General features: G+C 42.4%; 1 protein-coding gene across 1 annotated transcript; it reads right to left on the reverse strand.

The window, feature by feature from the left end:
* Positions 1-3,055: 3,055 nt before the first annotated feature.
* LOC124594392 (early growth response protein 4-like) lies at positions 3,056-186,396 on the reverse strand. Its single transcript, XM_047132761.1, has 5 exons — positions 186,219-186,396; positions 152,456-152,549; positions 121,708-121,895; positions 72,190-72,362; positions 3,056-3,638 (listed from the first exon to the last, which is right to left on the reverse strand). The coding sequence occupies exons 1-5, from the start codon at positions 186,384-186,386 to the stop codon at positions 3,359-3,361; spliced, it is 903 nt and encodes a 300-aa protein (XP_046988717.1). The 5' UTR covers positions 186,387-186,396; the 3' UTR covers positions 3,056-3,358.
* Positions 186,397-235,751: the final 49,355 nt, after the last annotated feature.

Consider the following 235,751-nt stretch of genomic DNA (forward strand, 5'->3'; position numbering starts at 1 on the left):
TTTACTGGCATGTCCCAGTTCTTGGTTCACATATTAGTGATGTGGGGACCGGAGTATTTGGTGCACTTCTTTGGGTGGTTGCAGTTCTCAGTGCTATGAAAGAGCTGCTTGCTCTCGTGGCTCTGTACAGGGCCTTCAGGCTGCTGATATTTTTCGATGGTTACGTCGCAATGCAGCATGTGTTTCATCGCTTATAGTTCGCAGTTGTTCTGGTCAGGATGTAGTAATGGCTTTGAAGGACACACTTGCTTTTTGCAATCTTCACCTGGTCTTGCCAAGTCGGAGGTGTGTGTTTCTTGCTTGACCTCTGTGACTGTAAACTTGCAGAAGATGAGGTCCACCTTCAGTTCTGCTGTGTCAGTGTCATGAGGGAGCCCTTTAATCACCGCCTTGAATGAGTCACATTCAGTTGTTGGATAAATTTTCATGGTGCCATTTTGGATTGTGGCAATGATTGGGGTGGGGGGGGGGGGGGGGGGAGGGGGGTCTTTTCTCTCTTCTGTTTTGGCTGGGACCCTGATGTGGAGGGTTGACCTCTTTGCCACAATTTCAGCTGCTTCTGGGGAAGAAATTGGGGCACAGCTGTTGGAGGTGGGGATGTTGGCAACTATGGTCTCCTCCCTAGCTCCATGTCACCTCCTGTAGTGGAACACTCTGAAGCAAGCTGGCTAGGAGCTGGAGGCTTTGTTGCTGGCATCACATCTGCATCTGTTTGTTTGCGTGTTTTAACATTGATGATGTTTGTGGAGGGATGGCTGCAGGAGCTCAGAGACCAAGCACCACAGCGGATTGCATCTTTGAGTTTACCCAATGTGTTTGCAGAAGCAGTTTCTGAAGTCAGAGTACGAGAGCACGGGTATGAGATGATGTGCCAATTTAAAGTTCTAGATTTTCATATTTTACTGTTCGCGTCACTTCTGCATAATCTTCCATTGGTTGTGTCAATATCCGTTTGTATTGTGAAATTTCAACGATTGGCAGCTGCTGCAAATCAGTGCACTGGAAGAGCTCCCAAGAGTTGTGTACCTGTGGTATGAGAAGTACCTCAATCACTATCCTCTTCTGTGCACCCTGTCTCCTCTGCAGGAAGTACAGGATCTTACAGTAACCAACAAATTTGAGGTGCTGTTTTTCACTAAAACTGAAACTGAGCCAGTGGGACTCACTTCGCCTGTTTTTGGGAAACCAGTTTTCTCCACTGTCAGAAGGAGGCAAACACAAAAGGGCGTCTTTTAATTATTGGCAGTTTAAACGTATGGCGAATGATGGTACCCCTTAGGGAAATGGCAGCAAGGGACAGTAAAGAACAACAGGTGCACACAGTGTGTATACCTGGAGGCCTCAATCAGCTTGTTGATGAGGCTATTCCGGCAGCCATTGAGGGAAGAAGGTGTAACCAACTGGAGATTGTGGTGCACATTGGAACAAATGATGCTTGTTGTCTGGGCTTAGGTCATTCTTGGGCGATTCCAGCGACTGGCAGAGAAGGTTGAGAAGGCCAGCCTTGTGCGTGGAATTCAAAAAAGCTCACGATTTGCAGCATTGTCCCTGCAACTGATCATCACCATTTGGTTTGGAGTTGAGTGGAAGAATCAAACCAGAGACTTTGAAGGTTCTGTGACAAGCTAGGCTGTGACTTCCTGGACTTGTGCCATAATGTTGAGAACTGTAAGGTACCCCTAAATAGGTCAGGCGTGCACTACACATCTGAGGCTGCTACTCAGGTAGCTGACTGTGTGTGGGGTACACAGAATGGTCTTGCAGATTAGGCAACTCTCCATCCAGTCCAGATAATGATAGCTGTAAGAAACCCAGAAGTATCAATGTAAGATCAAAAGAAATGCCTCCCACAGTTGAGAGTATTAAAATCCTAATGGTAAACTGCTGAAGCATTCGCAACAGAGTACCACAGTTTGAAGTGCTCACGAAAAGCCCTGAAGCCCACATAATACTTGGTACAGAATGCTGGTTAACACATGAAATTGACAGCAGTCAGATTTTTGGGGAAAATTGAAGTGTTTATCAAAAGAATAGGCAAATGGGAAATGGAGGTGGTGTATTCGTCATGGTAGACAAGAAACCCATATCTGCTGAGGTAGAAATTGAAGCTGCATGTGAGATTGTTTGGGAAAGACTCAGTATCAGGGGTGGGCGTAAAATGATTATAACAGCAGTACAAATCACATAGATTGAAGAAGAAGACTGTAAAAGACGTGGCACCTTTCAGCTGACAAGACTTGAAGTGGGGGCATGGAGCAATTCAATGTGTATGCTAACAGGGTAAAAAAAAAAAAAAAAAAAAAAAAAAAAAAAGATTCAAATAGGAGGTAACGCTAGAAATAATTTTTCCTCACCAACAATTTATTTCATTTTAGATTCTGAGAGACTGTGCTGTTGCTTTATTATTTGTTCTTGGGCTTTTGTATCAAAAGGATGGATTTAGTCTTTTTCTCCCTGAAATCTAACAATAACTTTCATCAAACCAATTACAATCAAATATTAGTTTTGTAACATATGCATTTTATTTAGGCATATGCCAGTTCCAGTTGTTCTGTATTTGGTCAAGACAGTGCATCCATACACTTATGTTATAACTGCTTTAATCATGCATTGTTCTTTTTCAGATCCACCAAATACGAGAAGTACTGATTGACTGTAACCATACTAAAATTTTGACATGTTAAGGACTTAATGATTTAAGTAAACTACAGAAGACAGAATAAATAGTTACTGTAGAAACATTTGTAACAGGAACATAGACTGCACTGTGAAGCAGGGGTTATACATGACGGCTTCAGTAGTATCACATGTGGGCCATCATCGTCAGTTCTAGCTTTTTGTAAAATGCTTACAGCATTATCATTGGTGAGATGCATGTTTTTTCAATCTCACAAGTAAACAAGACTGTTGTGGTACTTATTTTGTAGTCTGGATGTTTGTCATAATTTTAACACAGAAAAAATATTAAAAGACACATGCTTTGTCAAAGATTTATTTATTGACAGATTAAGGATGCATAATGTATTCAGAAACCAATTATCAAGAGATTGTGGAAATATGTTGCCTTCATTGACATTAACATTGTAAGTGCAGATTGTGATCACTGTTTCTTACTGCAACTACCCAATAATTGAAAATGCATTATTCTACATAACTCATGTTATTTCCAGACATTCTGTTGAAGAGTCACATGTGATGTACTGACACTCTGATGATTGATATAAATAATAATTCCTCAAAGAATATTCTTTTTTCTCTGCAGTGAGTAATAATGCGTCACTGCTAAATCACTCAACTGAAGATAGCCATTTAGTACTGGATAAATGGCAATAGACAATGCAAAGCAGCAGCCATGCAGTTAGTAAGCAGCATTCCAGGAGGTCCCAGTGGTAGCAGCAGTGACTGTTTGGCGCTGTCCTGGTCTGCAGGTGTTGGTATTGTTGGCAGCGCGTTGCTTGCGGTGGACTCGTAGATGCTTGGCCAAGTGGTCGGAGCGTGTAAATGCCTTTGCACAGGCAGGACAACGGTATGGCTTGACACCTGCATGTGATCGCCGGTGGCGTGCCAGCTCGTCTGAGCGTGAGAAGCGCCACCCACAACCTGGCCATGAGCACGCAAATGGCTTCTCACCTGTGTGCCTGTAACAACCAACACACAGCATTTAGTAGCCTTAAGTCTTATTAGATAGCATAAGTGACATACATATTAAGCGAATGTTGATGTCTTTTGTATAATCATAACTGATATTGATACTGCTGGAGATGTATTCAACATTTATGCTTATTACTAGAACTTAATTATCAGTGAAATGATTCACAGCGTCAAACAATGGCAACTACACAGCTACTGCATGCTTTATTCTGTACAACTGAGGTTGGCAGAGACCAATAACAAAAAAGTAGCTGCCTGAAGTCTTTCAACTTTTATCCATTCAGAAACAGGAAGCCCAGTTGCCAAGACAACGTGTGTGCATTAGCTTTTCTTTCACCAGGGGTGGTATCATGGTCTGAAACTGCAAAATGTGACAATAGATTCATAAGTATAGCAACTGACTGTGAAAAGACAACACTTTTTTATTTCACCATGCCAGTACTAGTAGTCACAAATCTTCTAATGCTACTGTTGTAAGTTTCAAGTAGCCACAGCATACAACAGTTAACATACAGCTAACTGAATTGTTATATTACATGTAATGTAGAAGACAAAGAAAAACAAGTTTCATGAATGGTGGAATATTTTTGCATTTCCAGTTAAAATGATTATTCAGTTGTGCAAACAATATTTTGACCTAGTCATCCTCTCACTTTCTTCTGCAAATGTTGAACTTATATGTGTTTACTGTATGGACCCCTATCAGACCAACATATTTTTTTGGTCTCTGTGAAAGCTGTGTTTTCATCTACATGTGTGGGTAATGTCCCCTACCCATAGTTAAGTTCCTATTGCTTGATATGCTCTTTCATTTATGTTCCTTTTTCTGTGACCATACAATTATTTTGCAAAATTCAAATCCCTCATTATGTTCAAACTCTGATGCATGAGATGGCTGTTGAGATCCAAGTAAATTCAGTGCTGAATCCTAAATCTCGCTTAAACTGAAATCTCGGGCCTTGGTCCTATTATGATTTCTTGGTTCACATCTGATAAAAGTTACATTTCTGTTGTTCTTTCACTATATGTACTGGTTCTAACAGTGAAATATTCTTTGAGACAATTTTGCATATGTGAAGACACTCTGTTGCTCATATAATGATTATTAGTCAATGATGTGACATAGTACTGAATACTTTTCAAATATCTAGGAATCTGTAAGCTATCTTTTCATCAGCACATACAGTTTGCTCTAAGATCTTGCAACAGATGGGTATCAGTAATATTGGTCTGTAATTCTGTGCATCCCAACTTTTACCCTTTTTGTTAATGGGAGTGACCTGTGGTCTTTTCCAGTCATGCAAGACTATTCACTGTAGAAGAGATTCCCTACAAATATGAGGTTAAAATGGGTTATTCTGCATTGTATTCAATGTAAAGTATAAATCAAATTCCATCAGTGCCTGGTGCCTTGTTCACTTTGCATAATCATTAACATTTGACATTACGAGTGGTGCTTATATCAATATCTCTATTTTTTGTCTCTGTGTGGCAGACAAAACTGAATATGGTAATATCCTCATGCATAAATACGTTTTTAATTTGTATTGGCTGGGGAAATAGCAGGAAAGTTAAAGGGGGGAGGCACTGTCATGAGTGGTAAAATACCAGTGGTTATAGGACTCAGAAAAGACCCTTTTTTAGGGTAGGGAGGACAGAAAGAAAACAAATTTTAAGAGAGGTTAGAACTGAGACAAACCTTCAGTTTGAGAAAGAAATCAAAAAACATAATTCCAGCTTATTACATCAACATAAACAGCCATTGGTTAAGAATTTTCAACTGTCAGCAGATATTTTAACTCCATCCAATTTTAAGTCAGTCAATGTGAAATGTCAGCTATCTTTATTGCATCAAAATATTCGAGGACTGAGAAATAAAATTAATGAATTAACTATCTGCATAGATGAATTAGAGTCTTCAAACCCAGCTGACATAATCTGCCTCTCTGAACATCATGTGACCACTGGTATAGAACTTTTAAGTGTTACAGGGTTTAGGTTAGCATCTCACTATTGTAGATCAGAAATGGAGAAAGGAGGAGTTGCCACATTCATCAGGAACTGTCATAAATTTAAGAACATAGACATTCATAAATTTTGCCTAGAACAGCATATGGAAGCATGTGCAACAGAATTAGAATTTCACAAAAAATCTTTCATAATATTAAGTGTATATCGAGCACCTGCAGGTAACTTTAATCTGTTTGTAAACCACCTTGAAGCTGTACTGGCCCATTTAACAACCAAAAACAAAGAAATAGTGGTTGCTGGTGATTTCAATGTAGATTTCCTTAAAGACTCTCCCAATAAGAACCTATTTGAGTTAGTAACACTATCATTCAACTTAATTCCCACAGTAAAGTTCCCCACTAGGATAACCACTTGCTCACAAACAGCCATTGATAATATCTTTATAGAAAAGTCAAATGAACAAAATTATATTACAAAACCAATAGTCAATGGCCTCTCAGACCATGACATGCAGTTCCTTCTGTTAAATGTTAATACTGAACAAGATATAAAATCTGTTAAATCTGAGCTCAAGAGGGTAATCAGTAAGCCAAAAATTGATTATTTTAGGACACTCCTCAGAGACATTCACTGGACTGATGTTTACAGTGCTCATGGCATGAATGAAAAATATAACATTTTTGCTAATAAAGTGCTTACCTTATTTGAACACTGCTTTCCCCCAAAACTTACCAAGGATAGAGCAAAGTCTACAAAGAAGCCATGGATTACTCGAGGAATAGGGGTATCTTGTAAAACAAAAAGAAAACTGTATCTGTCAATCCGAAACATTTCCAATGTTGATGCTATAGCACATTATAAGAAATACTGCAAAATATTAAAGACTGTAATACGGATGTCAAAGCAAATATATTACAAGGAAAAGATAGTCATATCAGATAACAAAATAAAGACAATATGGGATATAGTGAAGGAGGAGACCGGTAGAACCAGACATGAAGAGGAACAAATAGCATTAAGAGTAAATGATGCATTGGTGACAGATGTGTATAGTGTTGCAGAACTTTTTAACAAACATTTTATAACTGTTACTGAAAAGATGGGGTTGTCAGGTTCGGTAGATGCTGCTATGGATTACCTTAGACCAGACATTTCAAGTAACTTCCATAATATGAATTTGACCCTCACTACCCCAACAGAAATAATGTCCATCATAAAATCTTTAAAATCAAAAACATCTAGTGGGTATGATGAAATATCAACAAAGTTAATTAAAGAATGTGATTCTGAGCTAAGTAACATATTAAGCTATCTGTGTAACCAGTCGTTTATCAGTGGAATATTTCCTGAATGGCTGAAATATGCTGAAGTTAAGCCACTGTTTAAGAAGGGAGATAAAGAAATAGCATCAAATTTCCGTCCAATTTCACTGTTGCCAGCATTCTCAAAAATTTTCGAAAAAGTAATGTACAGTCGTCTTTATAACCATCTTATCTCAAATAACATACTGTCAAAGTCACAGTTTGGATTTCTAAAAGGTTCTGATATTGAGAAGGCTATCTACACTTACAGTGAAAATGTACTTAATTCATTAGACAAAAAATTGCAGGCAACTGGTATATTTTGTGATCTGTCAAAGGCATTTGACTGTGTAAATCACAATATCCTTTTAAGTAAACTAGAATATTATAGTGTAACAGGAAATGCTGCAAAATGGTTCAAATCTTATATCTCTGGCAGGAAACAAAGGGTGTTATTAGGAAAGAGACATGTATCAAGCTATCAGGCATCATCCAACTGGGAACTAATTACATGTGGGGTCCCACAAGGTTCCATTTTGGGGCCCTTACTTTTTCTTGTGTATATCAATGACCTTTCATCAGTAACATTACCAGATGCCAAGTTTGTTTTGTTTGCTGATGATACAAACATTGCAATAAATAGCAAATCAAGTGTAGTCTTAGAAAGATCAGCCAATAAAATATTTGTAGACATTAATCACTGGTTCCTAGCCAATTCTTTGTCACTAAACTTTGAAAAAACACACTACATGCAGTTCAGAACTTGTAAGGGGTGTCCCAAGAGTATATGTCTAACATATGATGACAAGAAGATAGAAGAAGTGGACGGTGTTAAATTCTTGGGATTACAGTTTGATAATAAATTCAACTGGGAGGAGCACACCACAGAACTGCTGAAGCGTCTTAACAAATCTCTGTTTGCAATGCGAATTTTGTCAGACATAGGGGATATAAAAATGAAAAAGCTGGCATACTATGCTTACTTTCATTCCATAATGTCATATGGGATTATTTTCTGGGGTAATTCATCAAGCCAAGCTAAAGTTTTCCAGGCACAAAAACGTGCAGTAAGAATTATATGTGGTGTGAACTCAAGAACATCCTGCAGAAGCCTGTTTAGGGAACTAGGGATACTAACTACAGCTTCCCAATATATTTATTCCTTAATGAAATTTGTCATTAAAAATATATCACTTTTTCAAACCAATAGCTCAATTCATGGAATCAATACTAGAAATAAGAATAATCTTCACAAGGATTTAAAGTCACTTAGTCTTGTACAAAAAGGTGTGCATTATTCAGGAACACACATTTTCAATAACTTGCCAGCAGCCATAAAAAGCTTAACAACCAATGAAATTCAGTTTAAGAGAAGCCTAAAGGATTTATTGGTGGCCAACTCCTTCTACTCCATTGATGAATTTCTGAGGAAAACCAACTGATTTGTATATAAGTACAACATATCTTCTGCACAATTTCAGTGCAGTAATGTGTTCACTGAAAATTTGTGTGTGTGTGTGTGTGTGTGTGTGTGTGTGTGTGTGTGTGTAAGTATAATCTAACTTCTGCACCATTTCAGTGCAGTAATGTGTTCATTGTAAATAAGTATTACAGTAGTTGTATTACATGTTTCTTACCTTATAAATAAATAAAAAACTTTTTTATTTTAAATTCAGTGCAATAGTATTTGTAAAATGACTCTTAGTGTTCATTAAAAAATGACGATCATTCCACTTGGGACCAGTGGAATGGTACATTAGCTTATTTGTTTTAGTTTAAATATTTGTCATGTATTGTTGTTTTTCTGACATGTTCCACATCCTGGAGGACCTCCTCACTACGGATCAATTGGAATGAAAGTAAATCTGATCTAATCTAATTGTATTCACTTACGGACTTAACATATGACAGAGATTTTTTAGGATTTCCTGATAGATCTTTCACCAAGATTGGATTGTGGAAAGAACTGTAGGCATCACATGTAGTCTTATTTATTGATGCAAGATTTGCTATTAAGTTTTCTATATCCATTTTCCTGTAGCCTCATTTGTGGTGAGAGAATAGTTGTCCTTGTCTTTTCAGCATTCTTCAAATGGTACGATTAAATGAAGGTAGGTCTTTGCCAACTTTTATTACTTTACCTGGTTTATATTAATTTAGACCACAGTTTATAATGTCTTTTAATTTCAGCCATAGTTGTTCTGCATTTGTCAGATATGAACTAAATTATTTCATTTTAAAGAACTTGGTTCTTATTATAGGAAACAGCAATCTATAATTATTATAAATAAATTGGAAGCAGTCTTGGTCGCATAAATTTTTTAATGTGGTGACCAATTTCGATCTTATTATAAGATCATCTTCAGACCATAGATGTCTGCTGGAGGCGGTGGTGCATGGCTTGTCATGGAAGTGGCTGCTATGACCAAGTTATTCTCCAGTGGTATGCTTCTCTTACATTCCAGTACAAGATCCATGGGTTGATGCATGGCATGACACATGACAGTTACTTTCCTAGCGCTGACTGCTGGAATGATCACTTCATCCAGCACACATAGTCTCCACACACTCAGATGCGCATCTTCCTGTCCACAGTATCTCATCTAGTCTAGCATAATTCTCGAGCGACCACAATCTATAATTGCCTGAGAAGCTTTCAATAAGTCCCATCCGAGAATGACATCATGACTACACTCATGTAAGACAATGAATTCTGATGGCTCTGTGTGGCCACTTATACTCACACGAATGGTACATCTTCCTCCAGGTTTTACATATTTCCCATTAACCACCTTCATCAGAAATGTTTTGTTGTCGACGAATACGGTTTTCTGCAACTGGCGACGGTACTTCTCCGAAATGACTGAATATGATGCTCCAGAGTCCACAAGAGCTTGGGCTGGTTGGGCATCCATGAGGATATCGACATAGTTTTGTATCATTTTTGTGGCAATCGACTGTGGAGGATTTTTCTCTTCAGTGGCCTCACCTCCAAGGAAGGTCGCACCCATTAGTTTTTCAGGTTGCGGTGGCTAGGTGATCGGCTGGAGCTTCTAAACGGCGATGGAGACCTTGATCGGCGTGTTGGGGAGCATCCTCTCATGTGGCTAGCTTGCGGCCATGGTGATCTACATCATACTGCACCCACATCTTCTTGTTCATCTTCATCGTCTTGGAGTTGCCGTCGGCTAAGATCGGTCTGCTGCCTTCTGGTACGAGCATCATCAAATATCTGCTGCCTTTCTCGACAATAGTGCACCACATGTCCTGGCCGTCCACAGGGGAAACATACTGGTTGGTTATCCTGGGTCACCCAGACGTCAGTCTTTCTTGGTGCCCAAACAGGTTCCTCATGCGGCATTGTAGGAATGTAACTCTGCCTGAGTCTCGACTTTTTTACCGTTGTAAAGGGAAATGAAGAACGAGAGATTTGGTTCAATGTCTGTTCTACTTCCTCCCTTATGACCTCTTGAAGTGTCTCTGTTTTTTGCTTGCTGTGCAATCCAAGTGCCTTCTGAACTTCCTTTCTCACTATCTGACGAAGAACACTTGTGAAATCAGTTGCTTCCTCCATCACAGACATCGATACAACGCTTGGAAGCTGTACAATTCTTTTTTGATGCATTGTTTCGATATACTGGCACCATTTTATGAAGTCCTCTGCTGTCGAAACCTCCCTCAGCAGTAGGGCTTGATACATGTCCTCAGCAACACCCTTCATGAGATCTGCAACCTTATCTTCCTCCTTCATTCTAGGATCCACTATTTTACACTGCTCCAACACGTCTTGAATGTAGGATGCTGTAGTTTCTCCTGGACGCTGTGCCCTTCACTTTAATTTATCTTCAGCCTTGCACTTCTGTCATTGCGTGTTACCAAAATACTTGCGTAGTTCCACCTAGAATACTTCCCGGCTTGTGAACTTCTCCTCGTTGTTCTCAGCCAAACACACGGTGTCTTCCCATTTGTTAAATTAGTCTATAGGCTCATATACCTTCAGTCACTTGTTTGGATCTATGCCATCGTCACCAGAGAACCCGGAAGGATGTCTCATGTGGTGGCACACAGACGCTGTCATCGTAAAGTCCTCTTCTTCTTCTATCTCTGATAGATTGTGATCTGTGGAATATGGCTCAAACTCGGGTTTCTCGCCACGTAAACGGCGGCTCTCTCGTGGTCTGATGGGAGGCACTGTGTCATCGATAATGTGCGCTATCACAAGTTCCAATACCCCGCGCCTCCACCAAAATAATGTCACGTGGAAGAAGGTGTTATTACATGAATTACGAACACTAACTTCAGTTAACGAAGGTTTATTCAGCACTTACACATACAAGAGCACGGAGCGAGCTGCCTCCGGCCAGAACACACACAGTATATACAGGGTAGTCCATTGATAGTGACCGGGCCAAATACCTCACGAAATAAGCATCAAACGAAAAAACTACAAAGAACGAAACTCGTCTAGCTTGAAAGGGGAAACGGCGCTATGGTCGGCCCGCTAGATGGCGCTGCCATAGGTCAAACGGATATCAACTGCGTTTTTTTAAATGGGAACCCCCATTTTTTATTACATGTTCGTGTAGTACGTAAAAAAATATGAATGTTTTAGTTGGACCACTTTTTTTGCTTTGTGATAGATGGCGCTGTAATAGTCACAAACGTATAAGTACGTGGTATCACGTAACATTCCGCCAGTGCCGACGGTATTTGCTTCATGATACATTACCCGTATTAAAATGGACTGTTTACCAATTGCGGAAAAGGTCGATATCGTGTTGATGTATGGCTATTGTGACCAAAATGCCTAACGGGCGTGTGCTATGTATGCTGCTCGGTATCCTGGACGACATCATCCAAGTGTCCGGACCGTTCGCCGGATAGTTACGTTATTTAAGGAAACAGGAAGTGTTAGCCATATGTGAAACGTCAACCACGACCTGTAACAATTGATGATGCCCAAGTAGGTGTTTTAGCTGCTGTCGCGGCTAATCCGCACATCAGTAGCAGACAAATTGCGCGAGAATCAGGAATCTCAAAATGGTGTTGAGAATGCTACATCAACATCGATTGCACCCGTACCATATTTCTATGCACCAGGAATTGCATGGCGACGACTTTGAACGTCGCGTACAGTTCTGCCACTGGGCACTAGAGAAATTATGGGACGATGACAGATTTTTTGCACGCATTCTATTTAGCGACGAAGCGTCATTCACCAACAGCGGTAACGTAAACCGGCATAATATGCACTATTGGGCAACGGAAAATCCACGGTGGCTGCGACAAGTGGACCTTCAGCGACCTTGGCGGGTTAATGTATGGTGTGGTATTATCAGAGAAAGGATAACTGGCTCCCATTATATCGATGGCAATCTAAATGGTGCAATGTATGCTGATTTCCTACGTAATTTTCTACCGATGTTACTACAAGATGTTTCACTGCATGACAGAATGGCGATGTACTTCCAACATGATGGATGTCCGGCACATAGCTCGTGTGCGGTTGAAGCGGTATTGAACAGCATATTTCATGACAGGTGGATTGGTCGTCGAAGCACCATACCATGGTCCGCACGTTCACGGGATCTGACGTCCCCAGATTTCTTTCTGTGGGGAAAGTTGAAGGATATTTGCTATCGTGATCCATCGAAAGCGCCTGACAACATGCGTCAGCGCATTGTAAATGCACGTGCGAACATTACGGAAGGCGAACTACTCGCTGCTAAGAGGAATGTCGTTACACGTATTGCCAAACGCAGTGAGGTTGACAGACATCATTTTGAGCATTTATTGCATTAATGTGGTATTTACGGGTATTCATGCTGTAATAGCATCCGTTTTCAGAAATGATACTTTCACAAAGGTACATGTATCACATTGCAACACCCGAAATAAAATGTTCAAACATACCCACGTTCTGTATTTTAATTTAAAAAACCTACCTGTTACCAACTGTTTGTCTAAAATTGTGAGCCATATGTTTGTGAACATTACTGCGCCATCTATCACAAAGCAAAAACCGAGCGAGGTGGCGCAGTGGTTAGCACACTGGACTCGCATTCGGGAGGACGACGGTTCAATCCCGTCTCCGGCCATCCTGATTTAGGTTTTCCGTGATTTCCCTAAATCGCTTCAGGCAAATGCCGGGATGGTTCCTTTGAAAGGGCACGGTCGATTTCCTTCCCCATCCTTCCCTCACCCGAGCTTGCGCTCCGTCTCCAATGACCTCGTTGTCGACGGTACGTTAAACACTAATCTCCTCCTCCTCCTCCACAAAGCAAAAAAAGTGGTCCAACTAAAACATTCATATTTATTTACGTACTACACGAATATGTAATAAAAATGGGGCTTCCTATTAAAAAAAAAAAAAAAAACGCAGTTGATATCCGTTTGAACTATGGCAGCGCCATCTAGCGGGCCAACCATAGCGCCATCTGGTTTCCCCCTTCAAGCTAGGCAATTTTCGTTCTTTGTAGTTTTTTCGTTTGACGTTTATTTCGTGAGATATTTGGCCCCGTCATGATCAATGGACCACATTGTATACAGCTACAGAACATTCCAGTACAACGATTCTTGACAGTTCAGGATACTTCGAGAATGTACTTGAACCAAACATAGAAATTATAATTGTACAGTCGAGGTGAGATTTGAACTCACGACCCTCCATGCAACAGTTTAGTATCATAACCACTGCACCACGGTGCTACTCAGCTTCTACCTCTAATATCATTCTGAAAACCAAATAAAGAGGAGTGGAGTCCCGATGAGATACAGCAATCCCAACAATACCATTATTTCACACCTTGTAGTTTTCTTAAAGTTCCTTTCTCTGTAATATTGTACACATTCTTTCTTAGCTTAAATGTGTATTTTCGTGTACTTTACAATTTCATCAATCATTTCCAGGCTATGTATTGTCCACAAAGCCTCTGTTTCGGGTGACCCCTATGGCAACACGTGTAGGCCCAGGCAATATTTTCACAATATTCTTTCTTTTTGTTTCCGAAGTCACATTAGGACATATTTTATTCCATTTATATGTTTTGTCCCTCCCAATAAAAATACCACCAATGGAAAGTGGCTCTTCACGGTCATCATTTGAATCATGGACTAGATCAGAATCTGAATCGTGGTCACTTTGTGTGATAAAGTCCTCTTCTTCCTCAGAGTCGTCATCGTTTTTGTTGTCTGGTAGAGAGTTGAAATCTGGATCCTCATTGAGTAACCAATCAAGCTCTTTGTCTGTCAGCTTCCTCTCGCCCTGTACAGTGATATACCCGTTTGTTACGTGTTATCTTTTGATTCGTCTAAAAAGGAACTAAATAGAAGTGAAGGAAAAATTACTTACAGACTGGGCGCATGGTGTACTTTGTACACTAAGATGACACACTCGCAGTTTATTTTAAATTACTGTAGCTCACGTGAACCCATGACAACCCAACTTCTCACTGTGCTAGCTGAAACAATAATGCATTAATATGTAGGGGCTCGCTATTGTAAAGCAACAATGCAACTTTGCACGACAATGCTATTTGCGGTTGGCGCACTTTATACACAGGCACGCCCGCTCAAGCACAGGAAAACGGATTGCTAAACATCTAAAACACTAGCAGTGGTGCAGCTGATTTATTATATTCAAGTAGTAAAGGAAGAACTGGCAGTTATTTATGGTACCAAAAAAATCAATGTTTTCTTATACAGAACAAAATTCCACCTGGTCACATACCACAAGCCACTAATTTTGCTTTTACCTGAATGACCCATCCAGATAAAAAGCACAATAACTTCAGCAATGGTCTTTGTTATTGACAAAATTACCACTATTAGATCTGATGCTGTCAAACTGCTATATAGACCAATGCCCTTGTTCTGACGTGTCATGTCTATTGACTAATTCTGCTCATGAGTTCAATAAGCAATGGGCACTTTATTTTTAGCTAGGTGAAAACATTAGGGACGTGCTGGATAAATAACCAGTGATGATCCAGGAGGTGACTACATAACAGAACGGGACCTCATTACTCCATAAAGTAGTATGTTATTCACAGTTTGATTGGCTGGAGCATGTGCCAAAAGCTATGGAACTGGCACTGTGGATTTACTTTCATATGCACTATGGACTCAGTTTTCATGAGGAGGTAGTTCTGCTGGCCTCTAGAGTCTGAGCGACAGGCTGTGTTCCCAACTACATTTCAGCCTCATATCCTCGAGCTATTACATGTAGCACTCTGAGTGATATACAGGCATTGAGAATGAAAGCATTGGCAATGAGTTAAGCATACTGGCTGGATCACTAATGGTAGTGTTGAATATATGGCCCCGGCTCAGCAAACTTGTGTGCAAAGCCATTCAGATTTGCCATGACGGTATTGTAACATCTGCTTCCAATCAGTCACAGAACCATGTCAACATTCACTTTGGAGACTCATTTAAAAAGTCTATATTGCTACTTGTGGTTGACACCCTCTCTAACTTCCCATTCATTATTCTCATCAACAACACCAGCAGCTACAATTCAGGTATTAACAACAACCTTCACTGTAGAGGGAATGCCACACATCAACGTATATGCAATGGTCCATAGTTGCCATCAGCCAAGTTCCATAGATTTCACCACAGGAAGGCAATAACACATTGCTTGCCACTCCTTCACATACTGTGTTATGTTTCAGAGCAGAATGGTTGGCCAGAACTTCCAAGATGATCTTTGAGGAAACCCTGACAAGCTTCCTTTTTTCATATAGATTCACCCAATATGTAGCCATGATGCAAGGGGTCATTGGTGATTATAAGAGACATAAAATGTTAAAAGTAGTGGCCAGACTTGAGTAACTCTTGTGACACTGTAGTTTGTTCCAGCTCTGTCAGCTAAATGATGTTACACCTCCGATATGACCACGTCAGCCGCTCGAGACTTCAGACTCCCACCGTTGCTGGCTGTGCTTTCCAGCCGGCCCAGATCCAGACTTCACACACTACCTGTCGAAGCTCCTCACCTCCACCTATACCATAGACCTACCTTGCTGACACCATATGGAATGGACTATGGGGAATTTGTGGAGATTAGCCACTGCCCCAATTGTGAAAGTCACATCTCTATTAGAAGAACAAGTCAAAGTGTTTCTGATTATGGCATCAGACTCCTATTTTCTTCCGTTTTGTTCGAATGAACTAAACTTGTATACCTGCTGGAAATTTATTTAATCACTCTATTATTATCGCCAATTGCGAGTACTAATATGACCTTATTATGAATGCTTTATTCTTTCGCTACAGATTTGAGCTAAGGTTATTGTAATTTCCAAGTATTTCGCCGAAATACGGCTCAATTCTTTGTTATGTTCAAAACTGTAAGAATTATTCACAAAATGTTAGATTTCTGTACAAATTATTTACTTCGTTAAATTATAATTGCTTAATTTAGCATTTTCGCTTTCCTTTCGTAGCACCAGTCCCAAATTTCCAATTTATAAATGTTATAGATATTTCTTTACTACATTTTTACAGTGCCAACGCGATACTCACGAGATTAAATCAAATTATTCTGAATTTCTCGCTAGGCGAGAAGACAATTAGAAATTTCCCTGAGACTACAAAAACATAAATTAACCGTTTTTCAGCATGCTGCTTGCCTACTGACCTTCACTTCAAGCAATAACAGTAAAAGAGTAAAATAAATTAAGAAGTGAATGATAATATTGTGCGTTCAATAGTATTGTGTGCATTTTTTGATAAAAATAATTTTTATTACAATGTCAAAAAACTTGGCGTGTGTGTGAAATATCTAATTCATTTACTTTATATAAGGATAAGAAGTGATACCTCTAATTATTCCACGTACTAATAGTTGTGTGTGAATATTTAAGTATTAAAGGTAACTAGTCTCATGCATATATTTAAATAATAGTAGAACAGAAAATCTAATTGGGATACATTAAGTTTGAAGAAATTTTGCTTACCAGTCATTCAATTACTGAACTATTGCCAATATACGTATATACTATACGCTTATGTTACATCCATCGTAATTTACACTAGCCGAAGCATAAATTTCCATAACTGCATAATAATATTCACCCATATTTATAAAATGTACTAAAGTCAAAAAGATCGAGTATATTTGACGCTCAAAACGAGTGGCCGCAACGTAAGAATAAGTGTGTATAAAAAATTAAATTCCAATTCCTTAATATAATATTTGTATTTCTATTTCTTATATCCATCCGATGTACTGTACCACGACGTGGAAAAAGGTCAACCAATCCTGTTTACGACAAACTGTACATCTCTACAGTAAAAACTCATTCAAATGAATTTTTTTGCTCTGTCAAGATCGTAACTTTCTTCTATAGCATTTTTTCCTTTGATTCTCTACAAAAAAGTAAAATCGTCGTTAGTTGTAGTTTAGCTCAGTTGTTTTGGAAGGATGTATTAAGAAAAATCCAATTTGGCAAAAGTCGACGTAAGATTGTTTTGGTGTGAAGAGAACATAAAATGGCCGATTTGGGCGCACAATGATAAAAGAGCATCGTCAGGAAAATTATTTATTGTGTTAACATTATTTATTGTAATTTATGTATGTGTATTACTGTTAAATATTAACATTCGCGTGACGAATTTTTCCTAATTTTTCGAAATTTCATATTATGGTCAAAGTCGGTAAAAAAGAGAATTTACCAATTGAAACCATGGCTTCCCCATCAGATTTCGAAAATGAAGCGGTAAATCTAAATGATTCACTCATAGATATCACTGCAAATGAGTTAGAAAATCAAACCCCGGACTTGAACATGTCCACCGCGTATTCGGGTATTGCTCAAAATAACGAAATGGTCAATTTAATGGGACGACGGAAGACAGTACTGCGCTTGAACCGCTTACTGCTTTCTTGAAAAAGCAGCCGGAAAAAGAGAGGGAAGCTTTACGCGATCGCGAAAAGAAACAGGAACAATTAGACAAAGAATTAAAAAATGAAATAAAAACCGAATTAGCCAACATCAGGTCCGAGCTAGTGAATATGAAGCAAGCGTATGCACCAATTTTGAGCCACGTCAATAAACTGGACAGTGATAATGAAAACCTAAAAACTTCGCATTCCGCAATAAAGTCGGATGTGGAATCTCAAAATAAATAACCAAGAGACTTTGGATGAACAGCTAGAATCTCACAAAAGGCAAATAAGTATTGGAACATCCAATTGGATAACCACTACAGAGACGGAAGTTGATGCAAAAATTAATGTTGCCGTCGACAACGCTGTGCAGCGCGTGCGGGAAGATGCGTATGTGGAGGCGGGAAATGAACGCTCGCGTCCGAAATTTGGAGAAAACCGTATCGATGGACAGCAGAACGGAAATGAATTTTCCTATGCAACCGCCGAACGACGACAATGCACGAAAGACGACATTCGGGAATGAAATAATTTTCCAAACGCCCGACTCGTCGCCAGCAAAATGTAATTACGAAGACAAACGTATAATGAATTCAGCGAAAATTGAGCAAAGTCTACTCAAGCATCGCCATGTTCAAACATTTGCCGAGGACAAGAAGTCCATTCATCCAATTGTACTTATACGCGCATTCAGGAATGTCTTAACCAGATACTGGTCTGAATATCAAAAAATTCAGTGCGTTATGTCACACATCACTGGTGACGCGGCACTATGGGCCAGCGAAACCGCCGAACTATGTAATACGCTCGCTGAATTCAAGAAATATTTCCTTGCAAAATATTGGCCGACAGGACTCTAAGAACGTTTGCGCAAAGAAATTTATACCTTGGAACTGTACAATCCGAAAAAAGGGAGCTTGCGCAAGTATTCTAAACGATACTGGCCTGAGCCTATCTCACATAAAGAAGTACTACGCATATTAAAGACAAAATTACCGATTAACTGCAACAATTGTCACAGCGTTGATAACCCGAGTAGTAATGAACAGAGTAAACTTAATCAGCACAGAAAAGGTCAGTACAACAAAACAAATGTGCCTGGTTACAATAATAATCCAAACCATGCTTCGAATGGCGCGAACACCGGTTGCATAGCCAGTAAATGGAATTATGGCGACAGTAACTCGGGAAACGGTACGAATCATAAGCGCAAGTTCAGAGATGGAAATAGTTACCATGATAAAAGTCACCGTGGAAATCAATGGAGCAACAACAACAATCCTCCGATTCAGTCAAACACAAATGAACGGAACAAGAACCAATATCCGAATAGTAGTAACGGCAATCAATGGTCAAACCAGCAACCAATTTTGTGGTTCGGTAACCAGACGCCGAATATAATGTAAGCTGTGCCCGTCATTCCAAACACGAACAGTCAAAATCATATTGACAGTAGTCGTTCTACTGCGGCGCGAGTATGCGAAGTCGTAGAACAATCCGGCCAACAGCAACAATCAAACTAGAGCCGAGCGTTCTGAACGGCCTCCCGAGCACGGTCGGATCCAGAAGTGGAGGCAACCCCACAATCAACCTGAAAGCACTACGTTACAACGACGGTGCCGACATTAGGGACGAATTATTAGAAGCAGCTAGTGTCTGTAAACATGACGACGAATACATGGTGCAAGCTGCAATTATGGTCACTATTAATGGTGTTAGTGTGGAAGCAATCATTGATACTGGTGCCACTTCAAGTGTCATAAATCAGACCTTGTTCGACCAAATTAATCACATAAAGAGATTACCCATATTGCCCGTGCAAAATTGCCGAGTTTCTGGCGCATTAGGCGCTGCCACACAGATAGTTAAGCAACAGGTACAGGCCGATCTCTATGTAGAAGACGAGCAACTTAAGTGCCACTTCTTACTAATTAAAAATTTATCGGTTCCTTGCATCCTGGGATGGGATTTTCTACGCGGTAGAAATGCAAAGATTGTTCTATCTGCAGGAAAACTGGTTACAAGCAAAGCCAAAAGAATTGCACTACGGTTAATTCGGACTCCAAATGCACATAACAGATACTGTCGTAATGTTATAGTTAAATTGGTAGGCCCAACAATACTCCACATTTCTAACGATTTCGAGACGTCCGAATTTCTGCACTCGGAAGATAATAACGCAGCAGTACTTAACAATTCGACATCAATTGCAGCAAAAGTATCAGAGTCGACCTATCTGAACCAAACACAGAAGGTAGGACTCGCAAAACTCATTGAAAATTATATGCCAATATTTGGTAATAAACCTGGCATCATAAAGGATTTTGTGTACGAGGGTAATCCCAAAAGTAAGGTCTCCTATTTTTTTATAAGGACATAGACCTGTTTATCTCTACAATGGTTTACATCAGTTTACAATTTGAACATTTAGCTATTTTTCGACATAATTACCATTTCTGTCGATGCATTTTTATAGACGCTGTGGCAGTTTTTGTGTGCCCATGTCATACCAGCTCGCCGCCATGCTGTTCAGAAAGTTATGAACCTCTTCTTTCACCTCGCCGTCGGAGCTGAATCGCTTTCCGGCCAAACGTTCTTCTAACCTCGGGAACAGGTGATAGTCACTGGGCGCCAAGTCAGGACTATAGGGTGGGTGTGTGATTATGTTTCACTAAAACTGTTGCAGGAGAGCAACGGTTTGCCGAGCGATGTGTGGGCGAGCGTTGTCATGGAGAACGTGTACGCCCTTCCTCAACATTCCTCTTCTCCGGTTCTGAATTGCCCGTTTGAGTTTTCTCAGAGTCTCACAGTACCTGTCAGCGTTAATTGTGGTCAGCTCCGATGACGAGGTGAAAGAAGAGGTTCATAACTTTCTGAACAGCATGGCGGCGAGCTGGTATCACATGGGCATACAAAAACTGCCGCAGCGTGTACAAAAAAGCATCGACAGAAATGGTGATTATGTCGAAAAATAGCTAAATGTTCAAGCTGTAAACTGATGTAAACCTTTGTAGAAATAAACATGTCTATGTACTTATAAAAAAATAGGAGATCTTACTTTTGGTATTACCTTTATATAATATCGAGGTTGCCCCACACGAAACTTTTTGTAGGACAACATATGCTGCGCCGTGGAGTAAAAAGAAAGCTGTAAAGACGGAAATAAGTAAGATGTTAGACTGAGGAATAATCGAATCATCGGACTCCCCATATTCTAGTCCCCTTTTTGCAGGGGGGGGGGGGGGGGGAGGGGGGGGGGGGCAAGATAAGGTTAGTGCTACTTACCCACTTGAAGTAATGACCTTTATTTAAGTAGTACAAGTATTTGTATGTAAACAACCTTACCATGTATGTGACCTGTATATAGATTCCACGATGTATGTGCAACAAATGTGAATCTTTTGCTTTCAGTATTTATCTGATAAGTTATCCCTTCTGAATTAGTTAAGTAGATAACTTCATTCAATAATCAAGGATAATTTTTCAAACAGAAATTTTTCAAACGTTATTCATTGCTCCGATGGTTATGAATAACTAGTCATGTCATAAATAAAGTTGGAAAAAGCATAAGGACTTTCTTTACGAAGTCAACGAGTCAACTCAAACTTTGAATCGCTTGATGAATAGTAAATTCCATTTTTCCAATTATTTATGAAATAATATCGATTTTTGTGCTAATGTGTTATTTGCAGTGTATTTATACAAAACCCTAAGATAGACAGTCTCTAGAGGACCAAAGGTGTTACCCTGCTTAAACCATTAGATTATACATCCTTCTGATGTGTACATGGTAGCATCTTGGCTAAATTTCGTTGCAATTTTAAATTCGTAAGTAGGACGCAGAATCACGAGATATTTCTACTTGGCCGAGCAACGAGTATCACTTGAATGAGAAAGGAAGTTATGCTTTCTTTCCTGTGACTGTGTAAATGGTTACGAGTAACTCAATTTTGAGTCGCTTATACTTCTAATTTCATTGTAATTCTTTATGGACAGAAATGATGATCTTGTGGTCTGTGACCGTTACTGTGAAATTCAGTATATGGACCTCCAACGAGAGTATAAATAAATGTACACAGCAATGAACTTTCACAGAATTGTGTTTCAAAGAATGCTTAGATATTGCAACTATAAAACTTGTCCACGGTGAATACGTTGATCGAGACACTTAAAATAAAGCGTCATTGTACACTCCTGGAAATGGAAAAAAGAACACATTGACACCGGTGTGTCAGACCCACCATACTTGCTCCGGACGCTGCGAGAGGGCTGTACAAGCAATGATCACACGCACGGCACAGCGGACACACCAGGAACCGCGGTGTTGGCCGTCGAATGGCGCTAGCTGCGCAGCATTTGTGCACCGCCGCCGTCAGTGTCAGCCAGTTTACCGTGGCATACGGAGCTCCATCGCAGTCTTTAACACTGGTAGCATGCCGCGACAGCGTGGACGTGAACCGTATGTGCAGTTGACGGACTTTGAGCGAGGGCGTATAGTGGGCATGCGGGAGGCCGGGTGGACGTACCGCCGAATTGCTCAATACGTGGGGCGTGAGGTCTCCACAGTACATCGATGTTGTCGCCAGTGGTCGGCGGAAGGTGCACGTACCCGTTGACCTGGGACCGGACCACAGCGACGCACGCCAAGACCGTAGGATCCTACGCAGTGCCGTAGGGGACCGCACCGCCACTTCCCAGCAAATTGGGGACACTGTTGCTCCTGGGGTATCGGCGAGGACCATTCGCAACCGTCTCCATGAAGCTGGGCTACGGTCCCGCACACCGTTAGGCCATCTTCCGCTCACGCCCCAACATCGTGCAGCCCGCCTCCAGTGGTGTCGCGACAGGCGTGAATGGAGGGACGAATGGAGACGTGTCGTCTTCAGCGATGAGAGTCGCTTCTGCCTTGGTGCCAATGATGGTCGTATGCGTGTTTGGCGCCGTGCAGGTGAGCGCCACAATCAGGACTGCATACGACCGAGGCACACAGGGCCAACACCCGGCATCATGGTGTGGGGAGCGATCTCCTACACTGGCCGTACACCACTGGTGATCGTCGAGGGGACACTGAATAGTGCACGGTACATCCAAACCGTCATCGAACCCATCGTTCTACCATTCCTAGACCGGCAAGGGAACTTGCTGTTCCAACAGGACAATGCACGTCCGCATGTATCCCGTGCCACCCAACGTGCTCTAGAAGGTGTAAGTCAACTACCCTGGCCATCAAGATCTCCGGATCTGTCCCCCATTGAGCATGTTTGGGACTGGATGAAGCGTCGTCTCACGCGGTCTGCACGTCCAGCACGAACGCTGGTCCAACTGAGGTGCCAGGTGGAAATGGCATGGCAAGCCGTTCCACAGGACTACATCCAGCATCTCTACGATCGTCTCCATGGGAGAATAGCAGCCTGCATTGCTGCGGAAGGTGGATATACACTGTACTAGTGCCGACATTGTGCATGCTCTGTTGCCTGTGTCTATGTGCCTGTGGTTCTGTCAGTGTGATCATGTGATGTATCTGACCCCAGGAATGTGTCAATAAAGTTTCCCCTTCCTGGGACAATGAATTCACGGTGTTCTTATTTCAATTTCCAGGAGTGTATTTTTCACTAAACAGTGTTGTGATTTACTGGAACATATATAAAAAGCGAAGGTTGTCACAACGAACTGTGTGTAAAATAATCTTATTTAAAGAACAGTGATCCCATGTCAGGTTTTGTGCGGCGATTTTTCTCCAAGATATGATAACTGGTGACATTTCCCATACGTCACTCCGTGTGAACTGTGTGAAGTGCTTCATTTAGTGACCATAAACTACGACCAGACAGAAAGTGATCTCTGAATTTTGTGCTTTACTGCAACCAAAACCGAAAAAAAGTTTGATCAATAGGACAGAATCCGCCCGGGAATTGAAAATCTGATCGACTTGTTAAAGACTGTGTTTCGTATGTGTTGTTAGAACATTGAGTCAACGTTCTAGCATTTGCATAAACGTTTCCTCGCCAGCCGCCGCTAGCGTCGTCTGAACCATAGTTGAAAAAGTTTACGGAGCGCCGTTCGAAGCCAGCTAATGTTTGCCCAACCGCCTGTAGAGAGACTTCACACGCAACGGCTATTTAGCGCGCTCCGCATTCAGTGAAATATTATGAAAGAACAGCAAGATTCAGTATTCGGCACCTGCCTAATAAATCAACTTGCCTTACAGTGCGATAAGCTAACATCTACAAATACAGCTATTACAACATGTACCTTTTTTTTCTTCCGTGACCACTTACACCGAGCTGCCATCCATCCATAACGGGTCGCAATCCAATTCTGCTCCTGCCCGAGAGGAAGCAAAAATGAAAGTCGCAGCCAACAACCGTCGGTGAATCACAGCAGGTCCATCCGGACCTAATACTTACATACGGGGGGGCGAGAAATGTACCTGACAGTCCCCGCGGGCCACCGTTCCATTCCGACGAAACTTTTTTTTTTCGTCATCTCAACCAACGCTTCAATCAAGTCACTCGTCATTTCACCACATGAAGATTTAAATAGAAAGCTGTTATGAAAAATAAAATACCCACAATAATACACTACACACACATTAACTTTTTAAAGTACACCGTTATTGTTGTTGTTGTTGTGGTGTTCAGTCCTGAGACTGGTTTGATGCAGCTCTCCATGCTACTCTATCCTGTGCAAGCTGCTTCATCTCCCAGTACCTACCGCAACCTACATCCTTCTGAATCTGCTTATTGTATTCATCTCTTTGTCTCCCTCTACGATTTTTACCCTCCACGCTGCCCTCCAATACTAAATTGGTGATCCCTTGATGCCTCAGAACATGTCCTACCAACCGATCCCTTCTTCTAGTCAAGTTGTGCCACAAACTCCTCTTCTCCCCAATCCTATTCAATACCTCCTCATTAGTTATGTGATCTACCCATCTAATCTTCAGCATTCTTCTGTAGCACCACATTTCAAAAGCTTCTATTCTCTTCTTGTCCAAACTATTTATCGTCCATGTTTCACTTCCATACATGGCTACACTCCATACAAATACTTTCAGAAAAGACTTCCTGACACTTAAATTTATATTCGATGTTAACAAATTTCTCTTCTTCAGAAGCGCTTTCCTTGCCATTGCCAGTCTACATTTTATATCCTCTCTACTCCGACCATCATCAGTTATTTTGCTCCCCAAATAGCAAAACTACTTTACTACTTTAAGTGTCTCATTTCCTAATCTAATTCCCTCAGCATTCGACTACATTCCATGATCCTCGTTTTGCTTTTGTTGATGTTCATCTTATATCCTCCTTTCAAGACACTATCCATTCCGTTCAACTTCTCTTCCAAGTCCTTTGCTGTCTCTGACAGAATTACAATGTCATCGGCGAACCTCAATGTTTTTATTTCTTCTCCATGGATTTTAATACCTGCTCCGAATTTTTCTTTTGTTTCATTCACTGCTTGCTCAATATACAGATTGAATAACATCGGGGAGAGGCTACAACCCTGTCTCACTCCCTTCCCAACCACTGCTTCCCTTTCATGTCCCTCGACTCTTGTAAACTGCCTTCTGGTTTCTGTACAAATTATAAATAGCCTTTCGCTCTCTGTATTTTACCCCTACCACCTTCAGAATTTGAAAGAGAGTATTCCAGTCAACATTGTCAAAAGCTTTCTCTAAGTCTACAAATGCTAGAAACGTAGGTTTGCCTTTCCTTAATCTAGTTTCTAAGAAAAGTCGTAGGATCAGTATTGCCTCACGTGTTCCAATATTTCTACGGAATCCAAACTGATCTTCCCCGAGGTCGGCTTCTACTAGTTTTTCCATTTGTCTGTAAAGAATTCGCGTTAGTATTTTGTAGCCGTGACTTATTAAACTGATAGTTCGGTAATTTTCACATCTGTCAACACCTGCTTTCTTTGAGATTGGAATTATTATATTCTTCTTGAAGTCTGAGGGTATTTCACCTGTCCCATACATCTTGCTCACCAAATGGTAGAGTTTTGTCAGGACTGGTTCTCCAAAGGCTGCCAGTAGTTCTAATGGAATGTTGTCTACTCCCGGGGCCTTGTTTCGACTCAGGTCTTTCAGTGCTCTGTCAAACTCTTCACGCAGTATCATATCTCCCATTTCATCTTCATCTACATCCTCTTCCATTTCCATAATATTGTCCTCAAGTACATCGCCCTTGTATAGACCCTCTATATACTCTTTCCACCTTCTGCTTTCCCTTCTTTGCTTAGAACTGGGTTTCCATCTGAGCTCTTGATATTCATACAAGTGGTTCTCTTATCTGCAAAGGTCTCTTTAATTTTCCTGTAGGCAGTATCTATCTTACCCCTCGTGAGATAAGCCTCTACATCCTTACATTTGTCCTCTAGCCATCCCTGCTTAGCCATTTTGCACTTCCTGTCGATCTCATTTTTGAGACGTTTGTATTTTTTTTTGCCTGCTTCGTTTACTGCATTTTTATATTTTCTCCTTTCATCAATTAAATTCATTATCTCTTCTGTTACCCAAGGATTTCTAGCAGCCCTCGTCTTTTTACCTACTTTATCCTCTGCTGCCTTCACTACTTCATCCCTCAAAGCTACCCATTCTTCTTCTACTGTATTTCTTTCCCCCATTCCTGTCAATTGTTCCCTTATGCTCTCCTTGAAACTCTGTACAACCTCTGGTTCTTTCAGTTTATCCAGGTCCCATCTCCTTAAATTCCCACCTTTTTGCAGTTTCTTCAGTTTTAATCTACAGTTCATAACCAATAGATTGTGGTCAGAGTCCACATCTGCCCCTGGAAATGTCTTACAGTTTAAAACCTGGTTCCTAAATCTATATCTTACCATTATATAATCTATCTGAAACCTGTTAGTATCTCCAGGCTTCTTCCATGTATACAACCTTCTTTTATGATTCTTGAACCAAGTGTTAGCTATGATTAAGTTGTGCTCTGAGCAAAATTCTACCAGGCGGCTTCCTCTTTCATTTCTTCCCCCCAATCCATATTCACCTACTATGTTTCCTTCTCTCCCTTTTCCTACTACCGAATTCCAGTCACCCATGCCTATTAAATTTTCGTCTCCCTTCACTATCTGAATAATTTCTTTTATTTCATCATTCATTTCTTCAATTTGTTCATCATCTGCAGAGCTAGTTGGCATACTAACTTGTACTACTGTAGTAGGCATGAGCTTCGTGTCTATCTTGGCCACAATAATGCGTTCACTATGCTGTTTGTAGTAGCCTACCCGCACTCCTATTTTTTTATTCATTATTAAACCTACTCCTGCATTACCCCTATTTGATTTTGTATTTATAACCCTGTAATCGCCTGACCAAAAGTCTTGTTCCTCCTGCCACCGAACTTCACTAATTCCCACTATATCTAACTTTAACCTATCCATTTCCCTTTTTGAATTTTCTAACCTACCTGCCCGATTAAGGGATCTGACATTCCACGCTCCGATCCGTAGAATGCCAGTTTTCTTTCTCCTGATAACGACGTCCTCCTGAGTAGTCCCCGCCCGGAGATCCGAATGGGGGACTATTTTACCTCTGGAATATTTTACCCAAGAGGACACCATCATCCATTAACCATACAGTAAAGCTGCAGGTCGTCGGGAAAAATTACGGCCGTAGTTTCCCCTTGCTTTCAGCCATTCGCAGTACCAGCACAGCAAGGCTGTTTTGGTTAGTGTTACAAGGCCAGTTCATTCAATCATCCCCTGCAACTACTGAAAAGGCTGCTGCCCCTCGTCAGGAACCACACGTTTGTCTCACCTCTCAACAGATACCCCTCCGTCGTGGTTGCACCTACGGTACGGCTATCTGTATCGCTGAGGCACGCAAGCCTCCCCACCGACGGCAAGTTCCATGGTTCATGGTGGGGTACACCATTATTAAGACCTGGTTAATTCACAGTAACACAAATTTTTATGCAACGGTATTGTGAAATATTTAACATTTTTCCTTTTTTTCAAATTATGATGTATTGTGTAATCATAATTCAGAGGAATATCCTTTTCTGTGCTAATATGCCGGCCGAAGTGGCCGTGCGGCTAAAGTTGCTGCAGTCTGGAACCGCAAGACCGCTACGGTCGCAGGTTCGAATCCTGCATCGGGCATGGATGTGTGTGATGTCCTTAGGCTAGTTAGGTTTAATTAGTTCTAAGTTCTAGGGGACTGATGACCACAGCAGTTGAGTCCCATACTGCTCAGAGCCATTTGAACCATTTTTTGTGCTAATATGACGTTAATAATAAAATGTATATTTATTGTTCTATGATAATGTAATTAATTGAAATTTAAGTTGAAATATTTAAGGATTCATAAGATATCAACATAGTCGAACACTAGTTCAATGAATTGACTTCAAATATTTACTACCTGGTAATATTCTACAAAAGCATAACTTCCAAATAGTGCAAACTAAAAGTTAGTGAATGCCGATGAAAAGGAATTTTATTGAAAACATCAATAATTATGTAATGTCTAACTACTATTTGAAAATATCATAAAGACCTGATTGTAAAATAACTATAATTCGTTCATCATAAGAATAAACCTGATTAAACATTCATTGCACTATGTATTCTTCCACGTTTGCTGGAACCTCATTGGATTCCCGTTTCACGTGGGACTGCAGCCAAGGTGTCTCGAGTACCGCCAAGCACGATAATAAGGGTACGTTTTGTTCAAAATGGTTCAAATGGCTCTGAGCACTATGGGACTTAACACTGAGGTCATCAGTCCCCTAGAACTTAGAACTACTTAAACCTAACTAACCTAAGGACATCACACACATCCATGGCCGAGGCAGGTTTCGAACCTGCGACCGTAGCGGTCGCGCGGTTCCAGACTGAAGCGCCTAGCACCGCTCGGCCACAGCGGCCGGCTACGTTTTGTTCTGCGTGTTACGCGCATATCGACTTAACGATACAGAACAGATTTACTGGCGCATTTAACTTGGACAGCACTGGCCGGTCAGCTGGTACAGCTAGCCTGCTGTGAGCTGCTGCTGTTAAGAAGTACCGTAAAAGAGGGGAGCAGAGGAGCAATACAGTTTCGAATGTCATTTGATTTTTAAGCAGAATGAAGTAATACACTGCAAATATACCATAATATGCTCCTTTGACGACTAGACGAAAACCGCAACACGTCATCGTTTTTAGATAATGTACTGTTGTAATTAAAAACAAGAAGGATGAAAATTCCTGACTTAACCACAGGGTAATTCTTCTGCATAAGCTGTGTGTATCGTAAGAGAGTATTGAAGGATTTCACCGTATAGTTAAATATTGAAGCCACTGAAGGTATTACTTACAGTCGGTCGTCTGGCAATCTCTTAGCTGCTTCCTTATCCGAGTCGGAGAAATACATTTCAGTTCTGGAAGTCACCTACTACGTTGATAAAGAGCCTATCAACAACAGAATGCACGAAGCCGACCAGGCGCAGCATTTCTTCGTTTATGACGAGCCGTTCTATATCTCTCCAGCGTTCGGCAGGCAGTGACATGTGAAAAAGCAGCGTGCGTTAGTTCCAGTACGTCCGTCAGTTTAACAGTGTTGTTATTTCTCGGGCCAAATCCCTCAGCTTGGCTCTAGATCATTTCTGTTGGGTTCATATTGTAATGGTACAGTAGTAAATGTAAAAATGCAGCATTTGTATGATGTGCTCGATGCTATGAAAATGGTTGTTTTTCATGTCTCTACGATACTTAGCTATATCTGTTGTATAAAACGATGGACATATCCAAACAAAGAGGATTTGGTTTTTCATTTTTGCCTTAAAAATTAAATTGTTATGTTTTCTTAATTTAAACAAGTTTTGTGAACAATCTTTCATAATACATCGATAATCAAGAAACTGTATTTGAAATGGAAACAGGAATTTCACGTTCAATATGCAATTAGAAACAAGAAGACATGTATTATTCGTAAAAAATGATGACGAGTTTTATAACTACGAGATGTAGGTATTTCAAATTGGACGAGGAAAAAAAATGGTATGGAAAGATTTCAACCAACGCACCAATATGCGCATGAGACTCACGTTCCATTACGCTACCGGCTACTCTACATGATCAACATAGTTTCGTGGAACAACTGGAAAAACTTCAAAGCCGATTATCTCCGTAAATTTATGAAAACATTAAGAACAGCTATTTCTCGGCACTTCTATACCGTGTTCCAAGCACACATTTCACTAGGGAACAGAAAGCAGCCTCAGCCATTTTCATATTGCGCCCTAACAGCGCGACAATCAGAGAACAACGCCGCAGAGGCTGTAACTATACACGATTTTTGAAATAAAAACTACGTAGTGATTAAGAGAAACGTTGATGGCTGTTAATGCATTTGAATATCTTAAAGTTTCATTTAACTTAACTTAGTAATAATATATTTAATATATAAGTAGGATTTACTTCCAAGAGAGTAACAACACCGTTGTACGTGTGCTACGGCTTCTGACCGACAATCGCGTTTGTGTAAGTTTACTCTTATGATGAACAGATTATAGTAGGCATACGCAATCATCACGGGACCGATTTCTTTTTAAACGGTTTTGTTTTTCCCGGACCCTACACTGCCGAAATTTAACTAAACAGTAGTCAAAATGTGCATGTCAGCGATAGAAAGCTAATTGTGAAGGGAATGTACACCCTATGATCAATTGGAATAACGGTACCTGTCTATGAATAATCAGAGAATCTATTATTACAAAAATGGACGGTAATTTCAAAAATATTGTAAATAGTTTTTTAATTCCCGTCTGGGGGGCGATATAATATTGTGCCCTGCCGACGACGTAATAACATACTATTTATTTTTCTATCGGAATATTAAGGTTTAAAGATATAATTTAACCAGTGAGTCAATGAACTGCTCTGCAAGTCAGCGAATATGTACGCCCAGAATAATGAGAACGGCGTATCATTATCATCTGTATTTTGTTCTGTATAAGAACGCGCGCCCGTCTTTTCTTTTTCTTCTTTAATCACGCGCCCTTCCGACAGCATCTTACGCTATCAGACTCCTATTTTCTTTCGTTTTGTTCGAACGAACTAAACTTGTATTCCTGCTGGGAATTTATTTAATCATTCTATTATTATCGCCAATTGCGAGTACTAACATGACCTTATTATGAATGCTTTATTCTTTCGCTCAGGAGTTAAGCTAAGATTATTGTAATTTCCAAGTATTTCGCCGAAATACGGCACAATTCTTTGTTATGTTCAAAACTGTGAGAATTATTCACAAAATGTTAGCTTTCTGTACAACTTATTTACTTCGTTAAATAATAATTGTTTAATTTAACATTTTTGTTTTCCTTTCGTAACACCAGTCCCAAATTTCCAATTTATAAATGTTATAGATATATCTTTACTACATTTTTTCCTTACAGTGCCAACGCGATACTCACGAGATTAAATTAAATTATTCTGAATTACTCGCGAGGCGAGAAGACAATTAGAAATTTCCCTGAGATTACAAAAAACACAAATTAACCGTTTTTCAGCACGCTGCTTGCCTACTGATCTCCACTTCAAGCAAAAAAGTTAAAACGAGTAAAATAAAGAAGTGATGTGGCAATATTGTGCGTTCAATAGTATTGTGTGCATTTTTTGATAAAAATAATTTTTATTGTGAAGCCAAAAAAGGTGGTGCGTGTGAAATATCTAATTCATTTACTTTTAATTAAGGATAAGAAGTGATACCTCTAATTATTCCACGTACTAATGGTTGTGTGTGAATATTTAAGTATTAAAGGTAACTAGTCTCATGCGTATATTTAAATAATAGAAGAGCAGAAAATCTAATTGGGATACATTAACATTCCACAAGACTTCGGGATTGCAGCCGGATCTCATCGACTTATTTCCACGATATTTCGGCTGACAACCTTACAGCCATCTTCAGGTGAGTGTTTGACACTGGAGATTGCTATTTTTTTTTTTTTTTTTTTTTTTTTTTTCTTTATTGAATTTCAATTCCCCCCAAAGGGGGCGGGCTGGCAGCAGCTTAGGACGCCGCTCTGCAGCCTACAGATTTTCTGACAAAGAGCAGGAGAATAAATAATAATAAAAAACAGGCGATAGAATCGGGGACTTAGTGAGTAACAAGGTGAAAAGAAAATGGGGAAATTAAAACAAGCAACAGAGGGATGATGAAGCGAATAAAAATACATACGGAGCAGACAGGGAAAACAATAGACAGTTAAAAAAACACGGCGACAGTCTGGATTCTGTTTTTTTTTTTTTTTTTCTTTATTGAATTTCAATTCCCCCCAAAGGGGGCGGGCCGGATTGCTAGTGCAAGTCGTTCTATTTATACGTAAAAGTGCCGCAGGCGCGCATGCGCAAGTTACCGTAGCATGCGCCCCACCTGTCGATTCCAAGGCCCTCTACAATATAACTGCATCTATGGAGCGCCAACGAATGCGTGAAAAAAGTAAAATATGCACGCAGACGTGTCCAAAACAATAAAATGCAAAATTTCAATATTAAAATTAAAATTACTTGTCGCTCGACATGTCAGAAGCCATAAAAAGTTTTCTTTTGGTTGAAATTAAAGAAATCAACAGGTCCCAGGCCTTATTCAATAAAAAGGCGCCATCACGATTAATGAGATTTTCCGCTAAACGTATTTGCACGGATTCCTTCACAACTGAATCCCAGAAAGATCTCAATGGGGCCAAGATTTTCGTGGCCGAATAATCCATAGTATGTCCTGTGGAAATACAATGTTCGGCTATGGCCGACTTAATGGGCTGTAAAAGGCGAGTGTGGCGCTCATGTTCAACGCAGCGGTCGTGTACTGTGCGTGTGGTTTGACCAATGTAGGCCTTCCCACACTCGCAAGGTAATTTATAAATTCCAGCCTTCCGTAATCCCAGATCATCCTTGGCTGAGCCCAGAAGAGCACGAGTCTTTGTAGGTGGCCGGAAGATTGCTTACACACGATGTTTCTTTAAAGTTCTACCTACTTTTGATGAAATGTTCCCGACATATGGGAGAAATGCTCTGGACTTAAACACCTCCTTATCCTCTTGATCTTGTGGGTGGTCACGTTTTTGCCTCCTTAAAGCAGTACTGACCTGATGTGCAGAATATCCATTATGTTGAAATACCGATTTCAAGTGCTCTAATTCGTCTGCAAGGCTGTCTTTATCAGACACGACATGTGCCCTATGCACCAACGTTCGAAGAACACTCATAGTTTGTGACGGGTGATGACAGCTTGACGCCTGCAGGTACAGATCCGTATGCGTGGGTTTTCGATAGACAGAATGCCCCAATGACCCATCCACCCTGCGTTTAACCATGACGTCCAGAAATGGTAGGCAACCATCCTTTTCAACTTCCATTGTAAACTGAATGTTTGTGTGGATGGAATTCAGATGTTGTAAAAACCGTGAAAGCTCTTCTTCACCGAGAGGCCGCACTACAAAGGTATCGTCCACGTACCGCCAGAAAACTGTTGGTTTCAACATCGCCGAATCGAGAGCCCTCTCCTCAAAGTCTTCCATATAAAAGTTTGCTACTAGAGGGGACAGAGGACAACCCATACTGTAGAGGGCCTTGGAATCGACAGGTGGCGCGTATGCTACGGTAACTTGCGCATGCGCGCCTGCGGCACTTTTACGGATAAATAGAGCGACTTGCACTAGCAATCTCCAGTGTCAAACACTCGCCTGAAGATGGCTGTAAGGTTGTCAGCCGAAATATCGTGGAAAGAAGTCGATGAGATCCGGCTGCAATCCCGAAATCTCGTGGAATATTCGATACGCCGGGAAAATTTCAAGAGTCACATGGGATACATTAAGTTTGAAGAAATTTTGCATAACAGTCATTCAATTACTGAACTATTGCCAATATATGAATATACTATAAGCTTAGGTTACATCCATCGTAATTTACAGTAGCCGAAGCATAAATTTCCACAATTCCATAATAATATTCATCCTCATTTATAAAATATACCATAATCAAAAAGATTCTGTATAGTTACCTCCTCTGTACGCCTGTGTCACTGTTCCAGGTGTCCCTACAGGCATAACTGTCCTTATAGGCTGGTTAAAAAATTATGAAACTAGTACAGAAACTAACTCAGAGAATTGTGGTCACAGAATCTTTGTAGCAGATAGTTTTGCTTTCGCTGGCTATAACCCAGGGTATTCAGCAAACATAACATAAGAGAATGGCCATTGGCATGCAACAAGAAAGAAACAAAACACCGCAGCTGTATCGGTAGTTCATATCTTGTTATTGAAGTCTATGTGAAAAAATTCCGAAACACAAGTTACCCCGCTATCTGCTCGTGAACTATGATTTGGAATTATGATTGTGTGTGTTATTTCCTATGACAATCTTGGGTTTGATCTTCAGAACCAATTTGGGCTCATGCTTCTTGCAATCACAACAGTCACTCTCCACAGCATTTTTAGCCATTGACTGAGTATTGATTTTTGTTTCCATACAATGTGTCACTCATATCAGTGTTGTGCCTAGATACTGTCATTTTAAGGCAAAATTTCTAGTTTTGATGGCCTTATGATTTTAGTGGTTCATATCAGGGGATAAAGCTATCGAGAAAATGTTGACAGAGTGTCATTGATAAAGTATAACTTCAGGTATGCCTCATGGACATATGTTGTTTACATTTTATATTAATGATCTGGCAGACAATATTAATAGTAGCCTCAGACCATATGCAACTAATGCAGTTATCTATAATGAAGTACTGTCTCAAAAAGTTACACAAATACTCAAGGGTGCAAAGATAGGTGACGCGCTGCAAATGTTGAGAAATGTAAAATTTTTCTCTTCATACAATGCTGAAAGACAGTATCGTATGACTACAATATCAGTGAGTCACTACTGGCATCAGTCAACCTGCAAAAATACCTGGGTCTTTAATCTGTGAGGATGAAAAATGGAATGGTCAAATAGGTGCAGTCACAACTAAAACCAAGAGCAGGCTTCAATTCATTGTTAAGATACTGAGAAAACGCAGTCAGTCTACAAGACACCTGTGGAGCCCAAATAGCCATTGATAAAATGTGTGAGGTCCATGCCAAAAATGAGTAACTATTGATACTGAATGTAGGGAGGGGATAGCCTGAGTATTGACAAATTTGTTTGACTCATGGCAGAGCATCACAGAAATGCTGAACAACATAAACCGACAGACACTTGAGGGTGGATGTTACATTGTTTTAGACCATGTAGTAGATACCAAAATACTGAATTACACAATATGTCGGATACTACAATACTGTTTTTCACGTATTTTGGTACTACAACAGCAGTCTGCAGACTCAGATCTCAGTAAATAATACCCACGGACAAAGCAATACACGTTGTAATACTATCTTAGACATTTACATTTATATAATTTTATAATGTCCACTCTAGAGTCTCGCAAGTTAATAAAGAAAAGAAAATTTCAGACGAACAGTAATTACAACCATGTTTGCGACATCTACATAGTCAAAGAAGCATTGAATTGTGACAGAAGCAATTTAATTGTGGTTAATGCTTGATTTACGGCAGCGCAGACTACATCTCATCTAAAAAAACTGAAAACTCAATCAGACTATTAAACAATACAAATCTGATGAAACACTTAGCTCTCAAAGTTACATATCTGAAAAAGTCAATACCTTCTGATATGTATAACACTTTGGAAAGTTTACAGTGTGCAGTAAATACAATGCATTTTAAATCACGTCGAAACTAATGATTTGAGATAAAATCCAAGTATTAAATTAGCAAATTGTGAATCAAATCAGGATTGTAAACACACATAAATGTAAAAATTACTGACACTGACATCATATTTAGATTTTTACAACACTGAAACAAAACTGTCACAGCGTAATCACACTCAAGTATGAATACGAAAGCATGGTAGTCAATGAAATGTAACACTTATCACTGAAAACATAAGTTGCTCTGTGCTTCAAACTGATGTCTTCTATAAGGAACTTAGCAATCTCTGTAGATTCAGCAGTCAGCGTAGCTTTGATGGCAGTGTAGTGGATGAGGTAGTCAGTGCAGACTATTATTCTTCAGTTCTCGTTTGTCAACTTTGGGAACCTCCCCAAAATGTTGATTCCAGGTTGGTGGAATGGTGCTGCTGCTGTGGCATCGTACCACATGCCCATGCTTCCATCATTTGCATACTGTAGCGATTCGAGAATTTCTGTGTAAATTCTAGAACCACTCAGCCTTCTACCGTCCCGAACACATGGTATTCTGGATATGAGTGTGGGATGGTAGAATCCTACCTACTGCACGTCACATGTTTGTGTGTGCAGATTTAAAATCAGACGCGAGAAGAAAGTAGACGTGGCAGTCGGACGGCACCGAAAAGTACCTGTCGGGCAGTCTATAGATGTTTTAGTGAGTGTATAAGGAAGAACCATGGAGTTTATATGCAGCTCTGTGCTTATTGCGTCAATGGCTATTGTTATTAAAACAAGAACCGTTGAAAAAGTACTCTTGTTAGAAGCAAGACTCATTTTATGATTCATTTAAGAGAGGTCATGGTACACAAGCCAACCTTCGTTTAACTCTAACTTCCGGCCAGGGTGGCCGAGCTGTTCTAGGCGCTACAGTCTGGAACCGCACGACCGCTACGGTCGCAGGTGAGAATCCTGCCTCGGGCATGGATGTGTGTGATGTCCTTAGAGTAGTTAGGTTTAAGTAGTTCTAAGTTCTAGGGGACTGATGACCTTAGAAGTTCAGTCCCATAGTGCTCAGAGCCATTTGAACCATTTTGAACTCTTAACTCAATTTGTTTCTAATGTCCGACTGCACGAGAGACTTACAGGAAGTTACATATCCACGTGGAAAGTGAGATTTTTATTGTGTATGCAGGTTAAATACATCGTTAGTTGACGAAAAGTACAGTTTTTATGTCTACTTATTTTATAAGTAGAAAGAGTCTAAAAATTCCTGTACCTAGCGTTATTCGACAGGGAAGAAGCCAAGAGGGTTTCCAGCAGCCGGCTATTCAGTAAAGAAGAGTGGCTGCAAATTCCAAGTGAGTCACCTCGTAAAGAAGACTCACACTTTAAGTCGTCAGAACGTTAGAATACCTTATGGTGGCTCACATAGTGTCCAACAGATCAGTAGAGACCTAGCCAGTGATAATTGGGTCTGATTCTGTCTAGGGTCTTCATGGATCCCAGGTGACCAGATGTTGGAGTATTACGAAAATACTTCTTGGTATCTGGCTGTAGGTGAGCTGGGATGATGAGCAACCATTTCCATGGTTCCTTTTACACATGTACTGTTTGTTAACCGGAATTCTCATGTGGTCAGTTCCTCCTTCTTCAATGCTTCTATGGTCTTCAGCAGTGCTTGATCTTCCCTCTGTTCAGTGACAGTGTCATTTAATGCAGCAGTGGCAGAGATTTAATCCACTTTGCTGAGATCCACCAAAGGATTCGTTGAACAGAAGTTGCCGTCCTCACTTTTGCGACAGCTTTTGTATACTACTGTGATGACATACTTCTGAAGCCTGTAATCTTACCCCGCCACAAATCACCATTAAATTTCTCTATCTCTAAAATTTTGAAAGCTTCGAGAGGCGTAAGATATACAAAAGCAAAACTCTTTGACTTATCTTCATTTTCTGTTGTTGTTGTTGGCTGCAGTTCTCACATCTAGGGGTATATTCTTGAGGCTGAAATTTTGACTTAGTAGGTTCCAGATGACTAAATAACTGATGAAGGTTTGCCTGTATTGCTCTTGAATTTTATTCTTAGTCACATTTTTCAATATCACGCTATCTTTACAATTTCCACTTCTATCACACCGCAAATTAAATTGTTAGTGTCAATCATAAAAATACGTATGTCTCCATCAGAGGCATACCCATCACTACGTACATTCTGCAGTGCTCACAATAGTCCAAAGCGTTTACATAGCAAAAAAGTTTACAAACGTTCTTGACAAAAGAAGAATCTTCACTAAAATATTTCATTATTTTGTAAATGAGTCCAGACATAAATTTTATAGATAGCGTCAGATTGTGCAATTAATAATAGGAATTTTAAGTATGCCAGATATATCGTAATTTCAAATATTTCTAAAAGAAGAGTAATTTTAACTGTATGTACATAGTATTAACAAATTAATTTCTTTTTACCAATTTTAGCCTGAAATGTAATACATAGTATACAAAATTATGTGAAATTCATTTAGTTACGCAGCTGAGATAATTTTCACCTATACAAGTTACTTGGAATCGACTATTTCTATAAAAAGAAGTAATGTTAGAGGAGGACGTCACATTACAAGCCTCAGTGCCCATCTTGCCAGTTGACCCGATGGATCCCCCAGGTTAGTCAGCCAGTATAGACAATGGTGTTCCATCACAATGGTAAATAATTTGTCAAAGAAATACAGCCAGAACTTCTTGATGGCTCAAACAACTGCGAGGCACTCTTCTCAGTTGTAGAGTGGTTCACCTCAGACTTAAAGAGTACTCTGAAGGTGTAAGCTGTCTCGTTTTCAGTACCTATCCTGTATCTGTACTAGAACTGCACCACTCCAGTAACTACTAGCGTTGGTGTGAAGGCACTTTGCGTTCTCATCATACATTGCCAGGACTGCAGAAGATGTTAGCGTAACCTTACGGATAAGGATAGATCTTTCTTGCACCTCATTCAGAAAAGCTTTAGTATCTCCCTGAAATACAGGGTGGTTATATTAAACTTCCGCTACTTGAGAAGATCTCACTACAAACAAGTGATTTTACGACAATGAAACTTTGTGGAAACATTTGTAAATACTTATGGAAGAAAAATAACGAATAAACCATTGAAAGAGGCACATTTTAATTTCCACATAAGAGGGCAATCTTCGTTCATTGCATAAGATGTTTATGTTCCAGGTAACAAATCTTACTCAATGGGAAGTCCATCTGCACCCACGACAGCTTGGAACTGCACTAGGGAGCATTCACAATACTTTTCAAATGGTGGATCATGAATGTTCTGCTATCATGTCACAGCTTGTGCACTGCTTAAAGATTACACACTGCACCTAGCATTCTCAGCAGTGGCAACAATAACTTCTTCAACAATCTGTGGTGCAAATGGCCATTGGGCTTTTCCGTGAAGAAATCCCCAAATCACCAGTTAATTTGAACTGCTGAATCGTGTTCCTCAATTCTAGTGCAGAAAGAGGACCTCTCCAAATTCCTTCAATTTGCTAATACTCATGAAGAGCAACATCACTATTGTGGTTGTTTTGATTAAACAGCTTTACAAGTAAAGCCCTTCTCACCTTGTCCATACCCATGTTCACTGTCTGCAACTGCAATGCAAACTGATGCTTGTCTTGCAACCCTACATCGCCGCACCAGTACTGGTGCCTAATGGCAAGTCATGACACTAACACTACTCACAATGCAAAGCCCACAGTGCACAGTCTGAACATCATTCCTAAACAGTTGGGTATCCATATGATAAATAGTTTTCCATCCACACTGGCTCTAGTGGCAAATGTTTAATTATAATCACTCTGTACTTCTTGCAAGGGACAAGTCTTGGTACAGAATTACTTTACGAATCATTGGTAGTGTAAGCACACTGTGAGTAAACTTCTCTTACCATGAACGTGCTGAGGAGTCAGATAAACTGTAACTGCTCTTATTTTCCCTGGATCAGGACAGACTCTATCACCATTCAGTATATGTTCCAATATCTTTATTTCTTAGGTTGCGAAGAGGAACTTTTTGGATTCAGACATAGTCCAGCTGCCTGAACACACTTCACTGTGGTTGACACGCGGCTAAGACGTTCCTATAATGTCTTAAAAAAAGCCATCCATACAGCACAGGTACATCGTCCGCTTAAGGTGTTGAAGCATCGTATATTCGGTGGTGGCTGGAGTGTTAGACAATCAAAACTACATGACATTAAACTCATAGAGGTCATCAGGACTTGTGATGGCAATCTCTTCCTGGTCAGCCTAGTCTCAATTTTCCAGCAGTCTGTGTGCATGTCTATAGTTGGGAAATACGTTGCTCCTTTCAAGCAGTCTAGGGTGTCACCAATGTGTCGCAATGGATAGGCATCTTTCTTCATGAGTTTGTTCAGTCATTGATAGGCAGTGCAGAAACGTCATGTGCCATGCTCTGTCTTTGCAAGGACTATAAGATTTTCTGAAGGTTTAATGGTGTCATTTTGCAGCATCTTTTCCATTTCCTCCAAGATTATCTATCATTCAGCCAGTGACACTCTATAGGGTCATTATATCCAGTGTTGGTGCAGTGTTTTATCATGGGCTACTTGCTCTGTCCTTTCCCCACTCCAGGTTTGAAAGCATCTGAAAATTAATGCAGAACACCTATCACTCACTAATTTTGTTCCTTGGTCTGGCTAGATCCTATTGGCAGTTCGATAGTAGCTTCCTCCCCTGCACTGTCTGTAGCAGTAATAGAGCTTGATCCTTCATCGATGACTTCACTGCCCTTCTTGGACTGTTTTGGCTGCTCCTATGCACACAGCTTTAGGGATGAATTGTGGCTGCTCATGACAATTAGTGATCCAAAGTTCTCCTTGAGTACCTACAGTGCTTCTGATCTTTGCCATAATGTAGATTTCATTTGTGAGCCTGAGTAACTTTTCATAGCCGTCAAAAGCCTCAAATTGTAACTGAGCATCTCAGTTGATGATTGGAAATTGTCTCGTTGGTAATGGTGGGATAACAGCTCGTTCAGTGGCAAACAACCACCCAGAACAATCTTTGTTATGCGTTGTTGGTATTGATTCGACAATCTGACAGCGTACGACTGATTGTGCTGCCTGCAATAAGTACCATCTAAGAATAATATCACAGGTACGTTCTATTAAAATGACAAATTCAGATGTCTGTGTTCTGTCGCTGAGGATTATTCATGAAGCATCTTCCTGTCAGCTGGACGTATTCCCCAACTGAGACTTGCAGCACAAACACTTCTTTTTTTATCACAGAACATAATCTTCTTTAGCTGACACTGATTAGCGTCCACATTACAAGAAAGGAAGTCCCTCAGTCAACTAGTGCCCAGATGAGTTGGCCCTTGACGATGACATCAATGATATTTCATGATGTTTTGGTGGCTCCTGTCCACTGATGATAAAGTGATGATGATATTTGGCTTGTGCGCTGCTCAACAGCATGGTTGTCAGTGCTCATACAAAGTCCCTATCTTTTCACTGTCCTGTCTCACCACATTCCCAAATGATGATGAAATGAAGAGCACAACATAAACACCCAATTCTGAGGCGGAGAAAATCTCCGACCTGGCCGGGAATTAAACCAGATACCTCATGATACAGAGGCAGCAATGCTAGCCACTAGACCATGAGCTGCAGACCTTGCCCATTTAGGACTTTCATCTGTGGCAGCCTAACCTCCATAGATAGTCGCTTTGCTTAGTTTTCGTGAAGTTGGTGGCTAGGCAGTCATACGGCGAAAGGGAATGTCTATGTAGTTTTAGGGCGAACTCGTCTCGAGTATGGTGACGGACTTTGGCCAACAGATTGACTATGTTCATTTGCAGCTGACTGGCTTGAATAGAACTGTTGTGACTATGGTGTTGTCAATTATTGAGAGCGGTGCAAGAAATATTGAGTGCCGCAGAGATACTGTACAGCAAAGCAGTATCACGAGGGGTCGATGAGATGCTAGGAAGAAGCCCTGCCTCCCATAGTACCAAGGCGCCACTACCACGTTACTGCCCTTAGATAGCAGTGCCACAGGCCAGTAGGACAGTTCTGTTCGACGTCAGGTCCACCCCACTTCTAGGAAGTTCCTGTTGGAGTGACATTACTGTGATGCGTACTCGCTATGATGTAACCTGTGGCCGTACTCGCTATGATGTAACCTGTGGCAATCATCAGAGAGTGAAGGGACTTCTGTCTCCTGTGAACTCTACCTACACGCCATCGCTATCACAACTATGTACTTGTGTTTTCTATTGACTGCAGTGAAGTAACAGAATGGCCATTTCCAGCTTGTATCAATTTGCCACTCAGTAATCACAGATCATTTAGTGTGTTCTAAACCTCAAGTCCAAGTGTGCAGTTTCATAGCTGCAGCTGAGCCAGTCAAGCAAAGATAAGTTTTGTTGGAATTAATAAAATATAACTTATTCAGAGTGCTCTAATCAACTGTTTTATTACTAGTCACCTCAGTGTCAAAGAAGTTGGACACAACAGTGACAGGTGACATCTGGTGGTGTAGTAGTCATCGAATATTAGCCTTCTTTCTCAGCAGTAGTGTACAATTGTTCCAGGTTGTCCACAGTCAAAACATACCAGTGTGTCGTCATCTGTCCTCCAAATATCTATTCTTCCATAATGCTTTGTACATGGGATATGAATTGGTTGTACCTACATTGGTTGGGTGCTCGGTTGTTGTTTGATGGCTTTGGTCTAGTATTAAAGGTTAATGCTTAATATTGATACACCTCTTCTTCAACATACTCTATTGCCTTCTGATATACTGGGTGATGTTCATTGCTTCCATCTCCTGGTTACTCGGTCAGACAGATCTGGCTGCTATAAAATGCTCTACTTCTTGTCTCACTACGTGATGTACAAGAGAGATGAGGTCATGGTGGTCCTCCACATCTGCCACAGGGTCTACATTCGTTAGTTGGTCATACTTATTTCAACTATTTCTTTTCTGTTTCGTGATATGCCAGCACCACTAGATGAACTCCTTGGTTTTTGTGACATCCTTTAACAGATTAGATTAGATTAGATTAGATTAGATTAATACTAGTTCCATGGATCATGAATACGATATTTCGTAATGATGTGGAACGAGTCGAATTTTCCAATACATGACATAATTAGGTTAATTTAACAACATACTTAAGTTAATATAACAACTTTATTTTTTTGTGTTTTTTTTGTTTTTCTTTATTTTTTATTTTTATTTTTTTTATTTTTTTAATATTTTTGTTTTTTTTCTTTTTTTCTTAATTTATATCTAAAAATTCCTCTATGGAGTAGAAGGAGTTGTCATTCAGAAATTCTTTTAATTTCTTCTTAAATACTTGTTGGTTATCTGTCAGACTTTTGATACTATTTGGTAAGTGACCAAAGACTTTAGTGCCAGTATAATTCACCCCTTTCTGTGCCAAAGTTAGATTTAATCTTGAATAGTGAAGATCGTCCTTTCTCCTAGTATTGTAGTTATGCACACTGCTATTACTTTTGAATTGGGTTTGGTTGTTAATAACAAATTTCATAAGAGAGTATATATACTGAGAAGCTACTGTGAATATCCCTAGATCCTTAAATAAATGTCTGCAGGATGATCTTGGGTGGACTCCAGCTATTATTCTGATTACACGCTTTTGTGCAATAAATACTTTATTCCTCAGTGATGAATTACCCCAAAATATGATGCCATATGAAAGCAATGAGTGAAAATAGGCGTAGTAAGCTAATTTACTAAGATGTTTATCACCAAAATTTGCAATGACCCTTATTGCATAAGTCGCTGAACTCAAACGTTTCAGCAGATCATCAATGTGTTTCTTCCAATTTAACCTCTCATCAATGGACATACCTAAAAATTTGGAATATTCTACCTTAGCTATATGCTTCTGATTAAGGTCTATATTTATTAATGGCGTCATACCATTCACTGTACGGAACTGTATGTACTGTGTCTTATCAAAATTCAGTGAGAGTCCGTTTACAAGGAACCACTTAGTAATTTTCTGAAAGACAGTATTGACAATTTCATCAGTTAATTCTTGTTTCTCAGGTGTGATTACTATACTTGTATCATCAGCGAAGAGAACTAACTTTGCCTCTTCATGAATATAGAATGGCAAGTCATTAATATATAATAAGAACAACAAAGGACCCAAGACTGACCCTTGTGGAACCCCATTCTTGATAGTTCCCCAGTTTGAGGAATGTGCTGATCTTTGCATGTTACGAGAACTACTTATTTCAACTTTCTGCACTCTTCCAGTTAGGTATGAACTAAACCATTTGTGCACTGTCCCACTCATGCCACAATACTTGAGCTTGTCTAGCAGAATTTCATGATTTACACAATCAAAAGCCTTTGAGAGATCACAAAAAATCCCAATGGGTGGTGTTCGGTTATTCAGATCAATCAAAATTTGACTGGTGAAAGCATATATGGCATTTTCTGTTGAAAAACCTTTCTGGAAACCAAACTGACATTTTGTTAGTACTTCATTTTTACAGATATGTGAAGCTACTCTTGAATACATTACTTTCTCAAAATTTTTGGATAAAGCTGTTAGAAGGGAGATTGGACGGTAATTGTTGACATCAGATCTATCCCCCTTTTTATGCAAAGGTATAACAATAGCATATTTCAGTCTATCAGGGAAAATGCCCTGTTCCAGAGAGCTATTACACAGGTGGCTGAGAATCTTACTTATCTGTTGAGAACAAGCTTTTAGTATTTTGCTGGAAATGCCATCAATTCCATGTGAGTTTTTGCTTTTAAGCAAGTTTATTATTTTCCTAATTTCAGAGGGAGAAGTGGGTGAGATTTCAATTGTATCAAATTGCATAGGTATGGCCTCTTCTACTAACAGCCTAGCATCTTCTAATGAACACCTGGATCCTACTATATCCACAACATTTAGAAAATGATTATTAAAAATATTTTCAACTTCTGACTTTTTGTTCGTAAAGTTTTCATTCAATTTGATGGTAATACTGTCTTCCTCTGCTCTTGGTTGACCTGTTTCTCTTTTAATAATATTCCAAATTGTTTTAATTTTATTATCAGAGTTGCTGATTTCAGACATGATACACATACTCCTGGATTTTTTAATAACTTTTCTTAATATAACACAGTAGTTTTTATAATTTTTGATAGTTTCTGGGTCACTATTCTTTCTTGCTGTCAGATACATTTCCCTTTTCCGGTTACAAGATATTTTTATACCCTTAGTAAGCCATGGTTTGTTACAAGGTTTCTTACGAGTATATTTAACTATTTTCTTGGGGAAGCAGTTTTCAAATGCATTTACAAAAATGTCATGAAATAAATTATATTTTAAATTGGCATCAGGTTCACGGTACACCTCATCCCAGTCTAACTGCTGTAGGCTTTCCCTGAAATTTGCAATTGTTAAATTGTTGACTGAACGTACTACTTTGGAGGACTGTTTAGTATTGCTGAATGGAGTTATGTCATATATTGTAACTAGCTGTGCACCATGATCAGAAAGACCATTCTCAACAGGCTGAGTATTTATCTGGTTAAACTTATCTTGGTCTATAAAGAAGTTATCTATCAGTGAGCTGCTATCCTTTACCACCCGAGTAGGAAAATCAATAACGGGTGTCAAATTGAAAGAACCGAGTAATACTTCAAGGTCATTTTTCCTATTACCCTCTTTCAGAGAATCTACATTGAAGTCCCCACAAATAATAATTTGCTTCCCCCTGTCTGACAGATAGCACAACAAGGAGTCCAAATTTTTCAGAAATAGATGAAAATTTCCTGATGGGGACCTATATACAGTTACAATTATAAATGTGCCTTTATTTAATTTAAGCTCACAGGCACATGCTTCTATATGTTTCTCTACACAAAACTTTTTTGTTTCTATATTTTTTGCACAATGATAACTTTTGACATATATGGCAACTCCTCCTTTCTCCATATTTTCTCTCATTACATGTGCAGAGAGCTTATAACCACTTACATTTACCTTATCCATATCAGTAACAATGTGATGCTCAGACAGGCATAGTATATCTACTTCATTCTCAGCTTCTAAATCTTCCAAACAAACCAGAAGCTCATCTGCTTTATTCTTTAAACTCCCAATATTTTGATGAAATATACTTACATTATTTTTAATTATACTTTTATGAGAACCTTTCCTTATTCTAACATTTGCAGTACTCTCCTGTCTGAGTTTCTCATTGTGCTTAGGCCTAGTTCCTATACCAGTGGTCACATGGTGTTCAGAGAGGCAGATTATGTCAATTGGGTTGGGTGACTTTAGTTCATCAATGCAATTACCTAGGACTGAGATACAACTTGGTGGAGATAAAATTTCTGGTGATTGGTGAAAATTTATAATTGATAGCTGTGATTGGTGATCCAATGTGCTAGAATTGTGCTGTTGAATTTCTTTCCTAAGCTGAAGATTTGTTTCAATCCTGACCTCTCGTAGAACTTGAAATCTTTCTGTCTTACCTATCCTAAAAAAGGTGCTGCTCCAACACCTGTAACCACTGGTATTTTACCATTCATGGCAGTGCCTCCCCCCCTTAAATTTCCTGCTATTACCCCAGCCAGTTTCCCCTTCCCTTTCCTGTTGAGATGTAGGCCGTGCCTGGTATAGTCCCACCTACTGAGATAATCGACAGGAACTACACCAATATGAGCCCCCGCACCCAACACAAGCAGCCGTTCCAATTCCAAATTAACTCTCCCAACAGAAGAGTTCAAATGAGGCCGGTCATGGCGTCTCAGGACAGATACAAATTCAACATTGGTATGTCTCGATGCCGACGCAATCTTTACCAGGTCACACTCTATACTGTACCCAGTATCTCTGTCGATGCTGTTCCCTGGCCCTCCCACAATAACCACGGTGTCTTCCCTGGTAAATCCTTTACAGAGTGAACCTAAATCCTCTGTCACCTGATCCAGACTAGCACTTGGTTTGAAAAAATTTGTGACCTGGTATTCTGGTCCTAATTCCTCCTGCAGAAGTTGGCCTACACCTCTGGCATGAGAACTGCCTAACAACAAAACTTTCTTCCTTTTCGATGACTTTCCTACATTCTTTTTCAATTTCCTATTGAAAGTTTGTTGTGTCCTGTCTACACCTACCTCTGCTTGAGGCTCATCAGTTTCTAACTGAAGCAACAGGTCAAACTTATTTTTGACATTCACCACAAAACTGTCAGACTTAGTTCTAGGCCTGTTCCTTCTGCTACCTGTTGCCACTTCCCACCTCTCTTTGCCCTTCTCCCTCCTTAACCTGTCCAGATCTTCCCTAGCCTGATCTAGCTCAGCCTGAAGGGCAGCAATTTTCCCCTCCTGTTCCACTATCTTCCTATCTCTGCTGCAAATCCTACATAACCACTGATGAGCCTGATCCACTTTCCCAACACCCACGCCACTGCAGTCCCCCCAGTGAAAAAAACTACTGCATCCATCACACCAAACCCCGGAACTAACAATTCTACGGCAAGTCAGGCACTTCTCAATCATGGCAAAAATAATACTTTAGCTAGAATAAATCAATTAAATTACCGAAAATCAAAAAAGACGTTACAAGAATTAAGCCTATTCACAAATGTATATAAGCAAGTTTCTGATTTAAAATTCCGCTGGTTTTCTGAGATCTGTATTAAAACAACGAAGGTATACGCTATTTATTATATATTTCACTCGATGGAATGAAAAAAGGGCAATTAAACGAGATACTTTAACTTTGATTCTCCAAAAACGTTACGAGAATAGGCCTATAAACAAATGTATATAGGAAAGTTTCTGATATAAAGTTACGCTGTTTTTCTGAAATCTGTATTAAAACAATGAAGTTATACGCTATTTACGGTAGTTTACTTATTTGTTACCGAGAAACTAGTTAAATTACCTTGAAACAAGAAACAAACACGTTCACAAAATTTAAGCCTAAGCACGACTTCGCGAAGTTACGATCTTTTCGTGTTTTCTGAAAAAATACGGAAATAAAAGTCAAACCTTTAACGGCAAGACTAAACGATACACTAATGCACGTATTTAATTTGTTGTCAGCGTTAAACTAAATTATATTCCTGTCTAAATCACTTAACTTTCTGGAAATGGTTTCTGGCGTCACTTACTCGGCGGCCATCTTCCTGCAACTCCTTCACAATGTAACGTAGGGCTAAAACATTCTGTGTGTAGGAATGTGTCATTACCCCATGATGTTGGGCCCTGTTCTTCAATTATTCTTCCACTGCATGTCACCAAGCATTTTCTTCAGTTTCACCTGAAATTTGTTGCAGCTATTGAGCTTCTCTCTGTTGTTCCTGAACCACTGCTCGGCTGTACTGTCCAAGTAAAAGTACACATTACTCACCCACCTATTACATTTGGTGACTCGGTTGAATCCTTTCAGTCTTTCTTTAGGTCTGAATGACACTGGCGTATGCCTGACATGCAGCTGACTTACTGCTGGCTGGGAATTGATTGGTTTCCTGAATATATGAACCAAGGAAAAGATGTACAGCTTATATTCTGGTTCTTGTCTGTATAGGCAATGGCTTTTACATAGCCTAATTGGAGCCACAGTGATGTAGATATTTTCAAATATCCGGCATCTCCATCAAGCAAAGTCATGCCATAAACACACTCAAGTCCAAATCGGAATGCAGTGTTGTCAACACTGAAAGTATGGTTATTGCGAACAACAAAGTGTAGCCAGAACAGAACTGATCTTCTGGATGAAGAGTGCAGCTATGGATACAATCATCGAATATTTTAGAATGCTTGTATTTATACAAAAATCGAATATTCCAGTATCTACAAACTTTACAGACATAAGATATTTCAAGACCCTCCCAGAGATGCTAAAAACTAAGCAACAAATAACTGCTGGTGATCAGGTTTGAACTGGTGACTCGCAGCAGGCAAGCCAGTGAGATCAGATTAGATTAGATTCAGTTTTCGTTCCATAGACCCAAAAAATGAGATGATTCTCGTGGGTGTGAAACATGTCAGAAAGTATGACATAAAAAAACATAAAACATTTGAATATAATACTTACTACCCTGATCGTTTGTGAGTAGATAGTCGAAAATAAGCTAATACAAAGCAATAAACTGGGACAGCTAATATTTACAGAATTAACACACTGTCAGAATGAAACACTGTTATCCACTATTAATGAATTTATCATACGCAAAATACCTAATCTTGACTGTTGTGACGAAGTGTTGTAAAAACTGAAATCTAACAGATATTTTTACTTAAGCTGACTTAAGAGTCTGTTAAGATATTCATCCATGGAGTAGAAGGAGTTGCCTGTCAAAAAGTCTTTCAAACCCTGTTTAAACCATGCTTTATCTGAAACCAAGTTTTTAATGATTGCTGGCAATTTATTAAAAATGTGTGTTCCTGAATATTGGACCCAATTTGGACCAAGGTAAGTGATTTTAGGCCTTTATGTAGATTCTTCTTATTCCTAGTGTTGATACTGTGTACTTAGCTATTGGTTGGAAATAGAGATGTGTCATTTGCAACAAATTTCATTAAGGAATAAATATACTGAGAAGCAGTGGTTAGAATACAAAGTTCCTTGAAAAGGTTTCTACAAGATGTTCTCGAATTTACACCTCAAATGATTCTTATCACACGCTATTGCACCCTAAAAACTTTTGCTCGGTTTGATGAGTTGCCCCAGAATATGATCCTATATGACATAATAGAATGAAAGTAAGCAAAGTATGCAAGTTTTTTTATATTTATATCTCCTACATTTGACATCATTCTCACGGAAAATACAGACTCGTTTAGGCGCTTAAGCAATTCTGTGGTATGCCCTTCCCAACTGAATTTATTATCGAGTTGTAATCCTAGAAATTTAACACTGTCAATCTCTTCGAGCTGCATGTCTTCATACGTTATACTCATGCTGGAAGGAAATCTCTTACATGTTCTGAACTGCATATAGGTGGGTCTTCTCAAAGTTTAATGACGAAGAATTAGCTTTAAACCACTTATTAATGTCAGTGAAAATTTGATTAGCACCTATTTCAAATCTGTACTTGACTTGTTACTTATGGCAATGTTTGTATCATCTGCAAACAAAACAAATGCCATGAAGGGTACAGGGTGCACCCATCTGCAGGTGGTCACTCATGTCGGCACCAATGATGTGTGTCGCTATGGATTGGAGGAAATACTCTCTGGCTTCCGGCGGCTATCTGATTTGGTGAAGACTGCCAGTCTCGCTAGCGGGATGAAAGCAGAGCTCACCATCTGCAACATCGTCGACAGGACTGACTGCGGACCTTTGCTACAGAGACGAGTGGAGGGTCTGAATCAGAGGCTGAGACGGTTCTGCGACCGTGTGGGCTGCAGATTCCTCGACTTGCGCCATAGGGTGGTGGGGTTTCGGGTTCCGCTGGATAGGTCAGGACTCCACTAAACACAGCAGGCGGCTACACGGGTAGCAGGGGTTGTGTGGAGTGGAATGGGCGGTTTTTTAGGCTAGATGGCCTCGGGCAAGTACAGAAAGGGCAACAGCCTCAAAGGGTGCGGGGGAAAGTCAGGACATGCGGGGACCAAGCAGCAATCGGTATTGTAATTGCAAACTATCGAAGCTGCATTGGTAAAGTACCGGAACTTCAAGCGCTGATAGAAAGCACCGAAGCTGAAATCGTTATAGGTACGGAAAGCTGGCTGAAGCCAGAGATAAATTCTGCCGAAATTTTTACAAAGGCACAGACGGTGTTTAGAAAGGATAGATTGCATGCAACCGGTGGTGGCGTGTTTGTCGCTGTTAGTAGTAGTTTATCCTGTAGTGAAGTAGAGGTGGATAGTTCTTGTGAATTATTATGGGTGGAGCTTACACTCAACAACCTAGCTAGGTTAATAATTGGCTCCTTTTACCGACCTCCCGGCTCAGCAGCATTAGTGGCAGAACAACTGAGAGAAAATCTGGAATACAATTCACGTAAATTTTCTCAGCATTTTGTAGTCTTAGGTGGAGATTTCAATTTACCAGATATAGACTGGGACACTCAGATGTTTAGGACGTGTGGTAGGGACAGAGCATCGAGTGACATTATACTGAGTGCAATATCCGAAAATTACCTCGCGCAATTAAACAGAGAACCGACTTGTGGCGATAAGATCTTGGACCTACTGATAATAAACAGACCGGAACTGACGTCGGTCTGTTGTGGAATTTTAGAACAAGGTTTTTGCTCGCATATCATGTAGTTTCTGGAAACCAAGAATCTACTCTGTAGGAATCAACATGGATTCGGGAAACAGCGATCGTTTGTTCATTAGACCCAGAAAATATTAGATACAGGCTCCCAGGAAGATGCCATTTTCCTTGACTTCCGGAAGGCGTTCGATACAGTTCCGCACTGTCGCCTGATAAACAAAGTAAGAGCCTACGGAATATCAAACCAGCTGTGTGGCTGGATTGATGAGTTTTTAGCAAACAGAACTCAGCATGTTGTTCTCAATGGAGAGACGTCTACAGACGTTAAAGTAACCTCTGGCGTGCCACAGGGGAGTGTTATGGGACCATTGCTTTTCACAATATACGAGTATATAAATGACCTAGTAGATAGTGTTGGAAGTTCCCTGCGGCTTTTCGCGGATGATGCTGTAGTATACAGAGAAGTTGCAGCATTAGAAAATTGCAGCGAAATGCGGGAAGGTCTGTAGCGGATAGGCACTTGGTGCAGGGAGTGGCCACTGACCCTTAACATAGCAAATGTAATGTATTGAGAATACATAGAAAGAAGGATCCTTTATTGTATGATTATATGATAGCGGAACAAACACTGGTAGCAGTTACTTCTGTAAAATATCTGGGAGTATGCGTGCGGAACGATTTGAAGTGGAATGATCATATAAAATTAATCGTTGGTAAGGTGGCTGCCAGGTTGAGATTCATTGGGAGAGTCCTTAGAAAATGTAGTCCATCAACAAAGGAGGTGGCTTACAAAACACTCGTTCGACCTATACTTAAGTATTGCTCATCAGTGTGGGATCCGTCCGTACCAGGTCGGGTTGACAGAGGAGATAGAGAAGATCCAAAGAAGAGCGGCGCGTTTCGTCACAGGGTTATTTGGTAAGCGTGATAGCGTTACGGAGATGTTTAGCAAACTCAAGTGGCAGACTCTGCAAGAGAGGTGCTCTGCATCTCGGTGTAGCTTGCTGTCCAGGTTTCGAGAGGGTGCGATTCTGGATGAGGTATCGAATATATTGCTTCCCCCTATTTATACCTCCCGAGGAGATCACGAATGTAAAATTAGAGAGATTCGAGCGCGCACGGAGGCTTCCCGGCAGTCATTCTTCCCACAAACCATACGCGACTGGAACAGGAAAGGGAGGTAATGACAGTGGCACGTAAAGTGCCCTCCGCCACACACCGTTGGGTGGCTTGCGGAGTATAAATGTAGATGTAGATGAAACTTAGCATCTGGCAATGTAACAGATGAGAGGTCATTAATATATACAAGAAAAAGCAATGGACTCAAAATGGAACCTTGAGGAACACCAAATGAAATTAATTCCCAGTCAGATGAAGACTGACTGCTTACTGCAGAGGTATTTCGCACCGACACCCTTAGTTTCCTTTTAGATAGACAAGACTCAAACCATTTCGCAGCATTTCTGGTGACACCATAAAACTCTAATTTACTATGAGAATGCTGTAGTTCACACAGTCAAAGGCTTTTGACAGGTCATAGAAAATGCTACTAGCCTTTGATTTATTGTCTAATGAATTAAGTGCATTCTCATTGTAAGTGTAAATAGCTTTCTTTGTATCAGAACCCTTCAGAAATCCAAACTGTGACTTGGACAATATATCATTTGCAGTCAGATGCTTAAGGAGACACTTGAACACAACCTTTTCAAATATTTTTGACATTTTTGAGCAAGCCAGAAAAAGCGAAATTGGTCAATAGTTTGATGGCATCTCTTTATTCCCCTTCCTGTAAAGAGGCTTAACTTCAGCATATTTTAGCCAGTCTGGAAATGTTCCACTGATAAGAGATTGATTACACAAATAACTTAAGATAGACCTTAACTCACATGAGAACTCCTTGATTAACTTTGTTGATATGTTATCATACCCACTGGAATACTTAGATTTTAAGGATTTTATGATGGATGCTACTTCTTTGGGAGATGTGAGTGTCATTTCCATTTTATTGAAGTTATTTTTAAAGACTGGTCTTAGATACTCCATTGCACTGTTCACCGAACCTGATAACCCCAAGCTGTCAGTAACAGGAATGAAGTAGTTGTTTAAGAGGTTTGCAACACTAACTGTACTTGTTACCAAAGTTTCATTTATTTTTAGAGCTATTTGTTCCTCTTACTTTTTGGCCCCACCTGTCCCTGTCTTTGCAATATCCATACAGCTTTTGTTTTGTTACCTGATGTAATTATTTTTTTCTCATAATAAAGCTGCTTCGATTTCTGGATTACTTGCTTCATATTTTGCAGAATTCTTTGTAACGCTTCACAATTCTAATCTCAGAGCTGTTCCTAGATAGTAGGCAGAGTCTCCTTTTTGTCCCACATGATATCTTTATGCCTTGTGTAATCCACAGTTTATTTTTTGACTTGCGTGTAAGTTGAGTTACCTTAGAAGAAAACAGTTCTCAAAAGTGGAGGCAATTTTATTAATGAATGCTTTGTATTTTCCATTTGAGTCAGATGTATTGTAAACAACTATCCAGTCCATGTCTTTGAGCAATTTCCCGAATTTCTCAATTTTTTACTTATTTATTACCCTCCTGTACTCAGATTTAATAGATTTTTTATCCTGACAAGTTTCAACATTTAACACAAGATGCTGCGTGTCATGATCAGATAGCCCATCTACTATTGGTATTGAGATATGATTTTTTTCCCTAGATTTGTCTACAAAGATATTATCAATAACAGTCTAAGAGCATTTACGTATCCTAGTAGCAAAGTTCACAGTAGGAACTAAATTGAATAATAGTGTTACTGACTTCAATAATTGTTCAGTGACAGAGGTTTTCAATAAATCCACATTAAAATCTCCAGCAACCAATATTTCCTTGTTTTTTGCTATGAGGTGGGACAGCAGAGCTTCCAGATTTTTTTTTATGAAGAGGTTAAAATTTCCTGAAGGAGATCTGTGCCAGACTTGAGTGTTAATATTTGTAAATTATATCTCTGAACTTTGTTTACATTCTTATTACTTAGAAACTGTTATCATCTCTTATCTTGTTCACATCTACAATGTTTTGAGTGTTAATTAAACTATTAATTACATCAGTTCTTGTCTTTTATGGACGTTCTACCATAAACCATAAATCATATTGGTGACCCCAACATGATTAATTGGAAGTGGAACGCATTTTTGGTTAGTGAAGTGTAAAAATGATCGGCGACAGCAATGACGCAAATCCAGTGCCCGCATCGGTACGGAACGAAGTGTATATTGCGCGTCTTTCAGTGAAGATCCCGCCCGTCTGTAAGAAAAACATAAAGGTATGCTTCTTCTAAGTTAAATCACAATTTAACACGTTGGGTATCACCAATAAAACCACGAAATTCAATCATATTGTTGCGTCACTGGTAGCAGATGTTGTAGAATTAATTTCCGACTTTTTGACTCGACCATTATCTACCACTCCATTCACAGAGCTTAAAATAAGACTAATTCAGGAATTTGAAGAGTCAGAAAATAGAAAAGTAACGAAATTATTAACACAAGTGGAATTAGGTGATAAGAAGCCAACTCAGCTTTTACGTGAGATGCAAACTTTAGCTGGTACGCAAGTCGAGGACGATTTTTTGAAAACCATATTTATGCAGTGGTTTCCTGTCACCACGTTTTCTATACTAGCTACAAGTAAAGATGATCTTGGCACCATAGCCACTATGGCTGACAAAATTGTTGAATTTTCATAAATGTGGTCGAATATATGTGCTTAATCCTCGCAGGCATCATCCACTATTGCAGTCAGTAAAGTAAATGATACCAGTAATGATAGAATTTCAAAACTAGAAACGCAAATGGCTGAATTAATGCTGACAATCAATGAATTGAAAACATTGTCACGTTCAAGAAGCAGCTCACGTTCATCTCACTCCTCACCAAGTAGATCAAGAGACAGGTCACGGGCAGTCCAGCGTTTTCATCCTAATGGAGCACTACGTTGGTATCACTTTAAATATCGCCACAGGGCAAAAAATGTCAGAGCCCATGCTCATTTTGACCATCTCCCATCCAAGATTCCAACAAACAGTCAAACTCAAACACTCCGCACTAGCGGCGGCATGTGATTGGAGTCATCTTTCATGTCGTCTATTTCCCACAAACAGAAGTAGCGGAAGTCGTTGCCTGACATTTCTGTGATTCCACCTTCGAATAGTGATTACCGAAAGAAAACAGATTGTAAACTTTATGCTGCAAATGGCACTGGTATTAATATTTATGGAGAGTGTCTATTATTACTCGGTTTGGGTTTACAGCGCAACTTCATATGGAATTTCGTAATTACAGAAGTGGAGTCGCTGATTATCAGAGCCGACTTCATTCACCATTATAATCTTACAGTAGACTTCAAGAACATCACGATCTTTATTCACTCACAGCTGATGACAAGCAAGTTCATCTTCGTTAAACATGATACTGTCAGAACACCACTTCAGCCAAAATATGATGGGGCATATCTAGTCCTGTCTCGCGATAACAAGCACTGCAAGGTGGAGATGCCAACAGGAAAACAAACTATTAGCATTGACTGATTGAAACAGGCCTTCCTTCTGACAGACTACTCATCGGACAACATGGAAGACACAGCAGGAGACATCACTTTGGATATTCCATCACATTCCATTCCAAAGACTGTCAACCTTCAGAAGACAAGAGACAGCAATCAAGCCAGTGCACCTTCACCATGGATCACCAGATCAGGGCGACAGGACACTTTCCCTCGAAAATACATGTACTCTGTCACTACAGCGGGAGTGTGTGATGGACTCAAGTGTTAATATTTGTAAATTATATCTCTGAACTTTGTTTACCTTCTTATTACTTAGAAACTGTTATCATCTCTGATCCTGAATGAGATTTTCACTCTGCAGCGGAGTGTGCGCTGATATGAAACTTCCTGGCAGATTAAAACTGTGTGCCCGACCGAGACTCGAACTCGGGACCTTTGCCTTTCGCGGGCAAGTGCTCTACCAACTGAGCCACCGAAGCACGACTCACGCCCGGCACCCACAGCTTCACCTCTGCCAGCACCTCGTCTCCCACCCTCCAAACTTTACAGAAGCTCTCCTGGAGGGTGGGAGACGAGGTGCTGGCAGAGGTGAAGCTGTGGGTGCCGGGCGTGAGTCGTGTTTCGGTGGCTCAGTTGGTAGAGCACTTGCCCGCGAAAGGCAAAGGTCCCGAGTTCGAGTCTCGGTCGGGCACACAGTTTTAATCTGCCAGGAAGTTTCATATCAGCGCACACTCCGCTGCAGAGTGAAAATCTCATTCTGGAAACATCCCACAGGCTGTGGCTAAGCCATGTCTCCGCAATATCCTTTCTTTCAGGAGTGCTAGTTCTGCAAGGTTCGCAGGAGAGCTTCTGTAAAGTTTGGAGGGTGGGAGACGAGGTGCTGGCAGAGGTGAAGCTGTGGGTGCCGGGCGTGAGTCGTGCTTCGGTGGCTCAGTTGGTAGAGCACTTGCCCGCGAAAGGCAAAGGTCCCGAGTTCGAGTCTCGGTCGGGCACACAGTTTTAATCTGCCAGGAAGTTTCATCTCTGATCCTGTTCACAAAAAAATGATTCAAATGGCTCTGAGCACTATGGGACTTAACATCTATGGTCATCAGTCCCCTAGAACTTAGAACTACTTAAACCCAACTAACCTAAGGACAGCACACAACACCCAGTCATCACGAGGCAGAGAAAAATCCCTCACCCCGCCGGGAATCGAACCCGGGCGCGGGAAGCGAGAACGCTACCGCACGACCACGAGCTGCGGACACTCTTGTTCACATCCACAATGTTTTGAGTGTTCATTAAACGTATAAATACATAATTTCTTGCCTTTAATGGACCTTCTACCATAAACCACAATACTAACCATTATGCCACATTAGCTCAGTTTATGGCAATATACAAGACATGAAATGTCATGTTCAGCGAGCAAGTGTAATTTTGGTTTTATGAGTATCTAGAACAAGTACCGAGATAAAGTTTCTGCAATAGTTGAGATCAGGAGCTACACTAATTTATATTTTGCAGAATATGATCATTTCAAAGCAGTAGAAATGTTACATTAAAATTTAATATCTAACATAAATTTGAATGATTATTGGTGGCCTGCTGGAATAGCTGTAATTCAGCAACTTCTGTTAATCGATACAACAAAAAGTTATTCAAAGTTGCAAATTCCACTTTTTTTAGTCATTCGATGACTAGTTTCAGGCAAGGACCCAGTTTCAAATCTTTGTAACATAACCAGAAACTGTATTTCTGAAAATGTGAAAACCATGTAAACAATATGCAAACTAACAGATACAGTTATCTGTATGCACTGTAACTGTTGGTTTGCACATTGCTACATGGTTTTTGCAAATATCATTTTTTGACTATGAAAATGGGTCCTGATGCTGTAACTGTTCATTTGCACATTATTTACATGGTTTTTGCATTTATGGAAATACCAGTTTGACTATATTATCATGATCTGAAAATCCTGGCCTGAACCTAGTCATTTAGAGAGTAAAAATGTGAAATTTGCAACTTTGACTGGTTTTTCATTGTACCAAGTGTGACACGTTACTTACAGAAACCAGAAAGAAGAAGTTGCGACATGGATGTACTTTCGTAAAGTCTACACATTTTGCAGAAAAAATCCATGTGGGTCCAAGTCATTTATCTGCCATTGATTCCTCCTCTCTCACAAAAGAGTCCTGTTGTATTGTATGTATAGGTAGTAGCTTTAAACCTCTGAAGGTACAAATAAATTTTGTATTCAGAATGAGATTTTCACTCTGCAGCAGAGTGTTCACATATGAAACTTCCTGTCAGATTAAAACTGTGTGCCAGACTGAGACTCGAACTTGGGATCTTTGCCTTTCGCAAGCAAGGGCTCTACCAACTGAGCTATCCAAGCATGACTCACAACCCGTCCCCACAGCTTTACTTCCACCAGTACCTCGTCTCCTACCTTTTAAACTTCACAGAAGCTCTCCTGCAACCCTTGCAGAACTAGCACTCCTGAAAGAATGGATATTGCGGAGACATGGCTTTCCCACAGCCTGGGGGATGATTCCAGAATGAAATTTTCACTCTGCAGTGGTGTGTGCGGTGATATGAAACATCCTGATACATGAAAACTGTGTGCTGGACCGAGACTCGAACTCGGTCCGGCACATAGTTTTAATCTCCCAGGAAGTTTCAAATTTTGTATTTCCACTTCATTGTAATCATTGGAATATTGGAATACTTTACATTATTGCAAATGTTACTGTGTCAATTTAATACTAATATTAGTGTCCCAACCCAGCTTCACATGGGTAGTGCTAAATTATCTAGTGCTGACAAAATACCTACAGTAGTTCCTAAGACAAGGCTTCACATACAGACAGACAAATGCAGCGGGGTTCAAATGGCTCTGAGCACTATGGGACTCAACTGCTGAGGTCATTAGTCCCCTAGAACTTAGAACTAGTTAAACCTAACTAACCTAAGGACATTACACACACCCATGACCGAGGCAGGATTCGAACCTGCGACGTAGCGGTCTCGCGGTTCCAGACTGCAGCGCCAGAACCGCGCGGGCACTTCGGCCGGCAATGCAGCGGGGGACTTCAATTTTAATATGTGTAGATATACACCACTGGCCATTAAAATTGCTACACACAACGAAGATGACGTGCTACAGATGCGAAATTTAACCGACAGGAGGAAGATGCTGCGATATGCAAACGATTAGCTTTCCAGAGCATTCACACAAGTTTGGCGCCGGTGGCGACACCTACAACGTGTTGACATCAGGAAAGTTTCCAACCGATTTCTCATACACAAACAGCAGTCGACCGGCGTTGTCTGGTGAAACGTTGTTGTGATGCCTCGTGTAAGGAGGAGAAATGTGTACCATCACGTTTCCGACTTTGATAAAGGTCGGATTGTAACCTATCGCGATTGCGGTTTATCGTATCGCGACATTGCTGCTCGCGTTGGTCGAGATCCAATTACTGTTAGCAGAATATGGAACCGGTGGGTCCAGGAGGTTAATACGGAACGCCGTGCTGGATCCCAACGGCCTCGTATCAGTAGCAGTCGAGACGACAGGCATCTTATCCGCATGGCTGTAACGGATCATGCAGCCACTTCTCGATCCCTGAGTCAACAGATGGGGACGTTTGCAAGACAACAACCATCTGCACGAACCGTTCGACGACGTTTGCAGCAGCATGGACTATCAGCTCGGAGACCATGGCTGCGGTTACCCTTGACGCTGCATCACAGACAGGAGCGCCTGCAATGGTGTACTCAACGACGAACCTGGGTGCACGAATGGCAAAAAGTCATTTTTTCGGATGAATCCAGGTTCTGTTTACAGCATCATGATGGTCGCATCCGTCACCTCTTGTTCGCATTGACGGCACTTTGAACAGTGGACGTTACATTTCAGATGTGTTACGAGCCGTGGCTCTACCCTTCATTCGATCCCTGCCAAACCCTACATTTCAGCAGGATAATGCACGACCGCATGTTGCAGGTCCTGCACGGGCCTTTCTGGATACAGAAAATGTTCGACTGCTGCCCTGGCCAGCACATTCTCCAGATATCTTACCAATTGAAAACGTGCGGGTGAATGGTGGCAGGGCAACTGGCTCGTCACAATATGCCAGTCACTACTCTTGATGAACTGTGGTACCGTGTTGAAGCTGCATGGGAAGCTGTACCTGTACCTGTACCTGTTTGACTCAATGCCCAGGCGTATCAAGGCCGTTATTACGGCTAGAGGTGGTTGCCCTGGGTACTGATTTCTCAGGATCTGTGCACCCAAATTGCGTGAAAATGTAATCACATGTTAGTTCTAGTATAATATATTTGTCCAATGAATACCCGTTTATCATCTGCATTTCTTCTTGGTGTAGCAATTTTAATGGCCAGTAGTGTACACATATCTCACTCATGAATCAGTCTGTCTGTTGTGGAAACCGTACAAAAATCCGTAAATTAGTGCCTGATATTGGGCCTTCACATACAGACATAAAAATGTGGTGGGGTACTTCAATATGCATACAAGAAGACAGAGGAGGAGGAGGAGAAGAAGAAGAAGAAGAAGAAGAAGAAGAAGAAGATGTAGAAAATGAGAGTAAAAGGATCTTCTGAAGGCTAGAATGAGATTCCTATCAAGCGTGCAGATATTTAATAATTAACCAAGAGAAATACATGAGTTCCACCCCTTCATGTTCCTACAATCTGCCTTTATGAAAAAGTCTTTCCCTTGGCCCACACCTGTAAACACACACTGTTGTCACGGTGTCACTTCTGCAGAATCATTTTATCCAAGTAGCATCATAAGCAAACAGCTACTACCCACCAGATGCCAACAGTGAATGTAGTTAGTGTGGCGACAGTGCATTCAGTTCACACAGCTGTCACTCACACAGCTCACTACTGTTCGACAGTGGAGTTCTTGTTGTTACTGCACTACCGTTATTGTAGGATTTCAGAATCAGCGAGTGTGTGCTGAAGTCCTTGACTGAAAGCTCCTGATTTTTTATGACTGAGGACTATTAATAATTTATTAGATGCAATTAAAATGCGTTCTTCATTATAGACAATAGTGAAACCAACGTACAGTAGCTACTGTAAACAATAGGATACAGATTTTGTTTTACTTTCATTTTTTTTAGAATGTTTGTTTATAGAATTTGTAATTTATTTACTACGATGATACATTTAATAGTTGCATGCAATATTCTTTATCAGCATAGCCCACTTAAGTAATATTTTCAGTAACACACCATTTTTGTTATTCCTATTTACAAAATCTACTGGATCTGCACAGAAAAATTAGTTTCACGGGAGATTGTACGGAGGGGGACACAGCTTTGGCAGTTCTGTCAGGCAAACAGGATCACCTTAGTACAGGTCTAATTCCCTTCACTAGGTTTACAAACATTTTGCCACTTTATAAAGCATTTATTTAATTAGTTATAGACAAAGCTAACTATTCATATAATCAAACAAACAACTCAATAACTGTGCTATCGACGTAACAAAAGCAGAATGAGACCAGATCCACCTAGAGAGAGTTGCTGAAGCTCTTGGATGGAAGTAGAAGAAGATGTATGAGACCAGTACGCGAAACGGCTTATATCCTTTCCTAATTATCATGGCAACTGGCATTACAGTGAGCTACTAGGGTGTTTTTGCAAACAATCTTGGTGGGCAGGTGCAGTGGTGGAGGATCGATGTGCAAGTTTTCATTGCCTACGGAATATGTAGTAATGGGAAGTATCGTCTGCCATGCCCTTCACAGTTGCTTGTAGAGAACGGATGTAGAATTCAGGCCAACATAGCAGCCTAACGAATCTCTCTCACCCAACTGCACACTTCCCCTTTACCACGCCATGCTATCTGGGCGGAAAGAGGGGGAAGGATGCGAAACTGCAAAAGCGCTGCATGCAGTTTTGTTTTATGTTTCTCAACAACGTAGATGACAAAAAAAAATTTGGTATTATTTCATCATTTTTGGCGCTCTGAAGAAATAAAAAAAATTATATCTGGCATAGACTGTCTGTACATGAACAGATACAGACAGAGCCACGGATTTTTGTCGCTCTGGTTGCCATGTAATCGTGATTTAGTTAGCTTCATAATCAAAAAAAGCTTCTCATGTATATATCTGAATTGTAACCTTGATATTGATTTTGCAACTCCACTATGGAGATTTGGAAACTCTTGTCTTTTAAAAGAGAATTGCACTGCAGATCGACCAATTCCATCTGAAGATGCACAGGGGTGCTTTCAACTGAAATGGCAAACAGTCTCGAAAACAGCTTAAAATCATATGGAAGATCCGCAGTGTCCATAAATGTTTAAAAAAACTTTTTCTGTAATTCTTTAAATGCCACAATGGATTGTTCGAAATTCGCATTTTCTTTGACGTCGCTTAGATTTAGGAAACGGATGACGTTCCTTGTTAGAAATTGTCACTTCCACAAGGCAATTTTCTTTTTAAATCCATCAACTCATTGCTGTAAAATCTCATCCTGCAGTCTTTAGTCAATTCTGTTTAAAATTCGAGATCCGCAATGTATTCCAGATCTAATTTTCGTTCTTGCTTTCCTTTTTCCTTCAGAAATCCAACAATAGTGGGGCTTAATTTGAAACTCTTTCCAGGCATGTCCTCTGATTTAATCAGCATGCTTTGCAGTACTAAATATAAGGGTGTTTGGGGAGGAAAGTCAATATTTTACACAGTGATAGTATAAGTAATTCTGAAAAAAAATTGTTATATGAACATAGGTCCGCAAATGCTTCGTTATGGAGGTATATACGCAATACAACTGGACCGTAATGTGGTTTTCTTGAAACAATGTTGCAGAGAAGTACATTTATGTTACACATTTTTACATAATGTTTATCTACTTTGATTTAGTACATAATGCATTACAACATGCATGTTACATGTATTCAATTGAAAAAGACATACCACGTCTTTTACAAACGGTTTAACGCTTATCGTACATATGTTGTACAGTTCACAGAACAGGTTCGAATATCCCACCATGAACGTCAATGCACTTTTGCGCTCAAGCGATAACATGTTGTGTTGCTTGTTCAATTGCCTGTGGGTGGTTCCTAATCAATTCAGCAGCGTCCATGATGCGACAAAGCAGTTCATCTCATGTGTTTACCTTCACTTTGTGCACTTCTGATTTCATCCAACCCCATAAACAGAACTCTGAAGTTGTAAGGAGGCCAGTTAATAGAACCGCCATGGCCAATCCAGAGATTAAGGTAGGTGCGGTTGAGATGGTCCCTCACACGTAAGGTAACATGTGGAGGGGCACTGTCATGTTGAAAGTACGTTCTAGTTTGCTTCGATAAAGAAACGTCTTCCAATAGTTCCACAAATGAATTTGCCAAAGAATGCAGGTACCTCTCTCCGGTCCATCACAAGTTGATAATAAATGGACCTATCAAAAGGTTACCGATCGTGCCGCACCAAACATTTATTTCAAAATGAACTTGGAAATTGCTATCCACTGAAACGTGTGTATTTTTCCGTGACCATCGATGATTATTGCGTGTGTTGTTTATTCCATGTCTTTAAAACCGGGCTTCGTCACTGAACAGTACGTACGGAAGCAAGTGACTATTCTCAGTTACCCAGTGACGGAATTGAAGTCGTTGGGCGTTGTCGCAAACGTGGCGATTTTGGACATGCTGTATGTAAAATGGATACAGGTTCTCCGCATGTCATGTTTCCCATACAGCTGTCTGTGGGACATTCATATGCAGGGACGTTCTTCATATGCTCGTACCGGGACTTCACTCAACACTTGTGATAATTTCTTCCTGTTCTTGCAGAGTTTTTTGACGTGCACTCTCAGACGAAAAATGTCTGCTTGGAAGAGAGCCTGTTGCACGCAAAGTGATAAACACTTTGGTAAACACCCCGCGATCAGGCACTCGTCGAGTCGGAAAGCGCCTATGGTATTCTTGTCTTGCAGCGGTAGCACTACCGTCGCAGAAGCCATAAACATACACTATATCTGCGTATTCTTCATTACTGTAGACGCGTGTCATTGTTAGCAGCACTTGTTCGAACACAGGTAACACCTTACACTACACAGCTAACCGAACCTTCGTCGGTACACGCCCCCGGGGCTCAGCGTTCATTTGCTGAGTACGGGCTTGGCGACCCCGGGGTCCTGAGCTGGGGACTGGTCAGCGCCGCCAGTCTCCTGTCACCGTAGCCCCCGGACATGCTTCAGCGACCACCGTATGGCGCGGCGGTGGAATGTTGTGTGCTGCGGGGAATGGTAATCTTGGCTTGACCGCCTGGATTGCGAGGAAGGTAAACCTCTATAAAAACCCCTCAATCTTACGGTGTGCTGCGCGCCTATAAGATGCATGGCTGTTGGGGTGGAACAGTCGCAAGCGGGCAACCTCTGGGGCACCTGCCGCACCCCAGTTGTATAAGGCTTACTCAGGCACGCGGGGCTCTGTCTGAGCGGACCTTTAGTTCCCTAGCTGCTCGTGGGACCGAAATGGACCCTTCGACCTATACATTTCCCCCTACCAGTGGATTGGGAGGACCACTGGTAGGAAAACACACCCCATCGAAAAAGCGACTTCGTGCTGCGAGTCCTCCAGCTCCTGGTGTTGCTAGAGATTTATCAGACTGTCGTAACAGAGCACATGCTGAAAATCAGAATGTGTTTTTGGTTATTAAACGGAAGGAGGTAGCTTTGAGAGGGTTTCTCCCTTTTACATCCACAAGGGTCTTGAGGGAATTGCAGGTACACTGAAATCTGTTAAGCGACTGCGCAATGGTACTCTCTTAGTTGAGACTTCTAGTTCCCGCCAAGTCGCTTCTCTTCGGAAAGCACCCAGTCTCGGAGAGTACGCTATCGAGACCGAGCTCCACTCCACACTCAACTATAGTAAGGGTGTTGTGACATGTAGGGACTTGGTGGATATCTCCACAGACGAGTTGAAATGTGAGTGGGCTGACGAAGGTATTGTTGACGTGCAGAATATTATGAAGCGAGTCGATGGGGACCTAGTAAAATCCGACTCGTTTAATCTCACGTTCAGTTGCCCGAGACTTCCAGAGCATGTTAAAGCGGGATTCTTACGTTTGCCAGTACGGCCATATTTCCCCAACCCAATGCGCTCTTTTAAATGTCAGCGCTTTGGGCATACTACATTGGGGTGCAATGGGATAGCCACTTGTGGTAAATGTGGTCAGCCTGCCCATGAAGGAGCTGATTGTTCATCGCCTGTGAAATGCGTGAATTGCTTTGGGAGTCACCCTGTCTGGAGCCGGGTCTGCCCCATCTATCTCGAGGAACGGAAGATACAGGAGATAAAAACATCTAAGCGCATCCCCTATGGTGAGGCCAAGAAGCTCTTTAAGGCCGTGCAACATCCTGTGTTTACGACATCTTTCGCTTCCGCCCTGAAAAAACCAGTACAAATGGCCACTGTTGCTACACAAACGGAGGTTGCTAGTGTTAGCACTAATACCTGCGTTTGCCATTGCACTTGTGCTGCTGCGGTTGTTTTGCAACCTGCGGCTCTCCCCGCAACGTCGGACAAGGCCGTGGTTGCTGACATTGGGGTACTTCCTGCCTCTTCCCCTATGGCGCCTTCTGCCCAGGCGAGTAAAGCTCCAACTGCTGACAAGGCTCTGTATTCTAAGCCCCCTAAGACAAAGACGCCGAAGGTGAAGATTTTGCCACCTGAGGAGACTGGTCAGGGTCGGTCCGATGATGAGGCCATCGTACTGTGTGACATCTCCCGTGGGTCGTCATCGGAGCTGATGGACATTGATGTCGACCGGGGGCGATCTTCTCGCCCCAGGAATAAATCTCCTGCCAGTACGGGCTCTCCTTCAAAACACAGAGGCAGGGTGAAAGTTCAGCCACCCCGATCACTGGCTCCCATATTACAGTGGAACCTGAATGGGTTCAGGACGCATGTGGCCGAATTACAACTCCTTGTACGTGAGTTCCCTTTGTGCTTATGTCTCCAAGAGACACATTTTCGGGCCACTCATGCTCCTTCTTTACGGGGCTATACCGTCTACCGGAAAGATGATCTGACGGGGGACAGGGCAAAGGGTGGTGTTGCGGTTTTTGTCCGTGACATGCACCCCTCATCTGAGCTCCCTCTCGTTACAGACTTGCAAGCAGTTGCAGTTGACCTTCTTGTGGGTCGGAGGCTCACAGTCTGTTCACTTTACTTACCCCCTCAGGATGCGATAGACTCTGAGGCTCTCACAGACCTTATTAGTCAACTTCCCCGCCCATTTCTTCTTCTGGGGGACTTCAATGCTCATAATGTCTTATGGGGCTCTTCGACTACTTGCCCCAGGGGTCGCATTCTGGAAAGCCTCATGATGTCTGAAGAACTGTGCATCCTCAACTCTGGTGCCCCCACTCATATCTGTACTGCTTCTGGGTCGTCATCAGCTATTGACCTTTCCTTTTGCTCTCCAGCACTCGCGGATTCTGCTCTGTGGGAGGTTGCTGCCGACCTCCATTCTAGTGACCACTTCCCCCTTTGGATTCGCCTCCTGGATGAGGCTATGGCATTTCCGGTACCGCCCCGGTGGCACCTCTGCAGGGCTGACTGGACACTTTTCAGCCAACTGGCTGTTTTGGAACACCGTGCCAGCGTCCACGAATGGGTAGACCACGTTACAGCCGTGATCTCCCATGCCGCTGAATTGTCAATCCCACGGTCATCCGGTCATCCCAAGAGGCGTCCTGTCCCTTGGTGGACCACTGAGTGCCGCTCAGCTATCCGAGCCCGCCGTGCAGCTCTGCGACGCTTCAAGTGCCGTCCCTCAGCTGACAATCTTGCGGCCTTTCGGGTGGCAAGGGCCAAGGCGCGGCGAGTGATTAAAGAGAGCAAACGACGGTCATGGCAATCGTTCTTGAACTCCATCTCCCGCTCCACTAGTTCTACGAAAGTATAGGAAGCCATCAGGAGGATTTCCGGGAAACTCGGCCAGCTACCTGTCACAGCATTGCTGCATCAGGGAAGTCTCCTCACGGCGCCGAGAGACATTGCCCAGACACTGGCCATGCATTTTGCGGAATCTACCGCCACTATTAACTGTGATCCAGATTTCTGCCGCTACCGCACTGCCATCGAGAGGGGTCACTTGGACTTCCGGTCTCCTAATTCTGAACCCTACAACTGCCCCTTCACAATGTGGGAACTGGATTCGGCGCTGTCTGTGGCTCATGATATTGCGCCTGGTCATGATCAAATCCGGTATAGCATGCTGCAGCACTTGTTACTGCCTTCCAAGGAAGTTCTCCTGAATTGTTTTAATATGATGTGGTTATCAGGCACGTACCCTGACTCGTGGAGGGAGGCGATTTTGATACCCCTCCTCAAACCAGGGAAGGACCGAACGCATCCCAGTAGTTATCGAAGTATCGCCTTGACGAGCTGTGTCGGGAAGACGTTGGAACGCATGGTCAATCGTCGCCTGGTTTGGCTGCTCGAGACCAGGCAGCTCCTTAGGCCCTCTCAGTGTGGCTTTCGGAGATGTCGTTCCACTATAGACAACTTGACCCTGCTTGAGGCGGCCATCCAGCAGGCCTTCCTGCGTAACCAGCATTGTCTAGGTGTCTTCTTTGACATTCATAAGGCGTATGACACTACTTGGCGCCGCCATATCCTCAATCAACTCCATGAGTGGGGCTTTCGTGGCCGTCTCCCCATCTTCATTCGGTCCTTTCTTTCCCACCGCCTCTTTCGCTATAGGGTTGGTAATGTGCTATCTGATTTGTATGTGCAGGAGAATGGTATTCCTCAGGGAAGCGTTTTAAGTGTCACCCTCTTTGCCGTCGCCATTAACAGTATCACGTCCACTATCCGGAGTCCTGCCCAATGCTCCTTGTTTGTGGACGATTTTGCCGTTTTCTGTTCTTCCTCCAGTCTTGTCACTGCTAGTCGGCAGTTGCAGCTTACGATAAAGCGATTAGAGGCATGGACTGCGAAGACGGGTTTTACCTTTTCTGCAGACAAATGTGTGTGTGTGCATTTTAATCGTTCTCGACGTCTTTTTACCTCCCCTGAATTGCGTCTGCGGGACACCATTCTTCCTTTTAGCGACGCTGTGCGGTTCCTGGGCCTCACTTTTGATTCAAAATTGTCGTGGTTGGCTCACCTTAAAGACCTCAAGGTGCGGGCCCTGAAGGCACTGAATATTTTGAAGTGTCTGAGCCATCGGTCCTGGGGAGCAGATCGGGCGCGTCTGCTGCAGTTTTATAGGGCTTTCGTCCGATCGCGTCTTGACTATGGTTGCACCGTGTATGGGTCAGCAAGGCCTTCGTATCTGAAGATTCTTGACGCAGTACACCATGAGGGTATCAGGCTGGCCACTGGTGCCTTCCGTACTAGTCCCATCCCCAGCCTGTGTGCTGAGGCAGGGGAACCGCCGCTCGCAATCCGGCGGAAACTCCTCATGGTGCGACGGGTGTGTCAATTCCTTGCCTGTACTACCTCCCCTGCGTACCCTACCGTTGCCCGACCGCCTATGGAACGTCTCTTTTCCAGTCGTTCCAGGGCAACGAGACCATTTGGGATTCGTGCCAAGCATTTGCTTGAGTCCCTTGGTGTGGAGCGTGTGCCCCCCCCCCCCCCCAACGACAAGGTTTTACTCGCCTGCCTCCCTGGTTGCTCCAGAGGCCCAGCGTCCTTTTAGACTTGTCGGAGTACCGGAGGAGCTGCACTCCTGCGTTTGTTTTTACCTCCTTATTTTACGATATTTTAAACCAGCATCCCGACCATGTACCAGTATTTACGGATGGCTCTAAACAGGGGGACTCTGTTGGTTGTGCTGTTGTTTTCCCTGATCGAATCGTCAAGTTACGGCTTCCTGCGGCGTTTACCATCTTTGATGCCGAATTGTTTGCGATCTTGCGGGCGTTGGAGCAGATGAGATGTGTCCCCAGTCGTAAGTTCCTCATCTGTTCTGACTCCCTGAGTGCCCTTCAGACCATGCAACACTTGTACCCAGCGGATACGGTCGTCCAGAACATCCATGATGCCCTACTCCACCTGCAGCGGCAGGGGAAGGAGGTTTCCTTCTGCTGGGTGCCGGGGCACGTGGGTATTAGGGGAAACGAGCTGGCGGATGTGGCTGCCAAAGATGCATGTTTCCTCCCTCACGTTGTTGAATGTGCCGTCCCCCTCCATGCTGTTACCTCCCTCCTGCGTTTTCGCGTTATGCGTCAGTGGGAAGAGGAGTGGCTGGCAGTCAATGAAAATAAGCTGCGTCTGGTCAAGGCCACCACGCGGCCATGGCGTACGTCCTACCAGTCATGCAGGCGGGATGAGGTTCTCCTCACTCGCCTCCGCATCGGGCACAGTCCCTTCACACATGGTTTTTTACTCCGGCGGGAGGATCCCCCAATCTGCAGTGCTTGTGGCGTCCAGATTACTGTCCGCCACATTTTACTTGACTGTCTTTTATTCTCTGACCAGAGGGCGGTGGTTTCTTTGCCACCAGATTTGCCCTCTATTTTGAAAGACGACGCATCGTCTGTGGTTAAGGTTTTACGGTTTTGTGTCCTGTCTAATTTGTTGCCACGGATTTTAGGGAGAGGGTTTTAATGTGCTGCTGGATGACTGGCTCACCCAGATTTTAGGTAAGAGGTCCGCCAGTCACGAATACTTCCTTGTTTCCCTTCGGTTTCTGTCCTCCCTTCCTTGTGTTTCCTTTCCTTTTTTAGTGCACTCCTTCTCCACTTGTTTTGCCTCTGTATGTGAGGATTTGGAACTGCATCAGGTCTGTGTCTTTTAGCTGTTCCCCTTGTTCGTTGTTCGTCTTAGTCCCTTCACTGCATGTGATCCTGTTTTTATGCGTTTGGGCGCTGATGACCCCGCTGTTTAGCGCCCGTAAATCTCAAACACACACACACACACACACACTCGTCGGTACACTACACAATGCCGCTTACACGGCACAACTGCGCAAACAACGGGTGATTGTACTACGTACGTCACATGACCATAATACATGGTAGGTTGCATAGCTTAAACATGACATGTGTCATTGTTTGCAAGAAAATCACATTACGGTGCAGTTGTATTGCATATACGTTAACGTTATGCACATCGATTTTGCAGAATTAAAGTTCCTTTCAATACCCATACCTCCCTAATGAAGCACTTGCGGACCTATGTTCATGTAACAATTTTTTGTTCAGAATTACTTGTATTATCACTGTTTAAAATATTGATCTTTCCTACCCAAACACCCGGTATAGTGTCTTCATACTCTTTGTTGAATTCCATCAAAAGCTGTTGCAATTGACAATGTAATAATGTGTGTGACTTAAGAAAATTTACTATTCCGACCAACAATTTCATCACATCTTCCATGCCTGCATATTAAACATAAAGTGCTTCTTGATGTACAGAGTAATGAATTCTACAGGGTGGTCCACTGATCGTGACCGGGCCAAATATCTCACGAAATAAGCGTCAAACGAAAAAACTACAAAGAACGAAACTTGTCTAGCTTGAAGGGGGAAACTAGATGGCACTATGGTTGGCCCGCTAGATGGCGCTACCATAGGTCAAACGGATATCAACTGCGTTTTTTTTTTAATAGGAACCCTCGTTTTTTATTACATATTCGTGTAGTACGTAAAGAAATATTAATGTTTTAGTTGGAACACTTTTTCGCTTTGTGATAGATGGCGCTATAATAGTCACAAACATATGGCGCACAATTTTAGACGAACAGTTGGTAACAGGTAGATTTTTAAAATTAAAATACAGAACGTAGGTACGTTTGAACATTTTATTCGGTTGTTCCAATGTGATACATGTACCTTTGTGAACTTATCATTTCTGAGAACGCATGCTGTTACAGCGCGATTATCTGTAAGTACCACATTAATGCAATAAATGCTCAAAATGATGTCCGTCAACCTCAATGCATTTGGGAATACGCGTAACGACATTCTTCTCGACAGCGAGTAGTTCGCCTTCCGTAACGTTCGCACATGCATTGACAATGCGCTGACGCACGTTGTCAGGCGCTGTCGGTGGATCACGATAGCAAATATCCTTCAACTTTCCCGGCAGAAAGAAATACGGGGACGTCAGATCCGGTGAACGTGCAGGCCATGGTATGGTGCTTCGACGACCAATCCACCTGTCATAAAATATGCTATTCAATACCGCTTCAACCGCACACGAGCTATGTCCCGGACATCCATCATGTTGGAAGTACATCGCCATTCTCTCATGCAGTGAAACATCTTGTGATAACATGCGTAGAACATTACGTAGGAAATCAGCATGCATTGCACCATTTAGATTGCCATCGATAAAATGAGAGTCAGTTATCCTTCCTCTCATAATGCCACACCATACATTAACCCGCCAAGGTCGCTGAAGGTCCACTTGTCGCAGCCATCGTGGATTTTCCGTTGCCCAATAGTGCATATTATGCCGGTTTACGTTACCGCTGTTGGTGAATGACGCTTCGTCGCTAAATAGGACGCGTACAAAAAATCTGTCATCGTCCCGTAATTTCTCTTGTGCCCAGTGGCAGAACTGTACGCGACGTTCAAAGTCGTCGCCATGCAATTACTGGTGCATAGAAATATGGTACGGGTGCAATCGATGTTGATATAGCATTCTCAACACCAACATTTTTGAGATTCCTGATTCTCGCGCAATTTGTCTGCTACTGATGTGCGGATTAGCCGCTACAGCAGCTGAAACACCTACGTGGGCATCATCATTTGTTGCAGGTCGTGGTTGAACACTTCCTGTTTCCTTAAATAACGTAACTATCTGGCGAACGATCCGGACATTTGGATGATGTCGTCCAGGATACCGAGCAGCATACATAGCACACGCCCATTGGGCATTTTGATCACAATAGCCATACATCAACACGATATCGACCTTTTCCGCAATTGGTAAACGGTCCATTTTAACACGGGTAATGTATCACGAAGCAAATACCGTCGGCACTGGCGGAATGTTCCGTGATACCACGTACTTATACGTTTGTGACTATTACAGCGCCATCTGTCACAAAGCGAAAACAGTGGTCCAACTAAAACATTCATAATTCTTTACGTACTACGCGACTATGTAATAAAAAATGGGTGTTCCTATTAAAAAAAAAAAAACGCATTTCTGTTTGACCTATGGCAGCGCCATCTAGCGGGCCAACCATAGCGCCATCTGGTTTCCCCCTCCAAACTAGGCAAGTTTCGTTCTTTGTAGTTTTTTAGTTTGACGCTTATTTCGTGAGATATTTGGCCCGGTCACTATCAATGGACCACCCTGTATACAAATCATCTATCGATCAGTATAATTTTTAGCTCTTTCGTCGTCAACTAAATCTGTAAACTGTTTCTGCATGGTGTTGTAATGCCACTTCATAGCAAATTTATGGTACCCATCGATTCTGCGAGTACATGATAGATATTGAGATTTCTCATCCTTCTCTTCTGTGATTTCCATTCAGTTTTAAAGAATTGTGATGACAGATCAGAATATTTGAACCTTTTGCACCAACAGGCAGTGGACCATGAACAAATAGCGAAGGATAAACAGCGCTTACTCACAATGACTCTACCAAACTGAAGAAAGTCGTGTTGACCAAAATATGCCATGCGAAGTGCTTGAAGAAAGAGTCATGTCGCGCTGCTAAATGAACGCCGAGACGTACCGAGTACTGCCGAAATAGGCTGTCTCTCTGACTCATGTGGGCAGCACATTGAACACGTTTGAAGTTCTGCACGTTGTGGTCATCCCTGATTTAAATAATATGTTTCGTTTCTTCCTACCGCTCTTGTGTTACCTACAGCTTCTGAGTAGCCGGTGTCCAGTGGGGCTAGCTGTGGAGTGTGTGTCAGGGCGTACTTGCCTGCGCATGTGTGCCCTCAGGTGTGACGACTTGGCGTAGGCCTTGCAGCAGCCGGGGTATTCACAGGGGAAGGCCCGCCCTGGGGGCGAGGCGCACGCCGCGATGCTGCGGCTGTAGTCGTGGTCCCGCGACGCCACCACCGTCGCTTCCTGTGCGTGAGCAACAGAGAGCGGCTTCAAACACATTACTTCATAATTATACCATTACTTAGTTCTTATTACAAAATGACATGCGAATAATCTTGCCTTAGAGAATCGTTATCCATAAGCCACGAATGGAATATACTGGCAAAAACTATGTACAAAACAACAGAATGACTGGTTGAAGATGTCTTTGGGGAAAGTCAGTTTGGGTTCTGGAGGAATAAAGGAACCCATGAGGCAATACCGATCCTACGACTTATCTTAGAACATAGACGAAAGAAAGGTTAATCCACATTTATAGCACTGGCAGATTTTAGCGACACTTGTTCACAATATTGAATGGATGCCACTGATTGAAATTTTAGAGGTAGCAATGATAAATTACAGAGAGTGCAAAGTTATCAAAACCTGTGGAGACCGTACTGCACTTATAAGAGTCGAAGACATGAAACGGAATGAGTACTGTAGTTGGGAAGGGAGTGGACGGGGTTCCAACCTACCCCTGATACTATTAAATCTTTACAATTATCAAACAGCGAAAGAAACCAACTAGAAATTTGGACAAAGGATTCTAGGAAAAGAAAGAGGTGACAAACACCTGTAGTCATGTACCGAAGGAAATTGACGGAGATCCGAAATGTGAAATAATTTGGGTGAAGGTCACGGTTAAAGCAGGCTCAGACATGGTAATTGGATGTCTCTATAGGCCCCCTGGCTCAGCAGCTGTTGTGGCTGAGCACCTGAAGGATAATTTGGAAAATATTTCGAGTAGATTTCCCCACCGTGTTATAGTTCTGGGTGGAGATTTTAATTTGCCGGATATAGACTGGGAGACTCAAACGTTCATAACGGGTGGCAGGGACAAAGAATCCAGTGGATTTTTTTAAGTGCTTTATCTGAAGACTACCTTGAGCAGTTAGAGAACCGACTCGTGGCGATAACATATTAGACCTTCTGGTGACAAACAGACCCGCACTATTTGAAACAGTTAACGCAGAACAGGGAATCAGCGATCAAAAGCGGTTACTGCATCGATGATTTCAGCCGTAAATACAAATATTAAAAAAGGTAGGAAGATTTTTCTGTTTAGCAAAAGTGACAAAAAACAGATTACAGAGTACCTGACGGCTCAACACAAAAGTTATGTCTCAAGTACAGATAGTGTTGAGGATTAGTGGACAAAGTTCAAAACCATCGTACAATATGTGTTAGATGAGTATGTGCCAAGCAAGGTCGTAAGAGATGGAAAAGAGCCACCGTGGTACAACAACCGAGTTAGAAAACTGCTGCGGAAGCAAAGGGAACTTCACAGCAAACATAAACATAGCCAACGCCTTGCAGACAAACAAAAATTACGCGAGGCGAAATGTAATGTGAGGAGGGCCATGCGAGAGGCGTTCAATGAATTCGAAAGTAAAGTTCTATGTACTGACTTGGCAGAAAATCCTAAGAAATTTTGGTCTTATGTCAAAGCGGTAGGTGTATCAAAACAAAATGTCCAGACACTCTGTGACTAAAACGGTACTGAAACAGAGGATGACAGACTAAAGGCCGAAATACTAAATGTCTTTTTCCAAAGCTGTTTCACAGAGGAAGACTGCTCTGTAGTTCCTTCTCTAGATTGTCGCACAGATGACAAAATGGTAGATATCGAAATAGACGACAGAGGGATAGAGAAACAATTAAAATCACTCAAAAGAGGAAAGGCCGCTGGACCTGATGGGATACCAGTTCGATTTTACACAGAGTACGCGAAGGAACTTGCCCCCCCCCCCCCCTTTCTTGCAGCGGTGTACCGTAGGTCTCTAGAAGAACGTAACGTTCCAAAGGATTGGAACAGGGCACAGGTCATCCTCGTTTTCAAGAAGGGACGTCGAACAGATGTGCAGAACTATAGACCTATATCTCTAACGTCGATCAGTTGTAGAATTTTGGAACACGTATTATGTTCGAGTATAGTGACTTTTCTGGAGACTAGAAATCTACTCTGTAGGAATCAGCATGGGTTTCGAAAAAGATGGTCGTGTGAAACCCAGCTCGCGCTATTCGTCCAGGAGATAAAGAAGATCCAACGGAGACCAGCGCGCTTCGTTACAGGATCATTTAGTAATCGCGAAAGCGTTACGGAGATGATAGATAAACTCCAGTGGAAGACTCTGCAAGAGAGACGCTCAGTAGCTCGGTACGGGCTTTTGTTGAAGTTTCGAGAACATACCTTCACCAAGGAGTCAAGCAGGATATTGCTCCCTCCTACGTTTATCTCGTGTAGAGACCATGACGGTAAAATCAGAGAGATTAGAGCCCACATAGAGGCATACCGACAATCCTTCTTTCCACAAACAATACGAGACTGGAATAGAAGGGAGAACCGATAGAGGTACTCAAGGTACCCTCCGCCACACACCGTCAGGTGGATTGCGGAGTATGGATGTAGATGTAAATGTAGGAGAGTAGTTGAACATAATGGATTGTACTTGAGTAATGATAATTGAAACCAACAGCTGTATAGTAATATCGTTTACTCACAACATGCTACCAGTTTCTCTGACAAAACGCATCTTCAGGCCCTAAGTACAACCTGCCATCAACGTACAAACCACACTGACAAAGACCAAAGGAGTCTTCAAATGGAAACAGTACAACTTACTAAGAATGTTAGGGTAGCATGTGCACTCAAGGTAACATGCCTAAAGCAAGCGAATCCCTTATCTTTGAAGCAGTAACAAACCCACCAATGGTCAGAAGATAAGGAATCCAGTTGATTTTGGCCCTGCTGACTCGACTGGACATGCTGGCATAACACGCTTAATAAATTGTACTGAATCCTGTAGCTTCATAGCAGTAACAAGTCCACCACAACTCATCGTCGTCTGGTAGCCTTGTTACTTACTGCCTCATAGTGGTTTATTACGCCCACTAATGTCTGCTACCCAGAAGTTATGGCTTGTAAGTACATAGAGGATATGTGAAATAACTGCGCGCCACCTTTTGAGAGACAAATTGGACCCAGACAGCATGTAACCATATCTTAACAGTCAATTTGGTCTCTATATGTGTACTAGGAACAACAGATTATGGGGGTTGTGGCAGTGAATATTGATAAATGATCTCATACTCGAAAATAATAGATTTCAGCCATCAGTCGTCCTTTGGAATTTTTATTGGCAGATCTAGACTTCAGCTAGAAACTAGCCATTCTCAATGCACTATCCTTTTTTGGTCAATGCATGTAATGCCTGTTGGTCTGGCTTTGTACACAGTTCATTGAATACTCATACATAAATAACGGTCGCTGCGTGCAACAGCCTCTGAATGGAGGGTAACCTGATGATCTCATACTGCCAAATTATTTGGTATGTTTGTATTTTGTAATTACTGAAATAACATCACATATCCTTTCAGCCTGCAAGTTTCATTTTGTTTCCTTCTCCCCTTCACCTTTTTTGTCAGGCAGTGTGTTTTCTGATAGACACCTAGTGAGTGCTCGGTTTCTAACACTTAGTTACATGTTCCATAAATCACTTGAATGATTCTTTTATCAAAATGATGAGGAATGAGTTAGCTTGCAGGATACGTGTCCATGATTAGTCAATGAACACATTACTATCTTTACTCCCACTTTTGCAACTACACTTAATTTTTATTTTTTAAAATATTTATACTGGCTACCAGTTTTTAAGTAGGAATTTGTGAGTGGAGTAGAACGAGTTGCCGAGGAGAAATCAATTTAAATTACATTTAAAACTTGCTTCGCTTACCTGGCTGACATTTTATGTTATTGAGTAAATGGTCAAAAATTTCTGTTACTACGTATTGAACTCCTTTGTGAGCCACTGACAGCTTTAACACTGAATAATAAAGGTCATATTTCCCTCTGCTGTTGCAGGTATGAACATCACTGTTCTTCTCAAATTATGATGGATTACTGCAGTTAAAATGCCTAGTTCCTTGAAGACTACCTACATGACATCCGTGGGTGAACACCACATATTACTCATAATACTCGCTTTTGTTCAATCACTGCTTTCTTTCTAAGTGTTGAGTTACCCCAGGAAATTACTCCACAAGACATTATGTAGTGGAAATATGCAAAGTATGATAAGACACTAATACCTTTGTTTCCAAGATTAGCAATTATACGAAGAGCAAACGCAGCTGAGCGTAATTGTTTGAGAAGCTCAGAAATAAGCTTCTTCCAGTTAAGGTTTTCACTGATATGTACACCCAAAAATTTGGAGCATTCTACTCTGTTTTCTGACTCCTGCTCATGGGCTACAGCAATTACTGGTATGACTCTATTTATTGTACGGAACTGAATGTAGGGTTTCTTTTTTTTTGTCAGTATTTAGGGAGAATCCATTTTTAGAGAACTACTTAAGAATTCTTTAGAAAATATCGTTTACAAACTCTTCTGTTGCTTTCCCTCCCATAGGATTTGTTATAACACTAGTATCGTCTGCAGAAGTACCAATTTTGCTTGAATTTTAAGTCGAAGGTCATTCACATTTATAAGGAATAGGAGTAGACCCAAAGTTGAACCCTGTAGGATTCCCTTTGTGATATTTTTCCCCCACTTACTAAAATTTTCTACTCTTCCTAAACTGTATGAATAATTCAGCACAACCTATTGCATCCTGTTTGTTAAGTATGATTCAAACCAGCTGTGCATAAAGCCATCAACTTCACAAAACTTGAGTTTTTCTAAGATACTAACATGATCTACACAATCAAACACCTTGGAAAGACAACGAAAAATACCAATTGGCGATATATTATTGTTTAAGGCCTGTGTTGTTTGATGAGTGAATCTATAAATAGCATTCTCAGTCGAGCAGCCATTATGGAATCCAGACTGTGATACACTAAGTAAATAATTTCCGCTTAAGCGTGCAACTTCTCTTTTGTACACCACTTTTTCGAATATTTTGGATGAAGATGTCAGAAAGGAAATTAGACGATAATTGTGAATGTGAAAGCTGTACACATGTCGCACATTGCCGTGCTTACAGTTTCATCACTTCGTCGTCTTTGGCAGATATGAACTGAAAGATAAATGATGGTGTACGTAACGGTACCTCAGTCAACTTAACGTGGCTCTGCAGACCACGACACGTGCTCCGATGCAAAAGGCATAGCCTTTTCAATTTCTGTATGCAACTGCCTCTGTTTCTTTATCGTTGTACGCTATACCGAAGTCACGGTTTTAGTAGATTGTGGACATGCCTGATGCTCACTGTTATGCTGAAACACTAGTGGCTCCTGCGCATAACATAGGCGTCCGCAAGAGGGAGCAAGAGGGAGCACTTACTGGACAGACTTTTTATCGTAACAGAGTCCTCTCGAATTAGTAGCATTAATTGTCTGCGTCTTCACTAAACTGCTTATTTACCGTTGCAGACTGTGACAGGAAACATTGTAGCTTTGACAGTTACTGTATTTCTTGTGTTTTGTGATTCTCTTTACCCTTTGGTCAGTTGGCTCAAGGTCATTCGTTTGCATTCCGCACCCCACTTCCTCCACATTGGTTTTTCCCCTCTCTCCCAGTGCAATATCCATTCCTTTTGCAGTTCTTTAACAAAAGTGTGGGAGTGACTCCATTCATTTACAATTAAATTGTGTATAGTGTCGATTTTTAGGCAGTGTTAATTATCGTCAAGAGTGAATAATGTAGTGTTTCGGGAATGTTTATCAATCTCCTTTGAAGCCTGGAAGAAGAATGTGTGATAGTCATGTACAATGCAAGTTAACATTCCATGCTTAACGAGAAAATTCCCTACACAAATTCAAAGAAAGCTTACATATTATAATGGCTGCAAATCATACCTCATGACCCCACACAACAGCAGGATTGCCTTGCATTATTAGGCAACACAGCAGTGATAGGCGATATGAGCTTGATGATCAGGCTGCAGAAATGGGATATGAAGTAATCCTCCGTATCACTGCCAGTATAATCCCACCGACTTCACATATTCTCAATGCGTTGCTCGTGCGGGGCGACTGCAGGAAAAATACTTCATGAGGATGTACTTCGAGATTCAATCAGAAGATTGTAATAAAGCTGCTTGAAGACAGTGCTGAGGCAGATAGTGAAGATAATGTCTGCTCGCTATAATTTCTGTCTGGTTGGTTAACTTTAAACTAATCCTTCTCTTTGCCTCTATTTATATAATTATTTTTGTATAATAATCTATAGGGTCATGTATAAACAACTGCAACATGTGAAACAGAGTTCATTAAATTGTACTAAATTAATTCTAAAAACTGACAATGCTCATTATTGTTGTCACTTTGTTTAAGAGGCAATAACTGTTGACTGTGCAGTGTGCTTGCGAGGAAGTAGTGGGAGCGTGTAGTATAGGAATAAAGCGACATGACCTCAGGCCGCATGGCCAGCAGAGTGAAAAAAGTATAGTAGTTACGCTGATCACATGAAAATATGCTGATTCCTTGGTAGGCTGCAGTTTCGGCGCCGATGGTAAGTTCCAGTGGATACTAATCGTGCCAACACAATGTCTTCAGTCTTTCTTTGTCGCTTGCTCGTTCAGCATTTACAGAGATGCAGCTATTCCGACTCATAGACACACGAATTCCGTGGCAATTGCCAACACATTTAACCGTTACCAATTCCCATAAATCCGTCCCTTTATCTAAGAACAAATGATAGATGCTGATTCTGCATTGAGTTTTACACAACAGAGACACTGTACTACACTCAGAAGAACACAGCCACGCTGTGTGGTAGGTGTGTAAATCTCTCTTTACTTGCAAGAACATCAGTAGAAAAAAGAATACACCATTTTTTGCTCTATAGCAGAGGGAAAAAGTGCGAAATTTCAATGCTGAAAAAATGTGCTTTGCAGGACTGGGTCTTTCTCTAAGTCGATGGGTGCAACAGAGTGCCACATGCTGCCACAGAGCTACGAATTATCTATTCCAGTTGGCACGTTGTACAATAATACAACAAACTGGAGAGACGAAGATTACCTTGGTTCAGCCCTAAACTGCATAAAGTTGATTCTACAGGATAATTCGAGGGTGGGTTTAGGAAGCTACAAACATTCATCTAGTCCTGGGCTACACTTTACCAAACCACCTCAACAAAATGTAGCTTCTAAACCTCATTTTGCTGAACTTCAGTTATGCTAGTCAACAATAAAACATAGAAACCATGAAAGAAATGCAATAAATTTGTTAATGGGAACAGAGGCAAATTTTTATAAACAAAATGCCACAATGGGCATCAAAGGTGAATAAGCATTTTCTAAATTTTGTTCCCTGTTTCTCCATTTCGAGGGGTATTAATGCGTCGATATACAGCACTCTGGTCGCGTATTGGGCCTAAGCTCTGTATAGAGAGGTTTAGTTGAGCCAGCATGTATGTAGGGGCAGTTGCCTCGTGACTGACCGACATTGCGGGAAATATCTAGTGTTGCAAGGACTATACACGGTGAATGTGCTGATGCTGTCTGTCTTCGCAGTATATGTTCGAGTAGCTATATGCAGGATGCAGAAGTGATGATTTTGTATGGTGCAGGATACGAACTGTGTACTACATCAATATGACATGTGGCGATATAGCCCAGTTGGAGATTGGTTTCACGCTGAAAAATTCAAGCTTTCCATGATGATAGTAGAGCAGTGTAATCGAGGAAGTGTCTTTCTGTATCTCATGATCTGTAGCTCACTTTCGCAGGGTTTAACAGTCATTGCAATATGGTGATCTATACAAAATAGTTTTTCCACCGAAAGTCTCGTCTACAGAAAAAAATGGCAGACAAAGCTCACACACTGGCAGCAGCAGCAGTCTGGCAGGTAAATTCGCTAAGAGCCATCCTTTGTACACGGCATAGGAGCCTCTACAGACTGGTTCGAACAAGACAGGGACAAGGTATCTACGGAAGATTCTGTGAGTAACGTGATGTCTTGTTTCTTCGAATGTTCTGAAACAAGTTCAAGCAGACCACCCTCCTCTGGTGAGATGGTGTCCCTCATCTGCCATTGTGGCTTTAGAGCAGCTCCAGACCAGCAGCTGTAGGACACCAAAAATTCACCGAAAATTCAAGCCATTTTTCTCGTCTGTAGGACAGTGCTTCGAATTCTGTTTGCATAATTGTTGTGATTTTCCCATCTGTGCTTAGGAACCAGTGTGTGCTTCAAGAAGTGACTCCAACAGCAGCAAATATAAGCAAAGCCTACTCACCATTTCAGAAAAGTGATGAACACCACAGCAGCTGTAGGACTTAGAAATTTTTGGCTCTCTGAAAGCGTCTTCAAACAAGCAGGTAAAACTCGAAAAGTGGTGAACGTCCTATTTTTAGAGTTACATAGATATTTATTTCGACTTCCAAATACCATCGTTTTGGTGTGTAAAATCAGGTAGTGCAGCTGATATTGGTTTCGGGATATGTTTCCCACAAAAGCGTGTGAAGTGTTTCAGGGAGGTTTTACAAGTATACAGCGATCTGTTTTTAGAGTCCATGTTCGAGTGTGGTGGTATACATCACAAAATTGAATCGAAATACAGTGCATCGATCTTTTTGAAAGAGACATGTTCAATTGGATTTAGTAACTCCTGAAGCAGCTCGTGTTCAATGACAATGGCTATCTGCACGCCGGGGATAGGACAGGAGGGAGGCCGTGGGTATTTCCAATGTGAGGAAGTGTCCAGTGGCTACCGTGTGACCGTGCCGTAAGCTGGCTCACTTCCTGTTCGTCGCGTGACCCAGCACAGAGACTTGGGGCTGGAAGCCCGGTTTGGGCCCATTGAAAGAGGCTGAGAGAGGGTGAACATCTTGCCTCTTGCACATCGGCTGGACTTTTACCGAATGATCTACATTTACAGCACACACATTTATCAGAATGAGTTGCATATTCATCCTCACCAAATATCATTTCCTATCGACACAGTCATCAGATGCTAATATATTCCCCCTTCTCCACGAGAGACATCTCGCCCATTGAACACAGTAAACAATTACGTCTTTCCTCCAGTCCAGGAACTAGACACAGACTGTGTCCTTTTCCCGCCATTTTTCCCCAGACGGCCATCTTGGATAATGTCACGGGAGGGGTGAGGGGGAGGGAAGAAAGCGCCCTCTGTTGGTGGTGCTGTGAACTAGGCCAGTTGGACTCCAGACCTCATAGTGAACACACTGGACTGAGCTCACTGCCTGCGATAACTCAAATTGTTTAAATAAACAATGCATGCAAAATAAAGACTTTCGTCTGTCATATCCAGCAGCCCAGCACAGACTGAGTCCTCTTCCCACCAAACAGATGGGGAAGGGGAGCAATGCATACAAAGTAAAGACGTCCATTCTATTCGGCAGCTCAGCACAGAATCAGTCCTTTTCCCACCAATTTCCAGATGGGTGAGTGTAGGGGGGAGGGGAGGAGGTTAGGATATTGGAGGTAGCCCAACTGATCTATTTTCCTGCAAAAATTTGAACTTCCCGTCATGACGTCATCGCGACGTCGCCACGTCTATGGCCGCCATCTTGGATCCACCATCCTGAATAAATTTGGCTGCAATGAAACATAGGCCCAAACGAACTTTGAACTACTAGCAATTAGCAGTTTTATTTTGCGCTCTGTGATGAGTGTTCCAGGTAAGTACTAGATGTGGTGTGATCGTTACAAAATTAACCATTCTGTCGCTCATTACACCTTCAAACCACAGTTAACGCGATAGGATGTGAGTTCCTCCACAAATTGCAACAAGTGCCCGCACGCATTGGTGTTCCTCGTCCAGAAGACTTTCTCTAAGCGCATGATGCGTACAGGGTTTTATAACTAAAACATAGTTACTTTCTGGGATACATTTCGCCAGTAATGAAACTTGTACTTGCTCGTAGCGCAGTGGCTGTGGTCATCGTTCTGTTTGTCCACGATAAGTTGCGGTGGCTGTCGGAACGGCTGTGCCGCCGCGCTATGGCTCTCGAGGGGAGAGGAGCGGTAAGGGGGAGGCAGTGTCAGCCGCTTTCAGCAGTGCTGGCACCACTGCCCGCATTTTGTGCTTACCACGAAATCGGAGAAGGCACACGCGGAAAGTTTGCCCGCTAAAATGACACGTTCGTCGAATCCGAAATCACCTAATATGTTAACATATTCATGCTAGAGAGTTTTGCCTACAACTTATGTATTATTTATGTATCGAAAACAATGAAAAATGAAAGTAAAAAACTGATTCTTGGATTCTGTTTGAACCTTGTATTTATTAAACGCAGCACAGATGTAATGTTTACAAAGTGTAATTAATTGTGCCTGAAAGAACTGTCAAAATGATGTTCTGAAAAGATCACTGTCATTTGTGTTTGATTTAAGATCATCAACATCACTTGAGGGAGTGGTATTGATGATAACTTCATCAATCGTCATTTCCATTACTCCGTCTCCAATGCTGTTGCTCCAACTGCTGCATATTCCCGCGGTAAGGTTCTGTGCAGTAACCGAAAGCAAAGCAACAGTAACAAAATTCTGCAATCTTTCCTTCGATATGTCACCAGTGACAGCGTTCTCCCTGAAAATGTGCTTTATTTTGGCCTGTGCCAATTGTATCAAATTTAGATCGCAATTGTAAAGAGGTAACGCACAGCTTTGTGGCCCCTGCTGTCAGCGATTTCATCCACGACATACACTTCCACGGCTGGTTTGTTTTCCTTTATTATAGGTAACAGTTCAGCTTTCCTCACTGAGTTGTTGCAGTTTATTTGTCCGCCTTGCACCCACTCTAACATAGCAATCCTGAAATCATATTTATCAGGTATTCTGCCGAATTTTCTGCTGTGGTGTGGCGCATTAGCCATACAATCACAGAATTGGGTGGAATATTACGAACCATAATATCTGCAACACTCACCCCTCCCTCCACCCCAACACGTTGATGTCCGCTAGTTTCGTCAATTTCAACAAGTTCGCAAGTTAGTGGAAACAGTGGCTTGCAACAGACTTCGTGACAAATTAAAACTGTCTGTTCATGCTGTTCATGTGCACAATCTTTGTAAACATATAGCGTCGTAAGAGTGGAACTGTCAAACTAGTGTCACATCGTAATTAACATTTTATTTTCGACATATTGACATCATTTACTATCTTATTAAAACAATGACAGTTATAAAACTTTCCACTTACAACGTAATACGGACGTCACATCAATCTAGACGTACTTGAAAATGGCTACAAAGCGGAAACAGTCTGTAGTAAATAAAGATCAGCTATTATAAGCAGGTGTTTACTGTATCTACTCTAATAATCATGTCGTTATCAGACATATATTACGTTGCTGGTACCAAAGAAGAAATAATAATAATAATAATAATAATAACACGCATTACTTGTCTGAAAAAAGAAATAATTGTTTCTGTGGAATTTTGTTGTTTTGTGCATAATTAAAAACAGTTTAAGGCAAGAACGAAACAATGTGTAATCTTTTCGTTTTTGTGTGAATGGAAATTTTCGTGCTTTTTTATTTTTTCAGGCAAATGTACAAAATCCATAAGACCTGTATTAGTCCACAAATTAACTACCAAGCTAAAAATCTGACATTCTTCATTACACCCACACAACAGTTACGCTTATTGCACCCTTCATCGTTAAACGTTCTCTTGTAGTCACGCTTATTTGATTTCAGCACTTTCTCAATCAACGGATCTGATCTCGGAGGTCTTAGTTCCTTTGCGGTTAACTTTTCTTCATAATTTACTTTTCTGTTAGCACTTAAAATAGATTCAACGGAGTTCATGTTGACACTACACACGAAAGTCGATTCCCGCACAGTAAACAACCAACTTCAAAAACAAACTGCCATTTGTGACAAAGATTAAATTCAAGTAATAACGTCTACCAACTTGGTCGCTTGACTAGAATGCAAATGATGCTTCTGAGAACCACAAGGATCCAAATTTAATCGTGTCGTTCCGGCGTTTAAGTGAATATCAAAGAAACTGAGACACGTTTTCGTGAATAATCATGCTCATACATACGAGAGTAGTTCCGAAAGTAGTGCCTCCTTTTTTTATTCATGGAGACTATAGGAGATCCAAAAAACACAAAGCACAGCTAAAGAGAGCAATATTTGAGCTACAGACTGTCATTTTTCCACATAGTCACCACCATTCGTTATGCACTTTTGCCAACGATGAACCAGAGCCTGCGTGCAGCGGTTGTAAAAATCGGAACCAGGTGAGGCTAACCACTTCCTTACAGCTTTGACAACAGCATCCGAGTCTTGAAAATGTTCGCCACGTAGTCCATATTTCAGAGGCCCAAAGAGATGGAAGTCTGAAGGCGCTAAATCGGGACTGTGCGGTGGATGTGGCAAGACGCTCCAGCCGAATTTTTCAATGAGTTGCCTGGTTGCAAAACTGGTGTGAGGTATGCAGCTGAAAGTTGGGCCTCTTCTCTGGCCTTATCCTGGAAATTCAGGCTTTCCCCTTAGTCGGTGTCGTCTTTTAGCGTACTGAATTAACAGTTTCTCCAGGTTCCCGGGCATCCAAAGGAACCACACCCTGGCTATCCCAGTAGACTGTGTACATCACTTTGCCTGCAGACGGCTGTATCTTGAAATTCTTCTTTGGCGGAGAATCCACACGTCCCCATTCCATGTACTGTCTTTTGGATTCTGGCTCGTAGTAGTGACACCACACCTCATCTCCGGTGGCGGTGCTGCTCAGAAAATTGTCACCTTCAGCTTCATATTGGTCCAGCAGATCGCGATAAATTTCCATTTTATGAGTTTTTTGTTCTTCCCAGGACCAATCTCGCACAGACTTTGCAATAACCAAGATTTTCCAACATTGTTTCCAAGCCATTACATCCGAAATTCAGTTTTGGACACAATTCTCCAGTCATTATCTGCCGATCAGCGTGGATGAATTGATCAAGACGCTCTTCATAGCGATGGATGACAGCTGTGCAGGGTCGACTGGGCCATGGCTTGTCATACACACCCTTTTCAACACCTTGAAAATGCTATACTCTTCACGCCACTTTGCTCACGTCTATTGTGTCGTCTTCATATGACTTTAGCAAGCGTCGATGGATTTCAATCGGCGCAATTTCTCCGGCAGTGTGGAATCTAATCACACATCGATGTTTATACACGCATCCATATCAGACTCCATTTTGGAACACTCCTCTGCTGGCGTCAACTACCGCAGAACAACGGAGCTCCTGCAAATGAAAGAGGAAGGGTCAACCATTAGCACTACGTCAACGGCATCTGGCGCGGACATCAAACGTCACTACAAAAAAATAGGAGGCGTTAGTTTTAAAACGACCCTCTCACTTTGTGAGCCTACAGCGCAAATAAACCTGACTCAGCATGAGAGCAGCACATGTCAGAGGCATTAATAAATTCTGTAACTTACAATTGACGGTGTTGTTTTAGACCGTACTGGTTCTCAGCGCCTCAAATGGATTACTGTATGACAAAATCCAAAACTCAATATGCAATAAGGCATTCACAAACCCACAAAGTAGGCTTTGCTACCATTATAACTATAACATAAATAGTAAGGTACTGGGGCTCCCAGGACACTTTGGATATCAAAATGATACGCAAATTAATTAAATTGATCAAGTAATTACCACCATCCCCCGGATGACGTCATGTGTTTTCCTCAACCGGCACGTGAGTCCCTTCACCCCCTTCCCCCCTCCTACATACCCTATTGGTGGAAATTTCGAATTTGTCCCAGGGCTGTGATGATATCCAATCCCAACCTCACCCGGGAATTGGCGGGAAATTAAAAATGTCGGTGCTCTTTCTGGGACTCGAACCCAGGTCGTTCTAGATGGAAAGCCAAAGTGCACCCCCAACACATGGAAACTGCCCAGATACAGGAGAGGAAGCTTAGGTTAGTGTACTTTATTTGTTTTGATTGGGAAACTGAACTAAAGAGCAGTCCTAATTACGTAATTAATCATAAAGATTGGTCCAAATTACACAACTATATTCATAACGCTACACGAGGAGCGCCTAAAATCGCAATGTAGCTGAAAAATTAACAATGCCGTACAACTGGTGTTATTCTGATGGGAAAAAAATTCATAGCACCCCGAAACTAATGGTAGATGTACTCAAACCCTACCCCTCACCTATAGGCTGGCAGGAAAAAGGATGGAGTGGAAGGTACTATATTTATTTTTTTGGCGGGAATTGTGTTCAATTGACGAGATGGTGGTGTCGGTCAGAAAGGAGTGTAATAAGTATGTTACCTGTAAGTATACAGCTGAGGACTGCATCCATTGCTGTTTGACGTCAGAGTTCGCTACAGACGTCCCCCCTACATTGCTCAACAATCATCCTGTGGCCCAGATAGTCGAAGCCAATACACTCCACCACAACTGATGGAACATGCTTCACTGTTCTAACTACACATGAAATTGTCACGAAAGAAAAACCATCACTCATAATCAATAGGTCATAAAGAAAGACATGTATTAGGGCAAATTGTCGTCCCAAAAGACTGCGAATGCCATCTATGTGCTTACATTTGACATTTTTGCTTCGCAACTCCCCTCTACCGACCTGCCTGTAAAATTTCTGTCATCCAACAGACAATCATTCACAATAGCAGCAGATCTCTGCCTTCTAGTTTTGTAAGTAATTTGAGTATCAGAGCCTGTTTCACGCAGTCTACTCACATGTTGGGAAAAACACAATCAGTTCTATGTTTGACAACGAGCTATAATCCAAGTGAGGTCTACTTTATAATTAGAGGTTATGAAGTATGAAATAACACAGCTTTGTTGTAACACCTATTTTTAAACACTCAGTCGTGACGAGAATAACAAAAACAGTCATGTTTGCATAAGAATAGATACAGCTGATTTCTATTAGTTTTATGGGCAAAATCGGTGTAGTTTTGAGAGGACTATCTGCATCCAAACTTTAACCTGTCATACCATTCCTTGTAATAGAACTGCCAATAACATTTTACCACATCTCTCTCTTCCGATATATCGAAAAACAAATACCATCTGCACGTTGACATCGAGCATATTACATGTACACATATCGCTCCACTGGACCAGGTGCTTGAACAGACCTGTGTAAAGTTTTGTTGACTGTACTGGAGGAAGACCACATCATTTTGTGGTAAGCTACTATGGAACCAAACTGCTGAGGTCATCAGTCTCTAGGCCTACACACTATTTAACCTAACATAAACTAACTTATGCTAAGGACAACACACACACTCATGCCCAAGTGAGGACCCGAACCTCCGACGGGGGCAGCTGCGCGAACCGTTGCAAGGCGCCTCAGACCGCACGGCTAGATTAGATTAGAGATTAGATTAGATTAGTACTTGTTCCATAGATCATGAATACGACACTTCGTGATGATGTGGAACGTGTCAGGTTAATAAAAGGTGTCTATACAAGATATTACATTAGACAAAATATTACATGACACTCAATATTTTTAATTTTTTTTTTGTGGGGTTGGGAAATTACCCACTTACTATATCCAAAAATTCATCTAATGAGTAGAAGGAGTTGCCATTAAGAAATTCTTTTAATTTCCTTTTAAATGCTATGTGGCTATCTGTCAGACTTTTGATGCTATTAGGTAAGTGACCAAAGACTTTTGTGGCAGCATAATTTACCCCCTTCTGAGCCAAAGTTAGATTTAACCTTGAGTAGTGAAGATCATCCTTTCTCCTAGCGTTGTAGCCATGTACACTGCTATTACTTTTGAATCCATTCGGATTGTTAATAACAAATTTCATAAGTGAATATATATATAGTGAGGCTACAGTGAAGATTTCTAGCTCTTTAAATAAGTGTCTGCAGGATGATCTTGGATGAGCTCCAGCAATTATTCTGATTACACGCTTTTGTGCAATGAACACTCTTTTACTCACTGATGAGTTACCACAGAATATGATGCCATACGAAAGCAGAGAATGAAAATAGGCGTGATAAGTTAATTTCTCAGATGTATATCGCCAAAATTTGCAATGACCCTAATAGCATAAATAGCTGAACTCAAACGTTTCAGCAGATCCTCAGTGTGTTTTTTCCAGTTCAACCCCTCATCAATGCATACACTTAGAAATTTAGAATATTCTACCTTAGCTACCGATTTCTGATCGAAGTCTATATTTATTAACGGGGTCATTCCATTTACTGTGCGGCTAGATCCTATCTAACAGACAATCAATCACAAGACAGGGATCCAATGTTGTTTTTTCTCAAGCAGTTTAATACATTATTTTTCTGCTATAACATACCTAAGCAGCGTATGACTACAGCTTTGTACACCGCCTTGACTTCAAGGTCTGTGTCAGATGCTAAACCAACATTAACACTTTTTGATCAATTGGATCTCACAGAAAGCTGAAGATCGCATGGTGCCATGCTGTTGCCACAACACACAGGATGGTAGAAATAAAACGTAGAGGCAATGTTTCTCATTGACAAAAATGTAGAAGACATCACAACGTATGAAAACTGGAAGAGTTTGCGGAATTGTAACAGATGTCCCAAGGTGATGACCTATGCAGTGACAAGTAGCAGATATCCAGTGTTCCATCAAGACTCTCTCCATCTAAACCAAGTGATGTCAGTCAATCGCTATGTGGTAATCAACAGTGTACCAGTGGCCGGATGGGAAGGGAAAGACATTGTTGATATGGGACAATGTACTGTAATATGCACTGCAGTTGATTGCATGATCAATTTTAGCAATTTTACCAGTTGTTTCGTAATTTCAACGCCAGCCAGTGATACAGCAGAATGCTTCCCTATTTCTGTATTATCATTAAATCACCCCTCCACTACAGAAAATACAGCAAGTGTAATGCATCTGTGGAATATTCGGTTGTGAGTAGTGGGTGCATTCAAGTACAGTTCTGTACTATACTATACTGTCCAATTAATGTGCTGTTCTATCTTGCACATAGCAATCACATTTACTAAGGACTGTCTCCATCCTTCCAATGGACATCTAACACACAAAACAGCGGAACTGTGTCATCATCATGGATCTTTAAGAGTATAAAAGGAGGCATGATAGGTGCAGCAGGCGGCCTAGGTTTGTTATTACTGGAGAATCAAGACAATAATGTTTTGAAATATCGGTAACATAAATTGCATTGTAGATGTTATGCTCTTTAAGTGGATGAATTTAAATGTGCTCACATCCCCTGCAGTATCCTTTTGAGAAGACCTTTTCGCTACTTGCGTGTCTGTAGCACTGTAGAAAATAACATACAATTAGTTGAAATCGAGACTTTGCAATTGTTAATATGCATGCATAGTCTCTATATATATGTGTGTGTAGAGCTGCTAGTGGCGGATGGTTGCGATTCCAATGAATAACTTGCTAACTGTTCCTCTATAAATTACATTGCCGGAGATGCGCACTTTGTAGGTACAGAGAAGGGAAACTCTCACATTCCAGGATGCTAAGTGCAGTCGACACACTGCCAGGTAACGAATAACTTATTACTAGGATAAAAAAATATCCGAAATCTACAGTTCGTGGGTGTCCTGACAGGGTTGTGGGGAGGTATTAGATTTGGAAAGAATAAACAAAAGCAATAATGCTCCTCTGGTAAGCAACGAGAGCACATACTTATGGGAAAATATATCAGAGCAGCAACCCAAATGAACTCTGTACAGCCGGCGGGGTGGCCGAGCGGTTCTAGGCGCTACAGTCTGGAACCGCGCGACTGCTACGGTCGCAGGTTCGAATCCTGCCTCGGACATGGATGTGTGTGATGTCCTTCGGTTAGTTAGGTTCAAGTAGTTCTAAGTTCTAGGGGACTGATGACCTCAGAAGTAGACACCCATAGTGCTCAGAGCCACTTTTTTGAATTCTGTACACACGTCAGCTCCCTGTTGCAGATTCATAAACTGTAGAGTGGAAGTCAACTGAACATGTGGAACAGTGCCAGACTTTGAGTTTCCATCAAGTGCACCACTACATGAGTTTGCAGACAAGCTCTCTGATCGGTAGTAGCAGTACAGGGATTTGTTTACAGGTTACGAATTTTCAGGCTGCACTACTCGCTGAGCCTCATCTAGTTTATCAGGCGAATTTTCTATGCTTTTCATGATCTTCCTGTCCAAAACGCATGCAAATGTATCATCGATAAGAGGGGAATTCTTACGATATTTTAGTTTGCTGGCGTATAGGACACTCAAATATCCTCATATAAAATCAAACAAGGCATCGCAGCAAGATGAACATATTCGTACGGAAAACTATCGAAAAAATATGAAAAAATGGCATAAAATGGTAGAAATCGAGGAAAACCTGATATAATTACGACAGATTGATGGGAAATACGTAAAATCGAGGGAAATAAGATGAAATACGTAAAACCGCGAAGAAACTTGAACAATTACGTAAATTGACTTAGAATGCATAAAAGTATCATGAAATGTGTGGAATTGGGCTGTGTTGGCGGTACCCGGAAATTCAAGACCGAGAGAAGCTTAAAAATTATGCTCTGTCTGCGTCTAGTTTTAACCCTCGTCCTCCCCTGTAAATTACGTGGGTTTTCGTAACACATACTCCAACAAAGGCGATATAAGTATTACACAGAGGAGTTACATTAAAGCAGGAGAAACATATTATCCCAAGCCAGAACTGTGTTCTCACACGTGCAGCCGAATATAGATATTACTGAATTACAGTTGGTTCTCACGAGCAATGTTATTCCTTAAGTATTAAGGAGAAAAATCAATGCGTTTATCAGACTTAAGCTATTCTCTAAAGCGTTCTGTAGGAGAGTGGAATGATGCCACTTATACTACCTATAATGGTGTGAGGACGGTGTACTCGAGAAACATCGTGTTAGGACGAAATTACTATATTGTCCTACACATGAGCAAACTACCTAACAATAGACCAGGAGTTCTTTGTGCAAGAGGAATGCTACCAGAACCTTGGTGATGCTGCTGTAAACGGCAATAAGACTGCTACGTCTCCCTTGGCTACTGATCGTAGTACTTACTCCCTTGGAAGACGTTGTTACTACTTCGTGTGTATTTTCGTGCAGCAAGGCGTAGGTGGTAACTCAGTGTATCAGCTGTCGAAAATATTCATGTCGTGTTTTCTTCGCTCTATTTCCTAGTGAGGCATAGCTGCATCTGTCCAAACCACTACTACTGCCAATAATAAGCACGACCGATGCGGGGAGTGTAATTGAGGGTACGTAGGCTTCCGAATTAAAAACACGTACAAAATCCATTAACTTCCTAAGAGACAGAACAGCAGACTTCATTCTAGTTGGTTCATAAGCAGCTCGAGTGGCGGATAGACACTGACGATACCTACCTAGGAGACCAGAGTAGTGCAGAAGGAAGTAGTCTTATAAAAGTTTATCACCATAGTGATTGGGGTAAGGAACTTGCATGGTGGTTGTATGTCTGATGTTGGACAAATATATCCTGCATTAGAGTATTAAGAGCGTTGCATTCCACACGACTAATATGTCAGAAACCATATTGAAGCATTTTTAGGTGCAGAACCGTGTAGCCATCGGAGTATGTGTCTATGCTCTGCGATCATTTATCTCATGCCGGTACCTTCCTGGTACTGACTCCAGACAATGGAATAATAGCTCAGAATTGACAGCACAGTTGATTTAGGTGAAATGTTTCAAACTCCATCCATCTGGATTTCCATCGTGTGTAAACCACACGTTTTTTCTTACCCATCTGTTATATCACTGCAACATTGTCAAGTCTACTATACATCGATAAGGGGTGGTACCCTCCTCAACATGCACGCATCTGTAGAGATCTTGTGCACGTGGATGTCTGCTGTGCGCAAGATCGGTGCGGAACAGTGTTCACTGAACAGCAGTTACAGACGCAGCTCGCTCTGTTCCTTCACGAGACATGGATTGCAGTGGGTATGAGACCCTCATACTTCTGGTCAGCTGCGGGTTAAATTGACGACCATGTGGCAGGGAGGATTTGTCAACGACAATGTGTGGGGGGATCTGTCAATCTCCGACTTATAAATGCAAGAATACCCTGTGACGCCCGTCCACACAGGGAAAGATGGTCGGTCGTAATCGTAAATTCCGTACTATGATCAATGTGCCGGAAATATGAGGCTAACTTAACTCCATCGGGATAGGACGCTACTGGTATACTTTGGTGTAAATGGCTGAGTGGACGTACTGCACATTCTTTTGTCTCCATTAACAATCTAGTATATGGTACTTGCAAAGTAGTGGAGGGGTGATTTAGCAATGATACAGAAATAGGAAAGCATTGTGCTGTGCTTTGGTTGGCGCTGAAATTACAGAATAACTGGTATATTTTGGAGTATATTACTGAATAGACGTACAGGACAGTCATATATCTGCATTCGCAATTTAGTATATGGTAGCTCAATAGTAGTACAGGGTTGGTTTAGCAATGACACAAAAACAGGGAAGTAGTCTGCCGTGTCAATGGACAGCATTGAAATTATGGAACAATTTCTAAAATTGATCAAGCTATCAACTGTGGTGGCTATTACTGTACATGATCCCATATCGACAGTGTCTTCCTTAATCCATCCGTCCACTGGTACATTGTTGATTACCATGTAATGATTGACTAACATGCACGCATCTGTAGAGATCTTGTGCACTTGGATGTCTGCTGTGGGCAAGATTGGTGCGGAACACTCTTCACTGAACAGCAGTTACAGACACAGGTCGCTCTGTTCCTTCACGAGATTGACTAACGTCACTTGGTTGGAATGGAGAGAGCCTTGGCCGAACACTGGACATCTGCTACTTGTCATTGTGGAGCATGGGATTAACTGAACAAGTCAACACCTTCGGACAGCTGTTCGGAGGCACTGTACAATCTCGCAGACTCGTCCCACTTCCATATGCTATGGTGCCCTCTGCATTTTTTCATCAATATGATAACAGTAAACAGTACCTGTTTTTATTACTACTACCCACACGCCTTGTGAACAGAACCTTCCGGTGATGGTCAACAGTAATCATGAGCATGTCTGCCAAATGAGAAAACAATTCTCTTCGACATGGAGCATCGAGACATCTGCTACCTCATCAATGTAGAGGATGAAGATTACAGGCAGATCGGTAGCGAAAATGTCAAATGTAAGCAGGTGGACCGTATTTCTTTTCAGTGTACCGGAAGAGAGAGATATGGTAAAGTCTTATAGGAGGTTCTATTACAAGACAGGCTCTCGTGATTTGTTTCGTAAACGCCAGTGTGATATAGCATCACACTGGTAAAACGAAACCTTCTATAATGTATAAAACAGCAATACCCTATTTAATTATAGATTTTTGTTTCGAATGTAAAAGGATTGTGTTTTTTCCGACTGTTGAGCAATTGGCATGAAACGCTGCACTCTCTAACGTTATTTCATGTGTCTGGAATGTTTGTGATACACACGTGCATGACAGCTTATTTACAGACACTCATTTGAACGTGCTTGACCCTGTCAGGTCGTGTAATTTGTCCATCAAGCTGAAAGAAACTGCTTAATATAGATGTTTTTTTTCAGACTTTAAATTCTCGATTTTTCTTTACTCTGATGACGGTTTCGAAATAATGAGGACATTCTGCAGTGATCGGTAGTTTTCACAGCAAAATAGTGGAAGCTTTTTTTCGATTTTATGTAGGATGGACATATATAGCAGATGCGTACCCCGATCTCTGCAGTTTGGTCACCTGTAACCGGTGGTGGTGCTGTGGTCTTTTTCCATTGCATTGGATCTCGCAAACTAACGGATGGCTGGGGGCGGGGAAGCGCGGGGGAGAGGGTGGGGGAGGGAGAGAGAGAGAGAGAGAGAGAGAGAGAGAGAGAGATGCGAATTCTATCCTGCATTTGAACTATACCGATTTTGCTCATAAAATTAAAAGAATATGGGCTACGCCTATTTTCGTGCAAAGGGGACATATACTATCATGCAATTGTGTTTTCTCTTTTTAGATGCTCGTTTATAGAAGTGCATTGACAAGTGCTGTACATGGCACAATGACGGGCTGCAGGAGGCATTGGGGGTGGGCCCACTGTCTATGTGTGGTCGCCAGACGCAGCTGTGCTCTGACTGGGGTGTGGCTACATTTTAGCATCATTTATCTCGTAGTGTTTAGTGGGGGTTACAGCCTTTTGTGCTGGCGAAGAGCCGTTGCCTCTACAGTGCGACCGCCATCGCCCAAAGTTGGATGTGGTGTGGCTGGCGACCACATGCTAGGCCGCTGGCGGGAGGCATATAGGTAGCAATTGTCCGTTTGAAAAAGCCTATATCGCCATCGTAGGTGGAGGGAGGAAGGGAGAGAGAGGGAGAGATGAGGAGTGGTAAGAGTGCCTGTAACTTCTTCACTTACTGCCTGTTCTTCGAGGAGAACGCACGCTCATCTGCCGCCAGTCGCTCCTATTGCAGTGTTTTGGGACGACGATTTCATCTAGTTCATGTGTTGCATTATGACTCGTTGATTATGAGTGCTGTTTTTTTTTTTCACCACAATTTCGACGTGTAATTAGAACAGTGAAGAATTTTCCATCAGTTGTGGTGGTGTGTATTGCCTTCGATTATCTGGGATGCAGGATGATCGTTGAGCAATGCAGGGGGAGGTGTCTGTAGCGAACTCTGACATCAGACAGCAATGCTTATAAATAATACATTTATTAAACTCCTTTCTGTCCAGTAACAGCATCTCATCAGTTGAACACAATTCCCACCAAAAAATAAATATAGTACCTTCCAGTCCTCCACCCATTTTCCTGGCAGCTTGTAGGTGAAGGGTAGAATCTGCGAATGTCTGAACTAGTTTCGAGTGGTATTGTATATGTTTTCCCAGCAGGATAACACTAGTTGTGTGGCATCGTCAATTTTTGAACTTTATTGCGATTTTAGTCACTCCTCGTGTAGTGTTATGTGTATAGTTCTATAATTTGGACCGATCTTTATGATTAATTACATAATTAGGACCGATCTTTACTTCAGTTTTCCGATAAAAATAAATAAAGTACACTAACCTAAGTGTTGGGGGGTGCACTTGGGATTTCCAAACAGGGTTCAAGTACTGGAAAGGTCACCATCATTTTTAATTCCCAGCAATTGCTGGATGAGGATTGGGGTGGGATGTCATCATAGCTCTGGGACAAAAGAATTCCTACCAAAAGTCGAAATTCTCGCCAAAATTCGGAATTCCCGCCAAAATTCGAAATTCCCACCAATAGCGTAGGTGGGGGGACAGGGAGGGGTGGGGAGGCGGCAGAGAACCACGTGCCAACTGAAGCAAACACATTACGTCATATGGAGTTGGTGGTGGGGATAGGGATGGGGTAGTTAATTGATCAATTTAATTAATTTCGATATAAAGTTTACATCAAAAGTGTCATGGGAGCCCCAGTATCCTACTACTATCATATTCTGGTGTCCAATCTAATTTGACTTTATAGTGAGTGAATTGGCATATCTGAGGAATGTGCTATTGCCTAACAGGATTTATGCCAAGCATATGGGGATGTCTGCTGCAGTATTGCTAATTGGAGAGTAATTACCTGATTTTCGGGTAAAACCTAGGTCAGTGGGTATTTTAGAGGTGAATATGAAATGGATGATATTTTATGGGTAACTTGATAATTCTGACACCAAATAATTTTGTTTACGTTCAAATCGTTTTTAAACTTCTAAAATGTGAGTACGTATGTGGTATGAGAATATCAGAATTGTGACATGTGTTATATGTGCAACGAGCCCAGGAATTCCCTGCTTTCTCCGGTCTTGCTTCCGCTGTTTGTTTGAACCGGTACATCCCGTAACTTGTGAGCTTACTGGTCAGTAGTCAGCTTGTTGTTGGATCAATGGAAACGTGTCGCCTTGTTGGATGAATCATGTTTCTTGTTACACCAGGTCGATGGCAGTGTTAGGATATACCATCATACACGTGAACAGCTGCTCAAAACGTTCACCGTTGCAAGGATCTCCATCTAAGGCAAATACACTCCTGGAAATTGAAATAAGAACACCGTTAATTCATTGTCCCAGGAAGGGGAAACTTTATTGACACATTCCTGGGGTCAGATACATCACATGATCACACTGACAGAACCACAGGCACATAGACACAGGCAACAGAGCATGCACAATGTCGGCACTAGTACAGTGTATATCCACCTTTCGCAGCAATGCAGGCTGCTATTCTCCCATGGAGACGATCGTAGAGATGCTGGATGTAGTCCTGTGGAACGGCTTGCCATGCCATTTCCACCTGGCGCCTCAGTTGGACCAGCGTTCGTGCTGGACGTGCAGACCGCGTGAGACGACGCTTCATCCAGTCCCAAACATGCTCAATGGGGGACAGATCCGGAGATCTTGCTGGCCAGGTTAGTTGACTTACACCTTCTAGAGCACGTTGGGTGGCACAGGATACATGCGGACGTGCATTGTCCTGTTGGAACAGCAAGTTCCCTTGCCGGTCTAGGAATGGTAGAACGATGGGTTCGATGACGGTTTGGATGTACCGTGCACTATTCAGTGTCCCCTCGACGATCACCAGTGGTGTACGGCCAGTGTAGGAGATCGCTCCCCACACCATGATGCCGGGTGTTGGCCCTGTGTGCCTCGGTCGTATGCAGTCCTGATTGTGGCGCTCACCTGCACGGCGCCAAACACGCATACGACCATCATTGGCACCAAGGCAGAAGCGACTCTCATCGCTGAAGACGACACGTCTCCATTCGTCCCTCCATTCACGCCTGTCGCGACACCACTGGAGGCGGGCTGCACGATGTTGGGGCGTGAGCGGAAGACGGCCTAACGGTGTGCGGGACCGTAGCCCAGCTTCATGGAGACGGTTGCGAATGGTCCTCGCCGATACCCCAGGAGCAACAGTGTCCCTAATTTGCTGGGAAGTGGCGGTGCGGTCCCCTACGGCACTGCGTAGGATCCTACGGTCTTGGCGTGCATCCGTGCGTCGCTGCGGTCCGGTCCCAGGTCGACGGGCACGTGCACCTTCCGCCGACCACTGGCGACAACATCGATGTACTGTGGAGACCTCACGCCCCACGTGTTGAGCAATTCGGCGGTACGTCCACCCGGCCTCCCGCATGCCCACTATACGCCCTCGCTCAAAGTCCGTCAACTGCACATACGGTTCACGTCCACGCTGTCGCGGCATGCTACCAGTGTTAAAGACTGCGATGGAGCTCCGTATGCCACGGCAAACTGGCTGACACTGACGGCGGCGGTGCACAAATGCTGCGCAGCTCGCGCCATTCGACGGCCAACACCGCGGTTCCTGGTGTGTCCGCTGTGCCGTGCGTGTGATCATTGCTTGTACAGCCCTCTCGCAGTGTCCGGAGCAAGTATGGTGGGTCTGACACACCGGTGTCAATGTGTTCTTTTTTCCATTTCCAGGAGTGTATTATAAAGGGATACAACCCCACTTACCACTTTTGCCTTGGTTCCACAAAATAGTCTGTACACAGAAGAGCGACCTCTACAATTACGAGAATAAGATTCAATCACGGAAGCTTTCCTGCTCACTTATTCCGCCTTCATCTTAGGACTTCGGATGTCTGTGATAAGCCGTGCGGTCTGCGGCGCCTTGCCATGGTTCGCCCCGTCAGAGGTTCGAGTCCTCCCTTGGGCATGGGTGTGTGTCTTGTCCTTAGCGTACGTTAGTTTAAGTTAGATTAAGCAGTGTGTAAGACTAGGGACCGATGGCCTCAGCAGTTTGGTCGTATAGAATTTACCAAAAATTTCCAATTTACGTCTGTGATTCAATTACTAATATATGGGAGACGTTAATCATCTGATCTTTGCTTGTCAGAAGTATAAACAATATACAGAAAAATTCCTCTCTGAGGTGGGACATCTTGAGATTCCATTCCCTTCAAACATTATGAGCCTACTAACAAGCAAAGACCGTGCAGTACTTCGATGTCTCACAGGGTTCATTCTAAGGAATGATATGATAATTTGACCAACGATAAATAAAAATCGTGTAATGACCATTTTTCCTATACAGTCGATTGGAAGTGAAGTGCATTTTCTAAAGTGTCTTTGTTTACTAAAATGCTATGCAGAATATAGACTTGTGTTACAGTTATTGCAGCTGTCCGTGGCTTAATAGTGTTATACTGCTGAAGTCCAAATAAAAAGATAATAAATAAATAAACGTCCACTTTACAGCTGACGCAGGTAAATGGGTGGAATATTATGCTATGGGCTTCCGTAGGACCCACGCTGGTAATCAAAGGCACCATGGCAGCTGTGAACTATGTAAACATGTGAACACTAGTGCCGATCTCTGTCGTCCCGACCGCAACGGCACCTTCTAGCAGGACAACTGCCCGTCTCACTGAGGAAGAACCGTGATACAGTGTTTTGATGAACTCACGTTGATGTCTGGGCTATCAAATTCGCCTTATCTCAACTCAGTGGAACATTTTGTTATATTAGTAAAGTAGAAATTTACATGTGCAGTACAGCTGTTTTTCAGAGCGGCAGCCGCGAAGGGAACCGCATAGACAAGTTAGCGCTGTGCGTAGACATCCAGTGCGTACAGATTAGGGCCGCGGGCATAGCTGGCAACAGCCTGTTTGTCGCTTTCATGGGAATTTTACAATCGAACAAGAGATGCTGTCTCAATGTTGGATTAAGTAGAGGCAAGTCTATCTTAGGCCCCACGAATTCATACATAGTCCATAAGTGTAGCTGAAAAATCACTTGGGTTGGGTGACGATGCACTCGCACCCAGTAACCAACGCTGAGTCATCTGCCGGAGACGGTTGGCAGCAGTCCAGTCTATCAGCCTGCTTCACTCGCAGCGCATAAAGCGAACCTCACCTCCGATCAGCAGTTGCAACTTGCCAATTATATTGCAGTAAATAAGAGAGTTAACGTAAAGGAAAAACAGATTTCGAACAATATTTACGACCTTTCTGAAGTGTTTAAAGAACCACTAGCAGAAGAAATATTTAATGTAAATTCACAGGAACACAAAATTAAAATGGTCAGGGAAAAAGGCATAATACATAATTAAAATAGGCAATAAAAGGTAATAAAGAAAATCTTAAATGATGACTATTTATTTGCCAGACTCTGTTATTCGGAGAATCACCCTGTCAGTATATTTATGTTAACATCGTGCTATATTATATTTTTAAAGTAACTCTAAAGATTTAATTGTACTTGAAAGAAAAATGGTTCAAATGGCTCTAAGCACTATGGGACTTAGCATCTGAGGTCATCAGTCCCCTAGACTTAGAACTACTTAAACCTAACTAAGGTAAGGACGTCACACACATCCATGCCCGAGGCAGGATTCGAACCTGCGACCATGGCAGCAGCGCGGTTCCGGACTGAAGCGCCTAGAATCGCTCGGCCACAGCGGCCGGCGAAAGAAAAATGAAAATGTTTGTTGAAAGCCTATGCAATACAATGCCTTATTGACTTTATCGGTTGCACATGACAACTAAATCTTTTTATAAATGTTCTGAAGTCACATCGAGTGCGCTGTGAGATAATAAGTTTTTCATCTGAGAAAATGACCACTCAACATCTACGGAGGTAACTGGAGCAAATGTAAAACACTGAACTATTGTACAGTCCATCTCTGCTGCACTTGGAGAATTTGTGAAATGTTTCTAAATTTGTAGCCGGCCGGTGGGGCCGAGCGGTTTTAGGCGCTTCAGTCTGGAACTACGCGACCGCTACGGTCGCAGGCTCGAATCCTGTCTCGGGCATGGATGTGTGTGATGTCCTTAGGTTAGTTAGGTTTAAGTAGTTCTAAGCTCTAAGGGACTGATGACCTCAGATGTTAAGTCCCATAGTGCTCAGAGCCATTTGAACCATTTTTTCCCTAAGTTTGTGAAGATGAGGGTTTTTCCAAAACATTATATACTTTGTCGTATCTAATGAATCCCATTTCCCTGCCTCACTCTCTCATTCTTTGAACTGCAACGTTCACAATTTTCAATGCCCGTCAATGGCTGCCTTGTTTCCTGAAGCTGCCAGATCACATGTGGCAGGAAACCGAACTCGCCCACAATGAAAGTTAAGTCATTTCTCACTTCCGAAGATTCGACAAGTTTCTTTGCTGCTAACTGACGACGTTTCATCCTCCAGAGCGAGGACTACCTTAGTTGTGTTGGGAAAATCTGCAGCGTAGTTCCAAATGGGTCAAATGGCTCTGAGCACTATGGGATTTAACATCTGAGGTCATCAGTCCCCTAGAACTTAGAACTACGTAAACCTAACTAACCTAAGGACATCACACACATCCATGCCCGAGGCAGGATTCGAACCTGCGACCGTAGCGGTCGCGCGGTTACAGACTGTAGCGCCTAGAACCGCTCGGCCACACTACCCGGCTGCAGCGTAGTAAACGGCTTCTGAAATTCATGTCTCCCATCCAGTTGCTATATTTTGAGGGAGCACAAGTACATCAAGTGCAGTGTCCTTAAACGTCTGAATCTTTGATGGGGTTTTCGTAAAGATCTTCTCACCACTGGAAATCAATTTGTTGACGCCTCGAAAGAAGCTTCGTATCTCTTCCAACACCCTGTGAAAACCATGTCCTACACAGGTCATGTGAACCACTTTTAAAGTTTTCCCAGCCAGTTTTTATGTATGTTGCAGCATCTGAGAAGAAAAATAACACATTGTTGTACTGAATTTCTTCAGGCCACAGAAACTCGAATGAACTGGTAAATAACTGTATAACAGGCAGCAGATATTTAAAGGGCATTCTGGCGTGATTTCCTGGCACCCTGATGTCATCGATGACGTAATGGGATCTCCCAACTCCCACCCCTCTTTTGTTGTTCCACCTGCATGTCGAGCAATGGAGAAACGAATGTGTGTCTCTACAAGTAATTTCAAATATTCGCGTGTAGTGAACGTGTGCGACGTGTACTCTGCAATATGGATCGCAGTGGAGAGACTCAGTCTGTGGTGGAAGTAACTTTCAATACTCTTCTATTATGTTGTCAAGTATGTCTTGGAATATAAAGCTAGCGTTTCCGACTTCTGGTCGGTGTTAAATACATGGTGTGCCGTGGTCTGATGTCTGACACTGGTGACTGTTTTTCGTGCTGAAATGAGCTGTGCCATGGTGTCTGGCACTGGTGACTGTTTTTCGTGTTGAAATGTCACGCATAAAAAGGGAACCCCTTCAAAAACATGCCGTGCCATCAAACAAAAGTTCCATCTCCCGTCAAACGATTATGCTCAGGGAAACCTTTCATGGTTAACCTGCAAAATACTTGAGTTTCTAAGTACAGCTCTTACTGTAAAATAATACAAATTACGGAATGGATTCTATGTTTTCGTGACAAATTCAAAATGTATCAGTACCATCAGCAACATCATCTTCTTGTGTAACACACCATCGGTGCTGTAATGAATAATCATATGTAAAATACGACCGGCTGTGGTGAGTGGATGTACACTATGTGATAAAAAGTATCCGGACACCCCCAAAAACATACGTTTTTCATATTAGGTGCATTGTGCTGCCACCTACTGCCAGGTACTCCATATCAGCGATCTCAGTAATCATTAGACATCGTGGGAGGGCAGAACGGGGCGCTCCACACAACTCACGGACTTCGCGGTCAGGTGCTTGGGTGTCACTTGTGTCATACGTCTGTACACGAGATTTCCACACTCTTAAACATACCTAGGTCCACTATTTCCGATCTGATAGTAAGTGGAAACACGAAGGGATACGTACAGCACAAAAGCGTACAGGCCGACCTCGTCTGTTGACTGACAAAGACCACCGACAGTTGACGAGGGTCGTAATGTGTAATAGGCAGACATCTATCCAGACCATCACTCAGGAATTCCAAACTGCATCAGGATACACTGCCAGTGCTGTGACAGGCGGGAGGTGAGGAAACTTGGATTTCATGGTCGAGCGGCTGCTCTATAGCCACACATCACGCCGGTAAGTTCCAAACGACGCCTCACTTGGTGTAAGGAGCGTAAACATTGGACAATTGAACAGTGGAAAAACGTTGTGTGGAGCGACGAATCATGGTACACAATGTGGCGATCCGATGGCAGGGTGTGGGTATGGCGAATGCCCGGTGAACGTCGTCTGCCAGCGTGTGTAGTGTCAACAGCAAAATTCGGAGGCGGTGGTGTTACGGTGTGGTCGTGTTTTTCATGGAGGGGGCTTGCACCCGTTGTTGTTTTGCTTGGCACTGTCACAGCACAGGCCTACATTGATGTTTTAAGCACCTTCTTGCTTCCCACTGTTGAAGAGCAATTCGGGGATGGCGACTACATCTTTCAACACGATGGAGTACTTGTTCATAATGCACGGCTTGCGGCTGAGTGGTTACACGGCAATAACATCCCTGTAATGGACTGGCCTGCACAGAATCCTGACCTGAATCCTACAGAACACCTTTGAGGTGCTTTGGAACGCCGACTTTGTGCCAGGCCTTACCGACCGACATCGATACCTCTCCTCAGTGCAGCATCCGTGAAGAATGGGCTGCCATTCTCCAAGAAACCTTCCAGCACCTGATTGAACGTATGCTTGCGAGAGTGGAAGCTGTCATCAAGGTTAAGGGTGGGCCAACACCATACTGAGCATCCGTGAAGAATGGGCTGCCATTCCCCAAGAAACCTTCCAGCACCTGATTGAACGTATGCCTGCGAGAGTGGAAGCTGTCATCAAGGTTAAGGGTGGGCCAACACCATACTGAATTCCAGCATTACCGATGGAGGGCGCCACGAACTTGTAGGTCATTTTCAGCCAGTTGTCCGGATACTTTTGATCACATAGTGTGCGTGACAGGCTTGCGCAAAGGGATGACTCCAGGCGCTGGTCGCCATCCGCTGTGTGCCGAACCGTGTGTGAATCACTTAACTGTCGTCTATTTACAGAAACCCAACGCGTTTCCACCTCGCACTAAGAGACTGTGCTGGAGGCTACTGACTGCATATTACATTCACTATACGGCCAAAAATCTCACTCTGCTTCCTGGATACGCTTCGCTTAACGCGCATCTCTTCAGGAATTGCTGAGACGATGCATCTAGAGGTTATGCAGGGCCGGACAAATAAAAGTGGTCCGGAGAACAGAGTTCCAGGGTACAAAGAAACACAGCAGAGGAAAGGAAATATAGAACTAGTTTGACTATAACAGATGTCAAAAGTGACAAGCATTCATCTCTTGGCACTTTTGGGCCCTGATGAGCAAGTTGCTGGAGGCAGATCGAAGCTGGACTGCTGGAATTGCTGCAGTCTCACCCGAAATGTTCTGCTGCAGTTCTGGAAGACTATGAGGGTGTTACGACACACCTTAGACTTGAGGGCACCCCACTCAAAGTAATCGGACTCTGACGCATCAGGTGACCTGGGTGGTCAGTTAGGGTCGCGATCAGACCGACCTCTGCTAACAACTCCGTCAGGCGTGACAATTGTGTAAATGTGCTCCAAGGTTCGACCGGCTGTATAGGCAGCTGCTCCATCCTGTTGGAAGTAACTGTAGGTATTTTCCTCCTCCGATAACGCTGCCATAAGTGGATTCCACTAGTCTGAGCCACTTTTATTTGTCCCTTCCTATAAATATCGCCAGAGCCGCATATCCCGATGATGCAAAGTTTCACTTCGATGGAAAGACTCAACGAAGCCACATAACCCGACGTAACGGCATTCTCCAGTAAACTAACAGGCACCGCCGAAATGGATGCAGAGTGTGAGCACGCGGTGAATGCTTGAGAGCACATTATTACCGATGTATTACATCATGTACATGTATGTATATGTATATGATGTACATACATCATGTATACATCTTCAAGAAGTGCCTGAGCACATTCTCTCTGGATCCTTTCCTCTATTTCACCGCGCCTGGACTTTCGAGGGACACAATGTTAAGGAAGACGAATTGTTGAGCGATGTCGACATGCTGCTCTTCTTCGAACGCGGTATTCGCAGGGGACTTTCCCAGTGTGTGCATAGGTACACCACGGTGAATAACCCGTGAACGAGTGGGGAGGATGTGATTGTGCAGAGAGCGAAACGCTGACTCAGGACTTGAATAAAATGGAGAAATCAATGACTAAATTATTCTTATAGATGGCAGCAGATAGCAAAACTTCGAGTACTTATATTTTCCAGGCAGCGGTTAACAGACTCTTTACTATCATTCGACTTTCAGACTGTGATCATTACTCAGATTCTGAACTGCGATTAGCATGTGCCGTCACTTTTGGCTTGAGTTCAGCACTACGATCAAGGTAACGGACAAGCACAAAATTCTTACCTTCGCTATTGATGATCTCGTAGGAGTTGAAATTTGTATTTCTTGAGGGCATTTTTGTTCTGTCGTTGCAACTACAAAAATGCGTGATTCACCAGATGCGTTTCTCTTTATTTTGATTTCTTTTAGATCGGAAAACAGTTCGTTAAGAATAAGTTGATTTGTACTTACGGTGATTTTTGGTTGATTTCTCGCTTACATTGGGAAATGCTGTCTGCTAGCACATCGTTGTTTTTCTGCGTTAGACACTGATAATTTTGGTCTAATTTTTAGTTGTTCTGCAGTACTATGCATGTCTTATGTTTTCCACAACACACTTTTATGCACACCACTGTATTGTTTGTTTTGTACTTCTAAGTATGTGTTGTGGTTTGTTTTTTGTAGTGTTGCCAACGTAACCTTTCCACTACTTTGTCTTTGACCTACAACCTTTCTTTTAGTTAGATTATTGTATGTGTTTAATTCTTCAATAATCTTCATGATTTATTTAGCCATCTTGCTTCACACACATCTCAGGATAATTAATGTTTCAATATTAGCGCTAGCACTGCGCAACGCTACAACATATGTATACTTCGCAAAATACATCCGTCTTCTAACACATCTACCCAACGACTCTCCTTTCAGATTTCCAGTGGCAAACAAGTCGCACTTAGTCCAGAGTCAATACAACTTTTGCGTTTTAATTTCTTTACGTAAGTCGCTACAACTGTTTTGATTTATGAAAAATATTAAGCAGATCTTGATAATTTTAAAGTAATATTTCTACTTCTTCACAATGAGTAAAACCTATAAAAACATAATTTAGAGTGCTTGTTTTAAAGAGTTCGTGGAACTAGATCTCGGTGGTTGTTGTTGATACAAAACCAAAATTACACTTCAATGTTGTCTTTTCTATGAACAAAGCTTTTCAGGTTCCACATATTGTTCCGCGTTCCAGAGACTTGAGAATGTTTTATACTTTCGCTCTGAAATGCAATTTACGTATTTCTTACTTGGATTTTATCCCAGTTCAACAGTTCTGACATAATATAAAATACATTGTGTTCACTTGGTTCAACTAAACTTCCAAGTAAAATAGAAATTTAACAAATACAATAAATCTTTATAAATATCTAATTTTTGAACCTAAGTGTTTCTTCAGATAGCGTTTTAATTTGTATTCTTTCCTAGTTTGGTGACTTTTCGATTTCTGATACACCGCATGGTCATTGTCTAAGGAAATCAAGTATTAGCCACTACTTCTCAAGGTATTATATTTCGATATGAATACGTCATCAACATGGTTGTAATTACCTTTCGTTAGAAACTTTGTTATTATTTACCGAAAGAAGACTGAACGTTACAAAATTGTACACTATTTAATCAAAAGTATCCAGACACGTGTTGTGGACATTAATATGAGGTGTGTCCACTCATCGCCTTAGTAACAGTCTAAACTCTGCTGGGGACACTTCCAATAAAGTGTCTGAATATTTGCAGAGGAATGGCAGCCCATTCTCCCTCAAGAGTCGAAACCAGAAAAGGTAGAGATGTAGAACGCTAGGGTCAGGAGAGAAGTCAACATTCTAATTCATCTCAAATGAATTCCATTGGGTTCAGGTTGAAACTCTGGGCAGGTCAGTTCAGGTCGAAACTCTGGAAGGCCAATTCAAGAATGTTATCGTCCACAAACCACTGGCTCACAAATGCTGCTCCATGAGAGGGTGCATTGTCATGCTGATACAAGCAATCCGAACTGTTCCACTACGCTCCACAGTACATAGTGCAGTAAAATGTGTTCAAATCCTTCACATTTAGCGCTTTCTTAAGCCCAATGTGAGTACCACATCCTAGCCACGAAAAATACCCCCATACTGTAACACCACCTTTTCCGTACTTCAGTGATGGTGCAAAACTTGATGTCTCCAGACATTCGCCATGTCTAAACTCTTCCATCGGCTTGCCACAGAGTATAGCGTAATTCATTAATCCATGTCACTCGCTTCCAATCATCCACTGTCCACTTGCGTCGCTCATTACACCACGTTAACAATGACTGCAGAAATATGTGGCTTAAGAGGAGCTGCTTGATCGCTGTAGCCCACTCTTTTTAACTCTGTACGCGCAGTCATTGTGCCAGCATTTTTAAACTCACGGGTGATACATCCTCCTGATTTTGTGAGAATGTTTACAACCAACCTTCACAATTCTTGACGGTCCCAGTCTGTCAGTACATAAGGTATTGGTTTAGATGTGGTATTTTCTTCACGTTTCCACTTCACAGTCACATCAACGGCTGTCAATTTGGGCAGCTTTAGAAAGGTTGAAATGTCCCTGATGGATCTGTTACTCAGGTGACTCCCAATGATTAGTCCACTGAGCTCCCCTGACCGACCCATTCAACTTTTACTGTTTCTCTGCTCACGACACAGCACTCCCCCCTCCTTTTAAACTGGTGGATCCGCATCTTTTGATATTTAGTAGTCAGTTTCGTGTCTGCATATTTTTGGTGTAGCGGTTGGTTGATAGTGTATAAGAATAAATATCGAAGGTAGTGTTCCGATGTGTATTTCTTCGTCTACAGTTATTTTTTGTCGTCATTTAAGCGCACAAACTTCTATGGTAATACCAGACACACGGTATTGTACCATCCGATAAACTATGTATTTCAGTACTGTAGTATCTGATATTCGGTTTAAGTGGTGAAGTATGGTGGTATTTTCACTGACAACTATCTCCGACTGTGGAACGCCGTTATCTCTCAGGAAATTTACGAAGTTTGGTAACTGATTTCAACGCGAGAATAGACCAGATGGATAGACTAACGATATGCTGTGCTTTAGTACAGCACAGTTTCGATTACATGTGCTAGCTTTGGTTTATGGTTCAAATTCAATATTACGCAGCCTTGTTGAACACCAAAAATGCGTTGGTGCCATAATATTCAAGTCAACAATTCCCTGCTTCATGCACGTCACCAACATCTCGGTATGACATTCTTACTGGAATGAGCCTAGTTTACAGAAGATAATTTGTTAGTAAATATTCAGGTGCCAACAGACCTGTTGTGTTTTACTTCAAAATATTTGTTTGGTTTTGTTTTGCTTTAGGGCGCAAAAACAACTGGGGTCATACGCGCCCAAGTCAAAACCTTAGAGGAGTTAAAAAACGACTATACGTCAGTCCCAATTGACAAAATAGAAGACAGGTAAAAACAGGCACGTGGGAAAAGGTCTAAAAAAGACACTATACAGAAACGGAGGTCCAAAACTAAAAATTAAATGGCCTTCACCATATTGCTTTGGAGGATAAAAAGTAAGAAGTGGTCAACAGTCCGCACGTCAGTTGCTAAAACGGCCGATAACTCAGACGGCAAACCCAGACGGGAACGTAAAAGGTTAAAAAATGCTCATTCCATCAGGAAGTGGCGGACAGTTAAAACCTGAGTGCAATATGTACAAAGTGGTGGGGTAGCGCCACTTAACAAATGACGATGGCTAAAAAGGCAGCCGAGTTAAAATAACCTCCTCCTGGCGGGAGGGCCGAGAGGAGATCGTCCAAGCCGCTGGGAGAGGCTTAATGAGCCGGAGCTTATTCCTGTGAAGGGAGGACCATTGGCGATGCCAAAAGGACACCACCTCCTGACAGACTGCAACGCAGGGATCATCGGAGGGAATACAGATACTTGCGGGCTGAGGTACGTGGACTGCAGCTTTGGCAGCAGTGTCAGCAGACTCGTTTCCTGGCAGACCGACATGACTAGGAACCCACAGAAACATTACACTGGTTCCACCAAGGGATGGGCAGTGAACAGCGCACATAGACTTTGAAGGGCTCTGAGTGACTCTGAGCAGAGGACACAATTGAAAAGGCTGTGCCGCCGGATGTACTCCTTGGCCTGATACAAGGCGAAGAGTTCGGCTGTAAATACTGAGGAGTGTGCCGGAAGCCGATAGCAAAAGACACAGGTGCCAATGACGAAGGCACACCCGACCCCGCGGTCAGTCTGAGAGCCATCTTTGTATACAAAGGTACCATCGCGAAGTTCCATGCGAAGGTCGTTAATCTGAAGGCGATAGACCGAGGCTGGAATAGTGTCCTTAGGAAGAGAATGAAGGCCAAGGTTAACATTGGCCGCTTCACGAAGCCAAGGTGGTGAAGGCTTCACACCCACCAAAAAAGGTGCAGGTACTGTGAAGTTAAGCCGCTGTAGCAAGTGCCAAAAGCGGACTCCATGAGGTAACAGAGAAGAAGGACAAGCCCCATACTGACGATCAAAGGAATAATCAAAGAAGGAGACATAGGATGGGTGGCCAAGCACGGCAGACATACAGCATGCATACCTGCTGAGGAGACAGTGGTAGCTCAGCAGCTTCAGCGTACAGACTCAACCGGGCTGGAGTAAAATGCGCCCGTGACCAAACGGATGCCACGATGGTGGGTAGTGTTGAGACGGCGTAAGATGGGTGGGTTTGCAGACGCATAAACAAACCACCCATAGTCGGGTTTCGAGCGGACAAGGGACCGGTACAAACGGAGGAGGGTGGTTCGATCGGCACCCCAGCAAGTGCCATTGAGGACACGTAGGACATTGAGGAGCCCCTTACAGCGGGCTACCAGGTAAGATACATGGGAGGACCAAGAGAATTTCCTATCGAGCATGAATGAGCCCCAGGAGTTTCATATTTTCAATGAACGGAAGGGCAACAGGCCTAAGATGTAAAGTTGGTGGGAGTAACCACTTGCGTCGCCAGAAATTCATACAGACGGTTTTGTCAGTGGAAAAGCGAAAGCCATTGTCGGTGCTCCAGGAATAAGGACGATCAAGACACGGCTGAAGACGCCGCTCAGTGAGACAGGTGCGTGGAGAACTGCAATAGATGGCAAAATCGTCAACAAAAAGGGAGCCGGAGGTGCTCGGGGAGACAGGTTATTATAGGGTTAATGGCGATGGCAAAGAGGATGACACACAGGACGGAACCTTGAGGCACACCGTTTTCCTGGATAAAGGTGTGCGACAAGTTAGAGCCCCCACGCACCTTGAAAACTCGATCTTGTAAAAATGCCTGAAGGAAACACGGCAGGCGGCCACGGAAGCCCCACATGTAAAGAGTACAGAGGATACCAGTTCTCCAGCAGGTGTCGCAAGCCATCTCCAAATCTAAAAACGCGGCCACCGTCCGGGATTTCCGCGGAAAACCATTTACCACATGGATGGACAAAGTAACGAGATGGTCAACTGCAGAACGCTGTGCTCGAAATTCACACTGTGCATTCGTCAGTAAATTGCGAGACAAGAGACACCATACCAGCCGGACATGAATCATACGTTCCATCAGCTTGCGAACGCAATTGGTAAGAGAGATAGGGCGGTAGCCAGAAGGAAGGTTTTTGTCCTTACCGGGCTTAGGTGTGGGTATGACGGTGGCTTCGACCCAGCGTCAGGGAAACGTGCCCTCTGCCCAGATGCGGTTGTACGTGTTACGCACAAAGTGCTTGCCCGCAAGAGAAAGGCTTTGGTGTGACGTCACATGTACTGGACTACTGTTGAAATTGCTCGTCAATATTTTATAAAGTTTTAGTCTTCAGTTACTTTTATAGGTTTATTTGTGTTAATATTTGCTGCAAAAGTAACTTATTAGTGAATTTTCGTTAATCTCAGTCTTTCTTCCTGTGTTATCGACTCGAGTGGTCTGCTATTCGTGAGTGTGCTTACGTCGTCTGTCCAAGTCTCACGTCTCAGTACTGTGTTTACATTCTGCGGCGTGCAGTTGCTGCTGTAGCGGTTATAAAGCTAAGTACTGACAAAGCTATTTGTGCACTGTTATACAGTTATTAAATGTAATAGTTTTAAGCGATGTTTCGCGCTGCTTGTGGCGGAAAACTGTTTAATAAACTTTTGGAAACGTTGCTCGCTGTATTTTTTTTTTTTTTTTTTTTTTTTTTTTTTAGTTTTCTGTGCGTTGAAGTCATTTACTAAATTTCGTGCTTTAGTTTTCAGCTGACGTTTCTCACTGTTTCTAGTGAAATATTTGAGTCAAATTTTCACTCAGTGTTTTAACGTCGCTGAGTGTTCCAGTGGCCGCTTGAATTTTTTGTTTTAGCTAATAATTTTGTCAAGTTTTGTTGGTATCGGTATTAGCTGTGGTGTAGTAGTATTAATACAAGTAGTTGCTTTCTCAATAGACAGAGAATTTCGAGACCGCTATTGTTAGTTCTGTAAATAGTTCTACTGGTGTAACTGAACTTAGGTAAGGTAGACTTATAGTTTTTTTCAGTAACTGTAAAAGTTGACAATGAGTGAGAAGTGTGGGCTCTGTCGTAGGTTTGTGAGTAGTGGATTATGGTGTGGGATTTGTTCAAAGTGTTTTCATCGGGGGGGGGGGGGTGGGGGGGGGGGGGGATGCAGTGGGGAAGCCAGTGGACATTCCAGCGAGAACCCCTCCTGGGAACGCAGAATCTGTAGTAGAAATAAGTTGATTGAGGAGCAGGAGCGTAAGATCTATGCCCTTCAGGTGCAGTTACAACACACAAAGGAGGAACCAGATAGGTTGAGGAGGGTGAAAGGTGGTGGGGAATGGGAACTGGCAGTTGGCAAGAAGGCAGCTAGAAGGAGGAGGTATTCAGACAGTTATACTTTGGGTATCTGCAACAGATTTGACCAACTGTCAGAGACGAGTGGAGAGGAGCCTCTTGTAGCTGTAGATGTAGGGAACATGCAGCAGTCCTCAGCAGTTAGGAGGCTTAGGTCAGATGCAAGGTCTAACAGAAAGAAGACGGTTCTGCTACTAAGTAGTTCACACAGTGGAGGTGTGGGCCATCAGTTGCAAGAAGTGTTGGGGAGTAAGTATCAGGTCACCAGCATTGTGAAGCCTAGTTCAGGTAAGGCTCAGGTGACTGACAGCATGGGGGAATTATGTATGCATTTTACGGAGGAGGGTCAGGTAGTGATAGCGGGTGGAGCAAGTAATAGTCTAGGTAGGGATGGGGAATATGATGTAGGTGGTGACCTGGTAAAGATAGCTACTCGAACTGGTGGCACTAATGTGCATTTCATGCAACTGTTTCAGCGTCATGATCGGCCTCATCTTAATGTGGCTGTTAAGCGTGTTAACTTGGGCTGGAGAGGGCGCTGATGGCAGAGGGCATGGGTCACATTTCAGTGGTGCCAGTTGATCTGTCAGTAGATCGGGTTTCGCTAGGCATGGCCTGCACCTCAATAGGCATGGGAAGGGGAGGCTGGCAAAGCTTATACGTGACAATGTAGTAGGTGGTGGTGGGATCACTCATGGAAGAATTCCTGTATAGTTGGTGTTAGAGCTGCAGCTTTTTTAGACTGAAGCCAGCTGATTGGTACACCAGCTTAAAGGAAGTCTCTGTAACTAAGGACTCACCTTCAGAGGATGTCATGTTTCCAAGGAGAGAAGGAATTAGCATACTTCATCAAAATATAAGAAGTATTAGAGATAAAGTTAGTGAACTGCTCATAGATGTTGACTCCGAAATTATTGGTATATCGGAGCACCGCTAAATAATTTGACAATTCAGAGGCTCCCTTTACCAGGATACGGATTAGCTGGCTGTTTTTCAAGGAGTTCCTTGCGGAGTGGGGTAGTGGCTATGTACGTAAAAAACAGTATTCCATTTGAGTTCATAGACTTATCATGGCACTGCACTGAACAGATATTTGACTGTTATGCAGGGGCAGTTGAATTTAGTGAAACTAAACTTCTAATTGTTGTTGTTTATAGGTCCCCTAACTCTGACTTCAGAGATAGAGGGTTTCTTGATTCACTTTGTAGGAAGTACTAGAAACTAGTTAGAGGTGGTGACTTCGAAATACATTTTGTATATGATGCTGCAAGAAAAATGTTGGTAGATCTCCTAATTTCATACGATCTGATGCAGATTGTATTTTTTCCAACTAGGGTGCAGGGGAACAGTAGCAGCCATAGACAATATTTTTATTCATTCTTCATTACTAGATGGGCATTCTGTTAGTAAAAGGATGAATGGCCTTTCAGACATTGATGCAGAAATTTTAACACTAAAAGGTTTTTGTACTCAAACAAATGTCACATATAATTACAAACTATGTATGAAAGTGAATCCAACAGCAATAGAGATTTTTTTAAACCTTGTCAAGGAACAAGAGTGGTTGAATGTTTATAGTGCCGATAACATAGATGATAAATATAATGCTTTACTTAACACATTTCTCATGCCCTTTGAGAGTTGCTTTCCATTAGAACGTTCTAAACAGGGTTACTAGCAGTAGAAGGCAGTCTGGGGCGTCTGACTAGTGGGATAAGGATATCATGTAGAGCAAAGCGGGAATTATGTCAATGACAACTCTGCGCAAACGCCGCTGTTCTCGGTCGTTAAGTAAAGGCCATCGGCCACTGCGTTGTCTATGATGAGTGGTATAGCCTGAAATTAGGTATTCTCGGCACAGTCTTGACACTGTGGATCTCGGAATACTGAATTCCCTAATGATTTCCCGAATAGAATTGCCCATGCGTTCTACGTTTAAAGTCTATTAATTTCCCGTCGTGCGGTCACAATCACGTCGGAAGCCTTTTCATATGAATCATTTGAGTCCAAATGATAGCTCCGCCAATGCACTGCCCTTTTATACCTTGTATACGTGATAATATCGCCATCTATATAATTGCATATCGCTGTTCTATGACCTTTGTCATCTCAGTGTAATCGCGAAATTTTTTGGCGCAATAAAATTACATTTGTAGACAACTGCAGATGACAAGCAACATAACAATGTAAAAGAAGGTTCTACGGAACCTGACAGTCCAGAAAATAAGGTATTAAACACAACGGACATTCTTTTTTTTATGTCGATCCTCATTAGTGATGGTTTGCGGGGCTTCGGCCATTCACTTACATTATGAAACCAAACACCTACAGCAGTCGTTTTGATGTTATGTTATTATGTTGTGACCAGACCTTAAATGACGCCGAGGGGGTGAATTACAGTCGTGAACAATATCCCATCAGTGGCCAACATCTATGAACTGGTTTCTGTAGCATATTGTTGGACAAAACTGTTAAGGCTCTGGTGGCCATTTGTTGAGAAACTGTGTGTTGGCTGATGACTGGGTGTTGTGTGGTGTCCTTAGGTTAGTTAGGTTTAAGTAGTTCTAAGTTCTAGGGGACTGATGACCATAGATGTTAAGTCCCATAGCGCTCCGAGTCATTTGAACCATTTTCTTTTTTTTTTTTTTTTTTTTTTTTTTTTTGTCTGTTGGCTTCTGTCTCGGGTTCTTCGGCCGACCTCCGTCAGATGATTTTTCTGCCGTTTCGCCAGCACGAGTGGCTGCCATTATCAAAATTCCACGCTCCATTGCTGGTGGTGGACTGCAGCCGAGCTCGCGTCCGCAGACTGTGTGTACCTGGCCCGCCAACGTCCGAGGGCTTCTCCGCAGTCATTTCCGGCGCGGTTCTCCTCTTGGTATGTGCAACGAATGCTCGCTGCTGTACGGGAAGCCAGGATCCGTTTACCTTGAGTCTTTCTTCTTTCTTATTGAAGCTATTCTCGTGTATTTCTATAGCTTCTCAGAATAAGCGGGTGTGATAGGTCTTTTCTACAGCCAGAACTTTCGTGTCGGCGAATTTATTACCTGGTCGGTCTCACACAGCGCGTGCTCTGCCACGGCCGATTTCTCCACCTGCCCCAAACTGCGATGTCGCTTATGTTCTGTGATCCTGGTGTTGATTGATCGTGCAGTCATTCCAACTAACTTTTCCCGACTTTGCAAGTGGGTCCCTTTTTTCCTTTGCCGATCTGAGACACTATTTGATCTTCTCCCTATTGCGGTGCCGATATGAAGGTGCTACACCGAAGTTATTGAATGTAAACGCCTTTTCACCACCTCCCTAGCACATCATACCTACGACAGAATGGTACGAGCTTTTCTTCGTGAGCGATTTCACACAACACAAAGATGCTTGGCAAGGACGGATGAGGAATTTTTGGACACTTTTTTTGTCAACTAAGTGCAAAAAAAAAAAAATGGTTCAAATGGCTCTGAGCACTATGTGACTTAACATCTTAGGTCATCAGTCTCCTAGAACTTAGAACTACTTAAACCTAACTAACCTAAGGACATCACACACATCCATGCCCGAGGCAGGATTCGAACCTGCAACCGTAGCAGCCCCGCGGGTCCGGACTGCAGCGCCTAGAACCGCACGGCCACCGCGGCCGGCATCAACTAAGTAGCAGAATGCATCGAGACGACTGGGGCAAGATCGACTCGAGCGCTGCACTGACAGACACCAGAAAATGTTTGCGAGATGCCAGAAGCAGACTGACAAGTCACGCACTCTGGTCAACCTCACTGAACGACAGTTGACCGAAGAGGAAGAGTCTGTCCTTCAAAAAGGAGTGAATTTCCCAGGAATTATACCTATGGAGGAGTTGCTAATACCGAAGCGGCCATTCGGACTCTTCCTTGTGAAAGAGCCAAGATATTGTGCCAAGAAAACCACCACCTTTCAAGCTGAAGAAAGAAGAGACAGAAGCTATTAAGGATCTTAACGCCGACAAGAGTACGTTGGTACTGCCTGCCGATAAGGGGAATGCGACCGTCGTAATGAAGATCGAGGCTTATGAGCAGAAGATCCTGGACCTATTAGATCCGACGACGTAGTAAAAACTAAGCACAGATCCGACGCAGGGTATCACACGCAATACGAATCGGTTAATCAAGGCGTCTTCTCGGCCGGCGGACACGCAGAGGAACCTGCGCAACACAGAAGCCCTACCACCTCGGCTGTATGGATTACCCAAGAACCACAAGAAGCACGTTGCACTAAGACCGATTGTAATTGCTCCTGGTTCAGCGCCGTATAAACTGCCAAAACACTTGACATCTCTGCTCCAGCCGCACGTGGGGAAGATTGACACGTACATAAAGGATTCAGGACACTTTATTGAACAGCTGAAGAAACTAAAACTTGCACCAAACGGCATCCCGGTAAGCTTTGATGTTGTTTCTTTGTTTACGAGAGTGCCACTCAGTGACTCTCTGGAGCACATCGGTTCCATTTTCCCGCTAGACATCACAAAGCCCTTTCATGCACGTCTCACCACGAGCTGTTTCACGTGGAATAGCAACTTCTACGAACAGCTGGAAGGCGTCGCCATGGATAGTCTTCTTAGTCCAGTGGTGGCCAACTTCATAGAACATTTCGAAGTACAGGCACTGGATTTGAACTTGTAAATCTAAGTTGTGGTACAAATACGTCGATGATACCTTTGTTGTGTGGAACCATGGTGAAGAACAGCTCGGTGACTTCCTAAGAACCGAGCGAGGTGGCGCAGTGGTTAGCACACTGGACTCGCATTCGGAACGACGACTGTTCAATCCTGCGTCCGGCCATCCTGATTTAGGTTTTCCGTGATTTCCCTAAATCGCTCCAGGGAAATGCCGGGATGGTTCCTTTGAAAGGGCACGGCCGACTTCCTTCCCCGTCCTTCCCTAATCCGATGAGACCGATGACCTCGCTGTCTGGTCTCCTCCCCCAGAAAACAACCCAACCCAAATTCTTAAGACACTTGAACAGCCTCCATGCCAACATGAAATTTACAATGGAAGAAGAAAAGGATAAAAAACTACCATTTCTAGATGTGCTGGTCACAAGGGATGGTGAAAACCTGGGACACAGTGTGCATCGAAAATCGACACACACGGAGCACACCTGGACAAACTATCAAATCACCATGCGAGTCAGAAAAGAGGCATGATTAGTACGATCATAACGCGAGCAAGACGAATATGCGAGCCTCAGCACCTCAGGCGTGAAATGCGTCACCTGGAAAGTGTTCTGAGGAACAATGGGTACTCCACAAGTTATATTAGAAGTATAACAGAGCCAAACACTCGGAAAAGTGGCAAATCAGAAATACAAATGTCGGGTGCGGCCTTTCTGCCGTACTCTCCCAAAGTGACGGACAGAATCGACCGTATAATCAGCAAACACGGCGTGAAGACTATTTAAAAACAGACGGAGAAGATCAAAGAGGGTCTCACATCGGCAAAGGATAAATGGGACCTACTTGCAATGTCGGGAATGTACCGCATACCATGCACATGCGATAAGTTTATGTTGGAATGACTGGACGATCAATCAACACCAGGATCAAAGAACATAAGCGACATTGCACGTTGCGGCAGGTGGAGAAATTGGCTGTGACGGAGCACGCGCTGTGTGAGGCCGACCACATAGTAAAATTCGCCGACACTGAAGTTCTGGTTGTAGAGACATGACATTGCCAGTAATCAACAGTAAAATTAATACAAGAAATGTATGCTAATTTATTCTATTTAATAAAAAATAGTAAATAACATAGTAATATCATTTGTACTTAGATCTAAGCAAATTACTGCTCCATCTGGGACTGGCTCGAAGTTGTTCCGACGCCTTCCTGGAACAGGGAGGGAAACTTACTTTCACTAAAACCTCTCCTATAATCTATCAGCTTCTTCTTAAATTTTTAAATTGTTTGTGTTTTCCTTTCCTCAATTTATTTTCATTTTACTCCAGTACCAACGTATTACTGTTACTCTTGTTTTATAGCTCAAGAAAAAAAAAGTTAGAAATGTGGAACAGTATATTTAATATGCAAAAAAATGGTTCAAATGGCTCTGAGCACTATGGGACTTAACATCTATGGTCATCAGTCCCCTAGAACTTAGAACTACTTAAACCTAACTAACCTAAGGACAGCACACAACACCCAGCCATCACGAGGCAGAGAAAATCCCTGACCCCGCCGGGAATCGAACCCGGGAACCCGGGCGTGGGAAGCGAGAACGCTACCGCACGACCACGAGATGCGGGCTAATATGCAAAACTGTAACATGTACGGCCTGCTTTTTAAAATAGGCAGCGGGTCGTTTAACATGCAATAAATAAAATGAAATGAAACGAAATATAGAGAAAAGCTATCACACCCTCTTATTCAGAGAAGCTATAGAAATACACGAAAACGAGAATAGCTTCAACAAGAAAGAAGAAAGACTCAAGGTGAACGGATCCTGGCTTCCAGTGCTGCAGCGGACGACCGTTGCAGCTAGCAAGAGGAGACCCGCACCGGAAATGACCGCAGAGAAAAATGGTTCAAGTGGCTCTGAGCACTATGGGACTTAACATCTGAGGTCATCAGTCTCCTAGAACTTAGAACTACTTAAACCTAACTAACCTAAGCACATCACACACATCCATGCCCGAGGCAGGATTCGAGCCTGAGACCGTAGCGGTCGCGCGGTTCCGGACTGAAGCGCCTAGAAGCGCTCGGCCACAACGGCCGGCTGACCGCCCTTGGATGTTGGCGCGCCAAGTACATATAGTGTGGGGTCGCGAGCTCGGCTCCAGCCTACCACCAGCAATGGTGGGTGAAACTTTGACAATGGCAGCCACTCGTGCTGGCGAAACGTCAGAAAAATCATCAGACCAACGTCGGCCGAAGAACCCGAAACAAAAGCCAACCGGCAGTTGTCAATGTTGTTGGAGTTGGTAGCTGATGGCTGCAGATAGCATATCACTTTTACAGTATTCTACGGAAGCCAGTTAGTAGATGTTACCAATGATGGGATCGTGTATACGATTGGAGTTCACCCCCTCAGCGTCAGTTAAGACCTGAAGATGGTGTGCTAAGTCAACAAAACCGTTTGTGGTATAATAACATCAAAACGACGGCTGTAGGTGTTTCATTCTATTACGTACAGACATAAAATGTTTCAGACCTAATTTTCGTTTCGAATATTTATTACTTAAAACGTGTTCGAATTTTACATATTTGAGTAAAAGTACCCACTGAAGAAGGAATAAAAGAGCTGAAACATGTTTACGCATTAAAATGAACGGTTGTTAGCATAACAACGGGACTTGGAATAAAGTACGAGGATTATTCAATAATTAAAGACACAAATTGGTCTGGGGAAAAAACTGTTTGTAGGGCAAGTTTGGCACTTTTATGGCTTTAAGTTGGCATCACTGGGATGAGCCCTGATTAGCTGATGTATTAACACTGCTTTGTTTATAACCTCAAAAATACATTTCAAGATGGCGAATCCGCTTGAAACGTCGTCATTAGTTGAACAACGTTCTGTTATTCGATTTTACATGCTAAAGTCGAGAAACCACTGAATATATACTGTAGACTTTCTTAAGTTTATGGTGAAGATTGTATGAATCGTGCAAATTTTTACAAGTGGGTAGAGCAGTTCAAAAATGGTCGCGACTCAGTGACTGACGAACAGCGTTCTGGCCGACCAGTTGCAGTTTCTACTCCCTCAGTTGTAAGTCGAATTGGTCTACTCCCTCAGTTGTAAGTCGAATTGATGACATTATTCGTGCCGATCCGGTTCTAGGCGCTTTAGTGTGGAACCGTGTGACCGCTACGGTCGCAGGTTCGAATCCTGCCTCGGGCATGGATGTGTGTGATGTCCTTAGGTTAGTTAGGTTTAAGTAGTTCTAAGTTCTAGGGGGCTGATGACCACAGATGTTAAGTCCCATAGTGCTCGGAGCCATTTGAACCATTTCGTGCCGACCACCGTGTGACTGTGGAAATGATAGCTAATAAATTTCAAGTTAGTACTGGTACAGTTCATAACATTATCTGTAACAAGCTGAAGTACCGAAAAACATGTGCAAGATGGGTCCCAAAGGAGTTGACGAGGCTAAACGAGGAAACAAGGTTAAGAGCGTGCACAGAGCTAAAGGAACATTATGAAAGAGAAGGCGAGTACTTCCTCAACAAAATTTTAACTTTTGATGAAACTTGGGTTCACTATTATGAGTCAGAATCAAAAAGACAAAGAATGGAGTGGAAGCACACCAACTCACCTGTCAAGAAAAACTTCAAAACCCAAGCATCAGCAGGAAATGTCATGTTGATGGTGTTTTGGGATGCTGAAGGTCCAATTTTTTGTGATTATCGCGAAGAGCAGCGTACGATGAACAGCCAATACTACTCGGATTTGCTTTTAAACAAGGTGAAGTCAGCTGTGAGAGAGAGACGTGGTGGATCTCAGAGGAGAGGTGTGATTCTCCAGCAAGACAACACACGTCCTCATATTGCTCAACTAACCCGTGAAACCATCGACAATATGGGCTGGGAAGTACTGCCTCATTCCCCTTACAGTCCTGATTTAGCGCCTAGTGATTTCCATTACTTTGGTGCACTGAAGGAGGCATTATGTGGGAAGAGGTTCGAGGACAACCGAGGACGTGAAAAAGTTTGTGGGAAATTGGTTCAAACATCAAGATAAAGAGTTCTTTGGAGCCGGAATAAAAAAAAACTTGTAGCCTGTTGGAACAAGTGCATAAATGTTCAAGGGGATTACGTTGAAAAGTAGAAAAAGTATTGCGAGGTGCTGGGGTGGAGAAGAGTTTGTACCTCTTTAATTCTGACGAATTTTGCATGAGATCGAGACGCGCTCTCGACCCCCCCCCCCCCCCCCCCCCCCTTACCTACCACCTAGTTAATTATGTGCACAGTGGTAACGAAGGGAAATGATGGTGGACCCTGCTAGTTGGTAAAATAAGTAGTGCACACTCACAATAATTTAATAAAAATCGTAATCTACTCAGAAAGAAAGAGAACTTTATCATAATAAACAACAGGAAATGGGATTTTGCATATATCTACGAAATGATATGCTGATTAAGGATTACAATGAGATTTATTATACATCAGAACATAAATGTACATGATTGTCGACACAAATAGTAGGTTAAAGGGTAGGGTACACTGAACTATTATGAGAACAAGAGTTGGCTCGAGAACAAGGGGCTCCTACTCTCTGTGATGCAACAGATTGACAATAATGACTGGAGGTCCTAATGAATCAAATATTAATCTTCTGATTATATAGCAGTATCGCAATTACTAGTGAGAGCTCAAATGGGATCACGTGGAGAAAGAAGCAAGGTGGACTTGTAGCAAAGCGAGCGCTCGTGCTGCTGAGGGATTCAGAATAAAATTGATAAGGTACTACAATGCCAGAGCCGCAAAATACTGCACAAATACTGAAATCTGCAGCACGTCGTTGGTAGGCAGCGTCCTGGTGATGTAGGTGCCGACTTCTGCCGTGCAGAAACTCTGTGTCAACCCCTGGCCTCGAAGGCTGTCCGAAGAATTCAAAGTTCTTCCGAGAGAGAGCGTCCAAGTCGCAAGACCATCTGACTCTGACGAAGATCAGATCCCGAATCCACTGCCCGCGCAACGCAAGGGTGAAGCCAACATTGCTCGCTACTCTCCTCGAAAAACGCGAATCAGCATTCAGTTCTGATTCCAAAATTCCCCCACACTGTCTCAGAACATCAGTCGCGCCAATAGCGACCGTTCCCTCCAGTTTAGAGGAGGGCTTTATGACGTCAACTAGCCTCAGTTTAAGTTGACCAATCAAGCCTCTGCTATTCATCTGAGGGCACTGAACTTGCCGTTTGACCGGCTACGAAAACAACCTGCCTAGACCACCAGCCATCTGGTGCCAGTCACACCCAGCACGGCACGGTTGACAGGTATTCTCAGAATCAATAGTACAATGCAATCAGTCGGTGTCAGGAGTCTTCGTTCCGGACACGCCAGACCGGTAAACACATAAACTGCGGCGACACTCAGACGTCTCGCAGGTTGTTTCGCCCTGCATACAATAGGCGAAACTCGACAGACGTCAGTCGTTCCGCCAGGCGCTTAAGGTTATTGTACGAACCTCTCAGAATTCATAGAAGTGCAGCCCCCAACCGGAAATGCAGTGTGCCGCGTCCTCCGACGCTCGCCTCGCACAGGCCACCCAGGGAAGTAATCCAACATATATAGGAATCAATTGAAAGGTATTTTTTGAGCTCTCAGTACAAATACTCTCATTACACTAACCTTATTCGGTCTGTTACTACCGTGCAATGACATAGAACATTAATAAAATTGACGAAAATGAGAGGAGACATGCAAAAGAGGGCATGGAACCTCTCAGTATTGTTTTGTAAAAATAAACGCTTTTTCCTCCAGAACAATTTGTCTCTTTAATTATTGAGTGACCCTCGTAGTTTAGTTAATGAGGCAACAAGATTGAGAATCGTGTGAGCTGAGCACGAATAGTGTAGTAAGAGGAGCAGAGCATACCTCGGGCAGCGGCAGCGGCAGCGGCAGCGGCAGCGGCAGGGAGAGCGACGGGAAGTGCAGCAGGGCGCTCGTCTCGTCGGCGTAGTCGCGGCACTCGGCGCTGCAGAACTGCGTCCACGCGGGCAGCGCCGGCGACGGCGACGGCAAAGTGGTCGGCCCGGCCACGCTCTCCGCCCACCACTCCTCACCTGCACCACAACAGATCAGTTACGTCTCACATAAACAACTGCACGCAGTGTTGGTCTATCGGCTCCCTAGACGTGAATCGGCAGATCCCGGAAGGCTTTGGCCGGTAGCTAACTGTTTTTGATCGCAAACGAAGTTGCCAAGCTAACAATTTTGTGTCGCGCAGCCATCCTTTGTTGTCTGCTGTGTCCCTGTTTTCAATTTGTTCCGCAGTGTTTCCTTTCTGTGTGATTAGTATTTGTTGCTTACTGTGTTACTATTTTGTGCTTCGCTTGGTTTCGCGATGTTTCCTTCCTGTGTGACTAGTGTACATACACTAACTGATCAAAATATCCGGAAACCTGTTAGTGGACATTAACACTGCCGTCCGGCGACACCACAGTGGTGCCGTGCGCGAAATAGCGGTCAACGGCCGGCGACACCACAGTGGGGTCGTGAGCATAGTATCGCGCAGTGGCCGGCGACAGTACTTTAGTATCTTTTGCATTCTGTTGGTGTTTTGTTTAGGTAACAATGAGTTACACACGTCAACAAGTGTTTGTTTTTAAAAGTACTTATGCCCTTTCATCATGACAGACGAAAGAGACGATACGATTATTTACGATGAATGCGCGGACGTCTTGTCTGATATTCCGGGCGACTTGGCCGACTGGCAGGAAGACATTGGATACCAAAAAAATTAAAGTGAAGCAGAATCGTCGGAAGATAGTGAAATACGTCCAAGAAGAATTCGGCGAACGCTACGGTTGCAACGGATTCGGATGAATCAGACGAAGAAAACAGTGCACAGTGGTCAGACTTTGATTTACCGAGACCAATAATTAATTTGAAGGATCTCCGGGTCCAAACATATTTCCCAAAGATACACAGAGCGCAGAGGATATCGTAGAATTATGTATTGGGAATGATCTATTTGAATATACTAGCAACGAAACCAACTAGTACTACAGTCAAAATTGCAATAGAAGGAAACTGGATTAAAAAATGCCAAATTTGTCGACGTTACGGGACCCGAACTTAGAAAATGGTTTGGGCTTACTATCCTTATGGGAATTGTAAACAAAGCAAGGATCCATGATTATTGGTCAACTAATCCGATATTTCGCAAAACAATGTCCCGCAATCGGTTCAGACAACAACAATAAACCGGATAATGCCGACCGGCTTTTCAAAGTGCAATTCGTAATTGATTATTTTTCCAAAAAGTTTAAAGAAACTTTTAATCTAAGTCAAAATATCTCAGTTGATGAAGGAATGATGCCGTGGCGTGAACGGTTAAATTTTAAGGTTTACAATCCGTTGGAAATTACGAAATATGGCATACTCATGCGGATGCTGTGTGATTCGAGTACGCGATACATTTCCTCATTCAATATATATTCCGGCCCTGGACAGCCTATAGCAAAAAAACTGATGGAACTATTGACATCTTCTTATGGAAAGTGGCATCACCTCTGCATGGATACTTATTATAACAATGTAGAACATACAGAGCAGTTACTTGAAAAGAAAATTCGAGTTTGTGGAACGATGCGGCAAAATAGACGATTTCGGGAAAAATTAAAGCGCGCAAAAGCCAGTGTGTTTGAAGCTTGTCATCGACGGAAAGGTGAAGTACTCGCACAGGTATGGAGAGCTTCGGAAACTAAAACGACACGAATGATCTCTACAATACATAATGCCACTTTGACTAACACTCAAAGAAAATGTAGGAAAACCAATTACACAATAAAAAAAACCTGAAAGTGTATTAGACTACAACGAATACATGAAAGGAGTGGATCGGGCAGACCAATATTTGAGTTATTTCCCTATGTACAGAAAAACTACAAAATGGTCATACAAGGTTTGCATGTACCTCTTTAATTGCGCATTATTTAATGCATTCGCCGGCCGCGGTGGTCTAGCGGTTCTGGCGCTGCAGTCCGGAACCGCGGGACTGCTACGGTCGCAGGTTCGAATCCTGCCTCGGGCATGGGTGTGTGTGCTGTCCTTAGGTTAGTTAGGTTTAAGTAGTTCTAAGTTCTAGGGGACTTATGACCTAAGATGTTGAGTCCCATAGTGCTCAGAGCCATTTGAACCATTTAATGCATTCCTTACAAGTTCAAAAATGTTCAAATGTGTGTGAAATCTTATGGGACTTAACTGCTAAGGTCATTAGCTTACACACTACTTAACCTAAACTATCCTAAGGACAAACACACACACCCATGGCCGAGGGAGGACTTGAACCTCCGCCGGGACCAGCCGCACAGTCCATCATTGTAGCGCCTCAGACCGCTCGGCTAATCCCGCGTGGCTTCCTTACAAGTCAATATTTCAATACAGAACATAAGAGTCTCGGATTTCACGATTTTTTATTGAAAGTGTCTGATTCGTGGATAAAAGACCGTGTACCTGCTGCTGAACAAAACTTGGAGGTTGCCACTACATGGCGTACGTTTCATCATGATCCAGTTCACAGACTTTCCGGCCACATGAGGCAACACAAAGTAATACTTATTTCCGAAACGAATAAACGAAAACGAAGAAACTGCTATGTATGTTAAAAAAAGAACACCAAACTTAATGTACAAATCTTGTCGAGTTGCGTTACATCTTGGAGACTGTTTCGCAGCGTATCATATGAAAGAGAAATACTAAGTACCAAAGACAATGCAAATAATCAAATTTTGTATTTATTTACGTACGTATATCTTCAAAATTTCATGAAATTAGGGGAACAGGGTTGAGAACTGATGAGAACTAACGATGAGATCAGTAAAACGTGACAATTTATAATCTCCCGATACTGTCAAGAACGGTCGGCGGCAAGCCAAGTAATCCGACTTAGCGCTGCCGGTGCCAAGCGAATAGATCTGTTCGATACGCGCGGACGGCAAAGCGTTAAGATGGCGTGTATTCAGCCTCCGCCTTTATGACTGCGTGCACTCTGCTGAAGACACTTTCAATTAGGCGTCTGAATGTCTGTGGAGGAATGGCAGCACATTCTTCCTCAGCAGCTGAAACCAGAGATAGAAGTGATGTAGGACGCAGCGGTCTGGAGTGAAGCTGACGTTCCAGCTCATCCCACAGGTGCCCCATTGGGTTCAGGTCGGGACTGTGGGTAGCCCAACCCATTTCAGGTATGTTATTGTCCACGAACGATTGCCTCACAGATGCTGTTTCATGAAAAGATGCATGGTCATCCTGACACGATCAACATCTCCGAAATACTCAACTGTTCGCAATACGCAGTATTCTAACGTATCATTCCACATTTATATTTTTCTCTAAGCGCAATAACGTAACCATAGCATAACCATGAAAATACCCCATTACCGTAACACCACTACACGTCACCGCTACACATCACTATAGGTAACGCTCTCTCGGCATTCGCTATACCCAAGCCCTTCCGTATAATTGCCATGGGGTAAAATGTGGTTCATCTCCCAAAATCACTCGGTGGTGGTGGTGGTTAGTGTTTAACGTCCCGTCGACAACGAGGTCATTAGAGACGGAGCGCAAGCTCGGGTTAGGGAAGGATTGGGAAGGAAATCGGCCGTGCCCTTTCAAAGGAACCATCTCGACATTCGCCTGAAACGATTTAGGGAAATCACGGAAAACCTAAATCAGGATGGCCGGAGACGGGATTGAACCGTCGTCCTCCCGAATGCGAGTCCAGTGTGCTAACCACTGCGCCACCTCGCTCGGTAAAATCACTCGTTCCCAGTCATTCACTGTTCAGCTGGTCTCATTCATCGCCTCTAGCGGAGCTACCGAGGGAAACACTGCTAGTGCCATAACACGATTTCCCAGAAACTTCACTCATTGGAAGAGGAGTCAAAATAAGCGAATATGTGTCTCGGCTTATCCATAGATTCTCGACCGTTTCCAAGCAAACGAAGGTAAAAGTTTTCTAGTTATTTTACGAGTCTTTTCGCGCGTAAGTAGTTCCACCGATGCCGTGGCACAGAGCCTAGTGTCGCCGCTTCACACTTTCACGCCCTGTGTTCGAAACCCAGTTGTTATTTTAATTTTAATTTTTTTCATTTATCTACCCATACACGTAGACCTGAATTACTACAAGATTTTTTCCAGTGTATAATGTAATAAGATTGTCCTTATTGTTCTGATATTTGTATGTCCGGTGAATGAATTTTAAAAAATTAATAAATGAATGAGAAAATTATTTGAAATAGTTTTCGGTGAAATTCTTGCAGTGTATCTTGATTCAGGATCGATTACAAAAATTAGTGCCAACGCTTGAAGTTTTCAACAAAGTTAACGACTTTTCTTTCCCGAGTGAGATTCGTACGAAGAAATATTACTGTGGCAAAAGTCCCTTTCCGCGATGTTCATTGTGTTCGGAATTTTTATGTATTGATTGTTTCTGCGATCGGTATCAACCAAGGGAATGCACCAAATCTTCCTGAAGAATGATCATAACAATAAAGCATAAGAATTAACATGAGAAGTGATATAGGAATGAAATATTAGAAAATGAGAAATTAAAAAGATTGCAACACCTGAAAATAGCATACAAACATAAAATTATATATTAAATGTGTGATACCTTTTGTGAAATTCAGTTGTAATTTTACAGTTAATATAATGCCCTTGTATCCCATAACTTGATCAGAAACATTCGTTTAGTAGCCTTCTACGGACATGGAGAGATAAATGACAAATGAAAATAAAATAAAATAAATAAAAACAAACGGAGTTTCGAACACGGGGCTGAAAAAGTCAGAAGCCGTGACGCTGGCCACTGTGCCACCGCTTCTGTTGAACTACCTACGCATTAAAAGACACGTAAAGTAACTCGAAAAATTTGACCGTCGTTTTCTAAAAAACTGTCGAGTATCCAGTGACAAGCCGAGACACGTGTCCGTTTATTTTGACCACTCTTGGAAGTTTCTGGGAAATTGGGTTATGATAATTGCCGTGTTTTCTTCGTTAGTTATAAGTACAGAAATGTGTAGCTTATGAGGGGCTGCTCGACCACTGTACCCTTTTCTTTTCAACCCCGTACGCCCAAACATTGGGTTAAGTGGACTGCTGATAGCACATTTGAACACACTGGGGATTCCGTCTGCTGATTTTATGCGTTTTTTATAACCACCCTCCGCAATGCCAGAGATAAATTCTGCCGAAATTTTTACAAAGGTACAGACGGTGTTTAGAAAGGATAGATTGCATGCAACCGGTGGTGGAGTGTTCGTCGCTGTTAGTAGTAGTTTATCCTGTAGTGAAGTTGAAGTGGATAGTTCCTGTGAATTATTATGGGTGGAGGTTACACTCAACAACCGAACTAGGTTAATAATTGGCTCCTTTTACCGACCTCCCGACTCAGCAGCATTAGTGGCAGAACAACTGAGAGAAAATTTGGAATACATTTCACATAAATTTTCTCAGCATGTTATAGTCTTAGGTGGAGATTTCAATTTACCAGAAATAGACTGGGACACTCAGATGTTTAGGACGGGTGGTAGGGACAGAGCATCGAGTGACATTATACTGAGTGCACTATCCGAAAATTACCTCGAGCAATTAAACAGAGAACCGACTCGTGGAGATAACATCTTGGACCTACTGATAACAAACAGACCCGAACTTTTCGACTCTGTATGTACAGAACAGGGAATCAGTGATCATAAGGCCGTTGCAGCATCCCTGAATATGGAAGTTAATAGGAATATAAAAAAAGGGAGGAAGGTTTATCTGATTAGCAAGAGTAATAGAAGGCAGATTTCAGACTACCTAACAGATCAAAACGAAAATTTCTGTTCCGACACTGACAATGTTGAGTGTTTATGGAAAAAGTTCAAGGCAATCGTAAAATGCGTTTTAGACAGGTACGTGCCGAGTAAAAATGTGAGGGACGGGAAAAACCCACCGTGGTACAACAACAAAGTTAGGAAACTACTGCGAAAGCAAAGAGAGCTCCACTCCAAGTTTAAACGCAGCCAAAACCTCTCCGACAAACAGAAGCTAAACGATGTCAAAGTTAGCGTAATGAGGGCTATGCGTGAAGCGTTCAGTGAATTCGAAAGTAAAATTCTATGTACCGACTTGACAGAAAATCCTAGGAAGTTCTGGTCTTACGTTAAATCAGTAAGTGGCTCGAAACAGCATATCCAGACACTACGGGATGATGATGGCATTGAAACAGAGGATGACACGCGTAAAGCTGAAATACTAAACACCTTTTTCCAAAGCTGTTTCACAGAGGAAGACCGCACTGCAGTTCCTTCTCTAAATCCTCGCACAAACGAAAAAATGGCTGACATCGAAATAAGTGTCCAAGGAATAGAAAAGCAACTGGAATCACTCAATAGAGGAAAGTCCACTGGACCTGACGGGATACCAATTCGATTCTACACAGAGACCGCGAAAGAACTTGCCCCCCTTCTAACAGCCGTGTACCGCAAGTCTCTAGAGGAACGGAGGGTTCCAAATGATTGGAAAAGAGCACAGATAGTCCCAGTCTTCAAGAAGGGTCGTCGAGCAGATGCGCAAAACTATAGACCTATATCTCTTACGTCGATCTCTTGTAGAATTTTAGAACATGTTTTTTGCTCGCGTATCATGTCATTTCTGGAATCCCAGAATCTACTATGTAGGAATCAACATGGATTCCGGAAACAGCGATCGTGTGAGACCCAACTCGCCTTATTTGTTCATGAGACCCAGAAAATATTAGATACAGGCTCCCAGGTAGATGCTATTTTTCTTGACTTCCGGAAGGCGTTCGATACAGTTCCGCACTGTCGCCTGATAAACAAAGTAAGAGCCTACGGAATATCAGACCAGCTGTATGGCTGGATTGAAGAGTTTTTAGCAAATAGAACACAGCATGTTGTTATCAATGGAGAGACGTCTACAGACGTTAAAGTAACCTCTGGCGTGCCACAGGGGAGTGTTATGGGACCATTGCTTTTCACAATATATATAAATGACTTAGTAGATAGTGTCGGAAGTTTCATGCGGCTTTTCGCGGATGATGCTGTAATATACAGAGAAGTTGCAGCATTAGAAAATTGTAGCGAAATGCAGGAAGATCTGCAGCGGATAGGCACTTGGTGCAGGGAGTGGCAACTGACCCTTAACATAGACAAATGTAATGTATTGCGAATACATAGAAAGAAGGATCCTTTATTGTATGATTATATGATAGCGGAACAAACACTGGTAGCAGTTACTTCTCTAAAATATCTGGGAGTATGCGTGCGGAACGATTTGAAGTGGAATGATCATATAAAATTAATTGTTGGTAAGGCGGGTACCAGGTTGAGATTCATTGGGAGAGTGCTTAGAAAATGTAGTCCATCAACAAAGGAGGTGGCTTACAAAACACTCGTTCGACCTATACTTGAGTATTGCTCATCAGTGTGGGATCCGTACCAGATCGGTCTGACGGAGGAGATAGAGAAGATCCAAAGAAGAGCGGCGCGTTTCGTCACAGGGTTATTTGGTAACCGTGATAGCGTTACGGAGATGTTTAATAAACTCAAGTGGCAGACTCTGCAAGAGAGGCGCTCTGCATCGCGGTGTAGCTTGCTCGCCAGGTTTCGAGAGGGTGCGTTTCTGGATGAGGTATCGAATATATTGCTTCCCCCTACTTATACCTCCCGAGGAGATCACGAATGTAAAATTAGAGAGATTAGAGCGCGCACGGAGGCTTTCAGACAGTCGTTCTTCCCGCGAACCATACGCGACTGGAACAGGAAAGGGAGGTAATGACAGTGGCACGTAAAGTGCCCTCCGCCACACACCGTTGGGTGGCTTGCAGAGTATAAATGTAGATGTAGATGTAGATGAATGCTCAATAATTCCTGTCCATCAGTAGGACTGTGTGAGGTCTGCCAGTTCTTGGTTTAGGTGCGGTTGTTCCTTCACGTTTCCGCCTCACAATTTTATCACCAACAGTCCACTTAGGCAGTCACAAGGACTCAAATGTTCCTGATCGATTTGCTAATCGGGTGGCATTCAATGACTAACCCAAGTTCGAAGTCACTGAGCCGTGCTGACTGATCTGTTCTTTTGTTACTGCTTCTCCAATGGTAATGCAACACTCCCCACTCCTTTTATACTGTTGGATTGACTATTTTGACGTCTAGTGGCGAATTCCGCATTACGTAGGCGTACCTCGATACTTTTGATCAGATAATACACTTGTTGCAGTTAGAAACTTCATTAACCGTGCCAACACATAAGACGATTTCAGTTTCGATTACGAACAACATTTAAGCGATTTTTACCTCTCTTCTGATTTCGCAGAAGCACGAAACGCAGAGTAAAGCACCTCCAATGTGGGAGGCAGGCGGGGCTTGTTCCCTGCACAGTTCGTCACCCCATCGACATCGGCGTGTGGGCTGGGCTTGATTCCCTCATGCGCCACAATCCAGAAGGCCAACATGTATTAACACACTGTAGGGAGAGTATGGCCAGCTTGCCGGCGTCAGCCAGTTTGGGTCTATCGCGCTGCTGTTTTTTATTGATAGCCACAGTGTATTTTGCCGTTTCTATTGCAACATCCTTCGTGATGAGAATAAAGCTCAGTTTTGGTGCTGCTTTCATTCTTTAATAGCGATAGCGCTATATTTCCCAGTACACGGCAGGCCTCTCAAGCTCTAGCTCTAAACTGATTATCTCAACTCAGCAAAGGCAGAAGAAGGAAGTAACCAATATTCGATCAGAAAACATCGTTTTCAGAGGTAAAAATCAAATCTGCTGGACCAACGACAGACTACTAGAGCAGTTTTCGTTGACGAAATTTGAAGGAAAGTAGCCGAAACTAATCAATTACTAGCATAGAAACCACGCTCCACCGGCAGCAAGATTTCTTCAAAATATGAAACTAAAAGTTTTTCTCCTGCAAGGTTTCTTATTGCGATGCTGTAGTAGACTCTCATTTTGGTACCGAGGTAGAATCACAAAATATTATAGTGCCCCAGAAATGCTGCGACAAACTTCAATTGGCTGTAGAGGATGTTTTGAGGAACAAACCGAGGATAGGAAGTCGTTTCCGGAAACGTCATCCAGCGATACTACAGAGCGTCGAAGTTATTGGGGACGGCCCCGTCACTAGGTCACGCCTTCGGCGACAAACTTAACTTTGTATAATGATGGACGTCAGACGGAAAGTCTCGCAATGTTGTTTGTTATTCAGTGATCGCGACTGATTGCCACGATCGCTAGTGGAGAAGATGGAGGTAGCCGCTGCGTAGACCAGCCTTGTCTCCTATCAATGCAGTGTTCTGTTGCCATGGTGGATCACGGCTTCGGACAAGGGTTTCTCGTGGAACCGTATAAAATTTCTTTTTTTCAGTAAACAGGAGAAAAATAAACTGCAGATAGAAAACCTTGTCTGAAACCAAGACAACAGAACATCGCATTCATTCTGGATCACAGGGTCCCCGGTTCGATTCCCGGCTGGGTTGGGGATTTTCTCTGTCCAGGGACTGGGCGCTTGTGTTGTCCTGATCATTTCATCATCATTCATGAAAGTGGCGAGATCGGACAGTGTAAAGACTGGGAATTTGCACGGGCACTGATGACCGCGCAGTTGAGCACCCCACAAACCAATCATCATCATCATCGCATTCATAGGAGACAAGGCGTATTTACACAGCAGCTAACTTCTTCTTCTCCATTCTCGGTCATGGCGTTCAGTTGTAATCACTGAATAACAAATAACATCGCGAGACGTTCCATCTATAGTTCGTCAGCGTACAGAGTCCCAATTGCCGCCGAAGGGGTTGCGTAGCGGCAGGAGCCAGCGCCTGTAACTTCGACACTCAGTGGTATCGTCAGATGGCGTTTACAGGCATGGGTTCCTATCCTCGATTTGTTCCTCGAGACACCCTCTACAACCCCTCGAAATTTGTCGCAACATTTCTGGGACACCTTGTATACTGTGTGCAGTAATAATGTGTTTTTCTCAGGAAATTTTTATTGAAAAAACATATTGCGTAAAACCTAATGCCTTAGGGGTAGGGTGTATGAAATAGACAGTATCCTCTGTACATATTTATCACCCACGCAAAAAGCATTTACCATATCCTTGCTTGGTATCCAGCAGCCGACACATGCAAATCTCAGCTACAATAAGCTAACAGCTAGATCAGTGATGTACCGATCATACTACCTGCAAAAACATGCAACAAACATTATTTCACATACATATTGTAACTGGTATTTGAATTTTAAGTAATTCGGTATTGTATAGAAACAGTTATAAAATACAAAGGATTGAGAGAAGTAGCTTTACTGTTCCAAGTATATTTATATGCCTTTCATGCTTTTTATCTAATTTTATTCTTTTGTGTGCTGTAACGATTCAATAAGCACGGTAAACCAATGAGAAAAGCTTGCAGCAGTCTTTAAGTATTTAACATTAACTGCAAAACGCAATTAATCAATGATCAGGTGTGTTGACTGTATTATGCGTCATCTTCGCATGAGTGTTTTATCCGTTTGCAGAGGAATAAAAAGCATTAAGAATTTAAGTTTGTATCATTATGCTGTAATCTTTATCACGAAGTATCTGCGGTACTTGGCTTCACTCAGAGAGTTGATATCAGATTGTGTGGTAGTTTGAACTATAGGATAAACTTTAAAGTATAAGAGGTAAAAAATGGTTGAAAACATATTCTAAATATTTACATTACTTTCTTAAAAAAATATTTTCATTTTGTTATTTGGGAAATATATGTACAAATTTTTAGAATTTTTCTATTCGTGAGCAAGCTGTGCATAGTTGACCGTGAGAGAAGCAGGAGTCTTCGAGGCGATACGGCTATATTTTAAAGTTTGTACTTGCGCTTTGTTAATTATAAAACTGTAGGCTAATTTGATTGGAAATTGCAGTCTCTTAAACTGGAATGCCAGTTCAGTAGAGATCAGTGGTATTCTGGGGATAAATAATGTGTCATTTGTATTTCCCAGTCGTACGTTCGGCTTCGACGATGTTATTCGGTAGCTGTTTGACGATCGTCCTTATTTCATTACGTAGTTTTCTGAGGAGTATGGTCGGAGATCCCGTTTTACGTCGAAGTCAGTGTAATGGCTTTCCCGGTACTTGCAAAGAGTTTAGAAATTCTGTGGGATATTTCACACTTTCTTCAACGTTTACCTTCGTGTCGATCGATTTGTATATCCTCTCTTCACCGGGAATTTTCTTTTGAATATTAAAGTTGATATCGGTGACAATGTTATTTTTAGTTGCTAAAGTTATCCTCTCAAATAGCCAGTCCGAATTGATATAATTGTGAACAATGTTTGGGTAAGTTTGGTTGATGAGTTCGTTTTGAGCAGTGACTATGTTGCAGAAATCATTGTTGAGTTTAATGAGACCGGTCGTCTGGTCAGTAGAATATGTGCCTTCGCCTATTTGTAAAAGTCGTTGAGCAGAATGTGCTGTTGTTTCGTCTTTCGATAGTTCAACTCCCACATTTTTTGTTAGTCTCAGTATCTGTATGTGTGGCCCGAGATGCGATTTTTTTTTAAAACATTCATTGATCCTATCTGCTGGAGTTCAGATGGGGAGAACTGGATGTGTTTGTTGAAAATCTCCTGAGAGTATGAGCAGAGGTCCTCCTACCACTTCAGAGTTTCCTCGCAGCTCTTGTAATGTTGTGTCCACGGCTTCGAGTTCTTTTTTATGTGCCATTGTGCATTTGCCCCAGAAGATAATTTTAGTTTGCTTAAGAAGTTCAGCCCCTCCAGATACTTCTGAGATTTTATGCATCGGGAATTGTTCTCCAGCTATATTCAACGGTAGTTGTAGGGCGAAATGGGCAGCTCGTCCTCCTTCGTGGCTGCAGCACCAGATGATTCTTGTGCAAATGCAATACGCTGTTTAGCACGTATTTCCACCAGCAATAGATTTATTATAAATGTTTCCCCGGTGACGCCTGGTGCGTCCAAGTGAATAATTCCGCCAATGTTGTTCTCGATCTGGTCCATGATAACGCTGTAAATTTCCTTTTGATTGTCACTGAGGAGTGGTTTGTTGTGAGCAATGTATCGAGGTAGTTCGTTGATGTTGTAGCTTTTCTCCTTCTTAATTATGAAGTTTAGCACACTGATAGCATCTTTTTGTGATGCTTGCATCCCAAGTTTAATAAGGTCTGGGTGTTTATTTCTAAACACGAATAAGTGTTTTATTGAAGATGGCGTCGTTGAATTCGATGGTCAGTTCAGGCTGAGCTTGTCGGGTTTCGTACAGTATGTCGTCACTCATACTCTCTTTGAAGGAGTCCCATACCTGTTTTGGATTCGATGGGTTCCATGTTGTTATAATTATGGCGCGAAATCTCTCATTTTTTCAGCTGTGGATTCTTGTAGTGTTAATTCCCAATGGTTGTCGTTTTCCAGCGTAATAACCGTCAACAGTTTTGAGATCTGTGAAACATGTTGGTCCCTGCATTACGTGCAACAACATCCGTAGATAGAAACATTCAGCGTTGTTCGGATGTACGAGTGTATTCGGCCTAGTGCGCCAGTTTTCATAATTTATGCATGATTGTCTATTGGAATTTCTTATTTTCGTCGTTGAAAGATTTTTCTTATTGTGTTCCACGTATAATAGGTAGGGATCTCGACATACAGTAATGTTTTCGCGTATGGATCCGTTTGACATAGTCGGTAAAAAGCTGTTAATGTTGTGTCCTGAGATGCTTCGCTTGCAATTTTTCTGGCGGTGTTTTTTGTGAGGTATACTCTTTGTACCTTCTCTAAATGTATTGCTAGATGTTGCACGGCTGGTTCGCGTTCTTGTATGGGATAAACGAAAATCAGCCAGGCTGCTTCGTTACTGTTGATGTATCTTCCCATACATGAGGACCTCGTTTTTGTTTTGTTGTTCACAGCTAACAAATTGAAATAGTACCATGTCACAGTCTTTGTTCACATACTTATAGACATGTTTGATGGATTTCACTGAATTGAAGTATCGTACATTGTGTGTGCTTGAAACATTTTGGAAAGTAGTGTGTTATATGGTGCTACCCATTGATTATTTCTAGTTCGTCGCTGACTCGTATTCGTATTTTTGCTTTGAAAAGAACGGTTTGGGTGATCATCTTCTGTATTTGCTATAGCTGTCAATTCCAGTTTGCGTGTCGTCCAAGTATGGGTATTTTTCTGTACCTTTTCAGTCACTCATACATGACGGATTGGGGCTTAATGGCCCAGATGGTCATTCAATCATTTTTTTCACTACTATGTTGTACTGTTCCGAATCTTCTTGTGGATAGGGAAATTCAGCTTGGATGTTTTTGTCGGTGGGTGAGGAAGTCCTTGCTTTTGCCATGAGGGTAAGATTACTATTGTTCCATTGTCGTTAATGTTTCCGTCATTTATGATTCATATAGAAGGTGGATGTATTCTTCCGTGCGCAGTTTCCTCTGATTATTTCTTATTTAAAATATCCGTTTCAATTCTATTTTTGCGTACATAACGACCGGGAATCGTTGGAACAAACGGCGAACGTTGAGAACGTGCCTGTACATTTCATTGTCTCCGATCATTAAGCGATAAGCACAGAACTCCTTGGAAACGACTTTTTTGTTTGTGTCTGCGTCTGTTTCAGGTTGGAATTGTTCCAGATTAAAACGATAGCCATCCTCTCCGTGCCGAAATATTAGTTGATATTGGAGGGCATCATATGAACGGTGTCTGTGAAATACGCCGTAGTATTCCTCTTCTTCATTGTACAGTTCTGTCACGTCTTGTGTTTTCGTTGTCCACAATTCGACGATGACTTCGTCTATCTGGTCTTTTGTCGGCTCGAACTATAACTTTACAGTCATCAGAAATCATTCGGTCTAGTGCTGTTTTGAATAAATGACTCAATTGATTGAATTTGTGTAAGATCCTCTGTATTCTTGGACTACTTCTTGTCTCAATCCACTGATATTTGACAATCGTTGATCAATTACTATTTCTTCATTTCCGATGAAATATACTTGCAGAAATTCGTGGTCTTCCCTTGGTAGTGGTAGTAATGATCCCATGTTGGGATATATTTGTTCTTCGATTGAAAAAACATAGCCGATTTCATCTCTGTTAGTGTTTATCGAAGTGACATCGAAAGAAGTCATTTGGAACCAGGCGTTGAAAACTTTTATAGTTTGAAGAAAGCGTTTCGATTCTGGAGTTTTCCCCGTCATGTAATGTAAAAATTCCTGCGGAGTTACTTCCAAAGGTGGTAATCGAATGTTTACATTCATGCAACAGATGCCTGGTGTTTCTCTACTGAATTTTTTCGCGTTGCAAAAATGGCAGATATCCATTTTTCCGATTAAGACGTGTTTGTGTTTGTTATATTTTTTCGTCGGGTCGTAGTGGAATGCTTCATTTGTTAGGTTGTACTATTTACTTGTCCTCGTCCGCGCTTCTCATAGGGAGATATTTTCATGGCTGGCTTGAGTTCAGAGTCTTTTATTATAACATTGTGCCACAATTCTTGATTCTTCAGTCCATTCATTTCGTCGTTCTTCGGTTTCTCTGCTTCTCACAGTGCTCATTGTCGTTCGTTAGGAACATTAATGTGCTACGCGTTCTTCGTCTGTTTCGTTTTTTCGCTGTTCTTTTTGTTTTCGCCGTTTTGCTTCAGAACTGGGGAGATCTCCTCTTGCATTTGGGCATTGTCTAAAATATATATCAAATCAACGTTTTATTAACAAATACACTAAGTACGTCTTATACAGTTTTCACATTTATTTTCGATTTATATTCAGTCACTGTATCGCGTTGACTGCTCACATTTCACTGTTTGTTTTCATTCACGCACTTCACTACTTTTTCGGTTCGTCCCGTCGTCACTGATGAGAAACTGACTTTCGAACCCACGACGGATCTTCCTTTATATATCCCTATTTAACGGGTTGCCCCACCAGTGGCGAATTGCAGAACATACCAAAAAGGCCAACATTCCACAATATTCGAGAGTGTTCTGGAATGTTGCACAATGGTCTCGAATGTTCCGTGATATTCCCGAACATTCTGGAATCTACCCGAATGTTTCAGACTATTTCCGAACATTCCAGAACATCCCGGATCATTGTGGAACATCCTGGAACATTCTGAAATGTTGCAGATTGCTCTCGATAAATCTCGAATATTCTGGAATGTTCTCGGATACTCTGGAATGTTTTAGAAATTTATAGAAAGTGAAATTTCCCAGCCCTTGTATCTTCAAAAGCATGCCCTTTAGGTAAAAACGTGAACCTTCCTCATGGGTAGGGGACAGCGGGATACCACATCATACAACTCCCTTGATCATATGGGGACTCGTTTCTGAGCGGCACGCACATTGGACACTCACTTTTATACTATATATATACTGATTTGTTCAAGTTAAAGTACTGCAGCTCTTTGTTACGATATTGTAAATCTGAAGATGATTTACAATAATGCCTAAAAATTCTTGATGCTGTATCTTCCCCTCAAGCAGAAATCCTATAAAATGTCCTCCCACCTGGCCCGGAAAAGTGCAACCGAAAGCACATCACTGAGTCAGTAATTCACAGGAGACTTCTGACAATTGCCATGCCGCTGTATACGCAACAAGGGGGCCCGAAATGGCCGTAAGTGTGGTGTTGCGCGACTTAGCTACTCAAGAAGTGCAGGCAGTGGCAAGCACAGGAAAAAAGGGTGGCCATTCTTTCCCTACCCTCAGATTTAGTCTCACACAATAATCTAGTTTTATCCACACAAACCGCTTGTCAGCAGGCACTCATAGTTTCAAGACCTGAGCAGATAGAATGGAGTCTGTCTGCGCGGTTCGGGCCATAGTATTCTGTGTCCAAGATGCTACTCCAGGCGGGTGTAAAATGAATGTGCGCAACGGAAAATAATAAATGCTAAAATGAAGATTTGGCCCTGTCTGACTACCCCCTGAAGCAGATCTTAGGATCTCTTAATTCTATAAATTACGACCAAAACATTAATGAATGATGAAGGCAACTAATCCTACTAAATTATAAACGTTATTCCCGCTTATATATTTATTGTAGATTAAAAAACCTTAATAGTACAAAGTTTACATTTCCTAAGTAAAATTACTAATCAATTGCCCAAGTCTGCCCCTCATTATGACTGCGCGATCAATAACGCGAAATGACTGACATGATCTACGTACCAAACACTAGAAGACACTACTTTCAGAGATAATCTACGGTGGTGTGGAACCTCAGTAGAAATAAACTAACGTGATCACAGCTGTTTAGCTTTCATAGCCTTAATAAGCCGAAGCAATTTTCGATATCACCGTATGCTGCGTCCGGTGCGACGAAGTGATGGTTCTCGTACTCGTCTGCGACGATGGAAGAATTCCAGCCACAAATAAACTCTTTAAAACACTAGGACGGCAGAAGCCGGTCTCTGACTAATATACTGTAATACTGTCTTCTCCTCTTTGAATTCTACAGACTTCAAACGCAAACTTCCAGCCACAAGGACGGAATTCAGATAACGTCTCAACGTAAGTATAGGCAGAGGAAGTGCTCTCAATTACTGAACGCTGCATACTCAACGACGACTTCCAACCCGGAGGTGAAGTCCAGAATCGTATAGGTTCGCAACAGTACAGTGCCTAACTGTTCTAACTATAAACGCTCCTGAGAGCAAAGACAACAAGTCCGTTCGTACCAACAAAGCTGATTTCGAGCGATTTCGGGAGCTCACAACGGAAGGCCTCGTCTCTCCACCGCTGGCCTCCCAGCAAGGCTTGGGTCCCCACCATCGTAATTCCGAAAACGAATCATATTCCTGAAACCACGGTATATTATCCCTCACTACAGATTCTTCTGAACGGCGACCAAACATATTTTAGTCTTTTGTCGTCCAGCACGGAAAGTATGCGAGGAAAAACCTATACGAGTACAATGGTATGCTTCTGAGTAAAAATCCTTGGAAATAACCCAGTCTGCGTGGATTCCGAGGTGACGCTTCCTCGTTACTCTCAGCTACATCCAAGATTTTCGTAGTTTCCGAAGTATCATCCTTCCCGTCCAGCTACATCATCGGCCGGTCGCGACTCTATTGTGCCCCAGCGCTCAGGTGTCCCAACGTCCATCTTGCTACTTCCAGTGTTTAAGCAGGACCAACACACCTGTGTGGCCTTCCACCTGTGGGCCTTCCACCCAGGGAAGTTCCGCCTGCCATTTCATTTGCGCTGTTGCTCCAACCTCTACTAGTATGATAATAAAGACACTCCATCACCTTTCATGCAATAAGCGTTAACAATTATTTACAAGGCGTACGTGACAACGTCAGTCTCCTTTATATATTCATATATATGATCTACAACCTATCACATGATACCTAATTGTGTTTGTACCTCACGGCAAAGTATGTGGATGGGTGCTTGTAAGGTGCGAAATTATAGCCACCTTACAAGTATCGAAGTTAAGCCAGACGAGACAAGAGCGGCTGCAGTTGCTGCATGAGCTGTCACGCTGTGGGGGCGGTCCATCATTAGCATTAGAGCCTGAAACTAAGACCAAAGACTGGGGAACTGCGGGGCAGTAGTGCGACCAGTACGACGTATCTACTCCTGAGGCTCACTGGTACCTTCCGCACTATATCTCTCGAGGGTTCACTGGTGTTTCTCGGGAAGAGTCTAATAGATATCGCTGTGCGTTGCTGGGAAGCGTTGTATTTGTTGGAGCGAGAAGAAATGCTCGACTGTACGAGATCACAGGAGCTCAAGTTTCTAACAAGAGGTTAGAAGAATGATAGTCCGAATAGAATTGCAACGCGGGTATACATCACATTCGCAAGCATTAAGAACAGGCTGAGTATGCGTGACGTTGATACTACTTGAGACGTGGTCCACCTGTTAACAGGTCATGGTGAATGTCCCAAACATCTACGTTGAATGGGATGTAGGGAAACACCACCTGTGAAGGTTCCGCTGATCACAACGTTTTCAGTTTCCCCAGTTTTCAGATAGAGAGGGAATGTAAACAATTAGACAGCGATCTGCAAACAATTGCAAATTACAACTTTTGGGCTATAATTAATATGCTTGCGCATAAAATATCTAAAAAAACTGCTCATCTTTCTGTCTTTAAGGTTACGTGGACACTCTGAATATCAAAATAACAACAGCAGATCAGAAGAACGAAGTAGAAGACAAAGAAGAAGTGGTTCCTCTATAATAGAGGACGATGGACACGAAAAAAATACAGTATAATTAAAATTGAGGATTGCTGCAGTGGGAGCCATGTAGAACGTTGTTGCAACAATAAGTCTAAGTGCAAGTATAATTGCAGTTAGTCGGAAAATCTCGAGTTCTTCCGATGCTGCCAGTAACAAATGTAGCAATACAAGCTTAAATTAAATTCCTTTTATTTTATTTTATTTTTATTTGACTAAGTTTTCGACACTTTCTTTTTGTTTTGTTTCATTTCACTTTAATATTAACAATTCTTGCTGTTAACATATTTTATAATGGCAGTACATACGTAATATAAGACATTGAAAGTTGTCATGAGTACTGAATACATAAGACTTGTTTGGACTTTTAAGATAACAGGTCTAAAATTTATAGAAATAAATTGAACTGAAATTGGTTTGAAATCTGGTATGTGTAGCAGTGACGTGTCAGTTGATATACAGTACTGGAAGAAAGTTTCATCTAAGAGCAAAACAAGATGACAGCTCCAGTATCTGACGGACTTCACATTAGCTCCTAAATAAAATTCTTAGGCAAAACCTGAGCAACATTTTTCCAAGCATCTCAGTTACTCTAAGAATATTTTGTTCGCTACCGGTATGTGTGGCACAGACTTAAAAAGATCGTTTAACACACTGGCAACAATAAAGAATGTTCTACAATCCGCAGTATCTAAAGTGAGATGAAAATCTAATAATCATGGGTGATTGGAACACTGTATTACAAGAAAGAATACGTGACAGAGTTACGGACGAATTTGGGCTCGATACAGTGAATGGGAGAGAAGAAAGACTAATTGAGTTTTTGTACTTTCAACATTGCAGCCCAGTCAGTAATCGTGATAATCTAATATATAAGAAACTATCAGCCTCGATTGCGGTAATGAAACGAACCTTTACCTAGGTTTCAGCCCAAATAATTGAGCCTTCTTCAGAAGATATAGCTGAATCTATAATTTGTCTAAGAGGGCATGGTCTAGAAATAAAACTATTCAGGCTGTTTTAGTTTTATTTCTAGACCATGCCCTCTTAGACAAATTATAGATTCAGGTATATCTTCTGCAGAAGGCTCAATTATTTGGGCTGAAACCTAGGTAAAGGTTGGTTTCATTACCGCAGTCGAGGCTGATAGTTTCTTATATACTAATTGAGTTCCCCTATTAGTTTCTGCTACTAATAGTGTATACCTTTTTTCAAAATAACCAGCTGAGGAAGTATACTTGGAAAAGGCCTGGAAACACGGAAAGATTTCAGCTGGATTACGTTACGGTCAGACAGAGATTGCGAAATCATATACTGGAGTGTAAGGTGTGCCCAGGCGTTCGTAACAATTTAGTAGTGTTTAAGAGCATACTTAAATTAAGAGAATCGTGTGGAAGAAGCTATATGGAAATAAGTGGGTACTTAAGTACTGAGGAATGATGAGGTTCATTTGAAGCTCTCTAAGACTAAAGATACTGCGATAACGAAAATCACAATAGTCAGCTTAGATGAAGAGCAATGGACATCTCAAAAAGGAGTACACAGAAGTTGTACAAGGAAGGCAGCTGTGAAGAAACCTTGGGTATCAGAAGATATACTTCAACTGATTGGCGAAAAATGTAAATCAAAATGTTCAGGAAAAGACATGAATACAACAATATGAGTCACTTAGAGATGAAATAAAAAGGAAATGCAGTGAAGGCAAGGCGAAATGGCTGCAGGAGAATGCGTAAAAGGGTATGGTCTTTGGAAGGACTAAATAAGCGTGTAGAAATTCGTTACAACCTATGCTGAAATGAAGGGCAAAGGGATCGAAAATGAGAGAGCAAAAGGAATACCACGGTTAAACGCTGTGGAGAGAGCGAATAGTTGGAAAGAGTACAATGAGGGCCTTTTCGAGAGGGAGGAACTGTCTGATGAAATGAAATAGTAGATGAAATGGGAGATAATGTGCGAAACGTAGGGAATCCAGTATTACAGTCAGAGTTTGACAGAACTTTGGTAGACTGTGATCAAATAACGCGGAAGGCATAGAATTCCATCTGAATTTCTAAAACCATTGGAGGAAGTGGCAGCCAAATCACTGTTCCAGCTGATGTATAAAACAATTCACAGTCAACTAAACAGCTCATGCACTGAAGTTGCTGAAAATGATAATATACAGCAGAATGGAAAAGATAACTGAAGATCTTTTAGACTGCGATCAGTATGGCTGTAGGAAAGATTAAGGTACCAGAGAGGCAGTTCTGGCTTTGCGCTTAGTAATGGAAACAAGACTTAATAAAAATCAGGACAAATTCATAAGACATATCGACCTAGAAAAAGCTTTCGAGACTGCAAAATAGTGCAAGATGTTCGAAATTGTCAGGAAAATAGATGGAAGGTATAAGAAGAGGCCGTAATATACAATATTTAGAAGGACCATGAGGGAAAACTCAGAATGGAAGACCATGAACGAAGTTCTCGGACTAGAGAAGGTGTAAGACAAAGTACAGTATTTCGTCACTACTGACCAATCCATACATCAAAGGACTCATGACGAAAATAAAAGGAAGGTTCAACAGCGTTATTAAAATTCAAATTGAAAGGATGTGAATGATATGATTCGTTGATGACATTGCTTTCTTCAGTGAAAGTGAAGAAGAATTACAGAACCTGTTGAATGGAACATACTGTCTAATGAGCACACATTGTGGTTTGAGTACAAACCTAAGAAAGACGAAAGTAATGAAGAGTAGCAGAAATGGGATAATTGATAAATTTAACACCAAAATTGGGAACTGCGAAGTAGTCGAAGTTACGGGTTTCTGCTAGCTTGGAAAAAAAACATACAACAGACGAAACAAGGAGGATATCAAAAGTGGAATAGCAGAGATGTAGAGGGTATTCCCGGCCAAAAGAAGTCTGCTAGTGTCAAACATCGGCTTTAAATTGGGGAAAAAAAATTCAAATGTGTGTGAAATCTTATGGGACTTAACTGCTAAGGTCATCAGTCCCTAAGCTTACACACTGCTTAACCTAAATTACCCTAAGGACAAACACATACACCCATGCCCGAGGGAAGACTCGAACCTCCGCCGGGACCAGCCGCACAGTCCATGACTGCAGCGCCTTACACCGCTCGGCTAATCCCGCGCGGCGGGGAAAAATTCTTGAGAATTTATGTTTGGAGCACAGAACTGAATGGTAATGAAACGTAGACTCTGGAAAAAATGCGAAGGAAGAGAATCGAAGGTTTGAAGTGGGTTGCTATAGAAGGATGTTAAAAATTAGTTAGAGTATGAGGAGATATTCCACAGAAGTATCAAGTACAGGAACATGGCAGAAACGTTGACAAGAAGAAGGGACAAGATAATAGGACATGTGTTAAGGTATCAAGGAATAACTTCCATGATACTTGAGGGGGCTGTAGAGGGTTAAAACTGTAGGGGAAGACAGAGATAGGACTATATCCGACAAATAACTGGGGATGTTGAGTGCATGGGATTCTCTGAGATGAAGAAGTTGACACAGTAGGGGAATTCCCGGCGGGCAGCGTGAAACAGTCAGAAGAGTGACGATAAAGGAAATATGCAAATAATGCCAGAACTTGAAGGAGTCACAGCGTATGAAAGCTAGAACCCTTTCGTTTTCCTTTGATATGTAACACGTGTAGTTTTGTGTTTGATTTATTGATAATTTGATTATTAATTATGCTAATGTTTAGTAAAGGGATAAGCCATTTGAATTGAGAGCCTCTACTATAAAATCTGACAGTACCACCAAAGTTCGCAGAAATTAACACGCCACTCTTAACGTATCATATGTGTTTCAGGTATGTTTCTGCATATTTATTGATGAGCACATAATGACATGATTTGTAGTGTAATTATTAATGCGCTGTTTAACATACATTGACTTGTGGGCTCTAAAAAGGACCAATCGCGAAAGGCACTCCGCTTAGTAACTGTAACTATGCCACAATTTTGTATAAATTTGACTAGTGGTCCATTTTACTAAATTGGAGGTTTAATTGGAAGAGTGGAGGGAGGTGGGAGGGGGCAGAGAGTATAAAGAGTGCGTAAGCCAAGCGGGTGGAATTTTATGTGGTTGGTTGCCAAATGGGGAAGAATCTGAGTCAGTCGGCAGTATGAATTTTCAGGTGACCGATTATGGACGGCGTATCAGCCGTGCGTGTATGGAATACTTTCACTATCGTTCGGTCTTGTGCAATGTTGGCGAGTTCACTGCAGAATTTGGCTGACGGCTAAGGCACTAACTTTTACGTGGGAGCTTTGAACTAAGCAATTTATTCAGTAGTTTTGAGTTATTAGTTTTACAAGGCAGAAGAGACTTGAAGGTATACCTTACCGCAATTTAGTCAGTAAGGTCACTACCACAGTACGTATTCCAATTGGTTTAAATAAACCTGATTCATTTCTATGTTTTGTTTTGGGCTACTTCATTTATGCTCTAGAATTTATACCATTCAGCCTTTAATAACGATTTCATTTCATAGACGTTTAAATGTTCTGTCATAATTCGATGTTTGACTTTAAGATCATTTGAAAATCTATGACTTTCTGCTGGTGTTGCTGCAGGGCACGAATGATAGTGGCGTGTATGATACTTATTTGTTTATTATTCAACTAAACGAAAGGGGAGGAAGCTTTCAATCGAGAGAATTTTCCAGAGCGGGAGGGTTTGCGCCATATCCTCCGGCTTACTGGACAGGAGGCACAAATTAGAGGACCGAGTTTATTGCTTTCTGTTACGTTAAAGGTTTTTGTACATTTACATTCAAAAATCTTCATAAATGATTGTATTTGAATAGAAAAGAAGAAAATTGTTTAAAAGCTACTGATATCTTTTGAAAGCATGGGAATAAAGATCGAAATTCATGATGATGAGTTACGTATAAAACTGGTTTTCTGTTCAGTAAGGTGCACGCAGATTTTGTTTTCTAAGAGGAAAAACTCTGAGAAGCTTAAGAATGGCATGAAGATCCCGACTGAATTTAGGGTAACAGGAAGAGTCTTAGTTTTTGACACGAAATCCAGGAAAAATAAAGAAAAAAGATTCAAGATATAAAGTCTGCTACGCCATTTTTTCAAACTATTTCTATACACCTGCTCTCCGTTTCAACAAACGTGCGGACTTCAATGCGAGATACTTGTAACAGTTTCCACAACGAAACTTTGTCTCGAAACCTGGCAGAAAATCCAAAGCGATTCTGGTCGTATATGAAGTATGTTAGCGCCAAGAAACAATCAATACCTTCTCTGCACGATAGCAATGGAGATACCATTGAAGACAGTGGTGCCAAAGCAAAGTTACTAAACACTGCCTTCCGAAATGCCTTCACAAAAGAAGACGAAGTAAATATTCCAGAATTTGAATCAAGAACAGTTGCCCACTTAGTAAAGTAGAAGTACACCATTGGCCAATAAAATTGCTCCACCACGAAGATGACGTGCTACAGTCGCGAAATTTAACCGACAGGAAGAAGGTGCTGTGATATGCAAATGATTAGCTTTTCAAAGCATTCACACAAAGTTGGCGCCGGTGGCGACACCTACAACGTCTGTCATGAGGAAAGTTTACAACCGATTTCTCATACACAAACAGCAGTTGACCGGCGTTGCCTGGTGAAACGTTGTTGTGATGCCTCGTGTAAGGAGGAGAAATGCGTACCATAACGTTTCCGACTTTGATAAAGGTCGGATTGTAGCCTATCGTGATTGCGGTTTATCGTATCCCGACATTGCTGCTCGCGTTGGTCGAGATCCAATGGCTGTTAGCAGAATATGGAATCGGTGGGTTCAGGAGGGTAATACGGAACGCCGTGCTGGATTCCAACGGCCTCGAATCACTAGCAGTCGAGATGACAGGCATCTTATCCGCATGCCTGTAACGGATCGTGCAGCCACGTCTCAAAAATGGCTCTGAGTGCTATGGGACTTAACATCTGAGGTCATCAGTCCCCTAGAACTTAGAACTACTTAAACCTAACTAACCTAAGGACATCACACACATCCATGCCCGAGGCAGGATTCGAAGCTGCGACCGTAGCGGTCGCGCGGTTCCAGACTGAAGCGCCCAGAACCGCTCGGCCACACCGGCCGGCGCAGCCACGTCTCGATCCCTGAGTCAACAGATGGGGACGTTTGCAAGACAACAACCAACTGCACCAACAGTTCGACGACGTTTGCAGCAGCATGGACTATCAGCTCGGAGACCATGGCTGCGGTTACCCTTGACGCTGCATCACAGACAGGAGCGCCTGCGATGGTGTACTCAACAACGAACCTGCGTGCACGAATGGCAAAACGTCATTTTTTCGGATGAATCCAGGTTCTGTTTACAGCATCATGATGGTCGCATCCGTCACCTCTTGTTCGCATTGACGGCACTTTGAACAGTGGACGTTACATTTCAGATGTGTTACGACCCGTGGCTCTACCCTTCATTCGATCCCTGCCAAACCCTACATTTCAGCAGGATAATGCACGACCGCATGTTGCAGGTCTTGTACGGGCCTTTCTGCATACAGGAAATGTTCGACTTATGCCCTGGCCAGCACATTCTCCAGATCTGTCATCAACTGAAAACGTCTGGTCAATGGTGGCCGAGCAACTGGCTCGTCACAATACGCCAGTCACTACTCTTGATGAACTGTGGTATCGTGTTGAAGCTGCATGGGCATCTGTACCTGTAGACGCCATCCAAGCTCTGTTCGACTCAATGCCCAGGAGTATCAAGGCCGCTTTTACGGCCAGAGGTGGTTGTTCTGGGTGCTGATTTCTCAGGATCTATGCGCCCAAATTCCGTAAAAATTTAATCACATATCAGTTCTAGTATAATATATTTGTCCAATGAGTACCCGTTTATCATCTGCATTTCTTCTTGGTGTAGCAATTTTAATGGCCAGTGGTGTAAATATTCTCGGAGTAATGAAGCAACTTCAGTCACGTAATAAATGCAAGCCTTCTGGTCCATGCTGTATACCAATTAGGTTCCTTTCAGAGTATGCCGATTAATTAGCTCCATACTTAACAACCATATACAACCGTTCGCTCGACAAAAGACCCGTACCCAAAGATTGGAAAGTTGCACAGGTCACACCAATATTCAAGAAAGATAGTAGGAGGAATCCACTTAATTACAAGCCCATATCGTTAATGTCAATATGCAGCAGTTTTTTTGGAACGTATATAGTGTTCGAACATTACCAATTACCTCAAAGAAAACGGTCTATTAACACACAGTCAACATGGGTTTAGAAAACATCGTTCTTGTGAAACGCAACTAGCTCTTTATTCCCATGAAGTATTGAGTGTTATTGACAAGGGATTTCAGATCGATTCCGTATTTCTGGATTTACGGAAGGCTACGGAAATCTAAAAGCCGTAAATTCTACAGAATACCTAGGTATTACAATTACGAACAATTTAAATTGGAAGGAACACACAGAAAATGTTGTGGGGAAGGCTAACCAAAGACTGCGTTTTATTGGCAGGACACTTAGAAAATGTAACAGACCTACTAAGGAGACTGCCTACACTACGCTTGTCCGTCCACTTTAAGAATACTGTTGCGCGGTGTGGGATCCTTACCAGATAGGACTGACTGAGTACATCGAAAAAGTTCAAAGAAAGGCAGCATGTTTTGTATTATCGCGAAATATGGGAGAGCGTGTCACAGAAATAATATAGGATTTGGGATGGACATCATTAAAAGAAAGGCGTTTTTCGTTGCGACGGAATCTTCTCACGAAATTACATTTACCAACTTTCTCCTCCGAATGAGAAAATATTTTGTTGACTCCGACTTACATAGGGAGGAACGATCACCAAGATAAAATAAGGGAAATCAGAGCTCGTACGGAAAGATATAGGTGTTCATTCTTCCCGCGCGCTGTATGAGATTGGAATAATAGAGAATTGTGAAGGTGGTTCGATGAACCCTCTGCCAGGCACTTAAATGTGATTTGCAGAGTATCCATGTAGATGTAGATGTAGATGTAGAAGTACAGCTGTCTCCATCCTGAAGGGTTTTTGCAGGACTTGGATTAGCTCGGGATTTGCAATAATTTCGCTCTTTTTCGTGTATGTTTCTCGCACGATTTATAAACTTAAATATTTTTCGTTTGGATTCCAAGTTAAGTTAAATAGACATTTAAATGTATTTTTTCGATATAGCTATAGGATTAATGTGAAGTCGTGGCATTGCTGGACCTTACAAAATGGCTCTGAGCACTATGGGACTTAACTACTGAGGTCATCAGTCCCCTAGAACTTAGAACTACTTAAACCTAACTAACCTAAGGACATCACACACATCCATGCCCGAGGCAGGATTCGAACCTGCGACCGTAGCGGTCACGCGGTTCCAAACTGAAGCGCTTAGAACCGCACGGCCACACCGGCCGGCGGACCTTACATTTTTGCACCTTTTAAATGAGGAGATGCATGTGGGAACCTGTGAGCACGTGCTCAGCAAATATGCAAGCTTAACTGCAGAAATAAGTTTCATTTCTTTCTCCATTATTTTGGAAGGAGAAATCTATTTGTGGATCTATAGCTTGACTGTATACGAGAATGAGCGCTCGAGAAGGGGGCTGCGACTTATAAACTATTCACAAAATATGAGATATAAGTTAATAGAAAAGCTACTATATTCTAAACAAACGTAAAAATCATGTTTCATTGATTTAAATAAAACTCCATTTATTTCCAGAAATTTCTTTTTAAGACCACTATTTACTATCTTTTGATAAGGATATACAGTGAATCACTGATTTGGTTCAAACACACATCCACGGAAACGACTACCATTATTAATCCTTCAGGAATACATCATTCAACAATTGAATATGTCGCAAACTTGTCTAACACAGATCTCGTCGACCACATGATCATTTGGAGTATCTTTTCCATTTGAGCTGTTCATGTACGTAACGATGTGCAGTCCACCCCTACGATGGAAGAAACGAGTTACAATCACTCAGACGTTAATCTGACCTGCCTGTAACAATAACAGGTTCTGCTTGTTTATCTGACTCTGAGGCAGCCGGGTAGGAAACGATAAGTTGTGATCTTCTTTGAAGAAGCAATTTCTAGAGAAATAATTTAAAATTCCTACCTATATTTTATTACCTCTTGGTTCGGCACCATTGTGATTAATGAGCAAGTGGATAAACAACTATGTTGCACTTATTCCATCTTCTTCCTACTTTTTCCTATTCTTTACCCCTTTTCTTCACGGGGTTGACGTGTTATTGTATTTGGCAATGTTAGAGGTACACGGTGGCCGGATGCCCTTCCTTTATCTACTCCTGCCTCCCCCGTTCATCACCCCTTCCTCCCAGAAAGGAATCAGTACACCCTAACTGTCTGCATCTAGTGCATCGGTTTCCAACCTTCCTGAGACCATTACCCCTTAGTGCAATCAAATATTAGCTACAAACACCCCCCCCCCCCCACCCCTCCCCACACCCAATCATCATTATTAGCGATTGACTAAACTTTAGAACACAAAATAATTTTCTTTGAACACTTTTATTTTAAAAATTATAAAAGATTAATGGTATTTTATTAGTCCACGAAGTAAGGAGTCAATGACAAATGGTACTGCTTGCTTCTAACAGCTTTTATTTATACACACATCAAAAAAAGTTTTGCATCATCCCAGTTCTCAGAACTCCTGAAGATAGACGTTGTCTGTGGATATTTTATCACAGACACAGTCCCTTTGACTGTTCAGAGATGTCACTAAACCCGCCCAAAGATGTAAACAACCATGCATGAGCAGCGCCTATTACACGGAGGGGATCCGACAGGCGGTCAGTTCCAGTCATTCCACCAGGAAGAAGGTACAGGGCTGGTGTTGCCTGTACTTCAGCCATGCCTAGATGGTCAATCCCGCGGTTCGATCGCGTCTGCGTTGTTACTTTGTGCCAGGAAGGGCTCTCAACAAGGGAAGTGCCCAGGCGTCTCGGAGTGAACCAAAGCGATGTTGTTAGGACATGCGTCGCTCAGGCCGCCTAAGGGCTACTACTGCAATGGATGACCGTTACCTACGAGTTATGGCTCGGAGGAACCCTGACAGCAACGCCACCATGTTGAATAATGCTTTTCGTGCAGCCGCAGGACGTCGTGTTACGACTCAAACTGTGCGCAATAGGCTGCATGATACGCAACTTCATTCCCGACGTCCAAGCCGATGTGCATCTTTGCAACCACGACACCATTCAGCGAGCTACAGATGGGCCCAACAACATGTCGAATGGAGTGCTCAGGATTGGCATCACGTTCTCTTCACCGATGAGTGTCGCATATGCCGCTAAGGCAACCCGGTCGGACTGAACTCCTTAGACACACTATCCAGCGACTGCAGCAAGGTGGAGGTTCCCAGATGATTTGGGGTGGCATTATGTGGGGTCGACGTACGCCGCTGGTGGTCATGGAAGGCGCCGTAACGGCTGTACGATACGTGATACATATCGGCAGCATATTGGCGAGGCATTCGTCTTCGTGGAAGACAATTCGCGGCCCCATCGTGCACATCTTGTGAGTGAACTTCCTTCAGGATAACGACATCGCTCGACTAGAGTGGCCAGAATTTTCTCCAGGCATGAACCCTATCGAACATACCTGGGATAGGTTGAAAAGAGCTGTATATGGACGTCGTGACCCACCAACCACTCTGAGGGTTCTACGGTGAATCGCCGTTGAGAAGTGGGACAATCTGGACCAACAGTGCCTTGATGAAATTGTGGGTAATATGCTACGACGAATACAGCTATGCATCAATGCAAGAGGATGTGATACTGGGTATTAGAGGTACTGGCGTGTATAGCAGTCTGGACCACCACCTCTGAAGGTCTCGCTGTATCGTAGTACAACATGCAATGTGTGATTTTCATGAGCAATAAAAAGGGCGGAAATGATGTTTATGTTGATCTCTACTCCAATTTTTGTACAGGTTCCGAACTCTCGGAAACGAGGTGACGCAAAAGTTTTTTTGGTCTATGTATTTTGTAACCTCCACTACACAGTATCGCGCGTTAATTTTTTTTTTTTTTTTTTAAAGAAAACGTTATAGGTTATTTAGTTATTCAAAATTACAGTCTTACGACATAGTGATAACAGTAATGTCCTTTAAAAATCACTAAGTTTCGTGACCGAAACACAACTGAACCCTTTTGTTTTTCTCCCTCAGAAAGCTTAATTTTACCCCTCAGGGGGTAACTACCCTCAGGTTGGGAACCACTACTCCAGTGCTATCTCACCTGAACGTGTGCGAAATTTTTCCTGCATATTTGCGAGTTGTGTAGCCATGGCAGGATGTGAGTACCAGCTCGGTATCCACGTACACGAATATGGGAAACCACCTAAAAGTGGCATCCAGACTGGCTGGCACACCGGCCGTCGTCGTTAGTCCTCCGGGAGTATTCCACTCGGCGCCGTCGTGACTCATCGAATCCAGGCAGGAGCGTGGCTGTCTGGACGCGTGGATGCGACGTTCACTGATTTTAGACAAACTTTATTACGGTTTTTGACAACTCAGTGGATAAAATCCCGCTTTATAATTCACTGATATAGCGGTTTTTTAGGCTTTTTAACTTTGTTCGACTTTTGTCAATTAGAAAGAAATCGGTTTCGTTCAACCTTCCATACAACTCTATCTCTTGTAGTAACTTTCTACGATTGCTATTGAACCATGGTAAGTTCGTCCCATCTCACATTATCTCCTACGCGAAGAACGTATCCTTCGTGTGCGAATATACATGTATATTCATACTCTGCAAATCACTTTGAAGTGCATGGCCGATGATATTTCACTTTTTAGCGCATATTAGGGTTTCTTTTTGTTTCAGAAGAATGAATACTTAAATGTCTCCGTGTGCTCGATAATTACTATAATCTGTTCTTAAGGAGATCTGATAAATACCTAGATTCCTCAGTTTGGATCTACAATATTTTGTAGCCTATATTATTTCTAAATTTGTGACACGGATCTCCCACATTTTCCTCTCTAGAGATGAATGTTCGCTATTGTTTAATCCATCGATCTTTATTCATTTGCTTGCTGCTGGCAATTAGCAAATATATCTTGCTGCGTTTCAAAACTTCTTGTTCGACACTAACCAGACTGCACATGTTGATCGTCTAAACATCAGCTCAACTGCATCAACATTAAGGTCTGCCTCGACTTTCTCATTTCCTGTATTTTTGAGGTCTTCTGTAGTTATATAACAAAACATCTGGTACCTTCCTTACGACGGGCATATATGGAAGCTACGAATAAGTCAGGAGAGTTTTGAAAACCAACAATAAAAATAATTATTACTATACAATAGCACCTCAAATGTTGTAGTAAATGACTTCTTATTAGGAGTAATCATACTGAATGGGTAACTCACCAAAACTGCAGTTAAAGTAGTCGAATTCCAAATCCGGAGGTTCGAGGGGAAAGATCGGGTCGTCCAGGTCAAGACTTGAGAAGAAGTCGTCCATCTGAAAAGAAAAATGTCGCGATTTGTTTATCCATCTGATGCATCTATTGCAATATTTCATTTCTACTTCATCAAAATTTCACGGTAATTACAAGGCCCGGATGTGACAGAAGGTAAGTAAGAAGGTAGGTACGTACTTCAGATAGGAAAGCAAATAATTTAGCAATCAGACACCCATCATAAAGTGCGATCAGAGCTAACGAGTAACCAGCAGAGTAATGTGCTGCTTTTGTCACTGTGCATTAGATGTTTGGAGGATCAGAAAGAAGTGTGACTCGGCTGCTCATATACCTCTACACAAAAAAAGAACTGCCTGCAAGTACGAGCTGTACTCTGAGGTTATCATTGTCTGTACAAAAGTATCTACGCAAATTAACAGCGAGATATGTGTCTTCAGTGTGTTCGCAGAGTAAGAGCGAGGATATGTGTCGAAAACTAGGAGGCCTAAAATGTTAAATGAACTGCATTAACCGGTGAGAAGTTTCCATAGTACTCGCTTACGGGAACAAGGATCAACTTTGTGTCCCAGTAGTACCCAGTCAAAAGCGAAACCACACGAAATAGAGCGAGTGCAATAATCAGTTGCGGCAAGAGCAAGCTGAAACCTTCGATATTAGGAGAGTATTAGAAATATGCAGAGCAAACAAATCTCTGTCACGACCTACCATCAATACTATTCGTGTGATGACTTCATCGCCACATGGTTTCGATAGAAACAGTCAACCAGATCCATTGAAATGTCTCTAGGATTGCAACTGTTCGGCCTAGTCCACGCAAGTGTTAGTGACATGGTAATGACGAAAACTTGACCCTGTCCACGCAGGAGGGGTGGTTAGGAGGTGGCCAGTTGTAGCACAGACAGATGTCCCCTGTGCTAATACGAGATGTTCAAAAAGTCCCTCCGCAGTGCCGTATGACTGTTAGCCGCGCGTGCCGTATGATTGTTCGCCTGCCTGGGTTACTACTTATCTTGGACTCTCCCAACATTCCACTGTTTCGTTTATCTCAGCCAGCGTCAGTAGTATCGTTGGTGTGTGTCGTTATGTGTTGACGTGAACGTTTAAGTTTAGTTTCTTTGTTCGTTTGTTTCGTTTTTGTCACTATTAAAATGCTAACCATTGAAGATCGTGTGTTTTTAGTCGAACAAGTGTTCAAATCTGGCGGTAAATACGCAGTTTCAGTTCGTCAAACATTTAATTCAGTTTTCCCGGAGACAACACTCTCACATCGCGATACTGTGCGAGATTTGATTAACAGATTTCGAAGTACGGGTTCAGTGACAGATGCACCATGAAGTGGTCGTGCTAGCGTTTTGTCTGAGGATAAACTACTCGATATTTCCGATAAAATGTCCATGAGTCCGAACACGTTAGTAAGAAAACTCGCCCAGGAAATCGATGTTAGTGTCGGAACGGCCCACACAGCTGTAAGGAAAAATTTAGAACTTTTCCCATACAAAGTGACAGTTGTGCAAGAGACTATTATTGTCAATGGTTAAAAAATTTCGTTCAACAAAATGGAGGGGATGTTCTTAATGAAACGTTTTTCACTGATGAGACGTGGTTTCATTTATCCAGGTACATGAACTCGCAAAATTCTCGTATGTGGATTACTGCAAATCCAGTGTGTATTCATGAGGAACCAATTCATTCTGTGAAAATACGAGTTTAGATGGCAATTTCTAGACGTCGGATTGTGGGTCCCACATTTTTCAACAAAAAAATAAACGCACAACGATACTGCAGTAATATTCTGTACCCATTCATAGGAGAACTTGTGTTAAGTGAAATACTGAACTGTTATTTTCAACAAGATGGTGCAACCGCGCATACAGCTCGCGATTCAATGTCACTGCTTGCTGCTGTTTTTGGTGATCGCATAATTTCACAGGGACTTTGGCCTTCACAATCGCCTGACCTAACACCAGCTGACGTTTTCTTCTGGGGTGTAGCGAAAGCAACTGTCTATAAAAACCGTCCAAAATCAGTCGATGAATTGAAAACAGCAATATCCACTTTCACTGCTTCTGTTACAGAAGAAATGTTACCGCTTGTGTTTGGAAACATGATTAGACGAATTGAATTGTATAGTCAACAACAGGGGGGACACTTTCAACATTTAATGTGAAAATTTGTAAGTAAAAATGAATATTCAAGAAATTAATAACTTGTATTTCACTGAGTTTCATTTCGGTATATTCACTGCGGCATACGGCACGCGCGGCCAACAATCATACGGCACTGCGGAGAGACTTTTTGAACACCCCATATTAATTCTTTATACATTTTTTCCATCGGATGCGTCGTTTTGGATGTAATTGATGTCTCAGGTTAAGACAAACACCCTGTATATGTAGACACGTTCTCTAAATAGAAATGCTAAGGCAAAAAAATAAAGCATAATAACTTTCATCACGCTAGTTTGTTTAAGAATAGGGAGGTAACCGAGATTAAATTAACAGTAAAACTAATTTAGAAAAAGATTATACAACCATAGACGAAAAAGTAATGATTCAACAAATGTACTTATATAAAGATCAAAAGATGTTGAAGGTACGAAGAATCAAAAGAAATGGAAATCTGGAACGGAGCAAGACAACTATTTAAAGATACCGCGAGAATTTCAAGCAAACCCTAATTGTAGAATATGGTGTATAATACAAAACTGTTCGGAAATCTCTACGACGTGAAGAGAAAAAGTGAAGTGAAAGTTTGATATGAGAGACAAAAGAATACAACGAAAGTATCGAGAAGATAAAACACAAGACTATGCTGAGTAGAGGTTACATTCCAGTAGTTAACATTACAGATGGCACAGAACCTGATTACTGAGATAAAGTTATGGAAAATTCTGATTTCTTAAAATATTTGTCTTGTTCAAGAAACAAACCAGAAACACACGTTGTTAATAATGAAAATAATGACAATGTGAAAATATTATCAGATCAGATGTAACCACACTGGAGAAAGAATTAGGCGCATCCAAGAGAGGACACGCTAATACCGTGTAACACCGTATCCAATCTTGAAAACTGCCTCAATACTACGAGGAAGGGAAAAGTTTATTTCACGACTGCCTCATCCACCTGATGTCACCCTTTGATGATCAGATCCTATAGTGCTACCAAATTGATGGGATGTTGATCGCCTTGTTTCACCCGCTGTTACAAATAGTCCCAGAAAACTTCTGTGGGACGGTCGTGTACCTAGGAACAGATATTCAACTGAAATTTAAGAGAGTTTTAATCGAGAAAATCTTGTCAGTACTGTATTTAATCGTCTATCAGTTACATTGTTGCTAAATAAACACCAATAATCAGTAAGTGTACTCAAATTATGCAGAAGAATTATAAAAAACCTGTTACAAGTCAAATACATTTTGAAATAGAAGCTACAGTTAACTAACCTGAATTTCCAGTTTAAAGACAACTCAAATTGTTTAGAAATTAAAGACACTTAGTTCATCTGTATGTGTCACTTGTTCTACGTAAAAGACCCTTTTTGAGGTATGAGATGGTGCACGACCGACGAAGTATGGTTAAGTGTGCACATGTGCTATACATAGCTCTAAAAATAGATAGGTTTTTGCTCACCATAAAATTTTCTACTTTAAGAATTAACGATATATTTCAAATATCTTTAATATCTTCTACAGTGCTTAGATGTGTAGAATGCGACATATTTATAAATGCTGCACAAAACACCAATCTCATGTGTAATAACAATATAAACTGTAGAAAATGGCGGAAATCACTTATGGTGGTCTCTAATGTGCATTCCTTTATGTCATTTTACAACCAGTCACTAGACCGAAGTAGCTACTAAAAAACATCTGCCGCCACCCACATCCACCCCTACAGCCATTGCCAACCCCATCCGCACCCCCAGATGATATCATGCGTTTTCCTCAGCCTGAATGTGTGTCTCCCCTCTCCCAACTCCCCCCTCCTCACCCCTCCCCATTCACCACCATTTCGAATTTTGGTGGAAATTTCTTTGTCCCAGGGCTGTGCTAACATCCCATCCAACCCCCCACCCCACCCCCAATCCCTCTCGGGAATGGGGGGAAAATTAAAAACGGGGCGTCCTTTCTGGGACTCGAACCATGGTCCTTCTCGACAGAAAGCACAAGTGCACCCCTCCCCCCCCCCCCAACACATGGAAATTGTCCGGACGCAGGAGAGGAAGGTTAGGTTAGTGTACTTTATTTATTTTGGTTGAGGAACTGATTAGAGATCGGTCCTAATTACGTAATTAACCATAAAGATCGGTCCTCATTACACAACCATATGCATAGTGCTACACAACGTGTGTCAAAAATCGCAATTCAGCTCAAAAATGGATGATGACATACAACTGGTGTTATCCTACTGGGAAAAGTTTCACAATAGAACTCGAAACTAGTAGCAGATGTACCCAAACTCTACCCTTCACCTACAAGCTGGCAGGCAAAAGGCTAGGGTGGGAGGTACCATCTTTATTTTGTTAATTTGAATTACGTTCAACTGATGAGATGGTGGTATTGGACAGAGAGGAGTTTAATAAGTGTGTTACCTGTAAGCATAGAGCTGAGGACTGTATTCATCGCTGTTTGATGTCAGAGTTTGCTTCAGAAGCCTAGCTCTGCATTGCTTGACAATCACGCTGCAACCCAGGTAATCGAATCCAATACATGACACCACAAAAGATGGAAAATGCTTCATTGTTCTAATTGCACATCTAGATTATTGTGAAAAAAAACGGCACTCATAATCAGTGGGTCATAATGCAACACATGTACTGGGGAAAATCATTGTCCCAAAAAATTGCAGAGGGGGTGGCAGTTGCAACTGTCCTCCTCAATGGGCGCACATGAACTAACCAAATTGGTGGCAGTCTTAACCTCCCGCCCTACCACACCTCATACCTCCCTCTCCTCACCATAGTTAGGCATAGAGGGCTGTTCTATATTGATGCTGATGGTCCACAAAGAGATCCTTCTAATGGTATTGATATACTGTCTCCGAACTGCGAAAATCAGTCATAGATAGACCCCCTCCCCCCACCCCCCTCCCCTCGGAAAAACAACAAAGTTTCGGAGAACTCTCCAGCATGCTAATTTAAACGTCTGCCGCTTGGAAAACAGGCAGCTTATCGCCTAAATCGACTACAGACCCTGGAGTAGCCTCCCGCGAATCTGGATATGGGGTCATCAGTACAATGCGTCCCTGATGAGCAGATGGTTAGGCTCTCAGCGCTATCGACACCGAATAAAGCTACACATACAATACACTGCGACACCAGCTTCCCCAAGAACAAAAGCGAGATAAATGATGGCCATCCTGTCCATGGGCTGTTTGTCTAAAACAGCAGCTGCGACCTGCTACGTAACATGCCCACCATGCCTCTAACAGTCCTGTCAGCAAGCGCACGCCATCCTCAGTAGGAAAACAATTCACTGTAACAGTTGTATTTAATGTCAATGCCCCTCTTACAAGCGAGCATCTGTTAAAAGAAAACACCGTCCCAACGAAAATAAATTTCATCTTTCCACGAAAATAGGCACAGGCCATTTATTTTTAACTTTATGAACCAAAATTGGTATAGTGTTTACATTTGACTACACGATACAATCTGTATCTCATTATTTTGTGACATCCAATGAAATGAAGAGAACTACAGCACCGCCGCCTATTACAGGTGACGAGACTAGAGAGACATATCCACCTTGCATACAATCGCAAAAAAATATTCCACTATTTTGCTGCAAAAACTACTGATCACTGCAAATGTCCTTGTTTCGAAACTGACATTGGAGTCAAGAGAGAGCGGAGAATTTAAACTCCAAAGAAAAAAACATCTACGTTAAATAATTTATCTCAGCTTGATGGACAAATCATACGACCTGAGGGCAACTCATGCATTCAAATACTGTCTGTGAATAAACTTTCATGCACATGTGAATTACAAACATTTCAGACAGGTGAAATAACATTACAGAATACAACCTTTCACACCATTTGTTCACATTTCGGAAAAACAACACAATCATTTTATGTTCGACAACAAGAAGTTATAATTCACGAGGACCTTGCTGTTTTGTACACTATGGCACGTCCCGTTTTACAAATGTGATGCTATATCACATTGGCGTTTATGAAACAAATTGCGAGAGCCTATCTTGTAATAGAACCTCCTATAAGATTTTACCATATCTCTCTCTTCCGATACATCGAAACCAGCAGATTCCTGCAATTTAGTTTTGTAAGCAATTTGATCATCACAGGCCTGTTTCACTCTCTCACATATCGGGAAAAACACTACCATTTCGAAATTCCACAATTAGCTATAATTCAAGTGGTGCCTACTTTATTATTAGACGTTGTGAAGTATGAAATGACGTAGGAATTGTGGTAACACCTATTTTTAAACACGCAATCCTTACGATACTAATAAAAACAGCCATGATTCCATGAGAATAGATACAGTTGGTTTCTTTTAGCTTTATGAGCAAAAATCATTCGTAATAGAACCTCCTGTAAGATTCTACTGCTTCTCTCTCTTCCGATACATCGAAAAACAAATATCATCTGCCTGTTGACATTGAGCATATTACATATACATGTATCACTTCATTGGTGCTAGGGGCCAGTTTTCGAAATCGCTTGCACAGATCTATGCAAAGTTTTGTCGACTGTACTGGAAGGAGACCATATCCAACAGACTATCAATCACAAGAGAGAGTTCCTGTATACTTCCTTCATAAGCAGTTTCATACATTGTTTCTCTACCTGTAACACATCCCAGAAGTGTAAGACTACAGCTTAATACACTTTGTTTTTCTACCATGATTTCAAGGTCTGTGTCAGGTGCTAAACACACACTAACACATTTTGATCCACTGTGTCTCACAGAAAGCTGAACGTTGCATAGCTTAAACTATGCAGCTCTCAAAAAACACAGTTTGGTAGAAATAAATCACAGAGGCGGTATTTCTCATTGACAAAAATGTGGAATACTTTGCAACGTATGGAAACAGGAAGAGTTTGCCTCAAATGTAGAGCATTTGCAACAGCTATCAGAAGGTGGTGACGTACACAGTTAATCTCATCATCCACAGCAATGGGGTAGTGGATGTCTCGGTGTTCCATTTTGAAGAGCATTGTGTCCTCATTTTGCAGTCATGTGTGATTACTGTTTCGGTGTCGACCATCGCCGGGTGAAAAGAAGACATGTGGAGGACATCACAGCATGTGGAAATAGGACAATTCCGCAGCATTGAGGAACGCTTCCAAGCAACTGTCTGAAGGTGATGACCTTTATCTTTAACCCTGTGCCTCACTCCAACAAGTAGCAGATATCCAGAGTTCCACCAAGTTTCTCTCCATCTCACTCAAGTGGTGTCAGTCAATTACTAATATGGTAATAAATAGTGTGCCTGTGGTCAGATGGGATGGGAAAGACACTGTTGACATCGGATGATGTACCGTAATATGCACCGCGGTTGATGGTGTAGTCAATTTTAGCAACGTTTACCGTTGTTCCCTAATTTCAACGCCATCCAATGACACAGCAGATTGCTTCGAAATTTCTGTATCATCGTGAAATCACCTCTCCACTACTTTGTAAGTACCATATACTAGACTGCGAGTGCAGATAGATGACTGTGCACTACGTACATTCAGTCATATACATCTAAATATACCAGTTGTTCCGTAATTTCAACGCTAGCCAGTGACACGGCAGAATGCTTACCAATTTATGTGTGATCGCTAAATCACCCCTCCACTGCTTTTCAAGTGCCATATATTAGACTGCAAATGCAGATGACTGTGCAGTATGTCCATTCGGCCCTATACACCAAAGTGTACCAGATGGCGTCCTACACCGATGCAATTATGTTATCTACATATTCCTAGCACATCAGTCATAGTGCAGAATTTACGACTACGACTGGCCATCTTTCCCTGTGCAGATTAACATCACAGAGTATTTTTTCATTCGTACCGTAAAGTCCGAGACTGACAGATCCCTCCCACATTGTCCTTGACCAACCCTCCCTACAATACGCTCGCCAATTTAATCTGCAACTGACCAGAAGTGTGAGGGTCCTGTCTCCACTATGTTTCACGTCACGTGAAGGAACAGGCCGAGTTGTGCCTGTAATTGCTGTTCAGCGAAGACTGTTCCACACCAGTCTTATCCACGGCATTAATCCAAATGCACGAGATCTCTCCATATGTCGAGGAGAGTAGCACTTCTTATCGGTGCATAGCAGACATAAGAGCGTTGTGTTGTTATATAACAGACGGCCAAGAAGAAACTTGTGGTTTATACATGATGGAGCTCCAGACGGATGGAGTTTGAAACATTTCACGTAAATCAATTCCCAAGTATTATTCTACTGTCTAAAAATGCTATATCATTAAAGCCATATGGTTTCCGAAGTATTAGTCGTGCGGAATGGAACGCTTTTAATACTCTAATGCAGGATATATTTGTGCAAAATCAGTCATGCAACTACCCTGCAAGTTTCCTACCCTAGTCACTATCGTGACAAAGTTTATAATGATAAAACTACTTCCTTCTACACTCCTCCGGTGTCCTAGTAAGGTATCATCAGCGTATATCTGCCGCTCGAGCTGCTTACAAACCAACTAGAACGAAATCAGGGTACTGCCTTTCTGTCTCTTATTAAATTAATGGATTTTATATGTGTTTTTAACTCGGAAACGTAGGTACACTCAATCACACTTCCTGCATCAGTCGTGCTTACTATTAGTTGTAGTATCGGTTTTCTCAGATGCGGCTATGACTCACTGGCAAATATGGCGAGGAAAAACCAACACGAATATTTTTGATAGCTAGTACATTCACATACCACTCACGCCCTGTTGCACGAAAATGAAAATGAAGAAGCAACAACTTCTTACGAGGGAGTAAACACCTTGATCAGTAGCCAAAAGAGACGTAACAGTCTTATTGCTGTTTACAGTAACGTCACCACGGCTCTGGCAGCATTCCTCTTGCACAAAGGTCTGATATTAGGTACTTTTGCTCATGTGCAGGATAATACAGCTATTTCATCCTAATTCCATGTCTCTGGAGAACACCATCCCTCACACTATTACAGGTGGGATATGTAGCATCGGTCCAGTCTCCTTCAGAACACTTTAGGGAATGGCTTAAGCTGATTAACGCATTGATTCTTCTCCTTACTACTTAAGGAATAACAATGCTTGTGAGAAATAACTGTAATTCAGTAATATCTATATCCGATTGCATGTGTGAGAACACAGTTATAGATTGGGATACATATGTCCCGTCTGCTTTAAAATAGCGCCGCTGTGTAATACTTATGTCACCTCTGATGAAGTATGTGTTTCGAAAACTACGTAGTTTGCAGGGGAAGGGGGAGGGTTAAAACAGAATGCAGCCAGAGCATTATTTGTAAGCTTTTCTCGGTATTGAGGGTCTGGGTACTACCAACCCACCTCCATTCGCCGCATTTCATGGTATTTTTCCACTAGTTTCATGTATTCTCAGTTAATTAAAGTAATTTTGCAAGTTTTTTCGGTGATTTCACATACGTATTTCACATCAATTTATCGTAATTATACCAGTTTTCCTCGATTTTTATCGATTTTATGTCATTTTTTTCATATTTTTCGATATTTTCCCGTATGAATATGGTCATATTGCTGGCATACTCATTCTTTGTTTGATTTTATATGAGGATATTTGCGTGTCCTGTACACCAGTCTACTAAAAAAATCAAAAGAATTTCCTTCATCTCGATGATCTACATGCTTGCATTTTGGATAGGAAGATCACGAAAAGTGTAGTAACACTCGCCTCTTACCTAGATGAGACTCAACGAGTGATGCAAATCGGAAACTCGCAGTCTGGAAACCTCCACCCTGCATAAAACCAGGAAAAAATATTCCACTATTTTGCTGCGAAAACTACTCATCACCACAGAATGTCCTTGTTTTGAAACCGTCATTGGAGTAAAGAGAAAACGAGAATGTAGACTCCAAAGGAAAACGTCGTAACTGCCGTCTGCGTCGCTTCTGCTGTGCAGCGAGCTACGTTAATTTAAGTATTAACTGTATTTTTCTTACTTGTCACTTCTTCTTCCGTGTGTTTTTGCTTTTAGGAAGCTTTAATTGTCAAGTGCTAGTAACAGTGTTCCATAGATTTCGTGTTTGTTTTGAATACGGTCAGAGAGAGTCCCTTTAGTCAACCATAGTGCCAGTAGTGCTAGTGTTTGTTTTCAATGCAGTCCAGAGACAGGTAGTGCTATTTTCATTGTTTTCTACAAGTAGTGTCTAGTAACCACAGTTTAGTCAACTATCAGCCGCCTTTAGTGAATTAGCAGTTGATTAACTCTCTACAGTAAATTGATTTCTTAGGTTGGATGGGACGTTTGACTGCTGTGTACAGACGCAGGAGGAGCTGGCCACGGTTCGCGAACAGCTGAACGTGTTGACGGCCGCGGTCAGCCGTCTACAGGCTGCTGCCTCGGAGTGTAGCGGCACTGGGGAGTCTGGTGCGTCGCATGGTACACCCCAGGTGTTACATGCTTCAACCACTGTCCTTGCTGTCGAGACATCTTCGCGGGTACCGGGCGCGGTTGGGCCACCCTCTCCCCAAGGGGAGTGGCGGGTTCAGCGGCGTTCGCGGCGCACGAGGCGGAGGGTCAATGTGGAGGCTGGCCGTGTGGCATCGCCCGCTCTGCCTGTGAGTGGACATGTGGCTGCTCCTTCAGCAAGGTCCGAGCAGGCACACGGGGGGAGGGGTTTATTAGTTATTGGGAGCTCCAACGTTAGGCGGGTGATGGAGCCCCTTAAGGAAATAGCGGAAAGGTCGGGGAAGAAGGCCAGTGTTCACTCTGTCTGCTTGCCTGGGGGTCTCATCCGAGATGTGGAGGAGGCCCTGCCGGCGGCGATAGAGAGCACTGGGTGCAGCCAACTGCAAATTTTTGCTCATATCGGCACCAATGACTCCTGCCGTCTGGGTTCTGAGGTCATCCTCAGTTCGTACAGGCGGTTGGCGGAGTTGGTGAAGGCGGAAAGCCTCGATCGCGGGGTGGAATCTGAGCTACCTATTTGTAGTATCGTTCCCAGAACCGATCGCGGTCCTCTGGTTTGGAGTCGAGTAGAAGGCTTAAACCAGAGGCTCAGACGATTCTGCGGAGATCTGGGGTGCAGATTTCTCGACCTCCGCTATCGGGTGGAGAAATGTAGGGTCCCCCTGAATAGGTTAGGCGTGCACTACACGCAGGAAGCGACTACAAGGGTAGCGGAGTACATGTGGAGTGCATATGTGGGTTTTTTAGGTTAGAGAATTCCCTCCATAGGCCCGACAAGACGCCTCCTGAGACGCGGCAAGGTAGGGGTAGGCAAAATGCAACAGGGAATAACAATATTAATGTGCTAATAGTAAACTGCAGGAGCGTCTATAGAAAGGTCCCAGAACTGCTCTCATTAATAAACGGTCACAATGCCCACATAGTACTAGGGACAGAAAGTTGGCTGAAACCAGATGTAAACAGTAATGAAATCCTAAACTCAGATTGGAATGTATACCGCAGAGACAGGCTGGACAGTGAAGGGGGAGGCGTGTTTATAGCGATAAGAAGTGCAATAGTATCGAAGGAAATTGACGGAGATCCGAAATGTGAAATAATTCGGGTGAAGGTCACGGTTAAAGCAGGCTCAGACATGGTAATTGGATGTATCTATAGGCCCCCTGGCTCAGCATCTGTTGTGGCTGAGCACCTGAAGGATAATTTGGAAAATATTTCGAGTAGATTTCCCCACCATGTTATAGTTCTGGGTGGAGATTTTAATTTGCCGGATATAGACTGGGAGACTCAAACGTTCATAACAGGTGGCAGGGACAAATAATCCAGTGAATCCAGTGCTTTATCTGAAAACTACCTTGAGCAGTTAAACAGAGAACCGACTCGTGGCGATAACATATTAGACCTTCTGGTGACAAACAGACCTGAATTATTTGAAACAGTTAACGCAGAACAGGGAATCAGCGATCATAAAGCGGTTAATGCGTCGATGATTTCAGCCGAAAATAGAAATATTAAAAAAGGTGGGAAGATTTTTCTGTTTAGCAAAAGTGACAAAAAACAGATTTCAGAGTACCTGACGGCTCAACACAAAAGTTATGTCTCAAGTACAGACAGTGTTGAGGATCAGTGGACATAGTTCAAAACCATCGTACAATATGCGTTGGATGAGTATGTGCCAAGCAAGATCCTAAGAGATGGAAAAGAGCCACCGTGGTACAACAACCGAGTTAGAAAACTGCTGCGGAAGCAAAGGGAACTTCACAGCAAACATAAGCATAGCCAAAGCCTTGCAGACAAACAAAAATTACGCGAAGCGAAATGCAGTGTGAGGAGGGTTATGCGAGAGGCGATCAATGAATCCGAAAGTAAAGTTCTATGTACTGTCTTGGCAGAAAATCCTAAGAAATTTTGGTCTTATGCCAAAGCGATAGGTGGATCAAAACAAAATGTTCAGACACTGTGACCAAAATGATACCGAAACAGAGGATGACAGACAAAAGGCCGAAATACTAAAAGTCTTTTTCCAAACTGTTTCACAGAGGAAGACTGCACAGTAGTTCCTTCTCTAGATTGTCGCACAGATGACAAAATGGTAGATATCGAAATAGACGACAGAGGGATAGAGAAACAATTAAAATCGCTCAAAAGAGGAAAGGCCACTGGACCTGATGGGATACCAGTTCGATTTTACACAGAGTACGCGAAGGAACTTGGCCCCCCCCCCCCTTCTTGCAGCGGTGTACCGTAGGTCTCTAGAAGAACGTAACGTTCCAAAGGGTTGGAAAAGGGCACAGGTCATCCTCGTTTTCAAGAAGGGACGTGGAACAGATGTGCAGAACTATAGACCTATATCTCTAACGTCGATCAGTTGTAGAATTTTGGAACACGTATTATGTTCGAGTATAATGACTTTTCTGGAGACTAGAAATCTACTCTGTAGGAATCAGCATGGGTTTTGAAAAAGATGGTCGTGTGAAACCCAGCTCACGCTATTCGTCCACGAGACTCAGATGGCCATAGACACGGGTTCACAGGTAGATGCCGTGCTTCTTGACTTCCGCAAGGCGTTCGATACAGTTCCCCACAGTCGTTTAATGAACAAAGTAAGAGCATATGGACTATCAGACCAATTGTGATTGGATTGAAGAGTTCCTAGATAACAGAACACAGCATGTCATTCTCAAAGGAGAAAAGTCTTCTGAAGTAAGAGTGATTTCAGGTGTGCCGCAGGGGAATGTCGAAGGACCGTTGCTATTCACAATATACATAAATGACCTTGTGGATGACATCGGAAGTTCACTGAGGCTTTTTGCAGATGATGCTGTGGTATATCGAGAGGTTGTAACAATGGAAAATTGTACTGAAATGCAGGAGGATCTGCAGCGAATTGACGCATGGTGCAGGAAATGGCAATTGAATCTCAATGTAGACAAGTGTAATGTGCTGCGAATACATAGAAAGGAAGATCCCTTATCATTTAGCTACAAAATAGCAGGTCAGCGACTGGAAGCAGTTAATGCCATAAATTATCTGGGAGTACGCATTAGGAGTGATTTAAAATGGAACGACCATATAAAGTTGATAGTCGGTAAAGCAGATGCCAGACTGAGATTCATTGGAAGAATCCTAAGGAAATGCAATCCGAAAACAAAGGAAGTAGGTTACAGTACGCTTGTTCGCCCACTGGTTGAATACTGCTCAGCAGTGTGGGATCCGTACCAGATAGGGTTGATAGAAGAGATAGAGAAGATCCAACGGAGAGCAGCGCGCTTCGTTACAGGATCATTTAGTAATCGCGAAAGCGTTACGGAGATGATAGATAAACTCCAGTGTACTTTATTTATTTTGGTTGAGGAACTGATTAGAGATCGGTCCTAATTACGTAATTAACCATAAAGATCGGTCCTCATTACACAACCATATGCATAGTGCTACACAACGTGTGTCAAAAATCGCAATTCAGCTCAAAAATGGATGATGACATACAACTGGTGTTATCCTACTGGGAAAAGTTTCACAATAGAACTCGAAACTAGTAGCAGATGTACCCAAACTCTACCCTTCACCTACAAGCTGGCAGGCAAAAGGCTAGGGTGGGAGGTACCATCTTTATTTTGTTAATTTGAATTACGTTCAACTGATGAGATGGTGGTATTGGACAGAGAGGAGTTTAATAAGTGTGTTACCTGTAAGCATAGAGCTGAGGACTGTATTCATCGCTGTTTGATGTCAGAGTTTGCTTCAGAAGCCTAGCTCTGCATTGCTTGACAATCACGCTGCAACCCAGGTAATCGAATCCAATACATGACACCACAAAAGATGGAAAATGCTTCATTGTTCTAATTGCACATCTAGATTATTGTGAAAAAAAACGGCACTCATAATCAGTGGGTCATAATGCAACACATGTACTGGGGAAAATCATTGTCCCAAAAAATTGCAGAGGGGGTGGCAGTTGCAACTGTCCTCCTCAATGGGCGCACATGAACTAACCAAATTGGTGGCAGTCTTAACCTCCCGCCCTACCACACCTCATACCTCCCTCTCCTCACCATAGTTAGGCATAGAGGGCTGTTCTATATTGATGCTGATGGTCCACAAAGAGATCCTTCTAATGGTATTGATATACTGTCTCCGAACTGCGAAAATCAGTCATAGATAGACCCCCTCCCCCCACCCCCCTCCCCTCGGAAAAACAACAAAGTTTCGGAGAACTCTCCAGCATGCTAATTTAAACGTCTGCCGCTTGGAAAACAGGCAGCTTATCGCCTAAATCGACTACAGACCCTGGAGTAGCCTCCCGCGAATCTGGATATGGGGTCATCAGTACAATGCGTCCCTGATGAGCAGATGGTTAGGCTCTCAGCGCTATCGACACCGAATAAAGCTACACATACAATACACTGCGACACCAGCTTCCCCAAGAACAAAAGCGAGATAAATGATGGCCATCCTGTCCATGGGCTGTTTGTCTAAAACAGCAGCTGCGACCTGCTACGTAACATGCCCACCATGCCTCTAACAGTCCTGTCAGCAAGCGCACGCCATCCTCAGTAGGAAAACAATTCACTGTAACAGTTGTATTTAATGTCAATGCCCCTCTTACAAGCGAGCATCTGTTAAAAGAAAACACCGTCCCAACGAAAATAAATTTCATCTTTCCACGAAAATAGGCACAGGCCATTTATTTTTAACTTTATGAACCAAAATTGGTATAGTGTTTACATTTGACTACACGATACAATCTGTATCTCATTATTTTGTGACATCCAATGAAATGAAGAGAACTACAGCACCGCCGCCTATTACAGGTGACGAGACTAGAGAGACATATCCACCTTGCATACAATCGCAAAAAAATATTCCACTATTTTGCTGCAAAAACTACTGATCACTGCAAATGTCCTTGTTTCGAAACTGACATTGGAGTCAAGAGAGAGCGGAGAATTTAAACTCCAAAGAAAAAAACATCTACGTTAAATAATTTATCTCAGCTTGATGGACAAATCATACGACCTGAGGGCAACTCATGCATTCAAATACTGTCTGTGAATAAACTTTCATGCACATGTGAATTACAAACATTTCAGACAGGTGAAATAACATTACAGAATACAACCTTTCACACCATTTGTTCACATTTCGGAAAAACAACACAATCATTTTATGTTCGACAACAAGAAGTTATAATTCACGAGGACCTTGCTGTTTTGTACACTATGGCACGTCCCGTTTTACAAATGTGATGCTATATCACATTGGCGTTTATGAAACAAATTGCGAGAGCCTATCTTGTAATAGAACCTCCTATAAGATTTTACCATATCTCTCTCTTCCGATACATCGAAACCAGCAGATTCCTGCAATTTAGTTTTGTAAGCAATTTGATCATCACAGGCCTGTTTCACTCTCTCACATATCGGGAAAAACACTACCATTTCGAAATTCCACAATTAGCTATAATTCAAGTGGTGCCTACTTTATTATTAGACGTTGTGAAGTATGAAATGACGTAGGAATTGTGGTAACACCTATTTTTAAACACGCAATCCTTACGATACTAATAAAAACAGCCATGATTCCATGAGAATAGATACAGTTGGTTTCTTTTAGCTTTATGAGCAAAAATCATTCGTAATAGAACCTCCTGTAAGATTCTACTGCTTCTCTCTCTTCCGATACATCGAAAAACAAATATCATCTGCCTGTTGACATTGAGCATATTACATATACATGTATCACTTCATTGGTGCTAGGGGCCAGTTTTCGAAATCGCTTGCACAGATCTATGCAAAGTTTTGTCGACTGTACTGGAAGGAGACCATATCCAACAGACTATCAATCACAAGAGAGAGTTCCTGTATACTTCCTTCATAAGCAGTTTCATACATTGTTTCTCTACCTGTAACACATCCCAGAAGTGTAAGACTACAGCTTAATACACTTTGTTTTTCTACCATGATTTCAAGGTCTGTGTCAGGTGCTAAACACACACTAACACATTTTGATCCACTGTGTCTCACAGAAAGCTGAACGTTGCATAGCTTAAACTATGCAGCTCTCAAAAAACACAGTTTGGTAGAAATAAATCACAGAGGCGGTATTTCTCATTGACAAAAATGTGGAATACTTTGCAACGTATGGAAACAGGAAGAGTTTGCCTCAAATGTAGAGCATTTGCAACAGCTATCAGAAGGTGGTGACGTACACAGTTAATCTCATCATCCACAGCAATGGGGTAGTGGATGTCTCGGTGTTCCATTTTGAAGAGCATTGTGTCCTCATTTTGCAGTCATGTGTGATTACTGTTTCGGTGTCGACCATCGCCGGGTGAAAAGAAGACATGTGGAGGACATCACAGCATGTGGAAATAGGACAATTCCGCAGCATTGAGGAACGCTTCCAAGCAACTGTCTGAAGGTGATGACCTTTATCTTTAACCCTGTGCCTCACTCCAACAAGTAGCAGATATCCAGAGTTCCACCAAGTTTCTCTCCATCTCACTCAAGTGGTGTCAGTCAATTACTAATATGGTAATAAATAGTGTGCCTGTGGTCAGATGGGATGGGAAAGACACTGTTGACATCGGATGATGTACCGTAATATGCACCGCGGTTGATGGTGTAGTCAATTTTAGCAACGTTTACCGTTGTTCCCTAATTTCAACGCCATCCAATGACACAGCAGATTGCTTCGAAATTTCTGTATCATCGTGAAATCACCTCTCCACTACTTTGTAAGTACCATATACTAGACTGCGAGTGCAGATAGATGACTGTGCACTACGTACATTCAGTCATATACATCTAAATATACCAGTTGTTCCGTAATTTCAACGCTAGCCAGTGACACGGCAGAATGCTTACCAATTTATGTGTGATCGCTAAATCACCCCTCCACTGCTTTTCAAGTGCCATATATTAGACTGCAAATGCAGATGACTGTGCAGTATGTCCATTCGGCCCTATACACCAAAGTGTACCAGATGGCGTCCTACACCGATGCAATTATGTTATCTACATATTCCTAGCACATCAGTCATAGTGCAGAATTTACGACTACGACTGGCCATCTTTCCCTGTGCAGATTAACATCACAGAGTATTTTTTCATTCGTACCGTAAAGTCCGAGACTGACAGATCCCTCCCACATTGTCCTTGACCAACCCTCCCTACAATACGCTCGCCAATTTAATCTGCAACTGACCAGAAGTGTGAGGGTCCTGTCTCCACTATGTTTCACGTCACGTGAAGGAACAGGCCGAGTTGTGCCTGTAATTGCTGTTCAGCGAAGACTGTTCCACACCAGTCTTATCCACGGCATTAATCCAAATGCACGAGATCTCTCCATATGTCGAGGAGAGTAGCACTTCTTATCGGTGCATAGCAGACATAAGAGCGTTGTGTTGTTATATAACAGACGGCCAAGAAGAAACTTGTGGTTTATACATGATGGAGCTCCAGACGGATGGAGTTTGAAACATTTCACGTAAATCAATTCCCAAGTATTATTCTACTGTCTAAAAATGCTATATCATTAAAGCCATATGGTTTCCGAAGTATTAGTCGTGCGGAATGGAACGCTTTTAATACTCTAATGCAGGATATATTTGTGCAAAATCAGTCATGCAACTACCCTGCAAGTTTCCTACCCTAGTCACTATCGTGACAAAGTTTATAATGATAAAACTACTTCCTTCTACACTCCTCCGGTGTCCTAGTAAGGTATCATCAGCGTATATCTGCCGCTCGAGCTGCTTACAAACCAACTAGAACGAAATCAGGGTACTGCCTTTCTGTCTCTTATTAAATTAATGGATTTTATATGTGTTTTTAACTCGGAAACGTAGGTACACTCAATCACACTTCCTGCATCAGTCGTGCTTACTATTAGTTGTAGTATCGGTTTTCTCAGATGCGGCTATGACTCACTGGCAAATATGGCGAGGAAAAACCAACACGAATATTTTTGATAGCTAGTACATTCACATACCACTCACGCCCTGTTGCACGAAAATGAAAATGAAGAAGCAACAACTTCTTACGAGGGAGTAAACACCTTGATCAGTAGCCAAAAGAGACGTAACAGTCTTATTGCTGTTTACAGTAACGTCACCACGGCTCTGGCAGCATTCCTCTTGCACAAAGGTCTGATATTAGGTACTTTTGCTCATGTGCAGGATAATACAGCTATTTCATCCTAATTCCATGTCTCTGGAGAACACCATCCCTCACACTATTACAGGTGGGATATGTAGCATCGGTCCAGTCTCCTTCAGAACACTTTAGGGAATGGCTTAAGCTGATTAACGCATTGATTCTTCTCCTTACTACTTAAGGAATAACAATGCTTGTGAGAAATAACTGTAATTCAGTAATATCTATATCCGATTGCATGTGTGAGAACACAGTTATAGATTGGGATACATATGTCCCGTCTGCTTTAAAATAGCGCCGCTGTGTAATACTTATGTCACCTCTGATGAAGTATGTGTTTCGAAAACTACGTAGTTTGCAGGGGAAGGGGGAGGGTTAAAACAGAATGCAGCCAGAGCATTATTTGTAAGCTTTTCTCGGTATTGAGGGTCTGGGTACTACCAACCCACCTCCATTCGCCGCATTTCATGGTATTTTTCCACTAGTTTCATGTATTCTCAGTTAATTAAAGTAATTTTGCAAGTTTTTTCGGTGATTTCACATACGTATTTCACATCAATTTATCGTAATTATACCAGTTTTCCTCGATTTTTATCGATTTTATGTCATTTTTTTCATATTTTTCGATATTTTCCCGTATGAATATGGTCATATTGCTGGCATACTCATTCTTTGTTTGATTTTATATGAGGATATTTGCGTGTCCTGTACACCAGTCTACTAAAAAAATCAAAAGAATTTCCTTCATCTCGATGATCTACATGCTTGCATTTTGGATAGGAAGATCACGAAAAGTGTAGTAACACTCGCCTCTTACCTAGATGAGACTCAACGAGTGATGCAAATCGGAAACTCGCAGTCTGGAAACCTCCACCCTGCATAAAACCAGGAAAAAATATTCCACTATTTTGCTGCGAAAACTACTCATCACCACAGAATGTCCTTGTTTTGAAACCGTCATTGGAGTAAAGAGAAAACGAGAATGTAGACTCCAAAGGAAAACGTCGTAACTGCCGTCTGCGTCGCTTCTGCTGTGCAGCGAGCTACGTTAATTTAAGTATTAACTGTATTTTTCTTACTTGTCACTTCTTCTTCCGTGTGTTTTTGCTTTTAGGAAGCTTTAATTGTCAAGTGCTAGTAACAGTGTTCCATAGATTTCGTGTTTGTTTTGAATACGGTCAGAGAGAGTCCCTTTAGTCAACCATAGTGCCAGTAGTGCTAGTGTTTGTTTTCAATGCAGTCCAGAGACAGGTAGTGCTATTTTCATTGTTTTCTACAAGTAGTGTCTAGTAACCACAGTTTAGTCAACTATCAGCCGCCTTTAGTGAATTAGCAGTTGATTAACTCTCTACAGTAAATTGATTTCTTAGGTTGGATGGGACGTTTGACTGCTGTGTACAGACGCAGGAGGAGCTGGCCACGGTTCGCGAACAGCTGAACGTGTTGACGGCCGCGGTCAGCCGTCTACAGGCTGCTGCCTCGGAGTGTAGCGGCACTGGGGAGTCTGGTGCGTCGCATGGTACACCCCAGGTGTTACATGCTTCAACCACTGTCCTTGCTGTCGAGACATCTTCGCGGGTACCGGGCGCGGTTGGGCCACCCTCTCCCCAAGGGGAGTGGCGGGTTCAGCGGCGTTCGCGGCGCACGAGGCGGAGGGTCAATGTGGAGGCTGGCCGTGTGGCATCGCCCGCTCTGCCTGTGAGTGGACATGTGGCTGCTCCTTCAGCAAGGTCCGAGCAGGCACACGGGGGGAGGGGTTTATTAGTTATTGGGAGCTCCAACGTTAGGCGGGTGATGGAGCCCCTTAAGGAAATAGCGGAAAGGTCGGGGAAGAAGGCCAGTGTTCACTCTGTCTGCTTGCCTGGGGGTCTCATCCGAGATGTGGAGGAGGCCCTGCCGGCGGCGATAGAGAGCACTGGGTGCAGCCAACTGCAAATTTTTGCTCATATCGGCACCAATGACTCCTGCCGTCTGGGTTCTGAGGTCATCCTCAGTTCGTACAGGCGGTTGGCGGAGTTGGTGAAGGCGGAAAGCCTCGATCGCGGGGTGGAATCTGAGCTAACTATTTGTAGTATCGTTCCCAGAACCGATCGCGGTCCTCTGGTTTGGAGTCGAGTAGAAGGCTTAAACCAGAGGCTCAGACGATTCTGCGGAGATCTGGGGTGCAGATTTCTCGACCTCCGCTATCGGGTGGAGAAATGTAGGGTCCCCCTGAATAGGTTAGGCGTGCACTACACGCAGGAAGCGACTACAAGGGTAGCGGAGTACATGTGGAGTGCATATGTGGGTTTTTTAGGTTAGAGAATTCCCTCCATAGGCCCGACAAGACGCCTCCTGAGACGCGGCAAGGTAGGGGTAGGCAAAATGCAACAGGGAATAACAATATTAATGTGCTAATAGTAAACTGCAGGAGCGTCTATAGAAAGGTCCCAGAACTGCTCTCATTAATAAACGGTCACAATGCCCACATAGTACTAGGGACAGAAAGTTGGCTGAAACCAGATGTAAACAGTAATGAAATCCTAAACTCAGATTGGAATGTATACCGCAGAGACAGGCTGGACAGTGAAGGGGGAGGCGTGTTTATAGCGATAAGAAGTGCAATAGTATCGAAGGAAATTGACGGAGATCCGAAATGTGAAATAATTCGGGTGAAGGTCACGGTTAAAGCAGGCTCAGACATGGTAATTGGATGTATCTATAGGCCCCCTGGCTCAGCATCTGTTGTGGCTGAGCACCTGAAGGATAATTTGGAAAATATTTCGAGTAGATTTCCCCACCATGTTATAGTTCTGGGTGGAGATTTTAATTTGCCGGATATAGACTGGGAGACTCAAACGTTCATAACAGGTGGCAGGGACAAATAATCCAGTGAATCCAGTGCTTTATCTGAAAACTACCTTGAGCAGTTAAACAGAGAACCGACTCGTGGCGATAACATATTAGACCTTCTGGTGACAAACAGACCTGAATTATTTGAAACAGTTAACGCAGAACAGGGAATCAGCGATCATAAAGCGGTTAATGCGTCGATGATTTCAGCCGAAAATAGAAATATTAAAAAAGGTGGGAAGATTTTTCTGTTTAGCAAAAGTGACAAAAAACAGATTTCAGAGTACCTGACGGCTCAACACAAAAGTTATGTCTCAAGTACAGACAGTGTTGAGGATCAGTGGACATAGTTCAAAACCATCGTACAATATGCGTTGGATGAGTATGTGCCAAGCAAGATCCTAAGAGATGGAAAAGAGCCACCGTGGTACAACAACCGAGTTAGAAAACTGCTGCGGAAGCAAAGGGAACTTCACAGCAAACATAAGCATAGCCAAAGCCTTGCAGACAAACAAAAATTACGCGAAGCGAAATGCAGTGTGAGGAGGGTTATGCGAGAGGCGATCAATGAATCCGAAAGTAAAGTTCTATGTACTGTCTTGGCAGAAAATCCTAAGAAATTTTGGTCTTATGCCAAAGCGATAGGTGGATCAAAACAAAATGTTCAGACACTGTGACCAAAATGATACCGAAACAGAGGATGACAGACAAAAGGCCGAAATACTAAAAGTCTTTTTCCAAACTGTTTCACAGAGGAAGACTGCACAGTAGTTCCTTCTCTAGATTGTCGCACAGATGACAAAATGGTAGATATCGAAATAGACGACAGAGGGATAGAGAAACAATTAAAATCGCTCAAAAGAGGAAAGGCCACTGGACCTGATGGGATACCAGTTCGATTTTACACAGAGTACGCGAAGGAACTTGGCCCCCCCCCCCCCTTCTTGCAGCGGTGTACCGTAGGTCTCTAGAAGAACGTAACGTTCCAAAGGGTTGGAAAAGGGCACAGGTCATCCTCGTTTTCAAGAAGGGACGTGGAACAGATGTGCAGAACTATAGACCTATATCTCTAACGTCGATCAGTTGTAGAATTTTGGAACACGTGTTATGTTCGAGTATAATGACTTTTCTGGAGACTAGAAATCTACTCTGTAGGAATCAGCATGGGTTTTGAAAAAGATGGTCGTGTGAAACCCAGCTCACGCTATTCGTCCACGAGACTCAGATGGCCATAGACACGGGTTCACAGGTAGATGCCGTGCTTCTTGACTTCCGCAAGGCGTTCGATACAGTTCCCCACAGTCGTTTAATGAACAAAGTAAGAGCATATGGACTATCAGACCAATTGTGATTGGATTGAAGAGTTCCTAGATAACAGAACACAGCATGTCATTCTCAAAGGAGAAAAGTCTTCTGAAGTAAGAGTGATTTCAGGTGTGCCGCAGGGGAATGTCGAAGGACCGTTGCTATTCACAATATACATAAATGACCTTGTGGATGACATCGGAAGTTCACTGAGGCTTTTTGCAGATGATGCTGTGGTATATCGAGAGGTTGTAACAATGGAAAATTGTACTGAAATGCAGGAGGATCTGCAGCGAATTGACGCATGGTGCAGGAAATGGCAATTGAATCTCAATGTAGACAAGTGTAATGTGCTGCGAATACATAGAAAGGAAGATCCCTTATCATTTAGCTACAAAATAGCAGGTCAGCGACTGGAAGCAGTTAATGCCATAAATTATCTGGGAGTACGCATTAGGAGTGATTTAAAATGGAACGACCATATAAAGTTGATAGTCGGTAAAGCAGATGCCAGACTGAGATTCATTGGAAGAATCCTAAGGAAATGCAATCCGAAAACAAAGGAAGTAGGTTACAGTACGCTTGTTCGCCCACTGGTTGAATACTGCTCAGCAGTGTGGGATCCGTACCAGATAGGGTTGATAGAAGAGATAGAGAAGATCCAACGGAGAGCAGCGCGCTTCGTTACAGGATCATTTAGTAATCGCGAAAGCGTTACGGAGATGATAGATAAACTCCAGTGGAAGACTCTGCAGGAGAGACGCTTTTGTTGAAGTTTCGAGAACATAGCTTCAGCGAGGAGTCAAGCAGTATATTGCTCCCTCCTACGTATATCTCGCGAAGAGACTATGAGGATAAAATCAGAGAGATTAGAGCCCACACAGAGGCATACCGACAATCCTTCTTTTCACGAACAATACGAGACTGGAATAGAAGGGAGAACCGATAAAGGTACTCAAGGTACCCTCCGCCACACACCGTCAGGTGGCTTGCGGAGTATGGACGTAGATGTAGATGTAGAAGTTTTTTCCTGTAAATGAGGGTTGCAGTCATATCGATGACTATTGACCTTTCCTCCTGGGAAACCCCGCATCCACCGTTAAGCCGAAACATTGGGACAGCCTGATTAATAGCGGTATCACCTCTACATCTACATCTACATCCATACTCCGCAAGCCACCTGACGGTGTGTGGCGGAGGGTACCCTGAGTACCTCTATCGGTTCTCCCTTCTATTCCAGTCTCGTATTGTTCGTGGAAAGAAGGATTGTCGGTATGTTTCTGTGTGGGCTCTAATCTCTCTGATTTTATCCTCATGGTCTCTTCACGAGATATACGTAGGAGGGAGCAATATACTGCTTGAATCTTCGGTGAAGGTATGTTCTCGAAACTTTAACAAAAGCCCGTACCGAGCTACTTAGCGTCTCTCCTGCAGAGTCTTCCACTGGACTTTATCTATCATCTCCGTAACGCTTTCGCGATTACTAAATGATCCTGTAACGAAGCGCGCTGCTCTCCGTTGGATCTTCTCTATCTCTTCTATCAACCCTATCTGGTACGGATCCCACACTGCTGAGCAGTATTCAAGCAGTGGGCGAACAAGCGTACTGTAACCTACTTCCTTTGTTTTCGGATTGCATTTCCTTAGGATTCTTCCAATGAATCTCAGTCTGGCACCTGCTTTGCCGACGATCAACTTTATATGGTCATTCCATTTTAAATCACTCCTAATGCGTACTCCCAGATAATTTATGGCATTAACTGCTTCCAGTTGCTGACCTGCTATTTTGTAGCTAAATGATAAGGGATCTTCCTTTCTATGTATTCGCAGCACATTACACTTGTCTACATTGAGGTGAAATTGCCATTTCCTGCACCATGCGTCAATTGGCTGCAGATCCTCCTGCATTTCAGTACAATTTTCCATTGTTACAATCTCTCGATACACCACAGCATTATCTGCAAAAAGCCTCAGTGAACTTCCGATGTCATCCACAAGGTCATTCATGTATATTGTGAATAGCAACGGTCCTATGACACTCCCCTGCGGCACACCTGAAATCACTCTTACTTCAGAAGACTTCTCTCCCTTGAGAATGACATGCTGTGTTCTGTTATCTAGGAACTCTTCAATCCAATCACAATTGGTCTGATAGTCCATATGCTCTTACTTTGTTCATTAAACGACTGTGGGGAACTGTATCGAACGCCTTGCGGAAGTCAAGAAACACGGCATCTACCTGTGAACCCGTGTCTATGGCCATCTGAGTCTCGTGGACGAATAGCGCGAGCTGGGTTTCACACGACCGTCTTTTTCAAAACCCATGCTGATTCCTACAGAGTAGATTTCTAGTCTCCAGAAAAGTCATTATACTCGAACAACTGATCGACGTTAGAGATTATAGGTCTATAGTTCTGCACATCTGTTCGACGTCTCTTTTTGAAAACGGGGATGACCTGTGCCCTTTTCCAATCCTTTGGAACGCTACGCTCTTCTAGAGACCTACGGTACACCGCTGCAAGAAGGGGGGCAAGTTCCTTCGCGTACTCTGTGTAAAATTGAACTGGTATCCCATCAGGTCCAGCGGCCTTTCAGGTGGCTTGCGGAGTATGGATGTAGATGTAGATGTAGATATGTTAAGCATTTTGTCTCAGCTTGATGGACAAATTACATGACCTGAGAGCAACTCCTGTGTTCAAATACTGCCTGTAAATAAACTTTCATGCACATGTGAATTACAAACATTTCAAACACTTGAAGTAACATTACAGAATACAATCTTTCACACCATTTGTTCATATGTCGGAGAAACAACACAATCATTTTATGTTCGACAACAACAAGCTATAATTCACGAGGACCTTGCTGTTTTGTACACTATGGCAGGTCCCATTTTACAAATGCGATGCTATACCACACTGGCGTTTATGAAACACATCGCGATAGCCATCTTGTAATAGAACCTCCTATAAGATTTTACCATATCTCTCTCTTCCGATACATCAAAGCCAGCAGATTCTTGCATTTTAGTTTTGTGAGCAATTTGATCATCACACACTTTCTGTTATGGGAAGGTTAATTGACGTATTCTTGCACAACGTTAAATAAATTCAGCAAAACATATTTCGAATAGGCCCCTATTTGTAGAGGTGTGACTCGAGATCTATTAAAAAAGCCGATTCTCACATTAAAGAAGCAGTTCTAGTTCAAGTAAAACTAGAAGTGACGCTTTGATATTTGACACATGTCGATTACATCTTTCTAATAATTAAGCCTATACCACGTTCTGGAATGTAAAGTTTAAAATTTTTTGTGTGATTTGTTCGATGTTATTTACGAAGCTCTAAATACTAATTTAAAATCTAATATTTTCACTCTAGCTCCTAAAATACCTGTACTACGAAATTTTTAATTTATTCTATACCGAATTTTGGAGCTGTGTTAGTGCACTAAAAGACACTGTAATGCTATTGATCTTCTTTATTAAAAGCAACACTCTATCTGAAGTAATACTGACCGCGAAGAATATTGTTACAGAGACATTGTGACATCCTTGGAGGTTAAAATATAACCTACTTTATGCATAAAACAGATTCTAACCTAACCTCCTCGATCCCGTCATGACCAAGCTGTCGGCCAATGCTATTGGGTAAGCTTTGGCGACGGCGACGGCGTCTGACGACCGTTGTCGGTGCCATTGTAAACGCAGCCGTAGGATTCTGAAAAACTGCAGAGAAAATAGAAGGGAGTAAACTGGCGTTACCGAGGGATCCGCCTGCATAGTTAGGCCGCCCGTAGGACGTAAAATTGCGACCTGGTCGTAATGACACGTTATCACTTTTCAGATGATCGGTCCAGTTCTCCTACTCTGCCGCCCTTGGAGATGCCTAGCCCTCGCATTGTCACCCTAAGAGCGTAGTACAACCACGATCCGACGAATATCGCAAGATCTCTCGAACCCACACAGCAACTGGCTGTAGTAACAAATTAATTCCTTATCCGTGAAAATACACTCCTGGAAATTGAAATAAGAACACCGTGAATTCATTGTCCCAGGAAGGGGAAACTTTATTGACACATTCCTGGGGTCAGATACATCACATGATCACACTGACAGAACCACAGGCACATAGACACAGGCAACAGACCATGCACAATGTCGGCACTAGTACAGTGTATATCCACCTTTCGCAGCAATGCAGGCTGCTATTCTCCCATGGAGACGATCGTAGAGATGCTGGATGTAGTCCTGTGGAACGGCTTGCCATGCCATTTCCACCTGGCGCCTCAGTTGGACCAGCGTTCGTGCTGGACGTGCAGACCGCGTGAGACGACGCTTCATCCAGTCCCAAACATGCTCAATGGGGGACAGATCCGGAGATCTTGCTGGCCAGGGTAGTTGACTTACACCTGCTAGAGCATGTTGGGTGGCACGGGATACATGCGGACGTGCATTGTCCTGTTGGAACAGCAAGTTCCCTTGCCGGTCTAGGAATGGTAGAACGATGGGTTCGATGACGGTTTGGATGTACCGTGCACTATTCAGTGTCCCCTCGACGATCACCAGTGGTGTACGGCCAGTGTAGGAGATCGCTCCCCACACCATGATGCCGGGTGTTGGCCCTGTGTGCCTCGGTCGTATGCAGTCCTGATTGTGGCGCTCACCTGCACGGCGCCAAACACGCATACGACCATCATTGGCACCAAGGCAGAAGCGACTCTCATCGCTGAAGACGACACGTCTCCATTCGTCCCTCCATTCACGCCTGTCGCGACACCACTGAAGGCGGGCTACACGATGTTGGGGCGTGAGCGGAAGACGGCCTAACGGTGTGCGGGACCGTAGCCCAGCTTCATGGAGACGGTTGCGAATGGTCCTCGCCGATACCCCAGGAGCAACAGTGTCCCTAATTTGCTGGGAAGTGGCGGTGCGGTCCCCTACGGCACTGCGTAGGATCCTACGTTCTTGGCGTGCATCCGTGCGTCGCTGCGGTCCGGTCCCAGGTCGACGGGCACGTGCACCTTCCGCCGACCACTGGCGACAACATCGATGTACTGTGGAGACCTCACGCCCCACGTGTTGAGCAATTCGGCGGTACGTCCACCCGGCCTCCCGCATGCCCACTATACGCCCTCGCTCAAAGTCCGTCAACTGCACATACGGTTCACGTCCACGCTGTCGCGGCATGCTACCAGTGTTAAAGACTGCGATGGAGCTCCGTATGCCACGGCAAACTGGCTGACACTGACGGCGGCGGTGCACAAATGCTGCGCAGCTAGCGCCATTCGACGGCCAACACCGCGGTTCCTGGTGTGTCCGCTGTGCCGTGCATGTGATCATTGCTTGTACAGCCCTCTCGCAGTGTCCGGAGCAAGTATGGTGGGTCTGACACACCGGTGTCAATGTGTTCTTTTTTCCATTTCCAGGAGTGTATGTTGATATGGGCGAGTCTCTGCAAAACGCCACAGACAGACACATACAACACAGAAACATATAAAAGGATGCAACGGTACGATATGTATCTGCTACGTTGTTGAATATGTCAGGGAGTAGCTCAGTGGTTCCTGTATCTGTTCCTATAATTGTTTGCAGGTTATTATTTTCCTCTCGTTTACGTCCCTACGGCACAATTTTTTGGACGACGCCAATAATTAGCAAATAAATGCTAAACAGTTAGAGATACATTGTATGAAGTGGGGAAATTCAGGCACCAAATAACTCGATAAAGGACCCAAATGAAAGGACTGGACTCCAAGGGTTTTCTTTCCAACTACATTCACCATTTTACCTAAAATACAAATACAACTTTATTACACCAACAAGCAAATTGTGGAAATAAATATCACAGACCAAAAAACTGAAATAATTTAAAAGGGCCTTAATAACAATTAGCTGGGTTGCCAATCCTCCAAAGCTTTCAAGGGCCAAGGCTCAATTAAAAATAAAAAAAAATACAATTAACATGGACACACAGATTAGGCAGTTAGTCAAGATTTCAAATTTAATGAAACGTACTTCTTTGTAGGAGCCTTCACTTAGGAGCATTAGGAATTAATTACAGAATGGAGACCCCTTGCGACCGTTATCCACACTGGCTGACAGCTCCAATGTGTGGGTTGTCTGTCCGGATATCAAGGCGCCGGGGTAACCGACCGATCACTCTGGAAGGCAGTCTTACTCTCTCAGTCGACTGCGAGGCCCGGCCCGTTCAAACACGCGGCCGACCAAACTTTACCAAGTTCTTTGGGTAGCAAATATGGCAAACGCACCTGAAGTACACACAGACTTATTAGTTGAGATACAAATACCATTTGCCCACTTGAGGCACTCAGTAGCCTATATGCAAATTTTGATTACGAACAATTACCCATATAAGCCGCAAGGAGCGATAATACAGATTTTACGGTTAGGGTCTTTTTACGGTGACGCTGAACAACATTTAGTGCATAATGCTTACGGCTGAGCTAACAAGGATACCAAACAAATCGGCCTAAGTACATATGCGTCTTCAGTTTAGGGATTTTAGTGGCTTGTATCGACTAACTAACAAAAAATATCATAATCTCTTAAATATTTTTGGCACGAACGGCACAGCAAAACATGAATGACAATTCCAAATAATTACCTTTTTTAGTAATTAAGAATTAAAAGTAACTCCATAAAACCTTAAAACTGCAAACAGGGGGGCCATATCATACATTGAAATTGAGTAGGGTATAAATACTGGGAAGAGTAGCAAATGTGCCCCTGACTTTAAGTTCGTTCCGCTCTCGCCAGCACACACAGGCAAAATAACACGTCCAGAACGTCAACTGGCACAAGAGCAGGGCTACGCAACACATACTTAGTCTAAACGGAGCTCCATACGAAACACTAAAATGCATCAGGGGAGCCACAGCGTGAAATTTACATTCAATATGGCAAGGAGCTGTTCCTTACGTAATGTAACAGTCCTTTAAGAGGTCACTCAAGGTGCTCGCTGTTGTTGTAGTTGTGGTCTTCAGTCCAGAGACTGGTCTGATGCAGCTCTCCATTCTACCCTATCCTGTGCAAGCTTCTTCTTCTCGAAGTACTTACTGCAACCTACATCCTTCTGAATCTGCTTAGTGGTTCAAATGGTTCAAATGGCTCTGAGCACTATGGGACTTAACATCTATGGTCATCAGTCCCCTAGAACTTAGAACTACTTAAACCTAACTAACCTAAGGACATCACACAACACCCAGTCATCACGAGGCTCTGCTTAGTGTATTCATCTCCTGGTCTCCTAAGATTTTTACCCTCCACGCTGCCCTCCAATACTAAATTGGTGATCCCTTGATTCCTCAGAACATGTCCCGCCAACCGATTCCTTCTTATAGTAAAGTTGTGCAAGAAAGTCCTCTTCTCCCCAATTCTAGTCAGTACCTCCTCATTAGTTAAGTGATCTGTCCATCTAATCTTCAGCATTCTTCTGTAGCACCCCAATTCGAAAGCCTCTATCCTCTTCTTGCCTAAACTATTTATCGTCCATGTTTCACTTCCATACATGGCAACACTCCATACAAACACTTTCAGAAAAGACTTCCTAACGCTTAAATCTATACTCGATGTTAAAAAATTTCTCTTCTTCAGAAATGCTTTCCTTGCCATTGCCAGTCTACATTTTATATCCTCTCTACTTTGACCATCATCAGTTATTTTGCTTCCCAAAGAGCGAAACTCATCCACTACTTTAAATGTGTCATTTCCTCATGTAATTCCCTCAGCATCACCTGATTTAATTCGACTACATTCCATTATCCTTGTTTTGCTTTTGTTGATGTTCATCTTATATGCTCCTTTCGAGACACTGTCCATTCCGTTCAACTGCTCTTCCAGGTTCTTTGCTGTCTCTGCCAGAATTATAATGTCATCAGGAAACCTCAAAATTTTTATTTCTTCTATATGGATTTCAATTCTTACTTAAAACTTTTTTTTGTTTCCTTTACTGCTTGCTCAATATACAGATTGAATAACATCGGGGATATGCTACAACCCTGTCTCACTCCCTTCCCAACCACTGCTTCCCTTTCATGCCCCTCGACTCTTATAACTGCCATCTGTTTTGTGTACAAATTGTATATAGGTAAATAGCCTTTTGTTCCCTGTATTTGACCCCTGCCACCTTCAGAATTTGAAAGAAAGTATTCCAGTCAACACTGTCAAAAGCTTTCTCTAAGTCTACAAATGCTAGAAACGTACGTTTGCCTTTCCTTAATCTATCTTCTAAGATAAGTTGTAGGGTCAATATTGCCTCACGTGTTCTAACATTTCTACGGAATCCAAACTGATCTTTCCTGAGGTCAGTTTCTGTCAGTCTTTCCAATCGTCTGTAAATAATCCGTGTTGGTCACTACGAAGAGTAATAAGCAATACTACACAAAACATATATTTATAAATATATATGGGTGCAAACGCCTCACAACAATACAGCAATCACTTTCTTTCTCACAAAACCGGCAAGACACCAACGAGGGAGAAGCGACCTCGAAGCACGGATTAAGAGTATACCAATGTATAATCCCCGGTTTCCGAAAAGTAGAAATCTTTATCTTCAAGTGTGCCCAAAAACAACCATGGGGAAAGGCGAAAAAAAACTAAGACAACTGCGGGTAAAGCAACATGCGACAAAGCCGAGGCAGCAAGGTAAAGACAACCACCAATCCAATCCACTGCCTACTCCACAGCAAAACACGGCTGCAACCACCGTACTGTACGGCCCAGCGCGCGCCTTCCCAACCTGCCTTGTGTGAGAGGACTCCACTCCACCGACCGTCGACCACCTTTCTGGGACCCATCTCACTCGCTTCGGCCGAGCGTCACCCAGCCTCCTCGTTCGACAGCCGATCCTTTACGCGGAAATAGACTCTGAGCGAGCCGCCACGGGAAGTTGGAAAACAGTCAGAGAGTTCATACAAGTTTCCATTCCTTTTTAAGAGAAAGTCAAGCTCATTGGTTTGACTGTTTAGCCTTCTGGGACGAGTTTTACGATGAAAGAACTAGTCAGCCACCACAGCTACGTGATGCGCGCCCGTTCATTACACTGCTCTTGTGAGAGACTCGTTCGCTCACTGCGGCGTCTCTGAGACTCCAAAATACCTGCCTGCCATGAATACAGGTGGGGGCTGTCCATGTAAGAGCACACTGTGCAGATACAGAGTTTCCCCAGAGGGTTTGAACAGGTTGATATCACCGGTCAAAATACATAACACAAGTTGCCACTAGGAGTGTCAAGAATAACAGAGAACGCGACAACTTTTTTCGACCATCTACCATCCATTAGCGTGGGTAGATCCGACGATTCCAATTAGTTTACATTACGGTCGTAATTACATCTTCCAATCCAGCATGTTACATGACTAATTTATTTGTTTTTCTGCCTCTGCTAGTAATACCCAATACGCTTGTCTCCATTGCTTCCTGCACAACCCGCAGTTTTTCAATGGTTTTCGCCTCAAAAAAGTTCAAATCTAACTTTCATAAATCAAGGCTTGGAACACACATTGTTAGTAAATTTCCATTTTCAGACACGTCGGAAGCTTAGTTTCGCAAACCTTATTTAGTTTAACAAAAACATTGAGGCCATTTTTATTTGGCTGTTCATTCCTTTTCCTGTTTCATCAACTGCCCCAAATAGAAAATGTCACACATCAATTCTGTGACTTCGTTGTTACGAGGAAGCTTCGGAAAGCGCATCATAGTGTGTGAGAGGAATGGCGCTGCAATTGGAAACGGATTCCAAAGTTGAAGAACACTGTATGGTAAGATCCTTGGGAGTAAAACATGTAAGTTTCACATAGATTCACCGTGAAATTTCAATCACGCCCAACCGTAGTAAAATTATACCAACATTTTGACCGCGATGCTGATCATATTGGAAGGCCGTCGTCGTGGATCGTGCATGACAGTGTCCAGTCAATCAGGGTACTGACTCGCGGCAGTCGCAGACTTTGCTACGATGAGTAACGTTCACACAGCGGTTCTCGAATGGCTCCGTAACCAAGGAGAAGATTCTGAACAACTGGTACGGAGACTTGATGATTATGTTGAAAAATAGTGTCATGTATCCGCATCACTCTGAGGTGTAGTACAGCATTCAATTAAAGTTACTTGGCCTTCCATAATAATGTGTAACTTAATTTTTCAAGACTACTCACAGTTTCTACTATTTTTGTCTTGATATGTTGGGTGTACATTAATTTACTTTCATCATAACTGATTTTGAAGCATAATTACAAACTTATTCATCGTCAGCACCAAAACTCAGATAGATGTCTTCCATTTAAAAATGTGTTCCTTCTTCGGTTGAACCACTACCTAAGTCTTAGAGTGCCGTTAGAATAAATTTTGTTGAAACTAAATCAAAACATTTCTCAAGACCTATGAATCCCAGACATAGCGGTAATCCATATTTCTTGTTGTTCCGTTCAGGACTTGCAAAGTGGTCCGTTGCGCTTTATCCACTTCTAAAGCGAGCGTGTTTCTTCCGTTTTGTGTTTTGTTTTAGAGCACACAGCCAGCTTTCATACTAATTTCCACTGAGCTTTGTTCGTTGTATACTTTATTTGCAACTGTTTTCAAAGCCCACTGCAGCTTCATTTTCAGGCACGTACGACTATTAACGAAAGGAAATATACCCGCAAGTTGTTGCTTTACCATTTCGTCATGGTTCTATCAAGGAAATGCTGAAAAATCTTAAATTTCATGTCATGATATTAACAGAAACAAACTTAGAGAACTGGAGGAACCAATTTTCAAAGCGGAATCTACGAATAGTAACCAGTACCTTTATACCGCTCCCTCTCAGGCTGCGAAGGTAAAAAAGAAAATATTTACAATAGCTGGCGCAGACACGTAAGGAGTAATTCTGCCCACGATCCAGACGTGGATGGAGCGGAAGTAAATCTCGTTGTATCGCGATACTGGTGTGGTACAACGCCGGCCGTCCGCGCATTGTGTTGATGTTTCTCTGCTTCGTAGCACTGCGTGCAGAACTCAAACGTCCGATAGAGTAGCGCGGACATGTGGGAAGCACGTGGTTGTGTGATAGTACGGGCCAACCGTCGCCAAGCAATCTTGCGTGTCACTGATATACGTACAGACAGATGCGATAGCTGCACACGACGAAATGAACCTACTGTTCCTAATGTCCTAAAGCTAATAAACGCGTCTTTTTGAAAATCAAGTGCCGCGTTTGCTACATATAGTTAGCGTCTCTTTTCAGTGGCGAGGCTTAAATCGATTCAGTTTCGTTTGCTCAGATGAAATTAGGAGTAATGCAGAGAACTTAAATTTATATCCTTTATTGTGCTAAGATTTTTGGCATATGCTTGACGGACGCTTGTGGAACACTTTTCAGAGGATCCGAGTGTGTGCTTAGATATTTTGCTTTTACTCGGCTACAGCCGATGATGACTTCTCTTGAGATCTGGAAATGAAGCATCGGCTTCAGTGGTAATGCTACGCTCGTAGTGGTTAAAGACTACGCTTGGTTAGTCTCGAAACGTTCAGCGTACTCGGAACTTCAGTGTTCAGAATTTCTTTGCTTGGTGGATAGCTTTTTGAAAAGTGTTCACTGATCTTAACCGACCTGACAGATTAGAACCGTGAGACCAGGAAACGAACTCATACCTTTACTTTCACTGTATCACTTCAGCTGTTAGAACAGGTTTCACCAACGACTCTCAGCTTCAAAATCATCGATTTCTTCCCAGTAATTCTTCGTTTTTGTTTCAGTTTGATGTAATGCCATTCGGGATTTTTGTATCGCTGAGACCTCTGCTTGTAGTACACACATTAAAGGATGACGCTATGACGCCGATGAAATATCTTTATTAATTCATAACTTTGTCATTGGCAGTTCCTAAAATTTGCTTTAGCGATATACAAGTACACTTGCTCCCTAAGAAAGAGAGAAGAGGCCAATAAGCAATTATATTCTTAAACTACCCGCGTATATTTCACTATTTTTTTCTTAATGATAATTGCACCATATAATAATGATTAAATTATGACGACAGAAAAGAAAGTTCGCAGTTTTTGTGAACCGGTAAACATTAATCCGTAGGAATATCAGACCAGAGAGAAATTCTGGCGGTTAAGAAGAAGCAGTGTTAAAAATCTAACAGGTCTAGTCGCATTTTCTGTTTTCCGTTGAACGTCACTGATTTATCAGTCAAACTACTCAAATTGCCACAAGAGTAACAGTGATCGGATTGTACATATAAGGTTTCTCGACAACCTGTGATTATTTTCAGAGCTCAGCATCTGGAAGAATCAAAGTTTGTCCAGATTTCTAGATGCCACAACGTCACACTTCGGTAGTCCAGCTGGTCGTGAACCGCTTAAGAAAGACTTCGTGGTAGACCTTGATACAACTCGTCTTGGCTTGAGTTCCGGAGAGTTGGAGATTGATCATCAGTACTCTTAGATTTAATTGGATAGCATATTGTTATAATGTATTCGTGTGACGCGATCGATCTGAGTTAATCTTGCATGCTTAAAATTTACGCAACTTAGTACCTCGACAATAGAAGCAGCTAACACGTCAGTCCTGTTCAATAATGCAACCCTACACTCTCTTTCTCTCTCTCTGTCTCTTAGCTCCATGAATAACTGAACTGTTGAAAAAGATTACTGTTTTTGTAAAAATTCTCATAGTTTATCGCGTACTTCGCTATTGGGTCTGCTTTTGTAAGTGGTGAATTAACGTTTATCTACCACTGCTGCGTTCTGTTAAAAAAATAAATACGTAATTATGACTCAAAAGGAGTACAACTATTCCTTTTTGTTTTTAGCTAAACTCCTGTTTCCTGTTCTCAGTTTCAAGATAACCCCGCTGAGCAACGGGGTTTAACTGCCAAGAAAATCCTGAAAGCACAAGACCGACACGGTGCCTACCGTTATGCAACGTAAGAGTACATTTAATTCTATGCTGATGTCAGAAGAAGAAACCTTTTTCAGTCATTTACTCGTTAATGGATTGTCTTTATCCAATATCTACATCCTTAGTTTCTGTTACTTATTCCTCTCCAATCATGGACTCCATAAAACTTAAAACGAATACCAGACGATTGACAGTTACTTTAAACATCCTCAACAGAAAATTTTGTCTTCACGTTTTAAAGAAAAAATAATAAAGTTTACGTGTTTGTGTTATTTTGAGTGACACTATGTAATGAATCAAGAAGAAAGCGATGTATCGGAAACTCGCTGCAAACGCATCAAACAATTTTGTAGTAAATAAACTTGTTTAAAAAAAACGGTAGTTGGCTACATAGCTGTGCAGTTAAGGATAATTAAAAAACGAGTAAAAAAACAAATAAGAAAGGAACATCTTCTGGGACGCATTTATAGGAAACTTGAACAACTGAGTGCTAATGTTCCACACAGCGCCAGCAGAGCTCTATGGCGGAGCAGCACCTGCCTTAACGCAAGTCGTTGACGAGCTCATTGTAGGAACACACTATCGTACTACAGAAATATGGAGAAAAAAAATGGAATGTCCCCTATTGAAAGGTATCGCGCGACGTAACTGACTGAATAGGATGCCAAAAAAACTAATGCTGGATTGCAGACTCAGGATTTGATTTCCCAAAGTGAACAGAAGAGAGTTTTCCTTGTTTGTTTCCAAAATATTAGGAATTTCAAGTAGTCTATTCGAGTCATCATTGTCAAACACCTCCCCTAAAGCTTCAAATTTAGGTCTTCTTTACTTTAACCTCGCAGATCCAGGTTGAAATAGCAGGGCCAGTACTGCCTCGCGCGTTCCTACATTTCTCCAGAGCCCATACTGACGTACTCCGAGGTCGCATTCTACCAGTCTTTCCGTTCTTCTGTAAATAATTCTTGTCAGCATTTGTCAGCTCTGCCTTATTAAACTGATACTTCTGTAATATTCTGAAGGATAAACATACTCTTTTTTGGAACGAGAATTGTTACGGTCCTCTTGAAGTCTGAATATTTCGCCTGACTCATATGCCTTGCAAAAAAGTCGGGATAGTTGCTCCCCCAAGAATTTCAGTAATTCTGAGGGAATGTCGTGTACTCGAGGGGCGTTGTTTTCACTTATGTCTTTCAGTGCTTTGTCAAATCCTGCTCGCATTATCATATCTCCCATCTCATCTTCATTCACTTCTTCTTCATGAGGAAGATAACTGCGGTTCTCGTTTGACAATATGTAGAAGCCAAAACAGTCTATGCTCGCAAATATTTGTAGTATTTAATGACCGGTTTCGATCGTTATGATGATCATCAGATTAATCTGTCTTCTTGACGCTAATAAAGAGGCAAATAAAATTTATAGCCACGACTGGCTTCCTCATATAACATACTTTTATATTATGTGGCGAATCCAAAAATTGCTATAAATTTTGTGTGTTTCTTTTTTTAACATCGAGAGATCGCTCTGCTTATGGCCATAACGCTCGAAAACGGTCATTAAGTAATACAAGTATTTGTAGTCATGGACTGTTTTGATTTCTACAAACTTCCTCTTGGTTTTCTACAATGTTATCTTCAAGTCCATTTCCCTTGTATAGTCCATCTGTATATTTCTTCCATCTTTGAGTAGTTCTGGCTTACTATGTGAGCTTCTGATATTCAGACATTTGCTTCTCCTTTCCCCAAACGTCTCTTCAATTTTCCTATAAGCGACATCAATCTTCCCCCTAATTACACATACTTCTTGTAATATAAAAAAAGATTTTTTAATAAATTATAATTGTATATAATTGAATATGATTGCGTTGTTAAAATGTTCTGCGCTTATTGGTATTCTTTTGGGCATCGGACTTCCTTACATTTTTGTTGAAGCTGCAGGCGGCGGAGGACTCCAGGGACACCGGCGTTTGTCGTGATCACGAAAATCCTCCTTCTGTAATTTTCCTCTTCACTTACTTCAATAAATAAAATGCTTGATACAGTTCTTTAACAGTATATTATTCACTCACACATATAATACATCGAGATCGCAATACATCATTTGTAAAATCGCACATCCTGATCGTCCTTCTACACACGAGAGTCAGACTGTGTCTGCCTAAAACAATAATCTGTACAACAAATTCAATGAGAAAACGTTTTCGTTTGTCTGCGCCTTACCGCGCATTCATAATTAACTTCTTTGCCAGCCCTCTGGTTACTCGGTGTTTCAGTTTTTGTTTTTTTAATGAATCTTAATTTTACGGTATCTTGGGAGCCTTTCATCATATACTTATACCTTCTACAGCCTTGTACTTGCCCTCTCATCCCATCTGCTTAATCATTTTTCACTCTCTGTCGCTCTCATTTTTTTAAGTGTTTGTATTCCTTTCTTTCTGCTTCTCTTACGCCACTTTTATATTTTAGCCTTCGGTTAAATTCAGTATACATCAACCAATTTCTGTTTGCCTACATGACCCTCTGCGATCTTCACTATGTCACCTCTCAAGGCTAACTATCCATCTCCTATTACCTACATTTCTTTCCCCTACTTCAATTAAACATTGCCTAAGGCTCCCTTTGTAACTCTCAACAACGTCTGATTCTTTCAATTGATGCAGGTTCCATTTCCTTAATTTCCTATCTTTCTGCAATTTCTTCAGTTTTAATCTGCAGTTGACAACCAATAAATTACGGTCGGAGTCCACATCTCCACCTGCAAATGTTTTACGTTTGACAATCTAGTTTCAAAATCTATGTCTGAAACCTTTAGTTATCTCCAGGATTCTTCAGCGTACAAGCCAATGATTAATTATGCTCTGTCCAAAATGTACCAAGCGGGTTCTCGTTTCATTTCTTTCCCCTGTCCATGTTCTCCTGCTACTTTTTTTTCTCTTACTTGCTCTACCATTGAAATCCAGTCCCGCATTACAATTAAATTTTAATCTTCCTTAACTGTCCAAATAATTTCTTTGATTAACATTAACTTGTACCCCTGTGGTAGGTGTTGGTTTCGTTTCTATCTTGACTACGATAATGCGTTCGCTTTGATGTTCTTTGCAGCTTACCGGTATTCCTATGTTCTTAGTCCTTCTGATTATTCAGGAACTCGAGTGGGCAATATCAGTAGCTAAAGTGGTAAAGCTGCTGGCTTAGACGATATGAGAGTCCAACGAATAAATCATTTTGGTCTAGAAAGGCATGACTGTCTCCTACGTTTCTTCAACAATTGTCTCAGCAATTGTCAGGTCCCAGAGTTACGGAGGGAGGCTCCTGTAGTTACCATTCTGAAACCAGGCAGGCAAGTTAACGGCTCAAGAAGTTACAGACCAACCTCGCTTATATGTCATCTCTACAAGATCTTTGAACGAGCGGTCCAAAATAGACTCTTAGAAGCAGTTAAAACCACTTTTAATTGGGCAGCAAGCTGGATTTAGACAGGGTAAGAACTGTACAGCTCTGCTGTTAAATGTAACCCAGTATACTGAAGACGGCTTTGAGGCGAGAATGCTCACTGGGATAGCATTTATCGAACAACAGCTTACGACACAATTAACCATGAAATCTTACTCCAGAGAATATACGGAAGAACTAAAGATTACCAGTTTGCACGAATAATTAAGATCTCCTTCAATATAAAGATTTTTCCTAGAATTTTAAGGTCGGTACTGTCGATGGAGGCTCCAAAAGACCGTGTTGCCACAGGACGGTGTTTTGGCTCCTCTGTTATTTAATATTTATACGAACGATCAGCGACTGCCTAACACCACACGAAGTTTCACGTATGCTGATAGTCTCGTCCTCTATTCCAAAAGTGAGGCCTTTGAACAGGTGGGCCTAAATCTTAACGCTACTTTGGAGGAATCAGATAAATACTACTGTAAGAGTCATTTAAAACCAAACCTCAGCAGAACACATGTGTGCATATTCCATCTGAGGAACAGACTGGCTCTCAGGAAAGTTCGAGTGACTTGGAGAGGAGTGCAGCTGAAGCACAGTTTCCAGCCCGAATATCTCGGTGGCACTCTTGACCGAACATTGACTTCCAGGCAGCTCTGTCTGAATGTAAAACAAACCGTATCTGCAAGAAACATCATATTGTGCAAAACTACGGAAACATCCTGGTGTGTAGCAACAAAAAAGTTAAAAGTACAGCTTTAAATTTAATTTATGCTGCAGGTTATTTATGTTTGGTATAATTCTGCTCACGCTAAACAAGTGGATATCGCTCTTAATGAGTCATGTAGAGTAATTACAGGCTGGCTGAAACGTACTCCACAGGATAAATTCTACCATTTAGCTGGAACTGCTCCTCCAGGTATCTGGCTTTTGATAGCTGCATGTAGAGAAAGGTATAAGGTATCTACCTCCGATAAACATCCATTATAGGGTCAACATCCTCCTCCTTCACGTCAGATGTCTAGGAAAAGTTTCATAACGACAGTAGGTAACATTGTCCAACAGACTTGTTCCAGTCTACGTTGAAAATAAGGTCTGAATACCACTGGATAACACAATCGGAAAATCTAGCTGCTGGTTTCACTTAAGAATGGTCTGTGTGGGAAACTTTGAACATTCTCGGAACAAGGTTTGCAAGGTCAAAAGACAATGTGCAGAAATGGAGTTATCCGACATCATCAGCCCTTTGTGAGTGTGGAGTTCCACAAACTACGGAGAATTTACACAAACGTAGAATATATGCTGCAAGATGTACCATCGATGTCCTGATGCCCTCGAGGACTGAAGCTGCTGTGATTGTCGAATACTGAGCTAATATTACTTAAATCTTCATCTTTTGTCTTTATTTCTTTTGTTTAACATTCCTTTATTGTATACCAATGCAGCTTATGATCTGTAAGGTGTAACATTGTCTTCAATACTTTTTTTGAATTAGCAATTAGGTCATAAATGTTATTATTATGAATATGTATGTATCTTGCATGCTGAAGTTTGATGCTTTGCCACGAAAAAATAAGTAATAAAAAATTCTTTATTGGATCTAATCCGACTTTGCCCCTGTTTGATATTGTATTTATAACCGTGTACTGATGACCAGGAATCCTGTTCTTCCTGCCATTATGCTTCACTAATTCTCTGACTTCAACCTATCCATCTCCCTTTTTAAATTCCCTAGCCTACCCGGTCGACTAAGGGTTATAACATTCTACCCTCGACACGTAAAAAGCCAGTTTAGTTTTTCGCGACGACGACATCTCATAGAGTTGTCCGCTTACGAAGATCTGAATGGGGAACTGTTTTACGTCCTGAATATTTTACTCACACCAAAATTACTGACTATGGCTAAAGCATGGAATGTAGTCTAATTAAGTCGGGTGATGCTGAGGGAATTAGATTAGGAAATGAGGCACTTAAAGTAGTAAAGGAGTTTTGCTATTTGGGGAGCAAAATAACTGATGATGGTCGAAGTAGAGAGGATATAAAATGTAGGCTGGCAATGGCAAGGAAAGCGTTTCTGAAGAAGAGAAATTTGTTAACATCCAGTATTGATTTAAGTGTCAGGAAGTCATTTCTCAAAGTATTCGTATGGAGTGTAGCCATGTATGGAAGTGAAACATGGACGATAAATAGTTTGGACAAGAAGAGAATAGAAGCTTTCGAAATGTGGTGCTACAGAAGAATGCTGAAGATTAGATGGGTAGATCACATAACTAATGAGGAAGTGTTGAATAGGATTGGGGAGAAGAGAAGTTTGTGGCACAACTTGACCAGAAGAAGGGATTGGTTGGTAGGACATGTTCTGAGGCATCAAGGGATCACCAATTTAGTATTGGAGGGCAGCGTGGAGGGTAAAAATCGTAGGGGGAGACCAAGAGATGAATACACTAAGCAGATTCAGAAGGATGTAGGTTGCAGTAGGTACTGGGAGATGAAAAAGCTTGCACAGGATAGAGTAGCATGGAGAGCTGCATCAAACCAGTCTCAGGACTGAAGACCACAACAACAACATGGCTAAAGCACAGAGAATATGGAATGAAGACTGGCAATCAGGATGAAAGCATTGTTTAGAAAGATAATTTTTTAACGTCAAGTATAAAATATGTTAGAAAGGATTTTCTGGAGAAATTGGTATGGAAAGTAGTCCCGCATGCAAGTGAAATTTGGACGAGAAGCTACTGAAATGTGGTGCTACAGGAGAAGTCTTGTCGTTCGACGATTTTCTTCCTCACATTGATCGTCTTACGAATAAGAAATTGTAGTTCAGGAGGACCACATCCAACGCCATGCAGGATCTCGGCGGCGCCATGCGACTAGCGCGCAAGAGGACTGAGTTCTTGTTCGCTCGGCTGTGAAGGATTATACAGCCATTTCACGTACCTTGAGACACAAAATCTACTTGTGTGCAGCAGGACAAGATCCACACTTATGGTGTGACGACGTCTGGAACGTCATGGACTGTTAACACGGCGACCAATGTAGCTTTCCTTGACGTATTAGTAGAGAGTAGTGTAGCGACAGTAGTGCCCCCAGTGACAACATTGGACACTGGAGAAGCACCGGACTATCTCTGTCTTTTCAGGCGAGTTCCACTTCTAGGTAGAGCATAACGATGGGCGTATCCCTGTGTAGAGGTTCCGAGGCGAATAAATGTTGCCAGACTGCGTTCGACGCTGTTATATGGTTCCAGCACCCGGCGTGATGACGTGGGGTGCCACTGGACACACGACACGACCACCTCTGACTCACATAACCACTTATCTGGACATCAAGCGTTAGATTACTGGAATATTAGGGCCGGTGGCTGCATCCTTCCTTTAAGGTCTCTGTGACATTTCCTGTCAACAACATAGCGCAAGGTCGTGCGTTGCCTGTGCTGTCCTGATCTACATCGATTGACTGTTGGCCAGCGCTAGACGGTCTCCAGATCTCTCATCCACTGAAAACATCTGATCACGAATTCCTAAGATACTGGTACACAACCACTCGTCAGCCACTGCGACTGGTAAACTCTGGCTTAGTGTGGAAGCAGCGTGGAATAGTGTATCGATGCTGCCGTCCGAGCTCATTTCGACTCAGTGCATAACCTGCGTTTGGAGCCGTTTTTATTAGTAGCTTCGGCACATCTTGTGTGCCAGATTTAGCACCGTGTCCGGCAAATCGTTTAGCAATTTAATCACGTGTTCTTTTTTCCATACTCTACAACACAAAGAGTAAAATTGCGATGTACATATGCAGACTGAAGAGGCGAATGAAAGTTTGCACGAAGGCCAGGATTCGGTCTTGGGTCTCCTGCTCGCTAGGCAGATGCGGTAACCCCTAAGTGACCCTGGTCTAGTGGCATTGCAGTACTGCGCTGTCTACCCTAGCACGCCTCTATCTTCAGTCCAAATTCCCATTCTGGCGTCAGCCCTCTTTTCCCATCGGGGCAGGCTGGCAGCAGCATATGCGCTGCTCATCAGCCGAAAGACATAGAACATAAAATAGAAGATGGTTAAAAATAACATAAAGGAGAAAATATGGTGTACATAGATATAAAAAAGGGGAACATTATGGAAGACAAATGACAAAAAGTGGCGACTGTAAAATGGAGATAGAAACTGTAAAAAAGTAGCACACACAAAAAAAACCACACACTGGGACAATTAAAAGAACACAAGGCGCAGTATGACTGGAGCATAAAAGTATCGACAGACGGCGTAGCACATAACAATCACTGACAATAACACTAAGTACAAGGCCAGCACACAATTAAAATCACACCTCTCAACGCACAGGAGAACAGCACCAAACACAAAACTGACGTGGCACACTGATGATGATCAAAATGGAGGATCTTCCAGGTGCAAAGAGATGAGGAAGAAGGGAAGAAGGGTGGTATGGGAAGAGAGGGGGGAGATAGGAGGGGGGGCGCGTCGAAGAGGGCCAGGGAGGGAGGGACGTGGGAGGGAGAGAGGCGAGGATGAGGTGCAGGGTCTCAGGGGGGGGGGGGGGGAGAAGGAGGAAATTCCGCTCTGGGAGAAGGAGGGGAGAGGAAGGAGGAAACCAGGGGGTGGGGGGATCAAGCCTGCAGACAGTGTAAAGGATGCGGAGATGTTGGAGGAAAAGGAGGAGGTGGGGGAAGGGGATGAGTTCATACAGGAGCCGTGTGGGGGAAGGAAGGCGGATATGGAAGGCAAGGCTGAGCACATGGCGTTCAAGGATTTGGAGGGCCTTGTAAAAGCGGGTGGGTGCGGAGACCCAGGCTACTCTGGCATAACAGAGGATAGAACGGATGAGGGATTTCTAGGTGTGGAGGATGGTGAAAGGACGCAATCCCCATCTCCGGCCAGACAGGAGTTTCAGGAGGCGGAGATGGGAACAGCTTTCTGCTGGATGGTCTGGAGGTGAGGGGTCCAGGTGAGGTGATGGTCGAGGGTGAAGCCAACGTATCTCAGGGTGGGGGTGAGCTGGATGGGATGACCATAAAGGGTGAGGTAGAAATCATGGAGGCAGAAGGAGCGGGTGGTGCGGCCTATAATGATTGCCTGGGTTTTTGGAGAGGTTGAGACAGAGGAATCATTGGTTAGACCAAGTGGTGAACTGGTCAAGGTAGGTTTGGAGGGTGTGTTGGGACCCTGTTGAAGGGTAGGATAGAGAGCCAGGAAGGCGGTGTCATCAGCATACTGGAGAAGGTGGACAGGTGGGGGTGGCTTGGGCATATCAGGCTCTGCTTTCCTTCCTGCTGTTGTAATTTTAATGACCAGCCTCTTTCGACCACATCCAAGAGGAATTTGCGCAGAAGAGCAAAGCGGTATTCTTACCGACCCCGGGGTTAACAACAGATATACCTGTCTTACTGAGTACTTAAAAGATACAGAGATGGGCGCACGAGAGCTTGGAGCGAACTGAAAGACACTTGTCAAAATGTAAACGAAATTGTGGCGTCCTGCTGGAGTGGAGAAATTTCTTTTTGTGACCGGCCGACAGCTGGCGCCTGGCACGGGCCGCTCCGTCGCCACCGGACACCGCAGGACGATAGCAGCGCCGGCACGCGACCGCCGCACATGTGGGGCCGGCTCTGCTCAGCAGCTTATCTCTCTGGTCCCTACTTGCGTCGCCGAGGGAGCGTCGGGGGACTGTCGGATGCGAAACGCGAGCCCGAGGGCAGATGCGGCCGCTGGAAAAGCACTGGGACAGAATCACAAGCGGGCTCACGCGGACAACAAACCCCGGTGACATACTCGAAGGGAGTTTCTGGAAGAAACGACAATACGTTAGCGAGGGATAATACACTGAAGCGCCAAAGAAACTGGTATACACATGCGTATTCAAATACAGAGATATGTAAACAGGCAGAATACAGAGCTGCGGTCGGCAACGCCTATATAAGACAAGTGTCTGGCACAGTTGTTATATCGGTTACTGCTGCTACAACAACGGCACATTATCAAGATTTAAGTAAGTTTGAATGTGGTGTTACAGTCGGCGCACGAGCGATGGTACACAGCATCTCCGAGGTAGCGATGAAGTGGGAAATTTCTCGTACGAGTGTACCATGAATATCAGGAATCCGGTAAAACATCACCGAGCGAGGTGGCGCAGTGGTTAGGCACTGGACTCGCATTCGGGAGGACGACGGTTCAATCCCGCGTCCGGCCATCCTGATTTAGGTTTTCCGTGATTTTCCTAAATCACTCCAGGCAAATGCCGGGATGGTTCCTATGAAAGGGCACGGCCGACTTCCTCCTCTAATGCGATGAGACCGATGACCGCACTGTCTGGTTTCCTTCCCCAAACAACCCAACCCAACCCCAGGTAAAACATCAAATCTCCGACATCGCTGCGGCCGGAAAAAGATCCTGCAAGAACGGGACCAACAACGACTGAAGAGAATTGTTCAATGTAACAGAAGTGCCACCCTTCCGCCAATTGCTGCAGATTTCAATGCTGGGCATCAACAAGTGTCAGCGTGCGAACCATTCAACGAAATATCATCGATATGGGCTTTCGGAGCAGAAGGCCCACTCGTGTACCTTTGTATTCGTGCACGACACAAAGCTTTACGCCTCGCCTGGGTCCGTCAACACCGACATTGGGCTATTGATGGCTGGAGGCTCTGTAATGGTGTGGGGCGTGTGCATTTGGAATGATGTTGGACCCCTGATGCGTCTAGATACTCTGACAGGTGACACGTACGTAAGCATCCTGTCTGATCACCTGCATCCATGCTCATTCCTACGGGCTTGGGCAATCCAGCAGGACAATGCGATACCCCACACGTCCAGAATTGTTACAGAGTGGCTTCAGGAACACTCTTCTAAGTTTAAACACTTCTGCTGGCCACCAAACTCCCTAGACATGAACATCATTGAGCATATCTGGGGCGCCTTGCAATGTGCTGTTCAAAGAGATCTCCACCCCCTCGTACTCTTACGGATTTGTGGACAGCCCTGCAGGATTCATGGTGTCAGTTCCCTCCACCACTACTTCAGACATTAGTCGAGTCCATGCCACGTCGTGTTTCGGTACTTTTACGTTCTCGCGAGGGCCCTTCACGATATCAGGCAGGTACAATACTTTCTTTGGCTCTTCAGTGTATGAAAACGTTCTGAGAGGAGAGAGCCCCTCAAACATATTACCTGCTCTCTGCTCTCAGCGTTCGACAATAATCAGATACAGTAAATAACATTACCTATAATACGTTTTATTAACGTGTTCCAAAATATCACTTCTGATTTCAGCACATTTTTCGGCTCATGCAGACAGCAAACAGGATGTGTGCGAGCAACCAGAACTCCTCAAAAAGGCCACAACCAATTTCCTTTCACCTCTTTGTCCAATTGAGCTGCAGCTTTGTCGGTATAGAGATATTTAATCCTAATCTAACGTCATATTTACTAACGACTTACACAGTAAAGCTGGTGCCAGAACTTTTGAGCACGAGTTCCGAAAGCACATTGTCAGTATAATACAACTAACGATTTGTTAATTCGCTACCACTTGCACCATCCCCATTAGCGACAGTTTTAATTTTGTGTCTTGGATACCATTGGGAATACAGAGCATGTTTAATCTGATATTTCCCGTTCTCAATGGATTACATTATTACCTCTTTGACACATATTCATTTCCACGTGAGAAACGTTGTATATGCGGTGAGTCTTTATCTTATTCCGTGACCAGACGTGTTTTCACGTGAGCATTCAGTACACTATTATATAGGGTGTCTACTTTCCAGTTCTGGAGATAAAGAACAGACATGGCAGGAACAGAACAATAAAGTCGCACCTTCATTTTGTTTAACATTACTTTAAGATTCATATTGCGGCAGCTGAAGATGAAGGCGTGTGAACACACGAGTAGTCTTACATTTAATTCAGCTCATTCGAAGTCTCAAACTCTTCCGCTGCTACTGGTCGCAAAACGACGCATATCTACGACAACAATTGCGTTAATACGCACAGAAATACGAATGAATCTTACAACGTAGGAGCCGGTAATTGTGGCTATTCAACGAGTCCAGTTATTTGGTAAGTCGGAGTTTTTGACTAGTGTGCTTCCTCGGTGCTAAGTGCCGTACGCCCGAAAAATGCGAGGGCATGCTGAAAAGTAATGCCTCCGAATTTTTTGCGCGAAAAAAATACTTTATCTTTATTCTTCGTGTCTGCATATTTGTTTATCACATAGTCACCCTGGCGACGAACGCATTTCACCCAATGAGATACTGTCTGTTGAGACCGTCACTGTGGAACGTTTGCCTTTATTGACGGAGCCACAACGTCACCTCTGCTTGCATCGCTTCTTCACTATCAAGGTGAACGCCTCTAGCCGGCCGCTGTGGCCGAGAGGTTCTAGGCGCTTCAGTCTGGAACCGCGTGACCGCTACGGTCGCAGGTTCGAATCCTGCTTCGGGCATGGCTGTGTTTGATGTCCTTAGGTTAGTTAGGTTTAAGTAGTTCTAAGTTCTAGGGGACTGATGACCTCAAATGTTAAGTCCCATAGTGCTCAGAGCCATTTGAACCATTTTTTGAACTCCTCTGCAGTGTTATTTAAGTTTTGGAAACAGATGAAAATCGAATGGGGCCAAATCGGGACAGTATGAAGGTTGATCGCTGTCAGAGAACCCAAGGGGTCGGACCGCTGCAGATGTCGCAGCGCTCGTGTGTGGTCCAGCAGCGTCGTGTTGAAGGAGAGGGTGCGCCATGTGCGGACGAACTCTTTGAATTCGTACTTTCAGTTTATGAGGATCCATTTCTCACGCATAGACATAGTTACATCACACACCGCCACATTACACGCTATAATTCGGAGCCTTCTTGCGGCAGAGGGTTATAGCTTGCGTCAGCGAAGCGGGAAAGTCGACTGAGTAATATACAAGACGCGTAATACCTCAACCTGTATTGAGAACAGAATAAAAAAAAAAAACGGAGGCATTGCTTTTCAGCACGACCTCGTAGTCAATTACCTCCAGGAGACGTCACTCTAATAACGTCTAACACTGCCTCTAGCTTTGATAATGGCATCAGTTCGGTGAGGAAGAGAGTCTACAATTCGCTTCAGGTTGCAATAGCCAACGGAAGCCACTGACCGATGATTAGGCCCCACAGAGCTACTGAACTGAAACGATGTTGATCGCTATATTTCAGCTGTTGTTCCAGATAGTTCCAAACACTTTCTGTGGTACTACAGGGGTGGTTTATAAGTCTGGTAAATTTCCATCAATAACGGGACTTTTTTTGCATCGTCATGGTTGGTAAGCTTAATTGCTCCAAGGATCGTATAAATAATTTCAACAATGTCCAGCATACAGTTCATTGTTTACAGTCGTCCGAATTGGTCCGCGTGTCGACTGCGACTGAAAATGGAGAAAACCGAGTTTCGAGCTGTTGTTAAACATTGTCATTTGAAGGGTTGGACTGCCGCACAAATCAAAACAGAACTGGGTGAAGTCCACGCGGACTCTGCACCACCACTGAAGACCATTTACTTTTGGATTAATGAATTCAATCGTGGTCGGACAAGCACCGAAGACGAAGCGAACACCTGCCGTCCAGTTGAGGTTATTGACAAATCAATGATGTGGCAATGCAACGCTACCGAATAAAGATTCGTGAAATTGCTGAGACTGCAGGCGTCTCAACTGAGCGAGTGCATAATGTCCAGCACAGAAAATTGGTTATGAAGGTGGTGTGCAAGTGCGTTTAGCGATTGCTCACAATAGATCAAAAGCGCATCCGGCACAACATTTCAACAAAAGTCCGGCAATGTTTCATCGCAATCCACAAAACTTTTTGTGCCGATTTGTGACTGATGACCTGGATTCATCAATACGCAAGATAGTGAAAACGGCACTCAAAACAATGGAAAAAGGCTGGTGAAAGTGCACCGAAGAACGCAAAGATCGCTTATCAGCTGGTAAGGTGATGGCCACTGTTTTTTGGGATTCCCAAGGAATAATCCTCATAGACTACTACTATGCAGAACCATAATTGGACCCATTTATACTTCATTGCTGGATCGTTTGAACTTGCGTTGGCTGGAAAAAGACCAAGGTTGGCACTCAAATGCTCCTTCATGAGGACACTGCACCATCCCAAACATCAGCAATGACAATGGAGAAAGTGCATGAACTGGCTTTGAACAGGTTCCTCATCCACCCTAGTCGAATGAATTAGTCCGAAGTGACTTCTTCCCGTTGCCCAATTTGAAACTCTCGCTTTCTGGGAAGAAATTTTCATCAAATGAGGAAGTGATAGATGCGGTCAATAAGTATTTTGCAAAGCTTCATAGAACCTATTTTTCCGATGGGATAAAAATGCTGGAGGATCGCTGGCCAAGTGTGTGTCCCCCAGGTGAGTATGTCGAGAAGTAAGGTAAGCTGTTTACGAATCAAATTTTTTATGTTTTGCTTATTGCCACGTTTTGTATTATCTTGAAATATGGGAGAAAGTGGCTCTGAAATGATACAGGATTTGGGCTGGACATCATTAAAAGGCGTTTTTCGTTGCGACGGAATCTTCTCACGAAATTCCAATCACCAACTTTCCCCTCCGAATGCGAAAATATTTTGTTGACCCCGACCTACATAGGGAGAAACGATCACCACGATAAAATAAGGGAAGGGAAAGATCGTACGGAAGCATATAGGTGTTCAGTCTTTCCGCGCGCTGTACGAGATTGGAATAATAGAGAATTGTGAAGGTGGCTCGATGAAACCTCTGCCAGGCACTTAAACGCGATTTGCAGAGTATCCACGTAGATGTAGATGTACCAGCCTCATCAAACCACCTTCGTAAGTTCGGTGATTTAGCGGGCTAGCCATTGTGCGATAGAGTGTCTGAATCTTCGTAGAACTGGGAACGTACTTACGCAACCCTGTCACGACAGCTGATGTCATCTTTAAATCCTGCAGTGTTCACAACATACTCACCATGAAGGTGTATAGAAAGAACAATACTTAGTCATCGAAAATGTTGAAGTAAACACCAAGTTTCACGTTCACGATAGCCTGAATGTTGGCCCAAGTTATGGTACGAGAGAATCACCTCCAGTTGGCTGGCTCTGAGCACTATGGGACTTAACATTTATGGTCATCAGTCCCCTAGAACTTAGAACTACTTAAACCTAACTAACCTAAGGACATCACACAACACCCAGTCATCACGAGGCAGAGAAAATCCCTGACCCCGCCGGGAATCGAACCCGGGAACCCGGGCGCGGGAAGCGAGAACGCTACCGCACGACCATGAGCTGCGGACTCACCTCCAGTTCCCACACAGGACAGGTTAAACGCATCATTGGACTGTCGGTGCAAGAAACGCCTTGCATCATTTGAAAAGAGACCAAATTTCGACTCATCGAATTTCACTATACGCCTGCAATCAGCTGCTGTGTAGACTCTGTATCGATCGATCCATTCAAGACGTGTAATTTTATGTGTCGCTGTGAGAAATGGCCTTTTGCTAGGTACCAGACTCCAAATGTCAAAATGGTTCAAATGGCTCTGAGCACTATGGGACTTAACATCTATGGTCATCAGTCCCCTAGAACTTAGAACTACTTAAACCTAACTAACCTAAGGACAGCACACAACACCCAGCCATCACGAGGCAGAGAAAATCCCTGACCCCGCCGGGAATCGAACCCGGGAACCCGGGCGTGGGAAGCGAGAACGCTACCACACGACCACGAGATGCGGGCACTCCAAATGTCCACCGATGGTATTTCCTTTCGCAGTGTTCGCTCGGAAAGTAGTTAAGATAGAACTGCATTTACTAGGGGCAGCAATTTTTATCGGGTCTGGAACTCATTAAAAAGGCATAAATATAGTTTCCTATTTATTAATTGGCAGAGACTGTAGATGAAGATGAAATAGGAGATATGATACTACGTGAAGAGTTTGACAGAGCACTGAAGAAAGATCTAAGTCGAAACAAGGCCCCAGGAGTAGGCAACATCCCATTAGAACTACTGACAGACTTGGGAGAGCCAGGCCTAACTAGTTAGCAAGATGTATGAGACGGGCGAAATACCCTCAGACTTCAAGAAGAATATAATAATTCCAATCCCAAGGAAAGCAGGTGTTGACAGATGTGAAAATTACCGAACTATCAGTTTAATAAACAAAAGCTACAAAATACTAACACGAATTCTTTACAGACGAATGGAAAAACTGGTAGAAGCCGACGTCGGGGAAGATTAGTTTGGATTCCGTAGAAATGTTGGAACACGTGAGGTAACACTGACCCTGCGACTCATCTTAGAAAATAGATTAAGGAAAGGTAAACCTACGTTTCTAGCATTTGTAGACTCAGAGAAAGCTTTTGACAATGTTGACTGAAATACTCTCTTTCAAATTCTGAAGATCGCAGGGGTAAAATACAGGGAGTGAAAGGCTATTTACAATTTGTACAGAAACCAGATGGCAGTTATAATAGTTGAGGGGCATGAAAGGGAAGCAGTGGTTGGTAAGGGAGTGAGACAGGGTTGCAACCTCTCCCTGATGTTATTCATTCTGTATATTGAGCAAGCAGTAAAGGAAACAAAAGAAAAATACGGAGTAGGTATTAAAATCCATGGAAAAGAAATAAAAACTTTGAGGTTTGCCGATGACATTGTAATTCTCTCAGAGACAGCAAAGGACCTGGAAGAGCAGTTGAATGGAATGGACAGTGTCTTGAATGGAGGATATAAGATGAACATCAACGAAAGCAAAACGAGGATCATGGAATGTAGTCGAAGTAAATCAGGTGATGCTGCCGGAATTAGATTAGGAAATGAGACACTTGAAGTAGTAAAGGAGTTTTGCTATTTGGGGAGCAAAATAACTGATGATGATCGAAGTAGAGAGGATATAAAATGTAGACTGGCAATGGCAAGGGCAAGGAAAGCGTTTCTCAAGAAGAGAAATTTGTTGACATCGAGTATAGATTTAAGTGTCAGGAAGTCATTTCTGAAAGTATTTGTATGGAGTGTAGCCATGTATGAAAGTGAAACGAGGACGATAAACAGTTTGGACAAGAAGAGAATAGAAGCTTTCGAATTGGGGTGCTACAGAAGAATGCTGAAGATTAGATGAGTAGATCACATAACTAATGAGGAGGTGTTGAATAGAAGAGGAGTTTGTGGCACAACTTGACTAGAAGAAGGGATCGGTTGGTAGGGCATATTCTGAGGCATCAAGGGATCACCAATTTAGTATTGGAGGGCGGCGTGGAGGGTAAAAATCATAGAGGGAGACCAAGAGATGAACACACTAAACAGATTCAGAAGGATGTAGGTTGCAGTAGGTACTGGGAGATGAAGAAGCTTGCACAATATAGAGTAGCATGGTGAGCTGCATCAAAACAGTCTCTGGACTGAAGACCACAACATTCATTAATTATCCAACAATGCAGGAAGTTTCCCTGCATGGTCTATTTTTTTGCTAAACAGTCTACCAGCATGCTCTCAAATGATGCAAACGTATAACTAAGAAGGGAAAAAAACAAAGAACACGAAATGACAAACAAAAAAGCCGCAATTGGAAGGTGGCTATAATTTCGCACCTTACTTCGCCGTGAACTACAACCACAATTAGGTATTATTTAATAGGTTGTACATTGTATATATGAATATTTAAAGGAGAGTGACATTGTCACGTACGCCTTGTAAATAATTGTTAACGCTTATTGCACGAAAGGTGACGGATTGTCTTTATTATCACAACGGCGTAATGAATGATTGCCTATACTAGTAGAGGTTGGAACATCAGTGGAGATGAAACGGCAGGCAGAACTCAAGCTCTGGGTGGAAGGCCCGCTCAGGTGTTGGTCTTGCTTAAGAACAGGAAGTAGCTAGACAGACGTCGTGGCACCTGAGCTCTGGAGCACAACAGGGTGATGGCCGGCCGCTATTGTAGCAGGACCGCAGGGATAACCGGGAACTCTGCAAATATTGGACGCAGGTGAGAGGAACGAAGAAGCGGCACCTTGGAAACCACGTTGGCTGGGTTATTTCCAAGGATTTTTACTCAGAAGCGTACCATTGTACGAGTATAGGTTTCTACTCGCAAACTTTCCGCGCTGGACGACAAAATACTAAAATATGGTTGGTCGGCGTTCGTAAGAATCTGTAGAGGGGGAGAATATTCCGTGGTTTCGGGAATATGATTCGTTTTCGGAATTACGAGGGTGGGGAGCCGAGCCTTGCTGGGAAGTCAGCGGTGGAGAGACGAGTCTTCCGTTGTGAGCGGCCGTGTGTGACAGTCGCTCGGTATCAGCTATGTTGGTACGGACGGACTTGCTGTCTTGGCTCTCAGGAGAATTTATACTTAGAACAGTTAGGCACTGTGCTGTTGCGAACCTATACGATTCTGGATTTCACCTCTGGGTTGGAAGTTGTCGTTGAGTACGCAGCTTTCAGTAATTGAGCTGCCTTTACTTATTTTGAGACGTTATCTGAACTCCGTCCTTGTGGCTGGGAGTTCGCGTTTCTCGTCTGTAGAACACAGAGAGGAAAAGACAGTATTACAGTATATTAGTCAGAGGACCGTCTTCTGCCATCCTAGAGTTTGAAAGCGTTTATTTGTGGCTGGAGTTCTTCCATTGTCACAGACGAATACGATAACCAACTCTTCGACGCACCGGACGCAGTACATACGGTGATATCGCAAACTGCTTCGGCTTATTAGGGCTTTAAAGCTAAACAGCAGTGATCACGTTAGTTATTTCCACTGAGGTTCTACACCACCGTAGACCATCTTTGAAAGTAGTGTCTTCAGGTGTTTGGTACGTAGATGAAGTCAGTCATTTCCCGTTTATGATATTAGACCGCGAAGTAATAATAAGGGGCAGAGTTGGGTAATTTATTAATAATTTTAGTTAGGAAATATAGACAATTATACTTAAAGGGTTGATTTTAATCTGTAATAGATATATACTGAGCAACAACGTTTATCATTTAGTAGTATTGGTTGCCTTCATCATTCATTTACGTTTAGATTAATTTGTATGTAAAAAAGAGCATTAAGAGATCGTAAGATAGGCTTCAGGGGGTAGTCAGACAGGACCAAATCATCATTTTAGCGTTTATTATTTTCCGTTGCGCACATTCATTTTTACACCCGCCTGGAGTAGCATCATTGACAGTGAAAACAAAATAAGAACCAGACAGCGGTGTAAATGAGTAAAGTTAAACATGAAAATACACTCTAAGACAAAAACGGAAAAAAATGCACCACGAAGGAAAGGAACGGAAATCGATAGCTGTGATATAGATGTGCAGACAAACAAATGGGTAGAATTTCAGAAAAATTGGATGATTTATTCAAGAGAAAGAGCTTCACGAATTGAGCAAGTTAATAAGGTTTTGGTCCACCTCTGGCCCATATGCAAGCAGATATTCGGCTTGGTACTGATTGACAGTGTTGTTGCATATGCTCCTGACGAAAATAATGCCAAATTCTGTCCAATAGACGAGCTGGTTCGAGAGTTCTGCACATAATGCTCACAAACGTCCTCAATTGGGGAAAGGTCCGGCGACCTTGCTGGTCAAGGTAGGGTTCGGCAAGCACGGAGACAAGCAGTAGAGGCTTTCATTGTGTGCGGCCGGGAATTATCTTGCTGAAATATAAGCCCAGGATGGATTGCCATGAAAGGTAACAAAACGGGGCGTAGCATATCGCCAACTTACCGCTCTGCTGTTCGGGTGCTGCTGATGACGACTAAAAGAATCCTGCTATCTAAGTAAATGGCACCCCAGACCATCACTTTGGATTGCCTGGCCATATGGTGGATGACAGTCAGGTTGGTATCCTGCTGCTATTTAGGGCGTCTCTAGACACGTATTCGACACGTCCGTAGTTCGACGGAGCGAGAAAATGGTCGAATGTTGATTATCAGTCTCACCCATCCACAATATATGAGTCTAATGAAAAAAAGTACTTTATGAACTTCATGTTAACGCAGCTGACAGTGTGAGCACAGATACAAAGCGTGGCTAGCCAAGGCTTCCAGACCATAGAACACAAGTTCATCCACACCTATACGGTGTATGGTGAAGGGTACTTAGTGTACAACTATCATATCCCTGTATTCTTACTCCATTCGCTGGTGGTACGTGTGAATAAACGTTGTCGATGGAACTTATGAAAGCAGGTGACCAAGCCCAAACAGAGGCTTTTATGTCTACACGCCCAGCCTGTGAAACACAGGCATGAGGAGTTAGTTGAAACGTAAAGTACCTCTCCGCCATCTTGTTACCGAACTACACCTTTCAACCTAACCTAGATGTCAGGTTACGCTACAGACCAGTGTGTCACCACAATTAAAAATTTCGTATTCACGTTTGTTGGCTTCACCAACTCACAACCAAACTATTACCTTCAGACTTAACATAGACTTCAGACTACGCTACAGTTCGTTCTGCCACTACAACCTACATTCCAAAAATTGCTAGAGGTGCAGAAGAAATATTATCACATGTTCTCTATTTGCTTGCACATTTGTGACGTCACACGTCATATCATCATTATGTTACAGGCAGTTTCGGCAGGCTGAGTTGACCCACAGAAAGGAGCAGGTAATCTTAGCCACGACGGAGAATATAGCGGCAGTCAAGGGCTGAAGGTTCGGGCCTATATGAGAACAGGTTACGTAAAAATCTTATACACATTATTAATAATGTCATTATTAAGGATGTAATGTAAAATAGCGATGGATGACTGGGAAGAGGGGCAATACCATAAATCCAAACTGCCTTCAATGCTGCTAAGTTTGCAATCGCAACCCTGAACACAACATTTTTCAGATAGCCCCACAGTCAGAAATCACACGGATTGGGATCAAGTGATCGGGACGGCCAGGCTGAAGGAAAAATGGCAGCTGATAATTCTAGCATTTCCGAAATGGTGCTTCGGCAGCTACTTAACTGGATTTGCAGTGTGCAGAGGTGCGCCATCTTGCATAGAAATGATCCCATACACGCTGTTGGAGAGCTGGAATGACGTGGTTGCGGAAAAGACAGTCATAGCGCTTACCAGTGACGGTAAAGCTAACAGGACTGGAAGCACCTGTTTCTTCGAAAGAAATATGGCCCTATGATAAATGATGACTAAACCCGCACCACACAGTGACCTTTTCAGGATGAAGTGGTACTGGTTGATTTGCGTGTGGATTTTCCGTTGCCCATATTCGACAATTCTGTTTGTTGCCATATCCTCTGAGATGGAAGTGGGCTTCGTCCGTCCACAAAATCTTCCACAGCCAATCATTGTCCACTTCCATGCGAGCAAGAAATTCTAAAACAAAGATCTCTCTTGCCGACTGGTCAACAGCAAGTCGTGCACATGGGTAATTTTGAATGGATAACAAAGAAGGATGTTTCGTAGGATTTTACACAATGTGCTCACGGGTATGTCAAATGTTTGGGAAATTCTCCATGCACTACACGTTTGCACACCACCACTCGTCTCCTCCTGCATTGTTGTGGCCACTGCTTCCACTGATGTCGAATCAATTTGTTTACTCCCTCTACCATGTTGCACACCAAAAGAACCGTCTTTTCGAATTTCCGAACCATTTTCTTCAGACCCACGGCAGTCGTCATCGGACCAACGCCATTTTTCGAATCCTTCAGTGTCCGGAACTTCGGCAGAGCGATGTGTGCACAGTCATCACTCTTGTGGTAAAGCTTTACAAGCAGAGCGCGATCCTGCGTTGAGAGTCATGGCGAACGTCGCAGGCGCGAAAGGAGGAAATGCCATGTACCCGGCGTGTTTATACCAACTTCAATGATCGTGCACATACAGCGCCATCTATAGATCAAGTTTCACACAATTTTTTTTCTTTTGCCATACGTTCTTCCCATTCTTCGATAATATTCCGTTGCAATCTGACGTCATTCTGACAAGTGGTGTAATTTATGCAGCGATTTGAAAGTTTAACTTTAATTATAATCACCCTGTATATTAATGATCTAGTAGAAAGCGTCGGGTGCTCTTTATGACTGTTCGCGAATGGTGCAGTTGCCTATAACAGATTAGCAATGTCAGAGGACAGTTTCGATTTGCAGAATGACCAGAAGAGAATTGATGAATGGTGCATGTTTTTGCAGTTGACCCTGAAGTAAATAAATGTAACATATTGCGCATCTACACTATTGATGAAAAAGTGCTGGAAACAGTACCTACAGTAAAATATCTATGAGTGACTGTCGAGAGCGACCTTAAGAGAATTATCACATAAAACAATGGTAGCAAAACCAGATGCCACACCGAGATTCAGAGGAAGAATATTAAGGAAATGTAACTCTAAGGCACTTGTACGACCAATTCTTGAGTGCTGTTCATCAATGTGGGGTCCATACCAGGTAGGACTGACAGACGAGATAGAGAAGCTCCAAAATAAGAGCGGCGCGTTTCGTCACGGGATCGTTTAGTCGGTTCGAGAGCGTTACCGACATCTCAACAAACTCTATTGGCAGTCATTACAAGAGAGGCGTCGTGCATCACGGAGAGATTTCCTATTTAAATTCGACGCACATTCCAGGGAGAGTCGGACAGTATATTACTTCCTCCCACATGCAGCTCGCGTAATGACTACGGAGAGAAAATTTTAGAAATTAGAGCCAGTACAGAGGCTTACCGACAATCGTTCTTCCCACGCGCCATTCGCGAATGGAACAGGGTAGGGGGAATCAGTTAATAGTACCAGAACTGCCCTCTGCCGCACACCATTAGATGGCTTGAGGAGTGTGATGTAGATGCCATAGTTACGCGAACTCCAAAATTTGTGGCCTGAATGAAACTCCGTTGGTGTTGGTATTTGAGAACGGAAAATATGAGTTTAATAAGGTTAAGCAGTCTCTGGTATCCACTCTTACGTTATAGTTACGCGTGTTGCCATAAATGCAGGCATAAAGCTAAGTATATGTTGTTACTAACGAGAATAGCAGTGTGGCTGCAGCTTCTTCGACAGAAACACTGCAACTTTGTCCGCCTGCTTAGCTGAGTGGTAACGTGTTTATCTACCATCAGCGGGTCCAGGTTCGATTCCCGGCCGGATTGGAGATTTTTCTCCACCCGTGGATTGGGCGTTGTGTGTGCGCATCATCACCTCATTATCAGCCACGCACAAGTCGCCCAATGTGGCGTCACCTGAAATAAGACTTGCAACCCGGCGGCCGAACTTCCCCGATTGGGGCCTCCCGGCCACCATTGCCACACGATCACTTCATTTTTACTGCAGCTACCTTACCACAAATTAAAACCGAGAAATGGCGACGTCTGATATTCGTTCAGATGTTTATAGTGATTTTTACGAATACAACTTAATCGAGTTCTTTATGTTCCAAGCTAAAAGAATTTTTCGCTTTAAGAGCTTCTAACGTTTAGCCACTTCGTCCGCAGATGAGCTACCACGATGTGTTATGTCGTTACTAATTTGATGAGAAATGCTGAAGTTATAATTCGCTACTACACACATTGTGTTGACAAAAGTAATCTTCGAATCAGAGGTAAACGACATTTCAGGATTTGCCAAAAAAAAGGAAGGAACACAGATACACTTAATGCCAGATATAGCTAATAACAGTGGTCCCTTCCAGCCATCTTGCTTCCTCAGGTATCTTGACACATTTTTAATCTATCCGCATGGCTCTGAAGCGCTGCAGCAGTTCTTGATCATTTGAATGTCATACATCCCAACGCAATCTTGTCAGTGGTGGTGGAGAAGGCTGGGAAGTTACCTTTCTTAGATGTGTTGATCGAACGGAAATCAGACAGATGACCCAGCCGTTTTGTGTACAGAAAACCGAAGATTACCGATCTGTATCTCAACTGGCGTAGCTTTCACCACCCAGAACCAGAACTATTTCGGAGGGGGATCACCTCAGCTCGGAGATTAAGCATTTAAAAAATGGTTCAAATGGCTCTGAGCACTATGGGACTTAACATCTGTGGTCATCAGTCCCCTAGAACTTAGAACTACTTAAACCTAACTAACCTAAGGACATCAAACACAGCCATGCCCGAAGCAGGATTCGAACCTGCGACCGTAGCAGTCTCGCGGTTCCGGACTGCGCGCCTAGAACCGCTAGACCACCGCGACCGGCATTAAGCATTTAAAGACGAGGCTGTTGAGAAAATCAAGACACGATGCCGTTCAAACAAGCCAAGAGGACCAACACATGCCGCGGCTTCGATTCTGCGGTGCAACATCTAGCAAGATGGGCAGAGTTATAAACAGGCTATCAATCAGATCAGTCTTCCGCCCACCCAGAAACTAAAAGAAATGTTGCGACCCGTTAAAGATGATCTTGGCCTGAAAGCGTCAGGAATTTATAACATTCCTTGCAAGTTTAAACCCACCTGAACCACTTGTCCCGACCACCTCTTCTTTTCCTAACTCATGGCGCAACTGTAATATAATATCCTATTCCAGGATATCCGCTCCTTCTCAGCCAACAAACACCTCTCCATCTGCACCCTCTTCCAAGACCATACTGATGCTTTCATCCTGAATGAAACCTTCCTCTAACCCCATGATATTATCGCTTTGCCGTACATCCTCCACTGAACAATCTGCTCCCAATGGTCCAAGGTGGAGTTGCTATTGACCACCACAAGCACCACGAGAACCTCCTTGTTCAGCCAAAACCCCTCTACAACACTCCTGTTGAAAACCTTATTCTCACTCTCTTCCTGAAAACTATAACTGTTACCTGTGCCACTATCTGTATCCAACCACATCATCTCATTCCATACGACTTCCTCACTCATGTAGACCATACCGTTTCAACCTACATTATTGCCTCTGTCCTTGACATCCATAGCCAGTCTCATGCAGAACTTCAATGTTGGCATCAGTTTACTGACTCCCTCTATGGTGATATAGTCCGCCTCCCACTGCGTACCTATCTTGAAAGCAATTCCACTCCTGATGTTACCTGCACCTCTCCTAATATCCTTGAGTGCATTACTGCAGCAATTCTCAACCCCATTGGTAACAACCATCTTCCTGTCCTACTCACCATCCCCTACACCACACAACCTACCCATACACCCACTCCTCTTCCCTCCTCCAAACAGGGAGAGGAAAGGGACTCACTGCTACTGGACTTGGAAGCCATCCCTTATACTTCCAAGACCCCCGTGACATCCACCATGCTGCCACCTACCCTCCTTCTCAAATGCCATAACTCATCACATTTCGATGAAACCCATCTATCCCCACCATCACACACTCCCTCCACGTGCTCTCCTACTCCTCCATGAATCCTGCCACCCTTACCAATCCTTCATGCAGATCCGTGACTGAGACATACTAACACAGCGCCGACAATTACACTGACACCTCTGAAATCCGCTGAATGCAAAGAAATGCCACATCTGGCACTAGACATGTACACACCTCAATGCCACACAGCCCATAGACTCTTCCAAGTACTGGAAGGCATTTCACCACCTTACTGGCAACAACCCTGCTCCATCCTGCACGATAATCATCTTCTCCCTGACAACCTATACAAAGCCAACCACTTTGAGTCCTACCTCTCTGACACCTTCACCACCTCAAATGACTCCTACTTCGATTAGTCCTTATTCACGACAGTCCACGGGCATAACGATACCTCCCTCTCATCTCTCAGTCCTACCTTCCAGTATCTCAAGAATATCCCATGGACAGAGCTCAGTACTCCAATGACAACACAAGAATTCAACAGGTACTCCATCACAAACGCAATATAGCTCCTGGTCACAACAGCATCACCTACAGACACCCAAAAGAATGCCCATTCTCCTACCTGGATATCCTAGCCATCCTTTACAAAGTAACCCTACATAAAAGTTTCTATCCTGAGCCATGGAAAACCTCTTGAAACCTCCTCTTCCTTAAACCTGATAAACCTGCCACTGACACCTCTTCCGACCATCCCATTAGCCTCACCTCTTTGTTTAGCAAAGTCTTGGAGTCCAACCTATCCCAGCGTATCCATAAACACCTACAACATCACCTACCCACTCCTGTCCGTCAATGTGGCTTCCAACCCAATTTTCCCTCTGATGGCCAATTCCTGTACCTTACTCATCTCCTATACCACCAAATCATTAACCACAAATCCACCATTTTTGTCTCCCTCGATCTTGAAAAGCTTATGACCATGTACCACATTCTGGGCTCCTCTTTAAGCTCCAGACCTATGCACTTCCCATAAATTATGTCACCCTCAACGCCCCCTTTCTCTCTAAACGCCCATTTTATGTGACCATCAACAACACCAACTCTCATATCTCCCGCCTTACTGCACGTGGGCCCCAAGTTTCTGTCCTCTTACCCTTCCTGTCTGTCCAATATGCCAAAGCCCCTCCTCCTGTTCCTCCCCTCCAGTATACCGATGGCACCACCCTCCTTGCTCTCTATCCTATCCTGATGATATTCCAGCGATCCCTTCAGCTCCATCTCAATCAGTTCAACTCCTGGTCCAACCGGTGGTTCCACAAAATCAACCCTACCAAAATGCAGGCCATAATTATAGGCCAAACCACCAGCAGCTTCTGTCCCTATGACTTTTACCTTACCATTTACAACCTTCCTATCCAGATAACTAACACACTAAAATACCTTGGATTAACACTTGATTACTGACTAACATGGAAGCCCCATATACTAACCATTCGACAGAAAGCTCACAATAGATTAAAATTACTAAAACTACCAAACAGCTAAACATGGGGATTGCACCCTTCCACAATCCTTCACATTACAAAGCCCTGATCCAACCAATCCTCTGCTATGCCAATGTCGCATGGGCTCTTGCTCCTCCCTCCTTTTATCACACCCTTCAGATCCTCAAATACCATGCATTCTGCCTAGCTTTTTGGATCCATTTACCCTCCTCCATCTGCGTCCTCTACCAACTTACCAACTTAGAAAATTCTCCAGCCTGCTCTTTCAACTTGAACACCTCCATATATCCTACGTTACCAACCCCCCAGTTTCCCACCTTCTCACTGCTCCTGGTACTCTGCCACACTTCTACCAACACATTCTACCAACAGTACACCTCCGCACCCTCCACATCCTCTCCCAACGAAACTTTTTTCACCTTCCCTTACCCAACTATGAAAACTGCCCTGATGTACACCCACCCTACCAGATCTAGGAGATCCCTACCACACACCATATGACAGGGCTCTCTTCCCCTCCAATCCTCTCCACCCAGTTTCTAAGTCTTGGTTCGGAACTGCATTCCTCTCCATTCTTCCCCAATCCCTCCTCCAAACAACCACCCACACAAACCCCCTCCCATGCACTAACTATAAATGCTACGTTCGCATGAAAGTCTTTTCCCTGGCGGTCTACATCCACTCATCTCTTCACTCAACTATGTATCTCTTCTAATTAGTAACACACCGGCCTTTCCATTTTACTTTGTGTAACTGTCTATCAGTTTTAATATCTTTGCCTGCGACACTCATTTTCCATTCATCTGTGTCTATAATTTAATTAATTGCCGAATCAACCTTCTATATTTTACCTTATGCAGGCTGAAGATCTGTCTTTTTATTGTGCAAAACGTCTGTTTGGTCGACTGCCTTGTCCAACTTTAATATATTTTTTTTTTATTTTTCTCTCATGTGGCTGAAGAGAGGTAAATTGTATCTGCTGACAGCCCACCCCGTGCCCATATGGGGCGAGGGGGATGAAATGACAATAAATAAATAAAAACAGTTCGCGACAGCCAGTTTTAGTCACTGAAGAAGATGATGGTGGGTATCATCGAAAGCTTGGAATTTTATCCGAATTTGACGCGGCGAGTGAACTGAGAAATTTTTGTGCGTTTAATACTACATGTTTTGTTCCGATAAGTAAGCAACCGTAGTCCAGAAGTTTTTGTCATTTTTACAGCTATTACTAGGAGAAAAAAAAGAAAAAAGACTAAGATCGACAGACCTTCCTAGTCATCAATGTCGTACTGTTACAGTTACATTGCGTCAGCTCTTCTGCCTGTAACTGTCTCGGATACTGCATTACAAAACATTGCGAACCGCAGATGTAGCATATACCTGTAACCGTCGCCTTTCAGCTCTGAAAATGTCGATGTAGTTCAATAAAATTAGATCGACAGCGAGTGAGTGAGTTGCCTTGAATAAGACCGCTCTCTGTTTGAACCTGTAGAGAATCTAATATTTGCTACGTTGTCAACGTCGATAGTGTTTGTTCTTGCTGTTCCTATTTACATATTTCCAAACAAACACAGTGACATCTAGTCTTGGTTGTCTACAGTCAGTTGGACTAAATCTGATGGACCGATGTAGCATAATGGATTCAAGAACATTCGGGTTCCGATCGTATTCCAACCATCCTGATTTTGGCTTTCGGAGGTTTCTCAAATCTCTACAGCGACCACCATTATCTGGCTATTAGATAGTATACAACTGCATCTAAACACGTTATCTATGCTATAAGAGAGAAAGAAGAGTGGACATTAAAATTAGAATGCTCGCCTACAGCGGACATTCAACGTACAAAAATACGTCGGACTCTGAGATAAAAACCAAAGAGAAAGAAAAGGTAAAATGTTATTATCTGGACTTTTCTGTACTCTGCAGAAAAGCTTTATAATCATTTATTTACTGTTCATATGTGTAGAATTTGAGAAAATATGCTTTATTGATATCGTGGGGAAGTAGATGGAACAGGTGCGACCTTGTTAGCAGATACCGAATGCTTTTTGAATTTATAGGCGTGCTGTACTAAGGTGTGTGGTACAATATAATGCTGTGATGGATTAATATAATTATTATGCTATAAATGTTTCTGAGCAGTGACAACAGTAATTCTACGGATCTCCTCGCTCTGTCTGCCATCACCAGCAGCCATAATGGCGGTGATAAGCCTGAAGATTGTCTGAGGAAAGGGCCGAAATAAGAGATCTGAAAACGCGATCGAGAGTGTTTTAAATGACGTTTAGCATTTTGTACTGATCACCGTGCTCCAGTCAAGAATGCTTCATAAAGTTTTATAGTAGCAATCGTTTTACATTTTTAACAGCTCATGTGTGTCATCGAATACGCTGCGAACCTCGCAGCAGATGTATCCAGTTTCGATAAAAGCTGAAAACTTTATTACTTCTCTAAGCCTGAATAGGCTCGTGTAAAGTGAGTAGCCAAATATCGCAGAAACGGTTGTTCCATTCGAAGATATGCGGCGTGTGTCGCCCGAATACCGCGTCCAGGGGCTGCGGAGACAGGAGACGCGTCACGCAACGGTTCACCCTTTTCCTCATCTTTCGCACAACTGTAGTACATCTTGTTCGACCCTCATAATTTTTCCTTTTTTCCATAATTTTCCATCAAATATATGCATCGATACAACGAGTCGTGTATATTCGGAAAGGAACAATAATAAACACATCAAAAAAGGTTTTGTATCACCCCGGTTCCCTGAACTCCGGAATATAGACGTTGACTGTGGATATTGTATCATAGACACAGTCCCTTTGACTGTTCAGAGGTGTCACTAAAACCGCTACCTACGGATTATGGCTCGGAAGAACCCTGACAGCAACGACACCATGTTGAATAATACTTTTCGAGCAGCCACAGGACGTCTTGTTACGACTCAAACTGTGCGCAATAGGCTGCATGATGCGCAACTTCACTCCCGACGTCCATGGCGATGTCCATCTTTGCAACCACGAAACCATGCAGTGCAGTACAGATGGGCCCAACAACATGCCGAATGGTCCGCTCAGGATTGGCATCACGTTCTCTTCACCGATGAGTGTCGCATATGCCTTCAACCAGACACTCGTCGGAGACGTGTTTGGAGGCAACCCGGTCAGGGTGAACGCCTTAGACACACTGTCCAGCGAGTGCAGCAAGGTGGAGGTTCCCTGCAGTTTTGGCGTGACGTTATGTGGGGCTGACGTACGCCGCTGATGGTCATGGAAGGCGCCATAACGGCTGTACGATACTTGAATGCCATTCTTCGACCGATAGTGCAACCATATCGGCAGCATATTGGCGAGGCATTCGTCGTAATGGACGACAATTCGCGCCCCTATCGTGCACATCTTGTGAATGACTTCCTTCAGAATAACGACATCGCTCGACTAGAGTGGCGAGCATGTTGTCCAGACATGAACTATAGAACATGCCTGGGCTAGATTGAAAAGGGCTGTTTATGGACGACGTTACCCACCAACCACTCTGAGGGATCTACGCCAAATCGCCGTTGAGGAGAGGGACAATCTGGACCAACAGTGCCTTGATGAACTTATGGATAGTATGCCACGACGAATATAGTTATGCATCAATGCAAGAGGACGTGTATGGTGGTACAACATGCAATGTTTCATGAGCAATAAAAAGGGCGGAAATGATGTTTATGTTGATCTCGGAACCGAGGTGATGTAAGGGCGATCAAAACTTTCCGTTTGAGGGCGTTGCTGGAGCATATATGCAACATAGCGCAACTCCGACGCGTGTATGTAAGCACCGATATGTAGGCAAGGGATTAGTGTTGTGCTAGACGTCTTCCCGACGTGCGTGCGGTAAATGCGTTAATGCAAACTATGGCGACGTTATTACCAAATGCGTTCAAACAGGAGCAAAGCGCTGTTATTCTTCTCCAGGCTGCCGAGGGTCAAACACCAGTAATCCATCGGTGAATGAAGAATGTGTATGGGGCAGCATGTCTGTCGAAAATCACGGATGTGGAATGGTGCGGCTAGTGGTGCTGCTGCTTCACGATAACGCACGTTCCCACATCGCAAGTGTCGCAACGCAGAACTTAATGCCAATTCAAGTAGGAGACATCGAGCACCCGCCCCATGGTCTTGAACTCTACCCATGTGATTATCACCCCTTCAGTCCCTTAGGAAAGGCCGTAAAGCATCAACGATTCCTGTCGGACTGGGATGCACAGCAGACAGTTACGGACTTCCTCACACAGCAGGACACGAAGTTCTACCAGACGGGTATTTTCAAGCTAGCGCGTCGGTGGGATGAGTGTTTCAATGCTCAGGCGATTTTGCATCATTGGCACGCTGATCCTGGATTGTACGGCCTTCGAACGGTAACTTTTGGATCGCCCCTTGTAACAAAGGTAATTTTGTAAAGGAAATCATGGTTCGTAGTAGGCTGTAATATTGTTTATTAATTATGCGGCCGGCCGATTTCGACGCTTGAGTTACTTTCAAGCACTGTATTCTGCATGTATTTCTTATTAAATCGAATGCCCTCATTTAGTTTGAGAGCTTAAATCCAGGTCCGCTGGTATTTCAAAACACTACTAGGCAAATTTTGGAGGTTGTGGCCCCACGTAAAAACAAAATTATACACATATAAAAAAAGAAAAAGGATGGCCGTGCGGGGTAACCGCGCGGTCTGGGGCGCCTTGTCACGGTCCGTGCGGTTTCCCCCGTCGGAGGTTCGAGTCCTGCCTGGGGAATGGATGTGTGTGTTGTCCTTAGCGTAAGTAAGTTTGTGTTAAATTAAGTAGTGTGTAAGCTTAGGGACCGATGATATCAGTCGTTTGGTCCGATAAGATCTTACCACAAATTTCCAGATTTCCAAAAACAGTTTTTCATCACCTCGGTTCCGAGAGTTCCGAAACCTGTACAGAAAATTGGAGTAGAGATCAACATAAACATCATTTACGCTCTTTTTATTGCTCATAAAATCCACACATTGCATGTTGTACCACCATACAGTGAGACCTTCAAATGAGGTGGTCCAGATTGCTGTACACACCAGTACCTCTAATACCCAGTAGCACGTCCTCTTGCATTGATGCATAACTGTAGTCGTCGTGGCATACTATCCAGAAGTTCATCAAGACACTGTTGGTCCAGATTGTCCCTCTCCTCAACGGCGATTCGGCGTAGATCCCTCAGAGTGGTTGGTGGGTAACGTCGTCCATAAACACCCCTTTTCAAACTATCCCAGGCACGTTCGATAGGGTGACGTCTGGAGAACATTCTGGTTACTCTAGTCGAGCGATGTCGCTATGCTGAAGGAAGTCATTCACAAGATGTGCACAATGGGACCGCGAACTGTCGTCCATGAAGACGAATGCCTCGCCAATATGCTGTCAATATGGTTGCACTATCGGTAGGAGGATTGCATTCATTTATCGTACAGCCGTTACGGTGTCTTCCATGACCAGCAGCGGCGTACGTCGGCCCCACATAATGCCACCCTAAAACAGCAGGAAACCTCCACCTTGCTGCACTCGCTGGACAGTGTGTCTAAGGGGTTCAGCCTGACCGGATTGCCTCCAAACACGTCTCCGACGATTGTCCGTTTGAAAGCATATGCGACACTCATCGGTGAAGAGAACGTGATGCCAATCCTGAACAGTCCATTCGGCAGGTTGTTGGGCCCATCTTTACCGCTCTTTATGGTGTCGTGGTTGCAAAGATGGACATCGCCATGGGCGTCGGGAGTGAAGTTGCGCATCATGCAGCCTATTGCGTACAGTTTGAGTAGTAACACGACGTCCTGTGGCTGCACGAAAAGCAATATTCAACATGGTGGCGTTGCTGTCAGGATTCCTCCGAGCCACAATCCGTAGGTAGCGGTCATCCACTGCAGTAGTAGCCTTTGGGCGGCATGAGCGAGGCATGTCATCGACAGTTCCTGTCTCTCTGTATCTCCTGCATGTCAGAACAACATCGCTTTGGTTCACTCCGAGACGCCTGGGCACTTCCCTTGTTGAGAGCCCTTCCTGGCACAAAGTAACAATGCGGATGCGATCGAACCGCGGTACTGACCGTCTAGGCATGGTTGAACTACAGACAATACGAGCCGTGTGCCTGCTTCCTGGTGAAATGATTGGAATTTATCGGCTGTCCGATCCCGTCCGTGTAACAGGCGCTGCTCATGCATGGTTGTTTACATCTTTGGGCGGTTTTAGTGACATCTCTGAAAAGTCAAAGGGACTGTGTCTGTGATACAATATCCACAGTCAATGTCTATCATAAGGAGTTCTGGGAATCGGGGTGATGCAAAACATTTTTTTTGTGTGTGTAGTAATGATAGTCATAGCGGTACATTCGTGGCAAGGTATCATTGAGGTAATAAGGAAATGCGATGAAGTGAACATTTATTTATTTGATATCTCGATACGCTTATTGAATAGTTATCGCAGTTAAATCACTACACTTATAATTCTTCGACCTCATGTGTAGACCAACGGCATTCGGTTTGGTACTTATCAGAAGAGCATAAAAAATTTGTACAGGCAAGCAATTCTATGGATGTCACATTTGTTAAGCGTATTTTAATTGCAGTACTGGCTCATTAATATTTAAGGGTAATGGCCGTTCAGAAAATTTTCGACACAAACCAAGCGTATGTCAGCATAGGTACGAATAAAGGAGGTGTCAGCTGATACAATGCGAGGGAGTGACGAGTAATGCAATGTTTTCGAGTTGATATTTGTGTATAGCCCTGCAACAATGCAGAAACACTCTGCAATTGTTTCAGGGAAGTTTTTGACTTAGCTACAAAATCATACGTCAGAAGGCAGACACAAATGTGTCACGATGCGTTATTGTATCTCGAATGTAACGCTGTTTTTATTAGTATTGTTCCTTTCTGAAGAAACATGTTTCGTTATAGCGATACAGATATTCGTTGGAAGATTAAAAAAAAAAAAAAAAAAAAAAAAAAATTGGCCAGGTGTGAGCAGGACGCGCGCACTGAGGTTCCAGTTCCATACAAACACAGTTATGTATATAGACGCTTCATCCATTAAGGAAATCAAGAATCTGGACCATTTTTGCCTGTTATCGACATTGATACTGACAAGATATCGATCCCAGCTATTCCAAGAGTTCCAAGAAAGTTTTAAGTTCAATAATAAAACGAGACATAAAGTCATGCAGGTGGCAGGCGATTTTTTTTTATTATAATAATCGGTAGTTCTGCATTCAGGCTGATTGAGTCGCAATGTCAGAAGTCAGAGATCATGCAAGGAATGACTTTATTGCTCATATGACGCGTTACGGAATTTATTCATCATCAGATATCCAGGAGCGATTACTGCACGTAGATATAACGAATGTTTGTTTCAAGTACAAGTTGAAGCGATATACCTATGTGCCAATAATAGCTCCTGGATATCTGATGTCTGGCTAGCCTGCGAATGTTTCTTTCACATACAAGTTGAAGCGCCACATGCACATGCAGTAATCGCTGCTAGATACTGACGATGGATAAATTCCGGAACGCGCCACATGAAAAATAAAGTCATTCCTTGCCTGATGTTTGACTTTTACCATTGCGACCCAGTCAACCTGAATGCAGGACTACTGATTGTTTCAGTTTCAAGTTTGACGTCGGATGACAAACGACAAAAGAAATATTTTTGTTTTTCAAATGTGTGTGAAATCTTATGGGACTTAACTGCTAAGCTTACACACTACTTAACCTAAATTATCCTAAGGACAAACCAAAGACCTTGTAAAAAATAACTAGACTCACTGATGGCGCTGCAGTCGCGGGATAATTTGAATCTTCGGCTGGACGCCATTATAGTGGTTGTAGTCTGATGTGTTGTGCAGTATTGTTGTTTATGAAGACCCAGATTCAACGTTGTATATTTGTTGGGGCGTACATACAGTATTTGTTTCTCGTAATTCTACTGTCTGAACGTTCCAATCAAAAGAAGTACAATGGTGAAGAGTTGTGCAGCGATTAATTGTACAAATAAATTCGAGAAAGGAACGAATATTACATTTCACAGATATGTGAATATTTTAAGTTTTTTTGTATGTCAGTGCACTTTTTTTGTAACACGGTATTAGCATAATGTCTGAGCATCTATTTGCAGGTTTCGTTTCTCAAAACCACAGCTGTTACAAAAATGGTTACACGCTGTCAGGAGGCAAGATTTCCGACCGACAGAATACCATTTTATATGTTCTGATCATTTTGAAGACAGTTGGCTGATCGGTAGTGTTTTCATGGTCTAGATTACGTTGAAACTTGATAATTTGGTCGTGAGTTGCCAAAGCACTATGCCATATAAAACGCACTTCTGGTCATAAAATCTAAAGCAAGGTAGAGTCAGAAAATATTATTAATATAGTGGGCAAGTCTTCGAGTATTTTGATGGATTTTGCGTACATCTATCGTAAATGAACTACGAAAAATGCTAGGGGTCCAGTACATAACTTTTGGCTACGGCAGATTCCATGTAGTACGTAAGATAAATTCATAAACAGTGACCAGTTGCTGTTTGTTCATAAATTAAAAAGTATATTGTAGTAAAGTATTTAAATGAGGCATTATGTTTGTGACCTAACTCAAGGGAAGACATTTTATAACCAAAAGCGATGTATAAACATTCGAACTCCGCGCGTCAGTTTACCACTCTAATGGCCGCCGCCCAGCTATTCAATTTGTCCTCTCTTCACAGTCGACCACTCGTGCGGTTGTGGGGGCCTGGGACAAACATACACACCCATGCCCGAGGGGTGATGTAACTACAAATTAAAAATATTAGAATTTTTCCCTTTATTTGTGCTGTGGAACCTACCTACTTGCCAAATTTCATAACTGTAGATCAACGAGAAGTACCCTATAGGTTTTGAGAAGTCCGTTTGCATCAAAATATATGACATAAATGGCCGTACCTTTTGACTGAGTTGACTTGGAAGCTAAGGTTAATTATACCGCCAGGGGAGGATAGGTCTCGGTATGCGACATGTATTTCAGCTTGATACGTCTACCCGTTTCTGAGAAGAAGAGGTCTTAATAGACGGACGAACAGACAGAGGTCAGATAAGAAATAACAAACAAAAAATTGTGTGATATAATTACAGATTTACAATTTTCGGATTGTTTCCTTTGGTTGTGCTGTGAAACCTTCCTTTTTGCCAAATTTAGCTCAATGGGGAGTACCCTAAAGGTTTTGATCAGCGAGTTTGCCAGTATTAAAATATATGAGATAAATAACCTATTTTTTGAGTGCACTGACTTAGAAATTTCAATTTTCGACACCACCAAGAGACCTTATAGTTCAGTATGCGACACAAATTTCAAATTGATACGTACAGCCGTTCCTGAGAAAAATCGTTTGTAACAGTCGGACAGACAGAAACAGAGACGAACGGTCGGTCGGACGGACGGACGGACAACAGAGCGATGCTATAAGTGTTCCGTTTATACCAGTTGCACGGAACCCTAAAAAGCAAAATAACGAGGCTCGAACGTAGTGCAGGTAGATTGTAGTACTCCGTTCATCATAAGAACAAACCTCATGTAAACATTACACTATGTATTCTTCCGCGATTGCTGGAACCTCATTGGGTTTAGTTTCCCGTGGAGCAGAAGACAAGATGTCTCAAGTACAGTCAAGTACGATAACGAGGGTACGTTTTATGCTGTGCGTTACGTGTACATCGGCACAGCGATGATACGTGGCAACAGCTTTATTGGCGCATTTAATCTGGACAGCACTGGCAGGCAAGTGATCCAGCTAACCTTCAGGGATGCGAACAGTTGCAGTAAAGACGTAAAAAGAGATGACCAGAGGAACAATATAGCTCTTGAATGCCATTTAATTTTTAAACAGAAGGAAATAATATATGGCAAAACTCAGGCGATACGCTTCTTTGATGACCGGACGGAAAACATAACATGCTCTCGACCTTAGCTAAAAACAAGAGTGATGAAAATTCCTGACATTAACAAGGTTAATTTTTCTGCATGAGCTACGTGTGGCGTAAAAACACACTGTTGATTGCCCATATAGTTAAATATTGAAGCCACTGAAGGTGTTACAGTCAGTTGTCTGGTAATCACTGAACTTCTTCCATATCGGACTCCGAGAAATACGGTACATTTCAGTACTGCTTCGTTGATAACGAGGCGATCAGCAACAGATATCCAAGCCACAAAAAAATCGACATCTCCTCCTCCTCTTTTATGACGTGCTGTTCTGCATTTCGCAATCGTTCGGCAGAGACGTATCACAAAGCTTCGTGCGTTAGTTCCAGTATGTATGGCAGCTTAAACGTCATGTTATTTTTCGCGACAAATTCCTTAATTTGGCTCCAGATCAATTCTGTTAGGTTCAGATTGCAGTGTTACGTTGACAACTATAAAAACGAAGCATTTGTACAGTGTGCTCGACGCCGCAAAATTTGTATTCATTGTTTCTACGACGCTTATCACTTGGTTCGTGTGAAACCATCTCTCTCCTACAAAACAATGGACATATTCAAGTAAAGAGCATTTGATTTTTCATTTTTCTCCAAAAAATTTAATTCTATAATGTTTTCTTAATTTCAACAATCTTTAAACATTTTTAATAAAATATCGATAATTAAGAACGTACATTTGCAGTGACAACCAGAATTTTGTGTGCGATGCTCAATTAGAAGCTAGAAGATGGTTTTTTTCTTGGAAAATGATGTTAAATATCAGTTAATTAACATATATTTGATGAATTTCGTTTTTAAGTGATTTAGGTATTCAAACCGAAAAAACCTGTTAATTACAACGAATTTAGAACCGCCGTCCACTAGCATACATGTTCATGATTCCTAGACGCTACCGTTAACGCCATGCATTTAACAAATATAAATTTTCGTAAGTTTAGTACATAGTGTTTCTCGAGAAAGTGAAAATTGATTTTCTTATCTTATGAATCTTATGAAATCTTATGAAAAACATTAAGAAAAACTTGTTTCTTGCCAATAACGGTGTTCCGTGCGCGTTTCACTACGAAGCCGGAAGCTATGTCATTTATTTTCATAGTACGTGTGAACGGCGAGAAAATCACAGCACAAGTAGCGTTTACATAGATTGTGACTGTAAACGATTTTTGAAATAAGAATTAGGTAGCTCAAGTATGGTTAAGCAAAACGTTGATGGTTGTTAATATGTCAGAATCTCTTAAAGGATCTTTTACAGCGACATAGTAATAAGATATCTAATACGTAATTTGGAACTACTTTCAAGAGCGGAACAACAGCAGTGTACGACAGCTACGGCTGCTGACCAATCACTGTGATTGTGTTTGTTTACATCAGGTTTATTCTTATTATGAACAAAGTATGATGATGCTTGGTTTGTGGGGCGCTCAACTGCGCGGCCGTCAGCACCCGTACACATTCCCAATCTGTACACAGTTCAGTCTAGCTACTTTCATGAATGACGACGGAATGATAAGGGCAACACAAACATCCAGTCCCCGGGGAGAGAAAATCCTCAACCCGGCCGGGAATCGAACCCGGGACTCCGTGATCCACAGGTAGCAACGCTAGCCACCTTTTTTTATCTCATTTTGTTCGTTTTTTCGTTCGTTGCAGCTGCTCGGGGCGGACATCGCAAGACGCCCGTTTCAGTTCGTCGTTGATCCATTAACTCAGTTTTTTTTTTTTTTATTACAGTGGGCAGCTAACCCTCTGACCGAACACGCTGAGTTACCGTGCCGGCATCATTAGGCGACGAGCTGTGGACATTATGAACGAAGTACAGTAGTCTGCCGTCTCAGCCAGTTGCGGTCGTATGGCATTACTGTGGCTCGTAGAAGTATCAACCCCGAATTATCGGAAACTGTAGAGACGGCTATCTTACTATAGCATCTGTTGCTGTTAAGTATGTACTAAGACGAGGAAAGTCGGTGAGCAGTCTGTTACAGACAGTTGTGTAACGAACACATGGATATCAAGCGTGGAGCCTAGGGATCCGCAAGACAGAAGTTTAAAAGAAAATAAAATATTTATCTGATGATTAGCGCGGCTGCCTCTGCAACGCAGGGTCCCGGTTTCAATTTCCGGCCGGGTCGGAGATTTTCTTCGCGCGGGAACTGAGTGTTTTTGTTGACCTAAACATACCGTCAGTTTCATTTCATTTCCATCTATTTTGTAAGGACTTATTCGGCTGAATTTTTCAGCTGCTAACATAACACTACCCAAACCGCGTGCTCCCTCGCGTCAGATTCCCAGTAGCGCCCGTCAAACGCCAACTTCAGTTGGCAAAATTACTAAGACATTTAAAAGAATGGCTAACGAAATTTTCGCAGTTTGAAGGGTCGTCACTTTCTTCCATTCCTAATTTCATAAATATGCCTCAAACCATAATTATTTTTACTTTCTGTCACCATACACATATTACTGAGCTGCTGAAGCTGGAGAAAACCATTTTCAGATAATTTTCATCGTTAGTGAGGTATTGCTGGAAACGTACAAGATGTGTAAAGATTCGTAGTCACGTACTCGTGGCGTCATAGCAAGGTCGCGTGACCACCGTAAGAACTGAAGATAGAAATCCAAAACGAATTTAAAAAAAAAAAAAATTCAGATGCAAATGTATAACAATATTTTTTTGTTCTCAATAGTTATACCTCTACCAACGGCCTACAGTTACAATTTCTGTAAATGAAAATACAAGCGTCCACTCTCTATTCGTTTTTTAATGTAATTCTTCATAGCATTGTTAATGAATCGTATTTAACGCCTTAATGAGGTCAGTTGCTGTTATTTTTATAATTTTTTAAAACCATACGACTGTGCAGTAAATTTTTATACAGCTTAAAAATCTTGATGTTAAGTGCTGTGTTGCAGTATTTTGATCCGAAAATTGGTGTAAAGCGCATTCCTCTGGTAGGACTCACACCAGAGTTTCTGCCTAGGGGTCTCCAGGTTCTACATAAGGCACTTGGATATCGGATGTCACACAAGAATTTCGGTTTCCTGCGTCAGTAGTGTCTACGGCGCATCTTAAATATCGGAGGGACTATGTTTCCGCAAGTAAAAACGCTGCACACGACGACGTGACGTCACTTTGCCTTGACATGGATATGCGGATAGATCGACGTTTTAGTGCGGGTCAGATCGACACAGAAGGGATTGTAGGGTGTCAGGAAACGTTTTTATCAAGGCTGTACGCAGACAAATGCACGGGACAGTCTTCGGCAGCCGGTCGCCGATTCACTTTTGAGTCGGTAAGTTTCTACACGTAAGAGCTCAGCGAGGAGACGAGACGGGCTGCAGAAGTACGGCGTGGAGTGCGGACTCACCTCTGACAGCTGGCGACTCCCCTGGTGCGATCCGACGGGCGAGAGGCGAATGAGCGGGGAAAACGGTCCGGCGCGCTTTGGCTATCACCAGCTGGCGCGCAGATAGCGTCCAGGGCCCACCAGCACCAACCACTGGGCAGGCGGTCGCCGCTGCGGCCGTCCACGAGCCTCGTCCCCACCAACTGCCTCTGTCAGCTTCTCCTCCTCCTGGAGGGACGTATCGAAATTTTGGTCAAACCAATCACAATGAATTTACTTAACTAGTAAACTAGAAGTCAGACTATTTCGAAATCCCCCTCCCCCCCTAAAAATAGAAAAAATGTGGCTGTCTGTTATCTGTCATCACTTCATACTACATACCACACAGGCTGAATCCGAACTGCACCGACACAATTTCGGAGGGTGTTCAGGGGTATCTTTTGCGAATGCCAGCGATCCCTTGTGTTCTATACGATACAGGCGCTGCACAAAAATATGGAAACACCACAAACACAACAGGTTACCACGTCTAATATGGAGTAGGAAAACCATCGGCAGGCAGAACAGTTTCCAGTCTTCTCGGAATTAATAAATACCGGTCTTTTGTGGTTTTTGAGGGAAACGTATATCATTCTTCCTGCAAAATACGCTACTGGCCATTACAATTGCTACACCACGAAGATGACGTGCTACAGATGCGAAATTTAACCGACAGGAAGAAGATGCTGTGATAAGCAAATGATTAGCTTTCCAGAGCATTCACACAAGGTTGGCGCCGGTGGCTGAATTACATTTATGTAGAAGGAAATCTGTGAAAGAAGATTCCAGAGCCTCATCTGACGTATAAGAACTGCAATTATGTAACGAAGACCTGTATTCAAACACCAACAGCCTTCTAAAGATGTTGACCGCACTTCCTGTAACTACAGCCACAGCAGAAAGGTCGTTCCCCACTTCAGAGAAACAAGACACACCTGCGAAATCCAACAGAGAAGGCAAGTCTGAACTTTATCTCACATTACATCATATAACAGTTATTATATCAGCATTTATTAATCTATGTATGATCTCAAAATAAATAATGTACGTTGCTGTAGCAGTTGAATTAAGTTGATTATTGTGTCTCATCCTTTCAGAGAAGGTAGACAGATTAGCCCTCTTGTCCATTCATCGTTCAGTACCTACTACACCACTGGAGGTGACAGACAACCTAGCAAAGAGAACGAAGAAATTAGATATGTGATTATAGGAAAGATTTATTATTTCCTGGGACCTTGGTTTTGACTTCTGTAAGCCATAATTTGTTTATTTATCCCTCTATAGAACTTCATACGGATGTCGTCAATACTTCTCACAGCGCTTCTTATAAAGAGTGGTTTAAAAAGAGTGCCAGTTCTAAAACGGCTGGTAAATTTTTGTTTGCCGGTTGGTGACGTATTAGTTTTGATTCGTTTCTATTTCCAGAACATTCCGATTGTTGACTCAGTTTGAATTTCTCGCATTCGGAAGTCGACCTGTGTGCAACATGTGTTAATCATGAAAACGTTCTATAAGAATGGATAAAGTCATGCAGCAACTGTCAGACGACTCCACACGATTCTAGGGCGTAATGAGGCAACGAATAAACAACAGTTTTCAGACTTTATTAAGTTCTTTGAGATGGATTACGGTGGGCTGTTAGCCCAATGAAATCAATTCGTCACCGTTCCCGACAATTGCGCTTAAGCTGTTAAGTACGTAGAATTCTCCGGTATGATCTCCATTACCACTCCTATAAAATTCAGTGCGGCTTTTGGTCGGGCAGCGTCGTCGGCCCTTATTTTACTTCTTATTTATTTATTTATTACTTTAAGATGAGGTGGGACAGGCAGTGACAGTTAATGGAGACCAATAGCATAGAAGAAGAGAGTTTTTGTGGCTTCATTTGGATGGAACGGTCATTGAAGAGTTGTGATTTCAGCGTCGGAATTTTCTACTATAGTGCTTTCATCTCCATTGACTTGTATCTGTGACAGTTCAATTTTGCCACGCATCACCGAGCCGTTTTGAATAGCCGCCGAAAGGCCCTGGCGCGTCACCGCCGAAGAACCACACACTACATGCTCTCCGCAACTGCTGAGAGTGTGTTCCCGGGGCCCGCTTCGGCAGCACAGCTTTCCAAACGTGTTTTTCCCTGTCGAGCAATCAGCAAGGAAACATCGTTTATCATCACACCGGCGCACGCAGGGGTATTTCATGCAAAAAGTTGGCAAAAATTAGTGTTTGGTATTTTCTATACTAAGAGACCCTAGAGAAAATATTTGTAGGTTAATAATATATTTACATGCTTTACAACACAAAATTATGATATTTTTGCTAGAATATTTATTTCTTAGCTACAATACTGTGTATTATTCAGCTGATGCTTCCCAGTCTTTGTTCACCTGAGCAGTCTGTTTCTATTGGGGACTCCTCTTCATCAACATTTTCAGGTTGAGGGACCTGCCTAATCCATCCTTTGCTCGAGAGCAGTGAATGTGATGTTTCTTTTAGGAAGGGTTTGGTGGTTTTCTTTGACTTCGGTCTCATACCTGTTATTAATGGATCAGATGTCAGTAGTAGCCTGTTTATTATGACTAGATTGCATTACCTTGGGAATTTCCTGACAAACGTTTGTCTGTACAGACAAAAGTGCTTATTACGGTCCTCGGCTGCTTCTTTGATAAACTGCCTATGGCTAAGAGGGTATTTTCAATGACAGTTGGATCCTGCTCTAACGTTCTGACGACTTAAAGTGTGAGTGTGGATCTGAGTTTTATGAATGTGGATCTGAGTTTTATCGACTTATTCCCCCAAACTACCCTCCAATTCTTTACGAGATGACTTACTTGGAACTTGCAGCTGCTCTTCTTTACGGGAGGGTCATTCCATGTCAAGTCACCCAGGCCTTGACACCAACCATGTCAGATTTTGATGAAACTTGGCACAATTACTTCTTTTATCATCCTGAAAGCACTTGTAAAATTTTTTTGCTCTATCTCTTATAGTTTTTTTTAAATAAATTTTTAAAGTTTTTAGATTTGGCGTTGTTTCAGCAGTCGGAAATCGCAACTTAAACGTGTCCTCACAACTAAAAAAATTTGTATATTAAAGAATACTCAAGATATCAGTATGAAATTTTGGAATAAGTTTGTGTATTATATCTAAATGTTAAAAAAAATTACCATAAAGATATATTAAAACCTTCCAAATGAATAAAAATTTACAAGTTTTTTTTTTAGCTAACGGATGTTTAGTTTTACAAAAACTGCAATATCTAGAGTCTCAGATCTGATAGAAAGCTCAAATTTGTTTTAAAATACTCTTAATTGTATAGGCTATTAGATAAAAGAAAAATTATGTTGGCTTTTTAACCTGTTTAATAGTTATCTAATTTTTAAAGTATTATTAATTATATTTTAAAAATAAAAAGGACCAAGTGACTTAGACACCGAAAATAAGTTTTTGTCTTCTTCGAGTAACAATGTACGCTTGGATTTTGTTTTGTCACTCCTGTGTTTTGAAGTAAAAAATTATTACAGTGTTAAATAGTGCTTGGATAGCATTTTATTAAGTTTATTCGAACTCTCAGTAAGTACTGTTGCTTAGTTTACAGAGATTCTTTTCCAATATCCTATAAAAGTAACCAGAACAGTAATCAGACCAAAAGTGAAATCAGTATGTCAGATATTCAAACCTGTAGCGTAGGGTTATTTAAAAAATCTGACTGTTTCCAAACAACCTACACACCTTCAAAACAGTTACAGCCGGTATCTGAATTGAGCGAGGAAGAAAAAGATTTGATCCACTTACGATCTGGAATTAATCTGTGTGAATTTAAGAATATATGTTCATACCACAGCTACTACTTTTTAAACATTTTTGAAAAGTATGAAAACAACATGTGTAGACCCACTAAAAAAACACAAAAAGCCCATCAAAAAATCATTGAGAAGTGTAGGCTTGGATCTTTCTAAACAATTACTGACAAAAAATATTAGCATAAAACCTGGACAAAAGTTTTGCTCAACATGCCGTAACTTTTGTGAGGAAAAATAGAGAGTTGAAGTCAATGAAAGTGAAACAGATGATGAAGTCATGGTTGAATTAGAATCACAGGAATCCAGAAATGAATCCCTCGTACAAACAAACATTGCTCTTGATAATTTAGGTTTAACACCGATAGAGCTTCATGGCTTGTCAGAGCAAAGTAAAGGGTCTTATTTTAAAAGGAAGGTTAGCAGTATTGAAAAGACTGCAAAAAAGGCGGTTTCAAAAGCATTAAAATATGATGCACCAAGTTCTGATGATGACGAAGAAGATAAAAGTGTGGTTGAGAAAGCAAAGGATTTTGATGTAATGATTTCTCTTATGAAAGAGAAGATTTCATCTGTTGGGAGGTCTAGAAAAATCCAGATTCTGACCTTGGCTCCAGATTCTTGGAGTCAAAATAAAGTGATGAAAGAATTTTATGTAAGTGAGTACATGGTGCGACAAGCTAGAAAGCTAAAATCCGAAAAGGGTATTTTGGAAACTCCTGGTCCAAAAAAAGGTAAAACTCTTTCTGAAAATACAGTAAGACTTGTAACAGATTTTTATGAAAAGGATGAAAGTTCCAGAGTGCTACCTGGAACAAAAGACAAAGTAAGTGTTCAAAAAAATGTGTACATGCAAAAAAGACTCATTTTGTGTAACTAGAGAGAACTCTATTATTCTTTCTAATGGGAGAATCCCGAGGCAGAAGTAGGATTTTCAAAATTTTGTTTCTTGAGACCTAAATGGTGTATCCTTGCTGGTGCTGCAGGCACACACACTGTATGTGTATGCAGTATCCACCAGAATGTTAAACTATTACTGGATGCTGTGAAAATTGAAGAATCTTATAAATACCTAATTAAGATGCTTGTGTGCAACACGGAAAACCAAAACTGCATGCTACGTCATTGCGACAGCTGTACTGCAAATACTGCACTAACTGAGTACTTATCTGAAAAACTAAGTGAAGATTATGATTTAGAAGAAGAAATTGTAATCAGTCACTGGGTTAACAGAGACAGGGCAGCAATGATCAAACAGTCGTATCAGTGTTGAAGACTACATTTCTTTATTGGTTAGGCCATTGGAAAAGCTCACCCCGCACTCGTTTATAGCAAAATCCCAATCAGCAGCCTTTAAAAGATTGAAAGAAGACCCACCACCCAAAACAGCAATTATTGTGATGGGTTTCAGTGAAAATTATTCCTTCGTTATACAAAATGAGATCCAAAGTTACCACTGGAATAGAGGTGGTTGTACTCTACACCCAGTTGGAGTTTTTCTAAGAAATGAGGAAAACAATGTTTTTGTTTCCAACCAATGTTGTATTAGTGATGACCAAGAACATGACACTGGTTTTGTTAACTTTGTACAAAAAGAAATTACAAAGTGGCTGTCATTACATCATACTGACATTGACTCAGTTCACTACTTTACAGATGGTTGTGCTGGGCAGTACAAAAATAGAAACAGTTTTAAAAATTTGACTGAACACTTGAGAGACTTTAATTTGAAGGCCCAACACTCTTTTTTTGCAACAAGTCATGGGAAGTCAATTTGTGATGGCCTAGGAGGAACTATTAAAAGAATTTTAAGGAAAGCTAGTCTACAGCTTTCAGACAAAGAACAAATAATGACAGTAATCCATGTGTGTTCATTTTCACTTTATTGACAAAAAAGAAGCTGATTTGCTATGGTTAAAACTAGAAAACCGTTTTTCAGCAACCCGAACCATTCCTGGAACAATCCTTACTTTTTTCTTTCCATTCATCTTCTGATTGGGTTCGTGTTGAACCATCCATAAATAGCTATGTGGCTGTAAATTATGATGGTAACTGGTACTTTGGACTGGTAAAAACAATATTCAATGATGAAGAAGATGCAGAAATTCTATTTCTACATCCTTCAGGACCAGCTGCATCATTTTATTGGCCTGAAAGAGAAGATTCTTGCATAGTGCATTTGGAGCACATAGTCTGTGTAGTAGATGCACCTCAATCAAGCGGCACTGGAAGAATGTATTACTTCAATGAAGACTGTATCAAAAGAACTGAAAGCTCTCGGATAAAGTGGAAAAACAAGTTGAATCAGCATTAATGTTTATTAAAAAGACAAAATTACTCAAAAAATTCAATGTTTCAAGCAATCAGTGGGTTATACATATGTGTCGTAAGTACACTATCTTTGTACATAATTCTAATGTAATCTACTATAATTAATAAACATGTTAAAAAGCCATCATTATTTTTGTTTTATCAAGTAGCCTATATGTTTAAGAGTAAATTAAAACAAATTTGAGCATTCTATCAGGTCTGAGACTCTAGATATTGCAATTCTTATAAAACAAAACATCCGTTAAAAAAAAGAAAAGAAAAAAATACATATATTTTTTTTTCATAGAAAATATTAATATATTTTAATAGTATCATTTTTATCTTCAAATATGTATAATAAATAAACTTGCTGCAAAAATTCATGATGTTATCTAGAAGAGTTTTTAAGATAAGCAATTTTAAAGTTTTGAATACAAATTAAATTTACCATTTCGGAAGGTTCGGAAAACACAAAACATAAAAACTTAAAAAATTTATTAAAAAAAACTATAAGAGATACAGCAAAAAAATTTTGCAGGTGTTGTCAGGATGGTATTAGAACCATTTGAGCCAAATTTCATGAAAATCTAAGGAGGTGGGTGTAAAATTTATTTTTTATTGGGTGATTTGATGTGGAATGACCCGGGATAGCCGGCTGCTGGAAACCGTTTTGACTTCTTCTCCGTCGAATAACGCTAGGTACAGGAATTCTTAGACTCCTTCTACTTATGAAATAAGTAGACATACAAACATTATTTTTCGTCAACTAACCATGTATTTGGCCTGCATACGTAATAAAAATTTCACTTTCCACATGAATATGTAACTTCCTGCAAGTCTCTCATAGACTCGGACGTTAGAAACAAATTAGGTTACTGTTAAAAGAAAGTTGGCTTGGAAACCATGACCTTTTATAACGAATCATAAAACGAGTCTTGCCTCTAACGAAGTTGCGTCAAGCATCCACAAGAGCACTTTTCAACTGCTCTTGTTTTACTAACAATAGTCAATGACACAATAAGCATAGAGCTGCATACAAACTCCATAGTTCTTCCTTACACACTCACTAAAACATCTATGGACTGCCCGACAGGTACTTGCCGCGTTTACTTTCTTCCCGTGACTGATTTTAAACCTGCACACACAAACATGTGACAAGCAGTAGGTAGGATTCTACCATACCACACTCATATCCAGAATATCGTGTTTTTGAGACGGTAGAAGGCTGAGTGGTTTTAGAATTTACACAGAAATTTTCGAATCACTACAATGCACTCCAGTCATGTATACAGTGGAGGACATAGGATGCCATGGGTATAGATCAACATATGGTCTTGCTGCTGGAACAGTCCATGGGTATACTGCCGGTCCGTAGTGTCCAACGGGCACAATATTTCGGTGATCAGGCATGTCACCATCGTCAGGTGCGCTGACAAACTGAGCTCCTGAGGGCGGGCGGCGGATTTAAATCCCCTCCCCCCGCGGGCCGCTCTCTTCGCCATCCGCGCCCGTCGATGTGCTTCCTACGTCCGCCCTGGTCGCCAGTTCGTACTTCTTGCCACTCTCAGCAAGAAGTACGAACTGGCGACCAGGGTGGACGTAGCAAGCACTCTGAAACGATATATGAGTTGCATTTTTATTATCCTCTTATTTCTACTGATGTTTCAGGGTCTGCAAAAAACCTTCTGCTGGTATTTCCATCATTGCTATTTCCATAGCCTTGCTTGGGAACATCTACAACCAATCGCTGTTGATTTATAAACATTTTTTGCCTGATAGCCGGCCCCGGTGGCCGAGCAGTTCTAGGCGCTT

This window comes from Schistocerca americana, chromosome 2 (assembly GCF_021461395.2).
Source record: "Schistocerca americana isolate TAMUIC-IGC-003095 chromosome 2, iqSchAmer2.1, whole genome shotgun sequence".
Lineage (NCBI taxonomy): Eukaryota > Metazoa > Arthropoda > Insecta > Orthoptera > Acrididae > Schistocerca > Schistocerca americana.

Bases quoted from the DNA above. Each gene is read 5' to 3' on its own strand.
- LOC124594392 (XM_047132761.1), bottom strand. From the start codon at position 186,386: ATGCGCGGACGGCCGGCGTTGTACCACACCAGTATCGCGATACAACGA. The intron at 72,363-121,707 runs GTATGCTCTGCT...ATGTGTTTGAAG, and splicing joins TGCCGCTGCCGCTGCCCGAG to CCGCTCTCTGTTGCTCACGC. The intron at 3,639-72,189 runs GCAAGTACGCCC...TGGTTGTTACAG, and splicing joins CTGAGGGCACACATGCGCAG to GCACACAGGTGAGAAGCCAT.